The following is a 237,280-nucleotide window of genomic DNA, read 5'->3' on the forward strand; positions in this document are numbered from 1 at the left end:
GTGTGTTTGCTTTTCGTAGTGTTTCTTAGTGCGTGCATCTATGTGTTCTGTGAGCGTGCGTGCGTGTAGATGTAATGGCACAGCACTACTCGGTGGCACAAGGTGCAGCCGGATGTTTCCATGGTCACAATATAATCCAATGACGGCACACCTTTGCCACCTGCATGGAGAATTAAAGTACAGGTTTCGGTGTCGCCTTACACCTGTGGTTACCGGTACTTTCTCGCACCGCGCTGGCCGTGACCCGCTCTCTCTCTCTGCTCAGCCCTTCACACTCCTGCACTCTGCATTCCACACTAGACTTTTCTCTTAGTATTTGTTGTTCTCCTACACTGACTGACTTTGCGATTTTCAAGCTGCATCCACAAACCCATAGTAAGCGCGAATATCGTCCACATTCATGGTCTGACTCTGGTCCACTCACCTGGAATAAACTGTTCTTCTATATTCTCTGAAAGCCTAAATCTTTTCTTTCAAGATGTCTGTGAAATCATATCTTTTTCTCCTGCCGTGTTCTTTTTTTCTCTTCTCTGTGTGTGTGTGTGCGCATACATGACATACATATTACACAGTGGTAAACAGAAGACTTTACCAGAGAATTCAGAAAAAGACAAAACTACAGTTTAAAAATATCCCTTTAATACGAATAATAAATGTTTAACCATGTTTTCATCAAGAAATATAAATTCGTGAAGTAGAAGAATAAGATCTCTTCAGAGTTCACAAGGAACTCCTCCAACTGTCGGACAACTCAGCACAATCTGCAACAGTACAACTGAAAGTCAGACCGGCAATAGAATAACATTCCTCTACCTAAACAATTTTTGTATATAGAAAGTTTATTTTTCCCATTGTCTTCCCATTCTGTTTATTAGTAAATGTTAACCGGGATTAGACTTTGCACAAAGGAAAGTGGGTGTGGCGACTATAGACAGACACCACGGTGGATTAAAACAAAAAGTCAGCTGAAATTATGGTTGGTGTACGCAGTCGCCATCTACAGCTGGCTCCCACAAGGATTTGATACACGAGCCTGGGTGTACTTCTTACACAGGCTGAGTGCTTGTCGAGTAGTGTGCTAAGCTTGAACATGCCCACAGTCATGTCAAAACACGAGGCCAGGTCAGTTCAATGAGTGCTAAGTTCTGGCTTCGTCTTATGCAACTTAAACAAAGTTATTCTACCAGTCCATCCAGTTCAACACAATACACAAAATAAGGTTTGTTAGTTAGATCATGTATTTTCTCTAAGACCAGCATACTAGTCTACCTCAGCTCTCCATCATTAATTCTAGAAATTACATGGAATGTTCTTAAGTTCCATGCTGCCCAAGTTTCGATGACCACACTAATGAAACCGAAAAAGTACTTTAACATCTTCCTGCACGCGACAGGCCTGGACAACAGGTGACAGCTTTCTTACATCTACCCAGGGCTGCATTTTAGCTTTGATTGGATAAATCATTCGTCTGCAACCCAAAATTTTGAGTGGAAACGTCCATAACATCATAACATCAGCATCTAAACTTTAGCTTGCTTTGTTCTTTAACTTCATTTTGGATGTCATTGGGTTTGCAACACTAGAGCAGTTCACTATTTTTGCAACATCTGTAACAACGGGCAAGCGAGGATGTTATGGATCAGACTTAATTTGTCTCAAACCTTTCCTGTTTATGCATGCGCAGAACTACTTTTTTGCAGCCTAGTGTTTACTAAGCAAGTTCTTTCGATTTGGCATCCTCGATAGCCTTAGGGGAGGGGGCAACCTCAGCCATGCCGATACTAATTGTTATTACAAACACCCACAACTCACTCTGCTTCCGTCTTATGCCAAGACTGAATGAATGTAGTTGAGGCCCCTTCAACAACAGACAGCAACATTTGTAAGGTATATTTTAAAAAGAAAAACCTGACCAGTGTAGAGACAACAACAGGTCTGCCTTTGTAGTGTTACCTGCACGTGCTGTTGCAAAAAGCGACCGCAAAATTATAGGCCGGCGCTGTTGTGTCGGTGCAGTTGTTGGTCATGGAGGCCCATATCTGACACACTCGTGGGGTATGCAAGTCAACACACGCTGGAACATGACATTCAAATCAAGCAGTCAATCAGGACATTTCACAAGCCATAAACATGTTCAGTTCCGAATCTTGGATGCGATTTCTGCAATGGGCCATAAAGAACTCCACATAAACACAGATTTTCTTCAGATTTTGTCTTCACGTTTTATCGATAAATAAAACAGACTTACTTCCTGTAGCTAAAGGCGCAGGCTGTACGCATAATTAATTCTCCTCTCTCCTGATAAAGCTCTACTTATTGTATTCGTGTTTGCTCCTAAAATACATTTATTATCGTTGATTTCATACTTTATCTCAAACTTTTCCGTTTTATTTTTAAGAAATGTTCGAGTCGTTGATTCCTATGTTGTCACAAGCAAACGTGATTTGTTGTTTGTTCTGTTAGCTTTTTTTGTGTCGCTATCACTCTAAACATTTAAATTTTATTTTCATTGTCTTTACTCTTGTTATCATTGTCCTCGTTATTCTATCAAAGAGACAACCGCTTGACAAAATATGTACCTGAAGAAGCCAGGGTGGTCAGAAGTGAGGCGACCCCGCATTTCAGGGTGGGACAGCAATCTGGATAGGGCAGACTGTCGTGCTGTATATACTGGCAGTTCTGACTGTCCGGGTTCTGTGACGGTTCATACCCTGGGCACCTGTGATGTAAATTATGCAGGCTTTGATCGAGGGAATGTTAGAAAAGTCAGGTTGGAAGTTTGATAATATAGACCATTCTCTATAGTGATTCCTATCTTTTCATATTTTTTTGTTATTCCTTCCTTTTCGTCTAGCACGCCGGCGATCACGCGTAGGGGGACTCTACACGCGCACAGAATATCAATATAACGACACGTACACAACATGTAATAGGATTTGAGTTTGTGTGAGTGCATGCGCAGGGAAGAGAAAGACGGAGAAAGGTGGGGGTGGGGTTTTACCAAACACAGCTAGAGAGGTGGGAGGATAGAGACAATTAGTAGACAAAGTCAAATGAAACAACAGGTAGCCTTAGATTACGTCCTTAGAAAAGAAGGACAATGAGTATGGAGATAAGTAAAGGTGGTTGGGGCAGCGAAGTAGCTACATGCCCGAGTATGACACGAATGACAAGACTAATTAGTTACCTACCCATGGGTGACGGTGAAGTTACCGGTCAGCTGCACGTGACAAACGATTTTGTTGCACCCTGTACTCCACTCCGCCAGGTCACTAACAACAACCCCTCCACTGTTAACACATGGTCCTGCAGGCCGAGATCATCATCTTTATATCTTCCTTCTTTCTCTCATTCGTATTTTCCTTTCTTCCTCTGCCTCCCCCTTTCTCTCTCCTCCTATAACCTACTTTAGTTCTGTATATATTGTCTTTCTAAAAGTACTGCAATATTAATTAACATGAAAACAAATATAACTCAGATATGCACCTATGTATGGATATATATGTATAATTCATGTCTCCAAATCACATTCCGCATGTGCTTGTGTATCAACATCGTGTTGATCAATAAACACACATTTGTTTACTATAACTATATATAAAGGGTCATGAAGAAGACATTTTGAAGGAAGAAAGAAAAATACCAGAGACAGCTCGTTGGCTGACGATCATTGTTTTGTTCGTCGCGGATGAGGAAGTCCCCATGACGCCTGTGGTGACATTAGCGAAAGTCGCAACTGCTACAAATGCAGCTACAGCGGCCCATGGCCTCCATGCCGCCTCACTACCCCAGGCGTGGTCAGGGCGCATTTCCGGTCGGACCCCTCTAAACTTTATAGTTGTACGCTATGTGCAACGCATGAAGCCAACTTCCAGGAGAAAAGTCAAAGCACCAGCCCACGTTTACTTACATACACACCAAAATTTGTATAAATCAGCAAGATGTTGACTAGAACAACTTAGCTGAACATGCAGATCTGCCTCTGCACGTATAGCATCGAGCAGTATTGATGGTCATGTAAGCAAAGTATATAAAGTTTCGGAATTATAATCCCTCACAGAATCGGAGAAAGACTTTTGGCATTTGTTTTTTCAAATTATTCCTTGAACTGAAATGTTTGCACATTCGATATTAATACATTTACAGTTATTTATTTCACAGATTGGAAGCCTTTAGGGTTGTCGTCATGGCAACCAGGGAAGACAACTCTGAGGAATTACTTATTGTACACTTTAACATTTAAATATCAAATAGGTACAAAACAGAAATAGTTAAATATTATTATAGTTAAATACGTTATATATTGCCTTAATTAAGAAATCGATATATAAAAAAAGGGACGTTTATGAAAGGGAGACGACTATAGTACACGCGCATAAATAAGCTGTTGCTTCCCTTCGTTCATACTCTCGTCCGGAGATGACGCGAATTAAGAATTCCTATTCCCGCTTGAGTAAAGTATTGACCAGTAGACAAGACATTTAAATCTGCTACTTTACTAAGACTACAAAGCGAAACAAATGGTGAATCTCATATGAATTGTGACAGCAAGACTGATTTCTTACGTGAACATTAGAGCTTTTCTTTCCCCATGTGCAAATTTTGTGCATGGAATGTGTTGGCAGGGGGAGGAGGATATTTGTGATGCCGGCTACATTATGATGATGATGATGTCAATTTATAATGCGCAGGTATCCATTCAGAAGAATGCTCATTGTGCAGAAAAAAAAAAAACAAAGAAGAAAAAATAAAGTGAACAAATATATAAAACACCAGGAAAGTAAAAAATATAGACAGAAGTGTTTCTTGGTAGTTTAAGGTTTATTATTAAGTATTTATTATTATTAAGGCTTTAGTACATTTAAAAAACACACACATGCTGACGGACAACAAATTTTGATGGTATAGATCACTAAATGAATTTTAAACTTTAGTAAATACATTCGTGATGCAAACTCCATCATGATAAAGAAAGTCAACACAACAAGTATACCTCAGATTAGCTTTATTTTCACTCAACTCCCATCAACAGATCACCACTCCGATAATTAATGAAGAAAAGAATGATTAAAACACGAAGAATGGCCCAGAGAAGTTGAGCGGCATAAGAGAGAGAGAGAAGAAAAAAAAACCTAAAAAATTACTCACTTGTCATATTGCGACTGACCAAACAGCATCCTAGTTGAATCTTAAAAAATACATCTCTCATGACCAAAATAATTTGTGACAATGATTTACATAACTTCTGCTATATACAAAAACCCCACTCAAACAACATAAATAATGCCAGAAAAGATGACAGGTAAAGAGTGAAAGTCAAGCAGACAGAGTGACACAGGAAGAGGCATCTTGACAGAAAAGAAAGAAGGGAAATAATTCAGTAAATAAAGCAGACAAAATTGGGGATGGAAGTGAGAGCAAGAATGAGACTAGGGACCAGGATAGGGAGAGGATAGAGTAGGAGATAAAAGAGAATACATACCGTTTTTATCAATAATGTTATGCATATCTTGGAATCTCTGTACATATCATTACTTGAAATCTTTTGTTATGAAAACTGCACACCTCAACAACTTTTGATACAACTGTGTGTTGTTCTACAATTAAATGTCTGACAAAGACTAGGCATGATTTGGGATGTGCATGCAACACTGCAGGAAAAAACAACATGGTGCAGTCTAAGGTATGCTATACTAAAGCACAGTAAACCATAAAAAACGCAGAGGAAAGACAAGTATCAATGCAAGGGTCATAGCCATTCAAGTTCATACTGAAACCAGACCTAGACCTACGTCAGGGAGAAGGGGGATATAAAACTGAGACTGCCTAATTCTTTTTGTTTGACCAAAACACCTAGTCAAAAACAGTACATGACGACTAAATGGCTGGTGAAAACAACTGAACCATTCATGCAACCTGACCTTTATACATGATTTCTTCTGCACTTAGGGCAAATGTTAGGGCACAAACTGGTATTTACAATAGTACCATACTGACTGATGCATGACAAGCAACATCTGATTTATTGCATTTGCCTGAAGGTAGCACATGGTACTATTAACCTTAGACAACACATGCTCCAAATGTTCTCAAACAGAAATTTTGCAGAAAGAAAAAAAAAAAAAACAAACCCCAACATAGTGCCATGAGAGAAAAAGATCCATAGCTAAGAAAGCATTTAGGTAACAGAAACGTGCACCTCCATGATAAATGGAAATAGTAATCTCTATTATTCTCTTTATGGGACAGGAAAACTGTTTTCGTTGCTATTGACTGAATGCAGATCAAAAATCGCATACCAGAGATGTAATTTACACACCCACACACATTCATGAAAGCCTTTTATTCTAAATAATGGATTTGTAAACTTATACATCATTATTTGCTAGCATTGAAAGTAAAAGGAAAAGCTTCGCTACTGTCAAGATCAATTATTTTATTATTGAAAGTTATATAGCACTGAACTATTATAGTAAGGGCTGAATCTGAGATTTCAACTTTTAAAATACTGAATTTCAACAGAATTATATGCTTTAAAGGCATAGTAAGGATATCGAATAAGATGAAAACTTTTCACTTACACTACAGAAGCTAGCAGCTCACTTCATCTCCACCCAGTGACAGAAATCTTAAAAAAATTTTTTTCTTGCTCACAAAAATACACATTTGTTCTTGACAAGCAGCTGGGTGCATATTAATAAAATCTCACAAATTAAGAAACATTCTAATGACACACTCCAATGCATAGAGTTCACTAACAGGAAAATATTGCATCTGCCAACAAGTGTGGGAACGGAGTTGTCAAAGGGATTCCACAATGCATGTCTGAGGTGAATTTCCTCAAAAGGCAATAAATTTTATGTCACCTCACTCTAATCATTACCCAAAATTTTGCAGTTTTATTATGGGTATCAAATAACCCACCAGCAGGCCAAAATGCATACACCTGGTCAACTAAATGATAAATGCAGATCTCTGCAAAACTCTGCAGCTCATAGGATTACCAGCAAGACTTTGTCATGATCCATTCACAAAGAACATAAAAAGTCCAAGACATTTTAAAGGCTTACCAGAGTCAAATTAAATTGAAATTAAATTGCTGACAGGTTAGAAGAATGTCGTACTGTCAATTTAGCACCTGGGTTTACCTTTAAACATAAGATTGCAGAATCTCTCACGTCATCTATCCATATTGCTGCAGAAGCAGAATTTTAACACAGTTGAATTGTCTAAAAATACAGAGGACAAAAGAGGTTACCTATCTACAGGTTGTCCGCTACAGCAGCTGTACACTCAACTGTCACAATAAAATGCACTCAAATAACACCACAGCCAATATTAAAATGGATGGGAGTATTAACTGAAGACCTAAAAACAAAAAGCATTTTGGTACAGATTGCATAGGCTACATCACCAAAATCATGTAAAATCCCGCAATCATAATTCTTTAACTTTTTAAGTTCTCTTTATGAACTTTTCTGCATCAGTCATAAAAATGAAAGTTCTGTTTCCAACGATTACAAAGAGGGAGCAATCAAGGTTTAAAATGGGGAAAGGGACAGAGGATGACAGAGAAATGAGAGAAAAGTATAGAGAAAATATAATGATGACAAGAACCAAGGCATCACACACAAACATCAATTCATACCAGTCTTTTTATACAGATTTCTCCTGATCAGCAGACTTGAATTTGCTCTCTTCATCTGTTGTGAATTTTCCAAAAAGAAGCTACACACAAAAAAAAAGCGACATTAAATTCTCAATATTCAACACATACACACATTCCATGTCTGACCACTATGATGAGGTTTGGTTTCACTTCTTGGTGTATCGCAATCTGTACAATGTCTGCATTTCGATATGTACAACTGTACACTTAGTATGTATCTGTGCTTCTGGGCAGCAGCAACTCACTGCTTCAGGCGTTTACTGAGGTAAGAAAACACAGCTTAAGACTGTGGAGATCAGACACTGAATATTTCATGCAAATCTGTCCACAGATAAGCTGCAGACAATGGCAAACAAAGCAAACACAAGAATGAAGCGCTTCTTACATAACTGTTACTAAGGATATGACAATAGAATGTTGAGTCAACTTCTCTTCTCTAGCCTGCATACATACATATCTGCCTGCGTGCACACACATACACATCCACACCAACACAACACTAAGGAGAATGTTTCTTGCTTGTATTGTGGCACCTTTCATAAATGTATAATCAGATTTTCCATTATCCTCTTATCCATAAAAGCGAACACACAGAAGTCTTTTTTCTTCTAAAACTGCACACACAAGGCTTTTGCTTCAGACACTGATAATGTACACTTATATACAGATCACACACTACAAGTGATTGCGACATTCACAATGACTTGCTATTGCAGTTTGTTATAATGAAGAATGGACAATGTTTAAGAATGTATTGATCATCGTGATAAAAATGTATTTTGACAACCATTAATGCTTTAGCAATTACATTCTTCCATAACTAGTATTCGCTAAAAAAAAAAAAAAAAAAAAAAACAAAAAAAAAAAAAAAGATAAACATTATTCTAGGTACCGAAAAAAAAAATTCAAAACTTGTATCCAGACATGCTTTACAAAAGCAATCTATCCCCCAGGGCACCATTTTCTGTATTCTGAGTCCAAAATCTGTATTTTGTATGAAAATCGAAGTCTAGGAGATTAAGAATGAAATTCCAGTAATTTCCCATGAATTTTCTTGTATTCTCTATACTTTGAGATTTTCTCATATAATATACAAAAATGCATTGCAATTATGCCTTTGCCCTTCTCAGTGACTGGAAGTCAGATGTAGTATGCACCACACGCAAAATGCAAAGTTGTCCCACCACCTTTTTTTTTTTTTTTGCTGGTTTCAGTATCAGTTAGGAATGTTTTAAAAAGGTCTGCTTTAGATTTTTAGTGCCAGAGGTAATGAGTCTCTTGGCAACTCTCTTGGGTAGCATGATTGAACAACAAAATTGCTGTGACTAAAAACATCATAATAAAACGTTCAAAAATCTCAGCTTCATATTTTCCAGGTAAAATATGGAAAAATTGTGTGGGCGAGCTTCTCTGTTATATTAATTTCATCTCGCAAGAAAAAAAATCTATTAAACTTAGCTAACATGCAAAATTTTTCTAACTTTGTCCAAAAACAATTTTTAAGAAAATGTTAACACTACTATAACACTGGTGATTTGATCAGTTTTTCCACTTTCTTCATCAAGCCATTTGCTGATGTCTAATTAACGTGGTATGAATTTTATCTATTTGTCAAAAAACATATTTCGTATGAAACACAAAGTAGCCTCTTACTCACTACTATCTAGCCTTGGGTACCCCTAACCATGTTTGGCATCCTTTAGGTGACATGTATTAAAAGCTTCAGAACACTCAAACATGGACTACTGTTTGCATGATGGCTTCTTTGCATGTTGATGAATGTTTTGACTTTGGGTTGATACAGGTTGAAGGTAAATATAATTCACAACAGTAGAAGACCATCTGAATTTCTGATGCTAAATAATAGACGGAAATCAGCAAGCTTTAAACTGACAGCCAGAAGTACACGCGAGCCACTTTTAGGTATATGCAGGACTCCTTTCATTCAACAACCACTTGGGATAATGACCAAAAATCAAAACTAGGAAAGTACTCAAAAAAAAAAAAAATAATCTAAAAACAAATCAAAGCCACATTTTAAGAACTGAAGACTGCTCATGTTACTGTGGTGATGAGACATGTAACACACAGTTTGGATGGCCCAATGCAGTCGTTGTGACAAAATGCTCCACATTTCTTACACATGACCATTGCTTTGTGATTGCATGCACAGGACTGCCCAACCTCTTGACCTCCCACTGAACCCACCCCTATCAAACCTGAATTTAAGCCAACCCCTCCCCCCACCTGTGCTGGGAGGACCGTATGAGACTGGCCCCCACCCCCTGTCAGTACATGGATTCCTGGCAAACTACTGGCAACACTTGCAGCTATAAGTCCCGCCATGCTAGTGGCAACACTGCTCACTGCATTTCCGTTGCCATTGGGAGACAGTGCAGCGGATGTGACACTGGCACTGCTACTCTGTTGGCCTTGCTGACCAGCAGGTGGTGTGCCTACAGACTGGGTGTTAAGCTCACTAGTTTGAAGTACCACAGGAGTTGCCAAAGATTGGCTATGTGAGTGAGGTCTTGTGATCATCCCAGCTGTAGTGAAAGCCAAAGAGTTCGGTCCAGACAAAGCTGCCCCAGGGGGAAGAGCCACAATGATGCGAGGAATGGGGCTAGGACCGGCTCGAGTAGCAGTGCCAGCGCTCGATAAAAAATTACTTGTCTCTTCAGTGCCACTGGCATTTGCTGCAGGACTTGTGCTCATGTTGGTACTAAGAGAATTTGTAGGACCATTGGCAAGGTTTGCACTGCTGACAATAATCTGCACACCCTGAAGCGGAGAGGGACAGGGTGAAGACACAGCCACGCCGGCACTAGCTGAACGTACTAACACCGTGTGGCCATCTGCATGGCTAGCTTTATGGTCAGTAGAATTGTTGGGAGGAGCACTGGCCGCTCTTGGTGGTGCATTCAGAAATGCTTGTAAGGCCTCCTGTGTGAGGATATGCCGCACACTGCGCTGTCCGGAGTTGCGCACCATGGCCAGAACAGTGTTGCTGCCAGTGCTGCCATTGCTCCCAGCACATGACGACACTGATGCAACATGATGCAAGTTTTGAGCGGATCCTCCTAAACTGTTTGGAGCCACCATGGTTCCACGAGGTGTACTCATTAGCAGCACCCTGCCTCCCTGCACAGACTGAGAATTGAGTGCACTGGCACTGGATGTCACCAGAATGATCTTGCTTCCAACAGGTTCTAGTGCTGGACTAATGGCACTGACAGTACTGCCTGGAGAGTTAGGTACAGTAACCATCTTCGGAGAGGGCCCATGACTAACAGTAATGATTTTGGCTGGAGTTCCTGAATGGCCTGCATTCAGTGCAGGAGATGCAGGCTGTACAAACGTGTGCAGTGGTGCATCACTAGTAACCTTAGTTACTCCTGTATCCAAGGCAACTGGAGATGCTGAGGCACGAGGGGACTGGGGGAAAAGGATTTTGGAAGCACTGCGTTGAGCAGGAGGCGAAGGTGCTGACAGCCCGCTCACAGAATTGGTGGCACTGACACCCATGCTATCTGCTGCATTTGATGTAGCTGTTTTACCCACCCGACTCTTCTCAAATTCAGCCTGGCAAATTTGCTGGGACCGTGCCAGGTTTACACCATCCGTCTCTGATTTTGACCCTGTACTTGAGGTTGTTGTCACCACCAAAACTTTTGGAGTGACTTTGGGTCTTACAATATTGGGAAGATGTTTGGTTGTCTGACAGCTGGTTACTTGTGCATCACTTGCAATTGGTGTGGATGATGGTTGCAACTGGGATGCAGCAGAATTCTGCACACGAGCCTGTGCTTGTGCCTTGATGTTGGCCAAAGTACGTGTCTGAACGTGCATCTTAAGAGGCAAGTTGCTTGTCAACAAACTGCGCATAGCTGGCAAGGACAGAGATGGATTGTGGGAAGGAGATGTAGGTGTTGGCGGTGTAGATGCAGTTGGTGTCTGGACTCGTGCAGCCTGCGTCTGGGCTTTGATGGTAGCTAGCGTTCGAGTCTGCCCCTGTGACCTGACATTCACAGTGAGATGGTGGGGAGGACTTGAAACTCCTGATACAGGGGTACCTGGGGGTGATGTGTCTGTTGGCTCTGCAATCACCGAAGTAACTGGAACAATGCTACAGGCTTGTGTTATTGTAGCTGTAGGGGCACGACTCTGATGTCTTGCAGCCTGTGTCTGTGCACGGATGTGCGCCAAGGTGCGTGCAGCTGCTTGAGTCTGAGCAGAAGGTGTGGAAACGACCCTTGGTCTCTTGGCAGGTGAAGGACTACCAGCAGCATCTGGACGTGAGTCGGTGCTCCTTGATCTCATATTGCCATCTGGTGTCCGGTAGATGACAATGCCTGTAGGAGGCAAGTGAGAACTTGTGGTGACTGTTGCTATGGCAGTGGTTGCAGGTTTGGTAGTCTGGCGAGGAACTGAGGAGTTCTGAGATACTGTGGTTAGTAAGCCAACCTGCAGAGTAAAGAACACAACATAATGGTCAATAACTGTGAAGCTGGACCACCAGACTAGCCAGCACCAGCTGTGCTCCTCATCTAACTCTTCTGGGTTTAACAATTCTTTCCCACTATCAATATTTTACATACCAGAAAGATATACAAGTTAAATTTGTACTTCTTAGCATGTTTTCTTCTTGACTGTTATTAGTGTAAACATCTAAGTCAAAATGAGCAGCTGATGAGCTGACTCCAAGATGTTACTCAGGTGCACTATTTTCCACTACTGTCACAAAAATGAAGCACATGACAAAGGTAACAACAAAAATTTTGTCAAATGGTAAAAAAAAATTCGTAGAGAAACACAGTCTCTGAATAGACCTGGATTCTCTCCTGTGTTACTTTCTACACTCCAATACAAAGGAAATGAAAAATGTCATGCAGAGAGGATGGCATGGCATATGATAACCTTTTGTGCAATAAATCTTTTTTGATGCAGCACTTTAACTCTTGAACATTGTAGTCTTAACACATTCATGTCATGCAGACAGCTATCTTATAATGCAAGCATTTTCACACTGTTTAATGGAAAATTTGAGCATATCCTTCAACCAATCCATCTTTAATGTGATGATACAGACAGCAATAATTTACATACAAAATTAAATGCAACTTCTTGATAACAATAGGTAACTATATAATGTCCTGAACTTGATGTGATTGAATGAGCAGAATGAAAAACAACCAGGAGCACAGCTGCAAACTATTAAAACTAAGAGGGAGACATTGTGACAAAAGGACAACACCAACTACTACCAGCATTTACACCAGCTACTACAAGCATTTACAAAACAAGATGTGTTTTAACGCCATCCTTGAAAGCTTCAAAAGTAGTCACTGAATTGAGCAACATTTGCAATGCATTTAAGACTCTGTGATTAAAAAAGGAAAAATAGTAGCTGCCATATGTGTCTCATATGAATGAGGAGATTATGATGCTATTATGATGATTATGATTATATGATGCTATATTCTGCATTTGCCTCTTTCCTTTGTTTTCTGGTAATGCCTCTTGCCGGAAAAAGTATAAATGAACAGATCTGAAAACTGTGATCATAAAGTTTAATGGTGGGTTCATCAAGGCCCGTAAAGCATAAAATGAGAGAAAATACTTCCGTGGTATAACAAATTAAATATTAGTGTCTTTTGGTGCAAATCATTGTTCAATTTATCAACCAACAATTGTCTCTTAAAAATCATTAAACAGATTACTGTTGAGCTTAAATAAAATTTGATTGGATGATAACTTTAACTCTCATTGAGAAAAAATTCATCGTAAATTGACATAATCCTATGGTTCCCCACCCCCCAATTCTGTTATGTCCTCACACAGTATATTACATGAACCTGATGTTTAAAAAAACAATATGTGAAGTGGCACTGTTTGATAAAGTTTCAATGCTCATTTTTCTTAAATCAAAATTTTAGGCTGGCCCTTTCAGCAACTACTAAGTCTCGGCTGTCCACCCATGTCCGTCACATTCAATAATTTTGACCGCAAAACTACGTAAATAAAAAGGATCATAATCAAGTCATTTTGCTAGGTAAATCACCTCTGAAAAGATTTACATTCCTTAAATGTTCAACTGAAAATTTGAATTTTTCAGATGATTCTTTTCAAATACAATGGTGACACAAGTGCACAAGCGAAGATGGATAAAGATTTGTCATCATTTTTATGCCTATTTTGGACATAAAGTTGTTCTTCATTATAATAAGTTATGCTTATTCATTTCTGTGTCTAACCATTAAAATTCTCTAAATACAGGACTAACCATTACAGTGATCATTAACTGTGCGTAAACCAAAAAATTTCTTTTTGGAAATATTACTTGATATACTTAATCTCCTTTAAATTTACAGGAAAATGAAATATCACGATGAAATAAAATGGAAACACTTTTCTCCTCTTAACTTAGAACTTTAATTATAATTTTGCTTTAGCTTCCTCTCATGTTTAGTTTATTTTGATTTTTTTTAAAAATACTTCATATTCATGTATACTTGGAGATCAGAATGAAAGGACAAGGCAAGGACTCAAAGTGATTAGCAAGCTTAATTGAGAATTATCATTCCTGAAGTTGAAAAACATGAGGGAATATGATTACTATGATGATATAATAAATCATACGAGTCAGTGCTTTACATACCTGTGATGTAACAGGTGATGAAGATGTTGCTGACAGAGGCTTCTGAGTGGCAGATGGGATGGACGTTCCTGATTCTGCAGCAGTAGACCATGCCGCTCGCCGCTGTCGCAACAAGCTGGACACAAGGCTTTTACGTCCAGCCTGCGCTGGCTTGACCTTCACCTTGATGGCAGGAGGGGAGGTGGCGGGCAAGGTGTTGGACTGTTTTGCAGGCGATGGGCCAGTAGCCTTGGGAACATCAGACAGCACCCTACAAAGCAGAATTATCTCAAAATACCATTTTTGGTCATAAAATTTCTTTGAGTACTTGCCAGATGACATGACTAGTAGTTAACCCTACTAGCTAACACAATTGGTCAAACTGCCTAATGAGCAAGGAGAATACAAAATCAACCAATTTATCCCCTATATGGCCATGGCTTGCAAAGGGAGTTCAACTCTTCAGTTTTGACTGTGAAGAGACCCATCAGGGAGGTGGAAGGTGGAAGAGAACAAATGGTCATGTCATCTGGCAAGTACTTGAAGAAAGAAATTTTACTACCAAAACTAGTATTTCTTCTTCATGTCATATCAGATGACATGACTATGTGGAGAATAAGTATAAGTTGGAGGGTGGGGGTGTTGGTAGTGACGTGTGTGGCATTCTGCAAACAGAGGAGGCTACTGCACTGGCATAACAAGATTTTTAAGACATACTTTAATTCCAGCCAGGGAGAAGACCAGGAGGCTGCTTGAAGATGAGGTATGGAGCAGTAGAAACAGAGTAGGCTGAGTGAGTCATTCTGTAGGCAATATGCGGAGTCACCAACACACTCTCCTGGCCTGATAACTGCTTTTATGCTGCCTACTACCATCTCTTACATTATGTTGGCCTTTTCCTCTAGCAAAGCCAGCAACAGACAAGATCTGACCCTCCAACTGGATGTGGATCTTTTAAAGTAGATGTACATGGCACAAACCAGATCCTGAAGTCTATCCTGGTAACCCACTCTGGCCAAATGAAAACAAGAGAGTCCATAGCTTGATTGGTCAAACTGGCCACAGGGAAACGGGCTGACAGTTCCACTTTGGCACTTACATGGGAAGGCTTTTAAGGGATGCAGGTGAGCAGATGGATCTGAAGACTCCACTATCTGCCTCCAAGACACCCACCAATGTTGTGAGTCAGGATCCATGTTTATGTGCTGGTTTCCTGATGCAGAACCCATGCTATAAGGGTTGAAGCACCCTGAGGCAGAGTGCATAGATTTGCTGAGTGCTTTGCAGATGAACATCCTTGGCCTTGATGTGTCAAGAGTCAGAGCTAATGCTGATGCAAGCACACCAGAAACAACTGACATATTCCACGTGTGAGACCAAACGTACCAACTTGCCAGAACCCACTAACATGTTGTGTGCATGACACCAAATGTATAGACTTGCTGAAAGCCACTTACATACCGCATGAATATTAACAACAATAATAATATGTACTTATAATGCACAGCACCTTCCACCTGCACCCATCTGTCCTCAGACCACGAGCAGAAAACATCACATGAGAGTTGCCAGAACATGACAAGCAGTTGAGACTGTGCACGTGTTGGTAGGCAACTGCTGACAGGTGCTAACTGCTGGACTACAAATAGTCTTGGTGTGATAGGGGGAATGGATGAGTTAGTTGAGTTTGTGTGCTCTTGGTTCATTGACCAACTTTGATCAATCAGGAGTGGACAGCTGGTATCGTGGTAGCTAATAGGGTGAACTCCACAGTCATGTCATCTGGTACAATGTAGAGAGGAAATCAGGTTCACAGTTTTCATACCAAGAAAACCTGGTCACTTATAAATCATAAATTGGTATAAAGGTTGTTCTACATTTTAGCTACACAAGCAACGGCAAAATAATTTTTAAAAGATGCACTATTTTGAATCGAAATCTCTGAATAATGCACTGACAATGCCATGTTACCTGTGAACATGTTTTACATGTTTATTTTGTTCAAATATAATTATTAGCTCCCTTCTGCTCAAAGATTTCTTGCCTGAAAAAAAGGCTGAGACAAAAAATGTCAACCTGTGTAGAATGAACAACAAATAAAAACTTAAAAAAAAAAAATACTTAAAAGGACTTAAAAGGACCTTGCAAGGACCTGGGAACCCTGTTAAATAAGACTTGGAATGTATGAGGTGAGTGTTGGTCAAAACACACCTTTGTCCCCATACAGGTTCAAAGTGCTTGGCTTTCCAAGGGTCAATCTTGCTTTGTTCTTTTTCTTCTTCAGCCTTCAGGCGCTGCTGTGCCTCTGGAGTGAACTCTCCTGTGAAGAGATAAAAAAAAAAATTATATATCACTGTCCTCATTATTATTCATCTCTTGACTAGTACCAGCTGATCTTTGTTAAGCTGGCCCACTTTTGAACAACAAATAAAAAGTTTAAAAAGAAATACTGGCTGAAATTTTTAAGTAGATAATCTTTAGAAACACAGTGCTTATCTACATATAAACAAAAAATAGTACAAACCACGCAGACATAACACCAAGACCATAATAAAGCAGCATTCAACCTACAAGCTCAAAAGCCTTGTGTTCTTTCAGAACCAATCTGCTGGTTTTATAAGTGTTACTGAAAAGTGCTCAAGATGGCATATGTCAAATTACTAGAGGACAAGCGCAAGATCTGTGCAATGGTATCTATAGTTGTAAAAATGGATACCATTAAAGTGAAAAAGAAGGGGGAAGAATAAGGACTGTTAATGGGTCTCTTACCCTCTGTCAGTCTTTCTTTCCACTCCTGGCAAGCTTTTGCGAAAAAATTCATTGTTCAAAGCAGTCCCGCTAATTCTGCAAGAAATTGATACAGTACAAGCTGACGAATTAAGGGTAAACTAGTATTATAGTATTTAATACTACCTATAACATTTGAAGAACACCTGCGTAGAATGATGATTATTAAAATATGTACACACTTCTTCACAGCCAATAAATGTCTTGTTTTCCTCTTGTTTACTAGGACTTCATTTCAGTGATGGGGTAATTCAAATTTCAGCACCAAGTGGTGATTATGTACAAAATATCTATACACTTCTTCACAGCCAGGCAATGTCTTGTTTTGTTTCATCTGAAGGTTAAAGTATATTCCACAGGAGGCAAAACAGCTCAATGTTCAAGTTATCTGCAAAAGGTGACAATTTTTTTCCATCTACCAAAAAAGCCACTAACCAGTCCAAAAACTAGCAAAACAAGAAATATAAAAGGGCTCAACAGCTTTTTTAATTCCTGACAGCTCAATGCAAATGAATGTGTGCTGCAATCAGAATGAAACAACAGGCCACCCCACTCTTAAACAACAATAATAAAAGACAAAACAATACCTCAGTCCACTGTCAATCTGGTCACAGGCTGGAAGAAGCTGAATCAATTTGTACTGGTACTCAGGTGGCAGCAAACCAAATGTCTTATGATTTAGAAGATTCTGTAAGTGCATGAAAGTCACAATGCACTGCACCTAAGGTATTTATTACTAAACTCTAAAAATTGCTGTATCATCAACAAGCAGTAGACAAAAGTCAGATGACTATTTTTTTCAATATACTAAAACTGTATGTATACTTATATGGCACCATGGCACAACACAAGGATTATGCTCTGGGTACTAATTAATTACATAAACAATATTAACAATACAAACTGTACAAAAAAGGCAAATGCAGTGAAAGCTACAGATGATATGAAAAAACAGCCACACTGGACCCTGCAGCCTAAATGTCGTTGTCAATGGCACATGGGTCCTGGAATTTATGCTGCCAATCCCATCATCAAACCAATGGCCACTCAATACTTGCTGAACAGCAAACGCATTAACTACTACAAAGCTTTAGAACTAACTGGAGTTAGATCTAACAGGCTAGACCAAATCAGAGATGCCTTAAAAAGGCATTAAAAAATGACATTAGTTAGATCACCAGAGATAACTGAGTAATGACTTGCAGTGGTTAACCTTTCTTGCTGACCGATCTCATGATTTGATCTACAAGATACAAACATGCTGCAGCTGCAAGCTTAAGGATATGACCCTTCAACTATAAATTATTGAGAGCTTATTTTCTCACATACTCTAGAATCTAATTAGACATGCAAAAATCTTATTCATCAGAGATGTGAACTTTTGTTATCTAAAGGTTGTGAGTGTAATTATGGAACCATCATCCACATTGCTATTGCTATTTATCCTCAAACCTGACGCATGTGTGAGTCAACAATTCTCTTTAGAAAATATCTGCTGAGTGTGGCAAGTGCACTCAATTATAAGTGTGATATTGTATCACATAAATTTGTCCTTATTTTTACTATAATGGATACAAACAGTGTTCATTAACATTCAGTACGTTACGGCCACAGCCAGCCGAAAGCACGGGTGCCCTAGAATATGCACCGGCCACAGGTGTGCGGTGCATTGTTGTAGCCACAGTAGAGTCTGAGCTGGTAATTCTGTGTGTAAATGAATAGATAAGGGAGAAAACACTGTAACCTTCAGGAATTGTTCCTTATGGATTAATTCCCTTTAAATCCCACAAAAGTCAACCAATCAGGTATTTTGTTATGTTTGAAAGTAGGCGAAGGGTTAGCTGTTCTAGCGCCATGTCGAAGTCGGTTGCCGGTTACTCAATTCAACTTGGATTTGTACTCAAACAAACGAAAAGGAGAAGAAAACAGTAATACAGTAATCCCTCGCCACTTCAAGCTTCATCTTTCATGGCTTCACTATTTCGCAGGTTTTCATAAGAATTTAATGGGAAAAATGATTCACGGATCTGTGCTTCTTTGCGGATTTTCTGCGAAATTCGATGAGTGGAATATATATATTTTTTATGAATTTTTAGATGGAAAAAGCCCCAAATGTATAAAAATATATTACTAATAATTCTAACAATAAAGAAATAATATAAATAATAAAATTAATATGAATTACAGCAAATAGTACATGTATTTACTCTGAAATGAGAACCAGAATCGCTTGCCTGAGATTCTATGCGCTTACTCACAATTGCAAACAACAGCGTGGGAATGGTTATTGAGGAAACGGGAAAGGTTTATGCAGTGTAAAAGTATGCGGGATGGTTTATAAAGCCTTAATATAGTGTATAAATACATAAATAAATATACCGTTTCTATTTCGCGGATTTTCAGTTAAAGCGAGTGGTTCTGGAACACATCTCCCGTGAAAAATGAGGATCACTGTATTTAAATTCAAATGCATATTCTAATAAAATATATGCCTGTTTTGTACTTTTGAGTGTGTATACATTTTATATTTTTCTTAATGTCAAACTTTTGACCTACTTTCCGATTTGTGAATTCTCTGTTCTAGACTTTCAGTTGATTTTAATACAAGAAAACAAAACGTATATTTGTTAAAATTTACACCACGTATATATATTTAAACTGCTCTTTAAAGCGGAGTATCACAGATAGTTGTTTTTATTGTAAGTTAATACATATAAATCTTTAAAAATACCGGTAGAAATTTCATTCCCAGGCATTCACCACTGCGTATACCAGGGGAGCGCGTGTTAAAGAAGTCATACAGACAATACTTTAACATACGCAAATTAAGATAAGGGATGTTAAATACAGCAAACCTAAACTAAATGCACAATTTTTGTGTATTGAAAACCCAATGGAAAAAGAGTAACTACAAAGCCACAAATATTTTTTGCACAGGAAAACTAATGCATAAACCAACCTTTAAATTTATTTTAGTTAAGATGGAGTTGGGTGATAAGTCCACACATCCTTCTTTTGTCTGTTCAATCTGAGCTGCAACACTTCTTGCTCGCTTGTTCATTCGTCGCCGTGGCTACAAAGTAAAATAATCATGCCTTAATAAAATGAGCAACGCTCAGTCTAGCCAAAACTCCACTGAATATTTGCAGCAAAAGATAAATGTTTATACAGTTAAGCCTAATTAAGCAAGTTGACTGGACACATACACAGGGCTAGACAGGTCACAACTATTACTGTAATTTTTTTGTTTATTCCAAATGTTTTACTGTAGGTATTAATTCAAGCTAATTCAGACTCCACTCACGTTTTACGTAAACTCATAACCATTGTGGATCTGTGTGACTTCTTTAGTAAAGATAAACCTCCTCCTTGATATGAAATGAAGACAAAATCTTAACAGTGCAAAACGCTTTCAAGCTAAACACTGAGGATGTCAAAAAGGACAAAAAATTCGGTAGTACACAAAAGTCTTCACAATGCTGCGCTTTTAAGTGACACTAATGCAGTACTAAAATAATCATCATGCTTTATTATAAAGAACATGATAGGCAACACATTTTCTTTTAAAGCTAGCCTGTCAGAACAAAGTCTAAAACTACATACAAGGGCTGGGATCGTATGTTTAAAAACTGAGTTTTACCTTCACACTGCCTATGATAAAAAAAACGTGTCTTGTCAGGCCAATTAACAAGAAAAATTATTAGGCAGTCTAGAAGTAAAGCCATCCCACTACATCCAAACAAAAAAAATTTAATTCACTTTATGGAAGAATGTGGGAAATTAAACAAATATTATCTTCCTAAGTCAACCAGGCCATTTTAAAAGAACTTTTTACCACCATGAACAAAATATCAATCTGACCTTCATGTTGAAATGTCGAAGTGAAGATGACATGTGAGGCTCGCGGACTGATCTCTTTACCCTTGTGGGTGTTGAGGTCTCAGCCTCCTCAACACCCACAGCTCCTGAAGTGTGATTCAGTGCTTTGCCATTGCCATTAGTGCTAGGTTTTTCAGGGCCTGTTTGTTTTGGCCCTGAAGCTTCACTGGGCTTATTCCCCTGAGGCCCTGCATCACAGTTTGATGTACTGTTAGCACTGGCTGTTGGTTTTGCCCCTCGGGGTTTAAAGTCTGATGGATCAAACTTATCTGCAAAAGAAATAAGTATGAAGTTAATAATAAATGCATAATTTATATAGCGCATTATTATGACACACATGGAGCATGAAACAAAAAATCTACAACATATGCAGAAGAAAAACTAACAATAAATGACAAACATTTAAGACCCAAAGAGAAATCGGCTAATAAATACCAATGATTGAGAGTTTCTTGAATCTGCAGCCAACTTTTACTGTATTGGTGCCAGGCACTAACCGTGAGAGGTAGAAGACCTGGCCGACTAGTCAATAATGAAAAAGAGAGAAAAGGGTTAGATGATGGACTAAAATTACATGGACTTGTTAGGAGTAATGCTCATGGAAGAGATATGTTTTCAGTGCACGTTTAAAGAATTTGATAGCAGGTAGGTGGTGGATATGGAACGAGAGAGAGTTCCACTGTATTGCTGCACAGTAACTAAAATTTCTATGACCATATGCTGTTGCTCTGGTGACAGTGATAATTAGCAAATGATCGTCAAGAAAAGATCAGAGCTGCCTGGCTGGGACATAAGGGAAAGGAAGTTCAGAGTAATAGGTAGGGCAGGAGTCTGCAAAGGAATTAAAATGCAGCATGGACAATTAGTATTAGATGTGAGAACAGATGAGTAGCCAGGGCTGAGAATGAAGGAGATGAGTGACATGGTCCTGTTTAATACCTCTAAGCACTAGATGTTCAACAGAGTTTTGTATTTTCTGGAGTTTATGAAAAAGGTATATGGGGCATCTTGCACGCAAGGAGTTATAGTAATCAAGCCTAGATAGAACAAATGCATAGAAAAGAGTGTTGGCTGTGAGTGTAGAGAGACCACAGCAGATGGCATTGGTCTTACATAGGTCGTAATATGCAGACAAACAGCTGTAATTTGTCAGTCAAGGGTCATGTCAGCAGCAGCGACGAATCCTGGATTTCTGACAGATGACATAAATCTTTTGGCATTCAGGCAGAATGATGAGGGATGGTCAATTTTTTCTTCTCGAGGGCTTTCGTTTTATCATTATGTTTAGGTTTGTTTTGTACCATCCAAATCTTTGATCTAATACAGTCTTTTAGTGCTGATACTAGAGTGAGATGCAGTCAGAAGGATGGAGCACTAGTGTGTCACCAGATAGTCAACAGGGTCAGATGGTCATTCAAAAGTAATGCTGCAATAATTCTTATAACTTCATCTTAAAGGAAATGAAATTGTAAGCATCTGTTCAACCACCAGATCCCAGGTTTTCCTATGGATTTGTACATTTCAGGTCTTCAGGACAGCGTTCTATGAACAGAAATAGCTTGAATAATGGTGCTTAGGAACAACACTTCTTTGGCTAAACAGCTTTAAAGTGTACTTTGTGATTTGATTTTAGGCTTCGTGAAATCTGTATTTTTGTTTGCTTAGCTGTGTACCAGAATGGCTTTGTTAATTTCTGCACATTTGATTCAGTATATGGAAACTTTCACATCAACCTAGGGTATCCACTTTCAATTGTGCTGCTTTTACTTCAAGTTTCTTCATTCATAAGTAGCCAAGGATGGCATCATGAAAGTAGACTGAGAAACAATTTTCCAACACTATAATGCACCTTTATGCAGTAGCTGGTTTGGCATCTTTATGCTTCACTAACAGAAAATAAATCTACTTCATATTTCAACTCTCCATGCGTACAGAGAATGATGTGAAATCCCTTTACCCAAAAGACTGGTGGTGTTTTTCAGTGTGCCAGGTTTTATATCGCTGATTTGGCTTCTGATCTTTGCTACTTACTGAATTAAGGTAAAAGGTTGCATAAGCTAGAGGCTGTAGAAGTGGTAAACAGAGCTCACCATGTCTCGAGTACAACATTAATGGCAGTCACCACTTCAACAGCTGTTGGGCAGAGAGCAGGCCTCTAACAAATGATCTTCACAACTATCCACAGTAAGCACTAGACCATGCTGCATCCTCTTAATGAATGAAATAATTTTTTTTCTGATCTACAGACTATTAATTCAACTTGTCACATTAGCCCTACACTTAACCAACTGCAACCAGTTTCTTAATTTTACATAATTTTTTTTCTCCCATACTATGTGAAACACAGATGCCTGGCCTTTGGCAGGGATTCTGCACTAAATAAGCCCTCCAATGATTAAGAATAGTTTTCAGCTGCATACACTTTGAACAGTAAGGTCAGGTGTCTTTACATCGCAGAACAAATTTTGGCAGGTGTTTGGTGTACAAGGAATATATTTTTGCTCTGTCTTTAATTAAAGCCATAATATTTGTTATACCATATTTAACACCATTTGCACACAAGGAATACTGCAATCTGGTAGTCTTTCTGTATCGCGCAAAATAATAATTGAAAAGTTAACATTTTCTATGGTGACATCAGGAGTGAATAGTTTCCCACTATGTTCAAACATACAAAAACTATATTAGAGGGTTTAAAATCATGTGACAAAAATTTACTTAGGAGGATTTGAAAAAAGCAAGTGATTCGGCATCTAAAATGCAAAAGAGCTTAGGCTGTGTATAAAACATTGCATAAAAACATATGAAAGCTTATACTTCATGGTTGTTAAATGTCAGTTAAAAAAAGTTTTACAAGCATAAAAACATGACACTCAGAAATTGGCAAATGAATAGCAAACATTATGAGTGCAATGATAAGAGTAATACTCTCAAAATTTGCTGTTCTTTCCATTGGCATTTTGGCTTAATGTGTTTATGATGTCTAGCTATAAAAAAGCAAACACAGGCAGTACTTTGATATTTTTTAGTCCGGAGAGACTGTCTGGCACTTCTGCGGCTGGCAACAGCCACGCCACCACTGGCATTCTCTTGCGTGGGTTGTTGCGTTGCCATGGTAGTGATACATGCTGCCTCCCTGTTACATAAGCATTGGAAAAGCAAATGGACCCTGTTGTGCTGACACCCAGGTCTGCAAGCTCCACCTCTTCCTTTACTTACTACTTGGTCAAAGGTCCTTGTTTGGCTTGGTGTCAGCGTTCTCTATCACAGCTGACTGCAAAAAAAAAAGATCATTCAAGCTCAACTATTCTTTTGCTATTAGCTACTTACCTTCACTAAAAAATGTTGTATAACCAGAAATTTTATCAAGAGGTTAATTTTTCAGATTAAGTATCAATTTAAAATTCTATAACTGCTACTTTTTCATGACTGTTAATTAAGTGTATTCGTTTTTAAATGCCAAACACGCTAACGATAAGTAGAGCTTAAATAAGACAACAAATAATTTGTAGTTTACAATGTTACTGTTGACTCGTATTAATATTCAACGTTGAAAAAATGTAGTTTTAATTATGTGTGTGTGTTTTGCTTTCATAAGAACCAGTGATCCGACAGTAATTATTTTTTTTATCAATTTTTGTTGTTAAGCTGAATTTTTCTAAATACGTTTTATACAATCATACGAAGGCAAAATTGCACCTTTTAAAAAAAGTACTGGCATTAATTCAGAATGCATTCGTATTAAATAGCAAGCAGAAATAAGTTGCTGTAAGCTTAGGGAAGCGTGTAATATACCCACAAGACGGCGTCACCAAAGTATTTATCCCCATCCCGCCCCCACTCCTTTCCCTCTCATTCAGAATTATTCAGAGCTAAGAGAGTCTAAATTTTATTTATAAACTTTTCTACCAACATAGAAAATTAGTGAATGGGAACAATCAGCCTGTACAATTCTGATCAACTAAATAATTCCGATCAAATAGACTCGTGTTACCGAAAGATCTGTTTGTGTTGGTAGCTCAGCTGTACAACCCATTATATTTTAAATGCATGCAGCTGCAAGGAATTGAAAGGACTGAAATATCAACAACGGCACAGGATGATCCAAACGGTAATTATCACGATTCATAATATACTAACTATATGGCGGATTCAGCAGCTTTAAGTCATAACATGACTATTTTTTCAAATTTTTAATCATATCGAGCTTGTTTTTGGCGGACCCCCAAGATGTCAAATACTGCAAACTAGCTAAATGAAATATATCTTAGCATGCATTTTAAGATTATATAACTGACCTACATAAGCGTCTTTTAAAATAGACACTTTGAGTTTGCATCTACTTACCAGAATCTCCAAGTGCATCCAATCTACGAGAACATCTAAAGAATTACATTGTCTTGTTTATCGAGTAAGGCGGCCGCCATTTTTGATCACGGAAGGTCAGGCAATCGGGAGAGCTCGGCTTTCTCCGTAAAGCCTCGTTTTCGCTCGACTCTACTGTCGACCAGCCATAGAGACCAAAGGCGTCAAAATGGCCGCCCAACGGTACATAAGTTTTGAAAATATTTAAGAATGTTCATGGCTACCTTTCAATCTTTCTGTCTTTCCATTCGTCTGTAAAGCGGTTGTGTAAAGCGGTTGATAATTTTAGTCATGAAAAAGACTATCGAAAAAGTTCATTGCGAATTCAAATTATATTTTTTCTTCACTTTAAAATTGACTACACCATGCATACGGTCTGTGAAAGTGTAAACACATACAGTGTAAGCTTACTGATTTCAGCCAATTCGCAGTAAACATTTGGGTTCTGTTTTGCCTAACTTCTGATGATTTTGAGAATGTTTTCTTTCTTATTTACTTGCCTCCAATGGATGTCTTTCTCTAGTCTAAAAAAGCATAAGCTACAAATAATGTATGTCATTTAAGTGTTATGTTTATTGTCATAAACTGCAATAGGACCACAACAGGAGCCCGCTAAAAAGAGAGAGAGCAGTGCAGTGTCATAAGAGAATTTGATGAGATATTGACCCTCCTTGTTACTGTGAATATTGTTGGCATACAGAATAAACAGAAGCGGGGATATATTGGCATTTAGAATCAGTGATTTGATGATTGTCTTCAATACTTTAATAACCAATGATATTAAGACCACTGGTTTAAAGTCATTGAGATGCTGAGCTGAAGCTTTCTTTGCAACTGGGATAATTGTAGGCAATTATTAAGCAGCAGGGAGGGTGAGTGAATCAATAGAGTGCTGAAATAGGAGTTGGAAAATGCCTCCAAGTTGTTGCGTGCAAAAATGTAATGTTCTACCACCAATACCATCTGGACCTGAAGCCTTTACTTGCTGAAACAGCTTCACAAAATCTCAACCATCTGGACAGGATGAAGAGAACTGAGCACATCTTTAATTTTCACGGAGAGGTCATGTGTCTCAAAATGAAGAAAGAATAAAGCACCCTCTCATAATGGGCCATATTGTCAATGCCTGAGATGGATATTTTGTCTTTAGAGCCCTTAAGCTGATCTTTAACATTGGCCTTGTTTTTGAGTTCCTGCCAAAGCTGCTCAGATGTTATTTGTATCAATTTGAGACTTAAGTTTTATTATTTCAACCTGGCCTGACAGATAGCATTGTGGATCTCTTTATGTACCAGTTTCTTGTCATGGGCAGAACCTGTGAAGAACACAGATTTCTTTTCATCCAGCACTGCTTTTAAGCTCTCGGCCACCCAAGCTTTGTTGTTGGGGTAAAGCTTAAACTGTTTCCATGGTATGGCACAATCTACACAGAAGGCGATATATAATGAGCAGAAGGTGAATAGACTAACCACCAGATTGCAGTACCTTGATCCTAAAGATAAAGGACCCCATAGTATAGTGGCTCTAAGTGAATAATTAGTGGTCACAGGACAAGAGACCAGCATGTCCACCTTGCAAAGACATTAACCTACTAGAGTCAATGCTCTTAGAGGCAACACTTATTGGGATTTGAACTTTGATCAACTTCATACAAAGACCACAGATGAATCTGCTTTCATTTGCCTCTTAAAGTATATATAGACTTAAGTGAGAAAAAAAAACCCACCTGTTTTTACTTAGATCAAGCCCTTGCTTTTATGCAAGGGGAAGAGGTGAGTAAGCCCACATTGTTTAGGTGATAATTTTCTATTATATCACTGGTCGGCACTCTTTACCCTGCTGTGTATAGCAGCAGAGTTATCCATGTGTACATTGTGTGTAGGGGAACAATTGCTTAAAATACTGCAAAGATAATGATCAAAACCCCTTACTATTGTCCATTACAATAAAGCAAAGGTAGAGTAATATATATTGTTTATGAATGTTTTATGTATTCTCTTTCTGCTAGACTGTTACAGGTCTAAGAAGAAATAAAGTGTGATCAAGATCTAATGAAAATGACAGCCATTAAAGTTGTGCGCCTGGAGAATGTTCTATTTAGTCCACAAGATAGTGAAATTACATCTCTCCGACCTCAGACTATAGAAGACACAAATGTCAGAGAGACGTCAGACAGCATCCTTTCCACAGGTTTGATAACATATACACACACACACACACATGTATGAAGGTGTACATCCACATTCATGTTTGCATGTGTGGATATTGTATTCTCACTATATCATTCTGGGGTTTTTCTGTTTGACCCTTAATTGTGAAATTAAGAAAATATGAAGTTCCAGAGTAAAATCATCTAGAAAAAAATCTTTCAATAGAACTGAAAATGACTTAATTGCTTTCCTGGTTACCTAGGAGTTTTTAAAGACGAAGGTCTACAAGAAGAGCAAGAGGATGCTAGCAGCAAAGGCAGTGCCATAGATGGTAATGTTTGTATGTGTGTGCATGTTTGAGTGAGTGCATCCGTGTGTTGAAAGCCTATCAGTTTAATGAAATAAACTATGTCCAGCTTCTAGAAAACTCCACATTATTTCTTAGAATTGTGATAGAATTTGAATGTAAGGATATTAACAGTCTATTTAAGGGTTTCTAGTTCGGTTGGCAAAAGGATTGTAAGCTTTAAAAGTACACTAATGCAGTTCCCTGGATGCTTTCTTTTGCCTATATGTGTTATTGCATCCTGATTTAACTGATGTACTGACAATGTGCCAGCTCACAAGTCCATCAGCCCATCCATTAATATTTTCTGCATATGTGGTTGACATGCACTTATGAGGAACTCATGTCTTTGTTAATTTCATGTTTTTATTTATGTGAAAATGTTCTTTCTATGCTTGGGTATTGATATTCCTATATTTGCATTAATGTATATATTTAGTAATATACGCTTGCATAATCATGTTCTTAGCTTTTACTTTCTAGCACTAAGAATTCTTTGGTTTTTTGATCTTCTTCCAGACAAAGTGTTCTGTTTGCCAGAGGATTGGCCTTGGATAAAGCAACTATCTCGACCTATGAGCTGTATGCTAACAACATCTCGTCTACCATGTGTGAAGAAGGCAGTATCTCATTTAGAACTGATCCAAAATGTCATTGATGACTGGTTTAAAAACAGAGAGGATATGGTTGGAAGCCATTTTTCAAAGAAGGAATCACCCACATCTGCATCTGCACAATGTGAGTAAAAGTCTGCTGATACTCTGAAAATAAAAACTGTCTTAATGTAAATTAGATCCTGAATTTGATGGTCCTCTATGATTAAAAAAAATTGTTGAGATTAAACCAACATTGGTAAACATAATAGCAGTCATTAGATTTAATATTGTTTATTGCTGTGTAGCGACTGATATATGTGTGAACCTTGAAAATGAATATCAACTTTGCTTATACTCATATTGCAATAAAGACAGAATAACTCACATGCCATTTTAAAGAGAATTTCTTAGTCTACTAAATGCCATTGGAAGAAATATTTCTTTGTTGTGGAAATCTGAGTTAAAAGATAGGTAAATAGAATGGAGAGCTGCAGTCATTCTGTCACATGGCACAAATTAAAAAAAATTATGTGCACACCAAATACAGTGTAACCAATACGTCAATGGCTACGTAGGGTTGGGCTAAGTTGAACAGGAAAAACACAAGATGGTTTCTCACGTTGAAATTTCTTTATTCAACTCTTTTCTCGGTTGCTGCCTGCCTTCTCTCTCTCTCTCTCAATCTCAACAACAGCATCCCAACCACTGTCCGCCCGCTACTTATATTTCCCTACTCGGAACATTCTAGAATGTCGATCCCTCCATCCTGCCCCCCCTCGCTCTGTCTGGTCATTGTTTCACCCAAGTTCTCAGGCGGTGTACAATAGACCAGTGGCCGGGGGGTGGGCAGTTCAAGTCGCTACCCTGAGCTCAACCAGCGTGGAAAGGGCAGTCGGGTACAGTTCACAGTTCAGCCAGCGTTGGGAAATAGGACAGCGTCACTCGACGCTGACCTTACAACAACAATTACATACTCAGTACACTTCTAGAGTGCTACAACAGCTATATAGACATCATTAGCAAACTGTTCAATAAACACTGTTTAAAAGTTTGCAAAACTTCAGTCAAATCAGATCCACAAAATGTCAACCAGGTCAAAAAGAAAAAATAGCCAAAATAAAATTAAAGCTCGACACCATACTTATTCAACCTTTTGAAATGATGCTGAAAGCTCTTACAATTAATGTTCAAAGCCTGGCTTTAACTGCAGTTAGATGTGTACAAAGAGCTGTTGCTACTCCAATACTTGTTAAAATGTAAAGTAATATGTCTGAAAGAAATTATTAGTTAGAAATAAAATACTTTTCACCTGTATGTAAATTTTACAAATAGCATGAAAACATGCTGTGTAAGAAGTTAAGGCCTCTGACCATCAGTATTTTAAACACCCACCATATAAAATAGTTCCAAATGTGAATATAAAGGTGCTCATGAGCACTGATTTCATTTCTACTATTATTTTTATTCTTATACAGTATAACATTTGTGTGCCATAGTATTGCAGCTGCTGAGTTCATTAATGTTTGTCTTCAGGTGGGCTAAAAAAACAATTGCGTTTTGTTGACCCAGTCAGTCAATGTACTACAGCTGACAGTACTATAACTTCAGTATCAAAGACATCATCTAGAGTGTCGTCTCCCTTGACTGTCATGGGCATTGGTGCCATTAAAGCATCTGGTTAGTGTGTGTGTGTGTTTATCTGTTCATCACATTCAAACAACTGCTATCATGTGTGAAAAGTAGTCTTTTTTCCCATAATATCACAAGAAGAAAATTTATCACATCATTGTTCTTGTTACCGTATTCCACTGGCTCCCATGCAGTTTCTAAAGCCATTCAATGTAAAGCAGACCAACATCTTATTTACCTGTTCAACTCACTTCATATTAGACATTACCTCCTTTTCTTTGATCCTCTTCTGAGCCCTTCAGGCTTTGCAGTCCTAGGCCAACACTTCATGCATATCATTTACATTCCTAGTCTGGGTCTGGTCCACTCACCTGGAATAAACTGCCATTCCATATTCACAGTCGTTCTACGTGTGTGTGTGCATGAATTCTTGTTCGTGTGAACCTTAAATTGCTTTATCAGGAATGGTGCATGCTTTATAAATATGTTTATTATTAGTAGTAGTAGCATTATCATCAAGTTTACTGCTGTGTAAATTTAATCTCAATTCATATTTGCTTAGCTGCAGTCAGAGCAATTAATTGACTAAAAGACTGTCAAGAAGATCTTTTCCAGGGTATAAAAAGTATAAAAAGTTTTCATCTAGAAAAGAACAAATTGCTGAGTATTAAGCATTGTACATATTAAAATCCTAAATTCTGCTATTAAATAATTCTAGATAGTTCTAAGGATTGTTTAACATTCATCATAACACATTCATCATTCATTTGTTCCTTGACTGGTACTAGTTGTTGGATTGGGAGTACAAAAATTAATATGGCAGCTGACAAGGCCTGCCACTCACATCTGTCTTGAGTGATATAGTGAGCAGGTTTTGCTCACTGATGACGTCTCTTCCATAGCCAGTTTTTCTTTTGGCCACCAAGCATCACTTAGCCTTCTATGTACCTTGAAGGTCAGTCTTGGACATAGTATCATGTCCAGTTACATGGGTAAACCAGACTAGCTTACACTGCTTGACTGTTGCAAGTAGCTCCTATTTGGTTATCCAGTAGCACTGCACTTGTTGAGCTTTTAAACTACGCTTTGATGACTTGAAAAAGACCTTTTCCAATGTAATTTTCACATGACATTTTCACAATAGCCCCTCATACCAGACTCTGTCTAACTCCATTTTAAAGTCTATGAAGTTGTGGTAGAGATCCTGCTGATGCAAGCTTACTCTTCTGCTAGCAGTTTCTCAGTGGTGGTTCTAATGTGATTTTGTATTACTTTTAGAATGACTTTGCTTGGGTGGCTGATTAGGCTTGTTCTGTAGGTCTGACTATGTTTGCTATTTTCTGCTTTTGGAAGGAGTGTATGACTAGTGGGTATGAATAGTGACCGCATGTATTCTTTAAGCCGTTCTTTGCATTTCCAGACTTTTTGGCATAGAGCAGTGAGGGGTTTGCTTTCTTCCCTTTCTACTGGAACAGTTCAGCAGAGTGGTTATCAACACCAGGTGACTGTCTTCCCTTCAGACTGCGTACCACTCTTTCAACCTCTTTCTGTAGGACTGGTAGATCTGCAGATTTACTGGTTCTAGTCCAGTTGTTTTGAAGCAGTGCTTTCTGTAAGAAGATAACCATTGCTTTTGTGGTGAGAGTCTTTAGCAGTTGAACCTTTTGATGAACCTCCTATATCATCCAGTATTGGCCATTGATTCACTTTTCCCTAGCTGCCTTCATACCCTCTATGTTCACTTCTTTGTACTTTCTGTTTCGGGTTTAATTTTATTTTCTTTCTTTAAGACTCTTTTTTGGTCACAAAGATCTAAGATGTCATTTGAGGATTGTTTCTTCTTGTTCTTCCTTTGGCACCCTAGCACTTCCTGAGCTGTTGACAGTATAGCACTCTTTGATGTTTCCAGCTAGGGTGTTTATGTCATAGTCCACCAAAGTCAGTGTGGGGAATGTTTAGAATATATGAGGACTGTGACAAGCTCTACTTCTAAGATTCCATAATCTCAGCCCAGGTTGATTCAGAGAATGCATTTGCAAAGACTGCTTGTCATCGTGAAGAAGACTTTATTCCTCATACAAACTCATGTGATTGAATCTGTGCAGTCTGCAGAGTATCACTCCAAGTTAATCTTTAAAGACTAAAATAAAGCTTGTTTTAATTTCTGAGACAGTTTTTTTTTTCCATCAACACAGCCTGACTGCACAAGTCGAATTACAGACTGACTAGAAAAGATTTTATGGTTCACTGTGGATCAGTTATTTATGGTGCTCTCTTATTTGATCTGCTCAGAAGTAGAAGAAAGAGAAACATATAATGTTGCTGAAGACACTTCTTCTGACCTTGACCTTCCTTACTTGGGAGCTGATGATGCCATTGATGAAGTTATAATATTGCTGGCAAGACTGGAGGCAGATCGGCAGGAAACTCAACAACACTACCTGGAGGAGACAAGGACAGTTGCAACTCTCAAGAAGAAGATTGATGATCTCTGCTTACGCAGGCTCCGTGATCTTCCACTTCTGGTACAAAGAGGTTAGTAATGAAGGAATTTTGTAGTGCTGATAACGGAAGAAGAAAACAATAAATCATACATTTAGTTCACTGATTAACCTGAGTATGAGTGACAGTTTTAGGATTAGAAACAAGTGTGAACTTATGGCCAGAATATTAATGTTAATTATAGGAAGATTTTAAGCTGCCAAGCTTCATGGAAAATATGTTTGTTGTTCACTATCAGAGCATGAAGCTTGTATCATGGATCTGAATGAACTGCACTGGCATGTTGCTTATGTCACTCGCACTGAGGCTAAATCCAAAAATCGGAAGCTAACAGCGGCAGAACTGCACAACAGCCTGAAGGAAGAAATTAGTTTTGTCAAGCAGCATGTGTAGGTACCCAGATGGTGGAATATGGATATGTATCATTTTTTTATATGTGTCATTTATAATGGTGTTTGCAAGAATACTGAACTCATAAATGTTGACCATATACTTTTCCTTGAAATACATGGGCCAACATGTGGTTTCAGCATTTGTTGTTGATAGAGTTTTTTGTAAGCATTATCTTTATGGTATTATGTTTTGTTTGATGTCTCTTAGAATACTGATTTAAATTTGTCTAAGCTGTTCTGAGAATTTTCGCCACCTTTGTCAAGGTATTATTCTTCTCCAAGCCCAGGCTATAGTGCAACACTTTCAATTCAATGTCTTTATATCCATTAGGCTATAGGTGCTAACCTTCTACCCTTAAAGGACTATATAGAGGGTCAACAACATAGATATCAGTCCATGGATTCACTTACGCTGTGAAGGTCTCAGCCAGGGAAGGAGCTGGAGTCATGTTAACTATCTGGGTACAAACGTGACATCATTATTTTGAATTCCTTCTGTCCATGGGGATGTTTGTAGGTGTGTATCTCAAGAATGGAAGTGGGGTATCCACCCAGATTTGAGGAAACAGTATCATGTACTAAACTTTACCCAATCATTGAAAAAAAATTACACCCTGCCAATTCTTTGACTAACCTTATGCCTACAAGTACAAGTACATGTATTCTCTTGTGGTTAACACAGCTTTATTCTGCTTCTTGTAGACCTCTTGTACAAGAAAAGTTGGTTTTAGAGGTACAGGCAATGGACAAGATAAAAAAGGCTCAAGTAGAGGTAAGTGAATATGAGCAAGAAGAGCACCCAATTTTAGTCTGTAATGCAATCACATGATCAGATCGTATTTCATCTTCACATATATAAACTTCACCACCAACTGCTAGACTGACATTCTACAGCTTAGCATAAAACAACAAAACCCTTTCTCATAGAAACAGTAATAATAAGGGACAATAAGATAACTACTTTTTCACTCAAATTACATCTTTAAAACATTTTGTCAACTGTTTTGTGTACACAACATTTTGTTTTAGAAGCCACTTTCACCACACATACTATAAACTGATGTTTGGCTGAACCTTTTATAAACCAGTGGACTGGAAGATTTTTAACCTATAATAACAAAACCTTACCTCCACTGCATCATATTAAATAGCCTGTAAATGTTTGCCTTGCATATTTTGTAAGGGAAAGGGATCAAGGAAAAAAGCTAGATATCAACTGCAGGAAGATTGTCAAGAAACTGAACTAAAATATTAACAAAAATGACTATTAATATAAACATTGTATCCTTTAGACAAACCAAGAACTAATGGCAACACAACAGCGGCAGGCAAAGACAGAACAGAAATCAAAAGAAGCATTGACAAAAGCGGAGACAGAAAGAGGTCACATTAAACGAGAGATTGATACAGTCAGAGACAAGCTAAAGCGGATCACGTATGTGTGAAGTTATTATTGATGGGAGAATTTTCGGTTTTTTATGTGATCAGTCTTAAATTCTGACCTTCTATCTTATAGTGGGAAAGAATGGTTCTATCCATGGGGAGGGAAGGGAGGAACAAACATGGTGCCATCTAGTGGTCATGCTTTTGCTCATTGCTTCCATCTGGCCCAAGTCAAAGTACCCCAGGGTGAGCCATTCTTTCTTGACTTAGGGTAGAAGAGTAATAGGAAAAAAGAGAGAAAGGGAGCATGGGAGGTGAGGAAAGAATGAGTTGCTTTGTTTGCAAGATGAGATGCTTGTTTGAAGAGAAGATCATTGAATTAAATTTACAGCACTAAAAGAAAGAGAGAAAAAGGGGTGCACTCTGTAAAAAAAAAAAAAGTGTGTAAGATACTATAGATTTGTGTTTTTAAAAAAATCTTTAAGCTGATTTGACTTCACAGCAATGACCTGGCAAAGCCAAGATGACCTTTAGCGAGTATACAAAGCAGGTGAGTGACATCAGTAACCAGCTTGAGAAGAACGCTCAGGAGCTGCAGGTGTTGGAAGTGAAGGATGACTCTGCAAAGGCTGCGGAAGAGATGCAGGCAACGAAGGTGAGCACATCAAGTAATTATAATTTCAGCACTGTAGACACAGTGAATAGCCCTGTTCCCATGAGTTAATGGGCTTTACCTCTTAACCACTTTTTTCACTTGAAAGGGAGCTTGCTTTATTACCTCTGAGAAAGAGTGAATAGTGCTTTTCACATCAACAGCAATGAGTGAGAGAAAAATTGAAAGCAATTTGGTATCAGATGATTCAGGATAACTTTTGTGATTTTCTGTCTGACTGTGATCATACTTATGATCATCCTTGTTTAATGCCACAGAGGGCTGTCACCAAGCTACACTTATTTGGGACAACTGCACATGTGCCTTTTGCCTGTCCAGGTTGTGATATATTAGTTTCTTGGGCAAAGGACAAACAGAAACACTCCCTTCTAACAGGCTTAAGTGTTTTTTCTTCCAACTGATAATTGTCATTAACATTCAGTTATTTACAGCAAGATTGTCCTTCACATCTAAATCCTACAAATATTAACCCTGCCTACAGTAGGGCATGGGTAACTGCATGAGACACAGGCTTGAACTTCCTGTTCCAAAGATGTTTACTGGATGTGAAGTAGGGTTGTGATGAATCAATGAAACACACTAAGCTCCACTGGTTAATGAGTGATCTCCAGGCAGTGTTTACAGTTGGGTCAAGCCTTTGGAATGAGGTAATTTGGGAGGAGGCTCAGGCTAGGTTGAAAGAGTTTGTTCATGGCCCACACGTCTTGGTGCACTCTGGGGTCACTGAAAGGAATAGTGCCTGATGGAAACAGAGGCCCAACAACATAAAACAACACATTCAATCAGAAGTGGATGGTGGCAGCGAAAATGTTGACCAATTTTCTTAGATAGTAGTACACAAAGGCTTTACCTCAATTAGACAATGTTACAGCAGCCATAATTCAGATGTAGGGATCATACATGTCTCACAAGCATGAGGATCTACCTCTGAATGCTCGTCAGCCCAGAGGTTTTCACATTTGGTATTTCATGAATACACTGGTCGCTTAAAACTGAAGTATTTTTGTAACACTTTGCACTTGCCTATGGTAGTATAGTTCAATCCTTTCTTATTAAGAACAGCACATACCATGTCAAATTTTGCTCTGATATGGACCAGTCAATGGCATTCAGTTTTATTTGTCTCCTTATTTTTATCTATAGATATTTTGATTTCTGATTAAATCACTTATTACAGTTGTGAAATACTATTAACCTAGCATATAATGAAGTAAGAAATTATTAATGTTGTATTTAGTATTTCTGAACATTAATCCCATGCTTAATCTGTTCATGGTATCCCTTTCCTATCTTCATCTTTTAGCACTTACTTTTTATTTACAGCTTTATAAATTTGTATCATTCCCAAAACCTAAAATATGGATTATATAGAACAGCATTTCTTTTGAAAAAATAGTAATAATAAGTAACTTTATTAATATTAATCTTATCCATATAAATAAAATCAAAATCCATCAAAGTAAAATTCAAAAATTGTCTAAACATGAAGTTGACAGCTGTTTCTTTATCTTTCATAGTGATTTATTTTGCACATATAACCACTACATTTTTACCCTTGTGATAGGTCCGTTCACTTCAAGGAAAGATTGCTGATGCAGAGTTTGAGTTCCAGCAGCTTGAAAATGACAACATTCAGGCAGCAGAAGAACTGGCAGTAATGGTGAGTTAGGGCCAGGTTCTATTCATATAAATATTCAAGTCTCTGAAAGATCTGTACGTCTGTTTGCTAGCACTGTTTGGTAGTGTAATTGTTGGAGGATGATGATATTATGATCGGAGAGAAACAAGATTTGTGTGTCTGTGATGTTCAGATTTATTGATTTAATATAGTGGACATCAAGTGTTATTGTGTTAGTGGTACCGAGTTGAAGTGACTGCATCTTTAACCTTCTTCTCAACATGAGTAGCTACACTAACTGGGAAACAATGAATTCTTGTTTTGAGACTATTATTTTTTCTTTGATGTTTATATTTTTTTTTTTTGTCAATCCCTTTGAACTAGCTTTTGATGATGAGGTAAAGGGGTGTCTAAAGTAGCTTTATTATTATTCTTAAGTGAATATCAGTACATGTGATTGTAATTTGTTGGTTTGGTATAGTATATATGTAAACATCCTCCTCCTCTCCTACTTCTAAATTATTTGCATGCAAAGTTTTAGAAAGCTGACTAGATCATTTTTATGCTGATACAGAAAACAAAAAATTCAGCAAGAATAGATGAACTAGATCGTCGAAATAGAATCCTTTTAGGCAAGCTGCAGACAGTTCAGAGAAGGAATCAGGAACTGACCATCGACATTGAAGACACACAGGAAAAGATCAGTGCATGGTAAATATAACATAAGATCAGATCAGTGCATTATAAATGTAGTATAAGACCAATACTTAATAGTTAATTTTGTATAAAAATCAGTTTATGGTAAATATAGTATAAGAGACTGAAAGTATATACCATTACGTACACTTCTTTGGCTTGACTCTTTCTTGATGGGTCTCATGCTAAGTCAAGAACACACTCCATGAAAAAAAAACCCCAAATGATTAGTCTTTTCACTTATGCTGCAACAGCAATTTGCAATTTGGAAAGTCGAGTAAAAATTTGTGTTTCAACAGTTGTTTAACACTAGTAATATAAACAATTAAATATTTAGATGATCGTAGTGCCTGTGCAGCAGTGTATGTGGTTTAACAGAGTATGGTTCAAAGAGGTAAGCAGATTTAAGTACTTGGGAGTCACCTCCTTAAAAAATGACAGCCCCACAAGAGATATCTACATCATGATTGTGACAGCAGCTCCATAACAGATATCCACATCAGGAATGTGATGGTAGCAACAGCAATGGCTACGCTGGACAGGGTCTTGTGCAGCAATAACATCAGTTTTACTATGAGGTATAGACTGTACAAATTCCTTGTATTACTGATCCTGCTCTACGGATGGGAAGTGTGGACTATAACCATGGCGGAAAGGAGAATCTAGGTATTTAAGATCAAGGGTTTGGGAAAGCTGCTTCAGACGTTGTGCAGAGAATATAAAACCAAAGACTTTTTATGAAGCATAGTTGCCACGCTCATAGGATACCAGGAACCCCTACTTGCAGCATGCAATTAACTTTATGTGATCATGCATGAGACTTTGTCGAGGGCAACTTTCAAGGTTCCTAGAAGAGTGGTCCGGTGCCAGCAGAAGAACTGATGACAGAGAAGTGGACTGGTTATTCTATAAGGACCTGCTTATTATCACCGAAGACAGATGTGACAGGCCTTGCGTGATGCCATGTCTATCCATATGCACCCCCTCCCTTCCCAACAACCAGTCCCAGTCAAGGGACAAATGCTTAACAACAAAATTAAAATAAGCCCAAGCCAGATGTTTTGATGATAGTACACTGATGTGTAATGTGGCACATTTATCTTTTACCAGTGAAAAACAGAAGGTGGCTGACGAGAAGAATATTGTTCGTATAAATAAGGAAATTGAGAGAGTGGATATGCTTCTGCAGTCAATTACAAATGAACATATCCAAGTCTCTGCCATCAACAATCAAGTGCGTGACAAGTTATTCAGTGAGCAAGACAAGGCTTCTCGAGCAGAAGAGTCTCTCAAAGTGAGTTTCACTACTAGTATCTTTATTGTCACCCAGTGATTATCCTTCAAACGTAATGTAAACATTTGGAAAACATCATTGACGTAGAAGAATATATCCAGAAAATGACTTAAATCTGATAAAGTATTTTTATTTAAACAATTGTTCATGTTTTTTTGAAGAAACTAAGTGCAATAAATTTACAACAGAATCCTGCACATGGGCATACATATGTAACTGATGTGCACATGCGATAAGTAGTGAAAATGTGTGTAAACAATGATTTTTGGACATCTGATTCCTAGTTTTGAACTGAAAAGAAATATGGTTAAAGACCCTTTAGACAACTTTCATTTTATAGTCTCACAATGATAGCTTCTGTGCATACATTTGTAAAAGGGCATCATGGGTCTTGTTCCAAACGTAGGTGAGGTGAGTATTTTGATGCATTGTTATTATATATTGTCACCTTTTCAGTCTACACAAAGCTATACTATTTTTTTCACTGCAAGATGTGATGATAAAAAGCGCAGTCCATTTTATTGTCCAAATCATGCAAATATTAGATTAACCACAGATGAGACAATCATTTCTTTCTGTCAAATGCAGGTTATGTGTAGCTTCCATGAATAGTTTGTGTGACAAATACATGTGTTGGTTTACTTGTGCAGACCACAGTGGACTCACTAAGGAGACAGGTAAAAGAAGAGGTTCACTCAAGGACTGTCTTACAGGCCAGAATTGCTTCAGACACTCTTGAGATTGAAAAGAGTAAGACAGAGTCAGCCAAAAAACGAGAAAAGGCAAGGTTACTTTAGTCTACTATTTGTGTCTATAGATCATTGTTAACTGACATTTTGTGCAGTAATGTGGTGGAAAGTGTATTCCTATATTATTATAGTGTATTGCTTTATTACCATAAATTTACTCAGCTCTTGCATATTACAGTAGCGTAGGAACCAGGGAGACAAAGGGGGCAGCAACTCTTTAAAAAAAGATATCGAGGGGACAAAAATATGAACATCGTTAACTGTCAGCATGGAATTTGCCCCCACCCCCAGCCCCCAAAGCCAAGCATCTTCCTACGCCACTGCATTAGTCAGTTTCTAGCATTCTGGTGTGCTAACCTTACAGCTTATCTTTCATCAAGGGACATGTGATCTCTATGAAACATTAGCATTCATTATTTTCATTGTAATTTTTATCCACACTTTTTACGCTGTGCTTAAGCTGCCCTTACTCATTCTTTTTCCCCATTCAGCTTTTGGGATTTCTCCAATTGTAACTGATTTCATACTTTCACATATTCTTAAATCTATATACACTTAAACAAAAAGGCATAAGTAAAGAATGGCCTATTACTTCATTACTCATGCTAACAAATAGTTTACTGTGGACAGGCAGGAAAAGTTTCAGATGATGTAGATGCTGCCATCAATAATGTACTAGAAAAAGTGGAACATCTTCGATCTCTGAAAGTCATTAAGAAACAGGTATGTAAATGATGAAATGATGTGGAGCAATATCAGTCAATATTTGTAATTGTATAGTGCTGTATTCCCAAAACCAGGCTCAGAGTGTTTTACGTACATGAACTTGTGTGCAGAAAATGTAGAAAACACACACACATATATGATATCACATATGGCACAGTACACGTAATACTTCTATATATATTGCTTTTGGCTAAATGTGAAAGAGGACAAACTTTTCTTGACATATGTACAAATTTTCTGACTTCGTGGAATATCAAAATAATTTCAATGCCAATGGTTGAAATATAAAAATAGTTTTTATGCTGTAAAGACAGTTTGGAAATATTTCTTTTTGCATGTATGATGTCAGAATTTAGTGCTGTAGTTGTTTCCCTTCGAATACTCGTATGTAAGCAGATTTGCTGTTTGTTTGACACAGAATGCTGATTCACTCGCGAAACTGATTTATGAAATAAACTGCAAGCTTTGCACATTGTTCAGGAGCTGTAAATTGTTGTCTAACTGATTGTAAAAATTTCATGTAAAGTTTACAATCAGCTTTTTTTTTTTAAACAAATTTTTAATATTTAGATATAGAGGACATATAACAAAGGGAAGACTGATTTTATTTATGAAAAATCTTTGTTGTCCTTGATTTTGCCCTGATTTTACTTTGAAATGAGTATATCACCACCACATCACAATCATAATGACTCTTTTCCCCATCATATGGAACTTCTTGCATATTTGGCATGATAATCTTTAATGAATGCTGTATATAATGTATGTTGTATTAACAATTTTAGAAAATAGCAGAGCTTGAGTCAAAGCTCATTGAGACAAAGTCACAACATCAGGAGAGTGAAAGGCGTTTTCAGGAGCAACTCGATAAGCTGAGTCCGTACCAAGCGAACCTCAAGGTGAGCTTCTTAAGTGTCCTTCAATCATATCAGCTTGTTATGAGTTTGTGACATTTCATCTTGTGACTACAAGTTCATGACAGCCTACCACATGATTCAACTTATGGAAGCCTATCTTGTAGTTGGGTGATGACAGTCTATCTTGTGATTTATTTTTAGTCATCCTTCTTAGAGTAACATGCCCTTTTGTTCAACTAAATGCTGTGGGCAGCCATGAAATTTCTTAAATTAAAATAATTACTATAACAAAGCTTATAATATTTGAAAGAAAATGAATAATTTAAGTTAGTGTGGTTGAATCACCTGGCAAGATTATTATGGGCTTACTTCACTGAATCATAGTGCATGTAGGTATCTATCTGTGAAGTGGTATTAAAAAAATATAGGCGATTAAGACAGAACTGTAAAGAACTAAATACCTTCCTTTGAATACTTTCAATATATTTTAAACATGTCTTGCCATTGGTTCATTTGAAATAAAGCATTGCATGGGACTAATAATTTGACGAAAGATAATGGAGAGTTATACTACTACTACTACTAATAATAATGATAAATTTGTAGTGTACTTTCTACATTGGCAGTGAACTCAGTGCACTTCAACAAAAAAAAGCATGATAACAAAGACGGTAACGCAGTTTACAAATTATAAATCAGAGTTGAGGGGAAGGAGGGACGGTGAGAAAAGGAGGTATTCAGAAAAGAAATAGACAAACCCAGAGACAGGACCATGGATAGTCACCACAAAGAAACATCATGCTGTAACGATCAAGGCTAGGATTAACAACAACCTCACACCCTGCTGGCATAGGGATAGCAGCAAAATGTGTTACTGGAGCCAAAGCAGATACAAAATAGAGAGAAGGTGATCTATTGGTACATAGAGCATATGCACATTACATCACTGTGACAAAGGTACAGGTGGGGCACTGTGGGACTGGCAGAACACACGAGCATATAATCCGGGTTTCCTCATTCACGGTGAAGTGGTCAGAGCCCTCATCAACTGTACACCCATATCCAGCAGGTTGATCCTCATTGTCCAAGTATAGGCTCTGACTTCCACGCATGAAGACAACGAAGTGGAGGCGTTTTACCTGCAGCTAGACAAGGATATAAGAGCAGAACCAAAAACAGGACATCCTTGTACTAGGTGACTGCAATGTCAAGATCGGTCCAGAAACCTACTACTAGCAATAGGCAGGAACAGTGAATAAATTTTGACGGCAAAACCAAGAAAAGTCCGCCTAGCTGTGTAAAACAATAGGGGCAAGGCATTTCCAACAGTGGGGCAAGAGTCCCCACTTGATGGCGAGGATTACAATCATAGTAAGATCCTGCATTGTCTTGGTTTTCTTTATAACTTTAGCTCAATTTTAGTTGCAATCACCATTTCTCTGAGCGTCTTCCCGGCCGTAGGAGCTGATCAGCTTTTGTCTGCGACCCAGATATCTGCATACAGTTCATGGATCATTCAGAGAGAGGCCAATGGTCAAATCCCAGAGGATCCAGCAGTTGATGTGATGCCATGGTTGAAATTGCTGATGGATGTCGGGGTCAGACCTACCATTGCATGCATTCAAGTTAATTCGAAAGTGGTGAACCAGATGGGCATGTGTTTTAGGCATGCATGTTAGGTGTGTTCAAGCCATATTAATTTTGGATGCTCAAAATTTACTGTTGATGCTTGAGTTGTACTTTTTTTGGCTTATTTTGCTTTACTTTGAGCAGCAGATGTGTAAAGTTTGGAACCTAATTCGCCGCCTTCACATGCTTGCATCTTCATGTTCATTATAGAGTTGTACCTTCACAGAAGTTATAATGGTTTTCGATTTCAAAGTATTTATATATTAAAATATCCTCCTATATATATATATCTTGTATCCTATATATCCCCTCTACTCTTTATATATATCTTCTATCACATCTCTTAAATACTTTCTCTCCCTACTCTTTCATTCCCTTTTCATCGGTCCTTTTTGTATTCTTTCATTCTTCCTTTCTTACCTCCCTATTTTTTTCCTTCTTTTAAACGTATTATGTTTAAGCCGTATGAAACTTTTTTAATCTTTCTCATCTGCCTGAGAAAATATACAGGTAAAAATCGCAACTGACACATTTTACTTGTTATGTAGCACCTACAGATATTTGTGAACCATAAAACCAATTTAAAAATATTAGTTCACCTGTACGTGTTATATGGTTGGTTGTACTAATTATAGGTTCCTGTAGATCTCTCATTTTTCAACCTTTTTAGTCGTTTCTGCAACACTGCTTCTGTGCTGATTAAACAACCACTGGAGCAGATATATTGGCTTTAAACTTAATGATCGGGCTTACAGGTGGAAGTGGGCGAACTCGACAAGCGGCTGGACCACATTGCGTGGAAGACAACTTTGATGAACAACAAGACTGAAGAGATGGACGGAGCCCAGACGATGATGGAGCGTGTTTGCAAGAAGACGGAAGCTGCCATCGAGGAGCTGAAGTAAGAAGTGGGATTTGTCATAGTACATGTGTGATTATGGTATCACACGTGAGTACACATAATGTTGATGTCAGAGTCCGTGTGTGATGTTCTTGTTGTCCCTTCTCAGTATTAGTGACACTGTAGTCGACCCTCTACTTCTGCCAGCCATCAGTCTGTAAACTCATCTTCTGACCTCAATGCAGTCCTTTAATCTGATGTTAGCAGACATTTGTGACAGTCAACAGATTGTACTTTTATCTTGTGGTAGCCAATTGATTGCCATTCTCTTGTGACAGTTCATTGATGGAAGTCACTTACCTTCCGATAGTTAACAATATTTTAGACAATATGCTGAACTTAGCCTTCCTCTTCTGACAGGGAGGAGTTGGCTGAGGCAAGCCTTCAGCTGGAAACTGCACGCACAATCGGCAACAACTTGAAGCAGCAGCACCAAAGTGTCCTGGGTTAGTCACTCTTAGTTCACACTGGGGTCTTACCATGGAATGTATGTAATGTGACAAACATTTTGTTCACATTGCTGGGTTTCGGGAAAGGAAGATGGGAAGTGCAAATCGCATTCTGACGATCCCAAGCAAATATGCAAAACCGGTCGACAAACTGGTATGAAAGATATAGGTCAGTATTTTTTTATTATTATTTAATTTTCTTCGTCTTCCACAGATCGACTCAGAGACGGCGAGAATCAACATTCTCGCTTAATTGGAGACCGCAAGGTGGCACTTCAAAATCACGAGGTAAGTGGAGCTACCTTGGAAGGGATAGAGTTGTTGGGGAAGCAGAGTTAGGGTTGACAGGAGTGACACAGGGGCTACAGACTCATGCCAGGTGTGACAAGAGGTAATCGAGTCGTTGAGCAATGACAGATGAGTGCGGACTAGAGTGAGGACGAAATTATTTTCATCTCATTCGTGTCTGGCGTTTCAGGACGAGAAGAACAAATGCCTGGCTAGAAACAGAGACCTGGCTGCTCGATACAGGCAGCTGACAAACGAGTTCCTTATTATGAAGGAACAGCTGCTGAGAGACTTCGACCACCGCATCAAACTCGAAACCACCATTACCGACATCAAGCAGGTACTTCAACTTTTGCGAGAGCTCGTGTTTGTGTGTTTGCATACGCGCGTGAGAGGAAGAGAAGGAGAACAGATTGTGATATTGTCTTGTTCATTCACCATTGTGCCAGCTCAAGAGCCTGCAGTCCAAGCTGTACGGTGCTCTGGCGGACTACTTCAAGCTCAGCGGCCTGTACCACGAGGGGGAGCTGACGCGCCTGGAGTCCATATCAGCCGACAACAGCGAGCGGGTGGTTCAGCTACAGGCGGACATGGACGAGGCCCTGCATCTCATCACAGTCTTCCTTAGCACGCAGATGGACGGCGCGCGCGCCAACCAGGGAGTGTCGGAGGCGGTCGGGAGCACGAAGAAAGCCAAGAGTAGTGGAGTCGGCCCCCGTCCTGCGGGTCCTGCAGGTCCTGCAGTCTTGGTCACTTAGCCACTCAGCCTGAAGTGTGATTTCTTCCACCCAAAGAGGGTGACTATTGAGACGACGCATCCGATGACATTTCTTGTTTTGTGTCTATGAATTATACCAGAGCTGCTAAGCAATATTCGTTTAGGTACATGGGAATTAAATCAGATTCCCTAGGTTAACTGAGAATTAAACCATCTTTGCTAGGGTATGTGGGAATTCAACGTGACTGGTGTGTTAGAGAATTAAAACAGGTTCATTAGGGTACATAGGAATAAAAACAGGCAGGTCCACTAAGGTAATGTAATTTACTGTAGGTTCACTAAGGGATTTAAACCATGTTCATCAAGATTCTTACGAGTTAAACAAGGTGCACTAGGTTGCGTGGGAATTTATCCCGGTTCATTATGGTGCGTGGGAATTAAGCCAGACCCACTAGGGTACGTGGGAATTAAACCAGCATCATTAATGTATATGAGCATCGAAGCAGGTATTTTCAAGTACATTGGAAGTAAACAAGGTACATTAGCATAATAAGACTCAGTTCACCAGGGTACCTGGGAACATATTATACCAATACCGACGATAAGACGGAGCCATCTGAGGATGTATCCTGTCCTTGCCTTACGTGCAGCAATGACTGCCATTGAAAAAAGATTTTGTACAGCGGCAATAACACCGCTAATTATTCTGTCTACAAACTTCTTAATATGTCCAATAAATCTATCGCATTATCGTGTACTTTGCGGCCAGAAGTCTGAGGTACAGTTCATGGGTTCACTCGTGGAACCTTGATGCCAATAAGTATCCGTTGGAACCTATAAAAATTGTTGTGTAAGGTCATGAAGTCTAGAGACGTAGGACTGTCGCCATACATTGTGGTAGCAAGCAGTGCATGCTGGACATAGCCATGCCAGCCATTGTTTGAAGTGACAATAGCAGGATATGGGATCATGCTTACAACGCTAGAAAGAGCATTATTTCACAAAGGACAATGTGAACACATAATAATTAAAAAATATTAAACACAATAGCTAATAATATCTAGATACGACAGCATGGTATAGTACTGTGTAGTGTAGCACAGTATGGTACAATACTATGTGGCGCCAAGAGAGGAATTTTCTCTAATTCTATACTTATAGAATGAATTCTGTATAGAGAATTGAAATGCATATGGAACAAGGCTGCCTCATTTGCATATGGGGCAAGAAGGTCAAAGATCAACCAATAAGTGCCCTCGAAACATGACCTTTCATTCTTGTGTGTGCGTGAATTTTATAGCTAGAATGCATTTTGTAGCTGCAGAATGGAATTGTATATATATAATGAATTGGATAGCAACTTCTGAGTAGAATAGTAATGAAATACTTTGGTTTTTACCGAGTTTTTCTCTCTCAAGCTGTAAAATGAATTTTAAACTTATGGAATATATTCTATAAGTATAGAATGAATAGTATAGCTATAGATATTCTATACTTATGGAAGTGAACTGTATAAAACAGAATGCATTATGTACGTATAGAATGAATTGTAAATCTATAGACTGAGTTTCATGTATAAAATGCATTTTATAGCTAGAGAGAGATAATTAGAGAAAGTTCCCCTCATTGAGCCCCATACAATAATAGTCCAGACAAAAAGTGTCATGATGGCGTCCCACGAGCATCAATGAGTGAAAAGGCATTGGATGTCGGGAAGAGCCCCTTAGCCCCTATGCACGCGCGAAAATATACTAACGGTAGCACACACTGAAGCTCTTTCGCACAATCGCCATATTCGTAATTAAACACCCGCGAAACTCTGTACCCACTGGGTGCTAGAGGGTTCATAGGTGTAAAACTACAGGGTCTGGGGAAAAGGTCAAAGGTATAGGCAGGGGGAGGTCAAGCAGTTGACGCTGTTTGTGCCAGAAGTCAGACAAGTTCCAAGGTTCAACTCGTTACAAGACAGTCCCTACACCGGAGGTAAACATCATGTCCTAGAGGCAGTTAGTGCAACTGGCTTGACTTTCTGTTGTCCAGTCTGCGTGCTAGTGCATCTACATTAACAGGTCTACATAATTAAGGATTGTCAGATTCTATTATGTTGTTTGGTTAATGTTGGACATCGCAGACTTTATGGTGTGAATTGGACTGCTTTTTAAATTAGCAACACATAAATACGACAAATATGTGAATTTATTTGAGTTTCTATAGATATTGTATACATACAGCTTTATATAAAAGAATATATGTATATATACGAATGTCTGATGTTATATAATATATCAAAGTAGCTTAATAAACTGTCATGTTTTGATACCAGTAAACCTGTATAAGTGACTTGTGCGGCCTAACCTCATAAACTGAAGGCAGTTTAGTAAGAACTGTGAGGTATGTCTGCTGCTAGAGGCCGGGCAGTGCGGAGCAACAAAGTAGAAGAGAATGCCGACCTTGAGTATGTGACATAAGAGCCTCGTGTATCGCAGGTCCCAGGGGGAACCTTACTGAGGTACAGAGGGTGATCAGGGTTTATGGCGTCCTAAGGGGCGCACGGTAGTGAAGGGGTTAAAATACTCGCTTGTCACCTCCAGTGCAGTGACAGGCGCAGGGTTCACTCGGGACACTGTATGTGACACCTGTTTGCAGGGCCGACTGTCGGAGGCTTTCTCCGGGTACTTAGGGCTATCCCCCCAGCCCACCATCACCCTTCTTCTCATAGTGCGAAAGTACCTGTAGGTGGAAACACTTACCTGTCAAACCAGCCAACCACAGGTCTTGGTTCCAGAAATGCTAAAACCCTTCTTTGGACTTCGGGTCGTAAGTTTCTGGAAAAGCCTGTCATGATCCAAGCTCTATTACTGTATTTTCAAGAAACAAACATCTTCACCATCTTCAGTTGCAGATCGAGTTTCTCATGTGTCCAGATCATTTCAGGTCAAGCACTCTCTATAAGAGAATTATAGGCCTGCTAAACATCAGTAGGTCTCTGTTCTCCTAGAAGGACTTACCTACAGTGTTATACTGTTTAAGTTGATTTAACCGAAAGGAGGAAAGTATCTTTGATGTAGAAACCCGTCTTCAGAATGATACAGCGGTATCTTTTTACGGTTTTGAGACAAATATGTGGTATATAGCCTTCAAAATAAACAAGTCTAATTTTATCCGTGTTTGTATTTATTTTTCTCCTCCTAGTGTGAGTGCTCTGCATGTGAAAATTTAAGGCTGCTGCTCGTAGGTTGTGGAAGATCCACAGACGCAGCAACAACTTGGTGACCCCGGGGCCATTGCTAGTTGTGTTTGAGAACCTTCTGTTGTCTGGGTGAAGTGTCATCTGGAAATTACTGTCATTCATAGTAACTTCACTGACATTTCACGAGAAATAATCTTGTTTGAAGTGTACCCAGGTAAGAATGTGAGAAAATCTTAGAAACCTTTTCTCCCTGGGGCAGACAGGGCTTCTGGGGCACAATCCTAACGACTGTCCTGCGGAGACCCTGGACTGACATCAAAACAAGAAACTGAGTGGTGACCTCTGTAGTTCATCAAATGCAGCCAGACAGTTGGCGGCCACGACACGTGGGTCTCAACAAGCCACACACGTGGTTCACTACATGTTCAGTGTTTACCTCAGCCCTCAAGTTAATATGTTTATTGACAATTTTATGATTGACATCCTCTGTCAACGCTTTCCCGGTAAAAATTACTAAGACATAGAAGACGATACAAACATGCAGATGAATGGACACCGCAACTTTCACCTTTTGAAATGGATGAGCCAGTCTCAGTGTTCAACCTTCGCTACAAGTGGCTGCCACCCCAGTTTCTCACTCACCCTGACTGGTCCTTCACACCGCGTGTCTGCTCGCTTCCCCTCCCCCTTCACTCTCCCCTCCTTCACTGGAGTTCATTCGTTGCACCACCGAGTGTCGTCTGTCCTCAGGTTTTCTCGCCACGACTGTAGGTCTTGTATACGAGTGAAGTCACTGTCACATCTTCATTCATTAAGCCTGCTGCTTCCCCGCTCTTCCTCCCAGAAATGACTACCACACCGACTTTTTGAATAATGTCTAGAACTGCCAATATCCGTCTTTGGTAGATTGTGTGAAGGGTAAAAGAGAAGAAGTGGAGAAAGATTAAGAGAGAGAGATGCATTCTTGCTCTCAGTCTTCATCTTAAATTTATTCACATTAATGGTAGTCAAAATATCATCTAATAATATAATCAACTCATCCATGTAGCAGGCAAGCTCTCACACCGATACATAAGTAAACGTGTATTTAGTTTAGAGATTGTTTATTAGCATACAACAACAGTTAAGTAAATATATCATAATTTGTTCGAATAATATATTCGACTAAAAATAATTATTGCAAAATGATATGTAAGTTAGAGGAATGTGTATGATATCAGAAAAATAACAACATAAACAGGGACTGATCTGAGGATCCAATAATGACAATTATATACTTTTGTAAAGGTACCCTTCACCCTCAAATATAGGAGTTTCATGTAGTAACAGAAATAATCCTAATGAAAAATAAGTAATCGTCATATATATATATATAAGAACAGAAGAGACAGTGAATATCTACTTTCTAATTATTATAATAAATGCAATGTTTATGCAGCAAAAATTTGAGAAGAAACATTGAACAAAACATTGGGTAATTGGAACAAATAGTTCATCAGACTAAATGAATAATACGCAGGTCATAGGAGTAGATGAACGATTGGAATAAGAGCAATGCCGATTCACAATACTGTGTAGTCATATGTTGCTTGATTAAACTGCACTTCAATATGAAGCAGTTGATTTGATCATTCAACATTTCATTTATTAACAGTCGTATGTAACCGATGAGTGAGTTCTAGGTGAGCATGATTATGAAAGGTGGAGCAGAACTAGTTTAACTCAGCACGAGATGTTAACAAGACTGTTAGTTGCGATTTACGGTGTAAAACTCTGTTTATAGAAAATAAAACCGCAGAAGTGGTTGTTTTTCACGAACAGCTAACTTTCGACAGTCCATCGTCTACATTCTCATCACTGAACAAAATGAGGTTCATGTAAGGACAAATAGCTACAGTCTTGGCGATGATAACAACGATGACCATGACGGGCGCCAAGGTTCAAATGCCACGGGGTGGACCAAAGGTATGGACACTACAGATCCATAGCAACCAGTTTTTAAAGCTTATAAATACTTTTGACCAATGTGTGTGTAGTTAAACATTTCTGCAATATTCTTGGCCAGGAACATCTTGCGCACACAGCGCCCCCTGAGCAGTAAGTAGCTGGCTGTCTACAGTTTTGTAGGTCAGAAAGTTGAAAAGTTCAGATTGTGGACTGGATCGCGAGCCTGTCTTTACAGCTTTGCACTGCACGGAATGTGAGCGACCGACAGGAGGGTCTTACACCGCTGAGCATGCACGTGACCCTTCTCATCACTGCGTGTAAGTACACGTGCAACATGTGCAACCTCGACTTTACATACAGCAGGGCAGCAACAGTTCAACCATTGTTGCCGTTGAGACGACTGGCCGGGAAATGCACTTACTTACAGTCTACGGTTTTATTGTAAGATGATCTACGATATACAGTGTTGCTTTTCTAAATATAAAAGCATTCATTTGGTCTACCGGGTATAATGCAATCCCGCCTACATTCTCTGATTGTTTTTCGAGGACATTGGTGATCTTGCCCACTTGTCTATTGTCTACCGTTACTTGCCTATTGTCTATTGTACGATGGACTTATCCAAAACGGACATTCCACTACAGTCAAGACTTACAGAGGCAGGCCTCGCTCTTTAACATAAAATTCGAGAAAGAAGCGACACAATGTTTGAAACAAACTGTGCTATTTCTGTAGACAGAGTAGTAATTTGTTTTCTTTAAACGGTTGATGAAGAGCGCTGTTTGCCTTTACTTTACAAGTGATTGGGAAAATTCGTTGTTTCTAGATACCTGTTTTAAGAAAGCTTTCTACAAGCGGTTTATAAAAAGTTTTTACTTGAAAATGGTTTAGAAGAAAGTTGTTTCTTGTTTTGCTCTTTACCCAAAAGTTAAAGTCTAAATTTGTGAAGTGGATTACATACAAGCAGTAAAACGGTTATGAAGTCACCGACAAAAGCATTAATAATGTAGCTGAAGCTGATTGAAAATATACATTGATGGGTTACATGTAAAATATGCATGACCTCTTGTGATATCGTGGCTACGAAAGTAGGAAACAATTCACTAAGTATGAAAAGTAGAAGTCTTAAAGAAGGCTCAATCCGTGGTGAACAAACTACGTAAGCTGCATGTCACTGCACGTCACGGGCTCAGAGCTTGAAGTACATGTCACTGCATGTCACGGCCTCAGAGTGTCTTGAACTCCATGTCACAGGCTCAGATTGTCTTGAATTATATGTCACAGGCTCGGATTGTCTTGAACTACCTGTCACAGCCCGATTGCGAAGGCCTTGTTTTCATCTTATGCTTGAGAGAATACTGTGGAGAGCCGGACGTCCAGCTGTCTTTTCTGTGCCTCCCAGGAACAGGACACAATGGAACGAAGGAGACCACGATGCTTACAGAAACCTCTGACTCTCACCCTGTTCCAAGCACTTGTAAGATTTTAGCCAAAGTTTCTTTTTTGATTGTCATTCGGTAAGAGTTGCCTCTCATGTACAACGATGTCAGTACTTTGCCATGCTAAGACTTGCTAATTGTCAGATGGTATAGTCACGTGGTACATTCAAGCACAAAACTCAGATCGAAACTGTTCCTCAAATTAAATCCTCGCAGTTCTGTAAATCAAATCTTGACATTTACCATTATTTGTTAAAGGGTAGACGAGGCTTTGCATCGCTGCTGTACTCGATCAAGACCGCGGAAAACATGAAATGTCACCGTTCACTCGTGAAGAGCTAAAACATGTCTGTTTGGTTTGTAGTTTTCTTAAAAACGTTCTTAAGAACCAACAAGGATTCATCACGAATATTTTGTCAGCCGTTCTTCAAGAATACTAAATGTGACCTGATTTTGCTGAGGTGATATGTGTCACAATGCCTGTGCGTAGTTCGTTTAGACAGACTATTCTCCGCAATGAAGTAGCAAACAAACTGATGGTGCGCGAGCAGTTACACACACTTGCATTGTCGAACTATGGCATCCCGCCACCGCTCCACTTGTATGGTGTTGTTAGTCACCAAAATCACTGACATTGGACTATATGCCGACGGAATGCATCGCGGGAGTGGAACAGGGGGCTGTCTGTGCGCCGCATCCTCTGGGAAGTACATGGTGAAGAAGCTGGTCAGGTAACTGTGGTACGGTCTGTCGGCGTGGGGAAACAGGACCGTTGGACATTGACCCCAACATAAGTTGATGCGAAAGAGTTCGGGCGAGATCACACCCACTATGCCTAAGTCCCACAGGGGATGCAGGATTAGGTCCGTCACCTGGCAAACGGAATCAGATCGCTCGTAGGTGGCGCTGGCATTTTGTTCCGCAGAGCGTCGACGCCGTTCGTGAAGGATTCGCATGCGATCGTCCGCGGAGAGGCTGGAGCTGAGTGGATGTTGCCCGAAAAGCCCTGAGATGCCGGTGTCCTCCTTTCCTCTGCTTGGAAACCTGGTGAGATTGCGCCCCTCTTCTTCCGGAACCACGCGTCCCATCAGGGTGGCCGTATCTCGCCTGCGACGCTCCAGTCGGGTGGCTGGAGGAAGTATTATGGACGACGAGTTTTCCTCCTCATCCATACTGTCGTGTCCTGTGGAGCAAGGCTGACACTGGCGGTTCATGATCTCGTCGGGGTGGATATTGCGAAATACCACTAAGGTGGCGCTTCGTACGCGAATAAAGTCTGCGGATGCCATGTAGACCTTAAAGTCCTCATCTCGTGACGCCACACGGGATTGGACAGCGGAGGTGACATTGAAGACATCTAGATGACTGATGTTGAAAGGGTTATGTTGGCAGGTCGGGCGCTCTGTTTATCAAAAACACAGTAAATAAATGAATAAGCAGGCTTTTGTGGATGCTGATAACACAAAGATGTCATCAAAAAAAAAAAAAAGCAACAAAGACTATGAAACTGGTTCAGATGATGTTTGTGTTGATGATAGTTTCGCTGTCAATATCAATTGGTAATTGAAACGATTTTGCAATATTTTTGATCGTCTATGTTACTCAAAGAATATATTTTACGCTTTTAATTTTCTGTAAATGGATGCTCGCTTTCCAATGACATGACCTCCCTTGTCTTCAAGAAATCCAACAATTAAAACTGTGTCTGATACCATGAGAATAATTCTGATAGCCAATTTGGCTGTCTAAAAAAAGCAGGATGTCTACCAAGCAGCAGAATCTTACCAATGCTAGAATCCTGTACGATATCAAGGCTAACATGGCAGGCGGAATGACGCAACGACCTCGTTGCCACGGCAACCTGAACAAGAGTTGTGTTGTCGCTGTCGTCGAGGGAAGAAACGTTGAAGGAAAAATATCGGTTGGGAAAGTCGCCTCCTAGGGAAAAAAGAAACTTGTGCATAAGAACAATAACAACAAATACGAGCATATCTGTCTCTCTCGGGAAATGTAAATATGTATAGTTAAGACACCGTCTAATGTTCGACTATAGTGCTGTGTCACATGACCATGGGGGTAGGCGTGTACTAGATGCAACTATAACAATGACATAAGTTCTAAGTAACTGTCTTGAGAATGAGGTTTCAAAGTGCTTGTATCCTTGATAAAGTTTCAGTATCCTGTATTAAACGCTACACAATGTCAGCTTACAACATAAAATGCGAAACTACAAAATTACAATGCACACAGATGTGATTGGGTAGAAAATATACCCGCAGTACAACTGTACAGAACTTCATGTATAACAGTAAGACCAGTACCTACCTGCAACACCTGGAATCCCTGTGATGGTTTCTGCTTTATGATTGTCCCCCTTGTATTGTACACAGCAGTCTTTGTCTTGTCTTGCCATCATTCTGTAAAGCTTGTACATATACCGGAAGCTGGGGTTTGGATTGTCGACAAGAGGTCTGCTGCTGCGATGAACAGAGGGATGAACTTCATGTGGTGTCGTAGAGTCGGACACTTGGTGAGAGTTCACTGGCTGTGCACCGGTCATCATGGCGAGGTGAAGAAGGAAGACAACGAACAGGATTTTGAACCAAGTCCATTCTGGCTGGACAGGGAGGACCTGCTCTTTCCCTTGTTGTAAAGCCATTTTCCAGTACAATGTTTTTGGCAAAAACAGTTCTTTAAAAAAAGATGTTCTAAGCGAACGTTCAAAGTTTTTTGATATTTTCCCGTACCTGACTCAGGGTCGTTGTTGTCAATGATGTTCTTGTCAGTGTAGTAAGACCTTCACAGGTGCTTTGCTAACTGTAGTCAAGTAATCACATGAAGAATACCGCTGCACGATGATGAATAAAGAATTCTTGGAAGACTTATGTTATTCTAAGACGATAAAGTCGCAGTAGCATCTTGACAAACTGAGACCACAAAGCAAGGAAGTTTAAGCTTCGGTCTTGATATCGTTGAACCGTAATTTATTTTTATCTGATGACTTCCTGCGAGATAAACAAAGTTCACAAAGAAGGGTGAGTTCTTCAGTTCTTGCCCTGTCTTACTGAGTCACAGTCTTCATGGCAGCAGCAGGAGTGCTCAGAGAAGTCGAAGACAATAGCTAACAACTATTTCACCTTTCGAAAAATGTTTTGAACCGTAAACCACGAAATGGCTGGAAGGTTTCCGAAAATGAGCTGAGAGGACATCGGTTGTCACCAGCCTGGTGATGCAATATCTCTACTATGACCTCCTGCGATTGAGAGACAAAGGTCGTCGATTTTTCTCGATGATGAAAAGCAGACCACCCGCTCACCCCACATCAATGAAGGTTGGGAGGAAATTCGCGTTCTGTTCCCCCGCTTTATTTTATATACTCTCTCCCTTTCTCACCCTCTCTCTCTCTGTCTCCCCTCCTCTTCTCCCGCCCTTCACTCCATACACTATTCTTGGCACGCCTCAGCGGCAGGTGAAAGTCACTAAGCTCGCGCGCGAACAGGTGAGAAACAGGGTGGGGTTGGGGCTACCTGCACAAAACATCCCAAAGCGTGTAACTTAAGGTCTCATACAGAGTTGCAAAATTTAAAAAAAACGATAAAATAAAATTTTGCCTCTGAATGGAGACGATTTTGTGTGCATTATAAAATTTCCGGAATTCTGTCCTTTCTCCAAGATGAAAGTGAAAAGTGGAAACACGACCGACCAATTCAGCATAGTCGTATGAGAACAAGAGACTGCAATGTTTCCCCCCCACGACAACTCAACATTTCTGTATAACAGTCACTGAAGTATTGACATTGTAGAGTTTATAACATCACCACCTCGATATTTTCATCATCACTGATATTGAGAACATCAGGATGACGACAGTGTGTGTCCATCTCACTCCAGTAGTGTTGACACAGCTGTGGCCTACTGACAAGAGCATTAGCTCCCATGTCAGTCAGCATACAGACCTGTTCGCAGAACTGAAACTACTTTAATTAAAGTGACCACCAACATATTCTCAGCCCTTGACAGTGGTGATGTTTCTGCCTTACTCTACTTAACCTGTCTGCTGCATTAGACACTATGAACCACTCTCTGCTCCTTCATACACTACACATCCTGTAGGGGTTTTCTGGACCTGCACTAGCGGGGTTCGAGAAGAAGAAATCCATCTTCACTCCATTTATCCCCCAAGTCCCATCAAGGTGAGCAAAACCAACATCACCTTTGTGTCCTCCGTCAGGAATCTGGCATTCGTTGTCACTGCAGACATGACTCTTGCTAAACATGTCACAGCTGTCTGTCAGTCTGTCTATTATGAGCCACTTTCAGATACAAGGGAATGACAGACATACCATGGACGTGTATAGGTGGACTGCTGTCTGTCTGCCAAGACCAGCGATTAGCCTCTTGCGGAGTGATTCGCTGTTAGTCTCGGCGAGCGTAAACAATAAATGTGACTAAACCGGAAGCTTTGTCGTCAACTGCCTCGTTTTAGCAGTTAACTGGAAAAAATGTCTGCCAGCAGTCCAGTAACACACGTTCGTGGACACACATTGCTTTGGCAGGGTTAGGGTTCAAATACAAATCAAATAGTTTGAAAAGGCAAGCAAGAAAACATACCACGGTGTAGAACAGGGGTGGGCAACATACGGCCCTCGGGCCGGATCCGGATTTTGACTGCCCCGCAGACTGTTTCTGGTCGTACATGATAATGTGGCCCGCGGACACATTCTGCCGCAATCTCCCACTACAACTGTAGAACTATGCGTTTCAACCAATTTGTTAATTTTTTAGGAGGACTTTGCCTGTGGACGAAGACCACGTGCTCTGACCTCTGTCTGCAGGTAGTTGACGACATAACGTATCACCAGATCCACGGCCACCGACAGGTGCGTCTGTTGTTCGGATGCGCGGAGCAGTCAAGAATGTGGTCTTCCAGCAACTTCATGTCCATGCCCATTCGACAGACTTTTCGTCCAACATGATACAATACATAAGACGACAGTTCTTTTGGCAAGATGCACACACACACCCTCGCACGCGGAGACAGGAATGGATGGATGGAGGGGAGAAGAGAAAAAGTTGCTACTTCATCAGCCAGCGGACTTCTTAAAATTCCATACTTAGCGCCATGTTAAATAAGGTTAAATAAATTCTTTACATAATATATTTTAAAGGCAAGACGATGGAGGGACTAAGCCAGTCACGGATTAAAACATTACAAGAAGCGTGAGTGAGTATTAGGGGTATGGAGTGTTGGTATTTTCCGGTAGTTTTTAACATACTTCTCAATATTTTTCAGACAGTGGTTAAAGATTTAGAAAAGTTTGAATTGAAATCCTGCTGAAGCTTAATTTTTTTTTAATTTTGTGGCCATAAGGCATAAGGCATTGCCTGCCCCATTTCACGGTCTCGTTGGAAACTGCGCACTTGCTGTGTTATACAAAGAAGGCCATTGCAACCAATGAATGAACCGAAAATTAAGGCCACGAAGAGGCGGCGGCCCGCTTGTCGTTAATTTAAGGACGAGTACCGAGATGCCATAAAACCAAAGACATCCCGGGTCACGGCCCCCATATTCAGCCTCAGCCTCTTTATGGAAACGCATCAACGTTTCAGAGATGGGTGGTCTTTCTTGGACAAGAAACGCTGCAGCTTGTGTGTGTATAGAAAAGAGGGAGACAAAACTCAAGAAAGCAAACTACTCCAAACCAAGTCCCTACCACGCGACCCAATAAAAATGCGAGTTGTTGTATACGGGTGTGAATGAACTCGGAATTGGAAATCTGAACACCCCTTCCCCTGGGTTCATCCTCAGATCTTTTCTCCACGAACATAGTCTTTATACAAGGAGGGTTTGGGGGTCAAGCTAATTATAGGCCAAAGACTGCTTCCTTGTAACCCCATCGAACTTTCTCGTGAGTGCACACACTCATATACTTCAAGGTGACTGCAGACGCTCGTTTTTATTGCAGTCAAAAGAACAGACCTAAAGAGAGAAAGAGAAACTAGGGATGCATTCAGGCAAGTACTAAAAGTGACTGCCATCTCTGACAGTGACAGGTGACAAATGATCATGGTCACACATAGTTATCGTCGCCATTGTGAGGTGGACGCACTCCACCTTCACTGGAATTTAAAAAAAAGTCTTGGGGCAAACGGCAAAGGTGAGTCGTCGGGTACACCTGTCAGTGAGCACCTGGAGAGATCCTGCTTGTCTGTTCTACATGTCTGAAGTTCGACATTGCCCTGGACGAACCATGTGGTATATTTAAAAAAAATGTTTAGTGCTTTACAACAAAACTTAGCCAACTTAGATGAAATGTTATAGTTCAAAACAAAGAAAAAATAAAGAAAGAAACAAAATACAAAATCTAAAATAAAAATAAAAAGAAATGCACTAATAAAAAATAAGCTACTATGAAATAATATTCTAAAATCAAGTTGAAAGGCAATTTTGTAGGTGACTTGCAGTGAATGAGCTAACTTGACGATCACCTTTTTTGATGTTTAATATAATAACTTTTAAAATATTCTCAACATTTTTCAATATATTATCACTATTTTCAGTATGTCTCGTCCTTGTTTATTTTTGGAGTCTTCATTGTTAAGTCTGTAGTCATCGCCATCACTGACGGATTAAGTCTTTGCATTGTTCTTCGTTCCACATCTTTGTGATTATTTCCTGGATCTTGTTCCGTGCAATGAGCTTGCATTTAGGCCGAGAATACAATAAATACAATATAATACAATACAGTTTAACATTATTATGAATAATATTGTAAGCCTAATATGAAATAAAATATAGTATTCCAAAACTAAACTGAAATGAAATGTAATATTCCAAAACCTAAACTGAAAAGCCACACAAAGAGAAAGCCAGCTTGCGATGTTTACTTTTGTATTTTTACACCGAAGCAGCAAAACAAAACTATATTACAGCATGATAGTCGTGTTCTATAAGTGAAATAACATGTGTCGGAGATAACATCCGTATCCTCGACCCTCGATCGTCACTGTTTTGGTGATTTATTAATGATTAGATGGCTGGTCGGTTATTTAAAGGAAATTGCTTTCAACAGGAGGGAAACCGCTTTAAGTGACCCTCCCACCAAGCCTCAACGATGGGTGTTCTGTGAAAAAGTCTAAATGTGTGTCCTAAGACGAGCTCTGGAGTTTCCCAAGTGACTTCTGTGCCAAAGAGTCTAGCCATACCCCTCCCAAGTAAGGAAACAGCAAACAGTGCCAGAACTACAGAACCATAAATGTTATCAACCACCCAAGCAAACTCATACTGAAGATCACACAGAACCTCATCAGCAACACCAAAGAGGAAGAACAGGTCGTCTGACCACCTAGAAGCACAGTTGAGCAGATCTTCAACTGTCGCATCCTTAAAGAAAAGCATCTTCAGCATCCGCGGAATCTCTACCCCAACATCATTGACTTCAAAAAAGTATTCGACATAATTTTTCACGAGGGGCTTTGATATCTGAGCTCAAGTGACTTTTTCTCCGCGGTGGGTGTCAAAACACTTACAGTATATTTAACTAAATACACATTTAATTAGCTCTACCTCTTGAATTTTCAAGTTGAAGTTTGGCTGAAAAATTGTATTTGCCTTGCAGCCATATCTATGTGCACGGTTGTAACTGAAGACCATTGGTTGTTGTTTTTATATTTTTTGACAAACAAACAAGTGATGACACGTCTCTGTATTTTTCTCACTCCTCCACAAGTCCTTTGCTGAAGTCACAAGAATTGAAATGGTTTTGCCCTGAGCAAGGCTCGCATTATTTAACACAAACTCCTACCCACTTCTGAAAGCCTTGAATTCATTAACCTCCTTCAATGCACCTACTCTGCCTTGGTTACTCCACCTCGGGGTTACGTCGAGTCCTTCTTTTATTGCCAAAGCCGACGACGACAATGACGACGATGGTGATGGCGATGATTTCTGGAGCAAAAGAATTTATGATTATTGTTTTTGTATTCAATGATGAATTATTACTTTAAACACTAAGAAAAATAATAAGTTCTAAGGGTGATATAAAGCTAGTAGAAGATGTAGTGTTGCTGATGTTAACCATGACTACTCTCTCCTCGAGGTAACCTTTCTAACCTGTGAGAGAAACAGAAGAATCAAAGCAAAAGAGAACGGTAGAGGTTTAGAAAATATCATTAGCAGTAGTGTTACCAACAAGAAAGAGGGAGGATCGAAGATCATTTGTAGGTTGACGGCAGAAGGTTCGAGTCAATCTGTCCCCCGCCTTTTTAACTTCAGTCGTAAATGTCCCTAGGGCTAGTGAAGGGTTTACTGGGCCAAGGAGCACGCACCTTCATGTTCCTGCCCTCAGGTCTTTGCACGCCACGATCACTGGCTCAAGGACAAAGTCGTTGTCTGCTTCGTCACACGTCCTCTCCGACGACAGACTGGAAGTTTCCACAGCCCCCCTTAGGGTTGTTAAAAAAGTTTTAAAAAGACGGAAACGGTTTTAGCAGACGACGGCGGAAAGGGTCAAGGAGAGCGACCGGTGCTCCGGTGATGTGAGCTTCAATGCATCTCTTGTCTGAACTTTCCACTTTAGCCTTATTTGCATTTGACAGTGCTCCAACCTACATATCCTCAACTCCTGTCTTGGGAGGGTAGGCTAGAACTGCTGGTACCCGTTTAACCTGCAGGGTACCATTCGACGTTTGCATTCATTCGTGCATGATGTCTAACCGCACTTCTGCATGCGTGCTGGCAAGTCCGTATAATTGTTATAATAAGTAATAATTAATAATAATGGACATTTCTATAGCATTTTTCCAATAATTTTCTCAGAACGCTTTAGAGAACATCCACACAAACGGAATCACCAACAACCATGCAGCAATATTTGCTTGTGACAGACATGCTCACACCTACAACACACACACACGTGAATACAAACACACGTGATGCACCTCATGGTCAGGACAGGGTCACAGGGATGTTTCATCACAGTTTGACTCTCATTCGTTTGGCCATCATGCACGACTACCGACAGTTGCAAGCAGATCATTGTGAGAAAGCATTATTTGCATTCAGAAGCTGTTACCTGTGTGAATGTCGATTGAATGGAAGTGCGCAGAAGGTGGAGGGTTGACCTAAGTAGGGCTGAACACAAGTTTAGAAGCGACAGTTTAATGTCTATTTATCTGGGTCATTGTTAGCACCTCAGCCTTCACTGAAAACAAGTTCGCAGTTTTCTGAGTTTTTGTGTTGTGGCTTTTTCTGTTTTTACCTTTCCGCCACAGATAAATAAGGTGAAATAAAGGCTTGATTTCGCATGAAATCTTTTATCTTTTGCCACCCGCCTCACAAGGCAACCCGGTGTCCTGCACTTGAACCCTTAGTTTGTCACTGAAGTTGTGTGGGTAGGTGGTGGGTGGGCTGCTGTTTGTATATTTTGTCAACTCCATACCCTTCAAGGGGTGAACGAATAATATCAAAGTGTCAACATCGATAGTTTAAGTACAGTCTGTTAAGGTGCAGTCTTTAGAAATTGCGGTAAATAAGTCTTGATTTGTTAGACAAAGGTTAGAAAGAAACGATTTATTTTTGTTGTTTTCTGTCTGCCTTATTTTATTATTTTGATCGGAGGCAGGGTGAAAGTTCAACGCACCGTCAAGACATAAACAGATGCAACAACACATTAATTACTTTTAAGTAAAGTCACAGAAGGTCTTCTTAACATATGTCTTATGTTGTATTGTGGAGCTAGTCTTATATCAAGGGAAAAAAAGAGGAAAAGAAAGAAAGGAAAAAACAGAAGTTTAAAGAAGGGATAATTTAGCACCAGCAAATGAACTCAGAAGAACCCTGACAGTCACATTTAACTCGGTGCTTGAGTTATTTTCTCAAACTCTGATGGCCTTCCATAAGCACTTTTGTTTACAAAACAAAAACACGCCCCAAACCTACAGAATACAGGAATATGTGCAGCCAAAGCAAAAAAAACGGGAAAACATTGAGCCACGTGACTTTTCTCTAATTCGTTGGCTGTATTGTAGGCAGGCACAGAGAAATATAAAAGAAGGAAAAAGCAAAAGAAGATGAAAAATATGTGTGTGTTCATAACTGCTCATTCAGTCTCTTTCTTGCTTTGTCCCTCCCTCACACACACAGAGGGTGGAGGAAACCGAAGAAAACTATCGAAGAACTAACAACATAAAAGAGAAAGAAGAGAGAAAAAGAGAGGGAAAAGAGGAAAGGACAAAGATACGAAAAAAGAGAGATGAAGGGCTTGTTGGGACTGCACACACACACAATTTGTTATTGAATAAAGGGGAAAGTGTTTATTCAGTCATGTAAATTAACAGAACAGTACGTGTATATAAACATACACAGTTTGGCTGAAAGTTGTGCTTCTAGAAATTTTTTCATTTTTGTATGATCCGCCAGTGCTCCAAGTTTTTCGGTATATCAAAGCATGCAGCTTACTTCAATTTTTTTAAAGCTCTACTCATTGTTGCCACACTAGTAGATCTTTTTTTCTCAAAATGGCCCCCGTACTTGCACACTTCAAACCTTGATAACTCAACTGTTTTAACTCAGTTTTGTGAGTAGAACACGTCTGTATGTAAAAAAAGTCACATTTTAAAAATATGCAATTAGCAAAATGTCAGATGTCAACACTCGTTTCTTCGTTGCGGGTCTCAGTTATCAAATCTATTATCGGGAAAGTGTGGAGGGGGAAATGAAAGCTTATATTTTTGTCTTTAAAGGGACGGAATCCAAAAGTTCATTGCGCAAAAGATAACGGAGTTGCGTCTCCTTTGAAAAAAAGAAAAGAGTTACCTGACCATTCCACTTATTTGTGCTCTCAGTGAGCTTGAAACAGAAAGAAAAAAACAAAATCCAGATATTATGAACGAAGAAGTAAAAAAAAAAAATAAAAAAATAAAAACAAAACAAAAAACAAAGCAAACAACAACAACAACAACAACAACAACAACAAAAACTGTCATTAATACTGAAAAGGACAATGATCATTAAAAACCAGCTTTCACACAGGTTCATGCATCAGAAAGTAATCTGCGGGGAAAAAAGATGCATGCTCGTGAAAAAGTTTTTTTGCAGTAGCCACGAACGCTAAAGGTGGAGTTGTCAATTTTATCGGCATATGGCAATAACATCTTTTTATCTTTATAGGTATACGGACATTGATCTCCGGTCGGTTTCTTGCTTGCTGGACACACTGGGTTCGAGAGGTCACGGGGTTAGACGCTTGACCTGAACGTGCTGAACAACTATCGCCCAGCTTCCAACTTGTCTTTTCTGTCTAAGATAACTGGAGTAAGTAATAACACAGCTCTGGCCAACTTACAAGAGCACCAGCATCATGCATGACACTAAAGGTAAAATAAGTAGAATATACATCCAATAAGGTGAATGATTTAAAAAGTAAAATAAACGCTATGTACTGCGACTATTGTCGAGCAAGGTTTATCTCACATGGCTGCAAAAATTAAATTTGAGACAATAGTTGAACAATAAGGAGACATCATAATGGGTGACTAAACCTTTGTCACGAGACTAGAGGACTACAAAGACGACAAAGCATGCTTCTGTGGGTCAGAGTTCAAGTGGCACAGAGCCAGTCCTGGAGGAAGCAGCACCTTGTCTTTGCTGGGTTTGGGTACAATAAAGTCCGATGTAATCAATAGAATGACTGCAATCGATAATTGACCTTTCTTTACCAGATCATAAAAGCCACCTTGTACAACTCCCATTGCGTGATTAAAAAATTTTACTCAATCAAACATCAGACATACTTAAGTTTCACAAGACCTTCTAAAACAGAAATCTATACTAAGAAACAATTGATTTTGTTTTGTTTGTGCCATCTCATTTCACAGCATTTCTGAACTTGCTGCTCGTCTAAAACAATTTCTAGAGAAAAGATCGAAAATAAAACGGAACGAAACGAAACAAGACAAGAAAAGGAGGATAACAGACCACTGTCCATGGGACCTTCCTCCCTCAACCCATCGTTATATTGCTGCCCTCGTGTGATTCAGCACAATTATATAAGCCTCATTTGTATTTTGTAAATGATTACTGACGACTTACCCAATTTACTGATGAATAAAATCTGTTTATTATTATTATTTTTTTTTTTGTTCGGGTTGACCTGTGTGCGAGGGCATCGACATGACCTGACTGACATGTGTGCTGCACTTGTGGGTCGCTCTGCCTGGCCGCTCATGTGTGATGTCAGAAAGAAGGAACACAAGGAATAATGGCTACCAGTCACGACTGCAGATATTCGATTCTTTTTCTCACTATATATGACACAAATAATTAAAGAAATTACACAGTCTGGCTCATTATTTTTAGCTTTATGGTTTTCAAAAGTTGGCATCAGCTGGCTAGTGTGCCTTGCTGACCTATGTCTGTAGAGAGTGTTAAGGTGTGTGTGTGTGTGTGTGTGTGTGTGTGTGTGTGTGTGTGTGTGTGTGTGTGTGTGTGTGTGTGTGTGTGTGTGTGTTAGCGTGTCTTTCATATTTATAGATGTGGTGGATGTATATCTAGGTGGAGTACCTGCTGTATGTATAGTAATAGAAGTCATTTTGAATGGATTTGTGAACTGATGAAATGTTTCTAGCAAAGTCGTCTTGTAAAATAACTTTGATCAGTCTTCATAGTCTTGTTGGAGAAAGGCTAAATATAGTAAATATAGTATAGTGTTAAAGGTTAAATGAATCAATCTCTTTCCCTCTATCCAAGATTGCTGTTGTTTTGGTTGGTAGTGATGATGCCTGAGCGGTACAAGTGTTGAGGTGAAGATGTGTGATTAGGGGATAGGGATATTATAAGGTGGGGTAAGACTGGTACAAACAACTTAAATTTGGTTTCGATGACCAATGGTCGTGAGAATGTTACACGTGTTTATAAAAGCCAATTAGAGTTAGTCTTGTTATCAACTAAATTATGTTTAGGGCAGTGTAAAGATATTGTAGAGTTACTTTGACAGAATGCCCACACACTGCTGGAGCAATGGTGATCAGTATCGTGAGAAGGACAGAGAAGCTGTTCATTCGTACTTCGGGAAATACTAGCGTGTACATTTGAAAACACTTTGCACTTCATTTGTCATCAAAATGTTTCTCACGGACTGATTTAAACCGTTAACAGGTCTACACATGCACTTCCCTGTTGGTGAATAGATTAGTCACCAAGGCTACCATTGAAGTGTTTCCTGATATCTCCAGGCCCAGTGTTTGCCTTGCTCTCTCCCCTGTCCCGTCGAGACACATCAGACATGGCACACATACCCTGGCGTCTTTAGGAAGATTTAGAAGCTGTCAAGATAGAGAGTAATGGTGGCATTGATAGCGGAATAACCGGAAGCATTAATACCTGAGGCTTGAGTGGAGGTGGGGACACTGGCCGAACCAGGGTTGAATAAAAGCTGTATCGCCGATAGGTGCAAAACCTGACCTGACCTCCTCCTTTTGCTGAAGTCCCAAAACACAACGGATAATGACGTCAGCTTTGTACGAAATTGTGCCCTTGTCCCGCATTGCGCCTCTTGCTGCTGAATCGACAAACAGAAGAGGAAAACAAGAATCGAAAATTTTAATTTTCCGTCTTACCATTCAAAGCATGTTACCCAACCTAGTCTATTTCACTCTAATTTGAGATACTTAAACGCTATTGTTTGAAGACAGGTCTGGCTCATTTCAATGAATTCATTCCGAGCCTTTCTTCTCCGAACTCATCTAATACATCCATCGTTAAACTAACAGAATAATAATGAACTGTGACAACACAATAGCTGAGAGCTGTGGAAATAATGATGTAAGAAAGAGTTATGAAATAATACAATAATTGGTACGAGTAGCGAAGAAGAGCAGCAACAATTATGATTATGTCATTTCAGAAAATAATAAAAGGTGGAACCATTGGACGTGTATTTAATATTAATATTTATTTAATATTTAATATTTATTTGGGGATATAAGTTTGTGGTGGAACGAAAAGGTGAGTGGTTAGAGGTCGGGCCTAGAGGCCGGATGTGCACACAGAGGTGGATATCTTGCAGAGGAATATTCCGAGGTATCTTCTAGAACAAGAGCAGAACAAAAATTTGTTTCTGGTTTAACTATAAACATCAAGAGGGAGAACAAATGATGTGGAACCTCGTGTTGACGGAGGTAAAAATGTTTAAGCTATAGTTATGATCTGTTGTGTTTTCAGTTTATTGACTCAAAGACGCGGGAAGGAGAGGTTGAGGACTTTTAAGACAAAAGAGGTCAGAAATAAAAGTACATAAATTTATTACAAATCTTTGGATGACTTTAAAAATGTCCTCGCGGTTGCGTTAAACTGCCGAATGGTTTGCACTAACAGCCTCCAACTTTCGGAGAGGTAAGTGTTGGTCTCCGTAGATAGCCTGTCGACCAGAGATACAACACATCCGTGGTGTGACACACCTCATTCTACCCGGCTATTACATGGTACCTGGGCAGGTAAGGCAGTCAGCCAGCGAAGACAGGTGGCGCGCTCACAAGGTGCCCCCTCCCCGAGATAACGAGATCTCTAATACCTCCATGTCCAACAACCAAACCGTAAGGGAATACCTTTCCTTTGTTTGCCTTTCAAACACGATGCACGTTTCCAGTTTCAGTTGCCAGGTAGCACGCAGTGCAGAATTAACCCTTATACTGAACGCTAAGCCCAGTGTGCGGCGTGTGAAATGGTTTGACCAGGTGTTCCGAGGTACAGGAGGTTCCCTTCAAGGCAAGTCTACAGTCAAGGTATCAGAAATCTCATTTCACGGGCTCTTAGTGCCAACGACGAGAACTTTGTCATGTATTCATAAATGTAGCGAATAATCAAATACACGCGAAGGAAAAATGAGCAGACATTTTATTTTCGCATCTAATCGTCTTTTCCCAAGTTGATCAAGCATTAGGTCACGAGGGTCGTTGCGTTGGCAAGTCCCCGTATGTACGGTGAGGTATGGGTCGTGATCTTGGTGCGTGACTGAGTCTTGTTCTCGTGTAGTCACATCACTGTCCTCCGGCAAGCAAGCCTGTCCAGGTCTTCTCCATTTGCTCTACATCATCCAAGTCTACCTTTTTCATTACAAAAAGCTGCACTCTTGTGTTTATTGTGTCCTGCTTGGGAGCTGTGGGTCCGAAGTTTATTCGGGATTGTGGCGAGTCAGATTTGTAATTTTTATAAGCATAAAAATATATTTAAAAACTTAAAATACAGATTTTTGTTACTTATTTCAGTAACAGTAAGCCCATTGGTTATAAATTTTTGAATTTTTTTTCTTGAGCCAGTGACACCTGCTTTGAAAAAAAAATCTGTCAATCAAGATAAGGATGATTTGTTTCTATTAATGACCAGTTAATGGCATTGCTGATAATTTAAGCGCTTTGAACATTTACGATACAGTAAATCCAGCAACAAAAGCTCGCGCGATAGCCTGGAAGATAAATGGTAAGTAAAATAAACAACATTCTTTGTAACGGGTTAAACAAACAGCACTTCAGAAAGGTCTGGATAAAGTTCGAACTTGTTTGGTCAAAGCTCTTCACCACTTCACTCCTGGATTACATGTCAAGGGGACATGCTAGCAAAGCTTTCAGTATGTGACGAACACGTTTGTCGAGGGACGGAGGCTTGAGGTGTAGAGTTTAGTCACTCGACAGTCGATAAAGGTTCAAATAATAGAGAGACATTTGATCTGCACCCGACTGCTAGCCGAAAAAACATATCTTACAGGTGAAGCATAAACTCAGTGTGTACTTATCCACAAAGCAATAGCAAAAAAGCCAGGCTTCTGTGGGCATCTGTTGAAGTTTGACTTTTGAGGAAAAATTGTAAAGACAAAGCTGAACAAAATTATTTTCTACCAACACATCGCAGGATGTTGATGTTGTTAAGATGTTGTTTATGTGACTGGCAACTGCGTCAATCAGAAGTCGGTAAAGATTCTTCTCGCTTCTATGTACCTATTCCTTCTTTCATGTCCTGTGATAAGCTTAGTCTGTGGCTAGCTGCATTAAAGACATGGCAATCAGATTTCTTGTCTGTCGTCGTTAGATGTCATTGTGATCATCGCTTTAAAATACATCTGTCGAGGATTTTAATGTTTCTTTGTGGCAACACATATCCTTTGTAACCTTTAATTTATATTCAACAACCAGCAACATTTAACCATTGGAAAGACAGTGTTTTCAGTATTACTGAAATAGCTAACTCCTACAGTTTACGGAAACGACTGATTACAGACGTTAGCGGTTGACATTTTCAGTGACGTCAGTGGTTGTCCAGCCAATCCAGAGAATGCTACAGTTTCTGACCAGCCAATCAGTGCACGCCAGCTCCCCGCAATCTCCTTGGCACTTGGTGGTCTCTTAGCATTTGTCATGATTTTATATGATAAAAATGTTAAAAGGAAACTAAAATATTTTAATTACCATTCGGATTAAGAAGTAGTTTCTAGTGTTGTTGGGGTGTATTTATGACCAACACTATTGTTGAAGTTATGATGATGTCTGCAGGTACAATGTCACAATGTCCTGTCCGCACAGCGGTATCAGAGCAACACCTGTATTGCTCCAAACATTCCCTGCCACCTTTACAACCGCTGACAGGCTTTGTTGCCGGTGAGTTATGTGGTACTTCACAGGTGAATAGACAGAAGTAGCAGCAATACCTGCGGCTTGATACACGGAGCAAGAAACGGAACTGGGCAGGACACAGAAACGATATATCTTGCACCAATGTCGCTGTGTTGTGATTTTGGAAAAAGAAATTCGCAGCAGCCAAGAAGTTTTGTTTTTTATTCTTCAACTCACACGTGCTTGTGTTTGTAGCACTTTCAAAGTTTACAGTATATTTAATATAGAAACTCAGGCATCAAATATAAACACTGTCTCAGACGGCTGATTGATATGAAAATACAAAATATCCTTAGAAACAGGTACTTATGATTGGCTGAATTCAGTTCCAGCTTGTTTAGCCAAGGTTCATTGCCATTGGGCTCCTGGATCACGTGGCAGGTCTGTAAGCTTTGAATACGAGACGAGGAGAGAGAGGGAGGGTTATAGCTGTGACCTTTTGTCGACCGACAGCCATGGACATGAAAAAGGTTGCAAAAACAGAATCAGATTTACTCCTGATAGCCACAATACTCCTATCTTTAGGATGAATTAAAACTCAGTGGGTACCTTTCGACAAAGTTAGAACAAAAATTACTTTTCTGTGGATGTGGAAGTTTGACTTCTGGACAAGGAGCTTTGGTTAGTTGCTTGGCTAAGAAAAGCTGAATAACATTATTTTATTCATCTATTCCGTCCTTCACTTCCTGTGATAAGCCCAGTCTGTGACTAACTGCATTAAAGACATGGCAATCAGGTTTCTTGTGTCTGCCGTCGTTAGGAGGTGTCATCTGTGGAGGAGCTTAGTGCTTTTTGTGGCAACAACAGCAACGACAACTGTCCTACTGATGATAGTGTGTCTAAAAGAAAGCAATCTCACGGCCACACGGAGATTATCATTGCCACCATCCCTGTGTAATGTGTCGGCAGCTGGCTGGACCCTGTCTCCGTCTGTGGCCACGGAGCTCGCGAGACGACGACCGCAGCGCTGCACCAACTGCTTTGTCTGGAACATTTCTGTCCTGATTGACGAGCCCAGCTTGTGTCAGGCGATGTCTTCCACGGTGGATGTAATCTTTCTGATCTCTTCAGACGTCCGACATGTTCACCATCGAAGCAAAATCAGAAACAGTTGGGCACACGTGACACGTAACAACACGTCACACTTCCGTCACGTCTTCTTGCTGGGGACAACGGTAAACGTGACGCACATGGACGGTGTGAGACAGGAAAGTGAGGAGTTCCACGACCTGCTGGTGGGCGACTTCTTGGATTCCTACTGGAACCTCACTTTCAAAACACTGATGGGTCTACACTGGGCGGCTAACTCTTGCCGAAATGCAAGGTAAGTAAACAGATGGAAACAAGAATCTGTTGTTGTGTTATATTTAAATAGTTTACATACTTAGTCTAATATTTCAGATGTTCACACTTTATTTCACACAACCTAATTGTTTAATTTTTTTTAAATGCAAGGCTTGGTAAAACAGATGACCATAAAGAAATGTCATATTTTAGCATTTGTAAAGAGTGTTTTTATTCATAAGGAACTGTCTTTCTCAGTATTTAGTGTATTTTTTAAAGACACAAAGGAGACTGAAGACTACTTAATTTTACTTGAAAGAGTTAAGAGAATCATGACTTATATATGAGACAGTATTATGTTTAGGGGGTGAATAGGTATGAGCGTTTATGTCAGACACAGTACATTATTTAAACCTATCATGACCCTGGTATATAGGGTGATGTGAGATGTTTGTTTGGTAAGGATGTGTCATTGAGCTTATGTTGATTGTGTTGTAAACTTGAATTTCTACATGATAGTGTTGTAGGCATGGTGAGATGAGATTCTCAATGTAAGAATGCACTTGGAGTTAAAGGGATCAGTGCATCTGTACAATATTGTTGTGTAGATATAAACAAGATTCAAAAATATGTGTAGATAATCACAATTTGTTTTGCAAGTTACCAGATTACAATAATGTATTGTGCTTTCTACAACAAATTCCAAAAAAAATAATGCTTTGAAAGGATTTTAATAGTATTAACGTAAAAATAGTAAGAAGAATACAAAGAGTAAGTTCTATAGCCATGCTGTGGCCATGTGGACTAGATCATGGCACATTAAACACATACACATGGTCTGCGCACTAATGTGTATATATATATATAGCAGCACTTTATCTAATTACATTAGCAGCATTGAAAATTAGCTTACAACACTTGTGACATGCTGTAATTTTTTTCCATCAATTAAATATTTAAAATGAAAAAGACTCTTAGATAGTGTTCCCTGGTTTTCTGTCTTGTTGACGAGCTGGTTCTCAGAAGAAAGCACATACAGGATGCAACTACACATTTGCTCTCTATCTTATTCTTTGTTATTATGAGCCGCAAGATTATTTAAACGATTTAAACTAGGAATTCTTGTAGCTAACATATTTTTGAGCATCAACAGTTTTGGCAGAAAGAAAACAATGTCTAAACATTTGGTTTGAAATCCTTTCTCAAGAGCGTTTGATGTTCATAATCTAGCAATATATACATACATATTGAACCGCATTGGAATATAGCTCAAGGACAAATAATAAACATATTTTTTATGATTTTTTTTTTGAACTGCGACTTTGTCGTCTGCTTTGTTGCGACTTGTCAAACTGGTCTGGCGACTTTCTCCATGAACCAAACCAACGTGAGACACTTCTATGTGTAAGGATGTGTCCTTCTGTTCATGGTGTATCAGGCGAATGATTTTATGTCTGAAATAAATACAATGGAAATTGCAGCAATAAGGCAAAACGTTTGACCTCGCAAAGTGGCTTTTTACGACACGCACGATCCTCCTGTGACACTGGGACCCTCCGCGCGTGCAAATACATCTTTTAACTTGACTTTAAGGATCAAACACTTCTAGTGATCATTTAATAACATGACTTTGAAAGGCAAATGGCTGAGTTGATTGTGACAATCATTAATGTGTTGTGTCAAGGCTGAGACCGAGTAAAAGACAACAAAGCAACCTGTCGCCGGCCTTTAAGGAAAGAACAGAAATCATTTGAGTTTACAGATACACGGCTGTGCTCAACGAGTGATAATATTTGTGAAAATCTGAGTCCAGAGCTTGTGAGGTACAGGTGTACGAACATCTAAAAACAACACCTGTTTAAATCACTCACAAGTACAAGTTTTAGTTAAATTATAAATATTGTACAGATGCATTAGATTACAACAATGAATCAACAAGAAAGAAAATAATCTGCTTTGAAAGAGTGACCACTTTTTAATTAGACAATGTTTGTAATAATAAGTAACAAAAAAGTTCTCTTTCAGAATCAGAAGAAAATCGCGTGCTGCAGGATGCCACTCACAACCATTAGCAACAGATTGCTTAATGCTCTGAGCTTCTTCATATTTCATGTTTCAGCTTGGACACTGTTAATTTTTATTTCAATTTCATTGTCATTTTCTAATTATAATCAGTTTTGTAATGGTCATTACTGACAGGTGTATAGATTTTAATTGTTTGCAAAATAAACTTTTTTGTGAGGTGACAGGAATATTACTGTACGTATGGCGGGGAAGAAATTGTTCTAACATTAGTATGTTTTCTGTAGTCTACAGTTTTAACTCCTAACTGATTATAAGTGTGTAGGAATGTAAGAAAACTAGAAGTTATATAAAAAATATTTGAATTCTCTACCTGTGCAAAGCAAGCGTTGCTGAAGTCAGTGCTTACTCTGTGATGTTTCCGATGAGCTCGATGTTAAACAGTTCAGTATACCCTTAGAAATTAAGAGAAAAAAACTAGGCATTTACCTCGACGTGTTCTTGCTGTTGTTTCCAGTTTCTTTATGAAAACAGACGATGATGTGTGGCACAATACAAAGATGTTGACCCGGACCCTAAGGAAAAGGAAAGACCTTGTGAGTGCAGGTGTCGTAGGATTCTGTAAATCAGACGCACCTGTCGTTCGGACACCCGACTCCAAATGGTAAGTCAAGATTCCGCAATCACTATCATTATCAACTATGAAAGATTTTACAAACAATTTAATCTTCTGTCACGCCTGTATTATTTGATTTTCTGAACAATTTATCAATGTCCTCTGGTTTGAAATTTCTCTGCACCACCACCCAGGGACCAGGGGACTACTTGACCCCGCCTGCAGCCCCAACAGGACAGGACAGGATCTGTCATTTATTATTCTTGCTTTTGACTTTAATTAAAAAGAAGACAAGCACTTGTCACCTCTAGAAATTATTTAGCAAACATAGCTGCATTATTTCACTATTATACTATTTTAGAGAGGTGTGGCTTTACACAGATACAGATAAGTTTTTTAGTAAACAAAAATGATGGCTGGATACTAGCAAAGGTCTGTTCTACGGTGCTTGCAGCCATCTGTGTTGAAGACCCAACCTTTCTACTGGTCTAAAATACTGAAATAAATTTGTAAACTCAGAAACATTGTCTACTTTGACAGGTGCGTTCCCAAAGAGTATTACCCAGACGACATCTACCCACCCTACTGCTATGGTTTCGGGTATGTGGGGAGACTAGAAGTGGCGGCGAAAGTAGTGGCTGCATCCAGACACGTGCCTTTCTTCTTTTTTGATGACGTGTACGTTGGGATGTGTCTGGAGCAGACGGGCATCAAGCTCCACACCTTGCCAGGCTTTGTGCACCATGGAGGTCCTTGCAAGAGAAACATTAGTGACATAGCAGTTCATGACCCCCTGCACTGGAGGGTGTGGCCTGGGTGCTAAATCCTACAATCCTCCAGCTTCCACTCACAAAGGTTACTCTCTCTCTCACACATACACAGACACACACACAGACACACACACTTTCACACTCTCTCTCTCTTACACACACACACACACGCGCGCGCGAAGATAAAGCAACCATCATTATAACATCTAAACTGTCAAGGTTCACACCAACAGCATGGCTCATTTAAGACACAGCCTTAGCGTGTGAGTAACTATATTTTCATTTGAGCTGTGTACACTGGGTAATTTGAGCTGTGTACACTGGGTAATTTGAGCTGTGTAATATATAAACACATACCGATCACATATGGAAATGGACTTTCACATTCGGCAAATGTATCATCTTAAATATAGATTATGAGATGTTTGATATCATAATTCTAATGCTTACTTTCTTTTGTTTTTTTATTTATGATTTAGGCATTATCAGGCTGGAAAGTAGTCGCGACTTGATGACGGCCTGACCTCTAACCCTGTGCCACTAGTGACCCTGAATGTCAGTGAAGCACGTGACCGCAGAGGATCCGCGTCAACACCCCGAGAGAGGGAAATAATCTCGAATTTTGTTATTACCAAATTCTACAACGACAACACGTGCAACGACATTATAATGGTGCTTGTGGGTGACTAAGAGAAAAATACTGTTCTGCTGCATGGCTGAGGGATTGAAAACCCAGAATCCATTTTTGTGCTTTTACACACACTGGGTTTTAATTTGTTTTAGCAGAATTAGCATGCGAGATTATCTTGTTTCAAATAAATCTTTTGCAAACATTTTTCTTCTTTCTTAAAATGAATGGAGTATTAAATAACATGAAAACATAACAACTATCCACACGCCTCAAAGAATTGAGATGTCATCCATCATCATATTCCCCTGGTGGAATATTGTTTCCTCATGCTGCCTTCATCTGGTCAGGTGTTGCTTGTAAACATTTGTTTACATCTGGTCACGTGCTGTTCTTTGCATAGTTTGACGTCGATATTGTGACGTCAAATTGCCGTGACGTGTGAGGTCAGCTGACTTTGTGACAGTGTCCACTTGTCCAGCACAGGGTGTTAGTCAGGCTGAGCCCCGAGTTCATACAAGTTCATACAAGTTCATACACAACTGTACGCCTTCCGTCAGATACACTGCAGACCTTTAACCTCTGCGCCATTTTATTCTTGAAGACAGACGAGGAGAGGCAGGGTTAAGGCTGCTTTTGTCTTCCTTATAAGGTAACTGAGGGTATTATTTTTGTAATCTTCATTCTCTTTTCGCATTTACATACAATCGTTTCATAATAATTCTGCTTTCTTATCTTTTATTCATTCATGCTACTGACAAGCGTCTCCTTTTGTGTTTTACAACGTTCCTCACCATAGCAACCATAGTAGACTTCAAGTGTCAAAATAGCTCTCTATTTTAGCTACTCCTATTAGTTATCTTTGTATTTATTTTTTTCTTTTCTGCTTCTTTCTTATTCATAGTTTTCTTCATTTCGTTTTGTCAGATAACTGTTCTTTGTAGATAGCCATGGAACTGGTTATTTTTAATTATTTTTTTCTTTTTTACAATTTGGAAGCAAAAAGGAAGAGAGATAAGCATAATTTAGGATGATTGGCATTGGAGGGGGGGAGATAACATACGCACAAACAAACAAACAAACAAACAAACAAACAAGCAAACAAAAATGAAAGAAAGAAAGAAAAAACTGTTTACAGATTATATCTTATTCTTTCCAGAAATGTGACGTCATACATGGATGAATGTTTAGTGGGAATGGTTCTGTGACTCGTTTCAGGAAATATCATTTCAAGCAAGCTGTCGATATTCGGGAGATGATTGGTCATACCGTCACGTGGATCTTGGGTTCCGATTCTATTAGTTAATTTGAAAACTGATAATGAATCGTCGTAAGGATTTTCAAGCGCTGCTTGACCTGAACCTTGACCTGCACTGAAGAGTGTTACAGGTAGGAGAAAAGGGAGATAATGGTGCAGGGCAGAGCACTCCTTCAAATCGCAAGTGACCAATTCCAGTGCAGTAGGGTGGTGGTCCTTGGAGGGAGCGGCAAGGAGAGATACACAACGTTCATCATTGCTGGAATATTTCTAGTGTGTATCGTCCAGCTCAGTGCAGCTGCAGGATCACCGAAAACCACGGCAAAAATAATACCATTGAAAGAGGAACCAGAAATGGAGTGGGATGATTGCAAATTCCACATCGACAGCTTGCAATCATGGCAGGATGAACAGCTGTGTCAAAACAGATCATCCATTGATTCCAGACCTGACACTTGCGACAACTGCTTCGACCCCACAGTCCTGCTGGCAATAAATACCCCCACTCTCTGTGACAAGGAGCAGAAGCCAGGCATCATTGATGTCCTCTTTATCATCTCCTCACTGCACCAGCATTTTCGACTTCGCACCAGAATCCGCAACAACTGGGGAAGCGTCACCGCCAACAACACCACTAACTTCCGACATGTCTTCCTGCTGGGAACATCGCCCAACGCTGACGTCATGAGCAAGGTCAGGCAAGAAGCAAGATTGTTCGGGGATATGCTAGTCGGACACTTCAACGACCACTACTACAACCTCACGTTCAAGACTATGATGGGCGTGAACTGGGCGGTGAAGAACTGCGGCCATGCAAGGTGATCTGCTCTCTTCTGTTTCATTTATTTGATAAACAACGGGAAGTCTCTCAAACAACTTTAAAAGCTTATTCCCAAACACACACAGGAGAGAGAGAGAGAGAGGTGGATGAAATGGTAGACAGATAAGCAAATACCAATTTTTCTTTTGCGGAAAATTTTGATTTTCCACATTTGAATAGTAAAAATAAGCCAGATATCAAACGATGATACGTGGTAAACGAGGAGGCTCAAATTACCAGGAAGCAAAATTGCATGAACGATGCAGTGAGTAAGTAATCGCGATTTGGCTTTCTGAGACTAGCTTTAGCATTGAAGCATAGTACCATTGCTTCTACCTAGCGATAAGAGGAAGAGCAACGCGAGTTTTCCAACCTGATATAGGATGGAATCAAATCGCAAATCTTCATTTGATGTTAAAATATCGATTGTCAATAGTTACGAAAAATTATACAGCCTCGATATATTTTGAAACACTAATTCTTTTCTTACAACTATTTTGACTGAGATTACTGGCCACATACTACTAGTGTCCTGATATTTCCTGTTCTTGTCAGGTTTTTTGTGAAGATGGACGACGACGTGTGGGTGAACACCAACCGTCTGCTGGTAAAATTACAAGAAAATACTCTGTATCTGCAGGAAGCCATAGGCGGAATGTGCTTTGTGAAAGCCTTGGTCAAGCGGGACAAGACGTCTAAGTGGTAAGTCCTCCGACGACTACAAACTGACGTCACATCACACGGATAAAATCACGTGATCCGACAAGTCCTCCTCCTCCTCCTCTCATCATCATCATCATCATTACGAATATTATAACCAAAAAGGTGTCCTTGTTTACTTTTGACTGCAATATTTACAATCTTTTTCCACCACCCCGACCACGACGACGACCATGAACGTATGGACCAGTACACTTATTTATTTATTAATAATTTTTTTCCAGGTATGTTCCCGAAGCGTATTACGCCAACGAGTTTTACTCGCAATACTGTTATGGGTTCGCCTATGTCGGGGCAATGGCCGTCCTCGAGCAGGTGCTCGCCATATCCCGACATGTTCCCTTCTTCTTCGTGGATGACGTGTACGTGGGGATGTGCCTCGAGCAGGTGGGCTTTGGCGTCATCAAATTTCCAGGCTTCAAAGCCTCAGGAGACACCTGCAAGGACAGAAACATCGACGACATCGCTGTGCACGGAGCGTTGCACTGGCGGTGGTTCCCTACTGCGGCCACAAACCGCCCCCTCATCGCACGCCCACTCCATACGATGCTTCTGAAAATGAGCCTTTTCATAAATTCAAGCCTTTGTATAGATCAAGGTCGTATAAACCCTTTTCTGAATATAAATCGGGACCCAGTGAAGATAAAGTTAGGCTCCCTTACAAGTCTAAACCATCTCAGTCTGAGCCACTTGTTGTATCAAACACTTCGGACTCTAAGGCCTCTTCTCGATCCAAACCTTCCTCTCAATCGAAGACCTCTTCTCAATCCAAACGTTCCTTTGATTCTAAGCCCTCCTTTCAGTACAAAACCTCCTCTCAATCGAAACCCTCCTCTGGCTCTAAGCCATCTTCTCAATCCAAATCTTCTTTTCAAACTATTGCCTCTTCTCAATCGAAGCCCTCCTCTCAATTGAAGGCATCTTCTCATTCCACACTTTTTGATAATTCAAAACTATCTCGTCAAGCCACTTCCCCGTCCAAATCTTCTGAGGTCTCTACGACTCATTCCACACCACTACCTACATCTAAGTCCTCTTCTCCAACTAAGCATGTTAGGAAACCTGGGGCTCCTTCTGAATATGCATCTCCTGAAACTACACCTGTACCTGAATCCAAACTCCTTTCTGAGCTCAAACCTTCTTTTCCCTCGACTTCTCACGAGTCTACAAGTCTGTATAAATATAAGTCTGACAACAGGTCACCATTTTCTGAAGCAGATATCTTTTTTGATTATTTGATCATCCCTAGTTTCTTTTTATTGTTTTTGCCATATTTGTAGGTTTTCGACACCTCAAGATTTTTATCTACTGCTTGAAGAAGCTTTGGCTGCTTATAACTAAAATCATCATTTGATGAGTGCACGTTCCCTTACCTGATCAACAGATTTTCTCCCATTTAAAAGCCGAACGAGAGAAAATTGTTTTAATGACAGAAAAAGTAGGCTAGGAGCTTGGGACAACTATTCTTAAACTCACCATTACTGAAATCTTTTTAATATATTTATGTGCGAAAGAGAATTACCTTTTTGATTGCTTTAACTGTAAAGTTGCTTTCAGTTGCGCACTTAGTAATAGAAAGAACATGTCTAAACATTGAATGAAGATATTTTATAAAACTATAATCATTTGCATTTAAATTTAATGTGGTTTCAATAAAATATAAAAAAAAATAATTAAAAAAATGAAACTTTGTATAGCGCAGTTCTTCCCTGTACAGTAGACTCAATGTGATTTACAAATATTTATATTATATATATATTCGGAATACAAACCGCTAAAACCACACATTCAAACAGATACAAAATGTAAACAACACACATAATGACAGACCAAAACACTTCAGGAAGCTTGTAGACTCTGAGCTGGAAAAAGATGAAGCTGAGAAGAGCTCTGTTCAGTCGCGACTTAATGACCTCCTGACCTCTAACCCTGTTCCAGGCTCATGGCGCTTTACAAAAATAATAATAATAAAATTAAATAAAATACAGACAACACAGAGACTGACGTGCGCAACATTTGCAACATTGTTGTCAAGAAAATATCAAATAATATGAATGATATCTAGCAAGAAGCTGCTCCAACGTGCACAAATCATTTGAAAAACTGATCCAAGCTGCTAAAGTTTTCACGGAGTATATTTTTATATAAATATGTGCAAGAGATACAGACATAAAGCTCGAAGTTCAGATCCACAGTCATCATTAATCTGGGATAAAAGCTGATGTGTGTGTATATATATATAAAACTGGAAATAGTTTTTGTCCTTAGAGTAAATCATCGTAAATAAACGAGGATCGACATGATCACGAGGTAAGTCTGGAGTTGTCGGTCAAACTGTATGTAGATACGGGAACAAGAACCAAGGATTTGAACAAAAAAAAAATAATAATAATAAAATATAAAAAAAAACTAAAATAATCGGCGTACACAACACAGTCAGTCATAATTAAATAGCTACACACTAGCAACATATTCCAGTGAAAGAGGTTTGTGTGGTTTCCGAGCGCTGAAGCTGAGAAGATAAAGACTGAGACTGGAACACTTGAAGAACTGTTGAATTCACGTGAATACACAAAGCCTCGCGTGATTTTATCTTTAAGGTGTTCAAGAAGTCACGTGCGCAATAAACTGTCTTTTGTCAAACCCTGGCATCCCTTTACTGAGTGCTCCATCTTTCATTCCTACTCAATGCTTGGCTGAAAAAAGTCATTTTAATTCCATTTAAATAGAAAAACAAAGTATTGCTTCTGGTATTTGAGTGAGCAGCTCATCCCCCATTACAAGCGACTAGGTCAAGGACGTGACCTAGAATGGACTGAATGACGACAATTACACGAAATGACGTCGGCGTTGTGACGTCATAAGGAATCGTGACATTAATGGCGGACTTGCAGGAGGCGCCATATCTAAACGCTCTGACTTTTCCAGGAGAAGCGAATCTCAGGCTGACTGCTCGCGCACCTGACGTGCAGGTGAATGAATGATTTCACAATGTTACAGACCACGCACTCGCATCCCGGGAACAATATTTTGTTTTGCCTAAAACCGAACGGTCAGATCACCAAGGGCTTGCTAAACGTCTGCGTCTGTCTTCCAGCAACAGCAATATTTTCTTATATTTCCATGTTTTATTTCTTTGTTGAGGCTCATTTCATCTTGTGTTATATTTTAATATTGATCTGTCTTTCCTTTCATTACTGCCACTCATTAATTCAGTCGTATTTCACATGTGAAATTCTGTTTCACATCCTGAAACGAACTTGTAGCAAGCAGTAGACTTAAGTATACACCAGATGTACCTGAGACAAAAGTAAAGATTTAAAAATCCCGGAGAATCTGAAGAGTACGTGTTTTGTAAAAGAAAATAATTTGCATTTCAAGAGTAAATAAGTAAGAAAAATCTTTGAACCAGTTAAACTCGCTGAGCTGGTATGTACTAGTTCTGTTGCAAACTTTTTAATCAGAGGGTATAGAGGACTAATTAAGAAATATGAAGCAATGAGCGCAGAACACATTCTTAATAAAGTCTTTATCAAGAAACTGGATAAAAAATATTATTAATCTTTTTCCAACTTTGTTTTCTTTTTTATCAACAGCATTGTTTTAAAATAACTCTTACATGAAATCCTCAATAAATCTCAAATAAACTTGTGAATTAAAAAAAAAATCCTTCTCATGTTTGTCTCGTCAGTCTGTTCTATGTAAACATATTTTAAGTATGGTTAGCTGCAATGACTCTGTGCTCTTTTTCAGGAACGATCGAGACGAAGAAGACAAAGTTGAGCACCCGAGTGAAGCCACACTTTCACACCGATCATGCTTTTTGATTTTACCTGTTGTAATGAAAGGTGGTGGAAAAGAGGTCATTAACTTGTAAACTCTGTCTGACCTCTAGGTCACCACAGTAACCATCGACAGGAGGAAACCGGGATGATGATGATTCCTTATCGAATCCGAGTTCCGTATACAGACATAAGAAGTGGATTGAGAGACAGGAGGGCGGTTTCCTTACTGAGCATAAATGAGTTCTCGGCAGCAATCCTCATTATTGCTTTAACATGTTTCTTGTGTATTCTGGTGCTTAATATGACTAAAACATCATCAACAACGGAGAATGCTGAAAAAATTCCATTAGCTGAGGAACTGTCTGTCTACGAAAAACTATTCCTCTTTGCGGAAGAAGAACAATCCTCAAAAGAAGAACAATCTTCAATAGAAGAACGATCCTCAACAGAAGAGCAATCCTCAATAGAAGATGAATTCTCAACAGAAGAACAATCCTCGAAAGGAAAACAACCTTCTAATCAACAACGATCTACAAAAAAGGAACAAATCTCGACAAAAAAGCAATCCTCAAAGAAAGAACAATCCTCAAATGAACAGCGATATCCGAAAAAAGAACAATCTTCAATAGAAGAACAATCCTCAACAGAAGAACACTTCCTCAATAGAAAAAGAATTCTCAACCGAAGAACAATCCTCTAAAGGACAACAACCTTCTAATGAACAATCTACAAAAAAAGAACAAATCTCGACAAAAATGCAATCCTCAAACAAAGAACAATCCTCAAATAAACAGCGATCCACGAAAAAAGAAAAATTCTCGAAAGAAAAGCAATCCTCAAAAAAAGAACAATTCTCGAAAGAAAAGCAATCCTCAAAAAAAGAACAATTCTCGAAAGAAAAGCAATCCTCAAGAAAAGAACAATCCTCGAAAGAAAAGCAATCCTCAAAGAAAGAACAATCCTCGAAAGAAAAGCAATCCTCAAAGAAAGAACAATCCTCGAAAGAAAAGCAATCCTCAAAGAAAGAACAATCCTCGAAAGAAAAGCAATCCTCAAAAAAAGAACAACCCTCAACTGAGCAGCCATTCACGGAAGATCAATCGTTGCCCCACCTGACACAGTTGCCACCCAGGTACGTTTCTCCTCAGCAGTGGGAGGAATGCAAGTTTCGCATCGACAGCTTGGAGTCCTGGCGGGAGGAAGTGTGTGGCAGCAGTTCCCCTGTCGACCTGAGACCGGACATGTGCGACGACTGCTTCAACACAACGGTGCCCCTGCTGATAGATGCGCCGTCTGTGTGTGACGTATCAAACTCCGACGAAAGACTCGAAGTCCTCTTCCTCATTTCCTCCCTGCACGACCATTTCGATCATCGCGCCAAGATCCGCAACAACTGGGGAGATGTCACCGCCAACAACACCGCTAACTTCCGGCTTGTGTTTCTGCTGGGAACATCGCCCAACGCTGACGTCATGAGCAAAGTCAAGAAAGAGGCAAGCGTGTTCGGTGATATGCTAGTTGGACACTTTAACGACCACTACTTCAACCTCACGTTCAAGACTATGATGGGCGTGAACTGGGCGGTGAAGTACTGCAGCCATGCAAGGTGATGTGCTAACGATGCTAAACACCTTGTTGATTGTCTTTCAGCCAATCAGAGAAGTAGGAGTGCATTAAGAGAGCAGAATTTTTTTTTTTTTAATCTCGATGAGGTTCTATGTCCTGGTATCACACGAGTGCCTGATTATTTGAGGTTTATCTGAGTCCGTGTCTGCCTCCCCCTCAAGCGGACGTTTCACCTCTCGGTTATTTGAAAGCCTTTCTTGAAGCTTAGTCATAAGATTCTACAGTCGTAAAACTAATAATTTGAACCTTTTGAAAATTTACCTGAAGATTTACTTTTTGGTAAGGAAAAAATACAGTAGTGCTATAAACAAGCCACAACTTGCCTGATGCTGTTTCTCTTTTTAGTTTCTTTACGAAAATGGATGACGATGTTTGGATCAACATCGACGCTCTCTTGGCAATGTTGGACGATTTTCGCGATGATCTACAGGAAGCCATCGGCGGACAGTGTTTTCAGAGAGCTAGTGTTAAGCGTCATGAGCAGTCAAAGTGGTGAGTACACTAGCCACCACGAACTGATCTTACATACACACACACCGCCATGTCGACTCACGTGACACATTTTTGTCTGCGCATGCGCAAAAGCTGATTTGCTGTGAAGGCGATCTTGCATGCAATTTAAAGGGGTTAGTTTGATGTCCTCCTATGAAATATCTCGTCCATACTAATTACTAGTAGTAAATTATGTTTCCCCTACCGACAAATAACATTCCACGTGCATCTGTTTTCGTCTTTTAAATCTGAAAACTCGTGCAAAATGGTGAACTTTTTTGAAATTGTCCGTTAGCGCATGGGGGTGGTCAAAGGACTGGAACGTTATTTTTGTTACCTGCAGGCTGGCTTATATTATTTTTCTGGCAGACTAGCAGGAGGTTTTATGCTCGAGGGTAATTATGTAATGAACTTGAAATAACTTATATAAGAAATCGAATGGCAGTATTTTAACCAGCTATGTGATTGCTTGACTGACTGACTGATTGATTGATTTCAGGTATGTTTCTAGACAGTATTACCCCAAAAAGTTGTATCCACCATACTGTTACGGGTTCGCCTATGTCGGGGGAATGGCCGTCCTTGAGCAGGTGTTTGCAGTATCCCGACATGTCCCCTTCTTCTTCGTGGATGACGTGTACGTGGGGATGGCCCTCCAGCAGGTGGGGTTTGGTGTCATCAAGATTCCAGGCTTCACAGACCAAGGATACAGCTGCTGGGAGAGAGACATCGATAACATCGCCGTCCACAACGCTTCCGAGTGGCAGGTGGTTTCCCGCTGCACCAGACCCGCGTTCCTCGAAGCATCTCGACCATCCAAGCACACTAAAGACTCTACTCCTTCTCCTCAAATTACAGTCAAGTCTAGCCCCTCCTCTCAGACTAATCCTCCTCTAAAGAGCATCCTCCCTCTAAAGAGAATCCTCCTTCTCAGGTTAATCCCGACTCTACGATTAGACCCTTATCTAAGTATAAACCTAGTCTTACTACTGTATCTAGCCCCTCTCGGGAATCCAGCTCTCCTGATAAATATACATTTTCGATTAGTATTTCTAATCCGTTTTGGTTTCTTATTCTCTATTTTGCACTTGCAGGTTTAAGAAGCACGAATATTTTTAGCTTCTGCCTGAAGAAACTTTGGTCTAAGCTGACATATCTTTTGTAACTAAGAACTTTACAAATTACATGAATGAACACAAATTGCAGTGACAAAATTTTAACACTCCGGACTAAAGCAATTAAAATAAGTTTGAATTCATTACATTGCTAGAACTAGAGCTAGACAATTCAGCAGCCACTCTCGAGTACACTTTTTAGTGTTCTGACTAAAAATTTCATTAACAGATGACTTTTGCTGAGTTAAGTAACAACTTTTATTTTTAGCTTAGGTAAAATGCATATAATTTTACAAAGACTATTTTTAAACCTATGTCAAAATACCCGAAAGCATTTTATAAAACTATTTTTCTTCGTGTCTACATTGACTGCGGCTTATGTCTACATAAAGACTGATTTCAAAATAAAGTTTTCACGAGAACTCCAAATATTTTAATCTTTCTCTTGAGCTTTGTAGCACAAATGTGTGCACATGTGCTTGTGTGTGTGCGTGTTGATCGGTGAATGAACGGTAGACTAAATATGTGCGTGTATGTATGTGCGTGCTAGTCATGACTGGGATGTTTACATGGGAATATTGACATAATTGTAACACATTGCTGGACACTTTCCTTGTTGTTTGACTCGCATTCATATCTGACTCACAGACTGATATCAGACTCACCAATGCTATTTTTAACATGGTACGACAGATTGACGTCAAGCGTGCTGACGTAGACCACAAATGACGTCAACTAGTGATAGCGACTGCACACGTCCCTGTGGACTGACACAAGTCACAGATGCAGCCACCAGACCGGCTGGCTTCCCACTCTCAGCCATTTCCACCCAACATCGGCTGTACCTAGCTGTCGTGGCCTCTGAAAATGAACGTAAGTATCAATTATTTCATTATTCCTGATTGGCTTGATCATAATGAGTACATCTCTCAGAGCTTTATCTTCTGTAAAACAGATGACCCGCAAGTTACAACCACACTACAGGTAGCTTATCGTGCACTCATAACGATGATTTCCACGGCACACATTGAAAGCTGGATGAGATAAATAGTAACTGTAATAGTTGCTTGCATTTAATTGTTTTGTTAATGCTTAATCTTAAAACTTAGATTTTATGTTTGTCTGTTTTGACTAGTGCTGTTCAGGAGGAAAAAAGGAAGACAAAGGTACGTTCCTAAGAAATAACTAAGGCGACATCACTGATGACTTCACCAGAGCAACCTTCGTCTTTACGATCTGATAAAATTCACTTTGAAAAATAATAATTCCCTAAATACATTACACAATTATGCTTAATTTTCAATAACCCTTCAAACATCGGCCATCTCACCTGCCAACTAGAAAAGCAGAACAAATTACTCCCCTGTACTGGAGAGTTCCGTCGCAGGCAAGTAATATTCGTAACAGTGAGTGGCTCAGTCCGCCAAGCCTCTGCATGTCCTCGAGTCCAACGAAGAAACATCACTCAGGTACACAGAAAATGAAACTGCTGAGTTTGGAATACAGCCTTACAGACTGGAACTTTATTGAGAAATTTGGACTGAAGAAAATATGAAAAGGCTAAATTTTTGTGGTACTTTAATTTCCGCTGAGCTTTCGTGATGTCCTTTGAACATTAGGAGTGAAGAGAAAGTTTCTTTTCAAAATGTAAGGTATAGTATAAACTTCCTTGATGGCACGGAAATTAAAATTTAAACTTTTTAGAAGCCGCTTAGAACGAATTGCAAGGTAATTAATATTACCTCCTGTACTGACATCTTCTAAAGCTATCTTCGAAAATTCCAGAATTTGTACAAAGACGTATTTAAAACGAGAATTTAAGGTAGGAGTAAGTTTTTTTGTGTCTAAATGTGGAGAAAGCACCTTCAGCTTACACATTGCCGAAGAAATCACAGTGATAACAACAGAGAAGTGATTCAGTGATTGAAATCTTAAATACATGAACCATGAATCTTTTATCGTCATTGGTTTGTTTAGGGTTAAATCCATCTGCCATAATATCGTTGGTTCCTTTCTGTAAACTTTTTAAACATTCTAATGAACGCTTTAACCATTTATCTCGTCATGCTAAAGGTTTGATTTGTTAAAGTTGATTAAATTGTCAATTCACATTATCAATAAAACAATTCACATTATCAATAAAAATGTATCTGCTCCATTGTCTCTAATTTGGTAACTGTCCCTTTCTTACCTTTCAAGGATTCTACTTCGTTGTTCATCAAGTTACCCATAAAAAATTCTTAATTAGTGAAAAAGTATGTTGAATACGACTGTAGCTGCAGCAAACGTTGGGGCGCAGCCGGGAGGAGGAACGGACGCACAAAATCCAGCAGGTGGATCCCCTGCATCCGATACCACCGCAAGTACTACGGGGGAGACAACTACCGAGGGGGGTGAACCTCCTCCTCCTCCTTAATAAGCTTAAAGGTAAACATATAGTTATAATAAACGTATAAAACATCTCTAGATGCCGATTATTTCATAAGACTTCATCATCATCTACACCTTTTGCTGCTTGGCCGTACAAATCTGAAGATACCGCCACTCTCTCGATCTTACTGTCGCTGTTTGGGTTACACCACATGAGAGACCATTTCTGTTGGATACTGGAGGCTGTCTGCTCATGTCTTCTTCTGCATGCCGTGTTAGAGATCAGTCATGCTGGGGGGACGGGGATATGTGTGCGTGTACTTGCATGTTGTGACTGCGCGAGTGTGCGCGTGTGCGATCATGTATTTAACTATATATATATATGCCTGTGTGTGTGTGTGTGTGTGTGTGTGTGTGTGTGTGTGTGTGTGTGTGTGTGTGTGTGTGTGTGTGTGTGTGTGTGTGTGTTTTCTGAAGATTTTAATGCCGAAAGGTCTTCGATAAAAGTCTAAGAAGACGGTGGTGAAATATTCAAGATGCAGAGGACTGAAGGATAAGCAACTGGTCGATAACATGAACACCGTCGATGGAAATAACCGGCAATAACTGCTTCTTCACACTCGTTTAAAGATGTCACGAGATGTTTATTGTCGTCCATGGAACCATTTCTTTGTAGCCTTATAGGACGTAAAATAATCTAGTAAAAAGAAATCTGATTAGCGAATAATGTGGCCTTATCTTTTTTACTTTTTTTTTTCAATTATGGATCTAGTAATTCCTTCTGAAAAATATAACCCTGACCAACGGATGTGTTAAAGTACATCTCAATGCTAAAACCTTTTATTAAAATTGTTCTGTGATTAATTAACTTCTGCTATTTATTTTCAAGACACACTCTTGGAAGTCGCTGAGTGTTTAAAACTAAAATATTTAAGTTCGCGTTGTCCAAGCCATGTGAAAGTAGGAGCTCAGTGCCTTGATTTCTCCTGTTAGGATGTCTATGAAGCACTAGACCAGAAAGTAAAGATTCTGAGGTTGTGAACTTTTCGGCGAGCGACACATCTGAGGACCCGCTTTAACCGTCTTGATAGATAAGTTTATGTAAGCAGCTACAAGCACTTGCTCACATAGCGTCACTACATTCATAATTAATATAAAGATCAAAAACCAGTACTTTTCTTCATAGTTATCTTGATTGTATATAATGAAGAGAACGTTGTTGTTGTTTTTTTAAACTGTTTGTAACAACTGGATATTATCCGATTTCAAGGGAAGTAACTACTTGTCACAGAAAAATGGATCGCAACCCAAGCGAATGGCGCAACAACAACAACAACAACAACAGTAACAAAACCCTTCACTAACTTTGACCAAGTGCAGTCTACCATTTACACCTACACAATTGTGAGGACAAATGCCAGCCTCTAAATGATGACAACCGCCGGGGAGATGGCCATAAACACCAGAAATGCAAGTTGACCTTTGCTGATGTGAACACGAGATTACTCACACTTCGTATCAACATCCACTTCAACCATCTAACACCAGCTACACACCAATACTTTCCATTAACAAATCTCGTTCGCTCAGTCACTCTCACTCTCAGCTACTAAAGTTCAGAAGTCACTGCATGTCTACAGTCTATTGAGGCCAAACTTTCAGGGGTCAGATGCTGGTGTGTGTTCAGAGAACAATAAATACGTATCACAGCTTGTCATATTCTGTAGTTTCAGTGGAATACTATCATGTGGTTCGGGTGGGGTTATTATCTCCCTTGGAATTAGGCGACGAGTCTACATCCCTTGCTTATCAATCAATCAATCAATCAATCAATCAATCAATCAGTCAATCAATCAATCAATCTTTATTGTCTATACAAGGCATAGCTCAGTACAGAAATTCTTCTTCTGCTGACAAACCATTGTATACAACTATACATCTATCTAAGCGTAGCGTACAAACAAACAAACCCACATAACGACACACCACGATTACGACGATTCCCTTGTCCTAAAGAGGCGCGATAGGATTTGTGTACAACTTCATACTTAGCTTATGCACCTCAAGAACCTGCAACAAGATGAGAATAATCAAAACTATTGTTAGAACAAGATGTGATCGTGTCTGGAATCCATTACTTGAAGAACAAATGTTCTTCCTGTGAGAGAGAAATGACACGAAACGATGGAGCGACGTACTTTCACTAAATGTGAACAACAGTCTATCTGCACATAATAGTGTGAGAAGTTCTAGAAAGCTCCTCATTTTGTTGTTTCTTTACAAAGTCTTTCTCTCCACAGCATCTATTGCATCTTCCTCATTTTCTAGAAAACGTGTAAGCCGCCATCACAAGAGATGCTTAAAGCTGTTCATTCAGACTTCAACCGAAACACTTCAGGGACAGAGGGGGCCTCCGCCTCTCACCTCTACAGCACACGTGACTCAGTGGATAACTCAATGCGAATTTTTATGAAAACATGGATAGTACTGTTTCTTTCCTAATCAACAGGTCGACAGTAATTTGGTGGCGAATTGTGTTTAGAGCTGCTTCTTGTTTGAATTTTGTGCTTTGTCTCTGATGATGACTCTGCAAATAAATGTTTTTAAAAAACTCAGCTATTATTTACCTTGACTTCCCGCATCTTCCATACAAGATGCTCAAAGCGACAACATTAAAGCCACAGCCATGAATTCTAGGGGTCTTTATTACTTTTGATTTTATAAGATGGTTACTACAGTGTTCGGAGTGTAGAACCAATGCACGGAGCATCTGCAGGGACAAATAAAAGACACACTTACTGGGAACCATGTCAAGCAAACAACATAATGATGACAACACTCTTCTCTGATTGAAATACTGGCTTTCCGCAAATTTTCTTAATGTGCTTTTTGTACTAGTGTTGAGGCTAAAAGCTGTCAATATTGTCATCACCCCGTTTCACCATCACCATGTTCAGATGTTCATCGGGCAGCAGAATGAAACGGGCCAGGAATGAGGATTGTGGTCTCGCCCTATGTACTGTAGCACTTATCCTATGTAATGATGCTGTATTATATTGTATTGCATCATTTTGTAAGTCTGTTGTAATGTTTTTACATATACTGTTACAAAAGTTTGTCATTCTACTTTTAAAACTTTCAAAACTTTTAGTCAAACATTATGTGTCGTCGGTGTTTTCAAATTTTGACGAAAACTGATGCCTAGTCCAGGTCAGTACAACCAGGATGTACTAAAATGTGAGTAGAAAAAGTAAATTTAAAAATAGTAACTTTACCTTATACGCCTGGTTAAGGTTTATTGTGTTAACCTGACAGGCGGCAGACGACAAGGGTAGCAGGGTGTCCATTGATGTTTGCACACTTCTGCATGGCGCACCCAACCTTCACGTTCTTGGAGTTGATTATCTATGATCAGAAGAAAGAAGAAGCGTGGATGAACAATGAGCTTCACTACACAGTTAGCATGGTCACAGCTTTGCTCATGATATAGTTGTATCAACAGTTCCTTTCAATATTTTATAGTAGGATTTATTGGCTTACTTTTGAAGGTATCTTATTTCCACTGACTGATCACAGTTTGCTTAGTTCACATATTTTTGTTGTTATCTGACGTGAGTTGATGACTTTTTACGATTCCCAGAAGTTCGAAACCCTTCGTTTGTTTTGACAAGGCCACATTTACCCACTTTTCATGCCATTGCTGGCAGACGTTTGAGCCAATCTTGTGTGTGTGAGTGTGGATGTATGTAAGACACTTCTTGAAGTGTAGTCTCCTATGTTTGTGCTTGCAAAGTGTGCCTGTGTGTGTGTGTACACCAGTCTCTGTAGCAAGGTGGCTTACAATGCAGTAGTGGCCACAGGTGGAGAGGTTGGAGCACGTACAGCCCGGCTGCGCCTTCTCACTCATCCACGCGTGCAGGCTGTCGGTGGCGACTTTGGTGGCGGTGACGCCGGTGGTGAATGTCATGAAGATGATCTCAGAGGCGCCGGCGAGACCCGAGTGCTGGAACTTGCACTGAGAGGCCCAGTTTTTGGACTGTGTCGCCAGGGGGGCGCTCCAGGTCTGTTAGTATGCGCAAAGTATGCACAAAGTATGCACAATGTTTACACAAAGTATGCAGAATGCGTGCACAAAGTATGCACAATGTGTGCCCAATGGTCGCACAGCTTATATAACGTGTGCATAGCTTCTGTATAAACTAAGCAGTGTATGAACAATGAACAAACAGTCTGTGAACAGACTACTATTTCCTCTCTCTCACCCGTTTTTAAATAACATACAAGGAATTTCTTTCTTTTACAAATGTCGCTACAGCTTTGCTGACAGTAGCTGTAGTTCAAGAACAGCTTTGTAATATTGGCCTTCATACTTAACTATAAATTTATTTCTTATACAATAAATCAAAGCAAATTCAGAATCTGTCTTTATCTTGTTTGTTTGTGAGCTTACTCCTTACTTTGAAGATTGACTCGGATTAAAAGTCATTGCATCTTACCAGCGGTTTGTTGACATGCTCGCCCTGTCTGGCACGGTTCAAATCTCCCAGGATGTCAGTTTGGAATGTGCCCTGCACCGCCAGCAGCGACACAGCAGCAACAGCCACCGTCATCAGCAGACAAGCCATGGGGAAGCTGTTCCATCAGACAGAAAGCTGAGGGATGAACACATCATTTCTGGACGACAAAACTTTGTTTCTCTACCTGATTCTCTGTCCCGGGTTTGTTGGCGGATCATTTGTCCAATCGTTCGGCCAGCAGACTTGTTTTGTGATATTTTATTAGTATAGCTCTCGAACTAACGTGTATATATACACGCGCTCACACACACACACACACACACACAGGCACACACACATATAGGCACACACACATATATAGGCACACACACACACACACACGTGACATAGATATTCGGGCACACACTCTCAGACGCACCAACATATACATACCTGCAATCTTTCTCTCTCTCACACACGAGATGGCGCGCACACACACACAGGTAGGAACAGTAGGGAATCCTACCTGCTGCTCTCTCTGTACCCTGTACAATCTTCACAAAGATGTCAGCTTGCAATGTCCTTTCCTGGTGGACCTTGTTAAGAGAAGAGAGCTTTGTAGACACAAATCTGGAACAGTTATATCTTTTTTCTCGTGAACTACTGTCTTATATAAGAAGTTCTTATCTTTCTGTGTCATAATTTAACATTTAAGGGGCTGGATTAGCTACAAAAACAGGGCAACTGTAACTGTTTGAATCCGTTTAGTAGTTCAATTTTTTTTTTTTTTTTTTTTGCTTATGCATTCTAAAGTCTTGTTTTCTACTCTACAGCGAATTAATGCGAGCAAAGGTCGTCTGTGGTACAAGGGAGTTAATCCTGATAAAGGAGGACCTGCGGTTTCGTCCCTTTGCTGATTTGTCGACCGACTGACCAGCGAAGGTCGCTACAGTCACGCAGTGAAGACAGAATCGTGATAGAGCGAGAAGATAAGACAGACAAGGAATGCAGGCCTGGAGTAGGTTTTGTGCAGTGCTTACTTCTCACATTAAGTATTTTTGTGTAGAGCAAACTTGTCTACAAACTGTCTTTTAATTTTGATTTGTTAACTTCTTTTCCTCTTCTTTCCAGTCAGACTACTCCGCCCTTTGTCTGATGACCGTAGGTTCTCTATCCCAGTCACCAGAACAACACATGGTTACAGGATTTTTAGTTATTGTCCCGCAAAGCAGTGGAACTCTCTTCAACTTCCATACCCGTCGTCTACCCACCATCAAATTCTTTAAATGTGCACTAAGACACATCCGCACTCAATCAATCATTTCTGTGTAGTGTACATTTTTTACATTAACATTTCTTTTATCGTCAATCCTTATTTTATCCTCTATTGTGAGATTTACCTACTTGAGATTTTTGTAGCATAAATAAACGCAGTTGTATGAGGACTGGGTGAGGTGTGTGACCAGCGATACTATGTTTGCTTTCTGTAAAGCGGACGAGTTACTGGTTTGTTGTAATCATTTGTTGGTGAGAAGATGAGTGACTGGATAAATTTGTGTGGTGTTAATTTATAATAAGCTGTTGGTTCGAATTCTCACTAGGATAAATAACGTATTACCACAATTACCATTTGAACTAGTTATCATTGTTAAATGAACATTTCCATTATGCTAAAGAATACCTTGAAAATGTTTAATAAATTACAACTAAACATGATGCGTGCTACAGTCGTATTGTTCGATTGCCTAAGGTTCATCAGTGTCAGGTTTTAAATAAATTCAAATTGTATAACTGTCGATATTAGCACGGTGGTCTCGACAATATTACTGTGGACATTGCTGCCTGTGTGACATTCAATGTTGCTCATCACGTGGTACTAAGTACACGAAAAGAACAAAAGTGATAAGCGGTCCACCCTGTGTGTTGACAGCCGAGATAACCAGTGCATCTTTGGTGAGTTCTCACACAGCAAGCGTTGATGTAAATTATCGCCACAGTTATCAGTGCAGTTATCGGAGAAAGACATGATACGCTTTGTGTGTCACGTGAGTAGTTATCAATCAAACATAAATCATCGGGAGGGTAAGTGGGATGTGGTTGTAATTCTCAAACCAAAGCGTTTATACATTGTAGTTACTTGAGCCTGTGTCCCTGTATAAACGTCTTCAAACATTTTATTATTGAAACTGAATTAAAATATTCAAATCAGTTTTGTTTTATTACACTTGCATGCGTTTGTGAGTGTGTGATTGTATGACACAGTGATAATTAATCTTAATAAACTTTAAAATCCTAATACAGATTTTCTGTAACATTTCTTCCTCTGAGAGCCCGTCTCCTAGCTTCATACCTTCTTCCCACCTACCTGCTCCCATTAATCACACGCCGCCCACAACACGCCCACGTATAGTAGTATAGTGTATTGCCAATATATATATACAGTTGTTTGTTTAATGTGATATTCATATTGTGTTGTTAGCCTGAGACTATCTCTCCTGTTACCTCTACATAACTTGTTAACCTCTGTCCTCGGCCACTGTACACTGTATCGTTGTTATCAGGACAAAGTGAAATGTTTATCAGTCGCTGTACCTGAGTAGTGTGTACAGGTGAGACTGTCTGCTTGCAGTGCAGCATCTTTCTACTGTCTACACCTGTCGGGAAGACTACAATGGTGAGTATCACGATGCATGGATTTTTCTCTTTTCATGCACCTCATCTTTTTTGTAATGTAAGAAAACGATGGACTGTAGTAAGGTTAGAGGTCAGATTTCAATCAGTACTGAGAAACACATTGTGAATGTGTACAGATGTATGACTTTTAACACAGGGTTAATAATGTGTCAAGCCGGACTAGCCAGCTACAGTAGGCATCAAGCTCTAGGAGACATTGCAAAAGAACAAACAAACAAGGACAACACTAACATAAATTCACATTAACAGCGTACAATGACGAACGAGAGTATTTGTGTGTTTCTTTATATCCTTGAATTTATTTTTGATGGGCATGTAGGTGTGTAAACACTTTGATGTTTTGTGGGATACTGTGATAGCGTAGTTCACAGTGCAATGTTCATGGTGGTGTAATGTTCATGCTACTGTAATGCTCACTGTGATGTAATGCTGGTGGTGTCATGGTCGTGGTGGTGTCATGTTCATGTTAGTGTCATGCTCATGACAGAGTAATGCTCATGACAGAGAAATGCTCATGACAGCTCATGACAGTGTAATGCTCATGATAGTGTAATGTTCAGACCATGAGGTGATGACTGTCAGTAGGACTAAATGTTCATTAGGGTCTGTGAGACTTTACGACTATTTGCTAGGGTGTGCTAGTGTTTATAAAACTACATTAAACTACACTAAAAATCTCTAATAGTCATAAAATGTTCTTTATGTCTATTATTCAGTGTAAAAGCCTGTCTATGCTAATATAAACATTATGTTTAGAAAGTGTCATTGTAAAACACTTGGAGACACCTTGTGAATACTTGTGTAACATAGTGCCTGTGTCTGTGACACTCGGCCGAATTCTGTTGAGTAGAGACGCAGAGTAGTTTTGTGATAAGACAGAACAGATAAAAAAATCTCTGAACGAGTTCAGGATAAAGGCCTCGATCTTACATTCTTTTTCCTTCAGTCTTTTTTAATTTTCATTTATCTTTCTTTCTCTCTAATTTCTCCTTGGCTTTCTTTAAAAGTGTGAGTGCGTGTGAGGGAGTGGCATAAATATATAAATAGCCTACATGGAAACTGAATGTAATTACAAATGTTGTTTATCGCTTATCACTGAAAAGGGAAGATACATGCGCATGCGCACGCACGTACTCATCGCGCACACGTTGCCGTACATACCTTTTCTGTTTTCTTGATTTTCTCGTTTCATTATCTCATTATCTTTCTATTTCTCTGTCTGTCAGTCTACTGTGTTCTTGATTGCCGGTCTGTCTTTGGACTCATTAAATCAACCTCGCTACGCTGTCTTCTACTCGCGAGTATTTTACTGAAGGTGTCATAAAATATTTGTGTGTCTGATTCACAAGAAAATAATCATAGCCCTGATGATTGCAGTCTTGTGCTTGAAATCACAAATAATCTAAACAAACAGAATCTTCCAAAACCTTCAGAACCAGGAGTTTAGCTTTCGATGCAATCACCAAAATGAGACAACAGAATGTTTTTGTTTGTCCAGAGAAGCCTACTTCTGCTGGTGTGCATCCTCTTCCCGTCACGTGGTGTGGGTCAGCAACAGGCCAACCCATGTGCTAATGTCAACAAGAATGCTGTGCCTAACGGTCAGTACCTCATTTATTTTATTTTCAGTAGCGGTGTGTGTGTGTGATGCCCTGGTCTGTCTACATCATTGCCTTCTGCTCCTTGTGTCAAAGTAGAATTGAGCTTGTCTTGGAGAAATGCACTATAGATATAGTATTATTCTGAAAGACATTACGCAAGTAGACGTAAGTGGCTCACCGGCTCTAGTAAACGACAGAAGGCTCTGCTTAATCATATCATTCACACCCATAATTTCCATTAATGGACTGTAAAACACACTCAGGTGAGCAGAGAAAGTCTTCTAGCTAGAATGCGAGCAGACTGAATCACAACTTTCTGTTCCACAGACAAACGCACTGACTACCTAGCTTAGGGTCTCTGTGATGAAACAGTTTGATGGATATTCTGAAAGTAGGTGAATAGTTCGATAGTCTCGTGAATACTTGGAAGGAGTGCGGAACACAACGATTTCTCATCTTCTTACTTTGATTTTTCACTGTCTGTGGCAGGTCCCCCATTCCCGAGCCTACCCACCAATGCCTTCAAGACCACGGTGAGAGCGCAGATCATGAACAAGCTGATGAGCGTGGAGGCCACAGAATACGTGGACGAGACACGCAAGGCCAGCGCCCTCTACATCCTTCAAAACATGACGACAGAAACTGTCATCGCGCACTACGACATCAACGAGATTATCGACATCACAGACAATCCCTTCCCCTCCTTTACGGTGGCGGTAAGCCCCGAGTTTTCTCAAGATTTGAAGTGGTTTGTGAGATTTCAAACACACGCATGACTGATGTGAGCCGTTATGGTAAAAAGATTATTAAAGCTGAAGGTATAAAACCTGTCAACATTCACACCTGTAGTTCTTACAATCATGACAATGTCCTCACTCCACCATCCCAGTCTTTGAGTGTCGACAGAGTGTCACGAGCATTTTCAAAGCTCGGTGTTTCGGTGTACATAGTGACCCAACTCAGGGATTTGTGTACATCTATTTATTTATTCCTGTCGTCAATCCTGTTTTTTTTTTATTTATTTGCCAGATAAGCTGTGCTTCGCGACCAACGTGTCTTTAAGCTCTTACTCTGTTATGTTTGGTGAGTCGCCATCCCCGGGCTCCAAGATGCCTCACTTCTTCTCAACGAGTGCAATTCTGGGCATTGCCAGCAAAAATAATCAGGTAGGTAATTATCAGGGCTAGTTAATTATCAGACACTAGGCTGTCGTACTACAACTAAGTGTGCTCATTCACCCCGGAGCAGTATTCATGAAGCGAGTCCCTGGGGTACACAATAGCCCGGGTATGGTCCTTCATTCTCCCATTCTACCCCTGGGCAACGACTTTACCTCGCTTCATAACTGCGGCTACTGAACTACCTTGATATTGTTATCATATATTGTGAAATACAAAAGTTATGTAAATGCTCGCAAACCAGACACTGACACATTTGAAACACACGCTCAGCCGTTTTCTACAATTATTGAAACAGTTCATGGTTCATATATTTTCACAGCAAAATAATATTGACAGATAACTGTATATCACCGTATAGACAAAGACTTTTGAGCTCAAACATCAGACTACCAGACAGATTGTTGTATTCAAACATTCAATCCTACCTATCCACTGAAAACTCCACAACTTTATGATGAAAGCAACGACTGATTAATTGAAGGGAATGAATAGATTTTCAAAAGTTCTAGCTTTGTTTTTTATGGGTATATCCGTTATAAATATGGATGAGATTTACTTAATAAAATGTTATTAGTATGTCAGTGATGAATATGATTTACTTAATAAAATATTATTAATATGTTCAAGGATGTGTATGACACGTGTGTGGTGTGTCAGTGATAAATATACTTGAGCTTCACTTGATAAAGAAAAACAAAGGGACTCTCACAGGTCGGATAAACAGACCAGTAAGTACATAAATGTTAGATAAGTACAACGATGGTAGTATCATCGATCAGTCGAGTCTAATGTTTAATCTTTTAATGATATGAAATGCAAACACTCCAACGGTTGCAGGTGTACAAAGGTGTGAAACCCATTAATGGTGTGCTGACCAATCACTGGACCTCCTGCATGTACTGGGACACCACCAACTCCAACTTCACAGTCGACTATTATTTTACCCGTAAGGCTGTCAGAGTGGGGACTTGACATACACATGCTTACCTGTCTGTCCATGCGTGTAATATACAAGGACCTCACACACAAACATCAGTCCATCAATAACACTACTTACATAAAGACAAATATGTATTTATTTCGCATACTACAAGATACACGGTAAAAATATATTTATGTGTGGGAACGTGTATGCATGCGTGTTTGTGAAATTGTGTGTGTGTGTGTGTGTGTGTGTGTGTGTGTGTGTGTGTGTGTGTGTGTGTGTGTGTGCGTGTGTGTGTGCGTGTGTGTGTGTGTGCGCGCGCGCATGTTTCCCCGTGCAGTTCCCAACTACCCTTCTGCGAGTGGGTTGGCGCCTGTACCTGTGCTGGCGGTTGTGACGGGTACGACATACCCCCCCAACCTGCCACCCCATCAGTTCTCCCACAACTACCTCTACGTCAACTTCGAGCCGTACGTCGACGATCCTGAAGATGTCTTCAATGTAAGCTGTTCACTCCTACAACGATCGCACCAGTACCAAAACATTTTTTTGAGAATTACAACTTGATAGAAATAATTTTCAGTGGAGTTACAAGAAAACACAATTTTACAATGAAAGAAGGTAGGAACAGTTTCTGTAGTAAGTGTTTGTGACATGAACTCACGCCCTAGACACGGTCACCAGTTGCACTTAGCGATGTTACTTAGACTACCATGCTTTCTTACTCTGACCTTTGACCATCCTTGTGATGCGTGGACGTGTGCGCAGACGCCGCCAGGTGTGTTTTGCATTGGCCGCAAGTCTCTCGTCCCCATGCCCAACATCAGCAACAGCTTCTACTACCGTGAGGAGATTTCTAACCCCAGGGGTCTGGTGCTTACAGAAGTTACTGTGAGTATAGGTAATACTGAGACTTACTAGAGTTTATTGTAGTCTTTGTTAGCGCGCGCCTTCCATCTCTCTTGTTCCTCTATTTGTCTTGCTACCTGCATTCTCTCTCTCTCATCTAAACACACATAAATACAGACGGCATTGAACTATAGCGAACATTTGTAGAGATGATACCTACACGTAATAATCATCCCCTAATTCAGCTTACAAACCTAAAGAAAAATGCTACGGGTAAAGAACAAAGGGGGACACATAGAGTGTGACTCTGACTCACAGGTACAACACACCGATGTGTCCAATGTAATACAAACGTACAGGTGTCACAGCCACGCAGGTAAACAGTGATGCTAGGACACACCTCCCATGTTCAACTCTGGCAAAGGAGGACATCATCATCAACAAAGAATTTTCATGAGGCTGTCATGTTGTTTATTTATTTATTGACAGATTTGGTATGATTATGATTTGAAGATGGTTCGACTTGATTCCAAAATTCGTCCCTCGGCGACATCAAAGCTGCTTTCTCCACTAGGTCCTTACACCGTCATTCATGATTACAACACAGGTGAGACAGCCACTGAAAGTGACCGTTATCTAGAAAACGAGCATTCGTGGAAACTTTTATTTTAGTTTAAATGCCTGCCGCCTCCATACACCGCATCAAACCCCGGCCTTCCTCTCCCTCTCTCTCTATGTTGCTCCACGTCATCAGTGAACGCTCTGTGCTTACCTGCTCAGGTGTGCAATACGCCATCGACAAGACAACTGGCCTCTGCAGCATCGACCCTATACCTGCCGACGCAACGGGCTTTGACGCCTCTTTGAACATCACACGTGACACTCTGAGCATGCGCAATTCGCTGCAGTTCTTTAATTTACAAGGGAACATGACGTACGCTGGGGTGCGCACAGTGCGGGGCTTGCAGGCCGATGTCTTCCAGAGGTTCACCAACCAGATCCCTGGCCGCAAGAACGTCGTCTACGAGGTTTATTTCTTCAAGGTGAGAGCAAAGTTTCTGTTAAAATCTTGTTGACTTTGATGTGGAGCCGACACCCCACCCTGCCGACTGAAAGCGTTTATAGATTCCACCCGAATGTCACTGCCTGTCTGCAGGTCTTATCGGAAAAAAATCCTAAGTAAATAAAAACAAGCACATGCTTATTAATTTTGAAAAGCTATTTTTAATCACCATATGTGGTTTTGACGGCTCGACGTTGTTGGTGTTGTTGCTGTTGTTGTTGTTGTTTCTTCTGCTGTTGTTGTGCTATGGGTTGACAATTCCAACAACACTAGATGTGACCTCCTAATCTGATATAACGAAGTATTTACAGAATACTGAAGAAGATACTGATGTGGGCCAGGACGCGCAGTCCAACAGCCCCAACCCTGCCATGATCCTGGAGTGGGAAAATGTGAGTAAACAGTGAGTGCACCCAGGGTGGCGTAGACATTGAGTAAACTCATTAGAAAAACAATTCTCGTAGACTTGGGTGATGAGTGATTCTCTATTTAGGTTGGGTTTGTTCTGCTTACTTCTCAGTGCCCTCTGTATACCTGCCTCTTGAAACTGATTAGTTGTTGGATCAAATCCCACCTTTTCAAGCGCAAAAACTATGAATAACAGTTGGCGGTCATGTCGCTCTTGTACCAAACAAGTAATTCTGACACACGGTGTCCCTGGAGTCCTTCCACCAAATTAGATATTTGTAAATTTATAAACGACCTTATGTAAGTTCTGTCCCAATATGTCCACACAGTTGTGTATGTCGATGACTTAGTGATGCAGTTCAAGCCAACGCTGGGCGATCGGTCTGACAGTCAGCTGTGAACGCTCACAAACAGTTAGAGTTCACTCAGTCATTTCTTGGTTAATTCTCTGTCCCCATGTCCACAGGGTGTGCTGATCAACCAGTACAACATCCACGACTTTGATCAAGATTCGCCCCGATACTCCGCCTTCGACATCTCTCCCTGCTTCGATGAATCCTCTTCCGTCGACTTCGAGATTGCTTTTCAAGGTAAAGGACAGTGAGCAATGAGCATGTCCACCTGGCATGGAGGTAGAGCCTGGGCCACTTGCTGGACATGTACCATTGTCAATAAAACCTTTGTGTTCAGCGCAATAATGCATGTCTCAGACTGTAGTACTCACTCAGGGTATGTTCTTGTGTCAATGAGTAACAAAAAGCTAAAAGTGTGATCAGGGGGAGGGTAGCATTACACGGTGGTTGACAATCTGTCAGACCTTGTCTCACTCACCCGAGATGATGTTGCAGTATCCACCACCAAACCGCTTGTGAACAGAGAAGAATTGTTCCTCGGGTGGCTGCGTCTGGGTATCGCCGTACCCTTGACGATCTCCCCCCTCCGACTGCAGAACACCCGATTGCACTGGGAGGACTGGGATAGCGGGGTGTACTTTCAGGGTACTCTCCTGGACAGGGCACCGTCCATCGGTAATTCAAAGGACAGTTATATACCCAGGCACTTTTTTTCGATTTTCTTAATGAAAAAGATTGGAGTATGGAGGATTTAGGGCGATCTCGAAGAACTCTTTGCAACATAAAATATTCCTGAGATTAATTTTTACTGTGATTAAATACAGCATCACAATAGTGATGGAGACAGCAGAGTGTCACAGACATCTCCATAGCCCTGATAAAAAGGTTTTAAACTTGTTTGTGTTTCTTTGACTATTTACATACGGGGAACTGCTTATTATTTGAATATCAAATCTCGGGTAGAGTGCTGTTGCGGGTTGTCTCTCTGTAAGAACGGGGGCTGGGCTTTGGTGGAGGACGGAGTGGGTGCTCCAATGTTTAACATGTAACCACTGTTGTATAAGAAGGATGTCGATGTGCTTCGTCTTCAGCAAGATACGAGAAGCAGAGCAGGAAGGTGATGCAGGGCAACGCAGGCAGGGTAACAACAGGGGTCACGCAGGTCGCGGCATGTGCTGACCAGTGCAACCTACTGCAGGTAACAACTTCACTCACCTGGGCATTCCCAAAGTATTTCTGTTATTTTGAACCAATTATCAAAAATTGAAGTATAGATGGGACAATGCCCTTTCTCTCATCAATACTCATATACTGTTCGCATCCTTCTTCCTTAATCGCCCCCTGACAAAAGCTTATGACATTGATAAGAAGTGAAAGAAAGAATATAGATATATAGATAGAGAGAGGAAGGTATTTTTGACTGAGGTAGTATAGTGCTTGACTGATGAGGTTTTAATTACTTAATTATGTGGCTAATGAGGTTTTAATCCCTGTCTAGGACTGGGACTGCACGGCCTTTGACTACTGTCCCCGCACAAGAACATGCACCCTGGCTACCGCCCCGAGCCCCGGAACGTCCATGACACTAGTCAACAACGCCAACTGCGACCACTACTCACGTCAGCAAGTTTGAGGATAATATTGTATTATGGAGAGAAACGAAAATTTAACTCTTTATTGCTTGTTGATATTTGTTGACATTTGTTGATATTTGTTGATATTTGTTGACATTTGTTGATATTTGTTGACATTTGTTGATATTTGTTATTCACGGGGCACACGTCATTTATTTCATCCTGTATCTCGACTGTAGATGCTGAAGGTCTTCAGTTGAGATGTTTGTGTTTTGACCTGTCTGCCTACAGGAGTGCTCGGCACCAAGTTTAACACCGACCCCACCCTGGTACAAGCCTGGAACAATCTTCGCAACTTGGTGTACTCCAAGGGTCTGAGTGTGGATGTGCCTCTGACTCCTGACACTGACAGTCCTTCTGATGTCCCTCAGGTGAGCATGTCACAGCTCACTGCGCGTGCAACACGTGACACCTGTGTACGGGGCTGACCGCTGTCCCCACTCACCTGTTGTCAGTGTTGCCCAAGGTTCAGCATGTGATTACCTGACACTAGAATCCCAGGTTAAAGAAAGTTTAAAAAAGACTGAATGCACTGTATTGACTTCGTTTAGCAGCTTCATGACGAGGGTAGAGTGGAGATGTTCCTGGTGGCCATGATGGATGTCTGGAGACTTTAGCGTATTGCTGCAACGGCTTAGTGTGTCGGTGCTCCTAGAATGATTTCAGTTTATTTTATTTACAATGTACGGTATACTACCACTACACAACTACTATATGCCACTATACAACAAACCACTACACGACCACTATACAACTCAAGTATCATACGATATCACGCCACCACTATACAACTACTATATGACACTATACAAGTACTATATGAACACTATACAAGTACTATATGAACACTATACAATATCTATACGGTGACCAGAAGCAGTAGAAGTGATTGTGTAACATCAAGAAAGACACTTTGTCTCCAGACACTAACACTCACTGCCCAGTGGATTTCTAACCAAGTGATGACCAGCGGGGACCGCGATACTCAGAGTGGTGAGTCAGCCATTCGTCTGCAAACCTGTAGTGTGTGTGTAGGTGATGTCTGTGTGGCTGTAGGTGGTGTCTGTGTGTGTGTGTGTGTGTGTAGGTGATGTCTGTGTGTGTAGGTGCGTCTGTGTGTAGGTGTATATGTGGTGTTTGCCTAGGTGGTGTCTGTATATGGTGCGCCATCATAAGCTTGTCACAAACGCAGACAAATATATTGATGATATAGACGACGACACGACGACGACGAAGATGATGATGATCATCATGAATTTTATATGGTTATAATTATTCCGTATTCCTGTCCTGGGCAGCAATCGTAAAGCAGTTCCGAGCGCTGCCAATGACCAAGCTGGTGAGTCAAGACAACTTGTACCGCGGAATGTCAGTCGACGACTGTGCGGACGATGTGTAATGACGAGTTGACATTCAACTGCCAGTCGTTCGCCTACTGCTCGGATGCGGGTACCTGCTTCACTTCACACCTGCACCCGGAGGATGGCATCAACATGACTCAGTCAAGTTCCGGCTGCGACCTCTACTTCAGTAAGAAACACCATCCTTGCTGAATACGCTGCTATTCCTCTCCTCGACCCTTCACCCTTCACCTTTAAAAAAAAAAACGAATTTAAATAGTAATTGCTGCCAATTTTTTATTTCCTTCTTTTGTTGATATATTTTCTTACATTTTTTTATTTTTTTTTTGGTGAGATATTAGCATTGGCTCTAAATTTAATTAACAAATAACGTAGTATTTATCTCCCCTTCCCTCTAATCTGCTTCCTGTCACGTGGGGTAGTCTTGGTAGCATGTCACATAAGCAGTCTACTCTTGCCAGGGTTTGTCGGTCAGTGTAGGTGTGTATCGTGTGTCGTATTTTCATCGTCCCTAGAGAACTACACGGCCAACTACCAGCGGTTCGACGGCGAGACCGTCCTGTCCAACTCGGACACCATCTACCAGAACGTCTTCAGCGAGAACGGGTGCGCCAAGCTGTGCACGTACTACACGTCCTTCGACTGCAAGTCCTTCGACTACTGCCCCAACATCGCCACCTGCTTCCTGGGCCGCCAGCACTTCTACGATGTGCCCAAGGCCAACATCCAGCAGGTGCCCACCTGCACACACTTCTCACGTAAGTGCACCTGCAGGCTTTGACTTCTTTTGAGTCGCTCCGCCTTACAGGTGTGTAAAGGATCAGAGGAAAGATAAAAAGGAAAAATAGCACAATAAAAGAGGGAGTGGAATTCAAAAAAAAAAAAAAAAAAATCAAAAGAGAGAAAGAGAATGAACGAACAAAATGAAAGTAACCAAGAAGGAAAGAAAGTCCCTACGGAAGCTCAAGTAGATAGAAGAAAAGAGCAAAGGTGATAGAGGAAGAAAGAAACTGTTAATATGAAATAAAGAAGGAATGACAAAAAAAAAAAAAATCAAAGAAAATGATAACAATTGTAAAAAAAGAATCAACAAATCCTACAAAAATGTCAACGATCTTCTTTATAAAGTTTAAGCCTGAAACCTTCATTGGATATCGCGCAGCCTCCCAAACACCTGCTTGTTACTGCGCATGCGTGAATACAAGCAAACGTGTTTCCGTCGGTGATAAGTGTCAACATGTATGTGTGTGACTGTGTGTGAGTGTGACTGTGTGTGAGTGTCGAGCACTTTACTATGCGTGCGCCATGTCCGTGCAGGCAACTACCTCAACGACTTCACCCGCAAGAGCCGCACCGTCATCCAGCTGCGCGACAACCGCATCGTGACCGGCGTGACAGCGGCGGAGTGCGCCAAGATGTGTGTGGAGGAGCCCACCTTCACCTGCCTCAGCTTCGACTACTGCGCCAACCACACCGAGTGCCGCCTGAGTGACGCCTCCGTCTCCAACACCGGACAAATCACGCTTGAGGCCAGCGCCACCTGCAGTGTATACAACCGTGAGTCACAGTCTGCAGGCTTGGGGGGGGGGATAGTCCATAGGTCCATCATCATCATCATCATCATCATCATCATCATCATCATCATCATCATCATCATCATCATCATCATCATCGTCGTCGTCGTCGTCATCGTCATCGTAATCGTCATGCTCATTGTCGTCGCTTTTATTTTCCCACTTGTGGTTGTTATAAGTTTGTTTTCTGGGTGATGGCAGGTCAGGGGACAAGCTCCCAGACATCAGGAAGTTCCAGCCAGCAGTCCAGTGGTGAGAAGAATTTTATTCCAGTTTCTGTTTCCTTTGTCCTTCTTACAACTACCCCTCGTCTGTCCCACCCGTGTACCTCTCTCAGCGTCCCTTCCTCCTGATGTCACCGCCCTTATTTCTTCCTCCACTGTCTGTCTGTCTGTCTGTCTGTCTGTCTAATAACATGTAAGAAGATTCTCTTTCTTTCCATACTCTCTCCTTGTTATCTCCACTATTCTTGGTATTTTGATGCCTGAATAAAATCACCAAACACCATGAAAGGAAATATCGTGAAATAACAGTTTTAGCTTAGCATCAGTGCATCTGTATCCCCCTCCATACGGGGGACAAGGACAGTGCCTATGTACCCTGGTTAGGTTCATGAACAGCTAAAGATCGTTGCTGCCCACTGCAGAGACTCTCTCCATTTAAGAGATTTCCTCCTGTGTGTGTTACTCCAGAAAGTTCCAGACTCAGTGCTTACATCATTGACCATCTGTTTCTCGCGATCTTCTTAACCTTCTTTAGACACAGTTATCTGCCCTGGACACTGAGATCGTGGTTCTTACTCCCCCTTGAAAGCCTTGGATGCGTGTTAAATGCACTTACATGGCGATAAGACTGACACATTTTCTTTTAATTACAGGCTCGAAGAGTAGCAGCTACACTGCAGGTGAGTTTTGGTTTTGACTTCCATATAGGTTTATATATATAGCTGTGTGTGTATCTATATCTGTATATGTATATATAATCTGTATATCGATAGAAAGGCTGAGCCTGATGAACCACTTGCATCACCAACTGTTTTTATGTTGCTGCAGGCGCCATGGGAGGTCTGGGGATCGCCATGATTGTGTGCGGGGCGCTGCTGGGGGTGGGGATCCTCTTTCTGTTTCTCCATCTCAAGAACAGGCAGGACGATGGGATGACCGTGCAGTTCAAAAACGAGGACTCTTGAGTGACGTCACCCAGGTCCTCCAATCAGGATGGAGGAACTCTGAGCACGTGTCTGTATCTCACTGAACCTTAGGGTCACTGAATGTGTTACAAGATTATTTTGTCATCAGCGTTAATGGTTTAGTGACCATTGTCTACCCTCAAATACGAGTGCAATAAGTCTGTTAGCTCGCGATTTAATAATAATTAAACTTAATTTAGAGGCTTTGGATTATGCAGAAAAATAGACACGTAAAGTGTCCGTATTCTTGCTAATTGTCGTTTTTATTAATTCAAATGATGGTTATTATTATTGTATTATACTGATGTGGAAATGTACTGCCTTTGTGTTGCTGTGTTGTTGTCCGCTAAGCTTTCACTATCAAGCCTTTTGGCGATGTAAGAGCTGTTAAATGATTGTCTTGTGACTGTTTACGAAACATGCGAGTCATCTACTGTTGTATGAAAGCAATGTTTAAATTTTGTAATAACTTGAAATGTGTGTAAAATGCTTGGAGCTCTTCATTAAAATGCTTTGAAAAAATGTAGTTTCAATATTTTCTCTCTTTTGTTGGCAGAGAATGGTGGACATTTGCTTTGCGTTTTTCAGTCCATCTTTCCTATTTAGGTTCATGTATTTTCTGTTATTTCTACTGTTTATATCTTTAAAATACTTTATGAATTCTTTAACACAAACTAATATCCGTATAGTTTTTTCTTCTTATTTTTCTTAATACAGTTTTGTTTGGCTTTTAGCTGTGCTACCGTCTTCTAACTTTTTGCGTCGGGAGTCCTCTCATCTCTACTCTTTTCTTTTCTACCCTATCTTCATGTCCTCCTTTAGACATGTATGTCTGGGTTTTACTTTCGTTTTCATTAACGGTCCTTGTCTACACGCATGCGCATTGTGATGACCCCTGTGCACGTTAGTTTTTGCCGCCAGCAACAGAGAGGTCAACATCAACAAAATGCATTTCACACAAAATACATGGAATAAGTCAAGATCGCACAGCTCTTTATTGTAACTTGGTGTGATATTGTTTCAGGAAGTAACAGAATAAAAATCAAATAAAGAAACTGTACAAAACCAACAAAAACTTTTGTCATGTTTGCAGTTGAGTGGACTGACTGACTGTGCTTTAAATTAACAACAAAAAGCCTCGGTAAGTATGCGACTGTATGCACATACCATATAAACTATCATGAACAGCTATCACATTCAACATTTTTACTCAAGCGTACTTGCCTTTACAGACACGTTGGCCAGACTCTCAAGTATCCACGTACGCACGCACACAGAGCGTGTAATGACAGTATTGCACGATAAGGTATTCAGAATACATCCACTTTACATCTAAACAACGATGAAGTCCTTCTTCACAGCTGTTCAATTACTAACAGAAACAAAACAAATGAAAAAGCAGAAAAACAAATTGTATCAACCGACTAAGACACAGCTGCGAAGGTACTTTTGGTCACGTGATCACGTATCACTACTGAGCTTGGTGAAGGACATCTGCATGCCATCTCCGGGGAGGCTCTTCCGGCGGAAGTACAAGAAGACGGCCACTGCGCCGGCAGCAAGACCCAGGGCCAACATGGCGAAGCCCAGGCCGCCCATGGACGCTGCAACACAGAGGGCGCCACTGACTACGGAGGTCCAGTCACCTGATCTCACCCTTCAGTGGCAGACAGACAGACAGGCAGGCAGGCAGACAGACAGACAGACAGCCAGGCAGGCAGGCAGACAGGCAGGCAGGCAGGCAGGCAGGCAGACAGCCAGGCAGACAGACAGACAGACAGACAGACAGACAGACAGACAGAAGGGAAGAAACTGCACTCAAACAGCGATCTTACCGCTGCTGAATCCACTGCTGCTAGACTCTGAAAACATCAAAAAAGTAAAATGTGGTCAGACGGCTTTTAGTAATATTTTGATGACGATCATGATGAGAAGAACGATGAATGATGATGAACAAAACGAGGAGGAGAAATCTTAGCGAGATCTTGTGAGGAAGAGGATGGTGTGGAGTGAAATGGCAGATGTTGTATTGGTATAGCAGTATAGCTAGTCAAGGGTTGGTATAGCTAGTATAGCTAGTAACTGGCTCAGTGGTGTCAACTGTACTTGAAGTGCACTAAGTGCTACTGATGCCAATGATGTCAACTTACTGGAGCTGGAGCTGGATCCTCCGCTGGTACTCTGACCTGAAATTAAAAGAACGGGTCAACATTTTATGCAATTAGCAAAGCGAGTTACTTTTTTATTCACAAAATTAATCATTAAAGATGAAAATGAGAAAGTTCAAGACCATCTTTTATTTGTGCTATTTGTGTCTAGCCTTTTTTCTCTACTTCTTGTAGAATTTTCTAAAGCAGTTCACGTGTTTGTGACAAGACACGGCTGTACAGGTAATAGTGACAAGATACTCATGACCACACACGTCACTACCACAAGATACAGCTGTACACGTTACGACCATAGGACACAGCTGTACACGTCATGGCCATAATACAGCTGTTCACGTCACGACTACGAGATACAGCTGTACACGTCACGACCACGGGATACTTACGGCTGTACACGTCACAGTAGGCGCTGGCTTCCAGTGTCACCTGCCCGGTGTTGGAGACGGAGGCGTCACTCAGACGACACTCGGAGATGTTGGCGCAGAAGTCGAAGCTCATGCAGGTGAAGGTGGGCTCCTCCACACACAGCTTGGCGCACTCCTCCGCCGCCACGTTGGCGACGATGCGGTTGTCGCGCAGCTGCACCGTCTTGTGGGCGGTGGACAGGAACTCGTTGATGTAGTTGCCTGCACGCGAATACACAAACAGACATCACACTCATCGTCCATTCTCATCAAGCTATCATCTGTCGTCAAGGTCGATAACAACTACATCTCTCAGGTAGATCGTCCAATTCTCGAGGTATACCGTGAGATAAGCAGGCACGGTGCCATGAACTCACGAGAGTAGTGGTTGCACATGGGCTCCTGCTGGATGTTGGCCTTGGGCACGTCGTAGAAGTGCATGCGGCCCAGGAAGCACGTGCCGAGGTCGGGGCAGTAGTCGAAGGACTTGCAGTTGAAGGACGTGTAGTACGTGCACAGCTTGGCGCACGAGCTGTCGGAGAAGACGTTCTGGTAGACGGTGTCGGAGTTGGATAGAACTGTTTGTCCATCAAACTTCTGGTAATCAGAGGTATAGTTTCCTGTCAAACAAACAAGCGGCCCGTTTGATGTTATTGCAGGTGAGGATGGTACCACCTGTCGCCAAAACTACAAGATAACGAGTTACATATAACTTTATTTTTGTTTAATTTCTCTACCGAAGGCAACAAATATTTTTATACTATGATGATTTTTTTATGAAATGTGAAGGATCAGAGGTCAGCTCACGGAAGTACAGGTCACAAGCCGGACTTTTCTTGAGCAGCCTCGGTGTCTCATCGGGATGCTGCCGCGACAAGAAGCAGGTTCCAGCCTCCCAGCAGTAGACGAAGGACTGACAGCTGAAAGTCTGCTCTGATGTACAGGACTGAGCGCAGTCATCCACTGACAGACCACGAATCAGCTCGTCATAACCTTTGCCCTCTGTGTTAGGAAGAGCTTGAAACTGCTGCAAAGATGCTACATGGAAAAAAAGAGAAAACCTAGAGAGGAAAGTACACGTGACAACCTGGTAGAGCATCCACAGAGGAGGAACAAATAATTATCTGGTCGTTATGACAAAATAAATAAAGAGCAGTAGAAACACAACATTACTACAAAAGAAAGGATTCAAAATAAGTAGTGAAAATTAGAATATGAATAAAGATGGAAGTACATTACTAGATTACCTACATCACAGTGTTTAGTCTACTCACCGCCCGCAGAGTTCCTGTTGACAGTCGACACCACCTGGTCTGTTATCCACTTGGCATTCAGTGTCATAGTCTGAAAAATCCCCATAATTTACAACTAATTTCATTGATTACCTCGCAAGTTTAATGTTACTTTTGTTATATTCAACTTTGATATTCCTGTCATCAAATCTTCGTCTTCTGAGCTAATAACCTTTGTAGACATTTAGTCAACATCAGACAAGTGTTTCCTTCTGGACATCTTGGGGACTGCAGTGGTGAAGGTCTACAAGGTTGTATGAGGTCCTGACTTAGTCTGGAAAAGTTCTGTATCTTTTCTCACCTGAGGAGTGTCTGAGTTCACCATGGTGGCAAAACTTCCGGTAAGAGACACGTCAACGGCGATGCCTTTCCCATACACCGCATTCTTCAGGTTGGTCCAGGCATCAAGCAGGGACGGCTGGTTGTCAAAGCTACCGCCAATCGCACCTGTAAATAGTAAATAGTAAATAGTAATGAAATACCTGTACATTACAATAAAATAAGAGAGACTTGGAACTCTATGGAGTTGCCCAATACCTAATCAGATGCTTCAGCTGCAGTCTCACGTTCTCAAAACAAAAACAAAAAAATACAGTTTTCAGAAAACAAAATATTATTTTAGGCAGTCCATGCACACACATAATCTCTCTCACACACAAAACAAACGACTGTGTCGATACATTCTTCTGTTCATCCCTGTCTGTGCTGCATGTGCCACTGGCCACAACACTAAGGTCCACACACACAAAATGTTAACAACAAAAACATTCACAAACTCAAACGAACGTGAGTAGTGGTCGCAGTTGGTGTTGTTGAGGAGACTGACTGGCTGGCCGTTGGTGGCGGGTCTTGCTATCATGCACATCTGCTGGCTGGCGCAGTAGTCGAAGGAAGTGCACGTCCATTCCTGAGACCCAGAGATGCAGAAAGGTACAGAGGATGGGGATGCGACATGTCTGACACACAACAGGGTCTGGTTTATCTCTAACATACAATAAACAATAGACATCACACAGGTTAGCACGAGTGTCTTACCTTCCATCCATCACACAGGTTAGCACAATTCAGTGTCTTACCTTCCATCCATCACACAGGTTAGCACAATTCAGTGTCTTACCTTCCATCCATCACACAGGTTAGCACAAGCTTTGGCGTCGACTGTGTTGGGCGCTGCCTTGCCGGAGTTTGTCTGCATCATTTGTTTAGGCTGGTATTCGTACTTTGCTGTCAACAAGTAAACAAAAACAATTTATTGATTTAAATCTGTTTGTCTGTACACATCAATAAATAATTGATCTTAAGAGTTCATAAAGTGGGAAATGAATGAATACATGAAGATGTCAAGTAAAGTACACAGAGACAGCATGTAAATATCAGCAAGTAAATAAATAAAGTCCAGACTCGTCAACAATTACGTGACGAATGAATCCTACGAGGACGAAGAATAAGTGGTATCAGGATGACAAACGAAAAACAAAACAAATGCAAATATCAGAGTTGTAAACAACTCAGAAGCAAAGTAATAAACTGTCAATAAACTCACCACCGACTTGATGAGAGCATGATAGTTTCAGAGACAACACACAAAAAAACCTCAGAAGACAAACAAAACACTAAAGGCTAGAGAGAAAAGTGACAGGACACAGCGGTTGCCAGGGGTTACCCAGGGTCGGGGCACGGTCCGTGATGGTGCCCTGTAGGTACACCATGTTGTCATCCCAGTGCAGGCGGGTACCCTGGAGTCTGATGGGGCTCATGAGGGCGGAGATTGCCACTGCCAGACGAAGGATGCCAATGGCCTCCTGGGCGATTGCTGGGCATTGGCACCGTGGTCTTGGCTGACAACAACAACAACAACAACAGGTGAGAGACTTCACTAGGTGTGCTGTCAGTCCTGCTTCGGCCACATGCATCCATCTCTACATCTGCGTCTATCCATCCATCTATCCAGCCTGCTTTTTAATGATAACAGGTTTTTATTGCTTTGAATAATAAATATTTCGAGTTTTCGATTATTTTTATAGCGTCTGCGGTGAAAAGAGTTTCTATTCCAAAATGAAGCAGATTGATTTGAAATTAATTTGAAATAATCTGAAAGGCACTTGTGAAACAAATACATTTCACACAATCTGTAGGAGGTCAAGCTTACTTGAGAAAGCCATTTCAAAGTCTATAGACTGGTAGTCGTTGAAACAAGCGCTTATGTCGTAGGCGTCGCTCTCAGGGCTGTCTTCGTCAAAATCATAGATGTTGACCTCGTTCACAAGTTGACCCTGAGTATTCACACATCACACATCACATAAATCACTTATTGAGATCATTTATTGACATGACTTATTGTTTGTCATTTACTTCTTCAGATCATAGTCTTTTTTTACTGTTTGACATTGACAGACTGCGTGTTTGTTGTTGTGTATTTGAGTATTTGTATACGAACTTGTACACCCATACCTGACCTAAACTATTTTTTCAAACCTATTCCAGTGTATAAACTTCACTTATCGAGGAAATTCAAAGTCACACTCACGTTCTCCCACTCCAGGATCTTGACAGGTACAGGCGCTTGTCGGTTGGCATCACTACCCACATCAGTCCACACGATGGTATTCTGGAATGTACATCAGTGCAGTGACTGTAATACCCCATTTTATATTTTAAACAATCATTATGAAAGCATTTATTATTCTCTTTCAAATTGCTATTGTAAAGGTATCAAACAAACTAATGGAAAAAATATCTAAAGCTTACGTATTGTAATTCATTCTGTCAAAACGCCAGACAATGTGACAGGTTATGGTGGTCTGAGCTTTCGTCCTTCTTTGATTGATTGATTGATTTATTCATTCATTGAAAGAACCAAACTGTACATTGTTTTTCAGCTTAAAAGAACAACAGTCCACAAAAACCATTTCTAAACGTGTTCTACTTCAACACCATGCCAAGAGAAAGAACGTCTGCAGTTCTCTACAAATGCTGCTGACATCGACTGAGAGATTACAGAAAACAACCTTCCCTCCTCTTGGCCTTCACAATAAGCGGGGGACACCCTCCTGCTGTAACTCACATTGAGAAAGTAGACCTCGTACACCACCAGCCCGTGACCCGGAAGTTGATCCGTCAGCCTTTGGAAGACGTCAGCCTGCTGACCTCCGCGCACCGTCCGCTGCCCGACATACTGAGAGTCGTTGAGCAAGTTAAAGAGCTGGAGCGGACTGCGCATGCTCAGAGTACCACGTGTGATGTTAAGAGAAGCGTCGAACCCTTGTGCGTCGGCAGAAAGAGGGTCGATGCTGCAGGCGCCGTTGCTGTGGTCGATGGTGTACTGCACACCTGTAACACGTGACGTGTTTCTATCAGGTGCCACTTACTTACCTTGTGTTTGTAACAATAGAAGTAATTCTTCGTTTTTTGTTGTTGTTGTTTCTTGGGATTGATCAACAGTGTGCACAAAGACTCACAGAGAGAGAGAGAGAGTGTGCGTGTGTGGGATAAATGCACGTGTAAAGGAGATGCAGGTGCAGGTGTTTGCTCACCTGTGCTGTAGTCGTGGATCATGCTGTATGGCCCCACTTGAGACAGCGGGGTGGAGGTCCCATCCGGGGCCTCGCGAACGTCGATACGAAAGAGCTTCAGGTCGTAGTCATACCACACCTGTTCCACAACACCAGTCACAGTAAAACCCACAGCCTGTGGTCTTAAGTAAAACCTGAAAGTGTTAGTCACACCGCATTTGTTTGACAGTCCCTCCTCCCTCCATACAATAATTAGTAGCAGTCAGTTTGTCGTAGTGACTGCGATGATGGCTGTGTCTGTACTACACAACTAATGGCGCATCTTGCCAGTGACAATGACAGGTAGCTCCCTCACCCATTCTTCGTTCTTTTTCTCCTCCCGGCTTTTCCTTGACTTGCAGCTACGCATGCGCACCGGTTGCACTTGATAAGTCGTTAGTTAATGACTTACTATTACTGATCATCACCATGCTGTTAAATGGCAGATAAAAGAGGTGAGTGTGTGAAGGTTTACATCATAACTACTGTCACTATAACTTACTTTATAAATAGCACATACGTCACGCTAGTACTTACACTGGATTCTACATGACCCAGTTGAGAGTAGGATCAGAAAGTTCCATTTTGTAGGAAAAGCTGTTGGTTAAACTGGGCAGCTGCTTGGTACTCTTGCGGCCAATGCAATAAACACCAGGGGGCGTCTGCAAATATTAAGGATTGTGTGTGAGAGGACACACACAGGCACACACACAGAGGCACACACACACACACACAGAGGCACACACACACACACATACACACACAGGCACACACACAGAGGCACACACACACACATACACATGCACGCATGCAGATGCACCCAGGCACATACATATTTATAAAATATGTCTACACATTTTTTACTTTATTACAAATCAGTCACATCTACACAATGACAAAATAATCCTCCTCCTGATCATCATCGTCATCGTCGTCGTCATCGTCATCGTCATCATCAGAGGGCGTGTGGAAGACTTTACGTACGAGACTCTGACGATTATTTCATGAACTCAGGAGGATACGCGAAATGAAAGACCGATGTCTGCTCATTTTTTTCTTTTGCCTCTCTCTCTCTCTCTGTGCTGTTTCCGGTAGAATTGTATTCCGTAGCATTGTATTCCTGTAGCGTTGTATATATGTTGTTTTGTATTCCTGTAGCGTTGTATATCCTGTGGGATTGTATTCCTGTAGCGTTGTATACATGTTGTTTTGTATTCCTGTAGTGTTGTATATATGTTGTTTTGTATTCCCGTAGGATTGTGCTTCCTGTAGGACTGTGCTGCCAGTTCTTGACGATCTCGAGACGTAGCACTACGTCTTCGACTTCCGTCTTTGACACCTTTGTATTGACTTAGTATTGCTAATTGTTGCTAATGACATTCCTACTAAACATTTGGGATGAAAGCTCTACACGACTCAACCTCTACGGCTTACAGTTGTTTGCAGAGAAGTCCGTGTACAGATATTTAAGTTTCCTCTCGTGCAATGGGCTTGGATATATATATATAGATGTAAATCTTTCCAATTCCTACTGGACATTGGTTGTGTTCTGTGGACTAAAAGTTCAGCTCGACTCAAACATCGGGTCACTTACATTAAATTGACTTTCGGGGTCATTGACGTATGGCTGGAAGTCGATATACTGGTAAATGTGATGGAAATTCCAGAAAGTCAGGTTGAGGTAGCTGGTCCTCCCTTGTACCTCCGCCATCACTGGGATGGACTGACCGCCGCCAGGGGACGTGTAGTTGGGAACTGCAAACAAATAAGTGATAAAATAAATTGACAATACTAAATGTAAACACGTATAACAGCACCATCATCGACTTTAGTATCTCAGTCTCTTCTGCTGTGTCTCCCTGTCTCATACATCACACTCACACTCACACTCACACTCACACTCACAGATATCAAGTAAACAATGAAAATAAGCAGCCAGAGGTCAAGGTAATGACTGGATAATCCCTGATGTAGTCTGTAAAGCCACGTGTTGTACAGCTTTCTAAAACTGTTGATGGAATTATTGTGACGAGGAGACAGAGAAGAGAGTGTAGCCCTGTAACCTGTAAAGTAGTAGTCCAGGGTAAAGTTGGAGTTGAGCGTGCTCCAGTACATGCTTGATGTCCACCGGTTAGTCGGCACACCCTCCAGAAAGGTCATCCCTCGATACACCTGTGAACAGACATCAGACGTGTCACCTGTCAGCTCACAACACTGAGCTATAACAACCTGTAGCACCAACAGACTGTCACTCCATTGCCGAACATAAAGCAAGTAGACAGGTGTTACAAATATTTTGATGTCATTTTGAGTACAGTTGATTGTTTTATTGATTCCCTCACACTTTAGGACCCTCTCGGTATGAGTTATGATTGTAGTGATAGTTAATATTAGTCATAGACACAGTAAGTAATGCAGCAACATAGCGAAACCAACAGAACAACAGAGTTCACGCAACATCAAGACAACGATGTCATCATTGCCTGCGTAACACTTGTAAGTGTTTTTAGCGAAGTTGTTTGTAAACAATCACTTGTAACAGTAGTCGTCTAACACCACGTGTAACATGAGGAATACAAGCAAAACTCTGTCTTTGTTATCTTATCTTCTCAATAGCAATAATTACCATGAGCGAGGAAAGTGAATAAATAAATAATAAATGTCGTGCTTTACTTGCAGGACTCACCTCGCCAAACTGTTTTGAGAATTCCAGAATTTTGCTGGTGCTGTAGAGGTGAGGCATCTTGGTGCCGTTAGAGGGCCCGACTCCAAACAACTGCCTGTTGGTGTCATTGGACAGGGCATTCACTTCACATATCTTGACTGCAAACAATAACAACACATTCATTTACATCTCTGTCTCTCCTCAACTTACACCTTTCTGCTTATTCTTCTCTGGAAGGAGCAACCTTTCATAATAACTATACCTGTCCTTGTTGCTGACTGCATGTGATAAGTTCAGCTGGAAGGAGAATAAATCATAAATAATGAAATTCTTGCCAAATGCATCTTAATAACCAAAGGCTGTACTTTACAATATCGACACAAGTCCTAATAGTTAGTGGCTCATGTGTATTATAATCAAATAGTATTATTACAATAATTATGCCAATAAACCCAACAGTGCTTACAGCCATCTGGACTGGGGTTGTCGGAGACGTAGAAGACTTCGTTGGTGTTGTAGCTCATGATCATGTTGGTCTCCACGCCGGCCTGCCTCAGCACGATGGCACCGGCGTTGGCATCCTCGTCAACGTACTCCTGAGCCACGACCTGTCATGTTGCGGTTGAGGATGATGCCCCGGACTGTGCTCTTGAAGGCCTTCATTGGCAGCGAGGGCAACGGGGGACCTGGACACAAGACAGACATCAGGCTGCACCTCCGCCAGCCAAACACCAGTAGTCTGTGAGTGAGGTATGAGACAGGTAGAGGAGGAAGTAGACATGTTGGTATAAAGCTGAGGCACAAAGCTGAACCAACACTGACTTCTAGCAGAGAGCAAAAGTACAGACATTTCAAGAAGAAAGTAGTGAAGGAAGGTACAGAGGATCACGGAACGAGGATAGTAGTCATGAATAACAAAAAGAAAAGAAATTCAAAGGTTTACAGTAGATGTGACTCTGAATGGATCGTTTTATCAGCCAGACAGACGACCACAAGGAGGTTGTGACACAAAAGCTAGGAATGGGTGGAGTGGGTTGACATACCTGTACTAGAGTTCTTCCTCATTCCTAACGAACCAGCCTCGTTCTGCATCCACAGAGCGGTCAGGGTCACTGTCTGTTGAATTAAATCACAGTAAAATAATTAAAATATCCAAATAAACGTGTAAATCTTCCAACTAAAAAACGGACCAATAGACAGGTAGAAAAGGCAGATACAGAGACACGTAGACAATTAGAAGGAGTTGCAAGGTCTTCACCTGTGAAGGGGAAGTGACAAGCCCCAGGTTGCTGGCGTTGAGAGGTACGGCAATCGTCAGACCAGGTGCGTACAAAGAATTCTGCATCTTTTGCCAGGCGTCGAGCAGAGTGGGTTCCGCGATGTAGTCCGAAGCAACCACACCTGGCGGAGACATACACACCTTGAGTTGACACCTCTCCGCTGCACTAAGAAACTCAATCATGATTACAGGTGATTCAGATGGCGACCACGGGGTCAGATTACAGAAGGACTCGAGGCATGACTGGAAAAGTCTTGAAGTAAATACTCACTTGCGTAGTGATTACAGGTGCTGCTATTCACAAGACTCATCGACTGTCTGTTGTTGACAATTTTCCCCAGGATGCACATCTTGGAGCCGGGACAGTAGTCAAAGGTCGTGCAATGCCAGTCCTACAAATAAATTGTGTGGTGGTGACTGGTGTCGAGGGTTTGAGATGTTCATGTCAGCAACTGCACATCACCATTACCCTCACAGTCTTACCTGACCCAATCACACCCTGTTTGTCAAGGTCAGGTGTGCACACCTGGTCTGTCATGGAAGGTCACAGAGGTCAGGAGGTCAGGATGAGCAATGCTTGACATATTATCTGTCGTAGACACAGTCAGCTGGACATAGTCTCCTAAAGACACTTTAGAATTTAGCTAAATGCTACAACAACGAGATTTTTACAGACTGTCTTTAAAAAACATTCTTCAGCTGCAAGTCAAAGAATAAAATGTTGTATGACGTGTCATGTTTGGTAACACAACAATTTCTAGGACAGTCTTTAGTCAGGTAGGTGTACAGCCATGGGGAGAGGTCTGGTGATGTCATCACAGGGACACACCTGAAGGTTACAGCTTTAGATCGTCCACGTTTACCTGTCAAACATCTTCCTACCTGCAGCTTCTGACAGGCGTCAGCACAGGAGTCCACGTCAGCAGTGCTGGGTACCTGTCGGCCGTCAGATGACTGCATGGCCACGTTGGGGTAGGCCCTGTACTTGGCTGTCGACAAAAGCAACTGATTGCCACAAGGTTACATCACATGGTGTTAATGGCAACTATGGACCTCAGTACTATTCATTACACACACCTAACAAGGTACAGCTGTAATATCTTTATACAAGCTCACCAGCCTTTTATTCTGATAAACAGTCAACTCAACTATTTGACTACACGCTAAGGTAATGAGTTCTAAACCCGCTTCCTCACTGCACTCTCTATATTTGTCTGTTATTAGTCATCAGTACTGTTATTTGTCCCTCCTTTGAATGTTCTCCATGTCTCGTTCTTGCCTCAAGCGCGAGGAGAGTGAACCTTGCGAGTGTGAGTAAACGCTAAATGAATAACGCATTTCTTTTTATTATTATTATTATTATTATTATTATTATTATTATTATTATTATTATTATTATTATTATTATTATTATTATTATTATTATTATTATTATTATTATTATTCCCGTATCACGGGATTTTGCTATTCAGTGAGTGTTTCAGTGGCAGGCCTGCTGGCAGGAGGTGATGGTCAGCTGCTGCTGCTTACTGTGAGGCGGGGCCCTGTCCAGGACGGTTCCCTCCATGTACACGAACTGACTGTCCCAGCGAAGACGAGTCTCTGGCAGTCGGATGGGCGTCATGGGCACGGCCGCCACCAGGTTCATACGGATCAAGCCCATGACCAGATCGGTCTGTGATGGTATGGAGGTTGTAGTCGGCGCTGGAGCAAAGAACAGCTTAACCGTCAATTCGAAATGTCTAATAGAACATTGAATGCCAGACATATTCACTGAAACGTTTACATAAGCTAAAAAAACTGGTCAACAGAGAGAAGAAACTTGTTTATCAAATGTTAAATTATGATAAACACATTTTCACGTTTCATACACAAGCGTTAATAAACGTGTTTCCTCATTGGTAATCACACTTTATACTGTGTGAAAGGTGTGGACATAGCAGACAGCTCCCACATGTGTCGTGCTTACCTGAGAAGGCGATTTCAAAGTCCACAGAGCCTCCAGCACTGAAGCACGGGGAGACATCAAACACATTGTAGGTTGGCGAGTCCTGATCGAAGTCGTAGATGTTGTACTCGTTGACAAGGGTACCCTAGGGACACATTACTGAAATATAAACTCACATCAACACAGGTGATAAACATACACCCAAACACACACTCCACACGCATATAAATGCCCGTATGCTAAGTGCTGGCAATGGTTAGTGAGCGGCACTCACGTCTTCCCACTCCATGATCAAGACGGGGACGGACCTGTTGGCCTGCGAGTCGCTACCCACGTCGGTGGCATCCAGTGCGTTCTGAAACCCACACATCAACAAGCTCGTCTGAATGCTGCTCATAGACAATAAGGAAGTTGACTTCGTAGATGGCTTTATATACCGGAAGTTCGTTTTGCACAAATGACTGAGTGCTGCTCACCTTGATGAAATACACTTCGTAGATGACTCCGCCGCGGCCTGGGATCTGGTCCGTGAACTTCTGAAGACATCTGCTTGTAGACCTCGCACGGGCCGCTGTCCCACCCACACGATGAGATCCCCGCCTTTGATGTTGAAGAACTGCATGGGATCCCGGATGTTGAGGGTGTCGGTGCTGACGTTGTACACGGCGTCGTATCCCGTCGCTGATGATGGTATGGGGTCTATGCTGCACGCCCCGTTGCTTTGTCAATGGCGTACTGCACACCTGTCACACAGTAAGTCACATCCCAGTTTGTTTGATAACTACACACACATCCAATAAACAGTGGCGAGTCTGTTGTTTAATTACTCCCCCTTATATTGTCACTTGACATTTACCTGAGCTCCTCCACTGTCCACTCACCACCAGCCAGGTGTCCTTTGGCTAACAGGAGCGCAACCTACACTTAGATACGAGCTCGATGGTGGTCAGCTAGGTAGTCAATACCCTTTGAAGGCTTGAACCAGCTAGGTACCTTAGAAAGTGACATTTCTTCAGAATATTTTAAAACAAGCTGTAAACAATGGCCGAAATCCTCAAAATTATTCTTTAGTTCGTAATCTGCAGCCTTGACTCCATCTTTACAAGTTGACCTAAGAGAAACTAAAGACATTAAATGGACTTCCCGTGCCATTTAATTAACAATTTTGAGAATATTGTAAACGTTTTGTACACAAAATATATATTTATCAATATAAATTCTGATAACAAATCCATCACCCCACTGGTAAGTATAATGTGACTTGCATGTCATTATTTGTCATCTCCGCACCAGGGTGGTCAGGATGATCAAAATTCTCATCATCATCTGTTCTTTGTCTCTCTCAACATCGTCCTTTCCCATCTCCCTAGCGCTCTTATCACCATCTTGTTTCGTTTCATCTAACTGCTCCAAAAACCTTCACCTAAAGCCACGTGGTGTTACTTTTCAAGTCGATCGCTTTGGTGTAAAAATATTTATTTATGTTGTAAACCATGATATATTCTCTGATTAAAATTCAGCGACGTATTGAATACAAAATGTTTCTTCCAACCGAGTGACATCCCTTGTGTAGACATCGTGAGCCTCGCTTCATGCCGTCCACCTGCGGCTTACCTGTGCGGTAGTCGTGGATGACTGTGTAGGGTCCCACCAACGACAGGGTAGTGGCCTGGGTGGTCGGGTACAGCCTCGAGTCCGTGCGGGTCAGTTGCAGGTTGTAGTCGTACCAGATCTGTTGACAGCAAACATGTTTACCTGTGAGTAGTGAGTTGTCTACAGTAGAGTCTGATGTATTGAGTTGTCTACAGTAGAGTCTGAGTAGTGAGTTGTCTACACTAGACTGTATGAGTATTGAGTTGTCTACAATAGAGCCTCAGTAGTGAGTTGTCTACAGTAGAGTATGAGTTTTGAGTATTGAGTTGTCTATACTAGAGTCTACAGCACTGAGTTGTCTACACTTACGCTTGCTTGTGTGAATGTGAAGGTGATGGGGTTGGACACTTCTTCCCGATAGTAGAAGCTGGGGTCGATGGAAGGGACCGGCAAGGTGCTCATCCTCCCAATACAGTAGACACCCGGCGGCGTCTGCAAGTTTATTGACAAGTGTCACATCTACGCTTACTGATGAGTGTTATTCGTAAACAACAACAACAACAACAACAACAAAACTCATAATAATAGGTAAAAGTAACGGAATAGTTTTCAAGACATAGATAAGAAATAGGTAGATTGTTTTGATTGTTTGCTGATTCAAAGGTCATTCCCCTACAGAAGGCGAGCAAACAACAAACAACAATAATAAGACAATAGTGTTACATTTACTAGGATGAGACACACGTTGACAAAAGCAAGATTTCACCTTTGCTATTATTCATCACCTGAAGACAAATATAATGGACAGGAGAGAAAACTGGAGAAAAACGTCCGAAGGCTCAGTTCTATTTTATCGTATACCCCAAGACGAGACCTGAACCTCGGGGCCTACGGTTGCCATGACAACAGGAGCAAGACGTTTTACCTGCACAGGAGGACCTCAGGTAACTCAGGTAACTGACAGGTAAACAGAACTCACGTTGAACACGCTCTCCGGGTCGTCGACGTAGGGCTCGAAGTTGATGTACTGGTACACGTGGTGGAACAGGTACTGGGTCTTGTTCGGGTAGGTTCTCACACCTTGCACCTCGGCAGCTATCGGCACGGGCAGGTTTCCGCTGGGTGTGGTGTAGTTGGGAACTAGCGACACACCGGAATAATCCACCATAATACGCACGAACATACACATGTATAAATCATGCAAACGCGCCAGCACGCACAGACAGGTACACACACAGACACAGACACAGACACAGACAAGTACACACACACACTTTAGTTTGAACAGGAACAGTAATAATAGTCATGATAATAATCTACATTGTTGTGTATTAATGTCAATGCCTGGTGGTAATGAGTGGCAGATGACTTAGTCTTCTGTGTCCGGTCACCTGTGAAGTAGTAATCCAGTGTGAAGGTGGAATTCAGCAAAACCCAGTTCAAACACGTAGTCCAGTGGTCGGTCAGGACATCGTACTTACTACTCTTGCCTTTGTAAAACTGGACAGAAATCATCATCATCATCATCATCATCATCATCATCATCATCATCATCATCATCATCATCGTCATCGTCGTCGTCGTTCGTCGATTACTTCTAGAACGACTGAAAGATGGTGTTTGACATTTTGCGACCTTTGACCTACCAGAGTGGAATTTTTGGATAGTTGCAGCACTTTGTCCAAGCTGTACAGGTGAGGCATCTGTGTATTGGGGTTCGGTGACATGCCAAACAGCACGCGGTTAGGATCAGTGGATAAATTCTGCGCCATGCACAGAGTGTCTGCAACACAAACATGAGTTAGTCTTTCACTGATACTCCTAGCCACAGGTGTGCTGACAGGTGCTCTCGCCAAGGTGATGTCACTGAATTAGATAGATATTTAACACACGTACATCAGACATAAAGTCAGTCAAAGATACAAGCTGCTCAAGGACCATCTATAGGGCTGGTTACCTGCAGCAGCGGTTTCGGGGTTGGGCGAGATGTAGAAGGCCTGGTCCAGTGTTGTAGTCCATGACGATGGTGTTCTGCTGGCCCTGGTACATGATGACGAGGGTGGCGGCGTTGGCGGTCTCGCTGACGTACTCACGCGCCTCGATCGTCACATTCTTGTCCAGCAGCACTGCGCGCACCACCGACTTGAAGGATTTGGCCGGCAGGTCGGGCAAGGGAGGGCCTAGGACAACAAGTGGACAGAAAACAAACAGTACAAACAGATCTTCCCCAACATCGTCAATAAGTTTAACAATATTTGATTGCACAAAGTAACGAAAATAAAAAGGGAATTTAAAAAACTTCTGTCACTACCAGCCACACAGGGACCATCTCTGTTTATCTTCTGTGTTTGTAGAGTGAAACCTTCGTTCATGCCAAACTTGCTATTCTAATTCAAAGGTAGTATCTAATCATTTACAGAAAGCATATATGATTAAAAAATGTGATTATATTGATATTATTATACTTATTGTTATTTTACTATATATTAATACAGTTCAGTTTTACACAGTATTTTATTTGTGATACATGTATTTTACACTAAATGTCTCGCTCTTTCATTATCTATATATTCTTTCAGTTGTGGCTGAATGCGGTTAGTGCCCCGTGTTATTGTTAACCAGTCTTTAATATCATTTCTTTGTTATTGGTCAGCGCATAGAGGGCCACCTGCTTTGTGAGCGATTTCTCTCTGTCATTTATGATACACTAGAGTTGTGATCTTTTGCCTGATAATAAACTATGGAATATCATTTGATGAGAAGCACACAGAGATACAGGAAAGTGAGTGTCACAACACGGGCTGCGAACAGCAACATTCAGGTTTGTAGGACACGAGATTGCAGGTGAAGGAGCCCGTGGTCAGTGAGCAGACACACTAGCAAACTTCTATCTTATCGCCGGACTGATTAGCAGGCTCACTCTCTCTGTATCTCGTGCTGAGGGTTCAGAGTTCCACCAAGTCTCGCAACCTCGCGAGTGGCTCAACGGCACGAGAGCCACAACTATGTCAAGGTCACGTGCTGTAGTCTGACCTCTTTAACCTGCTACATCTGCATTTTCACACGATAGCAGCTTTGTGCTTTAAAGATTTCGCTAAACGCGGAGACTTATTTGAGTAATGAATAAAATATAAAGAGTACTTGAACACTGTTGAGCCTCAGAAATTAAGAAGAAACCCAAAGTCAGAAAAACATTGACGCCTGGAGCGAGTGTATCAGTGATATCAAGATGACTTCTGAAGCGAGGATGCCATGGAAATGTTGCCACCTGTGTACTTGTGGTAGCACCTACACCTACAGTATTTATCTGTAGAATGTGTTGTTGTCTGGTGAGCATGTTCAAACTATTTCTACCTTTGTCTAGTGGCCAGGTCGCTGCCAGACAAAAGACAATGTGACAAGACATGGGAGCAGGAACCCAGTCCAGAAGACAACCACTATTCCTGCCTCCATCAATGTCGACAGCCTGACATCGGAGACCGTGATGAGAACAAAAATGTAGAAAGTGTTTGGACAGGTGAGGCAGACTTCGTGACATTAAACAAATGGCAAATGTCACTTAGTTTATTCCTTACTCTTGAAATTTTGAAACACTTGGTACATCACTAAGGAGACAACAATCTACGGAAACATTTGGAATTTATTAACTTTTGAGCTGACACAATGTTTTTATTTTGAAAAGCTTAAAATACAGACTTTAGAGGAGCGCTGTCTAAAAATTGTTGCGTTCAGAATATTGAATGAATAAAAGAAAATAAGGAAAATACACAAAAAACCACAAAAAAAAAGAAAAAAGAAGAAAAAAGAAAGAAAACAAACAAAATAAATAAATTTAACTGGACTACGTTAATCTACAGACAGAGCATTGTCAGTAAAATTTTGTTTTTCCGAGACATGTTTAGAGTTTTTACAAGTCAGGTGTATAGGAGACATGACAGTTGCTACCTGTGGCACCTGACAGTGTGGTTGTATCTTTGAAATTACAATTCATAAATTTGACACCAAACTTTGTTTCAACTCTGGTGTCAAACTTTTTGTGTGTAGATCAGCAGGTTTAACAGAAATGATGCTGTAGACATGTGAATGCTCTCTATGCGGACTCACCATTGGCAACAGCTCCATTGCCCACATTGGCGCACACGTTCCCCGGCTGCTGCCCTGCTGTCCACCCCAGGCTGGCGGCCAACACTAGCAGAAGGCAATTCTGGAATCAATGAAAAAACTCTTAGTTCGGTATCAGCACTTGTCACATGTGCATCTTATTCTGCAAGGATCAGCCTGACACACGCCAGTATACATAGCCAGGTGTTGCAGGTAACTGCATACATCACCTGTCGAGAACACGATGTCCGTGTGACGAACCCATTGATTTTCATTCTATTGATAATTTAACCTTCTTCAGTTGTTCAAGAAAAGTCAGTAGTGATAATTGTAACCGTTGATGGTAGTCTACAAAGAAAGAAAAAAACAGTTTCAAAGAGCTGCTCACCATCTTGTCTGCATTTACAGGTGGGCGTAACGGCCGGTAGGAATGTGGGAGACTTGACTAACACACAAACACCGCAGGCAATAGCGGGTCAGATGTAATCGGAACACGATTTTTATTGGCTGCTGATAAATGTGTCAAAACACCTTAACACCGCACTTTGTCTCCCTCTATCACTCTGTGCTCTGTCTTAAACACCATGTCTGTGTCAGGAGCGATTGTGTGTGTGTGCGTGTGTGTAATGAAAGATGTGTATGAGTGAGAGAATGTGTGGGTGTGTGAGAGGAAGAGAGTCTGTGTTAAATGACAATGACAATGCAATGACAATTCAACTGCTTAAGATGGAGAGGGAGGCTGTTCCACAGCACACTCCCTGAGTATTTCATCCTTGATTTACAAAGGTCTAGTCTAGGAATGGCAATACATTCAGTTTTGAGAGGTTCTAGTGGTGTTGGAGGAACATAGTAGAGAGAGTCTTGGTGATAGTTACCTGTCAGTATTTTATACATGAAAATGCATTTATTAAATGTAAGTCTGTCTTTTAGAGGAAGGACGCCTAGAAGGTGAAGTCACGTGGGTCTAATGTCGGTTTTAGCTTTGACAGCTCTCCTCTGAACACTAGCTACAGGTTTGATGGAAGCTCCACTGGCGGAGTCTCAGAGGGTGGAGGCGTAGTCAATGACTGACTGGATGTGGGTGGTATAGAAGAGTTTTCTTGTGTGAGTGTCTAGGAAACGTTTAATTCTTGACAGCTGGTAGACTTTCTTGGAATGTTTTTACTTGTGGCTGAGATGTGTTGGGACCACGATAAGTTTTTGTCAATGGTAACAAGCATGAGTTTGTGGAAGTGTACCCCATTACATCGAGCAAGGATTTGGATACTCGGAAATGGTCTTTCTCTGTCTGGTTGCTAGAAGCATGACTTCAGTTTCTGGGGGTTGAGTGACATGTGGTTTCAATCAGTCCAAGCCTGAAGCTCGTCGGCGCTCAGCTGTAGGAGGGAAGCAAGTGGCTACAGAGGTCCTAATACTGAGCCTTGAGGGACACCAAATCTAACAAGAGGATCAGACGGTTGCTTGTTTTCGGCGATACTGGTACATAGTTTTATATATAACTTTAGTTTCCTGATAAGCAGATTATGATCTATTACATCAAAGGCTTTGGTAAAGTCAACAAATCAGGCAGCAAAAAATAATTGTCATTAATATTGATTAGCCATTGTTCCACAATAGATGTCAGTGAAGTGTGGCAGAGTGACGTGTGCGTGCGAGAGAGAGAGAGAGCGAGAGAGGGCGTGGGAGGAAGAGACTGATGAGACTGAGATACTAAAGTCGATGATGGTGTGTGCGACAGAGAGAGAAGAGGGGAGTGCAAGTCTAGTATTACTAATGACACACCTCCCTGCATCTGACTTATCTTACCACCTTTGCCTGTCTCCCTGACCCTTGTGTATCTCCCTGAAGGTGCACACGTCTGAAAGTCCTAGTGTCTTCGTGGCTAGTTTGTACCTGACACCAGCTCCTATCTCTATACACACACGCCCACCTGTCCCTTGTCAGAGGGCGGCTCCGTGGCTCAACACTGAAGGTTTGCTGCCCTGGGTTCAAGCTCTCGTCTCGGGCAGGCTGTTCTTTCTGAATGTGGCATCTGTTTACAGACTTACCTTATTGTCATGATGTAGCTGCAGTTGCTGGCTCGGCGTACAACACCAATTCCTCTCTGCCCCTGTCACAAGGTGTTATTGCTGTGAACCTTCATGTCCCAGAGCTCGCATATGTTCACTCTGTCTTTTTACACTAAAACCTTATCTCCACAAGACTGGCTACAACTCACCTGTAAGATGGCAACTCATTTCTGACTCCTTATCATCGTCACATTTAGTATGACCGTTATGGTGATACATTCTTTTATTTTAATTCCATTTTCTTTGCGCTTAGCATTACATTTATTCTTTTCTTTTTTTTTCTTTCGGGAGAATGAATAATATCTGTTTTATTTTTATATAGTGTGTACATGTGGTGTGTTTGTGTTTTTATGTACATAGTGTGTGTTTGTGTGATGTTTATGTGGGTGTACTTGTGTGTGTGTGTGAAGTGTTTGTGTGTGTGCATAATGTGTAGTGTATATATATACTTTATGTGCCTGTGTGTATTTGTGTTTGTGGTTTATGTGTATGTATGTGGTATATGTATGGAATATGTGTTTGCACATGTGTATGTCTGTGTATTTGTTCAGGGTTAATGTGTCTAGGTGTGTATTTGCTGTATATATATATATTTATACACAATGTGAGTGGTGTATGTGTGTGTACATAGGTGTATGTAGTGTATGTGTGTAGGTGTACATGTATACATATGTGTGGTATGTGTATTATATGCATATGAATACATAGGTGTGTGGTGTATGCATGTAGGTGTATATTTGGTGTTTATATGTATAGAAGTGTGTTTAGTGTATGTATGTAGGTATGTTTTTGGTGTTGACATATACATCTATCAATGAAATAAATCCATTATATTTTCATGGATGAGTGTGTACTGTCTATATATGTATTACATGTGTGTATAGATTTATTTGTGAATATGTGTGTATATACATTCACAACCAAGATGGAAAATGTCCTAACTACCAAACACAAGAAACAAAGAGTGTTTGCAGACATTACTTTTTACAAAAGTGTTTTAGCTGAGAGGAGCTGTTACCATTTTTATTTTTCATTAAAAAACAGTTTCAAATCAGTTTCATGAATTGAAAAGATAATCAGTAATCAGATGTGAATATAAAATACATATGTACATGGTATTGCACACACAGTGAGTGATACTTTATGCTCCAGAGATGATAAATGTTGGAATGACATAATCACACAGAATGGATTTACATTTGTGACAGACAGAGTTATAGAACTTATGTTTGATGGTTTGTGATAAGAAGAGAGCACAGGTTTGCTGGTGTATCGCAACTGGATTCTCCTATTTATAACAATGAAAAAGTGACAAAAACTAATGGCCTCTTATGATCCTTACTGGAGAATAGCTTATTGTAACCAATATTTATGACAGAACTATGGACAGCCTGTACACGACCCTAAGCTCTCCTCATTGTGTTCAAAGGCCTGTCATTTGAACCTTTTACAGAAGTGACTTCACAATCTTAGGATGTTGACTCTTTCTCGTAGGAGACTTTCAGGTTGTCGTTGGCATTTTTAGGTCGGACATAGAAGAGGTAGATGGCAGCGAGTGTCAGCAAGGCGCTGATAACCAAGAGTGTGATGGCCTAGACCAGCCATGGAGCCTGCACATGGTCACAAAACATCAACACTCTGCCTCAGAAGTTTGGTTATTAGATAAGTAAGGAAGACATTACATGCAGACGAAATTGACAAAACAAATACCACATGACTTCTGCCTTCAATTATGGCTGAATCCTCTCTCGTTGCAAATAATAAATAAAGAGTAAGAGAAAATTATTTAATGAAAAAAAAATATATTGAATATCTGTTTCTTCCTTTTGCCAAAACTGACATGAATCTTAGTAAACACACACAGACACATACAAAAACATATACATATACACAAAAACACAGACAAGGAAAGGTAGAAAGAGAAAAAGAGTTATAGACAATGGCTGTTTTCAATAATCTGTTAAAAATATTTAAAAACTCCTTACCTGAACTGTACTTGCCACTGGTGCTTGAGCCTGCACAATGTCAACAACAGGTGAGGCACAGGGGAGACAACTGGACTGATCAGTCCATAATGTTGGTGAATAAGCTAATGGTTAGTGGAAGTTAAAGGTGGAGAGAGGTGCAGTGTGGAGTCAAGTGATACATGAAGGTGAATGCTTGCATCTCGAGCACGAAGGTGTTAACCCACAGTCTGAGCAAACCATTCTGTCGACCTCTGCCCTCTGTGTAGAGCAATGGCGCCCGACTGGCCTTTACAAGTAAGTTTGGATTTTGTTGCTGACCTGCGTGTTGCCGTCTGTCTTCACTACTGTCCATGAGATGGTGGTTGCTATGGTACTACACTTATGTCATGTAGTATGTGTGACATGCCAACTCACCGGAAGATGTAGAGTCGCCCGACTGAAGGGCCCCTGCGGTATACTGACCTGAAACGTAACGGAACGTCACCGTGTTGTGCGTATAGAGAGGCATGAACGTCACCACAGGACTAACACCTGGCTAAGCTATGGCTATATAACTATATAGAGCTTGACACACACTTACATACACACACACTCTCACACACTCTCACCGACACTCACATACACACACTCACCGATACTTACATATACACACACTCACATACACACACACGCACATATACACACATACAAACTCACACACACACACACACACACACTCTCACATACACACATACTCACATACACACTCACACACACTCACACACTCACACACACACACTCTCACCGACACTTACGACTGAAGACGTCACAGTAGGCGCTGGCTTGCAGCGTCACCTGCCCGGTGCTGGACACGGACGCGTCACTCAGACGACACTCGGTGACGTTGCCGCAGTAGTCGAAGCTCATGCACGTGAAGCCCGGCTCCTGCACGCACAGCTTGGCGCACTCCTGCGCAGTGACGTCCTGGATGATGCGGTTGTCGCGCAGCTGCACGACCTTGTGCGCAGTGGACAGGAAGTCGGCCATGTAGCTTCCTGAAATCAAGGAAATGACAGCTTCACGCCACAAGCTGAGGACAGGACTGGACTTACACTAGAACACGCCACAGGAAACGTGCCATTCGATCAACGTCGATAACCTTATCTTCCTTCTCATCTTCCTCAACGATAATTAACGCATTGTCACTATTATCGTCGCGTCTATCGATATTGTGACTAGTTTGGTCTATTATCATCATGTCAGCACGTATAACCGTCTTCCTATTTTATTTTGTCCTCCTACATCCTCCTCCTCCTCATCATCATCATCATCATCATCATCATCATGTCGTCGTCGTCGTCGTCGTCGTCGTCAATGGTACGTCAGACTTACTGGAGTAGTGGGCGCAGGCTGGCGCCTGCTTGATGTTGGCCTTGGGGACGTCGTAGTAGTGTGTCCGCCCCAGGAAGCAGGTCCTGATGTTGGAGCAGTAGTCGAACGACTCGCAGTGGAAGCCGTTGTAGTTGTTGCACAGCTTTGCGCATGCGCTGTCGCTGATGACGTTCTGATAGATGGCGTCAGTGGCAGACAACACTGTCTGACCGTCAAATTTCTCGTAATCTGACGTGTAGTTTCCTGTTGATGTACAACAACAACTGAAACACTTCTCTCAAAGTCTCGCACTCACCTGTCTACGCATGCATATACTCGTACATGGTGATCTCCGTCTGCTCCCCATTAAGGGTGGTGAAACACAATGGGGTACAGCTTGTAATGACAGTAACACATATACACACATATCCACAAAAAGACAAACACAAACACACACACACACACAACACGCACACAACATACAAACAATACACACAGACCAACACTCAGGTCAAGCTCCTCACTTCTGTAGGTGTCACAAGAAGGACTTCGCCTCAGGAAGCTGGGGTCATCGTCCGGGTGGTGTCGGGACATGAAGCACGTGCCTGTTGTGTAGCAGTAGGAGAAGGACTGGCAGGTGAAGGTCAGTTCGTTGACGCATGCAACAGCGCAGTCATCCACGGACACCCCCGAGATGCGGTCATCTGACCCCTTGCCCTGTGTACCCGGCCTCGCCGTGAACTGCTGGATGGTGAGGGCTGCGGGTGGGACGGAGGCAAAGACAGACACATGTACATGATGCTGAGGTCAGAACCGCGGTGAATGTCGGGACAATACATTATTTGACATTAGTACAAAGTTGACTATTAAAGAGAAATGTGAGTCAGTAGTGTCAGATGCTGTGATGCTCACACTTCACCGAGTGCTGAGGACATTTAGTACAGAGGATATTTAAAATTAAGAAATGCTATATTATGAAAGCGATTTGTTTCAAAAATGTTGGTGTGTAGTGACATAGCTGTGTCCATCTGTTGTTGTGTTAACGGCGCACAATGGACATGTCTGTACAACTGTGTTTTATTGTTGAGCGAGGTTTCTGTGTACTTAGTATACCGTACACTAAGATACATACAGTCTATCGCTGTCCTGCCATTGACTGGAGCCACTTGGTCCGTGATCCACCTCGCGGTTAGTGTTATTTTCTAAAACAGAGGATGATATGATGATGATTGCTGTTGTTATGATTACAATTATTATTATTTTTATTTTTATTTTTTTCCATTTGGCCTTATGCAAAAGGTAAAATTCAAGAACATTTAAAAGCACTTCGGAAGCCGGGGAGACTGGGGAGACGTGGACCTGATCAGGACGAGTCGGCTGGGAGCGACTTCTGTTGAACGGTGAGCCACTCAGGGGGACATCAACCTTCAGGCCGGTGCCAAACACCAGGTTCTTGAGGGCCACCCATGCGGTCTGCAGGTCCGACTGCTGGATGTTGGTGGTCACCACTGCCACAGGAATCAGCATTGAGAGCAAACAGTCTTCCTTAGTAAGATAATTTACCAAAATACTTGAATAAGTCTTGCTAGCAAACTTCTTTTTTAATCCAGGAAATATAACAGTCTTATTTCAATCAAACTTTTTGAAAGCTACAACTTAAAAATATGAAAATATTTAATTTGAAATTGACTAAATAATAAACATGATGAAGATCAGAAAACGAAAATAGTCTTAGTGTTCGCAAAAGAATGGTAGAGGAGGAGAGATGAGACAAAGTCGCCGGTAGTTGTCGTGTGGTGAACGTGCTGAACTATGAACCTTTATTGACGAGTAATGAACAGACATGAACACACTGTTTTCTTGTTATGGAAGGATACAATTTGGGGCTTTATTGACAAGTGTGTTTATATGTGGATACAGATACATGTAGCCGCCATACATACGGGGGTAGAAGTCGCAGTTGCTGTTGTTCATGATGGCGAGGGCGGGAGAGTTTGGAGGCAAGGTGGCGAGTCTGCACACCTGGGATGCGGAGCAGTAGTCAAAGGCCGTGCAGCCCTTCATTGACGAGAGAAGAGATGAAGATTAAATAGCGACGACAACAGCCGAGGTCATTTTCAGACAATATTTACAAGAGGAGGTTAGTGCCGTGCAAACACTATAGTCACAAGAAGAGAGGTAGTGATCTCAGGAAAAAATTCAGAAACTAAACAAACTATTCAATAAATAAAAAGGAAGCATTTTTTAGTTGAACTATACTAAAAGGAGTATTTTTTTCTCTTAAGTCTCTTTATTACATACAGCTTAAAATTTAAGTGTGAGGAAATATTTAATAATTGTTTCTAGGAGGGCCCCTCACACTCTTCTTGTTTCAGTTGTATTCCCGTAGTCATTTCTGACCCCAATGGAACCACCGTTTGTAACACATGCTGGACACTGAATGGTTTTCCCTCCTCCCCACCTGGTCTTACCTGAAGGTTGTTGCACTGTGTGGCGCAGTCACTGACGGTGATGATGTTGTTGAGGAAGCGGCCTTGGCTTGACTGTTGAATCATCTTCCCGGGGTTGTACTCGAACTTAGCTGAGCGACAAAGGTGAGCATTGGTAATGAGTGTGCTGACTGACAATCATCTCGTTCTGCCCACTTCACCTCAATGTGTGTGAGAATGATCTACAAGTGTATCAGTCTTTAGTCTTCATGACTACCACAGGATGCTACAGCGACTGTCAAGGGGAGGTAAGTGAGCCGCTCACCTGTGATGGGAGGGGCGTCGAGTAAGGTGCCCTTGAGGAAGGCGATGCCCCCGGTCCACGTGAGTTGTAGGTTCTGCAGCCTCAGGGGACTGATTTTAATGGTCTGGGTGATGGAGGATGCAAGCAGCTGGACAGCAGTTCGCCGCAGTCCTGGCAGCGGTCTGACGGTCGGCGCTGGAATCAAGTCCCGCAGTCAGTTAAAGATAAAGTAGAGGCCCAGCACATCTCAGTACAAGCTCACTGGCTTCAAGGATGGACCTGTACATCTACAGTGGGGTAGACAGGAACAAGCCGACAAACAGACCGACAGTGGGAAAGAGATACAAAGAAAAGGATTGTAGAGAAGGGGAGGGGGAGAGGTAAATGAAGAAAGAAACGAAAAACCTGTCTGAAAAATTAAGGAAGAAAGGTCAAAATAAAGCAAAAAAAAAAGAACGAAATAAAATAACAAATAAAGAGTCAAAAATGTGTAAAATATGGCATAAGTTCCTTGGTGGAACAGTTTTATAAAAAGCGCTTGGAGTGATTAACAATCCATTTACTGGTGAGTGCGATCTGGAAGTCGATGGACTCGTTGTCCTCGAAGCAGGCGGTGACATCGAAAGCTCCGGGGTTGGTGTTGTCTTGGTCGAAATCGTAAATGTTGTAGGCGTTGATGAGCTGATTCTGTCGGGAACAGAAACAAGGGTTGGTGAACACTTAGCTGTCCTCGAGATTAGTCACGTGACTTTATCTCTAGTCACGTGACACTAGTTACGTCCCTGTATCACGAAGTGCTTGTCTGCCTCTTACACTAAAAATATTTCCTAAATTTAAATTAATTGTAAGTGATGTGATCCACAACACAGAAACAGGACCAGAAAAATAGATTGTTACAGTTTGTATTTTTTCTTTGAGGCGTTATTATTTATTTGTAGATAAAGATTTTTCAATATTTTACTTGTCTGTACCACGCACTCATCTGTGTATCAGTATCTCTCAAAGGGAAAACAATTAAATTTTGTTTTTAAGACCTTCACTTAGTTTTGAAGGAGAGCACAAGTAAAGGTCAGGAGTCAAGTATTTGAGACCATTCTTCTCCTTGCTGCCAGCTTTCTGTGAGGGCGGTGCCCATCTCTCCATCCCTGTCTTCCCTTAACCCTCTTGAAGTCAGGTTGTCATTGCCCGCCAGGTGGTCGATTGTGGAATCTGACTCGGGCATCGAACCGGTTGGGACACAGTAGAGTGTTGGTACATGTGTACACTAGCAACAGTGTGAGCGAGGGTTAAACTCCTGAACACATACAGTGATCCCCCAAACCCTCGTGTCCGTGATGTGATGACCACTGAACACTACTCACGTTCTCCCACATCAGGATCTTGACAGGCAGGGAGGCGTTCAGGAAGGGGTTGGGGCGCTGCGGTCCCACATCCGTCACGTACTTGGTGCTCTGCAGCAGACACACCGGTCAAGCGGTCACGTGACAGGAAGTAAAACTGGTGAACCGATGGTGATTGGAAATGAAAGTAACACCAGTCGAGTATCATCGATCCTCATTAAAATATATTACCTTTGTTTTGAACGATATCGCTAGACAAGAAATTATGAACAGTAATGTTAAAACACTGGAAAAATGACAATGAAGGGCACTAACTCGGGTGGAAATAAAGGAAATGGTAAAGACAGGAGATGATGATGATGATGATGAATAATCTCACCTTGATGAAATAAATTTCGTAGAGAACTAATCCACGATCAGGTATGTTGTTTCATGAGTTTCTGGAAGACATCGGCCTGCACTCCGCGCACCTCCCTCTGCCCCGCGTACTGTATGTTACCATCGAGGTAGAAGAACTGCTGAGGGTTGCGCATGCTCTGTGTGTCGCGAGTGATGTTCAGCGAAGAATCGAACCCCATGGATGTTGTCGGAAGAGGGTCTATGCTGCAGACTTGATTGCTCTGATCAATGGCATATTGCACCCCTACACAGGCCAAAGGTAAAGATTAACATTTGAGTAATTAATAATATTAAATGCTCGGAGAGAATCATTCTTGACTACAATACGATGCTAACACAGTAGACAGACCCAAACACACGGACACCGGAAGTTGTTCAAGAAAAGAACAACTCATTTATCTCTGACTAGTATCACACATTTCTCTAATAGCTTCCAGGGTGGATGCCTGAAGTGCCAAGGCAAAGGAGCAACATCAAGAGGACGTGTCCTGATGACAGGATCTTACGACCCTCGCTAAAGAGATGACACACGATGTTTTATCTGTTACTGAGTCCTCTGAATGTCTTGTGCTTGTAAGCGGGGTGTAGTCGGGTACGTGGCAATGAGACTGCAGACCAGCACATCCTCCTCCTTGGTGGCCGACAAATCGACAGACGGCGTGTGGTCGCCATTGTCACAGAAGTGGTCGGCAGGACATCACCAACCATACTGCATCATCACTGCTCCACTTCTAACAGTCCACATCATGACTGTCACTGTCAATGACATCACTACTGCTGTCTCTCTTACTGCCAGCAGCACAAGTCACAGCCGCAGGATGTAGGAAGGCAGGAAGGCAGGGGTGTTGGGGGTAAAGAAGGGGGAGAGGAAAGAAGAGGAGGGAAAGGGGAAGAGAAAGGACAGAGAGAGAGAGAGAGGACATTCGGGTGGCTACCTGTACTGAAGTCATGGATGACGGTGTAGGGCCCAGTCCGCTGAGTGTCGTCGATGTGGTGATAGGCGCTTGACGCGAGTCATACCTCAAGAGTTGCATATCGTAGTTGTACCAGATCTGTGGACAGTTGGACAAACACACTTCACTCCACGTGACCATGCTTGTAAAATACACAAGACAGTTCATTGTTTCAACATGCGGTCAGGAGACTTTCCCACATCCCAGTATTCACAGTCTCTAAAAGTAATCGTGTGATAAAATATTTGTTTTTGTTTATTTTTCATGTTTGTAAAATGGACATCGACGAACAAACAAACAGACCGCCATCTGGTCGACGGACTGACTAACTGACAGAAACAAAGACAAAAGCCAGAAAAGACAATGGAGGACAAGTAGTTGTCATGTGTGCTGATGAGCTACTCACGGACAATTCTGAAGTGTCTGACAGATTGGGGTCGATTATCTCCTCCTGGTAATAAAAGCTGTTTTTAAGGTTGGGTACCTTGACTGGGCTGGACCGTTGCAAGCAGAACACTCCGGGTGGTGTCTGAAACACAAACAGCAAGGTCAGAAACTTGTTTTACAGCTCATGAATAATTGAACAAATGCACCCTTTGCATCGATTTCATCGATTGATCAATTCTACTTTAGGGGAAATAAAAAGAACACATGAAAGAGGAGGCTACTCACGTTTAGCATGTTCTCGGGGTCGTCAATGTAAGGTCGAAAGTTCACATACTGATAGATGTGATGGAATTTGGTCACGGTGCCATTCGGGTGGGTGGTTATACCCTGAACTTCAGCTTGTGCTGGGACAGGCTGAGGTCCGCTGGGAGAAGTGTAGTTGGCAACTAGAGTGGGAATGATAGATATTCAGACATTAATACTGGCGGTCTATTATCTACCATCTTCATCACATGTTTAGAGTCCAGTTCACAGCGACAGTTTTGAAAGCAAATGGTGGGCCCATGAGAAATGATTTCAGAAATCATAAATTTTAATAAGACAGTGATGGCTTTGTGATCTTAGAGAATCCTTTCAAGCGTTTTATAGAAAGTAAGAAACAAGTAATTTTGATGAAAAGTAATTTTGGAGTTTTTGAAATCATTGTTCAAATGAATATATTGCTTTCAAAGGTACTGTATAGAATATGATATAAAATATGTATGCATTTAATATTTATTTATTTATTAAGATGTGTAATATGTAAGCTAATACATAATGTAGCATGCAATGTAATTAATGTACAATTATGTTTGATGTATAGTAGGTGTCCTGTGGAAATACTTCCTATAAAAATATTTCGGTTTTGAAGAATTTGAATTCTCCAGAGTTGACGGATTTTGTAAAATATTTTGGTCTTGCATCAAGCTTTCAACATTTTCCGTTTTTCCCAGTGTCCCAGCACCAGCTTGAGAAAGTGTTTCTTTTAAACTTTTAAATTGGAAGGTAAACTCCCCGAGGTGAGATGTAGGTGTAGGTGTAGGGGGGGGGGGATTGGTGTTTTACGCCGTGTCAGCAACTAAGGCTATATTACGGCAAGCAGCCAGCCCTGTAAACAGATGCCACGTGCAGAGAAAGTACAGCGTGCCCGAGATGAGAAACGAACTCTGGGCAGCCAACCTTCACTGTATTGGTGACAGGCGCTAACCGTTGTGCCACCGGACCGCTCGTGTAGGTGTAGGCAAGGTGTAGGTGTAGGTGTAGGTGTAGGCAAGGTGTAGGTGTAGGTGTAGGTGTAGGTGTAGGTGTAGGTGCTGGCATGGCGGAGCTCTAATGGACTCAAGCAAACATCCGGTGTACCTGTGAAGTAATAGTCAACACGAAACGTTGAGTTCATCTGACTCCAGTGCATACAGGCTGACCAGTGGTCAGCAGGAATCCCGCTATCCAGGGTTTGTCGTCCTATCATAACCTGAAACAGTTAATGTGTGTATCACAAAATGTCACACCGATGTAGAAGATGAAGTCAGTCAATAGGTCATAATTATGAACATCCGAAAATAGTTCCTTCTTGCACCGAGTTCTCAAGTGAAAGGCTGATAGTTTTTATTGGAGGGGGACGCTGTTAGTTGTCTTAATAAAATAAAACGGTTTCTCGTCCTCTGGCAAACGTGACCGGAGTGCCTTCCCCTCCACAGCTCCATCATCTTGAGGAGGTACCCTGGGTTACTCGCCTCCCGAGAAAAGGAAGGAGCGATAACGGAGAGAGGGATGCCTACCGAGTTATTTGCTAGTTGTAGGATTCTTGATGTAGAGAACATGTGAGGCATGGAGGCCCCAGAGCTGGAGTTGGACCCTCCGAACAGCTGTGTGTCGATGTCCGCGGTCATGTTCGTTGCTGTGCACAAGTCATCTGGAAAGAAATGTAAACATTTGTATCAGAGGTGTACTCGACATCAGATGCTGGTGAAAAGCCTGGACGATGGAAACTGCTTGTCGTGGTGGGAGGTCAGAGGTCGCCACTAGAGCCTGTGACCTATGACGTGTCAATGGAGGAGTGTAAGAGAAAGCAATCCTCCTTACTGTTCTTGTCACTCGTTCCCGCCTGACTGCCGAAGGTGTAGACTTGGTTATTTTTGTAGTCAAGGATCAGGGTGGTCCTCGAGCCATTGAAGTACATGACAAGAGCACCAGCCTTCATCGCTTCGTCGGCGTATTCTTTAGCATCGATCGTCATGTTCTTGTTGAGGATGATGACCCTGATGTCAGTTGAGAAAGCGTTCATAGGGATTTTCGGGATAGCGGTGCCTGTGGGACAGAGACAAGGAAAGGTTTATTATTGACAGAATGATTAATTATTGTCACAGAATTAATACATTTATTACTGACACAGACCTCGACAGCATCTTCCGTCAAAACCGGCGATGAAGACAGCAAAGATATACCTCTGATAACCACCGATGGATAATAACGAGAAGAAAACCTAACTACAGACTACGACCATGACTATGTCAACAACAACAACAACAACAACAACAACAACAACATAATGGAGAATACCACATCTTTCTTAAAACATTCTTTTACAGATGGCTGCCCACACACAGAAGCTGTGGGACTGTGGCTTTTTATCCCTGATATCCCATGTTGCTTTGCTGTTCCTTCTATCTATCTGTTTGTTTGTTTGTTTGTTTGTTTGTTTGTTTGTTTGTTTGTTTGTTTAGTTACCGTTTTTAACGGCGCCAACAGTCATGTTAGCACACGGATCATCCCCCAGAGTTGTGGAGGATGCCAGAATCACGCAGACCACGAGGCGGGCAAGTGACCTCTGGAGAAGAAGACAAGAAAGTCAAGTTACTGAAGCTGAAATGTATGAAATACAATAAAATGTATAAAATCACACCCTGGAGTTATTGCTCCTGACTTTTAAAGACTTGCCTCCCTTGCAAAGCGCCTGTACACCAGGGACTGACAGATGAGGTTGATGTAGAGGATACGGACATGAAAACATGCATCAGACTTTTGGAGTGCTATTTGTGTGTGTGTGTGAGTGTGTGTGTGTGTAAGTGTGTGTGTATATATATGTGTGTGTATGTATGAGTGTGTGTGTGTGTGTGTGTAAGTGTGTGTGTATATATATGTGTGTGTATGTATGAGTGTGTGTGTGTGTGTGTGTAAGTGTGTGTGTATATATATGTGTGTGTATGTTGATGTGTGTGTGTGTGTGTGTGTGTGTGTGTGTGTGTGTGTGTGTGTGTGTGTGTAAGTGTGTGTGTATATATATGTGTGTATGTATGAGTGTGTGTGTGTGTGTGTGTGTGTGTGTGTGTGTGTGTGTGTAAGTGTGTGTGTATATATATGTGTGTGTATGTATGAGTGTGTGTGTGCACGCGCTTAAACACGTGTGCACTGAGCTAAAACCTGAGTCTGTTCACAGCAGGAGTGAGAGAAGGAAGGTAGTGATGTGCTGCCGGAAGAAATGAGTAAACAGCTGGATGTAGACACTGGGGGAGCTGTGCCTGGAGGGCCTGCCAACAGATTCTTCTCTCTTTGTGGCTCTTAATTGGATAGGAAAGAGTTTCCAGACTGATGTGAATCCAATGTATGTTTAGTTTTACAAAATGTTGTGAATTCAGGTTAAAATCGACAATGCGATCTTCACTTTGCTTCTACTCCTGTTAAATGTATCGAAAGTTTACTTTCATTTTGATTGCAGAAACACTTTATCATAAAATACTTTTTTATTTGTAAGGTGCCAGAGGGTTATTTTCTTCAGCACAGAATTTAATCTTTGCTCGATATTTTCTGATTAATAATTAAAAAAAAAATATATAAGCTGAGCTCGTCTCCATCAAAATTCCACTTGTTTTATAATTATTATTTTAAAAACCTTCTCTTAACTGTTTTTGTCTTCAAAAAGATGGGCTCATTAAATAGGGCCCTTTAGAAACTATCCGAAATATCTAAAAGAAATAAAACAAAATGTTGAGGCATGTGAAGCGCTGTGACCTCCCTGATGTCAGGGTCAACACAGGCGCAGCGAATGATGGGATGTGGGCTGAGCATCACTCTGACCTTTGTGTCCTCACTGTGTGATACATCTTGTGTGTTGTTTGGTGCTGCAAAGGTTTTGTACACTTGTCTAAAAGTACCTGGGTGGGGGGTGTCTACGACTACCTGTGGGTGTGGATGAGGGCCACTGAGTAATCGTAATGTGTTGAACGACTGTCAAGTGGACTTAGCAACGACCTCAGAGTCATTTTTAGTATGTCGTCTGCAGAAATGAGGTGCAGAAAAAACATTGAATAAATAAAGATCCAGCGAGATATAACTACTGTACTTTCTATTCGTCTTACGAAGAACCATCGTCATTAACGACAAGAACAGAGAGCTTGTCAACCATAAATAAAGTTTCAAAGACTTTTAACTAATCTGGAAATTTCCATGTATAAAAAGTACAATTGTCATACAACTCGGTTACACAAAAGCTTTAAAACTGGATACGAACCATGGTTGTAAAGATGTGTTGATTGAAGGCAGTGAAGAATCCCTTCTTGTTCTGAGTCGTGGAAACAACTTAAGGAAAAGTGTAGCAAGGCGCAAGACGACAGCGACAACCGCTGATAACTGATACAAAACTGTGGCGATAAAAAGGCGAGATAAAGGTTCCCACATGATGACATGCAGGCTGATAACACAGGGGATAACTCGCTACTCCAAATGAGAACAGAATTTGAACTGAGCCTTTGCTTATTTTTCAATTATTTTCAGACGACAAAATATTTAAATTATGTTTCGCTGACAGCCTCAGACTTTCTGCGTTGAATGGTTATACCCAAGAGAAATAATTCAATAAAGGGCAAAGTGGTTGTGATGACGGCTGAGGTTCAGAGGTCACTCTGGCCATACATGTCATCAAGATGTATTAGGGAGATGTTTGTGATTAATCACATCTAGGCAGCTATGTATTCTTTGGAAAACGACAGTTATGTATATAAATTAGTCATTAACAAGTTAAGAACATGCAAAATGTTAGTTGTATTGTGATACTCAAAGTAATTGAAATGTTGATTCAATGTTGACAACTGGCCATGGAAGTCAACAGTCTGACTACAACCCTTCGCCTGCTTGCTTGTCAATAAAGAATGAAAAACAAATTCTCAGAAATGTTCATGTTCTGTGCAGACTACACTTTTTCTATACCTATGTACTGATGGTGGTTTTATTAACTTCTTGTCGCTGCCAGTGTGTGGTGACTGCAGCAGGCGGTGGTAGGCGCTGTCGGTGATGGCGACGGACTGTAACAAGCTGATGCACGTTATCTGTGACACTACCTGAGGTCAGAGACTGTCGCCAAGGTGTATTCCTGACCTACATCATCTATCAATTATCAACTAACACATTTCATTTCTGTGACCCTAGTGGTTACAACTCTGGTGATATCACAGTATTCACACGGCGAGTCTAATGAACATCTTATTTGCTTCAACTTAGAGTTGACTGTGTACAAACCTTTGTTGTCGGCTTTGTAGTCAATGTTTGTCGTGTGTGGTATGTGTGTGTCACAAGCCTGGACTGGTGTGATGTGAGTGACATCCAGTATTTACCTGTTTTTGCCCAGTCCAAGCAGTAGTCTCAGTGTTGTGTCCCTCCCCTACCCTCCCCACTCGCGATGGTCTTTAGTTTTTCAAAGACTTTAGTCTTCGATGACTTCAAACAGGAAAATTGTTTTTTGATTTCGATTTTCTTTACTGTATTGAGCGAAGAGTTTCTATCCGAGGAAAATTCACTCGCTTGCTGGTTCACTAGATTGAATGATCGATTGATCAATTAATTCATTAATCGATCACGTGCTCTAACGATCAGTCAATCCTAGTTGTATCTCCTCAAGTAACGCTGATAGTTTCATCGATCTTCTTTTAAAAGAATGAAATCGTCGGCTTCTTCACACGCACACGCACGCGAGAACACACCAACACACACACACACACACCTACACCCACCTACACACACCTACACACACCTACACACACCTACACACACCTACACACACCTACACACACCTACCCACACTCACATCACAACCTATTTACAGACGGACTTTGCTATTTCACTATTAAAATAAAGCGATGGTGGACAGTGGAGGTTGAGTGTTGTTTACCACGTGGCACCATGGTCACCATTCCACAGATGTTCTTCCAGATTCCAACTGAATTCTACTTCTTAACCGAGATAATAATCAAATACTTCTACACTATATACAGTATAAAGTATAGTATAATACTATTATAATACTATAATAGTATAATACTATAGTTTCGTCGTGAAAAAGATGATGTCATGTGATGTGAAAGGTGTGATTGTGAGTAGTGTTTGTCCAAGTGGACCCATCAGTTCCAAACCTAGTTAATGTGTAGCGACTGGCCTGTAGTTTGATGAGGTTTATGTTTTAAGCTAAAGTGCGCTGGGGACAGTTTTTGTGACAGTTCAGCTCCATTTGCACATTGGATACAATCTCAAAAATGAAACCTCGATTTATGGACAGAATCCGATTACTGAAGCTGATAAAAAAAACTGCACACTCAGCTTCAATCTTGTCCTCACATCGCAGGTCACACTGCAAGTGGAGTTTGTGAAGTGTGTGTGTGTGTTTTAGTGTTAGTGTGTGTGTGTGTTAGGGAGATGGGTGGATGGGTAGAAAAGTGTGTACGATCGTTTGTCTCTTGCCGCCTGTAGGACTGTCTGCACGTCTACCGATGGAACAGGAAGGTAAGTAAGTCATCTGTCCAGTGCTCCAGCTGTCCACGGCGCTTACAAGACTAAGAATAAACAAAACAAGTTGAAGTATGATGCAGAGATAATTATAGTGACTAAACACGTCGTGAGATATACGTTTGGTGACGTAGTGACGTTAGATATAAGTTTGGTGACGTAGAGACGTAGTGCGATAGGTGTGGTGACGTAGAGACGTAGTGCGATACGTGTGGTGACGTAGTGACGTAGTTAGATGTAAGTTTGGTGACGTAGAGACGTAGCGGCGCTGCCTTCTCCGCGCTTACATCTGCTCTTTCTTCACAAACATCAGTCAAATCAAATGAAAAGCGAACTTGTTCAAGCGCGTGTTTGTCACAACGAGGCTGACGATGATGAACCTTGTAAACATCTTTTATTGGGGAAAGCCGACAAACAACAGATAAACATTTGTTTACTTCAGAACACAAACGTTGTACATGGACGAGCACAATGTGGATAACAGTTGAGAAACAGGCTGGCAACCATCGGGACTCGATTGACAAAACACAACAAATGTGCAGCTACGCAAACCTTGAGAAAATGTCTTCTGACAACAAACAAACAAAAACCTTTGTAATTCAAAGCGACTGCCGGGATTTTTAAAGGTTCAGTGAGGGTGGACAACCTCAAGTGCTTCATCGCAAAACTCAAATGTCAACCAATCTGACACTAGTAAAAATATAAACACATAATGCCAATACTCGCTCATAATAATAATAATAATAAAGTGGAATTTCAGACAAGGAAAATGAACTCTGTAAGCACAGTGATTGCTCCTGTGACCACTGAGAGTGTGTGCTTATAGAAGCCCCTTACTTTGAACATTTAATAAACTGTAAACAGATTGCCTACAAATACAGAATAACACTGCAGATATCAAATAAAGTTTGTTTTAGCGAAGTATCTGAAATATTTACAAATAATGAGGTGACAGTTATACTCCGCACGATTCTCAGTGTAAGCAACGACTGTGAGAAAAACCTGAGCAATCAAGTGTCTTCATGTGGTCAGAGGGGGACAGACTCAAACATTGAAGAGAGAGAGACACACACACACGAACACACACACGCATGCTTATGTCAAGTTAATAAACCCAATCATTTTTTTGTAACATCCTTTAGCAACATCCCCCTTCGTCTTTATATTACTTATCATTACTTTTATGTTACTTATTATCAATTTCATATTACTTATCATTTTTTTCAGTTAGCGGAACTGCCTGATCTACCCGGGTCATTATCAGGACAAACCTCACAGAAGAGCGGCTGCGCAATGCGCTTTTTTAATTTGTTTGTTCATAAAGACATTTGTTTGTTTATAAACATTTTGTTTGTTTACACAGCCTTTACACGGCGCTTCCCACGCAGTTGCCGCAGGGATTTTCCACCGTGGTCAGCTCCAGGTCCGAGCCATCATTGCTGTACCCCATGTTGGTAGACCTTGTTTGAAAAGAATTCTGTCTCTTGAGGAACAGAGTCTGCGTGTATTCTCTCCCTTTGACACACGTGCAGATGGCGTGCAAGAAGGTCTGGCGGAAGTGACGTGACATGAAGCCGTAGATGAGAGGGTTGACGCAGGAGTTGGCGTAAGCGAGGAGATAGAATACTTGCCTCATTGGCTTCAAGTACCCGTAGTTCAGCGGGTGGAGGATTCCAAACGCTGTGAGGACGTTGGAGACGAGCAGTGGCGCCCAGCAGATGACGAAGACAACGATGACAAACACCAGCATCTTGATCACCTGCAACAAACAGGTTTTGATCACCTGCCGCAAATAATACAGCAAAACAATTTATGATAGTCTGCTCAGGAACAAACTTTTTCAATAAGTCATTAAATGATCCCACAAACCGCCAATTTATTCACTAGTGAAGTAAGGACACCAGACCTGTTTGCGAGTGCGGTCGTCGTCAGGATGAGGGTTGTCGGACCTGATGGCACGCAGCACTGGCGAGCGCTCGGTGTGGTCGCGGTACGGGCTGCTGCACACGGACGATGGCTGGCTGGCCGAGGACCGGAACGTGTAGCGAGTGTGTCTGCCGTGGACCGGAAGAACCTTTTGACCCGCAGTGAGATGTCTTCTTGGAGAACGAATCCAGACGGGACCCTTGGTGATCCGTGCCATTACTGCACCTGCTTCGTCACAACAGACAACTTCATTGTACCAACAGCTGTCACGTGACTGAGACAAACAAGAAACCGAACCGCTAGGGTCTGAACGGTATTTATATTGATAAATGTTCAAGTATTAATTGTTGTTTCTTCCTGTCAATCAAGTATAAAAGCTGATGAACTCTGCACAGACCTTACACTTAACAGTTTTTACTGCTTCTTTAGAAAATGAATAGTTTATAAGCTGGTCCGTCAGTCAGTCCAATTTGTTGTTGGATGGCGAGTATTGCTGCTTTTCATCCTTCTACTTATCTTTTCTCTTATTCATTCACTCATCAGTCCATTCTGTCTCTCACCCTCTGGAGGCGATGGCAGAGCGCACGCTGCTCATGACCCAGAGTTCGTAGCAGATGCCGACATAGGCAAAGGTCATGACCGAGAGCGGGAGGACGAGCATGACGAGCAGCATGTAGACTTCGTACAACATGGAGTGCACCGTGTCCTCCCAGTTCTTCACGCACCAGTAAGCATGGTGTCGATTGCCCACCTCTCGGTGAATCTGTCACAGGTATTCGTTCACCTTGATAGTTCAACAGGTATGTCTTCAGGCTAGGAAGCTGGACATCAGGGCAGCCATCTGAACGCCCTCAGTAACCTCATAAACCTTTCTCACATATTCAGCACAGATATACACTTAAATCATTATAGATAGTATCGCAGACTTATTCTCTCTCTCACTCATTCACACACACACACAAACGTCGAATTTATCAACATTATTTTTCTTTACCTTCTAGGCAGGGAGAACGAGTAACAAAAAACTTGAAGAAAACCATTTTGTTTCCCAAATTAAAGTGTCAGAATCTGGAATCATTGGTGATTTTTAACTTCGGATGTCGGACCTGTCAGGAACTGAAACATAGTCGCATTCCCCTTGGAATCTTGTAGCCTTGAAGACACAGACCTTTTGTTCTGTCTACAGGGTCTGGGAGAAATTTGCTGCCACTCACGAAACGTGAACTCTAAATCTCCACTCGCCAAAAAAGGAGTAAGGTACAGAGAGAGACAGAAAAGGAAAGAGAGAAGAAGCAGGTTGGAGGATGGGGAGAGAGAGAGGTCATCAGAAGAGGACAAAAACGAGCAAACATTTGCAATGAGGCTGCTGCGAGGATCACGTCTTCAAATCAAAGATGTGAGCTTGGAGGATGCAAACATCCCCTGCTGAGGACACGGAGGGGGATCAGCACTCCCTTTAATTTCCCTCCACGCGTTTGTCAAAAGGCAACAGAGAGGATCCGGTACAGATACCTAGCTGAGCCTGGTGGTAACGAGATTCCCCCCCGGGAATTCTCTTCCTCTTTCCTCAACCTTTCAAGTTGATAAAAGACACGATGTGCCATGTAGCCCGGGATATAACGGCCAGAGGAGCAGGAGACAAGACAGTAGGTCGCCATTATATTTCGGTAACGAAACCCTATTACCAGATAATTCAGGGCTCGGTAGCTCGCTGTTCGGTTGTTTACGATTGTGGGGTGTCTTGCAACCCGCCATTTTTAGTATCAATCCTCCATATGAAATTTATTGAATATTTAACGCACGTAAACAGTTTCCGTTTTCCTAAGCATCTCCGAACAGAAACCTCCACTCATTTGATTTGTGTGTTTGTGAGGGTTCAGGGATAGAATGACAGTGTGTTGACAGGGTATTCAGGGTGCAGCACACTTTTAATGAAAGAGGAGGGCTGCAGTCTGTCAAGAGCGGACTTATGTTTGCCAGACAGGAAGTAGGCAATTCAAATTTAAGTTTCTTGCTTTCTTGGAACTAACAAAGCTGAGTCAACAAGAAAAATTGAATTTTATCCCAGTTTTATTTTGTTCCAGTCGCAAGGGTTCAAGCCGGGTGAGCAACAAGGTCGCTTATTAAACCTGGACTGTGTGCACATACCCGTGATTTGTGTGCGCTCTGGAATCTGGAAATTTCCTTACAATATTTATTTCTCGAACAATCTTCAGTTTGTACAACGGGAGGCACTAGTCTACTCAGTTTCAAGGCTGCTCACACCACCATCACACACCAACACATCGACTCATTGATCACCAAGAAGTTCACTGTTGTCGACTCATGATTTACGTGACCCTCCTGTCACGTGACCCCGCCCACGTGTGAACACACTCTCGTGACTAAGGTGAGTGGGTAGCCGGGCTTAGAGGAAATCTTTGTGTACCTTGTGGTTACTCTAACATAAATCAAGCTTTGCTCGCTTCAAAGCTCCACGCCGACTGTGATCGACCAGCGAATCGTCTTGATAAATAAGCCGCGAGCCCCGGTAATCAGTCCCCCAAATATCAGCCTCAGACATCCAGCTAACCAAGTAACAAGAAAATGATTGCACAGCATTCTGGCAAAAGAAGACAACACAAATGTGAGGTAAGGAGAAAATAATTGAGACCAAATGAGGTAGAGCCACAGCCACAGCCACCTCCATACCCACAGGGGAGATTATTCCTTTTGAGACAACATGTTCGATAACTCTTTACCTTAACCAGAAGAAATTGAAAGAACCATACTAAGAGAGATTTAATTAGTGTGATGGATGTCTAGTGGCATGCAGTAACTCCATAATATTGTTATACAAGGATTTCTAAAATTATTATTTGTAGACAGGAAATATAAAAGTAACTACCGGAGGTTTGTTGAGATTTGTCTCAACTTTCCTGTCACTAATTAAAAGTCTCCCACCACTTTCTAAATAAGGATTGTCACAAGTATCTCCTTTACAATTTATCTCCTTACATGCCTCCATCTTCCCTTCCCCGACGGCCAACAAAAAGTGAATCTCATTGCAGATGACTCAGCACGAGACCTTAAAGGGAATCCATTTCCTGCTGCAGACTGTTGTGAGGGACAAGCACGTGATGGAGGCACTGCACGTGCAGTCAGCGGGAGGCTGCGAAGTGCTGACTGCTGTTTGTGTAACTACATCAGCAGTAAACAGGTGGAAGGCAGAAATAAAACTGCGATAATGTGATTGTCCTGGTCTGGCACTGACCCCCAATCGCCATCTCACTGGGAGGACTGCCATGGGGGACACCTTTCGTCTCCTGGAGCTGCTTCTCAAAGTAAAAGTTTCAGTCTTGATGTGTAGTTCGTGAAATATTCAATGGAAAGTATATTTTTCACCTTTAATCCCGCCGTCAGCAGTGTCAGCGCCATCATCCTGACTGCTCCTGCACCAATCATCTCAGCACCGACACCACTGACATCACCACGACCACCTTTAGCATCATCAATGATGTTAACGCTCTAAAAATGTTGTTTAAACTTCACTTCAGTCTCTTTTCGTTTGTTGAAGATAAGATGATATTATTATTTTTTTAAAAAAGAAGCGCGTGTTTGTGTGTGTACGCGCGCTCATGAAACCTACACCAATTAACAGTATTCATCCAATTCTTACTAATTTTGTAGAGAATATTAGGTTTTTTTCTAGGAAAATACTATGAGACATTTACATTTGTTTTTTATTGATCATTGCCATAGGCACAGAAAATGTCGTATACACACACACACACGCACACACATTATTGAGAGAGAGACACACACGCACAAACATTCGAGACACACGCTAGAAGCATAACGAGACCACAGACTGTTTGCAGGAGCGAGAGATGGAGGGAGAAGTGATGACAAGCCCCACACCGGAGGCCAGGCTAAACACAGAGCCGTTAGTCGGTCTGCAGGGAGTCCAGGGGCTGAAAGGGAGGAAGAGTGGGGCGGGTAATTGAAAAGAAATCGCATTCTTCCCCGCCATCAAGCCAGGAGAAGGCCGAAGCCTGGTCTGCCCCTGCACCCGGCCATCGGCGAGTGCCTGGCAAAATCAACCCAATCCCCCACTTAGCATGTCCCTTAGCCCATAATGTCTATTTGTCATCCACCAGTTGACTGCGTCGTCTCCCTTTCATCCGCCATTTGCAATAGTCGCACGTATGACTGGCATCAATACAAACCGCCAACACTCTAGAGAGAAGAAGAAGGAATTTTGTTTGTGATGCGTGGGATGTGGGACTGTGTGTAGCCTATACAAGTCATGTGACATGGAAAAGAACAGAATGTGACGACAAGCAGACGACAGTGTAGAAGTGAGAGAAGACAACTCACCGTCTGGAAGACGATGGGCATGGCCAGCACAAGGGAGACCACCCACAGGATGAAGATGGCGCGGCGAGCTCTGCCCACGGTGCACACGTACTTGGCCCGCATCGGGTGCAGGATGGCGTAGTACCTGCAATCACAGCAGTCAGGCGGGTAGACAGGTGACCATGCTGCCACCCTCACAAGGAATATCATGTCAAGATGGCGGGTACTTTCATCCAGGGAGTTACTCAGTCTTTCCTCTGAGTTTGTAAGTCTCCTTGTGCATCTGTCCTGCACTCACTCTCTCAAGCTCTCCCTCGCTCGCTCTCTCACTGAGTCACTTGCATTAATATACACGTACACACTCTCTAGCACGCCAACCCATGCACGCAGATATTCAAACGCATTGTCGTTCATTCTTCTCTCTCTTCCCACTGCATCTGCCTTTCATTCTCTCACCATATTTTACTTGGTCATCAGCTCTGATAGAAGTAAATGTTTATGCTCATCTCCCTGATATGTTGCTATTCGTGACAAATAAATATTCTTTCACATCTTCCATCGATGTTGAGAAGTCGGACGATGATGCATATCGCTTGATATTGTAATGACAATATTGATGTACACTGAGGGTGTGTAGATAACTGTATTGTATGTGCATTGTCTGTGGTCTTATGACTGTATGTATTGTAGATAATTAGTTATTATGGTAATTATTCCGCACGTGCGCACACACATGTCAGTGGTTCAAGCAGAACCGGGTATTCCGATTTCTACTTATTACTTACACATTTCCATCGTGATGTGTTTCAAATTATATATATAGAGAGAGACACAGATACGAAAATACATTTATTATACTTTTGCACACTAACGTCTGTCTGTCTGTCTGTCTGTCTGTCTGTCTGTCTGTCTGTCTGTCTGTCTGTCTGTCTGTCTGTCTGTCTGTCTGTCTGTCTGTCTGTCTGTCTGTCTGCCTCTGTCTGTCACACACACACACACACAAAGAACGAACGGAAACACTGTCGTGGCATCAAATGGAGTCTGTTTCATATTATTTCAGCGCTCAAAATGCATTGTGGAAACACAAAGAAATAAATCAACACATTATTGTTGTTTTTAACTAGTTATTTATCAAAAGCCTTTACAATTATTAAATGAGGTTCATGGTTGAGTTGATTAATAACGAAGTGTTCACGCTTAAGTCACTTCAAATGAGATTAAAAGGTTTTATTCTTTCAAACCTCTCCACCCCTCTTGTCCTCTTCCCTTCACTCAGAATAAAAGGCGATGATAGTAGCTGTTGACAGATGTTGTTATTACAAGACAACAGTCCAAGATGGAAGCCAGACAGTCAGACAGTGCCGGACATTTTCACACAGAAACAGGGGGCCACGCAGAGGCACCGTGAGACCCACAACTCCTCTTATGTTCTAATCTCTCTTTCTCCAAAACATTATTTAAATATCCTCATTACACAGTTTTTAGTCGACTTCGGCTATCGTGGACACGAACTTGGGTATCTGGACAGAAAGTATCCAAGCATCCTCTCAAATGGGGACCGAAGGACAGAGCAATTAAAAAAATCCCTCCTTCACTCTTTCTCTCACTCACTCCCTCTCTAAATCTCACACTCTCTCTCATTCACTCACTCTCTCTCTCTTTGTCTCTCGCTCAATCTCTCGCTCGCATGCTCTCGTCTGAGCACCACGTGATCTGTATGAACATGGTTTCTCTTTTCCCTTGCTTCCGTTTCATGCGAAAGTGCATTACATCAACTGATGACAGTAAAAAGCACGAGCCCCACATTGTAAAACTCGGGCATGCAATGGTGCACAGCCCTTAGCCTGATTAGCTCAGACATTTTATGTAGTTTGTGTTAAAAAGCGAGCACGCACTGTGTGTGTGTGTGTAGGTGTGCGCGCGCGCTCATTGAACCCTCTGCCAATTAACACTGCTCATCAAATCCTTACTAAATTTCTCAACCATTTCACTTTTTGCACGAAAATCAAAGACAAGAATGACAACCGACGGACACTCGCACGAACAGACATCTTAATATGCGATTGCTAACCAGAACATGGACGGTATGTTCTCTGTTACCTCAGTGTAGTCTCTGTCCTTCTGTCCTTCCCTCCTTCTCTCATCTAGCATTACTATGTGATGGCCCTCACAACTCATGCAAGTTTGAACAGAAATGCCCACGAAGACAGGAGCATAAAAAGAAATAAAAGAAAAGAATGAACGGAAGAGGTTGGAGATGTTCAAAACGCAATTACAAAAGAGAATAAAGCGAAAAGAAGACAAGAAGAAGGAGGGTAAAAAACGAAGCGGAAAAGTAATTCAATCGACTTAAAAATGCAATTTTGCATTAGAAACAGAGGGCGAAAGGATGAGACAGGGAGCGAGAGAAGGCTAGAATGACGCCGGCCTGTAATTTGAGAGCCGCCATAATGGTATCTTCACTTGTGAAGAAAGAAATGAGAGAACAAAAACGAAGACAAGAGAAACAGAAAAAAAATCTCCAAGAAAAAAAGAAAGCTTTTAAATTTGTAGGATGGAAGAAAACTGTTAAAATTGTTGGATCTCGGCATTGTACAAATATTAGGTCTGCGCAATGATACTCGGGCTGTGGTGAACTTCGACCTTTGGTGGCGGCTGCTGCCAGCGTCGATGCGGATTGGCGGCAACAGCTGGCGCGAGGATGCTCGTCAGGATACAGATCCTGTCCACTGTTCATCTGCATAAGCAAGCACAGAACAGGCAGTTTACTGCACTCAGCCATCGATTACTGTCATCGCTCCTGTCTGCATTATCTTCTCCTGGCTTTTCATCGGTCGATAATCCACGGCTGCCAATCAAAACTGACAGCAAACTTCCTCAACTCCGCCGACACGCCGAGCTGCTGAGGTTGGTCTCGATGAAATTATCCGTTAAGCCTGAACACGTGGCGGAGCATCTCAGGATGCAGTGGCCATCTCCATGAAACATTCTTCCGATGGTTGTTATCGCTCCTCATAACGATGGTCAGTGCGAGGGCTTATCTTCTCACGTCTGCCATCAGGGTTCAGGTGGCTGGCAAATAAACTGAAAGTAGTCCTAGCACGGAGGGTGTTGTTGACCTTTATTGCAAGTTTGGCCAAGAAGCGAATGAAGCTGCCATACCCTCGTACAGATACCAATACTTACATAAATTAGGTTGGTAGGTAGTCCTTAAACATATCATCTACTATTTACACTATTTCCATTACTAAGAGGATGATTAGGGGCAGTCATTGTGTCATCCACTTTCCTGAGGATGTTTACACAAAACATAGACCCGGTAAGTTTTATTTCCCCTTTCAAGTTGAACATGTTTTGTCGCTGTGTCGGTTGAGTGTCTTTGGTGTGGTGTGATGTCTGGTAACTAATAAGGTGACATGAGTGTATGTTAAAGGAAGAATGGAAGAAAGAAGGAAGAAGAGAAGTTGAAATGACTATATCACACATTAGTAAGACAGGTAACCAACCAGAGAGTTGACCCTGACCTCTCACCTCTCAGCGCTCATGACCATGAGTGTCAGCACGGAGCAGAGGGCGGAGACGTTCTGCAGGTAGCTGACCCCCCGGCACAAGAACTCGCCGAATGTCCAGGAGAAGGAGAAGAAAGCTGCAAACTGACAGGTAAAGCTGGTGGTACCGCAGGTCAGTCTCGAAACCAAGGTTCAGCGAAACAAAGAAACTTCTAAAATACCTTGACCCTCGACACCAATGAACACGTTTATTACACGTTGATTACCACTTTACCAGTAAACATGTTTACTGCGACTATTAATACAAATATGGTATTTCAAATCTGTAAATGTCTACCTGCAGACGACGGGAGGACTACTGTACCGTGACGACCAGTGAGTGAGCGGTACTCACCTTGATGGGGATACAGATGCACACGAGCAGCAGGTCGGCGGAGGCGAGGCTGAGGAGGAAGGTGTTGGTGATGTTCTTCATGCTCCGGTAGCGAGCCACCACCACGATCACCAGCAGGTTGCCGATCATGCCCAGGGTCAAGGTCAGGCCGTACACCAAGGCCACGGGGATGAGTTCACCGAGGGGCAGCGCGTGGTCGGAGACGTCGTAGTCGTAGTAATCATCGCCGTTGCCCGTCGCCCGTCCTGTTCGTGGCGCTTCCGTTGAAAGAGGTCCGCTCTGATTGGTCCCCCATCCTCCACACCACCGACTTTGTGGTCGCCATGGCAACAGATGCTTTGGTGGCCTGCTGGCTTGTGTCTGAGAAATATCAGGAGAGTGCTGCTGTATAGTGTAAATCGTTCTGGCTTTTATGGTATCGGACACAAGATTTAAAAATGCAATCAGCTTTATTTTTCTTTTATACTTGTCATCAAGGATGAAGAAAACTTTTGAAGGCTATTTTATCTCTGGTTAGTCATTCTGAAGAAGATTAAACTTGAACATCTTCGCAGTATGTGTAAGAGAGTGCGCGTATTCTAGTGTGTGTGTGTGCATGTACGTCTGTGTCTTTGTGGATGTCTGTGTATTGTAGGGCTGCATTTGTGTGTGTGTGTGTGCGTGTGTGTTTCTTTGAGTGTGAACGTATTCTAATGAAAACATTCATGCGTGTGTATGTTTGTGCGTGTACCTGTCCTTCAGTAATCTTAGTGCTGTGCAATACACTGTCGTTATATATAATTATATATACACACACAATGCAGACACAAAGATGGAAGCTACTAATTTCTTGTACAAAATATACAAAGTACACATTCTCCGTTGCCAACAATGGACTTCTTATTAAGATAAAACATCTCCTTGACTTCCAAGGCAAAAATCAGAAGGGAGTCAAATACAATAACTGGTAGACAAAGATAACAAATCCTTGGTTGTGTCTTGCACTAATGGATGGAAAATACAACAACAAATAAACAAAATACATAACACAGGAAGATAAAATTAAGTTCCCATCCTTTCTGTAATAAATCTTCTAGTAAAACCAACAAACTATTGAGAAAGGTTTGGTGTTAAAGGGTTTGTAATGAGGAATAACACATTATAGTCACGTTTTCCAGCATCAGGATAGTCAGCAAAATGTAGTGAAATATAAAATCGGTGATTAATCATCATACTTCGACATACCTTTCATCTCTTATCTCCCGATACACCTCTCCCTTCCTCAGTTGAAGGCAAATACTGGCTCCTGACTGTTTATAGAAATATTCCATGGCCTTCAGAAAAGTGACTTTCCATAAATCTTTGGCAGCGAGAAAATTCCATAATTATTGCATTCTGACCATTTAAAGCGTGCTTTCCAGTCCAAAACAAGCTTAAAAACTGCGATCTTCAAGACAAATGACCTTCATTGCGGTGTGTTTTGGGCTTCATTCGATTCCTTGCTCGTCTTTTAAAGCTATCGAAAATCGTATTAACAGAACATTTTCTCATCAAGCAGCATGGAAAATATTTTATTGCATTTCCACCAAACCTGCTTCTGAGTAAAGGGCTGGATTAGGAAGATAGAACACACAGCTCGTACCTGCCAATATTGTGTCCACCTTCTAGGTGAGTGTCCTCTTACTAAATGTTCTTCACAAAGTCCAACCTTTCAACCTAATGCGCCCTTAAGATGCACCTAAAGCTGTCTTTAACCCACAACTTTACAAAGTTCCATAAACCAAACACGTTTCTGTGTAGACGAAAAAAAAAACTTAGAAAACTGATAAAGACTTCAATAAAATCACTTTTTCCATAATTTAAGATGTACACTTATATCAAACTTCGTAATGGATTCAGCGCCTGTTCATAATTTTCATTTCAACCAACAATTTGTGTGGTTGACCAGTTGAACAGCACTACCTACAGGTATGAAATTACGTTTACCTGAACTCAATAAAACAATTCGACTTTCTAGGGTATGTTCTGGAATGAACAAAATACTGGTAATTAAAAACGACTTACTAATCACAAAGAAGCTGAGTCTCTGTGCTTGACACCGATTACCTGACAACAAATATGTGCAGTCCTGTAAAACTGTTTGTGTCATTGGACAGACAGTCTTCGTCACCAACATACAAAAGGAAAAAGTTAAGAGACTCTCAATGAACAACTCATTAAAACTGCAACAGATGATGTATTGCCTGAGACAATATAAGTCACACTCATTGCTGACCACGTGTAACAATATGTTCATTGTGTAGGTCACAGGCCATCAAACAGGACAGGAAGTCCACAAATAAACAGGTTCTGGTGTATTATTACTGTGGGCAACAGCTTCGTTTGTTCTGCTGATGTCTGTACACGTGACAGCAAACAGGGCCAGACAACAGGACTGTTGAAAATCCAGAGCTTGTAACAGAAATACCAGAGTAACAACAATTTACAAAAACTCATTCTGTCTCCAGGTCCAAACTCCAATGTCCACAAAACCAGGGACTTGCCAAGATTGAAATCAGATACCAGTCTCCATGTAAAAAGAAAGGTTGGACTGTATTGAGCGCAGGACTAAGGTGGACAAGAGCAGTCTCGACTTTGTGTCCAGATGTTTGTACAATGGATTCAAGACGAACTAATTGGATTCGTCAGCGGCTTTCCCGCCCAGCAATCCCTACATTGGACAAAGTTTTAACTCATACTTTCCAGGATATTTATGACAAGAGAGGTTAGTGCAGCTGAGAATGATAATTATGTGAAACGTATAATTGTTACAAAACTGTGGAAAAGTGAGCGAACTGCTTGCTGACCTTCCACAAACCCTAACCACGCTAAGAAGCAAATCTCGTGAGAAATACGAAGAAACTTTCTAGAAGACGAGCGCTGGCTTGATTAGGAAACACGTGGCATACGGCAAGCTACAAATGTTAGTAAAATCACATCTTAATACTGTACATTGAGTTGTTTTTTACTTCATTGCAGTTTGGTTACGATTTCACCAATCAGAATCCACGATGCATTGTCACGTGGCTACAGACCAGTGAATCCCACGTGACTGACACTTCACAAGCGCTGCAAGGTCCAGCGTTGGTTCGTCGAATTGTATTTCATATTATTATATACTGAGACAATAATTTACGATTACAATTATTCACTGTGGCACTCGGCGCCCTGCTGCCACAAAGGGAAGTGGACCGGATGTGGCTTTACACAGCTGACCATCGGACAGCAGGAACTCTCATCTCCTGCCTGACATCAGGTCTCCATGGACACCAGATGATGAGTGTGGGACCGAGGCTTTCTCTTTCTTAAAAATTACAAATCTTTTTTAATCTACTCAGTTTAAATAACAATGATGTCTCACATTGCAGTCTTTCAGATGCAGCTTAGTCATGATGATGAGGATGAGGAGGAGAACAACGACGACGACGACGACGACAACGATCGTGAGGATTGTAAATCTTCTGTTTTTCTCACTGCTCGTTGTAAGATAGAATTGTGCAAATCTTTAGATCGATCACGGCCGGGAAAATAAAATAAAAAGAAATGAAATGGAAAGCAAAAAGAGTTTGTGAAGGATTTTAATATCCATTATGGGCAAAGGTTGTGGAGGTCAGGCAGTTTGAGAGACAGTGATCAAATGGCTGTCAGGATGCTTTCCTCTAAGACACTCGTCTTCAAAGACATCCACGTGCTTAAAACTTTCAACAAGTTTTTCTCTTCTTTCTTGCAGCAGACGGTTTGGCTCGTCGTGAGTCACTGCAGTGAACTCTCACAAAAGACAACGAGACTTGAAGTTGATTGAACCGCAGTTTTCTTGAAATTAAACATTTCACTTCGTCGCTCTTATTTTCTCTCCTTTTCTCTGGCCTGCGTGTGTGTTTGTGTGTGTGTGTGCGTGTGTGTGTGTGTGTGTGTGTGTGTGTGTGTGTGTGTGTGTGTGTGTGTGTGTGTGTGTGTGTGTGTGTGTTTCTACCCTGATTCTGTTTATCAGCACTTACTGTCCCTTCATATCGGAGATTTGAGGTTCTCGTCTCGATTAACAAATGTCTGGTCTGTTTATCATTGTACTTACACACACAAAACAGAGTAAGTACTTCATTATGTCTATCGACAATTGTTAATAGATGTAGATAAATATTTTAAAATGTCTCCTTGGGTATTATTTAAACATTCATAATAAAAAGTCAAACTCTAACATACAATGAGAAGGATTTAGTGTCAGGGTTGGTGTAAGAAAATGTAATATGAGTGTTTGAAGGGTCAACACCAGCAAGTCTCAAGTCTTATCACGTGGTGTCCACCTCGGTGTAGCGCGGTCTGTAACAATCAGGATTGATAAACTTACAACTCTTGAAAGGTAGAATAAGCACATTACAAATAGTAAATTCCCTTCTCTGGCTTGTAATAATCATTATATTTTCGTGGACAGGCAACTCATATTTTTTTTTTTCATTTGTTCTTGTTTGTGCCGCCGCTCAGTGCCACTGAGAGAAGGAAGGAAATAAGAGATGAATGAAAGGTCTGAGTGTTTTGTTGACTCTTGTTCCACACAAACAACTCTCGGCAATGCTGCCACCTCACTCTTTCTCTCAGCCCTAGTGATGTAGACAAGCATCCACCTGTAGGAGGCTGATTGTGTTTTCCGCGCAGTTACCTTCGACAGGTAAGAAATCAGTTCCAGGTTGTTGCACTCGTTGTCAGCAGCTATAAGTTCACTTAAACTCTTATACGGAAAGTGAGCAAAAACAACCTTGTTATTCAGTATGTACACAGATTCTTTTGTCTGATGCATAGGAAGAAGAAGCAGACGGGTGGGCGGCCTCCTGTCCACGTTTTTCAGCGATGTTGCGGCTTTCACACAGCCACGTGACCCACCCACAGCTGTATAGTCACTATAGTCACTATAGCCCACGGCCTATATTAAAAAGAAACAACAAATGTCTACGCACCTAGGTTCTGCTGTTTGTTGGAAACGAAATCAGCACATGAAACCTAAAAGGTAACGAAAGTCATGTGACCGTGCAGTTGTTGCTGGGTGACCTTTGATCTTAGTGTATATCCATTATTTATTTGATATGTTGTAATGACATGTCTAATAGTAATAGCTTCATTAGCATGACAACTACTCTATTATTAAATGGATAATGTATGGTTTGAGTTTGATGGTTTGTTGTTTTTTTTAATTCTTTTTTGTTTGTTTTTCCTTTCTTTGTTTAGTTTTTTCTTTGTTTTCGTTTGCTGCAGCTTTTTGTAATTGCAGATTGTGTACGAGCTTGCCTCCAAGTTTTCTCTCGCGTTTGTGAAGTCGTGTACCCGGTTATTTTCTCTGTCTCAGTGGCTTTGATCGCTTCTGTCATGGTCATTAGGTCTAAAGCTACTTTGTTCCACAAGAGAAGATGCGACTTCCGTGTGGAAGCCCACGTGACTATTGTGCTCAATAAATTGGTCCCGGGATTGACGTACGACCGGCCATCAGGCCCGCCTGGGAGTGCGATAGTGCCAGGCGAGCACCAAGCACTTCCGTCTACAGACAGCAATCACGTGGTCTGCACACTTGTGGACAGGACAGACACTTGGCAAACACTTACCCGTCGTTGAGCCCCAAGACACAGAGGTGCGAGAGCTGGAACACGAGACCCGCTCATTAAATAAAACAGCCTGACACTGGTGACAAGTATTGCCGCTGATTATTTCAAGATGTTTCTTTGGAAAGTAATTAGAAAAACTGTTAAAATCATAAGATATGGCTTCAAATCATGAAAGGGAAACAGATTAATTCCTCACAACCCTTTGTTAAACTTTCAGAGCCAGGTGGTCCTTGTCCGATGACTTTAGTTTTCACAGAGAGGATAAACACTCTTCTTCTTTAACTAAGGCTCATAGCTTGTAAATAATTCAAACTAGAGATAGATCTTTTAAATATCTTTTAAATTCCTTCCCTCCGTTATCAAGGTCTATAGAAAGCAACGGAAGGACTGTGGATCACGTGATGACAAAATGTTTCCCCACAGGTTCACCAACAGTCACTGGAGCTGCGAAACACAAGAAGCGATGTGTCAGGAACTGAAGATCGAACACCTTTGTCTCCCTCTTATTTACACATCAACAAACCCAGTACAGGACCGTGAAAACGAACCCACCCATCGAATTGTCAGCAAACAGGTCCTCAGCTTAATGACGAGGATGGCCTCTTGATGCCACCTGTGGGTGGAGAGGACAGAGCAGCTAACGAGGAGGGTAGAGGGTAGATAGCGGGAAAAGGCGGAGAATCAAAGTATTTGGCGGAGTTAGCTGCCCATTACCACACTAATTGATGTCTGGACAATGCTGTCGGGAGCAACACACCAAAAGTCGAGAGACTAAATCTGGCAAAGGCCTTGTGGAACCTCAGGACCAGGGATGGTGGTGTCCAGGAAGCCCACAAAGCCAGCACCGAGAGTTATTTGTGTCCAGAAAGCCTCCAACTGTCAGCGGACATCATGGTGCAGACCTCACTCTTGGAGACTGACGAATTTTCGTGTGAAAAACTTTTCCCGAGACAACCACTAGTCTGTGCGGCTAGTCGATGACACTGGTGATGGTAATGATGTACCGACAGTAGGTGTTGTTTCACGCCGTGTCAGCAGCATGGCCGCCATGTCATGGCCAGATGGTTCGCAAGGCCACCAAGAGTTGATTTAGTTCTTCATAAGTGTAAGTTTATGCTCTGTGTGTGTGTGTGGGTGCACGAAAGCAAGCATCTTTTTTCCATTTTTACTTCCCCCTATCTCTCTCCCTTCATTCTTTGTCTCTCCCAGATTCCTGTTGAGTTCACAGTGCCACAAACTCGCTGGGTGCAGTTCTCAAACGGACTCATCAGCTAAAAGAGCGGCCGTGACATGAAAATCAAAAACACAGAGCTTATCCCCTGCAACTGTTGAAAGTGAAATTCCCCAGTTGTAATCCCCAAAGTAGTTCTAGCAAAGGGAGGGGAGGAGGAAAAAATTGGCCCGCATCCGATGATCTCCACATTAAGGAATTAAAGCGCATAATGGCCATGCTGGTTAGTTTTATCAGTTTAAGTCTTCTTTTTGTTCTGTTTGATGTTTTCTTATTGCTTAATCGCGATCAACAGAATCTTAGGACACAGTATAGAAACTTGAACATCGACAAACAAAACAATAAAACAACACAAAGACCGTTACTTGCGAGACCTACTCTCTGACGTGTCCAACGACTGCTCTTGACCCTGCGTGACCCCGAGGGTCAAAAGGCTATCAATGCAGGCAGTGTGAACATCACAGTGAGCTAGGGACCATTCCTCTTTGTCCTAACCTGCACAGTTCCACAACAATCAGTTTCTTTGATTTCTCATCGTCGCCACTGCTGATGGCATTCTCCAAATTTAAAGCCTCGTGTGAACAGTTGAACATGTATTTTGTTGTTTAACTAGCTGAGCGTTGTAGCTGTTGCTTCTTGTAAGGACAAACACATCCATCTTCTTCCCTCCTCCTCACCCAGTACACTCCCCTCCCACAGTGAATGGTGCCCCACTGATGGCAGACAGACAGGCTGATGTAGTTAGCCATTCTGGAAGCGGAGGGAGTCTCTGCAGACGAGAGGAGTGTGTGGGGGGCGAGTTGACAGCAGGTGTTGCCAGACGATGTTTGGGTCCACAGTTAGAGACCAATAAACTTTCAGCCTTCTCTGGCCGCTTGGTGAAGTGACAAACAGACTTTTCTGCAAGTGTTACCATCCTCCATCAGATTAGGGAGGAGAGTGGGCTGACTGCCTGCCGCCAAGTTTTTTGAAGTGTTGTACCGTCTAGCCACTCACACCTCCATGGAAGGAGGCTAAAGTGAATTCTATTAGTCATACACGAGAGCGGAGAGTTCGCATTCACCACATTAGGCGGGTGTCTAACAGTTTAAAGTGAGTTTAAACGACACAAAGAACGGGTACTTAGAAGCGGGTGGTGAACAGCCTTTATGAGTAGCGTGGGGCTGGGTACCTCCACTTCCCGCAGAGAGTGAGAGAAGGAGACAGCAAACCTTTTCACACCCAATTGAAACCATGTCAAAGTGTGTGTGCGCGTGTATGTTTACATGTGTACGTGTGTGTGTGTGTGTGTTTGTGTGTGGTCAGTCTTCACTCACTGTTTTCAAACTCCTGTTCACAGAACCTGCCACAAAAGTGAAAGCACAGCACAGGGCACGTGAAGAAGCTTTTTTCAGACATAAATGAAATTTTGTGATTTCTCAGAATAAAATTTTGTCCTTTTCTTGCTGTCGTGGCGTGCGTTAACGAGAATACCTCGTGTGTCTCGCTTTTGTGAAGCTAAACTGATTAACCAATCAAAAACGCTTCATTTACGTCACGTGACATAAAACAAAGAGAGCATTAATCTGAATGAACTCACAAAATCAACAGGTTTTTATGAGAATAGAATAATCCGTATGACAAGTCTGTTCAGGACTTCACATGATGACAAAGAGGACGAATACTCCAAAGAATAAAGGAAGACGAAAGACAGCGAAAGCTTTGCCTACTAACCTCGACTCTCACCTGCACATTGTCGAAAGCTTCACAATGAAGTAGGTACATAAAATAACCGATTGCACTGAGATGTGCGCACCTGCAGGCCACCCACCTGTCTCCGTTTCCTGCTCCACTCCAGTCTAAAAACAGGTTTGTGACATCGCAGGTGACAGCTCAAAATCACCTCCTGTGTTTGGTTTTTCCTTGACATCTGCGAGACAACATTATGTTTTCTGACTCATCTGAACAAAAGATAACCATGTATATTCTGTGACGATAATGAAGTGCATCACCGAAAGGACAAAGCCTTGTGCTTCACAATATAGGAGCTGACTGGGTGAAAGAAAACCTCAATCACAACAAGGAGGATGAATGAAACTTTCTGTTTATGCCATGAATGTCAAAACTTTTGTTGAACATTTTTACTGAAAACTGTGTCGGATGGATCCCTTGATGTTGAGATAACATGACAATGATGAGAAGGTTCTAGATGAATAGAGAAGATCTTTGGACAGGAAAGTAGCCAGTGAAACATATTGTGGGTTCTATGACAGGTCTTTCAGTACACCAGACCTTCTGTAGTTTAGGAAACTAGAACAAACGTGGATCAACGGCGGTGTGGTCAAACAATTTTTGTTTAAATCTGCTTTTGAATGAGCAAGCTCTCCCAGTGCCTTTAAAAACTCGTCCTTTCTTAAAATAAACTCTCCAATATTTTCAACAAAATCCGTGGTTTCATGTGGCCATTCGCAGAACTGCGGCCAAAAGCTCGTCTGCCATCTGTGAACGCAAGTCAACTTGCTCTGCCTCATGATTGAAAAAGTCTGTTCCTACCCATTTGTCGATGAAAACATCCCCAACTTTCCTTTTGGCAAATTCTTTGAAGTTCGGAAACGTTTCTGTACCCAGCGATTTGAAGAACTGGACAAGGTTTTGGGGAATACAGGAATCCTTCATCCCTGTGTTGCCCTGTAAGCCAAGCAGCTCAAGTGCAGACGATGTGGCGCACATCACACGCCCACGGTAACTGGAGTTGACATTATTCTCATTTACTTTCCAGTTTGTTTGTTTTGTTTTTGTTGTTTTGCTTTTTTTTTTTTGAAATCTTCAAAACCGTTGTTCTCCGGGATAAGATGATATTCTCCAAGTCCTTTTTGTTCTCTGGGCACACATCAATCATGGACACAAAAACAAACACAATGTCGGACATAGGGAAACGAGAGACTGCACTGACAGACAAGCTAAGTAACACGCAGTGGTAGAGAAGGAATAAAAGGACAGACAAGCAGACAGACATGCAAGAGAAGTAAGCATGAAGTCCTGACCTCTGCCCTCTAAGGATGAAGATGTGCGTGAGACAGATGACAGACTTTGCTAGTTCCTGGACACAATGACCGACCGCAGGTCTCGAGGGGAAGGAGGAGGATGTAAGCTCTTAATGCTGCAGCTCGCGTGCCAAGACAGTTTAGTGAGCTGCCATCAGCTCAACATGTCAAAGGTTTTCAAGTCACGTCCTACAAGAACAGACATTAGGACAGACTGTTGTCCTAAAGGTGGTGCAGCTTGGACTAGTCAACAACTGTTTTTAATTTTCATCGCTGCCAGCTAAGGTTCAGGAAAACAAACAAATAACATGAGCTATAAAGAATAATCAACCGTACTAAACGAACAATAAAATCAAACAGGGATGGCAAGCCAGTGAACACAGCGAAGGAGAGGGTGGTGTGGTCCTGTTTCCTGGCTCTAAGCACCAGACAGCAGACTTCTGTACTTTCTGGAGTTTGTGAAGAATGTATACAGGGCAGCCAGCAAGCAAGGAGTTGTAGTAATCAAGACTGATAAAACAAACACACAGACAAGTGTGTTGGTAGTATGGTGACTGACATGAGGTGAGCTGGTGCTTGTAAGTAGGCCCAGACCTGTGTCCAAACTACTTTCTCTAGGGTCTTTGAGAGAAAAGACAAGATGGAAACTCGGCGATAATATTCCCAGACAACTGAATAAAGCTAGTTGACAACTCTGGTGATTTAACACTCCGGGAAAGTTTTACCAATTCTACTTTCCACGTTAAAACTTTTTTTTCGTTACAATCGATTAATAAAGTTATTACAAAGTTTAGCCCCGGAGCTTCATCCTGTTGTCCATTGTTCTGTCTGCAAACCACGACAGTAGGTTCACTGAGGTCGACAGATTAGCTCGGCCATCCTGTCAGACTATTTGGCAGTTTTCTTTTTAAACACAACTCAGGTAAAATGATAATTATGATAATTATGATAATTACATGATAATTACATGATAATTACTGACATAATTATCTATTTTACCACTGTGAGCCACTTTCTGTATTTTGTGTTCGAGGCACAGAAATATTGTCAGATTGAACATTCACACCTGTGAGAACACTTGGCATGAGATGGTGCGAAAGAAAAGTCTGGAGTAAGTTGAGCGACGAGTTCAGTCGGGAAATTAGAGAAATTGTGGTGATGTGATTAGTGTGGAGACAGGTGTACTCTCGAGATAAATGTGTCGGGATAACACAGAGTTGCCATCTCTAGGTGAATGGGATGGAGAACCACAGAGAAGTAAAGTGTTTAGGATAATAGCTCAGGGACTTAGTCCAAACTGATTGGTGGTGCGGGTAAATGTTTAAAGAGCTGAGATACACGCAGCCTCTGGTTCGTTTGGCAAGAAACTGCAGAGAGATGAATGTGACAGAATATTAAGAGCTGATATTATAGAACCGTCTGTAAGAAATGAAGAAATAACGACTAAATGAATAAAAGACGAACTATAAAAACAAGCTTCTCTATCAGTTTTGATTTTTTTCCTCCAAACAAATTTTAGAAATAACAGCATTTGCTCCTCACCGGTGCAGGAAAACACAGAATGCAGTCTGGTCCGTCCTTTCCGACACACTCACCTCATCCCTCCGTCAGGAGGAGAGAAAAAACTTCTTCTACTACTAGACATTTGACTTGACCAGCTCCTGCCACCAGGACACCAGACCACCAGACCACAAGACTACCAAACCAACAGACCACCATACGACCAGAGCACCAGACCACAGACCACCAGACCACCACACAAGACACCAGACCACCAGAGCACCAGACCACCCTGACCGAACAAGCGCGTTCACTCGAAGAAGAAACAGTCGCATTACTTCCCCTCGCGTGGAGACGGATGTTGTCAGGGGCAACGAAGAAACATTGTGAGTGACTAGCGGCAGGAAAAAGGAAGAGCTTCAGACTGGATTCTTCTATTTGATGGTTGGACTTGTCACCGGTGTGGATTCCAATTTTCCTTTCTAAGATGAAGCTTCTAGAAGCTCGAGAACTGATATCACGCTCATTAGCCGACTAATTATGAACACGTGACAGACACACAACCAGCCAATCTGATGAGAAACTGGTTTCATGTAAAAACCAAGGTTTAAAATATCTGAGTCGATAATTTAGCATTTCTGACAAAAGATATTAATAACCTCTACAATTGTACCGACAGCAACAACACCGATAGTAAAGGAAGAGGGCTGGGAGTGGGGTCAGCGAGTCCTTGTATATTTTACAGGAAAATGCATTCTTTTTCTAGGATTTGAATCATAACCGCACATTTAAAAGAATTTTTTATGATGATAAATCAGTTTTCTTTGCCAGATACTGTGTACCATTTTTTATATTTATTCAGCTTGGCTCCAGAAATAATTAAACAGAAAAACATGATTAATTAGTTTAATTCATTTTTATAATGCCTGACTTGAGAATTCAATGAGCTTTCTAGGAAAGCTTGCGCGGACCTGCTTCACGCAAAGATCTCGTTGAAAGTTCGTTTCCCGAGGTGATAAACTTCCCCGCGAATGACTGTCACAAAGTCTGTGTTCAGTTTATTAGAGCTGTCATCGACATCGTTATTGATCTAGACTTCCTTGAATCAACTCCTTTCCACGTGAGTGACTTCGGCGGAGTGTGTGCCATGGCTGGTCACGCCTACCTGTCTACAGCATGCAGCCAACTCATTTATATTTCATTAACCTTCTAGCTGATGAGTTCCCCCTTCACCTGCTGTTGCTCCAATTCTTAATGGCTTGGGGAAAAGAGGTGTGAGCCAATAAACTGAAGTAATTAAAAAAAATTTCTTTTCTCAGAGGAAAAACGCAGATTTACAAAGTAATTTTACAAATGGTGTAAAACAAGAAAAACAATATAAACAGGCATCAGGCCTGGACAGCATGTGTTGCAGGCCACCCGCTTAATTTCTGTCTTTGTGAGAAAGTAAATATGACAATTGCTGGGTGACAATTCCCTCCCTACATGTGGTGTTGTACTATGGTGCAGCTCATCTATTTTTCAACATACCAAACCAACAGCAAGAAAAATTGGACAGTGTTCTCTCACGATCAAATTCCGGGTACAAGTTTTGTGTGTTTCTTTGTTTGTTTATTTTATTTCAACCTTTCATCTCACTAAAAAAAGAAAAACGTAAAGGATACTGACAGCTGACTAGTCAGCCATTTTCTAATCCCATCACTTTCATCGACAGACCCAACCTCTCTGTAGTTTTCTGTCAACAAAATATTTTTGCTTGCCTTTAACAAACAACAGTCATATTTTATCTTCTGTCAGTCTTCTCTTCTTCTTATACTTTTCTTCGTCTCATCCTCCAACAAGTTTCCTTTATTTCTATGTAGATGTTGTTTTGTCCAAACGGCGACAGTCGGATCCTTGAGTCTCCCTAGCTTCCTCTTCACTGCCTTGTATGTCATACCATGTACTGTCAGCCTGTTGTTCATCCCTTGCATTAATACCACTTACTGTATCTACCCTTCATAATAAAGTTTTTCGTAATTTTTTTCTTATTAGTGGACTGCAGACAAGTCCTTGTGCACATCCTTGTTGTTGCTGCTGCTGCATCCTCGAAGTTTCCCAGCCACCAGCCTCGGTCAAGAAAGTGAGACAAAAAGATCTCACCGAATCAAATATCAACACCTCCACAGAAAATGTGTTTTATCTCCATGAAAAAGTGTAGCTAACCACATCTTCTCCCTTAGCTCTGCTTCTCTCTCTCTCTCACCCAATACCAATACTCAGTTTTTGGGGGGAACGAAAGAGAATGGAAAAGATAGTTCCAGACAGATAGTGTGATTGCGGACAGTTGCCTCCCGCCTCCACGACTGGTGAGGACAAAGATGGAGTCCACAAGTCTGATGCCAGGTAATGGCTGGAAACTACACCCGACTGACCACAAGAACGGGTGTTACTCGGACACTCGAGATGTCGGCAACAGATAGCTGCACACTGGCTTCTGCCGGCACTTAGAATGAAGTTTTCTTCTGGAGAATCTTAAGAAGTAAACTTGACTGGCAGAAACTGGATAAACATCCTGCTAACAGCCAGTTTCAAATGGTTTCACAAGAAAAACGTGCATTTCCTCTGGTTATTGTTGCTCCATTCGTTGCAGATATAAAACTCAAGTAACATGTAGCTTCTGAGGCGATTCCTTCTTTATTTTCTGCACTTATGGCAATAGTAGTAAAAGTAGAAGTTATAGTATCATCATCATCATCATCATCATCTGCATGACCTCTTACGCCAACATGCGCACTGTGCACCACGCGCCATTTCACAGACTTACAGCAAAGTGAATTATCGCAATCATCACCGCCACCCACTCTAAGCTCAGGTGCTTTATTTTCTCTTTATTTTCAGCTGTAATCAATGTCTTCGTCTTTCATGGCCACTTGAAGAAGTTACATTTTTTCTGATTTAAAAGTAAAGACCGGAGGTAGAATTAAAGACTTCTGAACGTTAAAGTATGCGATGCATTTAATGTTGAGTAGTGGACTCGCTGTGATTTGCTTAAGAACACTTCACCGCCATCATTTACACAATAATTATTATAAAAATTAATTGATTTTTTAAAGCAGTTCAATATTAATTAGTCATTGCTCGTGTGAATGCACTAATCCAACATACGGAAAGAAAAAGAAAGAAAATGGCTTAAGACATTTAAAAACGGAAAAGAATTCCCAAATGCATAAGAATGGATAGAAAGTTTACCAACGCTGACGTCACAAGGACCGTTGATTCCTGCCGGTCTGTTTGTCCTCCAGAAACACCTTCAATGTTTCCTTCAATATCTCTTGAAATTCACCTTTGTGTCCTACTACTACTACTACCTTTGCTGCTGTTTGAACAGATGTGTAGTTCACTGTAGAGGATGTGGACAGAGATGCTGCGGTGTCCAGACAAACTGTTTGTAAAAGGTTATTTCCGTCTTTATAGATTTTACTACCGGTACTTCATCACTGTGTCCGGGTGGGCCGTGAGAGTATGTCAGCACTAAATCATGTGATTAACACAAAAAAGAGCTTGACTGTAGTAAATGGAGGAATAGATGGCGACAGCTTGATTACTCCTGCAAAAAGTGCGGACAGTACAGGCTCCTACATTAGCCGCCTGACAGTCTTGACAAGTTAATGAATTCTCCGCCTCGTCTGTCTTCCTAGCATTACATGATTTGTTACCTCATCAGGCTGCTTTTTATCTCAATAAAAACTGTTCTTAGACGTTTTTAAGAACTTATATCAAGCAAAATAATTACACCATGGAGAATAAGACTGACAATATTTTTGGTCACTTAGCTTGTTTTTGCGGTGAATTCTGTGGTCAATCGCAGTCTGTCCTTAAAAAGTTTTAATACAATACAACATAGCATACAGCATAACATAACGACAGCTGCAATACAATGTAAGGCAATAAAATACAAAACAAAACCTTTTGAAAACCTAACAGCTGTGGCGAAGCAAAGCTCCTCTGTTATAACCAATGGAGGGAAAGTATTCGTTGGACCAACTGTTAAACATTCATTCTCATATCTTTGGGGAAAAAACTGAAGAAACATCTTGCGAGATTGCATCTACAATTTCTAATGCTGGTTATTTCTGGCATTGACGAGAATTTAAAACTAATTCTGGCTGCTTGAAGCACTAACCAAGTACCGGACACACACAGCAAGTAGAGGGAGGCGGCCATCTTTCCACAAGCACGTGCACAATGTCGGGGGCAACTCCAGCTTCTCTCTCCTGCCTTCCTGTTATCCTTTGAGCTCTCGTTATTTTCAGCTCCCATCAAAGAAATCATGGTTTTTTTTTTAATTTTGCTTTTTGTCTTCTGTGAAGCGTTTTGTAGACCGCCATCCCCATTAGTTAACAGCCGGGTGCTCCGTGAAACATTTTGTAATTAATTATTTGGTGTATTTTGTGCACTTTGTACAATTGGAGAAACCATTTCAAAACGATGGCAGTGACCATCTTTATTACTGTTCTGATTCTCTGATGTCTTATTTTACAATTTTAAAATTATAGTTACGGCTAAACCTATCATAATGATTGATAGTTTTCAAGACAATGATCAGAATTTTATTTTCACACTCAAAGCAGTAAAAGAAATATGAGAATAGCTAAGAGATATCAGCGTCCTTTTATATACTGTTATTATTTCAGACCATCCATTGATAAATACATTCTATATTACCTCTGCACTGAACCCTCAGTTCTTAGAGACAGACTACCCTTGTGTCGTGAGCTGAGCTCAGCCTCATTCATTTCCCTCTTGAAAGGAAATGACCCACAAGTGATAATTTGAAAACAATTTTGTTTCCTTTTTACTTTCCAATCGATTTCCTGATAATAATTTCTGACAGTCTTTTCCCAGCGGGTTTGATGCAATCCTCGCATACTCTGGGTCATATTGTACTAATAATTGATGACTTTCTGGATTTATTGCATATTTTACGAGCAGCAAGTCGCACGCGCCAGTCTTAATCACCTTTTGTTACGATTCCCACGAGGATGGAGGAGAGAGTTGTGGGCGGGGAGGAGAATACATCCCGGCAGTCTACCCACCATCGAGCAGCGACTGAAAGATTAACTTCTGCAAGCTCCATGCTGGAAATTCCAGTCTCTTTAGTGTCCATTACCACAAGCTGGGCAAGAAGGAGATAAACTTTATAGCCCCCTGGAGTGTCCAAGAAATTTTCGCAGAATTCCGTGAACTGCTTTTTGACTTTCTAGATGCTTTCTTTCCTAAGAAATCTTTCAGGAAAGGAAGTTACACACGGGGTGGATGAGCAGTTCTTAGTCAAGCCAAGCCTGTGAGAATGATTTAGTTTAGGTGGATTGGAGTCTTGGAACAGAGCAGTTTTGATTGTATCCCTCTGGGAAATACTGAGCCCCTCACAATGTAGTGTCTCTAGCCCCGTATTTCACTCACAAGCACCTTGGTATCAACTGAAAAATTACATCCAGATAATTTTCAATGGCTTTGACTTCTTTTGTCTCCTCAGAAAAGTCAGAAAAAATAACACTGAGAAAGCGACCAGGCGGGCAGCAGAGAAATATTCAGATTTTTTCTGTTTGACATGTAAATATATCAACAGTCTACGCGCCTTGTCTCCAGTTCTCAAGCTATCATCATTCATCATTCAGTCGGAATCATACCTTAAACTATCTTTTAGATAAGACACGATTCTTTTGGTTGTTGTAAGCTGTCTAAAGGCGTGAGATTGTAATTTTACATACTAAATATATCAGTGCTTAATACTGAAATCTTAATAACTAAACAGTACTTTGTACAAATTATGTACCGTTTCATATCCGAGTTTGAATACAAGCTTCACTAAAACTTCTCCACACCTCAACAACCTCGTGAAAAAGTAGCTGCGGGTCACATACGACTCGGGTAGGGTGACAGTACAACGTGGGTAGTCAGGTGACTGCCGTGCACCCGATGCCCGGTCTCAGGTAAAGCTCCGAGGGATGTGATGAGGGGAGAAGAGCTGCGTGCACCTCGCCGTTCGTGTCTTTGTAGTTCTGTCGATAAAGGAGTGAAAAAAAAAAACTGGGAGGATTTACAGCCCTATTATCGCGGCTTGTCACTCTGTTATTTGTGCCGAGGCTGCTTCATGATTAGAGGGCCAGAGAATGACTCATTGGCGTGATTTCTGACCATCCACACGCACACCCCTACACACCATCCCTCTGGGACGCACATACTGACATGTACACGCACAAACAAAAACACACAAACACACACACACACACACACACACACACACACAAACACACACACACACACATACGTGACAGGGCAACAGTCAGTGTACAAGAGCCACGAGGGCCATTTGCCCACACAGGAGCCCACAACATTGCCAGAAACACTATCCATCGTCGGAGCCTGGAACATCTTGTGACAAGTCTAGAAATGTGCACATGATGCCAAAGGTTAACACGTGTACGTGACACTACGTGACACTACGTGACTGTACGTTTTGCACGTGACGTATGGTGTAGAACACGTGTAACGGTGTTGTAAACCATGTTCTGGAGCCATGGACACGTGCTGTTACAAACATTTCAGACGCGGTTGGATGGTTTCCAGAGCTAATTCATTTGATAACTCATTTCATTTGATGCTGCGGTCCATTTGCCGATGTGGCCTGGCCTGGAAGACGGGAAATACTTTTCTTTGCTCGCGGGAACACAGTCAGCAGCACAAATGTCGATGCCCACTGCACTGCCATCACACAAAACCTCGTTGCTCCACCAAGGCACATCTTCTGGAAGGATCGGTACATCCCTTGGTTTCTCGCCAGCTCTAATCTCTCTCAAATCCTCTTATGTGGGGATTCATCCCTTTTTGTCCATATAGAAGGTGTTTGCACAGAGAACAGGGTCAAAGTTTGTATTACAAAGTATTGTCTACGTCTTGTTGTGGAGAGCATGCATTTGTGTTTGGATGGTAATCTTTTCTTCATTCTCTCTCTCACTCTTTCTTTTTCTCACTGCCGCGGACCCGCCATTGTAAGACCATGTTATAAACTGTTGTAAGAATGGAAGGACTGTACTACCGTGAGTGGATATAGAAGAGTTAAAAACTTTCTCCAGCTCCACATGAGACCAGAGTAGTTTAAAAAATCCGGAAATGGTGGACATTGGGAGATTGATTATCGTACCTGTGAAACATGTTCTGTCGTTACCTGTGAATGACGCCAGCTGTAACCTGGGGTCAACGACAGAAATCCTCGTTGTAATATTATTCACAGGTGAATGAATGATTATGTGTGGGTTATAGGATAAAAAATGTGCGCCTTGTGGCTAGTTAATGATGGGAAAATGTGCGATCATTAGCTCATGCTGAAGTGAACTGTTCGTGAGGGAGGAATGAAATCGAAAGACCATGGAGCTGTGCCAATGCAGTCTTGTCATCGACAGACCTTTATAGGACCCACGAGCAGACCTGGTACCTTGCAACACCATGTCTCACTCCAGCACGTAGTGTTTCACACCTGTCGGCCGTCCCTAGCTTCTGTCTTGGGCTTCTTACTTATTGCGATATCACCTCGGTGTCTGTGTTCTTGACATCAATATGTTTCATTAAAATACTTTACTAATAGTTCCCTTCTATATAGCTTCACATATACAAGGTTATATAGTATCCACCTTCACGTACATATTACATACAATTATTTGCATCAGATGCATAGAGCCTGTGATAAGCGTTTGAATCCTCCGTATCGATTATCTCCCCTTCATCTCCTTGCCCACCACGGACATTGTTGGCGCTGCTCGTCTGTAAACAGTTTTTCAAATACATAAAAGTTGGACCGACTGCCCCGGCGTAATCAAAGGAAACCAGCTGTCTTTGCCAGGACCCGGAGTAGACCAGACTGGTTAAGAGAAATCATTTTTTCTTTGCTTCCTTCGGTTGCGTCTGTCTGTCGGGTCTCGTGTGACGAGACCGGGTATATTACTGCGCGGGGTTTCAAATCAGTGAAATTACTTTTACTCCTGTCTGCCGGACTCAAGGGACTAGAAGACAAAGTAGTGCATTAACACGGAGGCTCCGAGCAGTAACAAATGCTTTTTCTCATGGCAGTCGATGGGACTGGAGCAGAATGTGACTTGTAGACATCTCGGGTGGACGTCCGTCCATCACCAGCAGCCATGATGACTACCGCCACCTACACCGCTCATGGCAAGACCAGTATGGAGACTTTGATGATTGCTGTGATGATACTTACGACGTTGATGATGTCAATAATGATAACCGCATACAGATTTTATTTGGAATTTATAAAGTATATCAATCTATTAGATATATACCTATTTATATCTCGTGGATATATATATATGTGTGTGTGTGATGTGAAATTTTTATGTATAATAATGTATCAGTCAGAAGAGTGAAATTTCTAACAAATGTGAGAAATTAATGTAGCGATATACTAATGATCATTATTAAATTACATGTTACATTGTTATTTATATATACAATATCAGTTACATGTTTCCTGAATGTTTGAGATAACATTTCGTGTGTACAGGCATCCTACACTGTATGAGAAGTCCGTTTGTACTTAGAAAATGTTGGTAAATATGTTAACACGAATCATGAGTTGTATAAGAGCTTATATTGTGGTCCTAGTCTTACCTCGCAACTTCTATTTGCTTTAGGTCTTGTTTGTAAGTTTGGCTGCTAGTGTACACGAAACGGACAAATTCTTATAATTTATGTGTACTTATAAATGCAATTTAAGATATATATATATATATATGCAGAGAGAGAGAGTATATAAATGATTTAGAGATATAAATAGTATAAAACTTATCAATGGAATGTACATACTTATAAAAGGACGGATATCGTACCCGAACATTTCATTATCAATGTAGAAGGCAGTTAAATTTCCAATCGGAGACATTCTATGATAACAACAATAAATAAGTACATTTCAGCACCCTGTTCTTCAGTCGAAGCTATAAACAAAAGGCAAGACCACAAATACAGAATGTCCTGTTGTCTGACAGACAGACATTCACATGTCAGACAGTCTCCCATAAAGTTCCACCACAAGACACCAGGAGGCCAGAAGCAGGTAGAGACACAAGTCTCGTGTTCCAGACTCTGACCTGGACATTGAGCAACACAAATAATTGGCACTTACCTGCTGATGTAGACACAGATGTGTGGCAGCTCCCTCCTTGGTGACACAGCGACGGAAAATGAGTTTTTGTGATGATATCACGATTGTCTCTAAGTTAGGCTTCAGTTTTTTTTCCTCCCTAATCTTCACACAGAACTACTTCTCGGTGCGCATGAAGCTCAGCATATTGGTCCGTCCGCGATTTTGTGATGAAGATACTTTGATGTGACTAGCTGTGTACAACGTGGCATTCTCTAGTTTACGAGTTCAATAAACTGCAGACTGAACCTTTGTTACTGAGCCACGTGACTGACTAACATCGGGTACAACATTAACATTACAAACTAACAAGTGCGAGACTGGAGCTGGATACCCGAGACGAGGCGCACACTAGAGGCTGACGACGACGACGCCACGGTCAAGCACACAGCGTGTCTCAGTCGTGGTCGCGGGTTGTGGTGGCCATGCCGCAGACAGCAAAGCGTATAAAGCTGTCGTCGCAGTCCACGGCGGTTTTGAGTGCCACTGCGGGCGGGTGCGGATGCGGGGGGCGAGGTGGGTGGGGCAGCTTTCTGTGTGTGGGCAGCTGTCCTTGCCACTGACCATGACGTCACCACAAGTCAAAGGTCATCGACTGGAAGATCAATGAGAGACAAACTGTTGGTGGTGATACTAGAGTGAAGAAAGGTAACTGAAGTGTCAAGATATTTTTATTATATTTTCAAAATGTTCTTCAACAAAGATTGGTCTTCACTCGTACATATTGCTGTTGTCATTAATTTTAACTACTATAATGGAATTTTTTATTACTGTTCTAAAATACATCGAGATACCAACAAATTTCAATATGGCTTTAAAACCGCAAGTATTCAGAAATATTACTTTTGTTTTTTCTCTCCTCTACTTAAACCTTTTTACTGACCCTTGCCTATATCATGCTGGCCTGGCTCATGTCGTTTGCTATACTGAAATTTGGAGATAAGACACTTTGCTGGAAAATGAGGCTCAAGGTGAGGACCAGAGTGTGAAGACAAGATAATGTCTCATGTTACGAAAAAAGTTATATTTTTTAACATTCCGCTGTTCGTCAAGTAAAAATGTGATTGGCATACATGTAACCAAAAAAAAGTCAAACAAATTTTCAAATATCCTCCTTGGTGTGCATTCTAATCGTCGTCAGATTTCCCGACGTACGAATAATCAGCATAGGAGTGTAGATTAGGTGAGTCTGGTCTGGTAATGAGGGAAAAAATAGATAACGGTAATTCGGCGACCTTTCGGTCGTCATGGAGAGGCGAGAGGGTGTCTCAGACCACCTTTTTAAGGGCCAGCTGTATGTGAGGGCGATTCTCATCTTCTTTACTACCTTTCCTGTGCATGCTACCTCATCTCCTCAATCATTTAAGGAGTCAGGTAGCCATTCAACAACTGACATCGACTGCGCTACACGGCATCGAACCGGCGCGACACCGACTGAGGTCGCTGGTGTCTGACCTGTCGCTTGTTTGCTTTCGGTCTTATGACAGCAGTAAACATGGGAGGATGTGTCGTGGGGTTCTCACAGCGAGCTGTTGTTGAAATCCAGAGAATATAAAACAGGCAATGAAGCCACTGTATTCTGTAGGGCTGTCCGTTAATGGGGGTACGTCTGTATACAGCGGACTTCTTCAGACTATGGACATGGAGTTAGTTCTCCGTGTAAGAGAGACTCAGTAGAAGCTTGTGAGCCCAGAAGTGAGGGCCAACAGTGAGGGCCAACAATGAGGACCTGTAGGTTCAGGGATGGGGACAATGGAGGGTGCCTACAATACTAATGTTTCGTGCATAGAGTGTAACAGAGTTCCGTGAATGGCCGTTGCAGCCTCTCATTACTCGGTTGTCTGGAGTCCTAATTGGCCTTCATGCTGACAAACTGCAGACCTTCACGCCACCTACAAACAGCGACGGGCGAAGTTGATTAAACACACAACACCATGTAGACAGGACGCCACTGACAGACGTTAATTGAAAACGAGGCAGTTTCGTAGCTTCAACCGTCTGCATTTCACAGACAAATAAGGTTCTTGAATCTCTATCCCTCCATCCCACGTGTTATACAATCTGTCATTCCCCTTATCTTCCTGCTTTGACAAAAGGTGTACAAAGACATCAGAACGTACTTACATTAATGTACTTACAGTCCTGTTATTACTTGGGTTTATTTCCCAGCATTATTACAACCAAGAAGCACCTTGTCCTGAGCACATGACGGAAGCTTGGACTTGGGCAAGAATGAAGCAAATTTACTGGCAGTGTATTCAGCCTGCAAGGGAAGACAATCTCGTGAGTTTTGTGAAGAAATGATGTCACGTGGCTTTCATGAATCAGTGAGCTGCCCTTAGTTGACTTCGTTTCCCCCAGAACTACAGCTTCAGTTGTTTGTTTGTTTGTTTGTTTGTTTGTTTATCAAATCGTTTTTATTTGACAAGCCATTGTATATATATATAGACATGTATAGTAAAGTCATACATGTACATGAGTACGTATAAACAAACAGACAAAAGCATGACTACAGAAGTTTTTTATCGCCTGACTTTTAAAGATTCTGTTTCATCAGTCATTATAACCTGAACTATGTACCAGCAGCTTTCATCGTATTTCTCTCTGGAGGCTGGATGTGATGTAGGTGGGAGTGACAAGTTTTCAGACGAACTTAGCGGATGTCAGAACCATTTTCACACTTTGTGGAGCTGACAGCTGGTGTGGTGCCATCCATCGTTTGATAGAAAATATTATGTTGTCACACAGAAATGTTATTAACCAGGGACTTACCTTCAGCGTATCCGCTCAACTTTGTTAGTTCTTTTCTTTTAGGATTTACCAGCACCGAAGGACAGACTGGCGTTCACACAAACAAAATCATTTATCTATGTACGTGCGTGCGTGAGCGGACGTGTATGTGGAAACAAGTGTATATATCATAGTAGTGACACTAACACTTTTCACGGTTTTCTTCCCACACATTCCATTTTTTATTCTGTTCTTTTTTTTGTCTCTTTTACCTCCCATTGGATTATCATCACCACCATTAACTTCTTTTTTTTCACTACATTTTGTTCTTTTGCTTTCCTCAATTATTAACTCTGGGCATACCATGCATTTGCAGACTGTTATAAGTTGTTATTTTGTTAACATGTTGAATGTTGTGCAAGCTGCACATGGTGCTGACTGAAGAATGAGTGGAGCTCACGACAGCACAAAGCCACTGGACGATCTCTGTGTTTTTATAAGACAAAATTACATATTGTCACATACTATCTGCTCTTGAACATCTTTCTCTTTCCTAATTTATTTCCTCTCATTTTCTTCCTTTGTTTTCCGCCTATTCTCTGTTTCTTGCTGACTTTCTGCAAGTCAGTTGGCAGGTTGCGTAATGCACAACAACTGTAATCCTTGTTTTTACCAACATTTCCATGTTTGTCTCCTCTACAGATCGTTGATCTCTCTTTTTCGTTTAGCTTCTTCCGATTCTACCAGAAACCCCAAGATTCATTAAAAATTCCAGATTCTTAAAGTAATTTCTTGACATCTCCATTTCCGTGATGGAGCTGAAGTTGTTTGAATAAAGAATCTTTGAATGGTCTGTCGCTTTCTACAAACAGATGATTTTATCACTTTCACCTGCCCAGCTCCCTGTCATCTTTTATTGTCGATCCTTCATTGAAATCCCTCTTGTTACATTTTTAAATGGTTACCACTTAATAGTGCAAGTCTTTTTTTGTCCTGTCTTCCATGCTCTGCCAGAGAGTTTTTATCATTTTCTTTTCAATGTCACCTCATAATTTCACTTTTCAACAGATTTTCATTCATTTGCTGTGAGAGCCGAGACGGAGCCAGGTGAGTTTTAATTCTGTATTTGAAGCTTGTATTACTAAACACAGTTCAGCTGACAGGTATGTTACAGACAATTTGATGGCATAAAACTTTTATACACTTTCCAAGATTTACCTTTCCTAGGACCAGTCTTCCGCCAGGTGTCATCTACAGCTGCCGTGAAAACAGCATCAGCAGCAAACCAACAGAAACAGCTTGAATGGAAAAAAAGTCTAGAATAATTAAACTATCTATTTACATCACAGTTGGCCTCTTCTTTCCTCTCCCTCAGCAAACTCCTTGCTGAAAAAGAAGGTTGAATTAAGGAAGAACACGTGTAATTGAAGGATGTTTTGGCGACATAAAATCACTTACAGCAATCTCCGAGCATGTCATCCGATCTGTGGAGTTTTTTCTGAGAGCTACTCAGTTTTCTATGTCTGATAAACACAAATTAAATACATTCTCATCAAAAAAATGTTTTTATTTAAATGAATATTTGGTTATATATTTTAATAGGTAAAGTTTCTAATTTAAAAACATTACATTAAATGTTGTACGAGTGGCGCAGAGACCTTAGAAACACAAAAAGTCACGTGACATGTCTTCATTGAACATGGACTGGTCCTGATGGATGTTTCCAGAATCTTTCTTGTCACACTAAAATCTTTCTTTTAATCATACCAGACAAAATCTTAATAGTTTTAAAGTTTATTTCAGGGGGAAAAAGCAATATTTTATGTAATTGAAAACTTCGTTGAGGATAACTAAAGACTCCAGACTCCTGAACAAAGAACACGATGATGAATAATTGCCTTTGACAATGTCTTTTAGTCCTCGCTATTTTTAACACTTTTTAGGATGTCAGAGATTAGACAGTAAAATGAAACAAGGGAGTAGTGGGAGAAGACTGACAGTAAATCCTGGTAAAGACTGTAGAACATCCATTGAACCTTTGGCTTTTAGAAGAGAGGACTGAGTGGACTTGTCTGTGCTGCAATCAGTCAACATCTCTACTTTTTCATCTTTCATGGACCACACTCTGGAAACTCTTTCAGTTCTAGTAATGTTTTGACGATGGTTTATTTATTTACCTGTCAGAGGATGGAGTTATTGGAATGTGTTCAAGTCTGATGTCCAGGTCACACTGCAGCATTTCTCTGCCAGTCTTTCAAGTGATCAAAACTGAGTGCAGGGCCAAATCGTAGACGAAAAAAATTATTCTTATCAGTTAGGATAGGTTTTCACACACACACACACACACACACACAACTAGCTGGAGTACAGGATTTAAAAAGTCTCTCAAAGCTCACTTCAGCTTTCGACCACGGCGAGCTGATGGTGAATGGGAAAATGTATAAAAACTTGCCCTTTCACCCTGTAAAATGTCTGCCATCTAATTTGATGTTTGAAAGGTATTTTTGGGTGGAGTAACTCACCGAGTGAGCTTATTATCAGCTGAATACGAAGACCAAATGGCGGCCTTCATGCAACGATTGTAAGAACAGAAACAACTGACCGACATAATTGGGCAGATTCACCAAAAAATAATATTCCTGTCTTTCCTTTCTTTGAATTTCTTTAATTCGGACAAAAGGTAAACGAATAAAAAAATACATGATGTGTTGCAGAATAATTTTTTTCAAATTCGTCTATTTTGAAACATCATTAAAGAAGAAATGTTTTCAACTTGTAAGAAATGCGGGATCCACATAAAACTCAACCATGCTCGCTTGTCTTCCATTCTTTTATTCTTTTTTTTTATCTTTCTGCTTTCTGTGTTTTTAAAATAAAAACTACTTTAGTAGCTGGATAGAATGAAATAGCCTGAATGGGCGAGAAGGCAGAGCTTTCATCGACAATGAAATTTCGATCTCTCGATAAGAGGTCACCTATTTCCGCCGGCAGAGTATTTGAAAAGATTGCTTTCCTTTTTAGATGATAAAATGAAAAGCAGCAAATGAAATCTTGCGAGAGCTGTGGTAATTTACAGGAAGCCTGACAATGATGTTCCGGCCATTACAGGCCATGCTGTGGAAACAAACAACACTTTTAGCTTCTTAATGTTGTCCTGCACTTTACTGTTAAATCAACATCCATCGTCAGCCTCTTCCACCACCATCTTGAGAGAGTGCAGGAAAGTAGGGTGTGTCCATGGAGTGCGGGTAGGTAAGCACCCGACTCTTCGTCAGGTCAGCAGCTCTTAAAGTGGTTCAGTAGTCCAAGCCTTGAAATAAAGTTTAAAACACAAGTCAAGCCTTTAGTGAACATCTAATAAATGTATATTTAGAAAAGCATTTTATTTATTCTTTTATTTATTTTTACTATTGCTTGTGACATAAAAGTATTCGTTGTAACTTTCCTGGAGCAAGTTATTTGTGGCCACCGCAGTTTTTCTGTTGTAGGATCAGATGGTGTGGTACGCGGAGACTATACTGAGACAGTGGTTGTGGTGGTTGTCGGGCGCGTGACGATGGTTATGTCTGTAGTTGTCACTGTGTCAGATGATGACAGTTTTCTGGACGACGGATTGTAGTCTCTAAGGCACACGATACTACTGTTGGACACAAAAAATAAACAAAATAATTAACAAACACCCGGGCCCAACAGCCGCCGACGACCACACACACACAAATCAATGGAATCACGTTTTGAGGACGTGCTCACTCGAGCTCTGGCTAATGATCACCTTGATTGCCTTTCCACCTGCGCCTCCCTCCTCAAACAGCGGCGACAAAGACATCTCTGGCAGCAGCCGTCGCCAGGCGAGCGACAGGCACGTCCCACCGCTCCCAGAGTGTGGTCGCATGTGCGCTGGTGGTTAGGAGCGACAGCGTCAACAAGGCTCCACCACCACCGACACAAGTGGCGCTGACGTGACCATGTGGTTGTCTGCCCTTGCCTGGAAATGCGCAGACATGTGGAAGACATCTGGATACCCAACGGGGTGGGCGGCACGAGGCGCCGACACCCGATACTCGCATAAAAGGGTAGATTAGGTCAGTGAGCGAGTGTGTGGAGGTTTTGTGTGTTGTGAGCAAGGAAATATAACTCTACTCATCAGGACTTTTAATTAACTCATCTAGCATCGAAATTGCAACTAAAGCTAATCTGAGAGTGAAGGAATAGATGATTGCAAAGCTGAACCTCCGGACCAGGATTGGCTCCCAAGATATTCACCACACAAAATATTTGAGACAACTCGACCTATCGTACCGGAAGTAGCGGACTGCCAAGTCTGCAGTGGTGGGGCACTGTACCCCCTTCTAAACTTCGTTTAGTTATAGAAACTGTATTAGTTTCTACCTTCAGTTAATTTTAGTTTTCTTTAATATTGAGAGAAAGACACCTACCCATACTTGAAGTGACAGAGGGTGGTGCTGGTGTTTACAAACAAACAACTAAGTTACATCACGGCAAAGAGCGAGTCCTGTAAACAGGTGCCACCTGCATACGAAGAGAGGGAAGCAAATTACAAAAAGATAAATGATGGGAGGAAATTAACTTGGCTTCTGCAGAATTTTCTTTACGTGTGAAAGACATGGCCAAGGTGTAACAACATGTGAACCTCGCAGTACAGTCTGGCTTTGCCGGCAAAGTACGATGACCACCTCTGCTCATGTGACCCGAGAATAATAAACTGAGAATTTTCTTGGATTATTGCTGTCATAGTGAAAGTAGTCAATTTTCCTTACTTCCTTTTTTGCAAAATTCAAGTTTTCCTTTCCAAAAATTTTTTTTTTTGGTCTGATGCTTACTTGAGAAAAGCAAAGTATAAAAACAACCATCACCCACTCTGGTCTTCAGTGTATTAATTTATACGCCATTTATTATTCCATCATTATATTGTTATGCCATACTAAGTGAGCTAACATATTGACCTCATCGCTGCTAAATATCATTCTGTGTGCTAGAAGATATTGTGAGCACAACAAACACACATCCATGTTTGTGGTCGCTGTCATCATCTGTTATTAACTTAAACGTCTGTAAAATCTTTTACACCCTCGTTTGCGGAGTATTCTATGGAAGCCTTTGAGAGTAAAACCCTTTCATCTCCTCTCAGCTCTCGAAGATTAATAATAATAATAACCTCCTGTCGTTCCCACGTCTTGCAGCTCAACAAATCTTATTTTATGAGTTTAGTCCTTCTGACCTTCCATCTACAGTAATGAAGGAGCAGTGAGGAGACAGATGGAATGATGGGATTGTGATGCAGACAGATACTGATGAGTGGGACACAAAGTCGTGATGTGTCCTTGCCTTCCGGCACTCGACACACCTTCATCACTAGAGAACACTTTTAGAGGACATTTTGTTTACACTAGATAGCTTATCGTTTCTAAAAGTGGTTTGCATTTAAGCTTTATTAAATACCAATAGACCTAAATAGAACTTTTACTAAATGTTTCCCTCTATTTCAAGAACTGGATTTATAGCAGGAAGAGTAAGGCGAGTGTAGACTCATCAGATACTCATGTAGACACAAAAATTCAGTCAGGACGAAAGGCGAGCTTATTAAACCAAAACCATTTGCAAATATGGCAAATCTAATGGAAATTTAAACAAAACATTAACTTCAGCAAAAATCGAAGATGTCGAGTTACAGCGTTTCTAGAACCTAATAGAATATTTTTTAACTCAGGACCTGCGACTGCACCTCAAAACTAGTGTATCCATGTGAACCCCCGATGAGAGAAGCCCAGAATATATTAACCTGGCTTTTTGGCGGCTTTACACCGAGCTCCACTGCCTGTGGTGGAACTTAGGAGCCTGGTGGCGCCATCTACTTCCGCAAACACGCGCTGCTTCTGATCAATTTCAGCAATCAGCACGCGGGTCTGTGGGGAGGAGCAGCATCCAGGCTGCAGCTGTCGCACGGAGGCTGAGTGCGTGGTGGTGGTTGTGCCGCACACTGATGTCGTGGGCGTTACTGTGAGATGCATGTAGAGGCCGCCACTTCTTATTTATTTATTTTTAGTCTAACAATTACAATGTTGCTGCTGTCACTCGTTGCTTAGGACCCGGTTGGGGTTTTTTTAATTATTATTTGTTTGTTTGTTTTTGAGGAGGGGGGTATTTTTGCTTATTTTAGGGAGAGGTCGGGTGGCTTCGTGCTAACGTTGACGATCAATAGATGAAGACGATCCCCATCCCTAAAAGGAAGGCCAAAAAATGCATTTAATAAAAAGCAAACAAGCCTGAACTGGTAATGCTTCATTCGTGTTCAAGTTTCAACAAAACTACGATCATCATTTATCAACATGCAAAATATCTAATAATATCGCGTGTATATAAGCGCCTTTCTCCAGCACCAGTCGGACTCAGAGCTTCACACAGAGAAAGAGAACTCGATGTTTTGTACAGTAGGCCTGGACTCATTTCCACATGAACATCAACATCTTCATAAACTGAAGTGTTTATACAACTAAATTTAGAAAGAACAGTTATATAAGATACATTGTAACAAACGTGATTATCCTACATCAGAACTTCAACAACAACTGAGAATTGTACTGTCTACAGGCCATTGATTATGTGAGGCACGCCTACAAACACACACACAGACACACACACACAAGGGTGTTAACCCTGGGTCCTGACCCGCCGAGTAGGTTGCCCTTTCCTCTCACAGACTAGAATGTGTGCGATGCCAGGACCGAGACCAACTGGTCCACGCACACGTCACCGATTAGAAGACCTCGTGACCTGACTGCGGCCATCCATCACCAGCAGGCTCAAGCCCAATGTCCAGGAAAAGAACAGTATCAGGTGATGTGGTGACCTGACACCAGGGCGGACAGCCTCATTAGTTGTAGATGGCGGTTGGCTAAGGCAGCTGAACTTTGCTGGTCAACATCTTCGGAAATCTCTGTGAAGGTTCTGAGATGTCTTCAAGGCTCTGGCAGAAGCTAATAAATGCTCTGAAAGATGCTTTAAATTTCTAAAAGATGTTTGTAAAGGCCCTAGAACATATATGTAAATGATCTCTGAGCAACAACTGTCATAAGCATCAAATCTTCTGTTGGAGACTAAAGATGAAATAGTTCAAAGGTCGAATGTTACGTGACCTTTAGTCTCTGCTGAATCCTGTTTATCATCCAGAGCTGGAAAATACTTTGTCTGCTTGAAGAAAATCTTCAGTACTTTGCTAGCTGATCAGACTTTGTCATCTCTTTGCTTGCCTGTATGTGACTTATGACAACTCAAAATATTTCTTTCATTGAGTGTTTAAATTGTTTACTATAAAAGCCACGTTTAGATGCATTGTACTGATGAGACTGGCAGCCGCACAAAATAAATATTGGAGATGGAGGGATCTCCTGATGTGCATGTCGAAGCCCAAGGACTGGCAGAGGTACGCGGGGTGCATTGTACGGTCTTCTCGTCCATCATTCTGGAACAACATCTGCGGTTCTCTCCCTGTCTGGTGGTCAGTGATTGAGTCGATTGTCAGCACAGTGACCCCAACTCCCTCTCCTCCCAGTCAGGAAGTCCCCCTCCCTGTTTTCCTTTGACAGATGATTAGAGAGACAAACACCTAGAGTCGTCTGTCCACATCTGTCACTGAATTAGTAAACTGCATCTTGAAGTAGATACTAAAGAACTATGTTGCTTAAGACCTATTTGTTGTATTCGGATCAGTCTCGGTTCGTTTTCAACTTATTAATATTTAATATGTTTGTGAGTCCAATTCTTTATTGCTTTCATGTAGTCGTTGTTCTTGTTGATTCGTTTCACGAGCGTCCTTCGTCTCCTCCTGGCAGCTGTCTCCCCCGGCAATGTTGTAATCTCTGTGAAAAGCAGACTTGGTGCTGAAGCTGATTATTCACACCAGATACTTCTCTGTCGAAAATCCACTTTCACAAATTGATAGAAAAATGTATAGCCAGCTAGATGAAGAAGTTCAGTTCGGCTTTTCAGTCAACGTGTACAACTAGAAAGTCCGGGTATAAGCTTGCTGTACCCGAGACCACACTTCTGTACCCTTAAACCACAGCAAACCTGTGTCAACAGTCAGTTCAACTGTGGAGGTCAGTGAAATTGGTTGGTGACGATTCTTGACACCATTAAATGTTATTACAATTTTATTATTTGTAGACCAGAAGATGGCAGAATGCAGCCATGTTCTATTTTCTCGTCACAGAAAAAAAAACATTTTTCACAAGAAGGTGTTTTTGTTTCATACCTTCAATCTCCTCCACACATGCTGCACTCTTTCTAAAACATGCAAAAATGTGTTCGTTCCTAAGATTTTAAACTGGCTAAATAAGGAGATAATTTTCCTACTTTCTTGAGTAAAACAAAACAAGAAATATTTGAAACATTGAAGAGCATTTTAAAAATCTGAGCAATGAATCAGAGTTACGCTTGGAGAACGAGAATGTCTGATTGAGTTTCCACCAACTCAAGTACCAGCAGGCAGAACTGTAAAAATCAAATCGAATGTCTCGGATATTCCAAAACAAGCAAAGACAAACAGAATCCTATAGATAGAGCAAGGACAGGACCTGTGAGTTATTTGTCAAGCGATGTCTTCTCTGAAATATCTCCTGTCCTTGAGCCAGTTTCGCCCAAATTGAGAAACTTGAGGACTGCCATGGCTACAACTAGAAACATGAAGACACCTTTAAATGGTAACACAATATGATGTGTGATCTGTCATACGATCAGAATGTACAGCTTTTCTCACATTAAATTGTGGATCTTTAGTGCATCAAAATATGGACCTTCTTTCTTTTGCTATCTTCTTTTTTCTCTCAAGAAATTTTGCAAAATGTGATGACATTTCTTCAGAAATATTGTTCGCAAAGTATCGTAATATAGTCTTGGTTGTTTTGTTTTATCTCGCTTCAATACTTTCTACGGTTTACAGACATTGTTGCTGCAGCAATTCGTTAAGTATGAGAGTTGTTATGACTTGGTTTATTTGATAGAAACTAAACTTAGTATTTTGTCATCAGCCTTTAGGGTGGGACGGTGATGGAAGCAGAGGGTGGAAGGAGCTTGGTGACTGGAATTATGACATGAATATTGTTATATGAACATGGTTAACTACATTTCATGAACATAGTAGCTATATCAACTCATATTTGGCAACATAAAAAGACATTATTAGATTCATAACCTCACACGCACACACACGCGCACACACACACGCCCACACAAAGTTGCATGAAACACTGGCATAAGTACATATGTCCATTAGATATACCCAGTGTGGACTACACATGTCTTACATACGTATGAACACACACACACGGACTAACTAAAGGTAGCATACAAACAATCTGTGGCGTGGGCACGAGCACTGACACAGCGCTGACCTCTAACCTCCCAGCAGCACCAGCACCAGACTGCAGTAAGTGGTGAGGGAAAAAGTAAAAAGCCAGTTTGCGAGATGATGGCTGACACTGGACACCAGCTACAAAAATATTGTGCAAAAAGGAAGCAGGGATGGATTGAACAGGAAACCTACTGAGTGTTGGGCGCAGAAAGAAAAAGTCCCAGAAATCGAGAAAACTGCAAGATTTATTTCGCTTTTTTCTGTCACTTCTCATTCGGAAATGATGAATGTAATCCTAGGAAAGTCCTCCCATAAACAAGTATTTTCACTGCTGTGATGAGGGACTTGGATGCCAGTTAGTACAGAGGTCTGAAGGCTTTAATCTGATCGTAAGATGTAGGCGAGTGCTGCTTTTACGGTAAATATCTCGCGTTTATCTTTCTTTTATCTTTTATCTTTCTCGTATATCTTTCAAGACAATTGTCTTTAACAGCTTGAGAAATAATAGTAGCAAAGTTTTAAGGACATTGTGTTGTGGATCCTGTCTCATCTTGTGTAGGTGTGTGTGAGAGACCTTGTGCTCTCTAGTCATCTGGTCCTCTAGCAGATGTTGATGTAGGTAGTACATCACAGGAAGTAAATCAGACCTGACAGGTGCAAACAGTTGACGACTGCTTTAAAGTCGAATGCAAAACCTCTCGTAGAGAAAAAAAAAACCAACAACTTATTATTAGCGCTAATCAATGTTTTGCATTCAAAGTTGCGAGGAAAGCAGTTTACGAGAAATATCAATAGAAAAACTGTGAACTAAAAGCTCTGATGTTTATTCATATGCAACGAATTTTTAAACAATAAGAATAATATTTATTCAATACACTTCTCGAGTAACTTAACGAATGACGCGATTGTTTATAACTAAATTTGTTTTTTGATGGCATATCTTCGGCTCTGTGAAAGTTGTTTAAGCCTTATACTCGCGAACTATGTACAGGAAAGAGAGTAAAAGATAAGAGAACCAACAATCAGTTCAGTACCTTTCTTATGCATTCTTCGTCAAAGTGCCTTGAACAAATCTTGGCTTTCAAGGGATTGAAGCTTTTGTCTCAACGGTCTAGTCTGTCTGACATAGCCATTGAAGCCATTCGCTAAACCACGGCGGCTAAACCGGAAGCGTTGTAGTAAATAGCCTCGTTCTAGAAGTTGACTGACAAAAATCGTCTGCAAGCAGTCCAGGGTTATTAGTTCCTGTTCACATTGTTGAGCATTAAGAGGCGCAGACAATCAGCAGCTCACTTCCTGTCCTGTAGTTCACTCAGTTGTCCCCCTTTTCCCGCCAAGTATCGTTCATTGACAGAAGAGAAATCAGTCGACAGTTGCTGGGTGTCTACGTTGTACACACAGATGTTTTACAAACAGGTGTGCTGCAAGGATGCTGCAATTTACAGAATAGAAACATTTTCCCTGATATTGATATCTGCACAAATTATCTGAGCCATTCCGGATGGTCTTGAAGTGCACCTGCAGCGATGGAGTGAAGAATAGAATTGACAGCTGCACCGTGCACGACGGAGGGAAAAAAATAATGTTCACTTGCTAAATGTAAATAAAAATGCTTCTTAAAACATATTTCGGTCTATTAATAATTGATTAGTTGACATTTTCACAAGAATCATCTATTTAGGTTAAAATCATTTTATGTTGCCTAAGTTATAAAAAGCATTTTTCATTGATTTCTCTTCTAAAAAAATATTTTAACCAATGGTAAAAGGGGGAGGATTTTCTTTCGTTCATCCTGGTTGCCATAAGCGCTCGGTGCATCACTGCCGCTAAACCTTTGTTGATTTATTGACAGGCATTAGGCAAGACTAGTGAACACTATATCCACTCAAATCCTAGATAAATAATTTAAACTGATGAAGGTTAACCAAAATCTCCCTGGTTTTCTCTCTGCGAAATTTGATTCTAGTCTGCAAGAAAAAAGTTTCAGAAATGTAAAAGAAGAATAAAAAAAAATAAGGTGGAAAAACTTCCAACAAGATTTCATCATATAATTTCATAAAATACTAAAATTAAGATATTGGTATCCAGTAAACAGTTGTAGGCAATGTAACATCAGTTCCTATACTTTCACTTACTGTATTTTTCTGTTAAGTATATCGGTATAAGTATATTAAGTTGGGCTTAGATTCTGTATCCATACACATCCTTTCGAAAAAAAAAAATCTTCGACCCGATGGCTAGTACAGGAAGATGGCGGGATGACATCAGGAGTCACGTGATGACATCACTTAGTGACGTGCAGGAGCAGAGGTCAGGGAAGTTAGCATGGCGAGTGTTGGGAGGGTCTCGGAAGGACCACACATGGCTCCAGACGCACTACTGGACAATGACCTATGACCTGGTCATAGAGGGTCAAGAGACATCGTGGTCATTTCAGACGTGAAAGTCAGACAAACATCAAATCCATCCTACTCTGTTTTCGCAACTGATAATACTGAATGACAGGCTCCGATCTCACCAATCCCCTAACCGACCAACCTCCTTCATTCAGCCTGCGTTTGGAAATTTGGAGAGGTATTTCAAATGACTCCAAACTCCTGGTAAGAATTTCAATATTTCTTATTTGATCTGAAATGTATATTATGTGAGGACGTTCTTCAAAACCAAGTAATTCAAATTGAAAAAAAATATTTTAAGCCTCTACTTTAAAAAATTCGCATTAAATGTTTTCTCGCTCTTTGCTGTTTCTCTTCTCTTAATTATTTTTCCCTTTTTTTCTCTCTCTTTCTCTCATTCGTTGAGGCTTTTTAAACATTCACGTATTTCACCTCCCTCTGACCCTGACCCCTAAGACACAAGCGGAATAAAAAGTGGAGAAGGACGCTACAATTTAGGCTCTGCACTCATCACTATTGCGCGCATGCGTGGCTTGGTGGGGGAAAAACTTAGTACCTAATGAAACTGCAACATGGCGCCAAGTGTTAACAAGTTTTCCTCCCGACCGTCGACCGCTGGAGTATTTTTTTTCGGGGGTAACCGACGTGATCTGCTTTTACACTCCATCGACAAGTCAACCACGGGGGTAGCTGCCTTCTGCTCCACTCCTTTTTTCGTGGATGCTGCCCAGCCAGGGGCTCTGGCTGATTGATTCATTTATTCATTGTTGAATTGGAGGGCGGAAACAGCAGACTGCCAGAAAGGAAGGAAGAGAGGGGCGGGGAAGGAATCTGCAGGAAAGCAATTGACAGGACAGGAAAAAGGAAGATCGTGGTGTGCTGTAGCATGCGTGTTGTGGCATCATTAACTTTCCATCATCGCAAATCGCATGTCTTCTACTGACGACAGAAATCATTCTACTACAGCATCACAGTAACCCCGAGGTCACAGGCTGTGACACAGATGACACAATGTGACTTCTAACTGGCAAACACCACAGTCATGACATCTCGCACATGGAAGATGACACAGAGCCTTCAGATGGCATCTGTCAGTCAACAGCATCTCACAGACCATCCCAACAGTGCCATTCAATGATGTAAAGAAAAGCAACCCAGAAGAAACTCATCTTTGATGACTGGAATGTTTGTGCTCTAGACAACAAAAGACAATCAGAGAAGATGGACGATGGTGGCGACCTGGACACTGCAGCAAGTAGTGAAATGTAATTTCTCCAGGAAGGATACTGAGGGAGAATATAAGTGGACACACCTCTTTCTGGAAAAGAAAACCTGAAATTGAAAACAGGGTTCACGGAATGGGATTTGAAAGAAAAACAGTGTATTATGGGATATTTTCTGGCTGCTCCCTGCGCTGGAATGGTCCAGCGAGATCAAAGACCAGGAAGCGTGGGCTCAACATGTCACGTAACCAGCCTTCAACAGCTGATTTAGTGGCCCCCTGTCATATCCCCCAATACCCTGTCCTGGGAGAACTAAACATACCCTCTACGCTTCATGAGATAGAGAAGGCTGTCTCATCCATGAACTCATGCTGTCAAAGGTCATCTAGAATATGCAAATGAGGTGTTTGCATCGCTGTCAGTTATATTTTATTGTGCAGTTTATTCGCATTCATTAGTAAGAATATTGAATTAACACATTGCCCTCTACGTAAAATTGTGCTTCATCTACAAGAAACTTCAAAACCTTATGGTATGAGTTTTATTTTTGTTTGTTTGTTTGGTTGATTGGTTATTTATTTATTTGCTTCTCCATCTGCATGCCTGATTCCAAAGAGTATAGTTTTGCGTGCATGCACTCAGCAAGTATTAGCTGTAAAGCTTACCAGGAATTTGATTTCGACAGGTTTCAATAACATAAAGACAGCCTACAAAACAATTCAACCGCCATCAAAGGTCTTCTGCACATGGAGTTGGGACAAGGCGGCTAGACAATCAGGGATTTCACTTTATTGTCACCAGTCATCTTCACCAAGTGTGAATCTCAACAGCTGCAACATTTTGTAATGCTTCATGAACAGGATGAAGAGCTTGTTTTTCCTCGTTAGGTGCTGACTCCTAGCGGCCAGAGCTGGATACAGACAACTGTCATCACATCATTTTGTGAAGACTTGCTAAAGGGCAGAGATGAACAAAAGGCACATGATACTTTTGCCCAGAAAAAGTGAAGCAGAATTATTTAATGGCACACTGTACCTGAACTTTGTTACAGGATGTTACACAGGCAGTCAAGCGACAAAAATACTTTTTGAGACAGCACAGAAATGTCTAGAAATATCTCCAATACCAATAAAAAATAACCATTGTATTGACATTAATTTTAGAGTTCTCATCCCTGCCAAGTGCCATTGCTCCGGGCTTTGACAAAATGACAGTTTAGTTAATCATTAGAACTCCTTTATCTTAATTAGCAAGATGAGAAACCGCGAGATAATGATACTCTAGGTTGATAAACTTTAGAAATTGCATCAAAGTGTCCCAGTGATGACTTCTGCAAGCCACGGTTTTCTGTTTGCTTGTTATTTTATGTGAGGCTTTGTTTTTCCCCTTTTTTTTCTTAAAAAAGCATCTGAGAAGTTCTGTGGTTTACATGCCTTTAAATAACTCGTCCGCCAAGGAATGAAGGAAGAAAGAAAGAATATTGGAACATCGGAAACCGCAAAGGCGAAGTAATGTGATCGGTTCTTGTCTCAGCATGACCTTACATTGCTAAGAGGTCACGTGATTCATCAAGTTCTCCAAGGACCGATCAGGATCGCTTTGGTTTGTTCACGCGCCTCGGCTAATCAGCCAAACATCAAAGGAACTCTATCTGTAAATACAAATATTTTCTTACACATTAATTCTTCTTTTGGTTTGATTTCATGCTGAATACAAAATGTGTCTACAACAGTTAATTTTCAAATCCATAACAGAAAGGTGAAGGTCACACTAACCTTTATTAATTGGTTTGGAATTGAGGTGTTAGAGGCCAGGCATCAGTGCTTTTCACTGGAATCATAGAAAGAGAAAGCAACAGTTATCTGTCACCAAGTGTTGGAAGTGTAGTAATCAGACACTTGATACTACTTGTGCCATCAGTCCTCAGCAAAGGGCAAACCCTGGATACAAGACCACAGACTGTTAGAACCAGAGAGACCCAGCCTCCTACTGTTCTTGGCTTCAAAGCACCTTGCAGCTGTACATCAAGAGGATAAGATTCTCATGTAGTCATAAAGAATCAGAACAGAGTAAATAATTTCCTGAAACTGTTCATGTTGTTCGTAAGGCTTGTGGGAAATCGATGAAATCGATCAGAACGATCTGTGGGGAGCTGGCTCCGTTGTCCGGACACACCTCCCATGGCAAACACCAGAAGGGCAATGGTCAGGTGCCATCATCAGGCTGAGCAAACACTAGAGGACTATATCAGGCTACACTAAATTGGTAGTTCCTACAGAAGTACAGTCCACCAAACAGTTAATTGGCTAACAAATAAATCTCCACAATGGATTAATAATATACGAATAATAATGACAGGAAATGATATAAACCATCTGGAACTATGCACTGCTATCTAGATTTTCAAATGGTTAAACACTTCTTCTGTAGGCAGATACATACAACCAGTTTTAAATTCCCATCTGCAGACTCATTAGAAGGTCTGGTCACAAAGTAGCCGATATTAGCGAGGGCACTGAACCTTCTCTACACTACATTCTCAGTCCTTTTTCAGAAATCAACTGAAACTGCAAAACATTGCAAACTTATTTATTTCTCTCGTACTTCTATACGTTTATGCATCTTGAAGTCCCAATTTTCTTATGTTTTCAACAAATTTATCATCCTCATAGAAGCTGCTTCTGAGCAGTAATGCCAATGTACTGTTGTTTTTAGTGAATCAAAAGACCGGCACAACTCCCAGAAAAAGAAACTTTAATCCAAAAAAATCGTTTATCAAAAGCTCGTTTGTCGATCCGTCACACAGATATCGAGCTCACGTGTCTCTGACTGCCCCGCTCCAGGACCTCATCCATCAAGGAGCATTCGGGGATCGACTTCTTCAAGAACATTTTAGAATTATGAAGATGGCCACTAACAGAATCGTTTCATCAAAAGTGTTTTAACCTGCTCCCCGCAGAATGCAGCATTTGGACTTGATGTCGGTCAGACTTCTAGTTGAGTGGAATCACGTGGTCTGTTCGAATATAAATGCATGACCTTTCGTCAGTTTTATATACTTATGTAGACTTTTAGTGTGGATATCTGTTTATAAAAGGTAAAGAGTTGCATTACCTTCTGAGCTTAATGGAAGTGCTTTGCTGTCTGGAGCAAAAAAGCTACATTATTCTACATGTGGAGCTTGACAGGTTTTGATGAATACATGTTATCTCCGACTTCAAACTCTTTAGAGATGAGTGCTGCATGTGAGGGCTCCTGAGTTTGTAGTCAGACTTGCAGAGAGAGAGGAGAAAAAGAGATGGGAACAGCATCAGTCACAGACAGAAAGATAGAGACAATAAGAAAGACAAAGTTGATAGAGAAAAAGCGGTCGAAACAAAGATGGAAAGAAGGATAGAAAAACATACAAATCAGATATAAAGAGAATTTGGTGAGGTTCAACGATGAAAAGACTAAAACTATCTACCCCACCTCCCATAACCCCTTTGCAAGTAGTTTACAAATGGACCTCACGTGGTGATGGCACCGCTCCGCTCAACGCCTAAATAAACCCCAGCAGCAGTTCTGTGAACCTCTCTCTGCAGATGACTGCCTCCTGTTGTTCACATATTTTATTTCGCAGATGTTCCTTTGTAGCCTTCTCTCAAAGGATGCATTACATTTACACGTTCCCCAGAGGAAACATTGGTGCGCGCGCACGCACTCACACACACACTCACAGACATACAAACACTCACAGACGCACTCACACCCAACACTACACACCCACCTACTTGCCAGCTCTCTTCTCGAGTTGATGTATTACGTGTTTCAAATACCGTAAAACTGTCAGGTTCCACGACTGCGCCTAATACAGACAGACGCAGAGCTCACGTCTCAAGTATCATGCTAATTAATGTGATTTATTCACCTTTGCCCTCCGCTGCTGTCAGAGCAAGGTATTGACTTGTGTTCTATGATCTCACCTTTAACTGTCTCTCTCTTAGTTTGCAGACAGTGTCGCCACCTCTTGAGCTTTTGCACGTGGCCACCCGCCGTTGACCCGCTCTCGTCTTGACTACCGACCGCGCATGCGTGACTACTCAATAATGAATATTTCCGGCCGCCAGGCTTTTGACGTGAATACCAAGAAGTGGCTGGAGCAAGAAACTGTGGGCTCCAAATAACAGACACAGACACTTTCCAGACCGGAGGAAAGTTCAGGCTAACACCTTGAAGTAACATAAAGATGTGACTAGAGTTCTTTTGAAAACTGTTGATTGTGATGTAACCTCTCGTAAACAAGTTACGGATCAGTGTGAGTGTGGAAAGTAAGTTAATGAATCGATGTCAGTCAGTGCGCTAGGAGTGTGTTCGTGTGAGAAAATAGTAAAAATAAACAGCCATATATTTCTGATAGGAAAATCTATATAGCAATATACAATTGCAGACATAGATATTATCATCATTTATCATGATCATCGTCGTCGTCGTCAGCGGCAACAGTATATTTCAACACGCCTCTCTCTCTCTCACAACTTTGCGACTAACCCAGTCCAACTGTAAGAAACCCACAAAGGAATGTAAAGATAAAATGCAGAATGAACATAAATCAAAGAGGAATGAGCCTGTCTAAGAACCCTGCGGAATGCAAATGAATATTGTGCTCTAAAGACTCAGAAAAGCTCAAAATCGCAAAAAAGAAAACTGTTTTTGAGAAACATTGATTGAAAGACCACGGACAGCTGCTCAGACTCCGCCATGGTTGAAGTTCAGGACTAACATCGGCTCGATGTGCGACAATGCCAGATGTCGAAAACACAAGTGTAGGGACATATAGTTGATCTGTTGTTGAATGCAGAAGACCTCAGCTTTGATTACTTCCTAACTATTGTTTATTTTGTGCTTGACAACAGTTGCCGTGCATATTCTGCCCCGAACTCAGACACACGTGGTCAGCCCAGTGCCTCGGGGTGTTGGTTGAATTAAGAAAGACTCTGTATCAAAATATAAATGTTTCTAAATAAAACACAAGACTACCGGACCCAAATTGTTGCCCCATGCTGCTGGACATGGAAGGTTTTCTGTTTGTTCTCTGACACATTTCATCTGCTTATCTCCCACTGGTCAGTTGACACTTCAAACGGGTGAGTTGATGATATATCTGTCTGGCTCTGTGGGCTGATGGAGAGTCGAGTACAGTTCGGGAGGAAGAATGGCAATTTTTCTTTCAACCAGAAGTTCCTAAAGTTGACAGCAGCATATACACAAGAAAATATTCTATACACAGGCCATTGTATGATGTGGACAAATAGTAGGAATTCTCAACTTATAATCTAATCTTTGACACTTTTATTGAGCCGCGTGCGTTTCCACACAAGGATTTTATTTGTGTTGAGACTGCAGCAGCCGGCTATGTCGACTGGACAACGTCCCATTTCGATCCGCACAAACAAGCCAAATGTCAGGAGTCGGGTAATCTCAGACAGTTAGGTGCTCACTTCACCTAGAAGTGGTTTATCTTGCTTTCTTTCACTGTCTGCGAGTCTGTTTGCCCAGGTGTGTGGGCCAACAAGTCCGACTCTTTTACTTGCCGATTCTCTGGAGATCGAGTTGGTGAAGTTCACGAATTAAAATCAGGGAGAAATTAAAGTTTTTTTCTGTGGAGGTATAGCTGTGCAGTGGATCGAAAGACGATCTTCTTAAACAGTGAATTGACTCTGAAATACTCTTCCTCCCTTCTGTGTTGAAGAAAACATGTTGGAGAGCACACGAGGTTGAAAAAGACGCACATCTACTGATCAACACTTCAAAAAAAGAAAAATCGTTGTCCATAACTCACCTGTAGCTGTAATAACAAATTCTATGTGTCTTTGAACAATATTGATTAGATTCCATTAGCGTTCAATACTTTCTGAAATTTCTCAGACAGAAACTTAGTCTCTCCACTTTCATTAAGAATGATATTAAAGAAAATTCGACTGCTCGAACATTCAATAAAAATGTGTCGCTTCATTTCAAAATTCTCTGCGCCTCTGGCTTAGCTCAGTTAGGAGGGATGCACATTCGTTCTTTATAAATGATTTTGCACTTGGAATGATGAATAACAGGACCACGTTGTTTGAACAAAAGCTGTAGAGAGAGTCGATCGTCTGCTCTCTCGCTTTAGAGAGAGCGCGACAGCTGCAGTTACTTCCCCTGCAGGCTCCGCAAGGGACGCAACTGCGACACAATGGCAGACGACGAGCTGCAGTGTCTTCAAGCAATTTACTGCCGCTCAGAAGAACTCAATGTTTTGCCTGGTAAAATGCTTCTAAGCATGTGTATTGTATGTTGAGAGGGTGAAATGATGGGTGTATACATATTACATTGTCAATATTTCAAGCTATTATAACCTCACACGTAATAACGATACAATTTATGTCACGTCAACATGTCAAAGCCATGGGCACCTGAAATGGTCTGTGCCATCTGCAGTTTAGCTGCTCCAGCCTCAGGTGAATTGTCAGTGGTGTGTGTGTGAGAGATGTTGTAGGTGTGCACGTGAATATCCTTGATGTAAGTTTGTTTGGTTTTGTTATATATATATATGTGTGTCACATGCCCAAAACTTTTTCTTTTCATTTGTTCATATTCTTCACTGTAGACATGCTGCACCTTGCAACGAACTTTTATTTCTTATTTTTATTTCTAACTTTTACTTTTGTGACTAGAGCACCTTCTGATGTTCAAATTGGTCACTGAGACAAATACAGTTGGTGATTTGTCATTAGTCATTTGATTGAAGAAGAGATAGGAAAGAGAAAAGCACTGTGCTGGATTGACGAGTAGCATGCAGTACAAGCAGTAATCCCTTACTGAAACAATAACTTGCTAATTACCTACAGAAGGGTCAACATTCACTATTCATGTATATTATCTATTCGTGCTATTTATCTGTATAGTATTGCCAATGCCATCTATGTCTTAAGTTTTAAGTACTGCTTATTGGTGCTTTCATGATGTTTCTGGATATTGATGTGTTAATATTTTCCTAACTGCAAAATTCCTTAACACAACAAAGTGTAGTTTGAAAGGAAGATCTATCCTATACTTCCCAAGTGTTTTCCATGCATTATATTGGGTGGGTTTGGTTTTGTCATCCCTTGCTCAAGTGTACATGGATCTAAAGATTTTCTTGTCTCTAACAGCCATAACATTTCTCAATCTGGGGATTTTTTCTGTGGAGCAGGGGACTACAAGTTTGATCCTTTAATGTCATTTTTTCTCATTTACTAACCACTTTTATATGTAAACAACTCTATTATCAAGTAGTGAAGCAGGTCCTAGTGCACTTGTTGTAATGTTTGCAGTCTATATTACATTACTGAATGAAATGTACATTTAGACAATTGAATTTAAGCATATTACTATATGCTGTGAAAATAATTTATGATTATAATTACAAGGGGCCCGTCTGTCCTGGAGCCTGTGCTGGCTCTTGGCGTCCCTGACCTGCAAACACAGTAAATTGATTTTGAATTAAATCTTTTACATAGCACAGATAGCTGGGGTCACAGTTGGGAGTGACCTTTGCTGGTGTTATAAAGTATAGATTTGTCTACTACCCTGGGATATATGTTGCCACCTCAAATGACTAACCTATGTTGACAGAGAAAGTTAAGCATTGGTTTCTTAACACATATTTTTCTCAAGTCTGTTGGCATACTCACAGAGAGAAGTTTTGCCTTATTACCAGCACTCTTGTCTTGTAGTAATGCCTGCCCTTAAGTGACTAGATGGCCCAATTCAGTTTAATTTATCATAGGTGGTTTGTCAAGTCAAATCCAGTCTGCATTACAAACTGTTTGCAAGATTGATTTTGTTTGTCCCTTGATCATAGTTGACTGGCATGAAAAGGGAAGCAACTGTACACATTCTGCCAAAATATCTTAGATAGCCGTTTGATTAGTTGCATTATCCTGATAGAAACCAAGTGTTGATTTCTTTTTTTTTTCATGTATTTATTTTTTATTTTATATAATTTTTTTTTAATACTTTTTGTAGATGTGGAATGTATATTTTAAGACTATTTAGGATCCTTAATCACTGTTCTTTTTGCAAAAACCTATGGCACAACTTTCATGTTGTTCTATACATTGAAATGTTTCTTGGTACATATTTGATCAGGGAAACCCAGTAGTTTAGTGGTTAAAACACTCACTTCTCACAACTACAATGAGAAATTCAGGGTTCAAATCTCATCTCTGGACATTCTCTGTATGCGAGACCTGTCCAAAGGGCTGAAGTTTTCTCCAGTTTCCTCCCCCTTCCCTTTCCCCCATAGTGCCAAATCACCTAAATAAAAGTGGGAAAGCGCTTATACCTTAAGATGATTTCACACAATAAGAGATGGCCAGCCCTGCAAACAGGTGTAACATACAGGTCTGAACCTGTTGCCTTACACTGCAATGGTGACAAGTGAGTATTTTTAATAACCATATGCTACCAAGACATTGGAGATACTTGTCTGCAATACTAGCTGTTGTGGATTTTCTCTGCAGTGATCTGGTTTCCTCCCTCTCTCCATCTTTCCTAACAGCATGAGAAGAAGCGCTTTCCTACCAAATCAGCTGACCAACCTGTATGTCTGGTCTCAATAGTCCTTAATAACTATTCTACCATATAAAGTTTTATTAATTTTTACAAAGCTCAAAAGAGATTTGTATAAATGATGTATTAAGCTATTATTATGTGACCAAGTATACATATAATCCTGGTCTTTTAATAAAGCTGTTATTTAATATCCTTATATATTTGCATCCATTTACTTTGGAGGAAAATGAAGCAGCTGAGATAAATAAAAAAAATGTTTAACAGACATAAAAATGTATAAGTCAAACGATTAGTTTTTTAAACTACTGCTTTATGTTGCTTCAGGAAATGATGGGAGCTGGCATGTTCGAGTCAAACTTTTGCCAGCTTTGGAGGGCAACTCAGCATTACCTGTACATGCAGAATTATGTCTCTCACTTGCTACCACGTATCCAGCTACACCTCCATCAATTTCAATTTTTAGCAACACCATCAGCAAAGATAACATTGCAAAAATAAGGACACATTTATGTCACTATGCAGAACAGAACATTGGCCTTCCTATACTCTTGGACATCATTACCCAAGCAAATGAACAGATACTGAATGTGCATTCAGATCCACAAACAGGATCTCAAGCACTTATTTCAGGATGTACTGTGGCCCCTAGCAGCCATAGTGAAGAAATGTTAGAGAGATTGGTTCTGTTGCGTTTGGATCATATGCGTTCAAAGACATCCTACACAAAGCAGATTAAGAAATGGATTCAAGCGATGTGCCTAACTGGGCGACTGATAATATGTCAGAAGCTGATCTTTATTCTTCTCCAGGGACTTGCAGCAAGAGTAAAGGTATGCCTGAAGCATGTTCGTAGACAGTTTACTATGTCCTGTCTTTTTAAGTCAGATGTTTTCTAGCGCATTACATAAGCTGCACACTAGTATGGCATCATAAATGTGTGTAAAGATATGTAGTTTGTCAGGATTGCCTTTGACATGCATACATCCTTGCTAAAACGGGGCTTTTTTTGAGGGGGGAGGGTATAGAAAAATCAGCTATAGAGAAAAAAAAATCCATCTATACTTATTTGACATTCACTTTGAATATTCTTATTTATGAGTTGCTTTATATTGATAAAAAGTTTTTAAATAAAATAAAATATTAAAAATATGTTGACTTCTTCATGCAGTGACATATCCACATGATTCAATGTATTTTTTTCTCTTATTGCAAAATGATCTGTTTCTAATAATATTTTTGCCAGTCAAGATGACATTGCAGCAGCTTAAGATCATTGTCTCAATGTGTTTTTTACACATTTTTTAGAACTACATTTTGCTACACCGCACAAGCACTGTTGATGTTGATTCTAAAGGCCATCCGTGCAAAGAGCGCATGATGACTATTCTTTGTGATGTTTCTCTTTCTGATGGACACACCAGGTGAGCTTTTTGCACTTAATATTCATGTGCAAGATAGTACACATTTTGTAACAACTTTCAAGCTTTTTCTGTTGTCTACCTCTTTAGTCTTTCTTCTTCAGATATGTGTGTCTATGTGTGTGTGCTTTCACTCATGTGAATGTAAAATCAAGATTAAAAGAATATTTCAACAAATACATAAGCTCATTAAGTGCCAGGCAGACTGAATGTTGAGAAGGGAGTATAGTGTATGGTTTCTGTGGCTTGCTTTTTTTTAGTGCACTTTAACAGTGTCATTTGACAGAAAAGGTTTTAAGAAAGTGAACTAAGATTGAATTTAAGCTTTTCAAATCAGCAAAACTATTGTTACACAGAACAACTTTTTTCTCCAAAATATTTTCATACAATGTGTCTCTTAAATAACAATGAACTGTGATACATATTTTCAGATTTCACGACTTTGAGGTGCTGGAGTTGAGAACATACGAAGATCTTCAGTCCTTCTTCTCAGCCTCAGCTATGCAAGACATTTATGAAGACTATGTGAAGCCTCTAATGCATTAAAATCTGATGGAATTGAATGTTTCAGGTTTTGGATATATAAACATGACACATATATATATTCATGTATACAACGAAATTTATGCATATCGTGTGTGTGTGCATTCACTCAGCTAATTCACAGAAAATGTCACAAATTATAAGTTTGATAGGTTTAATATTTATTAACACTAATTTAAGTGATAATAAATATTAAAAACATAATAGTCATAGCTTACTGAGTGTCTTGTGGCATCCTTACAGATCTTTAAAAACTAGGTTTTGTGCCATTACAGTTACAAGTTTTTGCAGGCCAGAGAGGAAAGCAAGAAAACCACCTAGACACATTTGTCTCCCTTAAGCAATAACCCTCAAGTGGCTCGTGTTTACAGAGCTGGCTGTCTTCCTTTCGTATTTGTCTTCTTTCCATCTCCCAAAATATCCTTTCATCGCCTTTTTTTGGCCGATAAAATGTCAGCTCGATCATTTAGGCGAAGATTGAGACTTTAAAATTGCTAGCACGCACACGCCCACACAATTCGTCTTTTTTTCGGTGGCAACAAGAAAATAAAATAATCCCATTAAGAGATTTGCTTTAATTTACTAACTTGCTGACAACAAAATATTCTTCCCAACCAGCAACAACGATTGCAGCATCGGTGACCATCCTCTGTTTATCGCCGTCATCGTCACCACAGTCCCAGCCTGCAAACTTCTGAGTTAGTAGTGGGCCTACACTAGTTTTGCAGAACTGGGTGTTATTGTTGCCTGACGAAATACCATAAGTTGTATCTGCTACATAAGGCAAATTTTACCTCAGACTGGTCGGTTGCTTGCATCTCGCGTGAATAAAAGATATTTTACTTTCTGCCAAAGAATCAGACTAACTTGTGCCGTTTCACTATTGTGAAAAGGGTTTCTAGGGCAGTGGTTCTCAAAGTGAGCATAAGTCAGGTGGTCCGCGGCTGACAGTCGTCAGTCAGAAAAGTGATGTTTAAAGTGATGCATTCCTCTCATCAACATTTTAATTACAAAGAACGAGATATTAGTTTTATGTCAACTTATTACTATACCACTGTCGCAGAAGGACATTTAGTTTTGAATTGTAATAAAACAAATGCGGCAATTTAAATTTGAAATTCATAGTACAGACTGATTTTTAGGCCTTGGTGGTCCGCCATATTCTTTACTTAAGTAAAGTGGTCCGCGGTCCGAAAAACTTTGAGAACCACTGTTCTAGGGGACCCACGAGGGGGGCTAACGCAGTCCGTTGTTGACTTTGTGTTCATTATCAGAGATTGGGAGCAGTTTCCTTTAAGCACTAATTGATTTCAAATGATCTTTTTTTCAGTCTCAGTTAGCAGAGTGCACGTCTGACAACCGTACAACAGGATGTGAACCATGAGGGGTTTGTACAGCTTGTACTGGGTGGTCAAACGTGCTTGTGCTTTCCTATAATCTGAAGGGAAGTTAGGGGCACAACTAAAGTCAATGGCAGGTAAATCGCGTAATATGACAATTGGACGCACATGTCTGTACTTCATGCATATTTTAGAATCGTAGATATAGTTACAGCAATAGATTCTTCATAACCAACTCATTCTCCTCTAGGCCAGACTAAAGTTTTGGCACATTTATGATGACAATAGTATGAGGAAAAGCGAAACCCCAAAACACATTTTTTAAGGAATTTCAAAACATTTGTTTACAAATGTTAGTGATAAAAACGTACTTTGTTTAAGTCATGTTATTTATGAGAAATATTAACTTAGTAACATTCCTTTTTTGTCGATTACGTGGCCTAATGTCACATCAGTATAACACACAAGTAAAGCATAATAATTATCTGCATGCACCCCCACACCCACCCATTCAACCCTCCCACCTGCCCTAACATAAAAATATCAGGAGGCGCAGCTGTAGCTTGTCTCTCCGCCATCACACTCTGTTCACAAGTTTTAAAAACAAGATAAATACACGTTCTGCTTAAACTCTATGTTTAGGTACCAGTAATATTAAAACATAAGACAGTCTTCATTTGATGTGACAGCCACAGGCGAGGACCGTCAACTGCAGTCTTTAATTGTGTGTACGGCGCTCCGCAAGTGGGTCACACGTTGTCTTCTCCATCAAGTGGGGTCACAGTGGGTCATACCGCGTTGATGTGGTAATAATTCTCTCCATCCAGTTGGTCAAAGTTCGTCTGGCAGGTGATATGTGCAAATGTGTTTCCTCCGAATGGCGCGTTCTCCAAGAATCGAACTGGGAAAACAAAAACACAAAGTAAGACAAAATGGAGGAAATGACGTTAAAGGAAGCAAAAAAAATTGTGATAGTGGTTAATTCTTGATGTTCTATATTTACAGGACGGAAAGTTTAATGATGCATTTTGACAAGACAGAAAATAAATATTGCGTCTTGACGAGATGGAAAGTCGATTTTTATCTCGACAGGATACAATTTTGTATAACGGCAGGAGATTATTAATTATTATTCACAGATGACTGAGATGCACTATATAAAAGATGTAAACATGTGAATGGATGTGTGGTCTTTGTTGACCTTGCTGACCTTACTACGGGAGACAGTTTTGCACTGGCACCTCAGGAGGCGGAGCAGAGCCTGCTGGAAGGCGCGGTGCATCAGGCAGTACAGCACGGGGTTCTGAGCACTGTTGGAATGGCCCAGAAGTACGGTGAAGGGGTACAGGGGGATCAAATGCTTGGACATGAGGGGACTGAAGTCCAGACAAATGTTGATTATGTAGTAGGGCAGCCAACAGACGGCAAACAGGAGAGATATGATGATCATCATTAGTGCCAGCCGCCTTCTGGTCAGCACCTGAACAATTGGTGATTGGTTAAGCTGTAGTTTTCTTCCCATTATCCTCTCCTTCTCTCTCTCTCACACACACACACATACACACATATTAGAGTGTGGTATTATGGTGTGTGTGTTTGCTGGTAGTGCAGGGCATAAATGCATTTCTAAAAGTTTTGGAAGAAAACCTAAGCCTACCAATTTTCCTTCGTTTGTGATGAAAGAGTTTTGTCTTGTTAGGGTTTGGTCTTTTGCCCACAACGTGGTGCCAGTGCGCATGTACAGGAAGACGGTCAGGGTGCCGGGTATGACGTACACCAGGCCCAGGAAGACAACGCCATACACCTGTCTGCTGAAGTCACTGGGCCAAGCCTCTGTGCAATATTGCACTGACAAGTCCGACATAGTCATGCCCAGCTGGTAAGCACTATTCACCCCAAAGTCATGGCTCTCCACCTACAAAAACACGGCGAGGACGCTGAGTGCGATTCACTGTTTTCACGTACCACCAATGTTGCGACTAGCAGAAACAAGAGCAACACAAGTAGAGCGTATCCAGAAAAACATTGTCACATATAAGTATTGCATTTATATATTTTATCTGTGGTTCACTCTAGATTTCCTTTTACTGCCAGTCGAGATTAATTCTTTCACCGTTAATCAAGGATCATTAATTCTAGTGCGATGTTGAAGACACATCCTCAGTGATTGCCCCTAATGATTGGAAAGAAATGGACATCATTAGTTACCTTGCGCACAACTAGAATGGGAATGACCAAGATGGCGGCGAGGAACCACGTGACGAGAATTAACTGTTTCACCCGTCGCACGGTGAAGATCTGCCGGTTCTTCATGGGGTGCCTGATGGCGAAGTAACGGTCAAATGCCATGCAGACGATGGTGAGCACGCTCGCCACGATGCTTATTCCTGTCAGACAGACACACGGATACGGGAGGACGCAAGACACGCGCATGGACACACGGACACAAGATATACAATGGACACACGGATGAGGAGGACATAAGCCATGAAATGGACACAGGAATACAGGAGGGCACCAGACACGGACACGGAAACTTAAGCAACTGCATTGAGACTGCATAGTTTTATGGAATTATTCCAACTATAAAAATAACATTCTACATGATATTCCTCATTTGTAATTGCATTTCTTTATTTGAGAATTGTCAAGCTACCTTTATTCTCGCACAATTTCACAAACATAGTAATTTTACTTTCTAAATTTCACTCACTTTTACATTTTTATTGTCATTTTTGTTATTCGTTCAAACTGCATCAGGGTCAAGAGAGCTTAACTAACATGCCATTTCAAAGGGAGATAATTTGTGTTTAGCATTGCAAAGGTTCCAACAAATATTGATGAGTTAGGTACCTTGCAGATAACCGGTGCCCTTGCACATGGAGTTGCCAAACACCCAGAAGTGATTGACGTATTCAGCCACCGTAATGGGGATGCAAAAAACTGCCACTGAGTAAGACATAGAGAAATCGTTGTTCAGACACCTCGTCGATAGAGCAGCTACAATATTGCTTTCATTAGGGAACGTGTGAAGAGCACAAAATGGAGAACAAGTCATCAAGTATGCTACATCAAAGAAATCCCAGTACTTCTGTACACAAAAGTATTTTTTAAATAAAGGATTAAAGAAAGTTTTTGAAAACACTTTAAAAAGCGATATTTGTCAATACACAAGCATTTGTTAGAAACGCTGCGATTATAATGTACGCAGCTTACTCTGCCCTGTACTCAGGAAGAGAGTCCTTTGTGCTGATATTTAATTGTTGTACACTTTTTTTCCGCTCCCGCCCTCCCTCTCTCTCTCTCGCACACACACACACTCGGACGCGCGCGTACACAAACAATTGACTGACAGCCCTTGTCTACAGCCTATTGAGGTCCGTCTTCATTATTGTTTAGAATTAGAACTATTCCAAAGACATCATAACAGCTCGATGTTCTTTGCGACACAAGAAGCTGCACCGAGACATGAGCAAGTATTTATCTTTTACAAATATTAAGACAATTCAAAGCAAGAAATTCAACCACACACTGCCCCACAGGACAGGATACTCATCTCCAGAAGACTTTTCCTGAAGAACTTCATCTCCTTGAACACACACGCACCTTCATTCGCTATCTGATTTACTTACCTAGCAGGTCGGAGATGGCGAGGTTGACCAAGAAGAAGTTAGCGGCGCTCTTGCGCATCCTGGGGTCCAGCAGGATGACCAGAAGGACGAAGATGTTGCCGACGCTGGCCAGGAGAAAGACGGCACATACACACTGATGAGAGCAATGTTTGCCACTGAGTGGTCGGCCAGCATGGTACCGGGGTCATAGATCTCCCCCATCGACACATTGTAGTCGTCGCTGGGTGCTCTGGTGTTCGTCAAGTAGCTGTCATTGGCCAGCTCGATTTCGTAGATGAGGTCAGGTGACGTCATTGTCTCGAGTTGAAGGACGATACGGAGAGTGGCTCACTGTCGTCTTCACCAGCGCCACCAAAACACCAGGCATCCACAGAGAGACAACTTCTGGTGTGGGGTCAGGACACCACCACTAAGGATGTCGAGAATACTGGATTGTTCTCAACTAAGGTGACATTGTGACGAGCTTTCACAGAGCTACTGCTGGTCCACGTGAACACGGATGTTGGAAGGAATTCACTCTGCACCATCCGGGAACTAGAGCTCAGGCAATAAACAACATGTTTACAAGACTCCGCTTTGTTAACATGATAACTATGAGCAATTACATCCACAGATAAGCCTAGAACATTCATTTATTTTATCTTGGTTTTGTTCTTTCTGTTGTTTTTTTTTTCTCTTTCTATTGTCTTAGAATAAAGTTTTTAATTGCGTCTGTTTACCAGCACCTGAGGTAAGCGTGAATGGCTGACTCCTGAAAACACTGCCTTCTGGCGGTTGTGACAGGTCTTAAAAATGTTTCCTAGAAACCACATTTCACACAAAAAGAATGAGTGAAATCACTTTTTAGAAGCATGATTTCCATTAGAATCCAGCCGATCATGGACGCAGATGTTTTGTCTTTCTTTTGTCCTTCCTCTGCCGGAGGACTTGATAAAAAGGAGTTCTTCTGATCGCCGCGAGACTGTTGTTTCAAAACAGTCCGGAAACCTTAGACAAAGAAATAATTCATCATTCAAAAAACAGATGTTTCGCATAACTCATAATGGAGATTTTCATTGGCTAGAATCATTGAACAAACTAAACGATAGTCATTTAACTTCTTGGTGGTAAAAGGTACATTTTATTATCATCTCTTTATCTTAAATAATTTATTTTAAAATTATTTTGTCGATAAATTTATTATCTGCATAAATAAACATCGAAACAAAGAACAAAGTTTTGATAAAATCAGCTGTCGATAAACCTGTGAAGACATGTACTAAAGGTTAGAGTAATGACGGATGTTAAACATCTATTAAGGTTAGAACTAGGTCTTCCTCATACATAAAATTAGGAAGAGAGAGGTTTTGTCTTTATGACGATGTTAACAACTAAAGGTATAAAAGCTGTAAGTAAATGAGCCAAATAATTTCTAGTTCTTTCCATGCACAAATATTCGCACATACAAGCACTCGCCAACACAAGCATTCGTTCAAAGACGAGCGTGTTCACTCATGCATACAACAGGAAGTTGTAGAAACATCCCACAGATACCCACAGGTACCGAACTTCAAGTTATGACAATTTTCTATCACACTGTGACTATAGATACCAGCATTACCGTGTTACTTTTCTACTGCTACATCGCAGCATTGACATCAGACTACAAAAGCTGTTGTGCAGGTTGTTGACATAAACATCAGGTGGCAGCCACTGGCCAGGTGTTTCTTTACACAAAGACATTTATCTCTGCGCCACTAACTAGACAGAAAAATCACTTCCGAGTCTGGCCATCTCTTGCAGGATTGTGTGCTTGGCGGAGGTTTGTGGCTTCAGGACTGGAGGCTGACTTCGGGATGCAGGCTCAGAGATGCTGAAGAATCGCGTGCGCTGTCAGGGTGGCTGCTAAATTTAGATTGACGAGAATTCTACATGTGCCTTAATTCCATTACCCTTGTTATCGTGCACAAAGGATTTTTGTGAAGAGGGTAAAGGTCAGTCAAAGAAAAAAGTGAGTATGAGATATATTCTCGTTACAAAACCGCGATTGTGTACCTGAAATAAAACCGCGAAACCAAAGTCTGTGCCTGACATAAGACCCAGAACTCTGAGTAAAAAGACTTCTCTTTATTGTTGTGCAGACCAGGATGAGAAAAAATGAAACTGTAATGATAGTCGGATGCTCTTTTTGCCATCCATTATCTCTGCATCACCGATTCTCTATTCACCAAACAACATCCTGTGAAGCAATGGTCAGCACAGGTACATGCAGTGACCAGTAAGTTTCAAAGGAAACTAAGGTTACAATCTATGAAGTTGCTTCATGAGTTCTTCTGGCTTCTTCTCCATAACAGAAGCCCCGAGTTCGCTGAGATCAGTCCATTATTTCTCCATTTACATCGCTCGACTAAATACTGCATTTTGTTCTGGCCACACACTGGACATTGTCCAGCCTCATCCACAGAACTGACGACTGACTAGTTATTGTATCACTAAGTAATTCTTCCTTCTCATGTTACACCTGGGCAAACAGCATGTTTTCACGAAGTCTCAACTAGTGACCAGAACATGTTGCGCCATCTGGAAGAGACCTTTAGGTCCGTAACTCTACCTGAAGCACTGTTTATTTTAGTGCGTCTATCATCACTCATCAAACAACCATGAGAAAATATCTATGCCTTTGACAAATGAACTGATACCGAAAACTTTCAGTAAACGTTTTCAAAGACCGACCTTAATGATGCCGACTGTAACATCGCTAAGGTGAACTTTGTTAAGTGGATGGACGGACACCGATAACACCTGCCTCTAGCTGACATTCATTCCTAATGTTTTCATTCCCATGATTTGCAGCCTCTGCTTTCTTCAGGTAAACGAGAAGAGTAACTTTCCGTAGAAACTAAAATCCTTTTGATGCTCCCTAATATAAATTTCCTGCAACAAGCTTTGACTTCAATCGAGTTCCGAGGTCACTCTAAGGTCACAAATAAAACTGCCATCTTCTTGTCTCCCTTAGTGTCACTTAACTCTGTTTTCTCCTCCACCTTCACTACTATTACTCCTTTCACACACACACACACATATTATTCTGTCAGATGATGGACTGGAGGCAGAGGGTTAGGGTTCTGTACAAGAAAACTAAAATGTAAAGGAAAGCAGAAATGCGATTATGGAGGACGTGAAGTGATGTCTCTCAATCTGGTTATGGGGCCAGAAGGTCTGGTGGTACCGTACGTGTGTGGACTGGTCACCATGCTGACAAAACCCTTCACACGCCGAGATGAAACATCGCAGTTTCAAAACTTAGTACAACCATACAAGTTCCAGAATATCTTTGCTTCGTAATGCAGAGGAAAAGGATGAAGGATCACAAATCTGAAGGATGAAACGATTTGGTTTGGTTATCCGAGATACATCAGTGGGCGAACCGTTGAACCCACTGGTTCGAATTGGACACGTGATCTAATTTTCCCCAAATCGGAGTGGAAAGCTACCTTGGTTCTTGAGATTAAAATGTATAAATGTCTTTATTCCCACAAGAAGTAAGCCGTGACCTCAGAAATATACCCGGACACCGTTAATTAACAAAGAGTTCCACCTCACCCTGGCTGTAGACATCACTGTGACTTATGTCAAGGTGTGATGTCGGCTTGTGGACTCGTTCTGTACCTTCCAAGAATTATACAGATAAACAATACTAAAAAATATCAATTTCTAATTCAAAAATATCAAACAAAACAGATGCTAGGTCTGGAAAAGCAAAAAAAAAAAAAAAGAATAAAAAAAGTAGAAACCACTGTTTCAAAATTTTATACATTTTTCCATTTTTAGCAATCATCTGTGTGACAATCAGACTAATACTGTGAAATACATACACTGAAAAACACACAAAAGCCTTGATTTCTTTCATTCCGTGTGAAAAGTCGCTCGGAAACTTAAGTGATGCTCAGTCACAACTGAGGTCCGCTTGCATCCATCACCATTTGGACGGAGAAACCTTCTTCCCTCCCAACAGTCTTCTTGTTGCCCAAACCTTCCTTGTCCTCGCAGGATTTCTACCTTCTTGACATCAGCTGTCGCCCACACAGTCGCCACATAAGGCTTCAGGCAAAGCTCGGCTTTAGAATTCCGGTTTTCAGATTATTAACACGAGAACAACACGTGGATGTTTGCACGTCCCACGTTTTTTGCACAGACTGGGATTTGCGAGAAACTTGCTTTGCTTCGTCCAAAAATATGGCATCCTCGGTTTTTTTTTAACCTGTGGTCCGTTTCCCTTTTTATTTTTGGAATGAGATCCTGGACAAAAAATAATATATTCCTTAACAGAAAATTAAAACACGCGTTAAGAAATAACTCTTTGTTTGTAAACAACTCTAGTCGGCTCTACAAAACGGAAGGGCTTTTTAAAAGACACGATGATATGTGTAGTTTCTTTTCACTTGTCTATGAATGGTCGGTGATACAGTGGTTAAAACTATATCATACTCGTCATCATCATCATCATCATCATCATCATCGTCGTCGTCGTCGTCGTCGTCGTCGTTATTGTTATTAAGCCTTGCCTTTTTTTTGTTCATTGTGTTACGGAGCTGCAACAAGTATCTCATGAGTATTTTACTACACTGTGGCGTAACCAGTGGTTAAGGTGTCACCTGACACTGACAGTGAAAAGGAAAAACAAGGCAACGCGAGCTCCTGGATTCGAACCCACAGCCAGCTTGTCAACAACGCATCAAAAGCCAAAATATTCGGGGTCGAATCTCGAATCATGGTACACTCTTTATGTCACATGTTTACAGGACTGGCCGTGGGCTGTGTGTTCAGGAGCTATGGTTACCCCCACACTTTGTTACACTCCTCCGGGTAGAGCCGAATGTGTGTCTGCGCACCTGTGTGTGTGTGCGCGCGCGCACCTGTGTGAGAGAGAGAGAGCCTGCCCGCCACTAACAGTAAATTTGCCAGATTTGCCACAGTGGAATTAGCCAGTCATTGTTACCTCCCATAACCCATAACAACAGCTGGAAACACGAATGGTCAATTAGGTTGCATAACTTAATGTCAAGGCGACCAACACAACAATGTTGAATAAGATACGTAGACCGCCATGACCCCTGACCCACACAGGATAATTGAACACTTGTCTGCATATTATGGGCGCTAACAGTGCAATTCATTCTGTACATGACCAGTCGCAGTTATTAACACTCATTTCGTCCCTCATGTCCCCGACAGCTCCACATTATTGGTTCGTACGCATGACAGCGGCTTAGAATTTCTGAAAACATTCCTTTCTTTATATAGAAACTAATTATATTTCTATTCAATATTTAGTTTTTTCTGCATTTTTTTTTTTATTTGTCATTTATATTTTTTGTGCATTTGATTGGATCTTCTGAGACTGGGGCCCTATGTGGGATGAGTTCGCTTTTAGTGCCCTCTACCATACTGGGCTTAAGAACCCTCTGTCTGGAGAACCCTTTTGTTTGTTTTATCCAGACTTGATTACTACAACTCCTTGCTTGCTGACTGGCCTGTATACCTTCTTCACAAACTCCAGAAAGTACAGAAGTCTGCGTCTGGTGTTTAGAGCATCAACGTTTTGAGCGCGGAGCTCATTGTAAAGAATTAAAGAATGCGATCATACAACAGATGCTCTATAATCAGACACCTGTTCACATAACTCCTCTCGTTACCATGAACGTGGACAATCCATTTTGCTGGAAGCAGTGTGTCTGGGGGTCAGGAAATGTCTGGGTAGCCGCTGCAGTGTGAGGGGAAGCCGACACGCCCGCCACCTACACGGACCCCGGCGCTGGACTAATTGCAGAAACGTGCAGTTCTGTGAGGAGGGGAACACCACGGACATTCCCCTCCACCCACAACCACCAAGAACTGAGGACAAATGTAAGCGAGAAAAATGAAGCAGGATACAGAGCACTAATCGAAGATTTGCAAGGCTGGAGCCGTATGGTAGCCGATGTTAATTGATGTTCTTCTTGAAGACCTGTCAGACGATAGAGAGGACGGCGTGAACCGCTGGGTGGACATCCACCCACAAGCTCGCAGACCGCCAAGTGGCTGTCGAAGATCAACTCACGTGTGACATTCACTTTCTTGAAGAAAGGAGAGAGAATCGCAACAATGCTAGAGACTCTGTCTCCATATGTTTGTCTGTTGGACTGTCTGTCAGACTGCATAGCTCTATGAATGCATGTGTATGTGAGTGAGTGCATGAGTGTATAATTGCATGTTTACAATGTTTCCCTTTTCCTTCTTTTCTTTTTGGTACTTTTTCTCTTCCATTTTTCTCATGTTGATTTTCATGCTGTTCGTTCTTATTCCTTGTGCAAGTCTTCCTTTGCTAACGTTTCTTCACAACCGTTTTGATGATCAGTTCCAGTAGTTCTTGAAGACATTTCTCCCACATTTTAATTTTTTAACATAAACATTTTAGTTTTCAAACATAAAAGGTGTTATGACAAGAATGGCAACCCACAAGATTCAGACTTCATAGGATCTTCAATTCCAAGCTTTGCAAAACTTGGTTAAAAATAAGTTCGACTTTACTCTTGAGGTTGGGAGAAGCTGAAGATTATTTCATTACAGTAAACATGAAACAGCGAGCATCGATCCCAGCATCTAACATCTTCTTTCACATTCTCATGGTTTCTTGTCATCCAACTTCTTTGGTTCTTGGAACCTTTCACTGGTGCAAAGCCCATTTCCCGCTACACGTACAGTCGCTGAAAATAAATAATGTGGACTAAAACCTCTCAGACCTAATCCTCTTGGACTTAATCCGGTTAAAAGCTGTTCTTGATCATTAATTTTACCTCGAGCTTATCCAGCCCCTGCATCTCTAGTGGAAGGTGAAAGTAAGGCAGTGGTAGGAAATACCAGGGTGGAATCTCAACTAGAACACATTAAATAGAAACATATAGTAGATGCTTATTAAGGAAACATATTACTCTACATCAAATACAAAATAAGACTTCGCGAAGGATAAGAATGTCAAATGTCTGCATCTGGACAGTGACAGTAACAGTGGCAGACTGGACATGAAAATTCTCTCTCTCACCGGTTTTATATTCTGGATGAGCTGTATCCGTATTAGTCATGTAGAACGAACAGGTTTTCCTGTGGTGTCGGGACCAGCAAACCCTCACCGATAACAATATCAAGAGATTCTCACATTTCATCGACAAAGCACTGGCGGGGGTCCGATGGTCTAACTGCTCCCCAGCATGACCCCCACAGAAAGCAGCAGCTGGATGACAAACAAAGCCCACGATGGGGGAAGCAAAATGGCGGAGTTGCTGGAAGCGGACTGTTGCTGATGGTACACAGCTCGCGTGTCTCCCCTGAGCAGCGCCGGAAGAAATTACTTCTAGAGCTGAATGACCGCTGTCTGTTTATTTCCATCAATTTCAGCCCCTGGCATTTGATGATTCCCGCCTACTGGCATATTTCCCAGACGAGCCGTTAATGCTGTCCTGGGCGCCTAAAAAGTCCTGTCCGACCACGTGGTCATTCAATCTCAGAAACAGTCTGCCGTCTACAGCACTGTCCGTATCTCTCTATTTTCCCCTCTGTGTGCGTGTGTGGGTGGGTAAGACAGAGACAGAGAGAGACAGAGAGACAGAGACAGAGAGAGAGAGAGTATTTGAAGAAATGGTTCTGAGGCTCAGAAGAAGTTGGAAAAAAATCACCACTGGTTGCCAGAGATCCCCATGGTTCCTGTTATCTAGTTGGCTCTTCTCTCTCTGTCGGAGAATATTGTCTTACTTCCCGTGAAAACAAGATCCCTGAGAGGTCGGACATTGACCCTTGGGTTTATTACTCACTCCATTAACAAGGCTATGTTGTCTCAGATATCCTCAAGCCTCAAGATTCTCACACATTATCTTCCGTCTGCCGGACCCTGAATTTCCTCTACTTCTCTCCATGTTAACAATCTTGTGTGATTCCAACCGTCCTGATAAGATTGCAGCCAGCGGTCCATTAAGGACGATTGTCTGCAGAACAAGTGCCTGTTGGGGGGCTACAAGGACTACAAAGACACAACATCCTTCCATTGATCATCGATGATGGTCTTTGTCTTGCCACGAGGGTAATGGTGGTGAGTGAAGTCCATAGTAAAAAGACTTTTCTAATTAGCCTGGTGACTACTCCATAAAACAACTTAAGGTCGTTAGGGAGCCAGCGGGTCTGAAGCCAACTGCTTACGAAGCTTTGAAACCAAACTTGCTTTTGAAAAAAAAAATATCATGCCTGTCCATGGGAGGAGACTACAAGATTATCTGCTGTTCTTCAAATGCATCCACGTGTCATCAACTGGCAGAAGAATAATTAGTCCCACAATGGCAATTTGTACACAAAAGGAGTAACGAAAATTCAGGAAGCCCAGCCCAGATCATAATTAGAAGTAAAATACTTTCTATGAGCTTTCCTGCGAATACAAAATAATAAACCTTATAACAGTGCTACAGTGGACACATAAAGGAAATTCATATCTTTGAGAGCTGCTACACACAATGATGTTATAGACAGGTAAATGGTGTGTAATGAGATATAAAATATCATCATCAGCCCCTACCTGTATCTGAATCTTTCTTTCAACTATTTTACGGAGGATGTTTTTTTATTTTATTTTAATTTATTGCGCTCTTTAGAAATTGTTATGACGGTAAAATAGCAAGCATCGAATAGTAGAAATTGTCTGTCTGTCTGTCTGTCTGTCTGTCTGTCTGTCTGTCTGTCTGTCTGTCTGTCTGTCTGTCGGTCTGTCTGTCTGTCTGTCTGTCTGTCTGTCTGTCTGTCTGTCTGTCTGTCTGTCACACACATGAAAGATTATTGTAGCACAGTCCACTCGACCTCCCGCTATGGCGATGTCGGCCTCTGACCACAGAATCAAAAGCTTTGTGCGCCTTGTGAATATTTCTCTTACAAACCTCGACGATTTTCATCAAGTCGCAAGCCTTTGTGAGGATGACATCTTGATCCAGTCATCTGGAAACTGTCACAACGATGACAGGCAAATAACTGCGCGTGTATCAGCGCGCAAGGGAGGCGATCGGAGACGGTGCCATTGAGATTACCTCCCGCATGAATGTACCATTTGCCTTCAGAGAGCTTTTTCTTCTGCTTCCTTCCTCTGAATGATAAATCAAATACACAATCAGATAAGAAGTCTGCTGTCCTACTTCCTCGAAGACCTTTTATTAATGGCCTCTGTCCAAAAACTTGTTTCTGTGATGTTCACTGTGGATACAGCGTGTAAAGACAGCGACAGAACAGTAATTACAGTTTTTCTAACTTTGAGTGTCACTGGCCTGTTTGGTCCTAACTGACAAAGATGAAAGTGTAGGCTGGAGATGCACCTCAGTTGCTGTCATTCACAGACCTGTTTACTTGTAGAGAGGTGGACATCAACCAGCAATAAGAACAGAAGTAGATGCATGTGACCATATAAGGTGAGCCTTCCAGTAACCACGTGACCAAGGGCTCGGCTAGGACTGGTCAGTCAATAGACGGAAAACCAAAGCCGCGCAAGCTTAAAAGAGACCAACAGAAAATGTATGTAAAACAGGTAAAAAAATGTGACCTTTATTCTTTGCCCTTTTCCTTTCGGAAGAGACTAGGTAGCTAGGAGACCTAGGAGTGAGACGGAGGACAGCCCCGCGCTGTGATGGCGGGTCAAAGGGAGATCAGGTTAGCTTCTCGAGGAACTGTTTTCTTTTAGTACTAGACTGATTAAAATATTTGTAAGCCTATAGCTGCGTGGTCTTGGAATGCCTTCTTTCTTCTACTATCACTTACTCTTTTCCTTCCTCTTTTTCTTCTGTTACTCTCATCTATCGTCTCTCTCTCCCTTTCTCTTTTTGTTAGGCGATTGTCGCGCGGATCTAGGTATATCCCGATAGGGCGGCTCGGTTACAGAAGAAATTAAAAAAAAAAACAAAAAAAACCCTGCGATTCTTACCTCATATTTTTGCACGACAATCACTGTGGAAACCATCCTCCTGAGATGTGACGTGTGCAAGCGCCAGGCTATCATCCCTGCAGGTGAGAACCGGAAGTTTGCTGGAGAGGGTTTTCATGGCGAATGCATCGTGGGGATAACTCATTGAATGGACGAATAAAGGATGGAATACGTTTTCCAACGAGCCAGTGGATGTGTGAAGACGGTTATGAACCCTGACTTGCTGCTGGATCCCTTCATTTCACACAAAGACATCTAACCACAGTGCGATGAATGGAAGGCAGACGATGCCACCATCCTAATTCTCTTCCCTGTACCATCCTCCATCCCATCCCATCTGCCTGCAATCTGTTCTCCATCATCATCACAGACACCTCCCTGCACCACCATATTAACTCGTTTGTCGCTCGGCTTTTACAGCTATTCATCAGATCAGTGCCATCAGACCCTCATGTTCCGGCAACGAGGGTTTGTTCGCTAGTTGTAACCAGACTTGATGATGGCAACCTGTAGTCGCTGCCTTCATGGTTTGTCTTGTGGTGCCAGTGGATCATACATCTTAATATATCTGTACACTCTGTGTGTGTGTGTGTGTGTGTGTGTGTACGTGTGTGTGTGTGTGGAGGTAGATACAAGCAGTGGAAATAAAAGTCGGACTGCGATAGTTAAGACTCCATGCCATGAACATCCTTTGAAAGAACATCGATTTGCTGTCAGCATCTCGCCAGGCTGCGGTGATCTCTGGGAGGAAGTTGCCCGTTGAAGCCAGCCTCCGCCCGCAGGAGAGCGCTTGACGTGGCTCTCGTCTGCTTTGTCTTATCCTCGCAGTGCATGCTGGGAAGGGCTTGACGAGGGTCGTGCCTGCAGCCGCCGTCAGATCTCACGCTCATGTCAGGGACATCAGATCGTATTCCGCCGTCAGGTGGCGTGCTGTCCTGTGGATGCCAGACAGGTGGTGGAGGCTGGGATGGTCGGCATTAATGTCGTCTGCTCTCGTGTGCAGGTCACTGGGCTGTCGCTAATCCTCCTGGCACGTACGGGTGAGCGTACACACCAACACGCTGCAGGCAGGTGGGACACCCTGGGTGGCTGCACACGCAAACACGCCTGCAGGCGGTGGAGACATAATTGATAAGCCCTCATTAAGTCCCGAGCATCTCAGCTTACAGGGGCACGCCAGGCGGCCATGTCTTAGTCTGCTTGACACTGATGGATGCACAAAACAAGGAAGACAGAAACCCATTGGTTCGTTCCCCTGTCTATCGATCAGAAAGAAAAGTATTATTGCCTTAAACAAATCTCGTTAACTTTTTCTTGGTATTATTATTATTCCCAATTAGTTGTTACTAATAATTTGTCTATTTCTTATAATTCCTTCACTGAAAAATATTAAATGAACATTGAGCTCGCACCCATGCTGAGAAATGCGCTTTACGATTTCTATTATTATTATTATTATTATTATTATTATTATTATTATTATTGGGGTTGCTTCTACTGTAAAATGTCATCTAGTAGAGCATTTGAGACAGATTTTGTTGTGTTTTAATGTTTACTTCAAACATTTTCTGTTTTGCTGCTAAATGTGTTTGTTCCCTTCCATAGCAACAGGTCCCGTGCTAAATGAACAACAAATAAAATATTGTAATCACTAAATTAACTCACTTATACATTGATGAGAACATCAATTCACGCTGGTGGATCAACCCATCCTACTGTTGATGTCTCAACCCACCCCGCATACTTTAACACTAATGCATCAACCTGCTCTCTAAAGCCGGTACCCGACACAACTCACTCCTGCATATGTTCTACAGTTCTTGATACCCGGTTCCACTTACAAGTTCCTCAGCATCTAACTGTTGACCAGGGACTGCCTGCAGCTCTCATGTCCACAGTCACTGAATACACGGTCACGTGATGTCTTGTGGGGGAGATGGAGAAAGTTTTCTAAGTGAATAAACTTTCTAACAATCCACTCGTGGAGTGTAATTGACGGGTGGTGTACCTCCTCGTGCAGCAGACATCTTGCCTTCATTTCGTGTCGTCACTGCGACAAGTCGCCCTGTCAAGCGGAACCGGTGATGAGAGGCGCATGCGCGTGAGACAGGTGAGATCTCGCAGGACGCCGGAAATGTGTCTGGAGGCGGAATTCACGGCGGAAATTTCGAAAGTGGATCCCGATCACCCTTGCCCCCCTTGCCCCTCACCTTCCAGTAACATCTCAAGGGCTTTGTGGGCGTCCAGACAGAAGGTCTGATGGCCGGCCCTAGCCTCCTTACCAATGTCCTTTCAGTATGCGGAACACGTCAGATCCGGCTGCTCTACTGCCGCTGATGACAAGGAAGAAAAATCGATTTCCTTCTGTGTTCAATAGTTTACAGTCCGCTACATAAGTACAGACAGGTAATAGCATGATCACTAGTACATGAGGACAGACGGAGACGAAGAACACACCTCAATCATTCCTTTTTCCTCTTTTTCTCACTTCTTCTCATTCTCCTCCATCTCTCTCCACCCTCCACCCCACCAAACTCTCTCTATCTCCCTCCCTCCACCAGGTTTTGTAGGTGGAAACTGATTATTATTTTGGTAGGTTTCTGTTGAAGGCACAGATAGGATTTTGTAGTCAGCCACACTTGGGATCAGGTATCTGCAACTAAGAAGCCATGGATGTCAATCTTGTTTTGGTTTCTTCTCTTTGTCGCCCACTACCACGGTCTAGTCTCCATCTTCCTACTCATCTGGCCTTTCACTATCCAAATCCGTTCGCTTCTCTGTATCCTCCCTGCTGTCAAAGCTTTATCAGTAAAGGAATCATCCTGATATAGATGTTGTTTCCTACCTACATCTGTAGGTCTTCTCCTTGCTGCGGTTTGAAATTTTGAGGAGATGAAAGTTTTAGGTAGGAAGCCTTATTTTATTACTCGTGTGAGTTTATTCCGGAGAGTCTATCAGACTCAGAGGTCAGTCAGTTCAGACCTTCCAGGATGTATGTACAGACAGCATATGACCCCACTCGTCTGTCCCTCTTCCTCTCAATACCTTCCAATTCCTTCCTGTTGTGTCCGCGTCCGTCACTCACTCCAATCACATTCCATTCTGTGTGATGAGCGGACTAATCCGAGAAGACCGCCATGTACTGTAATTACATTTAAGTCCTGCTGACATTAGCACCAACAGCTGGAGGTGGGGCTGGAGAGTGAGGAGGTGGGGAGGTGGGGCTGTGCCAGACCTTGCTGTCGTGACTGTAGGTGTTTGACATTTTCTTCTTCCTTCCTTCTCCTCGGCTGAGGATGAGATCTCGCCACGAGCGGGAACATCACGTGAACTGTACCAGCCTCCTGCTCCTTCCACCGGCACTGACACAAAGACTGACCTTTGGCACCTACCTGCCCCCACCACCTGTGGACACCCAGTCACGGAAACCTTCGTCTGATAAGTACATTCTAGAAATTACTTTTACGGTTGGTTTCTTCAACTCTCTGAATAATCACAAAAATATTAAAATAATTGCCACAGCGAGTAGAAAATATAAATAATATTCAAGATGTGTGCTATGAAGATAATAATGTGGTATTAACAGGCAACACAAGCATCAATTAGGTATATGAGCATAAACACACATAAACACCAGCGCGCACGGATATAAACATACACATACATACTCATGCGCACACAAAAACCACGCATACAAGCACGAACCCGCAAACACGCTGACACACACCCTGACACACGCTCTCACACACACACACACACTTGTACGCTCGCTCCAGTGAGTGCCAGCCTTTGATGTTTGTGTGGATTACAGCGACCCTCCAATTATCGGGGTGCACCAAGACAAAACACTGATCTCGCTGATTTGCAACCCTCCCGATCTGCTCGTGCAATCACGTGTCCCTATCAACATGACAGGGCTGACAGAAATTCCAGCCCTGAAGGGTCTGCAGGCTAAGCAGGGTTACAGAGTGTCATAAAAGTCCTGGACATGTTTGTCAATATGTCCCCAGCTCAGCCTCCATGGCCGCCGCTCAATAGCCTCCCTGATGTCAGAGGTCACAGGCCACTGAGGTCATCTAAACTTCCATTGATTCATTAAGCATTTCACACGGCTTGTGGGTTCGTCTATGTTCCAAGATATTGTCAGGGACTGGAGTGAATTCTCTGTCTCTCACTCGCAAATAAACAAATGTAAAAGAGTTAAAGTAACCAAGAAAGCAGGTAGCTTAGTGATCGAAATGTTACCGCCGTTTAGTTTACATCTGATCTTCTAAAAATAGCAACTAATCATAACTTAAGCTCATCAAATACTATTGTTATCATTCTAGATAATATACAAGATGAGCGATGAGAATACAGTGTGACACGTGACTACCAGGTGTGGTGCTAACCACCTCGGTGTCAGCCTCTCACCTGTCTGTCACACACATCGTTCTCTTGTCCTTGCTGACCGACACGGAGGTCACAATGAACAAGGCGATGAAAATAGTAAGGAGAAAATTGATGACAATAACATTCCGGGGCTGTGACAGACAGACCACAGGTGAGGACAGACTCACGAAGATGTGAGTCCACGAGCTCACACACACTGTAGGTTGGAACATCCCACCGTCACGTGGTCACCCAAGTTGAACCCTGGAGCACTAAACTATAGCTAATGTTTCAAGTGTGGTTTATATCTGTGCGAATGCACGTCTGTATGTGTCTCTCATACACACATACACATGAATAGATATTTATGTGTTCAGACACGTGTCACTTATAAAAGCTTACCTTGCCTGATGTCCACCTGCCCCTACTCTCGCTGACCGCTTTGTTCTTTCATCAGGCGCAGACAGTTTCTATGGCACTCACTCGCTCACAGACTCTCGTCAAGGCAATACATCCTCCCGTCGGTGTTTCCTGAAATTTTCTGATCCCTGCAGTGCGAGTATCCTCCAGCTCCTCAGGTGTAAACTTGCCGACAGCCAACTGAGTGCTTTAGCAGGTCCACCTCCTCCACAGGCCAGCGCCCCACACCGCACCTCTCTCTCTCACACACACATGCACACACACACACATGAGCCCACACACACACACGTACACTCTCACATGCACGTGCTCACCGGCAGGCTAAGCGAAGGGCGAGACGGAGAGGGTTACCGTAAACTATTTTATCAAATATTACCAAATTTATCACTATTTTGTTTTGCATGAAAAAAAATCAAACCAAAAAACGTTGACTACCTTTCACAAATTGGTCCTCGTTAGAAAAATAAGTATCTTTACCTCATCTTAGTGATGTGACTCGACCAAGTAGAAGGTAGCAGCGACGGTAAGTGGTTCACCCTGTCCACATCGGCAAGGAACCTTCTCGTGACGTAGAAGAACCTTTACATTTTCTGTAGTTTGTCAAGAGTATTCCACTCACATCTCTTTCACCGGAGTACTTGCTACTGAGCCTCGGGTGCAGGACCTCCATCAAACACTGTGTACCCCAATGTCAGTACGAACACTGAGAGGAGGAGGAGGAGGTCTGACGGTAGCTACACGTAAATGCTAGCCACTCAGTGAGTGACACCAGGTAACATGCACACCTGTGTCCGGCCATAGATCGCTCACCTCAACAGCTCCACCTGTTGCGACCTACTCACTACCAGCAGTCGGGACACTGGAGCTCGCCCTGCTCCTCCCAGGACATCTCTGACCGCCAACTGTGTCCTGCTAAAGTGCGCGCGTGCTGCGGGCAAGTCGTTGTGCACGCGCCTGCAATGTTGTGATAAACAAACAAGTAAACACGCTTTGATTGGCAAATAAGGCCAGCGTGTCACGTGTCACAGAAAATGGGCACAGTCACGTGATATGGTCATGTGAGTGCAGTGTACGCTGATCGTCATGCATTACACTGCGAACTTCGCACTCTGCGTTACACTGTGTGAACTTTGCACTCTGCGTTACAGTGTGAACTTTGCACCCTGAGTTAAACAGTGTGAAGTGAACTTTGCACTCTACGTTACACAGTGTGAAGTGAACTTTGCACTCTACGTTACACAATGTGAAGTGAACTTTGCACTCTACGTTACACAGTGTGAAGTGAACTTTGCACTCTACGTTACACAGTGTGAACTTTGCACTCTGTGATAGTCTACACATTCTGTACAATGGATGTCAATGTGAGGCGCTTGCTCAGGTGCTGGACTGTGAGAAGTAGATTCTATGTAAACTGTTTTTTACTGTGAGTACAATTGCTACACATTACAAAACTCGTCTCCTGAGTGCGGCTGATGTCGACGACGACTGCAGGACACCTCAACACCTGACCGTTAAAATGCCGTTAATGTCCGCCGAGCTGACTGGCGCTCGATGACGTGAGGACTGTACAACCAGCGGCGACCTCGTCAAACTCGGGCCAAGCGATCGGCAACGACAGACCGTTAGTCATACAAAGGATGGAGGGATGGCAACTTCACCCATTAAACCATCTCGATGTTTACAGAAGTAATAAAGTAAACACAAGGAATGTTCGGCACAGGTGCAATTAGCATATCGTGTTTTAAGTGAGCGAAGAAAGAACAAAATAGTGAAATTGCTCTGACCTTTATGCGTCTTCCACGGTTTGGAGAAATGGGAGGAGATTATGTAAGTATACATTTTGCTGGGGAAACAGTGAGATAAATTTACTTTGTTCGATAAATTAAATTAAATTTCGCTGGACGAAGATTTGATTTGCGTTCTGCTATTGAACGGGAAAGATGTACAATGTGTACTTGAGTGTGTGAGTGAGATAGAGACAGACAGAAACAAAGGAAAAGAAAAGTGAGCCAAAGCTGATAAACCAGTGAACAACGGAAAGACAAAGTGAAGGAAACATAAAAGGTGCGCTACCGTCAAGAAACAAACACTCACCTGTGTCCCTCCCAGCTGTTACCTGATGTTCATGTCAAAGTTCACAGCAAAAAGACGAGGAGGTGAGTGGCCAGTGCTGCACACCTGTTTGTGTCTACTCGCCTCCCTCGTATCATCTGTGTGTCTGGCCGCTCGTGTGCTCTCCAAAAAGTCCGTTGCTCGTGTGAGGGCGCTGCAGTCCGCATGTGCACTGCTCCAGCCAGTGTCCTCCCCTCCCCCTCCCTGCCTGCCGAGCACTTTAGCGCAAAGCTTCCTGGGAAGTCAGTACTAGCCGTCCTCGTGGTGATCACACATGCTGGCTCGCCATAATAAATAGTCCAGCTAATGATGGAGTGAGGACAGGTGCGGGGCTGTATTACAGAATGATTACCGAAAAACGTATGAACCTGACAATCTATTTGTCCCCCTGACTTTTTATACCTCTATATTTCTCCTGACAGCAGCAGCAGCAAGTCACATGTTAAGGTGTGAGTTTGAGTTACCACGAACAAACATCGTCTTCAAACCAATGTTGTGATTTCAAGGTGTGAAAACAAGTGTTGCACAGGCGTCCTCCCGATGTTCACCGAGTCCAGGTTTTCAATTCACAACATTGACAGTAGAATCACACAAAGGATAACTAGAGTAGATGATAAGAGTAAATGACACAAGCAGTGCGATTGTTCGTAAACAACATCAACAGGAGACGAAGAACTTTTCTTTCGGAAACAGGACAGGTGTAAAAGGTCGGAGAGCAGGACCATGGTTTATTTGATGTGGACAACACCTAAAGTGAGATGAAGACCACAGGCAGACATCTACACAACTGTGTAGGTTGTAGACTATTGTTGGTGGAGAAACAAAATGTTTTGTGTAAAACCCGATGTCATTCGATGCGACTACATTGGACTCGACACCATCATGGACTTTGACAACTTCACCAAGCTCTGTCAGCAAATGAACATCAAGGACTGGACAACCAGCGCTAATGACACTCGCGCCATGACAGTCCCATGATGAACTTCCTGTTTCCAGGTTCATCACAAGCAAACATTGTTTACCGGTCAGCTAGCAAACCCACTAATGGTCACACAACTTGGTTACTTTCTGAGTTTTCAAAGATTAAATATTTTACTGTCTGGGAAATGAGTGAATGTCTTTTTACAGTAGTTCTAGAACTGACTCACTGCTAGTCTGCCTGCTCGCTCGGGTGAGTCAGTGCAGATGTTTTCACATGCCTGCCCACACCCAGGGTGTTTGTACATGTGTTCTCAATATTATGGGAACTGATTATTCCCAAGGTAGTTGTATAATCTTTCTTATCTTTCCCGTAGTTTTCCCTTTGAATGTATGTTAACCTACGGATGCTGCTCTTGATGATACTGGCATCCTTCAGTGAGTTGTTAGAAATCGGTGTGGATGTAGATTTTGTTACAGGAAATGTTTGAGCTGTTGCCTGTTGTAGGCTGCTGGAGAGAGAGACAGAGAGAGAGAGACAGAGAGAGGGGGGACTATAAAAACTGTGGAAACTTGATGCACCTTTGAGAAATTAATTTCATCCAAGCTTCAGCGAATGCAGGTGTATATCTCATAAAACACCTGTCAGCTAATTAATAAGCATTTACTTATGTGGTAAAATGGTAGAACTATTGGCACCACATCCTGGAGAAATTAACTTCTTGTCTTAGCGGGGATGGCGGATAATTTCATTAAGATGCTGCCAACCCATCAAGTCCGCCATTCATCCCATCTCATTCATTGTAACGACCAGTCTACCTTCACCTGTTGTAGGTGACATCGGCAGGTATTTGATTTTGTCTGTATGGAATAGTAATGAGGTGTTGACAGTAGAGACAGCCCTCAGTCTGACAAAATACTACTAACAACATGCGAGTTTTTCTCCTTCAGTAGAAATATTCCCATCTGTATGTGAGTTACCTGCAAGTGGCGGCTGATGACGGGTGGCCAGGTGAGCTGTCGTAGGCGACAGGTGTAACTGAATGAAACAAGTTCTTTCCCGGGGTATTGGCTTTCTTGATGCCCAGTCTGTCTCCATAGCAACCATGTACACTTTATACTGGGGTGTGGGTGTACCAGACCGTTGGATCCTCCGATTACAAACATTTTTAATACATACATCGTAAATGTAATCGGTGTCCTCCAATCAAATGAAGTCGTCATTAGATGTTGTCTACACGAGTGAAAGACAAATATCAGGAGTTGGCAAACCTTAGAGTTGAATAACTTTTCCTGTTATTAACTGCTTATTACTATTTAGCTTGTAGGTCTGTGTGGAACTCAGGTTTGCAGTGCCATGAACTCCGTGTTGTGAAATGTTGATGATGTGAATTTACATCAGTAGAAGCCGACAGTAGCCAGCATCACAATGGTCAGGAAGAGGCGCACACATGGAAGTGTATGTGAACAGCTATTTGTACAGATACATCTCTTGTGGTTTTTGGAGATGAACATTTATCCACCTGCCTTCTGTTCCACCCACGAGCCCCCTGTGGAATGAAAATGTTCCTCCACAGCCTGAGTGCAGCTCCCCACCATGCAGGATCCCGGAGTAAAGAGAAATTCTGTTGATGCGCATCATCTGAAGCAGAAGAGGTTGTCGAGTTATGTTTAAAAAATCTGACAGTACATTTTTTTCTTCATCTTTTATTATTATTTTTTGTGTGAACAGCTTTTGCAGTCCCTCCGCCAACTGTTTATCTGCATAGAATCTTCTGAAATGGAGAAGGAGAGACGCAAACGAATAATGACAAGAAAGGTAAAAAAACTGGGCCTTTTATTTATTTTATTTTTGTACTGTTTTATTTCATTTTTTTCTTTTGTTTCCTTCGCCGGAGGTTTCATATTATGAAGGTAAGAGGCTTTCGCGGTTTTTTAAAACTGGTTTTGTTGTGGGAGGCTGATGAAGCGACTGACATGATCACAACTTGAGGAGGCGAGGAATGGGTTCAGTCGCTCAGAAATATCATCATCAGTCAGTGAGTGAGTGAGCACCAAAGGAATGTATCACAAGTGAAGATAAACTGACTGCCGAGAATTGCTGACCCTAACGTTGGAAGGCAGTGACGTCAGCTTTGTATACGGGTAGTGTACAGGTGGTATATGGCATTTGTACAAGGTCCCAGAGATTCGTCGCCTGCAATAACCACCACCACCACCACCACCACCACCACCAGATTTTGTTTCTAGTGGTGCCGTCAGCTATTTCATGACCTGAAAAAAACTTCGAGTTTATCATAGCAACAAACGTGGCGCCCGCAGGACATCAGCCCTCAGCCCTCAGCCCTCCTCAGCCCTCGGCCCTCACATGACATCAAAGTTGCTTTGTGGGCCGCCATGTTTGCACGGCGGGCACATCAGCGACTCCCTTAATGACGGGGGAGGAGAGGGGAGCGAGGGAAGGTGGGTGTGGGAGAGCAGAGACCAGTAAATTGGCTGCAAGATGTCTGCCTGGCTTCATACACTAGTTTTGTCTCTGTATCTGAAGCTCTGCTTTATAAACTAAATAGAAAGAGAGGAAACACTCACGCGCCATGTGAAAATGCATCTCGGTCACTTTTTTCAAACACATACATGTTGTCATTCAATCCTCTTAATGTCCGAAGTTTAAATTGCACGATGCTGTGTGTGATGTCACTGTGGTTTCTGATGTTGTGGCATCCTCCAATGGCCGACCTCCTGCTAACGAGCACATCTTCATCATTAGTCTACAGCTGAGGGCGACTAGGCTTTGAGCAGCAGTCGGCACTTGTTATATTTCTTAATGGCATCCAAGCTTCTTCAGGACTTCTGCACTCAGCACAGTTCTTAATGACCACGAAATCTTGTAGCTAAAGGCCCATCTGTTACACTTACCATATTTATTAATAGCTTCATTTCTCCTGAATGAAAGACTCACCTTTATGAACCTGTGCTGCTCACCTCGCCCTCATGATGTTCAAAGACAGAGAGGTGTTGTACTTGCAGGACGAGTGAAGCAGCACTGCATCAAGTAACTTGGTTTATTTCATCAAACAAGTCGGTAACAAAACTCTCAGAGTTCAATCAGCCTCTTCACCAACTGTCCTCAGTCACCCTTGACTTCATCACAGTTGTGTGTGTGTGTGTGTTTCTCCGCTCACTTCACTCCATCAGTTGTCTTATGTCTTCTAAGACATTCACTGCAGTTCTTTTAAGCACGAGTTAAATTTTCTTTAAAACTGCATGTGATAAAATAAACATCTTTCTTTGTTTCCTCCAACTTTTCGCTTTTTTTTTTTTTTTTTTTTTTTTTTTTTTTTTGCAGACAAATAGACTCACTGTTGCTACTCGCCACACGCACGCGCACTCTCTCCCCTCGCCTCCTCCCTCTCTCTGTCTCTCTCTCTCTGTCTCTCTCTCACCTACATCCTATTAGACCGTTTTTCCCAGGGAAATGGAGGTTGCGAGCGGAATCTCATCTATCATGATGAAATCGTCTTCAAGGTCTCGGGTGCACACAGACACCACCCGGCGGGTGTGCCCCCCTGACACACATCACAATCATCAAAAAGGTTCTGCGAGCCTGGCGGGAGGAAAATGATGTTGTCAGCCCTCAAGGTGTGAAAAAGACAAGAAGGTTGCACAATGTTTCACACTCGGGCTCTTTGAAAGCCAAAGTCCCAGCATCCTTCACGCTGCCAGAGATTGATGATGAGTGAGCTTTGGAGGACTGCTTGCATCCATGGCAGGTGACTGCTGGTGACTGCACCGTTGGCTGTCGGGATGGTGTAGAAATGAATCAGGAGAGCTCACTACAAAGTGTAATGAGAGGGCTGCTGCTGCAGGTCGAATCTCGCCAATTTATTTTTCTCACTCGTCAGCAGCTCGTCTGAGCCGGAGACTAAAACCTTTTCCCTGAGGTCGACCTCGTGACAAAGGTCAGCAGTAACGATGCTCTCATCAGCAGGAGTGTAGAGCTGATGTGAGAATAAAATGGCCACCAGTCACATGATCATTAGTTTTTTTCTCAAGCCAAGTACTTAATCAACGTTTGGCGGACAAAGAAGCTTATGCCAGCATCTTCCTAGACGAAGCTTCGATCCCGACACTTTCTATTCAGAACTCAATCACTGTCACCACGCGAGTGCGGAATCTTCCTACATTTGTCATTTCCAGCAACTCAGTCAAATGAACTCTTGTTTTATTAAACACATCTTTGCATCTCTCATTTAATATTTCAGTGATTAGTTTTGCCGAACAGTCCCCAAGTGAAACCGTTTAACTTAACCCGAAGGATGCCAGTCCAGTGACTCATAAAACGGAGGAAGATTCTGTACAAAACAAAATGTCTGCTGCTACAAAATACCAGAAGACTCAGCATTCTTTTCTGATATATTTTCCACGCGAACTTTCCATCATGTCCAAGCTATACTAGCGGTGAGAAACAAAAGCCCACAAACTGTCTTTGATATGTAGTCGTTGGTGATGCTCCACACCTCGCAATGGCCGAGGTCATTTCCGGGTGGCGCCCTCTTTGATCGTCACGGGATGCAGACAGACTTCAAAGAGGCCGCCACAGATCACAGGTCGCCGCTGTTTCTGTGAGAAGCTGTCAGGCGCATGAAGGTGGCCATGTGGACTCTGTGGACTCCTGGTAGTGTGGACAGACCTCGCCACAAGATGACACCAAGATGTGGCGAGTGTGCGAGATGATACGTCACAACGAGATTTCACGAGAATGCAGGGAAATGGAAGAAACATAACGAGATGAGCAATGGAGCCTAGCAACACACTGAACTCAGCGACTGCTGCAGACTGCAAACATGTGGGCCGCTAACAAGACCAAACTCAAATAAATTATCGATGGAAAAAATAGGGTAAAAATAAAATAAAATTCGCGAAAAAGTGATCAGTTCACCGCCTCTGGCAATGCATTTCCCAGCGGCAGTCCTGCAATTTAAGACTCCCAGACCCCAACGGAATCCGACCAGACCACAAAAGTGCGGGGACGGCTGCAAATCAGGGATGTCCATGGACACGTGCATAGCAACAGCTCCCAGCGGCATGTTGCTAGTTGACCTTTCAACTTTAGCAACAAGCTAACAACCCGTGTATGGGAGGAGAGACAGAGGACTGACCAGCATCCAGTCGAGCATCGATGAAGTCAAATATGAGTCGTTACACGCATCATTGACGATGTTTTCTACTCGTGCTTCCCTGGTCTGTGACAAACAACATCCAGTCTAATGATTCACCGCGGTCCTTTGATGACACCTTCAGAGGTCACCCGGGGTTCACTGTGTTCACCTCATCCTGATGACATCAGTGGCTCACTGTTCACACAGCTTGAGTATCTGGAAGTCTCTCCCTCTCGCGACTTATTTTTACTAAAAACAAAACTCTGTGATCGTTTCACCTTTGAGTTTTTAAGTGATTCGCACAATAAATGTGTCTCCGACATTTTTTCATATTTAGACGATTTGCGAACAAGAGCCTCCCATTCAAGAAGTCATTCGGACATCTAAGTGTCTCTGACGAAAAGAGAAAATAAACAGACGAGAAATAAAGGTTATGGAGAGAAAAAAGTCCACAAAGGTCATCACTTTGAGAGCTCAGTGGACTCAGAAACACAAAGTATGGCGGTCTCTGTCAGACCAGGTGATTATGTCAGCTGATGGTCGGATAAAGATGTTGAGGAGGAACAAATCTTTGGTCACGTGATGTGGTTGTGGTGAAGCGACTATTAGTCCAAGTGGTCATTACAGTTCCTGTCGGCTTGAATGGACTAATAAAGAAACCGCTTCTCCCTCATCGCCGTGTGTTTTGGAGGGAAAAGTCAAAGGTCAGCAGACAGGAGGGTTAGGAAAAGTGGCAGATTGTCAGACTGACATGTTTCTTCAATCCTTTAATCAATGTAAAGTGCTGCGCTCTTCCCCTCCGGCTAAACTTGAGAATACGAGTTGGCAGAAAGTTTGACTGGGTTGGATTAGTAATTCCTTCACTTTATGATGTTTGGTTTGTTCATTGGTTGGTCATCTTTACTCTTTGCATCTTTACCGAAAAACTATCTCTCTTCTCTTTCTTTCTTTCTCCCTCTCTTCCTCACATACACAGGAGCGTGAGCACACACACACACTGATTCAAAAATTACGGAGGGGTGGACTAAGCAAAAGGGGAAAACATATTTGGAGAATCGCTTGAGGTGAAAAATTATCTCTCTCCTGTTTTTTCCTTAGTTTTTTCTTCTGTTTTCTTCCTCATCCCTGCCGCATTGTTGACATGCTTGTGTAGCAGCACGTGGCGCCAGATGTTGTGAGCTTTGTGGAGGCCTCAAGAGGTCAGAACTGACTGTTGTCTGTTAGTTCTGGCCTGGGGCTGGGGTCCCGGACTGACTGTCTCCCAGCCATCCGGACACAAAGACAGACTTGCAGATGACTGTGCACTTTAGCCTTATCATTCATGTCTATCTGCGTGTCTCCACGTCTTGTGACAGAGTGACTCACAGTACACCAGGCAACTTATTTTTTCTTCCCTCATTCCCTTCATTAGGCAACAGCTTTGATTGTAGTCGGAATTGTAGGTTGAAAGAAAAGTTAGTCTGGTATTGATTTTCTCCTTCTTTCTTTATTTTCTCCCTCCGCTGCTCATCTATCTCTCTGTCTCGCTTTCTTGCACTGGTAATAAAATTCTCAAAATCCCTCTGGGTTTCATTACAATTTTTGTGGATGAATTTTTACAAGGATACTTGAGACTTGTAAGGGCTTCTTATGCATGTTTCAAATCAGCTTAGAATCTTTCTAACTTTTACTTTCCTGACAAAAAGCATAGAAGACCTGAAACCCTCCATTGACTGTACTTTGTATCTCTGACTGTCGCTAAATGTTTTTTTCTCTTTGTTAGTTTTACAGTTTTGTTTACAAGACTCACTGGCTCCATTCCTGTTGACTACAAGTACATGAAGCTGGTACAGACAGTTGTACAGGTCTGTATTTGAACAAAGGAAAACAACGAGTGGAGGAGACTGTCAGTGTAAAAGTTACTTTCTGTATGTCCTCCATTGTCTCGGCCACAGGAGGAGTTGTCTAAGACCATGGGAGGGAGACCTGAATGGGAGGAAATAATCTGTGGAGGAGATTAGCTGTAACACTAAAGTTGCTGGAGGTAGGACAGTGTGGACAGGAGGAACTCGGTGTATTTATGGTAATGACCCAGACAGGCAAAGGTACACACGTCCTCCCGGGCTATCAACACAACTGACGACAGGACAGAAAGACGAGAAAACTGATTAATTGCTTTCACGACTCTTAATCAGTTCTGTCAGTGGTGTGTGGGAGAGAGAAGAGAAAGAGGAAGGCTGGGTAATAGTATCAAGGACTTCACAGCTTCTATGTCTCAATACAAGGGCCAGCGTGGTGATCGACTGGCTTGTGTTCACATCTTGTCTTGGGACCCACACAAACACACTTTACAAGGATGGTGGTCCGGGCTTTCAGCGAGGACAACTTTGCTTTCGTTCCTTCTCCACCTTGTTTCTTATACTTCCTTCTCTTTCTTTTGAGAGAGGTGAGGAAGAGTCAGTGGTAACAGACTAGCCACCAGCAGACAGGAGGAACAGGTTCGTGTCTCACTAAAGGTCGGACTTCAGTTTTCTCAGATACAAACCACAGGATGCGGCCAAAGGTCGGAGACGAGCCGCTCAGTGACCGTCTGCCATTGTCTTCACAAGCCCGCCGGCTATCACGTGATCACGTCATTACGTCATCACGTAATCCCATAATCACGTAAACATACCACCCATTGCCCTGAAGGTCGAGACAACTGTTTAAGAAAGTTTCTGTATCCTCCCCCACCCCGACACTATTGCTGACCAGCAGCAGATCAACATATCTTTATACGTATATATAATATATATATAGATATATCACTGACCTGACTATGAATGACGGCTGTTTACATGTTGTCTATGTCTGCTGGTGTAGTGATGTCATCTTTCTCACCCAGGGCATCTCCATCTGTCTTCTGATGACAGCGGCACACATTAAACATGTTTGTTTCCATCAGCGAGCATCTCATACAAATGTCCCTCTATGGCGGCCTCGACTGAGAAACACGAGCTCTGAGTATTTGTGGGCCACAAAGTTGAACTTGTTTACATTGTTTACATTGTTTACACTGTTTACACTGCAGGTTTCATTCCACGAAGTGACATTATCTACAAGGCCATCGGTCTCCGGGTTGTCAGCCGTCCTGCAGTCTTCAGTGACAGACGTGTGTAGGTTTGATGTACGAACTAAGTTTTGTTTTTTTTCTTGAAATTTGAAGTCGGGTGCTTAACGATTTTGAGGATGCCGATGATGTTTATGTCTGGATCTCTAAAAGGAGGTGAAAGGTCATTACTAATGAAAGGTCATTACTTTTGCTTTCGGTCTGCTCATTCCTAGCAAACATAAGAGTACAGGCATCTTGATTTATCCATTGAACATCCAATAAAACAACGGTGGATAATCCGTAATGTTGTGGATACAACTAACAGGATTACCACTGAAGTCAGGAGAGCAGCGGATGTCTCACCCCGCCAAGCCCGAGTGTTGTAGCGTAAACAAAAACAAGTTTAAACAAATAATGTGATCCCCACTGAGTTGTTCCTCTCCAGTCTCGGCATTTCGTCGATGCCGTAAACAACAAAATTATTTTCTGCCTGTCTTGCATTCCTCTAAAACAGACGGGAGGGAGACAGAGGAGCCCACAGTGGGGTAGAAGGCGTGGAAAGGCATGCTGGGAAGGAGAGAGAGATGAGTGGGGAGTGAGAGAGCGAGGGAGGAGGGAGAAGAATGATGGAGCAGGCAAGTGGGAGAATAACTTCCTGGCTGTTTGGTATTCATGTCTCTCGTAGTCGTCTGCTTACTGTCGAGGGAGTAAGAATATAGATGTCTCATTGGAACTGTACACACCAAGGGTTTAGACTGCATCCATCCATCCATAAAATTCATACAATAAATACACACAACACATAAATACAATACACACATATCTATTTCAATATATGTACGTACACACGTACGTACACAGAATGCTCACAGAGACAAGTTGTCTCCAAAATTATTTGATATTTGTTAAAAGCAATAATCCATATTGACCAAACATTGGCATCATTACATTACAATATTACAATTATCACATTACATTATCACATTATTACATCACATTATCACATTATTACATCACATTATCACATTACATCACATTATTACATCACATTATCACATTATTACATCACATCATCACATTATCACATTATCACACGGTGCCATGAAGACAAAGTCCCGCTGCTTGTCCTCGTGACAAACACAAGCATCAACAACCTCCTCCTCCATCCTGGAGACACCGGCCTCATCAGCGGCCCAGCAGGCGAGAGACATCTCTGTCTCTGTCACTTCTGGAAAAGACAAACATTCAAATATTTTCTCTCCGCAGTTCATAGTGCTCATTTCTCGCTCCACCCACTCGTAGAGTTATCCATCTCCCCAGGACAGTTTCACTGGCTGGACGAGTGTTCGTGTCTCAACTCATTTGCTGTGAAATCTCATCAGATGTTGTCTTCAACCTCCGGCTCCCTGATGAGACAAGTTGTCTTGTAAACAACAGCTGCTGCCATGTGTCACCAGGGAAAACATCTTTATATTCAGATGATCAACAATCATGATGATAATTAGAACTGTGACGAACTCGGTACGGGGTTAGTGGCGGTTCGTCTTTGGTCCAATCATTTCTTTATTATTAATGACATTAACGGATGATCAAACATATTTCCTGCCAAACCAGTTGAAGTATTTTTGAAAATAAAAACTTTATTATTTAAAATTTATTATTTCCTGCATTCATCCTGCCTGTTTCAAAGCCAACGGACCAACTATTTTAATCCATGTTCATCCCATGTCCTACTTTTCTCAGATGGCCATCAAGATGTGAAGATCTGTCTTCTCACCGCCAGTGGAACGGAGGCTGACATCAGCAAACCGTCTGACAAGATGGCGGACTTTCCTACAATAGAAACATAAACCCGATTATTTTTGTCTCTTACACAAATGGGCAGGACGTGGAAGAGGGTGAGGCCGTAAACAAGGATCTGTGTTTTTGTTTGTGTGGATGTCTGTACTTAATGATGCAACACGTGGGTCATCGGCGTATTACCGCGAGATTTACGTGATCCTGCGAGAGCGCGAGCTGCTGGAATTATTGATGGCTGGAACTATTTGCTGCTCGCCTGGCTGACGGATGTGTCCGGCTGACCAAACAACCACAGCAGCCGGTCGCACGTAAAGATTTTGTTTGTAGCCAGCGTCACGTGACTGACGAGGGCGACACCCAGGATGGCTTATTAACGGTCTTCCTGGGGAGCGTTGTCGCCATTACAAAAATAAACAAACAAACAGGCTGCCAGCACTCTTCTCGCCACAAAGAAACGATGTTTAATTCCGTGAAGTTGAAGGAACATTTTTGTATCTGAACTATGAAAGTCTTGGAAACGTGTTAATATACATTAATATACATTAAACAAAATAAAAGTTTATGCATCTCTGAGGCACAGTTTCCTACAGTTAAAACTGTATTCCGGGTGTAAGTGGCAGGCATCCATGTCTCTCTACCATCCCCGTGTATCCGATGGTGTGGACATGCCAGTCATGTGACACTACGTCTCCCATTGTCCCACAAACGGTCTGTACATCCGGGGCATCCACGTGTCAAAGCTCTTAAAATGAAATATAAGTAACGGCTTTAGTTTTGCCGCAAGACCGGGAGGTGAACCATATTTGCTTCACACATCGACACGGTTTCATCATTAAGGATGTTTATCGTTGCGTGAAGCCAGTCAGCCTCACCATGGCATCAACAACATCTCCGGCACTAAACTGCTGTCGTGGCAACGGTATTGACTTGTTCATGTTGATATGAATGTTGTCATATTGACCTATTGACCTATCAGTCCGGCTGTGGTCACCTGGGAGACCCAAAACAACCACCTCTTAGCCTTCTATAGCTCCTCTAGAGCCAAGGTGTCGGTGAGTTTCAAATAAAGAGCATTGCGTGCCCTCCATTCTTCGCCTTCCTGTCTGCTCCACGTGTTGTGCCCTGTTCAGCTGTAGTTCCCTTCTCTAAAACACTCGCCCTCTAGTTCACACAAATAAAATGGCCTGGGGTAGTGGTGGGTGGTTCATACTTTCTCTTTGTGAGGTCTTTGTGTGGAGGGTTCAACCTGCGCATTTTCTCGCCTCATAAAAGTCAGTTGTTCACCAAATAGGTATTACTTCTAAAAGATTAAATAAGACTACTCGAGCCATCAAACAACGACGACTGTAACAATGTTCGTGTTTTCTCGTCAAATGCAAGACATTGTCCTCGGGCAGCTGTGCACCGTTGGCCACAGCCATGAAGGAACTCGTACCACCCAGGCTGGTACTAACCTTGCGTGAATGTTCACATGTCAGCCATGTTCAATCGTGACAATCGGTCCACGCAGCCCCAACCTCCGCATCCCCCCGAAGAAAGACGAAAGGACGTACAAAGCAAAGTACAAGAAGAAAAGAGCTTCATGAAGATACCACGGGTGCAAGTCTCATCTAAACTCAGTGCCAGGAGTACCCGTACTTCGAATGCTCCAATCTTACATACGCATACCATCTACGTCGCTGTTCTTCTGTATATTGAGTCTGTCCTCTTAGTGTACGATTGTGATGAGGGCAGCAGCGGGTGTAAAGCCGAGAGTCGGGGCACTGGGCACCCGGCGACTCTCCACCCGGTCCGCCAACTACGTCAGCCTCGACACCCGGTCTGCGTTGCAATCACCGTCTCCTACCCTAACGGCATCTCTCCCAGGGCCCGGGTATCGCTGACTACCAGACTGCAGCCTGCTACTCATGGGGATTCGGAAGGTTCTACATCCCACTGATCCCTCCACTACGTGCCAGCAGTTTGGGGAAAGCGGAAATGAATGAGGGAACATTTGCAATCAAGTGATATTTGCCAATGGAGAGACACACGATTGAAATAAAATAAACCTGATTTGTCTTTGTGTAGTGCTGTCTGCCACTGACTCCCTGATGAAGGCCAGAACATTGTCAACTCATGAAGTCATCATACATATACATGTATATTGTCTCTGTTGATTAAACTTTAAAATACAGAGGTTCGTCAGAGATGTGTGATGTGTGCATGTTGGCTTTCCTTGGATTCATACTGAATCTTCCATAACGCCTACACCATTGCTGTATTCCTGGGGGGCTTTGGGGTCTGAGCTATTGTTGTCCTTTTTGTGGATGACTTTATTTGTACAGCTACACGAGCGCCATCTTGCCTCACCTTGATGTCAGACCTGTCCATCAGCGGTGTGCTGCTGATAGCGGTGCTTCACTCTGGCTTCTGCCTCCTTCAATGCAATGGCTGCAGACAGTTTTGATGTTGCACTGTAACCTCAGAGGTCGTGAGAAGTAACAGCAGGGCTGATGTGGCTGACATTCTTCATCGCCAGGAAGTTCAGCTCTGAATGGCCGTTAGTGGGAGACTAGCAAGATGTCTGTGGATGGAAGGATGTTTGTGTGTGTGTGTGTCAAAACATGGGCCACTGCACCAAAGACTGTGAGCTTCCATACAAACTTCGACATATTAACTTTCAGCCACCTTTCAAAGCAAAACTTTATTGGCTTCAAAGCTGCTGATGACATTCATCATCTTTTCAATATGAGTAGCTACACTCTAACCGGAACAAAATTAACAAGCTTACAATATTATAATGTCTGTGGTTTTTAAATTGATTATGAAGCTCTTTGATTCATCTGTGATGGTGGATAACATTCCATTATAAATTAACCTAATTAATTAAATTAATTCTTTTATAAAATTATTAGAAAGCCTGTATTATCACCTTGCTCAGAGTTTGGCTGATAGAAATGTCAGCTTATTGGAGACTTTGGTGGAACATTCGGTTGGAACACCTGCAGGATGCCAGAGGGAATGACCACAGACAGGTCGACTTTCAGCGCCACCAGAAGGCGCTGCACGCCGTAGTGTTGTGGGTGAGCTGTGTTCAGGCTTTTACTGTCACCATCAAGACCCCACTGACTCACTCCTTCATGGAAGACAGACAGCCACCCGTTTATCACACACTTCTAACGACTTTACGTCCAGCGACCAACAAATGGCGTTTTCTGCTCGATCGAGCGACGACACAAAATCAATTATCGGTTTCGCCCCCCGAGGACTGAAGAAAGGGGCGAAGAGACCAGAAGCCTACCCACCCTCATCTCCTCCCCCCAAACATTCCCCCCTCTCCGTCACTGACGGACCCAGCGAGTCACGTGACACAAGATGGCCCGCAAAAGTGATTAAATACTCGTCATGAGTGATGGTCCTTCATATTGCTCCCCCCTTCATTCAGTGGCTGGTAATGACTTGAGAGAGGAGAGACGGGCTGGGTGGAGGAGAGCGGAGGAAAATTGTGTTTGTTGTGATGACCTCGCCAACCCATTGTCTGCCCTCACAGGCTGCAGTCAAGATGCAGTCGCTGGAGTGAAGGCCCCGGGCCCTCTCCCCCACAACTTGGTCAGACACCCGGACTGACAGTTAGTCTTACAGTTTTGGAGTGTGGGAGTGTGGGTAGACATGATTGTCATGGAGACAGAGTATCGACTGTCTTGTATTACTGCGCCACTGGATGTGATTTTTTTTGTGGGAGTATGTTTGTTTGTTATTCTTTTTATTGACAGCGATGTGTGTGTGTGTGTGTTTACTCACTTAAATACGGATTGTGATGGTAAAGCTGTGGTTATTTTATGACAATTTAGTTTGAAACTGCTTTGATGTATTGCCATGGCAACTACTGACAACAGCGGTCAGGCAGGTGAGGTCCTGTCAGGTATAGAGGCTAGAGTGTCAGGTGATCGAACACCATCACGTGACATTAGACATAAGTATTGCTGTCACCTTCAGCATGGTGATTAATGTACAACATGCAATAACACTCCAGCAAAAGATTTTGTTTGATGTATGTGACAACTGGAATGGGAGAGGGAGCTGTGGTGAGGAGTTTAAAAATGTCTCCTCACTCTCAGAGCTTGCGCCCTCGACAAAAAGTTGTATGACTTTCCAACAGAAAGCGGTCAGTGGATGAGAATTGTTTATCAGGCCGCGAGAATCCATGTACCATGTCTGGACTGGGTTGCAAAGTCGGACTTCTAAGTTTCTTTTAACTTTTTGTTTGCAGGGAAAATGTTATAAAAACACATTTTCTTGAAGGAGAGGTGGAGGTCTAGCGTGTGAGCTTTGGATGGACTTGCACTTTGGGAATGGAACATTCAACTTTTCTTGTTGGTCCTGTTTCCTGTTCCTGCTCCGAGTGGACAGCAGGTCGCTTTATTTATTGGTTGTTCCTAATGTCAAAGTGCATGACAAGTGTTTGACGAGGGCCGTAAATTCAGAAGATAAATATTTTACATTGCTTACATCGCCAGAATGGATGTCGTTGGCTCCCCACCCAGCACTGATTTGATGACCCCGCCTTTGCCCTCTGACCCACTGCTGCTGGCCCCGACAGTTGGGGGCAACAGAGGAGTGAACACTGAGCCTCCTTGGTCCACCCTGGATGTCAGCCAGTACCCACGTCATGCTACCACCCACCTCACCTCACCCCACCAACACCCAGCAACGAGTGGTTGTACTCGGTGGCACAGTGGTAAGACATTTATCACCAGACAGTAAAGTTCTTTCTGTAGGTAAAATATGGTGAAAAGATTACACCTTAGTTCTCTCTGCATGTTGCATACCCTACAACGTACATTTTCTGGGTGGGGAAATGGTTTGACTAAATGCACTGATGAATCCACCGTGGGGATGCTTATATTTAAAGGAATACAATAAGTGAATCGTAAAATAATTAACAAATAATAAAAGCAATAAAAATAAACAGCAGTCCTGTGACCAGATGTTACATCAACATATCCGTGTACTCTGCCGCCAGGCTCGGGTGTAGAAGTCACGTGTTTAGTAGACCTGGCCGGGTACGGAGGTCAATCAGGTCCAGCCTGTACCACTGTACCACTGTACCACTCACCTCATTCTCAGATTTTCATTAGAGGTCTCGGCACTGCCAGTCATCTGTGCCACTGTAAACAGCAGGAAAGCAATAAAGACAAAATATGGTCGGTCATCCAGAACATTCGGTCACGTGATGTCTCTACTTTGGAGATGAAAGTCTTGATGAGGGATGTGGCTTCACGTCAGTGTGTGAGTGTGTGAGAGAGGTGAGTGTGTGAGATGAGAGGTGAGTGAGTGTGTGAGAGGTGAGTGAGTGTGTGAGAGGTGAGTGGAGTTCAGTGTGTGCTGTATGCCAGAGTTTTCAATGTTCGCATGTTTTGTGTTTGTGTGAGTTCGTGCACACGTGCAAGTATTTCTGTTCTGTGCGTTCGTATGTGTGTTCGTGCTTTTAAAATATCGTCTTTTCGTTTGTGGAACCTTCTCC

The 237,280-nt window shown here is 41.6% G+C and overlaps 14 protein-coding genes across 16 annotated transcripts; 5 read left to right on the forward strand and 9 right to left on the reverse strand.

Annotated features, from left to right (window-relative positions):
* Positions 1-622: 622 nt before the first annotated feature.
* On the reverse strand, positions 623-4,193 carry LOC112574470. The gene is made up of 5 exons (XM_025255567.1): positions 3,644-4,193; positions 3,192-3,306; positions 2,580-2,719; positions 1,954-2,074; positions 623-761 (listed from the first exon to the last, which is right to left on the reverse strand). The coding sequence occupies exons 1-5, from the start codon at positions 3,807-3,809 to the stop codon at positions 752-754; spliced, it is 552 nt and encodes a 183-aa protein (XP_025111352.1). The 5' UTR covers positions 3,810-4,193; the 3' UTR covers positions 623-751.
* A 795-nt stretch (positions 4,194-4,988) lies between these two features.
* Positions 4,989-25,446, reverse strand: LOC112573382 (putative Polycomb group protein ASXL2). The gene is given in 10 exon segments (XM_025253689.1): positions 4,989-12,133; positions 14,328-14,577; positions 16,518-16,626; positions 17,076-17,112; positions 17,114-17,150; positions 17,681-17,781; positions 20,053-20,166; positions 20,955-21,241; positions 23,987-24,246; positions 25,320-25,446. Coding segments are annotated over 9 exon segments (3,444 nt in total). The 5' UTR covers positions 24,087-24,246; positions 25,320-25,446; the 3' UTR covers positions 4,989-9,724.
* Positions 25,425-48,094, forward strand: LOC112573383 (coiled-coil domain-containing protein 178-like). Its single transcript, XM_025253690.1, has 22 exons — positions 25,425-25,520; positions 27,346-27,527; positions 27,750-27,818; positions 28,353-28,571; positions 29,963-30,106; positions 32,351-32,593; positions 32,799-32,949; positions 33,655-33,724; positions 34,245-34,387; positions 34,503-34,519; positions 34,854-34,990; positions 36,573-36,668; positions 37,201-37,337; positions 38,433-38,616; positions 39,267-39,398; positions 39,996-40,088; positions 40,877-40,990; positions 43,333-43,478; positions 43,839-43,924; positions 44,142-44,215; positions 44,406-44,555; positions 44,665-48,094. Exons 2-22 carry the CDS (start codon positions 27,389-27,391, stop codon positions 44,971-44,973), a joined length of 2,853 nt encoding a protein of 950 aa, XP_025109475.1. The 5' UTR covers positions 25,425-25,520; positions 27,346-27,388; the 3' UTR covers positions 44,974-48,094.
* Positions 48,095-49,219: 1,125 nt separating this feature from the next.
* LOC112574427 (transforming growth factor beta-3-like) lies at positions 49,220-55,873 on the reverse strand. Its single transcript, XM_025255499.1, has 3 exons — positions 53,835-55,873; positions 53,295-53,447; positions 49,220-52,911 (listed from the first exon to the last, which is right to left on the reverse strand). Exons 1-3 carry the CDS (start codon positions 54,166-54,168, stop codon positions 52,061-52,063), a joined length of 1,338 nt encoding a protein of 445 aa, XP_025111284.1. The 5' UTR covers positions 54,169-55,873; the 3' UTR covers positions 49,220-52,060.
* A 17,469-nt stretch (positions 55,874-73,342) lies between these two features.
* Positions 73,343-78,364, forward strand: LOC112574024 (lactosylceramide 1,3-N-acetyl-beta-D-glucosaminyltransferase-like). Of its 2 annotated transcripts, none has more exons than XM_025254816.1 (4): positions 73,343-74,143; positions 74,651-75,567; positions 76,125-76,271; positions 76,514-78,364. In XM_025254816.1, exons 2-4 carry the CDS (start codon positions 74,900-74,902, stop codon positions 77,202-77,204), a joined length of 1,506 nt encoding a protein of 501 aa, XP_025110601.1. In that variant the 5' UTR covers positions 73,343-74,143; positions 74,651-74,899; the 3' UTR covers positions 77,205-78,364. The 2 variants fall into 2 exon arrangements, with proteins under 2 accessions (XP_025110601.1, XP_025110600.1); XM_025254815.1 differs by having other exon boundaries at positions 74,710-75,567.
* Positions 78,365-79,121: 757 nt separating this feature from the next.
* Positions 79,122-83,729, forward strand: LOC112574023. The gene is made up of 4 exons (XM_025254814.1): positions 79,122-79,261; positions 80,043-81,680; positions 82,046-82,192; positions 82,692-83,729. Exons 2-4 carry the CDS (start codon positions 80,830-80,832, stop codon positions 83,290-83,292), a joined length of 1,599 nt encoding a protein of 532 aa, XP_025110599.1. The 5' UTR covers positions 79,122-79,261; positions 80,043-80,829; the 3' UTR covers positions 83,293-83,729.
* Positions 83,730-87,536: 3,807 nt separating this feature from the next.
* Positions 87,537-90,858, reverse strand: LOC112573851 (pathogenesis-related protein 1-like). Of its 2 annotated transcripts, none has more exons than XM_025254495.1 (5): positions 90,700-90,858; positions 90,174-90,309; positions 89,519-89,740; positions 88,953-89,082; positions 87,537-87,747 (listed from the first exon to the last, which is right to left on the reverse strand). In XM_025254495.1, the coding sequence occupies exons 2-4, from the start codon at positions 90,300-90,302 to the stop codon at positions 88,981-88,983; spliced, it is 453 nt and encodes a 150-aa protein (XP_025110280.1). In that variant the 5' UTR covers positions 90,303-90,309; positions 90,700-90,858; the 3' UTR covers positions 87,537-87,747; positions 88,953-88,980. The 2 variants fall into 2 exon arrangements, with proteins under 2 accessions (XP_025110280.1, XP_025110281.1); XM_025254496.1 differs by lacking the exon at positions 87,537-87,747 and adding an exon at positions 88,344-88,447.
* A 1,849-nt stretch (positions 90,859-92,707) lies between these two features.
* Positions 92,708-105,527, forward strand: LOC112574508. Its single transcript, XM_025255634.1, is given in 23 exon segments — positions 92,708-92,847; positions 94,366-94,468; positions 94,958-95,184; positions 95,498-95,634; positions 96,487-96,595; positions 96,915-97,075; positions 97,343-97,465; positions 97,913-98,030; positions 98,204-98,466; positions 98,798-98,878; positions 99,361-99,484; positions 99,743-99,922; positions 100,339-100,445; positions 100,746-100,866; positions 101,113-101,252; positions 101,805-101,874; positions 102,180-102,268; positions 102,270-102,411; positions 102,758-103,000; positions 103,560-103,799; positions 104,018-104,166; positions 104,630-104,720; positions 104,869-105,527. Coding segments are annotated over 20 exon segments (2,745 nt in total). The 5' UTR covers positions 92,708-92,847; positions 94,366-94,468; positions 94,958-95,184; positions 95,498-95,577; the 3' UTR covers positions 105,006-105,527.
* Positions 105,528-105,981: 454 nt separating this feature from the next.
* On the reverse strand, positions 105,982-124,521 carry LOC112574509. The gene is given in 35 exon segments (XM_025255635.1): positions 105,982-106,609; positions 106,841-106,867; positions 107,156-107,191; positions 107,560-107,799; positions 107,955-108,197; positions 108,385-108,615; positions 108,852-108,921; positions 109,171-109,316; positions 109,656-109,776; positions 109,987-110,093; positions 110,533-110,575; positions 110,577-110,707; positions 111,019-111,142; positions 111,397-111,477; positions 111,934-112,199; positions 112,403-112,520; positions 114,015-114,175; positions 114,484-114,592; positions 115,107-115,243; positions 115,552-115,693; positions 116,344-116,486; positions 116,636-116,756; positions 117,247-117,353; positions 117,895-118,068; positions 118,334-118,457; positions 118,587-118,667; positions 119,033-119,055; positions 119,927-120,044; positions 120,275-120,397; positions 120,885-121,045; positions 121,297-121,405; positions 121,552-121,688; positions 121,863-122,085; positions 124,010-124,109; positions 124,395-124,521. Coding segments are annotated over 32 exon segments (4,086 nt in total). The 5' UTR covers positions 121,678-121,688; positions 121,863-122,085; positions 124,010-124,109; positions 124,395-124,521; the 3' UTR covers positions 105,982-106,466.
* A 2,556-nt stretch (positions 124,522-127,077) lies between these two features.
* LOC112574418 lies at positions 127,078-133,986 on the reverse strand. Its single transcript, XM_025255485.1, has 14 exons — positions 133,845-133,986; positions 133,487-133,576; positions 132,689-132,812; positions 132,147-132,320; positions 131,864-131,973; positions 131,336-131,450; positions 130,752-130,900; positions 130,525-130,594; positions 129,917-130,150; positions 129,414-129,656; positions 128,837-129,076; positions 128,457-128,504; positions 128,061-128,090; positions 127,078-127,685 (listed from the first exon to the last, which is right to left on the reverse strand). The coding sequence occupies exons 2-14, from the start codon at positions 133,496-133,498 to the stop codon at positions 127,597-127,599; spliced, it is 1,638 nt and encodes a 545-aa protein (XP_025111270.1). The 5' UTR covers positions 133,499-133,576; positions 133,845-133,986; the 3' UTR covers positions 127,078-127,596.
* Positions 133,972-139,882, reverse strand: LOC112574419. The gene is made up of 9 exons (XM_025255487.1): positions 139,751-139,882; positions 137,971-138,070; positions 137,326-137,550; positions 137,022-137,155; positions 136,603-136,714; positions 135,490-135,650; positions 135,224-135,346; positions 134,800-134,916; positions 133,972-134,108 (listed from the first exon to the last, which is right to left on the reverse strand). The coding sequence occupies exons 1-9, from the start codon at positions 139,751-139,753 to the stop codon at positions 134,064-134,066; spliced, it is 1,020 nt and encodes a 339-aa protein (XP_025111272.1). The 5' UTR covers positions 139,754-139,882; the 3' UTR covers positions 133,972-134,063.
* A 2,508-nt stretch (positions 139,883-142,390) lies between these two features.
* On the reverse strand, positions 142,391-181,496 carry LOC112574510 (kappa-type opioid receptor-like). Its single transcript, XM_025255636.1, has 9 exons — positions 181,268-181,496; positions 174,193-174,266; positions 172,720-172,842; positions 152,182-152,541; positions 151,810-151,931; positions 148,300-148,423; positions 144,501-144,703; positions 143,921-144,203; positions 142,391-143,773 (listed from the first exon to the last, which is right to left on the reverse strand). Exons 1-9 carry the CDS (start codon positions 181,494-181,496, stop codon positions 143,381-143,383), a joined length of 1,911 nt encoding a protein of 636 aa, XP_025111421.1. The 3' UTR covers positions 142,391-143,380.
* A 13,148-nt stretch (positions 181,497-194,644) lies between these two features.
* On the forward strand, positions 194,645-199,011 carry LOC112574480 (RWD domain-containing protein 3-like). The gene is made up of 4 exons (XM_025255584.1): positions 194,645-194,737; positions 197,355-197,860; positions 198,336-198,451; positions 198,880-199,011. The coding sequence occupies exons 1-4, from the start codon at positions 194,668-194,670 to the stop codon at positions 198,992-198,994; spliced, it is 807 nt and encodes a 268-aa protein (XP_025111369.1). The 5' UTR covers positions 194,645-194,667; the 3' UTR covers positions 198,995-199,011.
* Positions 199,012-200,432: 1,421 nt separating this feature from the next.
* LOC112574475 (gastrin/cholecystokinin type B receptor-like) lies at positions 200,433-221,366 on the reverse strand. Its single transcript, XM_025255575.1, is given in 8 exon segments — positions 200,433-201,232; positions 201,542-201,811; positions 201,989-202,246; positions 202,540-202,718; positions 203,185-203,280; positions 203,964-204,086; positions 204,089-204,950; positions 220,813-221,366. Coding segments are annotated over 7 exon segments (1,218 nt in total). The 5' UTR covers positions 204,258-204,950; positions 220,813-221,366; the 3' UTR covers positions 200,433-201,109.
* Positions 221,367-237,280: the final 15,914 nt, after the last annotated feature.

Source organism: Pomacea canaliculata, linkage group LG10 (genome assembly GCF_003073045.1).
Source record: "Pomacea canaliculata isolate SZHN2017 linkage group LG10, ASM307304v1, whole genome shotgun sequence".
Lineage (NCBI taxonomy): Eukaryota > Metazoa > Mollusca > Gastropoda > Architaenioglossa > Ampullariidae > Pomacea > Pomacea canaliculata.

Coding starts and splice junctions, on each gene's coding strand:
- LOC112574470 (XM_025255567.1), bottom strand. CDS start 3,809: ATGCGCCCTGACCACGCCTGGGGTAGTGAGGCGGCATGGAGGCCATGG. Junction 2,720..3,191: donor AACTTCACCGTCACCCATGG/GTAGGTAACTAA, acceptor TTTACATCACAG/GTGCCCAGGGTATGAACCGT. Junction 2,075..2,579: donor GACCACCCTGGCTTCTTCAG/GTACATATTTTG, acceptor GTCATGTTCCAG/CGTGTGTTGACTTGCATACC.
- LOC112573383 (XM_025253690.1), top strand. CDS start 27,389: ATGAAAATGACAGCCATTAAAGTTGTGCGCCTGGAGAATGTTCTATTT. Junction 32,594..32,798: donor TCCACTTCTGGTACAAAGAG/GTTAGTAATGAA, acceptor GTTCACTATCAG/AGCATGAAGCTTGTATCATG. Junction 44,556..44,664: donor CCATTACCGACATCAAGCAG/GTACTTCAACTT, acceptor CCATTGTGCCAG/CTCAAGAGCCTGCAGTCCAA.
- LOC112574427 (XM_025255499.1), bottom strand. CDS start 54,168: ATGGCTTTACAACAAGGGAAAGAGCAGGTCCTCCCTGTCCAGCCAGAA. Junction 53,448..53,834: donor AGGGATTCCAGGTGTTGCAG/GTAGGTACTGGT, acceptor TTTTTTCCCTAG/GAGGCGACTTTCCCAACCGA. Junction 52,912..53,294: donor CGTACAGGATTCTAGCATTG/GTAAGATTCTGC, acceptor TTTGATAAACAG/AGCGCCCGACCTGCCAACAT.
- LOC112574024 (XM_025254816.1), top strand. CDS start 74,900: ATGGTGCAGGGCAGAGCACTCCTTCAAATCGCAAGTGACCAATTCCAG. Junction 75,568..76,124: donor AAGAACTGCGGCCATGCAAG/GTGATCTGCTCT, acceptor TGTTCTTGTCAG/GTTTTTTGTGAAGATGGACG. Junction 76,272..76,513: donor CGGGACAAGACGTCTAAGTG/GTAAGTCCTCCG, acceptor ATTTTTTTCCAG/GTATGTTCCCGAAGCGTATT.
- LOC112574023 (XM_025254814.1), top strand. CDS start 80,830: ATGCAATCCTCAAACAAAGAACAATCCTCAAATAAACAGCGATCCACG. Junction 81,681..82,045: donor AAGTACTGCAGCCATGCAAG/GTGATGTGCTAA, acceptor TTCTCTTTTTAG/TTTCTTTACGAAAATGGATG. Junction 82,193..82,691: donor CGTCATGAGCAGTCAAAGTG/GTGAGTACACTA, acceptor GATTGATTTCAG/GTATGTTTCTAGACAGTATT.
- LOC112573851 (XM_025254495.1), bottom strand. CDS start 90,302: ATGGCTTGTCTGCTGATGACGGTGGCTGTTGCTGCTGTGTCGCTGCTG. Junction 89,741..90,173: donor AGCATGTCAACAAACCGCTG/GTAAGATGCAAT, acceptor GCATACTAACAG/ACCTGGAGCGCCCCCCTGGC. Junction 89,083..89,518: donor CCTGTGGCCACTACTGCATT/GTAAGCCACCTT, acceptor TTCTGATCATAG/ATAATCAACTCCAAGAACGT.
- LOC112574418 (XM_025255485.1), bottom strand. Junction 130,901..131,335: donor CAACTGCGACTTCTACCCCC/GTATGTATGGCG, acceptor TTCCTGTGGCAG/TGGTGACCACCAACATCCAG. Junction 129,077..129,413: donor AGCCTGCGCCCACTACTCCA/GTAAGTCTGACG, acceptor CCTTGATTTCAG/GAAGCTACATGGCCGACTTC.
- LOC112574419 (XM_025255487.1), bottom strand. Junction 136,715..137,021: donor TACAACTAGCAAATAACTCG/GTAGGCATCCCT, acceptor TAACTGTTTCAG/GTTATGATAGGACGACAAAC. Junction 134,109..134,799: donor CATCCATGACTTCAGTACAG/GTAGCCACCCGA, acceptor TGGCCTGTGTAG/GGGTGCAATATGCCATTGAT.
- LOC112574510 (XM_025255636.1), bottom strand. CDS start 181,496: ATGCATCTCACAGTAACGCCCACGACATCAGTGTGCGGCACAACCACC. Junction 144,704..148,299: donor TGCCCATCGTCTTCCAGACG/GTGAGTTGTCTT, acceptor TACCTGTGACAG/ATTCACCGAGAGGTGGGCAA. Junction 144,204..144,500: donor TCTGCCATCGCCTCCAGAGG/GTGAGAGACAGA, acceptor GTCACGTGACAG/CTGTTGGTACAATGAAGTTG.
- LOC112574480 (XM_025255584.1), top strand. CDS start 194,668: ATGGCAGACGACGAGCTGCAGTGTCTTCAAGCAATTTACTGCCGCTCA. Junction 194,738..197,354: donor AGAACTCAATGTTTTGCCTG/GTAAAATGCTTC, acceptor ATGTTGCTTCAG/GAAATGATGGGAGCTGGCAT. Junction 198,452..198,879: donor CTTTCTGATGGACACACCAG/GTGAGCTTTTTG, acceptor ACATATTTTCAG/ATTTCACGACTTTGAGGTGC.